Below are 274,154 nucleotides of genomic sequence, written 5' to 3'. Positions count from 1 at the left end.
TTTTCAGTTTTAGGCTAAGGTAATGTATCTCCTCCAGCAGGCCCCTAACTCAACAGCAAGACAAAGCACCAAGAACCGAGGGGATGACAGAAAGAAGGAAGATTCAGAGGAGGGGGGAGCCCAATGAGGACAGCAATAGGCTGGGAACCAATGAAACCAGGTCTGAATCCCATTTCTCCCACTAACGCTCTTTGTAGCTCTGGCCAAATCTCTTTCTCTTATTACCTCAGACACTGACTTGGGTTCTGAGCCCTATTTCTGCAGGATCTTATCGCCCAGTAATGTTTACAGGGAGGAGGATGGAAGGGTGTCAGCAGGAGTAGGCTTTATTTAATAGAGGTGTTGGAAGGATGGTGAAACTTAATGAAGACTTAGGAGACTTAGAATAGAGGTGATGAAGAAGGCAGTGAAACTTGGAAGAGAGGATCAGAACCAGGGTGTGCCTTGACTTAGAGGTAATAGTGCAGACAGAATTTTTGGAGAAGTCAAAATAGGTGGGCACTGGGCACCCCATTTCCTCTGCCTACCCAGTGGACAATTAATTTCAAACTGACACTCAATAGGGAAAAGACCAAACTTTTCTTGGATAGTCCCAACAACAAACTCATTGCTTCATCTTAATGGTCACGACTACCCGATTATTAAATCTATCAAAATTCTGGGAGTCACACTAGACCAACATTTAAACACTAGCAGAACACACGAACTTAGTGGTACAAAAATGCTGTTTTACATTGTGGAAATTAAGAACCATAAAAAAATATTTTGATCCTTTATCGTTCAGACTATTGGTGCAGGTATTAGTTTTATCTATTTTAGACTATTGTAACATCATCTATTTAGGAGCACCCCAAAAAATTCTAAGGAAATTAAGGATAATTCAGAATACAACTGTTCGATTGAGTTTTGGTTTAAAAAAGAACAATCGTATTAGTCCATATTATCGTTTACTTCATTGGCTGCCTTCGGGGACAAGAGTATTATTCAAATTTTCCTGTATCTGCTTTAAGCTGATATCGGGATTTTCCTCATTTTGTGTTGCATAGACCATCAAGAGAAACTAGAAACTTCTACTTATTTGCTTATCCAAAAATTAATGGGTGTAGATATAAGACCTTCTTAGATAGGACCCTAGCAACAATCTTGGTTAGGTAAATGTATTAAGCAAGCAATGTTATCCTATTGCAGTTTTCGGAAATTAATTAAGACCCCTTTGTTCAATAAGTTTATTACTTAGTGAGTTTTATTATTGAAATTCTATTCTACAAATATTTGTATTTTTTACTGTATTATTGTATTTCACTGATTGTCCCGCTTTTTAGTGTAAACCGCCTAGAACTTTTGGTTATGGTGGTATAAAAGGATAAAGTTATTATTATTATTCCTCTCCCCAGCACCCCAACTGATGGGGATCCCCAAGCCCCTCCAACTGAGTCAGCTAAAGTGCGGCAGTGTCAAAAAATAGGAAGTGTCAAAAAATATATGTATGAATCAAAACTCCAAATAATCAAATGTGTAAGGTCCCACTTATCTGTCCAATCGGACCCCTGTTCTCAATCAGACTCCCCAGGGAGTCAGAAACATTAGAATAGTTAAGACACAATCCTACCTATTCTGTTTTGCAGCCTGAGACGTACAATATACTGTGGTATTATTATTAAATCATAGAAAGAGAAACAGAGAATGCAAGGGCAGACAGACTGTGAGCCCGCTGGGACAGACAGGGAAAAATGCTTGAGTTCCTGAATAAATTCATGAAAACCATTCTGAGCTCCCCTGAGAGAATGGTATAACCAGAGCTGAGATTGTGATGTCATAATGCCTCATTCCACCAATAAAAGCCACCCTCATCAGTGATGTCACAATGGCTCGATTGTCCTATACTAGGCTCACGTTTACTACATTTTGATTTCTAGAGTGGTTAAAGCTACGGCCTCAGCACCCTGAGGTTGTAGGTTCAAACCCATGCTGCTCCTTGTGACCCTGGGCAAATCACTTTATCCCCCCATTGGCCCAGGTACATTATATAGATTGTGAGCCCGCCAGGACAGACAGGGGAAAATGCTTGAGTTCCTGAATAAATTCATGTAAACCATTCTGAGCTCCCCTGGGAAAACAGTATAGAAAATTGAATAAAGAAAATAAAACCAAAATGAATAATGCTCCAAAGCACATCTAATCTGCTCAGTGTATTTCCTGGTTGGATACACAGACCCCCTGTTACAATAAAATGCAAAAGATAGTAAAGACTTCAACTGTCTTTGAATCTTCTTTGTAATGTTATTTACTGGCAAGTAAAAAGCCACAGGCACAGCGGCACACCCCCCAGATGGATACATGTTGCAGAAAGGGCTCTCATAATGCACACAAGTAACAGTGTATCATAAATATATGTACATTAATATGCGAACCATTGTTCTTTCTGAGATTAAAGGATGGCCTAGGTGCTGTAAACCTAGTGCTAGAACAAGGGGTGCAAGACACCTTTTTTTCGACTGTGCTTGGGGACAACAGGATAGGCTACCTAAAAATGAGATGGTCCTGTTCAAAATGGGACTTAGGGTCATGTTAGTCATTACCCTTAGACGTGACTGACAAGTGATGCTCCCAGCTGTGGATCTTCTCAACTTATTTGATCGATTCATTTACCGTATACTTTCTCTGCAGCTCCAACTCCCAACCTAACCGCTTTTCCCCCCTCGCCTCTCCTGTTATGAGGCCACATTAGAGAGAGAAGGATGGAGAGCCCTTCTCAGATCAGGAAATCAAATCCAGGTTAGAACAATATTTTCACTTCTCATAAAGAAGGAACAGAAAGAAGCCCTCAGACTTGTCTAAACAAGGCCTGGAAGTCAGCTGCTGCTATTTGACTCTTGCATCTGTTTTTGGAAATGGGAGATGGGTGAGCTCAGAAAGGTCAGTGATGAAAACAACATGCTAAACTGTAGACTGAATGAAAAGGAGAGATTCTCAGTCAGTCATCAGGAATCAAACCTGCACCAAACCTCTAGAATTATCAGACTATAAGATACCAAGTTATTGAGACACCATGTATTTTTATTTGGGCATTGGACTTCTTCAGCATTCATGGAGTGGGGGAGGGACCCAGCGGTTACCTCAGCACCCTGAGGTTGTGGGTTTGATCCCAGTGCTGCTCCTTATGACCCTGAACAAGTCACTTAACCTTCCAGGTACATAAGAACATAAGAATAGCCCTACTGGGTCAGACCAATGGTCCATCAAGCCCAGTAGCCCATTCTCAGTGGCCAATCGAGGTCACTAGTACCTGGCCAAAACCCAAGGTGTAGCAATATTCCATGCTACCTATACAGGGCAAGCAGTGGCTTCCCTATGTCTTTCTCAATAACAGACTCAATAACAAACCTTTCTTAAAACCAGCTACGCTATCCGCTCTTACCATAGTTATCATAGTTAAATTGTGAGCCCACAGGGACAGATAAGGAAAAGATTTAGAGTACCTGATAAAAAAAATTGTACACTGCCCCGAATTTCTCCATGTTGCAAAAAGAAAGTTCCGAACCTACACCGAGAAGTAGGGGATCTGAATACAAAAGCGAAAAGGGAACGTCCTAATCCTATACCAGCTCTCTGGCATTCAATCTGTTCAGAATTCTGCTGTGCTGCTTATATTCAGCCGACACGCTCCTCAAGTCACTCCATTGGCTCCCTATTCACTTTTGCTTATGGTTCAAACTCCTTTTGTTGACTTACAAGTGCATTCACTCAGCAGTTCCTCAGTATCTCTCCTCTCTCATCCCCCGTGAACTCCACTCATCGAGTAAGTCTCTCCTAACTGTACACATCATTCTCTTCTTGGTTGGGCTGAGAATTTTTCAGCTGCCCCTCCTATTGTGATGTCATAATGCCTCATTCCACCAATGCCTAAGAGCCAACCTCATCGGTGATGTCACAATGGCTTGGCTTCCCTTTACTTGTGCCCATTTACTAAATGCATTTGCCTCATTGAAACAAAGTGTCAAGAAAAGTGCGGAATAACTTGTAAGATTCAGGGCTCCACATCATTCTCTTCTTGGCTGAGCTGAGAACTTTTCAGCGGCCCCTCGTACATCTGGCAGCACTATAGAAATGATATGTAGTAGTAATAGCCATAGGAAATCCATCCTAACCAGACTCTGGAAAGAAATAAAACCATGACATGGGATGAAGCTCTTAGAAATAGTCCCAACCTAGAGGAACCCATATTACTCCACTCAAACATTCAGAAATAGCTCCAGTCGGGGGGGGGGGGGGGGGTAACACTTTCAGTAACTCTTCAGAAATAGTCCCAACCTAAGGGACCCCATTGTCAGTTCCCTACTATCAATCACTACGCCCAGAAGTAGAAGTCTGAGGGTGCTTTGTGACCATCTCTATAATTTTATTTATTTATGGTACTTATATACTGCTTTGCAAGGTTATCTAAGCGGTTTACAATCAGATATTCAAGCATTTTTCCATATCTGTCCCAGTGGGCTCACAATCTATCTAACATACCTGGGGCAATGGAGGATTGAGTGACTTGCCCAAGGTCACAAGGAGCAGCGCGGGATTTGAACCCACAACCTCAGGACGCTGAGGCTCTAACCCTCAGGCCACTCCTTCCTAGCTGGTTGAAATGTCCATGAGGGTTGTAAAATGTCATTCGGAGCTCCACTTCACAGCTGACAAGGCTGCCATTATTGCCCTGCTGGGAACTAAGAACCCCACTCGAGTGCTGAGTCGGAACAAATTCATTACTGTCACAGTGTATGACACGATTGTTCTGTAGGCTTGCACCCCCCACAGTGGTTATCCATTTGCTCGTAATTCCTGTCCTGATGGTTTTAAAATCTATACTATTGTGACGGATGCAAAGATTTTCTTACACATTTCTGCTATATCATGAAAACCGCATTGTGATTTTAATCCCAGATGAAACTAAAGCCTCAACTGTGGGAATACCTTAAGGCAATAGCCCGACAGAAAGCCCCAGGGTTGCCGGGAACGTGCTGCAAAGTATGAAGAAAGACGTTGGATGTCTGCCTTTACCTTCTCTATCCCCACTCTTGAACTTTTAAAATCCTAAGTAGCAACAATCTAGAGCTCAGACTGTGATGTCATAATGCCTCATTCCACCAATGCCTAAGCTCCGTCCTCATCTGCACAAGCCTCAAACACTGTAGCCCTTTCAGGACCAAGGGACATATTTGTCCCATAACTTTAAAATCCTATCAATTTTGATTGGGATAGTCTACAGTTCTAAATTTGATATGTACGGATTCCATATGATACTGCCTTTATGTAAACAAACTGGTTCCGACATTCATTCATTAGCGTCGTTGCCAGATTGACGAGAAGATTCACTTGCCACACTGTCCATAAGCCAGAAGTGTGATTTTTTAAATAAAAATAATGATATTTCACAAAAAAAATCAATTTTTTTGGCATCTGCAAGCCCTTTTTACCATAAAAATGTCGTCAAAACCACAAAAATTGGCCTACGATCCTTATGGTCCTGAAAGGGTTAAACCCTTATGTCGATACCCAGATCTAGGGCTGAGGTATTTGTTTTAATGATTAAATTTAAAGTACAGGAATTCAACAAAAGGAAATGGATAGATGGCTCGCCCTTCCCAAAATGATTGTGGGTGCACGGTCAATGCTATAACAACACACAGTTATCCTAGGTGTGGCTCATGTCACTACTCTGGGGGTTTAGCAATTGGGATCCATAAGATCACTTTCCACATGTAGAATAAGTGTTTCAAATCAAGGTATGCTGAAATCTGGACTTATCACATTTTAATTTGGGACTTTCCTGCATGTTGAGCCCAGATGTAACATGGCATAGTTTGTAGATTTTTGGGTTTTTTTTTTTTGCAGATCACATTCTAATGTTCAGATTTTAGTGTGGTACCTGGAGGTGCGGTTTAGGTGGTGCAAAGGGTCATATGTTAACCCTGTGTTGTCCAGTTAGTGTTAGGGATGTAATATATATGAGCATGGGCAGTTTCGATAGGATGTCCCCAAGTCTGCCTTTGGATGTTTTGTGAAAAACAGCCAAAAATTCAGGTGGAGAAAATGTCAATTTTCGAACACGCAAGCGTCATTCTATCCCCTTTCACTCATTCTTCCCTGTACCTGTCTAATTTTTACATCTCTTTTTTGAGATGCAGTGGCCAGAATTGCACACAACAGTCAGGATACAGAGGCGTTAATTTTTTTTAATTTACATTTCTTCTTATCCACTTCTGTTCAAAGTGGTTTACATTCAGATACTCTAAAGTATTTCTCCCTATCTGTCCTGGCAGGCTCACGATCTAACTATGGTACCTGGGACAACGGAGGATTAAGTTGCCCAGGTTCACAAGGAACAGCACAGGGATTAAACCCTCAACCTCAGGTTGCTGAGGCAGGGGTTCCAACCACTAGGCCACACCTTCCTCATGATATACTAGTACTTTGTTTTATTCAAAACCAAACAACGTGGAACCAATTCCTGGACTTCCAAGAGTTAAAATGGTGTAATTTATTAATATCAAGTTCAAGTACAAAAGTCACAGTATAATAAAAGGCAAACACATTGCTGAGAAATAAAGTCGCTTGCTGTAATCTGATGACCAGACACTACACGGGCCGTGTTTCGGCAATATTTGCCTTGCTCGGAGGTCCTTTAAAATGCAAGCCTATCAAAACACATGGACATATAAAGTGCAAAAATAATCATGTCAAATACAAGGATAATACCACTCCTAAAAAATTCTGCAATAACTCAAAACAAAGGATATAAATAATGAAACAAATGTAGAAAATAAACCAACCTTGAGTACAGCTATGAAAATAGCAGCTTTGCAGAAAAATCATACAAAAATCCCAAAAGCAAATCAGAGTTAAAAAACCAAACATAAGAACACAGTGGTTTTGGACATTTGGGTTTTTGTGGTACCAAGGTCCACTGCTGTGGGTGTTTGGACCATCCGTGTGACTTTGACCACCCCACAGTGTCGTTTTGTTTTTAAGAATGCAAATGTGTTATTTGCTTTTTTTTTTTTTTCTCTACCTCTTTTTTTTCTTTTTTTTAAGAAGGCAAATGTGTAATTTGCTTTTTTTTTCCTCTATCATCACACATTGAACCAAGGATTTGCATATGTTGTCCCCAATGATTTCTAGATTCTTTTACTGAGTGATAAATCATAAACATGGAATCTAATCTCATTGTAGCTATATTTTGGGTTAATGAAGACATATGGAATGTCATGCATTCAGGAAAGAATAATCTATCTGCTATCTAGTCTGCTATCTAGATGACTAGTTCTCCTCCAATACTTGTGATTTAACAACTTTGAAAAATCTGTGCCATCTGTAAAAAAATCATATGCATGAATACAGGATATCTGGTGCTATACTCAGAGAGAGCCCCCAGGAAAGAAACTTGGGAGTACTTGTAGACAAGTCAATGAAACCATCCATGCAATGTGCGGCGGCGGCAAAAAGGGTGAACAGAATGCTAGGAATGATCTGAAAGGGTTATCATGCCATTATACCGGGCCATGGTATGCCCCCACCTGGAAAAAATAAAAAAATTTAAAAAAAAACCTGACACCCTTTCACACCCTGCTCCTGTTTTATTGCCTCTACCTGACTCCGTGCTGTCCTTCTGTTCAATCTACCTCCTAGTCATTAAACTAACATAGAAACATAGAAACATAGAAATTGACGGCAGAAAAGGGCTATAGCCCATCGAGTCTGCCCATACCAATGACCCACTCCCTGATTCTTACTCTCCTAGAGATCCCATATGAATATCCCATTTCCTCTTGAAATCTAACACGCTGCTGGCCTCAATCACCCGCTGAGGCAGCTCGTTCCAATGATCGACCACCCTTTCGGTACCCAGACTTCTCCCCAATTGACGCTAAGTCTCTCCCCTGCTTAGCAAACTGTTCACATACGATCCAAACAAGCCCTTCCTCCCAGCTTAAAAGGCTCCCCAAGTTTCACCATGAAGCCTCCCTTCTGGCTCCTCTTTCTCCTTCTCTGCTCTTCTCTTAAGATCACCCTCTGCTTGAAACCTCCCTCCCCCAATCTACTAGACTCCCCAAATGTCACTAATATCTGCCCCGGCCTCAAAATCCCCACGCTGATGCGCACCAGAAGTCACTCCTACAAACAAAAACCCCGCAAAGCCAACCTCGCCTCTTTAAAGCCTTTGCCCCCGCCAACCTTCCCAACCATGCCCCTGACTCTCTAACCCCAGTCCCGACACTTTACTGCAACACCAGATTCGTATGCAACAAGACCCAAATTTTGAAAGACCTTCTCACAGATTCTGATCCTGGATTCTTCTGCATCACGGAGTCCTGGATCGCTAAGGACGATCTATTTACACAAAACGAGCTATGCCCCCAGGGCTACCAAGGCCTCTTTTCTCCTAGATTAAACCGAAAAGGAGGCGGCCTGGCACTCCTCTACAAATCTTTCTTTGATGTTCAGCTTCTCGAAAAAGGCAGCCACCGCTCACTAGAATACATGTTAGCCTCAGTCAATGATGAGCTCCATCTACACCCACTGGGTATCTTATTACTATATCGCCCGCCCACCCCCTGGAGCAATTCCTCCGAACTTGTCTTCGAGACCATATCTAACGCGTTCCTTAAGTTCCAAAGACTACTGATCATCGGAGATATCAATCTCCACCTTGACGACACCACCAGCAAAGATGCATCTGAATTCAATAACTTCCTCACCTCTCTTGGCTTCTCCCCCCCTGCCTCCTCTCCAACCCATGAAAAAGGCCACACACTAGACCTCATCAGCTTCCTCGATCTTACGGCTTACAAAACTTCAACCGATGACACCCGTTGGGACCACGTTCCCTGGTCCGACCACTTCTTAGGAGCCTTCTGTCTCCCCATTTTCATGTCACACCTTGGAACCTCACCCCATACCTCTAAGTCCATTACTTTCCGCAAGAAAATTTCAAGTGATCAGTTCTGGTCCAAATTTCTCGACAATCTCTCATCCATACCTAAGCCTACAGATTCAGTAACCAACTGGCACAACTGGATTACTCTCTCAGAATCCACCTACCACTCTCTCGCCCCGCCTTCCACCAAAACCATCTCCTACTCCCTTAAGGCCCCCTGGTACCTCCCATACCACAGGGTACTAAAGCAAAAATGTCGATCCCTAGAACGCATCTGGAAAAAATCTAAATCCCCCACTGACAAACAAACCTGGAGAGTCAACATTAAGTTCTACAACAATATACTCAAAAAAGCTAGGAAAAACTTCTATGGTGACAAGATTTCCAGATCAAACAACCAGAATAGTATGCTGTTCAATATCTGGTGCTTCTTAACTCCTAACAACAACCCTTCTATACTTCCCTCCTTGCCATCAGCCGACCTACTAGCAAACTTCTTCAATGGAAAGGTCACCTCCTTAAGAAGCTCCTTCCCTCCCGCAGTCTCCTACAACTCTCTGGTGTCCGCCATCCCCATTCCTACTCTAAATGTCTCCATCCCTGTCCCAGTCAACAGATCCTGGACTGCCTTTGAGCAAGTATCTGAATCGCAGGTCCTCAAGCTCTGCCTGAAACTGAAATCCTGTAACTGCACCTTGGACCCATTCCCATCCTATCTATTTGAGAAAACACCCGCACAGGCCATCTCATCTCTCACCAAACTCATAAATTCTGCCCTATTATCGGGCCTCTTCTCCCCAGAAATGGGACACATTGCATTGACCCCCCTACTGAAGAAAGCTGACCTAGATCCCTCCATTCCATCCAATTATCGCCCAATAGCAAACATTCCTCTCCTAACCAAACTGCTTGAGTCCATCGTCTCCTCCCAACTCTCATCCTACCTGGAAAGATTCTCTATTCTCCTACCCTATCAATATGGCTTCAGACCCAACTTCAGTACTGAATCCCTCCTGGCCTCCCTAATCTCGAAGATTCAACAACTTCATTCTCACAAAAAATTCGCCGTTCTCCTTCAATTCGACCTCTCTGCAGCCTTTGACGTTTTCCATCATGACATTCTAATCTTCCAACTCTCCGAGATAGGCATTAGCTCCACAGTCCTTGACTGGTTCTCGAACTTCTTACGTTCTCGCTCTTACACCATTACCAAGAATGGCACCTCATCCTCCCCATGGAAACCGACATGTGGAGTCCCACAAGGATCCCCCCTTTCTCCTATCCTCTTCAACATTTATATGTCCTCCCTGAATCTCCTCCACCTATCCCCCCTAGAAATACTCTACACTTACGCCGACGATATCCTGGTCCTCCTCGAGACCGACGCGAACCTCACCAATCTCGCAGCAAACATCTCCTCATGCATAACCAACCTTCAATCCTGGGCTCTCACTGTACAAATGAAACTGAATGAGTCCAAAACCAAACTACTTTGGCTCGGCCCTAAACTTGACCAACTACCCACCTCCATCCCATTGTCCACAGGCTCCTCTCTACAGTTGGAGTTCTCTAGCAAAGTTCTGGGCATCACCATAGACTCCTCACTATCCTTCAACGACCACCTCAACTCCCTGATAAAAAAATGCTTTTGCAGCCTTCATATGCTGAGGAAAGTGAGGTCCTGCTTCCACCAAAAACACTTTGCCGTCCTCGTACAATCCATCATCCTCTCCAGATTGGATTATTGCAATTCCATTTACCTAAGCTTAACAAAGAAAAGCCTCCATAGACTCCAACTAATCCAGAACACCGCGGCTAAGCTTATCTTCTCAAAAAGTAAATTTGACCATGTCTCACCGCTCCTGTCCAAGCTCCACTGGCTTCCTGTTATCTCCAGGGTCCACTTTAAATGTGCCTGCCTAACCTTCAAGATCCTCCACGGCATCCTTCCTCCTCTTATTCCTCTATCCTGGAATTCTTCAAATCCAATTTCCACTAGATCCACACAAAAACTAAAATTATCCTACCCCTCCTTAAAAGGCATCTCCCTCGTTGGTAAACTTGTGTCCTCCCTCCCCTTCAGAATCGCTCAGCTCTGGAATAGTCTCTCTTCCCCTCTCCGCAACTTGAGCTCCCTTCTACTATTCCGTAAGCATCTGAAGACCTGGCTCTTCTCCAAAATGTAACCCCGTCCCCTCCCTGGTACTCTTACACCTAACTCCTCTTCTTACTTACTTATATAAATCCATTGGAGTTCCGTTCTTTCCCAACCATGTAAACCGTGTCGAGCTCCACTTGTGGAGATGATGCGGTATATAAATCCAAGATTTAGTTTAGTTTAGTTTAGTTTAATACTGCATCCAACACTGGTCACCCTACATGAAAAAGGATATAGTACTACTCAAAAGGGTCCAGAGAAGAGCAGCAAAAATGGTTAAGGGACTGGGGGAGTTGCCGTGCAATGAGAAGCTAGAGAAACTGGGCCTCTTCTCCCTTGAGAAGAGAAGACTGAGAGGGGACATGATCGAAACATTCAAGATACTGAAATAAATTGACTTAGTACAGAAAGAGAGACTGTTCACCTTCTGCAAGGTAAAGAGAATGAGATGACACTCACTAAAGTTAGAAGGGAAAAGATTCTGTACAAACGTAAGGAAGTTCTTCTTCACCCAGAGTGGCAGAAATCTGGAACGCTCTTCCAGAGGCTGTTATAGGAGAAAGCACCTTCCAGGGATTCAAGACAAGGTTGGATGAGTTCCTACTGGAACAGAACATACACAAGTAAGGTTAGACTCAAATAGGACATTGGTCTTTGACCTAAGGGCTGTTGCATGAATGGCTGCTGGGCATGATGGACCACTGGTCTGACTCAGCAGTGGAAAATCTTATGTTCTTATGTTCATTATTTCCATTTCCAGATTATTTATAAATACATTAATAAGCACTGATTCCCTATTCAGTCTTGGAAGTGTGAACCTTACCTAAAGATTTTTTCGGAGCATGTTCATTTGCTACAATTTACCATACAGTGTTAATGTATTTATTTATTTATAACAACTAAGTGGCTTTGAAAGTCCCATTAGAAAGACTGAAATATATATCTCTTGAATATACGCAGATCTATGCTAATGAATCACAGGATTTTACAAGACTTAGGTACCCTCAGTGCGAAGGGACAGCGACGGGAGCACTGAGGGTACCTAAGTCTTGTAAAATCCTGATACTTATTAGTAAAATCCTGATACTTATTTACTGGTTATTGATTTAACCTTTGTTGGGGGCACTGTTTCACTACCACTCTTGGGAACCCTTGACCTTTTTGCCTTTTTGTGGGTCTCTGTGTTCAAAATTTACACAAATTAGTGTGACACCTCTTGATTAATCTGGTTTCATATTGACCAGAGGGAACAAATAAAAGGGGGAAAAAGGGAAGATTATTAGCCCCTGGGAAGGGAGGAATACTCTTACCTGTTTATTTAAATTCTCACCTACACACACATTCTTAATAATTAGCTGTCAGCTAAATTATTTAGAATTTGTTTATCCTTACTACCAAAACCATTTTGCTGCTATGAGGTAATGTTTATTGTAGCTAGACAAATGTCATTTTTGCATAACAGTTAGAGAATGACACAGGGACAAATTGGGCTTTTTTTTTTTTTTCAGTGTGTGAAGCCAGAAAACAGGAAGAGAAGCTGCATACTTCTTAATATCGATGCGAAGATGCCACCCAAGGGTCTACCAGATATCATAAAAATATGATACATGACAGAACAGTACAAATGATGCATTGTAACAAATTTGTCCCCCGTCTCCACAGGAACTCAGTTTTCCTGTCCCGTTCCTGTAAGCTCTGTCTTAACCGCACAGACCTCGAACACTTATGGTTTTAAAGCGTTTGAGGCTTACGCAGAAGAGGATGGAGCTTGCAGGAATGGGACAAGGACAGGAAAAGAATTGGTGGGGATGGAACAGGATGGGGAAAATGAGTTCCCACAGAGATGGGGAGAAATTTGTCCCTGTGTCATTCTCTAATAACAGCAGCAAACGAGCTTCTAAACACTAGTTGTAAATATATAATTTAAAATATGCATGGTTTGTGAGCAAAGTCAGACTGCCCCAAAGTCAGGTACATTAACATAAGAACATAAGAACATAAGCAGTGCCTCTGCCGGGTCAGACCAGAGGTCCATCCCGCCCAGCAGTCCGCCCCCGCGGCGGCCCAACAGGTCATGACCTGCCTTAATCACCAGAAGGGGCCCCCTTGCCCCCTAGGTTTCTCATCGAAGTCCTATCTTCCCATCAATGTCCTAACCCTCCGGCCTTGCACCTGCACGACCTGGTGAACTGTCTATACTTATGCAACACCCCAGCACCTCCCTCAGTACCCCACGATCCCCTTTTCCCTCAGGAATCTGTCCAATCCCTGTTTGAATCCCTGTACTGTACTCTGCCGGATCACTTCCTCCGGGAGCGCATTCCATTTGTCCACGACCCTTTGGGTGAAGAAAAACTTCCTTGCATTTGATTTGAACCTATCTCCCTTCAGTTTCTCTGAGTGCCCCCTCGTACCTGTCGTCCCTTTTAGTCTGAAGAACCTGTCCCTGGGACGACAGGTACGAGGGGGCACTCAGAGAAACTGAAGGGAGATAGGTTCATTGTCCCTTCCATGACTTATTCCCATTGCTCGTTAACCCACCAATTCTTTCTCTCCTCAGTGTGGAAATAAAACATATCCAGGGACTCTCTGAAAATATTTTTTTATTTTTTTTTTTGCCACTATCACACAAGGAAGACTCTGTTGATTCTGCCAGGAGAGGAACAAAAGCTACAGTACGTGACTGGTTGTAAGACAATTATAACAGCACAGATTTCAACCACAACAAGAAGAAGACACACCCCCTTCCAAATGATTGCTGAACTCATAAGGAAACATTCAGATAAGTCCCACTGTAAGGAGAGTATAGGGTATTGTTCTATTCAAAGAGAACGTCAGATCTCATGACAAAGGAAGGGAGAGAACTTTCTCCAGCCACAGGAAAAGCTTGCTGTGATTGCTGATTAAAATAAGGCAAATCCTGTCACATTCTAAAACCAAAAACCCAAAACTACAAAGATTTACAAAGCCAGAGCTGAATATCTCTTATTATTTCTTTTACTGTTATTCTTTCTAATCCAACGGAAGTTGGAAAAAACTATACAACAAAATCTGAGAAATGTCAGTCTGTCCGTCTATCTGTCTTCTGGGAGCGTTGCAAGAGGTTGTGGTAAAAGCGGATAGCTTAGCTGGTTTTAAGAAAGGTTTGGACAAATTCCTGGAGGAAAAGTCCATAGTCTGTTATTAAGCTACAGGGGAAGCCACTGCTTGCCCTGGATTGGTAGCATGGAATGTCGCTACTCTTTGGGGTTCCGGAATCTTGCTATTCTTTGAGATTCTGCCTGGAATCTTGATACTCTTCGGGGTTCTAGAATCTTATATTACTCTTTGGGATTCTGGAATGTTGCTACTCTTTGGGGTTCCGAAATCTTGCTGCTATTTGAGATTCTGGGGCTCGTTTTCAAAATAGAAAAATGTCCCAAAAATGGCATAAAGTCAGACTGATGTCTGGTGATCACACAATGAGCGACCGAGCCTCCCTCATGGGATTCTATGCAGGAGTGGTTTACCATTGTATTCTCATGCGCAGCAGGGGGCAGCCCAACCTAGAGGGCATGACCTGCTGGCATTGGTGCCAGAACCTGCCCAGCATTGAACCCAAGGCCACACAGAGTTGTATCTTCCACTTCCAGCCCATTGCTTCAGAAGAAATACTAGTACATCTCATTTCTCAAAAATGTGTTGATAAATATAATTGAAGCAGAGGTGACACTATGGTCTCTCTATAACCCCCATCATCACACATCTTCTTTCTCTTTTCCTATCATTCACCTTGCTTTTCTTCTCACCATGTGATAACTCCACCTATTTCTCCCTCTCTCACTCTCTCCCCTCCCCCTTTCTTCATCAAACTTGGAGGCAAAAACAGATCCTACTGATTATTAGTTTCCTTTCTTCTCTGTAAAGCTGGTTAATTGCAGTGAAAACATATCCTTCTTTTGTGTAGCAACACAAAACCCTCATGCTGTCGTAATTCTGTTTTATTAAATTCACCCACCAGGGTTTCCAATGACAAAATTCCTTTTAGATTGGGTTCTTTAGTGTGGTGCTGGGTCCTGCATCAGCTGATCACTTCTTATGCTACACTACCCGAGGACGTTACTGGCCAGACTTTACAACGGGAATGGTTGGATAGGCTGGAGTGAGCTTAGATGGCAACTTCAGCAGTTGGAACCTAGGACAATACCAGGTGGACTTAGTCTATGGCCCAGAAATATCAACAAAGAGACATGTTAGTTTAATCATGTATTTTTAATGGGCAGACAGAATAATACACTGATGTATAGAAACATGATGGTCCATCTAGTCTGCCCATCCACAGTAACCATTATCTCTTTCTTTCTCCGAGAGATTCCACATGCCTATCCCAGGCCCTCTTGATTAGCATGCACTAAAATGCCCTTATCACATGAATTAACATGAACTAATTGCAAAAGTAATGGAAAAGCAGTAATTGCAGTAGCAATTAACGTGCCCAAATTTGCTTGTTAAATGCTGACTCATACTTTAGTAAACGAGTCCCTAAGTCCTGTTCAAATGGGTCTTGTTTTATTTAATAATTTATATTCTGCATATCCAATTCTATGCGGATCACAAATTATTCAGGTACTCAAGCATATTTCCCGGTGGGCTCCCACTCTATCTAAAGTACTTGGGGCAAAGGGGGTTAAGTGACTTGCCCAGGGTCACAAGGAGCCGTGTGGGATTTGAACCTACAGCTTTAGGGTGCCAAGGCTGTAGCTCTAACCACTGCACCACACACTCCAGTGATTATGGATTTGGGAGAAGCAAATCTAGAATGTTCTCTGTTCTCCCCCCCTCCCCCCCCCCCTGAATTTCTAAGGGAACACGATTATGTTTGGAAAAAGAGAGACTGTTGCTGAATGATGTGGTTTGTAGACCACAAAAAAATGCAAGAAGCCACCCAAGTAGAATCCGGCTGCTTTGTCAGAGGTATCCAACTTGCCTGGCATATTTAGATTTCAAAACTTCTGATGCATGGCAGGAAAGCTGGAGCCCAAATGCAAAACTAAGACCAGCCAGAATGCCATCTAGAAAAGTCATTTGAGCCCCAAGCCTCGCTTCCTGAATGTTTTTGTCTTATCACGTTCCAAAGACGACAAACGGCTCCAAGATCTTTTACCAAGATTGGTTTCTTGCTGCATAAAATGAGCACTTGAGAATGGGCAGAAAGAGAAAACAGCAGGAGCTTAAGGGGATGCTAAGAAAATACAGTGAAAAATGAGAAAATAATTTAAACAACACTGCATATGACAGACTCTATCAAGGGCAAACCGGGGACTGACACTCCAGCAGTTCCTGCCTAGGATTGTAATGGGGGGAACAGAGGAGAAGGAGGAGATGTGTCGGAATAACGTCAAAGCTGATCCGATTAGGAGCAACCAAAATGATGATTGAAATGGGACTGTATAGAAAAACACGACCCTGCATAAATACACAAGATATCAAAGCCACAGAATCAAGCAGGTCACAAACTCTAGGGCTGTACCGCATTTCTATTTCGCTTGCACCTTTTCATTGATGCCTCAAGGCACTTGACATCCAGGCATAGGGAGCCTGATTCTATAAATGGCACCTACCAGTAGGCACCTAGATCGGGTGCCTACTTAATTTTCTTAAATTTAATTGGTTCAATTGACGCTGTTAATTGAACGGTGCCATTAAAAAAAACAATTAAAAAATGATTTTAACAAAATCAAGCAGCATCGGCATCTACACTGAGAGCGGCTGATGTAGCTGGTTTTTAAAAGGGTTTGGACAAGTTCCTAGAGGAAAAGTCCATAAACTGTTGTTGAGACAGACATGGGAGAAGCCAATGCTTGCCCTGGATCGGTGGCACGGCATGCTGCTATTTGGAGTTTTTGCCAGGTACTTGTGACTTGGATTGTCCTCCGTGAAGACGGGATACTGAGCTAGATGGACTATTGGTCTGACCCAGTAAGGCTATTCTTATGTTCTTAAGTAAAGGACAAGCAAGTCATTGTGACATCACAGATGAGACTGGCTTTCAGGCATTGGTGGAATGAGTCATTATGACATCACAATCTCAGTTTTGGGATATTGCTACTATTTGGGTTTTTGCCAGGTACTTGTGACTTGGATTGGCCTCTATGAAGATGTGATACTGGGCTAGATGGACCATTGGTCTGACCCAATAAGGTTATTCTTATGTTTGTATGTCTTACCCAAACCTACTCGAAAAGTAGGTTTAGTTATAGGCAGAGTTTGGGTGTGGATAGAGTTAGGTGCCGGTAAAATAGGCCAAGAAATCCCTGATCTAATATACCTGTGCCTAACATTATGATGCCTGCTGGTGCCCACGTAAAGTCAAATGCCACTAGGCACGATTCTTCAAATGGTTTCTAGCAGTTGATTGACAACTGCGCCTAGGTGATAGGTGCCATTTATAGAATTAGGCCCAGAGTTTACAATCTAAGGGGTAAATATTGAGCTGATGATGGTCAGCGATGTTTTTCCTGCTGCCAGCTTTGTGCCCAGGTATTCAATGCTGGGCCGTTTCCGGGCACCGTCATTGAATATCTGGGCATGTGAGGATGGCTGGCACTGAACCACTTAAGTGCTGCTATTCAGCCTTAACCCAGTAAGTTAAACTGACCAAACAGAAGTCTACGATTTATGGGGTCCAATTTGGCTGGCTAACTTAACTGGTCAAGTGCCGACTCTGCCCCAACTCCGCCCACTGAATAGCCAGTTGTTAGGTTGCGTGCCAGTGGATAGGGAAGGGGGGGGGGGGCTTGTATACTGTCTTTTTGTGGCTTTGGCATTCAAGGTTGAGATTCAAAGCAGTGGACACTGGAGGATGAAGTGACTTGCCCAGGATCACAAGGAGCAGCACTGGGATTTGATCTCACCACCTCAGGGTGCAGAGGCAGCAGCTCCAACGGTCAGCCACACTGGTAATACATTATTTTTCACAGTAACCTACTTAGCCTGGTAACTAACATATTCCTGTTTCCTAATGAAACTAGTGAATGTTTTATATTACTTTTAGAAAGTAACTGGTTACTCATTACTTTTAAAAGTAATATATTACCTGTGCTATGTTGCCAGTAATATATTACTGGCGCTATTAATTCTCTTAGCTTTTCCTACAATTTACTGTAATGCTTTTCTTTTGACAATTGCCCTTTCTTCTCAGATTTAGATTTATTGTTTATTGTTCACTGCTTTATCTTCTCAGGAAAGACGGTATATTAATTTATAATAAACAAAACATCATAAGAAATTACTTAGTAATATATTACTTGACCGGTTCAATTGTATGAATATTGACCCCTAAGTTTGTGCCTCAGATAATAGAGGATGAAATGACTTGGCAAGATTAGAAGGATTTAAACCCTGGTGCCTAACTTTCTATTTTAAAATCTCTCCCTCCTCCGCCCAGACAAACTCTGTTCCATCAAACACAATGCCATAAACCAACAACAAAGCATTTTTTTTTTTTAAAAAAAAAAAGACAATAGCAAGGCATGATTTAGGAAGTTACTGAGGGAGGGGCGAGTTGCTGGATGCTGGAGGCCTTTGTGTGATTTCAGTCCACCACCGCCCAAATGTTCTTAACTCAAATCAATCACCGAAGTTTGGAAAGTATGAACGAGAATCGATGTTCCCCCTTCCTTCATCAGTCTGAATGTCTCATGAGCAAAAATGGGAGAATCTGCAAAAGATGTCGAACTACTGACTGCAGTGGGAGCTGAAGGATACCAGGCTAAATTTTTGAAACCAACCACAATTTTGCTAAATTGGTGTCGAGCCTGACCTGCTCTTTAGATGCATTGTGGGTAATCATTTCCCAGCATTTCTACTTCCAGTAGCTTAACCCTTTAATTGGCAGATGGTGAAACAGCTGCTTTACGTAACTTGATGTTGAACGAGGGCAACAGTGCCAAGTAACAGGCTTTTGGAGATGCAGATCTCCCATAAGAGCCATCGGAAACATTACATTACATTACATTACATTTGTGATTTCTATTCCGCTTGTACCTTGCGGTTCAAAGCGGATTACATAAGAAGAAGCTGGACATTTCCAGGAGGGTACGTGACATTTAGGGTAAGACATAGTTACAGAATGAGTATAGACTTGGTAACATTGGATGAAAGCAGTTATATTACATTCTCAGTTATATTACATGTTGCTTCTGAGTGACACTGCCAAATATAGGGTTAATAATGGCCATTCTCTTTTTCAAGCCTTATAAGTCTCTTCCTCTTCCTTTATCCTTCCAGCAGAATCAGAACCGCCAATTATTTTTTGGACATTAGCTACTCAGAGAGCGATTGTCTCCCTTATTTTTTCATTGCCTCAACCAACTCAGCCCAGCCATTGAAGTGATAACTTAGGGAGAATTTTATAATGAACCTTTTGCAGGTAAAGTCCTTTTTAAGAGGTCCTTTATCCATTGGGTCACACATTTCTGCTGCCTTATTCTGTAGGAGTGGAGGAGGAACTTAATGGTTGGTGCAGCGGGCTGAGAATCAGTAAAACCGGGTTCAACTCCCACTACAGCTTATGACTCTGGGTAAGTCACTTAACCCTCCACTGCCCTAAATACAAAAGATCTACCTGTATGTAATATGTAAACTGCTTTGATTGTAACCACAGAAAGGTGGTACACTTCTCCCTCCGAATCTGCGGTTTCAGCATCCACGGATTCGGTTATTTGTGATTTTGGGGGGGGGGAGGGGCGAGTTTAATTTGGGGGGCTATTTTTAAGCCTTACTTGGTGATCTAGCGGGTTTTCGGAGCAGGAGCGATCTTCCTACGCTCCTGGCCCGTGCAGATCACTCATAGGAAATGGCTGCCATGAGCTCCCGTAGTTTCTCGAGACTACGACGGGAACTCCCCGCAGCCATTTCCTATGAGTGATCTGCACGGGGCAGAAGCGTAGGAAGATCACTCCTGCCCCAAAAGCCCACTAGGTAAGGTCTGGGATGGTTTGTTTGAGTGAGAGTTTGTATTTAAAGCATGGGAGGAAGACGGGAGGGAGGCAGGGGCGGGTCAGAGCCGGCTGAGAAGTTATTTGTGGTTTTTTCACACTTTGCGGTCCGGCTCTGCACCTAACCCCCCGTGGATACAGAGGGAGAAGTGTATATCAAATCCCATTCTCCATTAGTATTTAAAATTGGCTGTAATGAGGTTCCTACTTGTCCTTCGCGCTCTCTTCGGTCCGTTACCCAAAACCTGCTATCAACTCCTTCACTGAAATATATTAATCTCACCTCATTATCAGCTGTTTTGTTTTCCCTCCCCTTTTGTTTTGCCTTTCTACCTTCTATTCTTTTAAAATATTGTAGTTCTGCCCTCTTCCGACCGTTTTCATTCCTCTTTGTGATTTATTATTGCTATCGTTACTCTTCTTTCGGTTTTTTGATTATGTATTAGTATATGTTATCCTATTTTATCTTTGTAAACCGCCTTGTAGTCTGATTTGGCGGTATATGAAATTTTAATGAAACTTGAGGTGTTATAAAACTGCCCTCTGAAAGGCTGGCTCTGCAGGTCCTCATGACCCAGGCTTTGCTAAACAATCCGATCAGGCAGGGAGACTCCAGGAAGCTCTATCCCAGGCTTTGCTATACAACCAGAGGAGGCAGGGAGACTCTAGGGAGCTGGACCACAGGCAGTCTGTACTGGAAAAGAAACCAGATCCTCCAGGAACGTACACCCCACTAGAAAGCAGCCATGAAGATCTGTGGAAAAAACCAAAAGGGTTTGCCCCTCTGCGGCTCCTCTAAAAGAAAACATGAATGAGATTTATTATAAAAAGATTTTCTTTCCTTATGGGTTTTTCTTCTGTTTTGTGTTGCGGTTAACCTCGCTGGAACCTATGAAGCGCCAAGTAAGAACGGTCCGCCAGGTTCACCAAATTCATGGGAATGTGATAGTCTCTCGTCTGCTCATACTGTCTTATTACTAAGCACCATTTTTCTGGATGGACCCGAGCCTGTAGACGAGCAAAGCTGTGATTTGCTTTAATTTCGTTCCACCGCAAACGTATTGCTCAAACATTCAGCAAAGGATCTGTCTTTCTCCTAGCTGCTAGAGATCAGAGCAGAAAGTGATGTGGGCTTCTCACCAACTGTTTCGTTTTTATTAAAAGTGACCTCCGTGTCCTGCATATATTACAAGTTAAACGAAAACAGAGACCTGGAATCTTTCTTGACAAAGAGAGTTTGAAATTGCAGCTCCACTGTTTAAGAATAGCAAAACAATAAAAATAAATAAATAAATAAAACCCCACTAAAAATTTAGTTAAGATTACTTCAGTAAGTTTAAATGTTCAATTCCTTTCCAGTCGCTGCCTGAAAAATGGTAACAAAAGAAAAGCTGGCCACATCTATAGTCCAAATCGAAAACATATGAGGAGCCACTGAAAAGTTCTCAGCCCAACCAACAAAGTTGGGGCAATCCCCATATAGAGCTATACACTTCGTCCATTGATTTTCCACTTTTTCATTCCATCGGAAAAATACAGAACAAAAAAAGTGGAAAATTGCAGGACTACCCTATATACGTGAATATAAGATGAGATTTTGGGGCCAAAAAAAGGCTCCAAAATGGGGGTCTCAGTTTATATTTTGCCCATTGCCCACCTGCCCCCCCTCCCGGACTCATTGCAGGCCTCCACCGGGCCGCCGGGCTTTGCACCCTGTCCCCCATCCCTGACCTCCTGTCTGCTGATATCCTGCATGCCACTGCACCTTCCATAGGACCCGCATACCTGGAATCCCTGGTGGTCCAGAGTTGTAGTGGGCAGAAGCAAGCTTTCTACACTCCTGCTGAGCCGGTCACTGCCGCAGGTTCTGGCAGTTCAGCTGCACGCTGCTGCCCCGAACTGAGCAGCTTCCTGAATGGCTGCCCTGAGTTTTGGCGAGAACTCGGAGCAGCCATTCAGGAAGCCGTTTTTGCAACCAGAATAAAATGCCAGAAAGCTTCAAATGCAGATGGGAGATTCCAGACATATGTGTGTGTTTGAAGAAAACTGAAAGTGAAAGCACGCACCAGTGCCAGTTCTTTTGTGCTTAAATATGAGCCTCACAAACATTTCGGCCCTGATTCTGTACACAGCTGAGGAACGCGCCACTTATCACCTGTTGATCTTAAGTTAGGCGCTGTTTGTAGAACTGTGTCTTCTTGAAAAACAAATGACACTATGGGGTGGTCAATGCCACAAGGACAGTCCAAACTTCCACAGACCTGGGTACCACAGAAGTACAGATGTCCACAAATAAACTATGTGGAAATGGGAGCCTGAGACTCCCGTGTCGATGGGTGGGAGGTAACGCGGGGCTGGTAGGGTAGGCGGGGATAGGCGGGATTAGTGTTGTAGGGGGGGGGGAGTAAGTAGAGACGGATTGGGCGGCGGGCCTGGCAGTGTAGGGAAGTTTTTAAAGGATTGGTTGAGGGGCGTGGGGGTGAGGTCATAAAGCCAGGACCCTGGAGAACTTGGCTCCTTCTGAGGTCTTCAAGGGTGGCTTTTCCCACCCACTCGCCCATTATTAGGGAGGTAGATGTTGGCAGTTTGGGGGGGGCGGATATCCCGAGCTACTGGGTCATGGGGCTCATCAGGTGATAAGTGTTGGGACGGTGGGGAGCCGTGCCCGGTGGGTCAGGTGATCCGGAAAAGGGGCATGAGGGACATGCCACCCCTCTGACTCTTGCTGTGGTGGTGGGGTCGAGGGAATAAAACTAATTCATTGAGTAGCTCGGGAGGAGCTTTCATATGATGTTAATAATGTTAATGAAGTTAAGATATGTTTATGTTTATGGTAATAAACTGAGCTGTGGCTAATTTTACCAACCAGAAGACTGTAGTGTGTTTTTTGTTAAAGTAAGGGGGAGGGTTATGATGGGGTGGCATGATGTGGTAGGTTTTGAGTATTTAGGCAGGCAGCAGGGCCTATCCAGATCCCGCTGTTACCAATTCCTGGACTTCCAAGAGTTAAAACGGTATAATTTATTGATATGATTTACAAATACAATAGTTGCAGATAAATAAAAGCCAAACACTCTGCTAAGAAATAGTCCTTGCTGTAGACAGATGACCAGACCCAAGCATAGAGGTTACCAGACGTCTGGATTTCCCCAGGGAAAAGTGCCTCCATGTTCTGCATAAATTACAAAGTTAAACGAAAAGAGAGACATGGAATCTTTCTTGACAAAGAGGGTAGAAATCTCATGTTTGGGGAAAAGGAGAACATGTTTGGGGAAATCTGGACATCTAGTAACCCTAGCTATGGGAAGTGACCAGTGCTTTGCCGTACTGATACTCCTTCCTGCAGGCCAGATGGAGAGGCTCCTTGGGTCAGAAATGGATCATAGTCTGTATGTTTGACCCACCTGACACAGAGAATATAACCTGGCTTGGAAAAGAGACGGCTGAGGGGAGATATGATTGAAGTCTACAAAATCCTGAGTGGAGTAGAACAGGTACAAGTGAATCGATTTTTCACTCCGTCAAAAATGACAAAGACTAGGGACACTCGATGAAGTTACAGGGAAACACTTTTAAACCCAATAGGAGGAAATATTTTTTCACTCAGAGAATAGTTAAGCTCTGGAACGCATTGCCAGAAGTTGTGGTTAAGAGCATAGCTGGTTTTAAGAAAGGTTTGGATAAGTTCCTGGAGGAAAAGTCCATAGTCTATTATTGAGAAAGACATGGGGGAAGCCACTGCTTGCCCTATATCGGTAGCATGGAATATTGCTACTCCTTGGGTTTTGGCCAGGTAATAGTGACCTGAATTGGCCACCGTGAGAACAGGCTACTGGGCTTGATGGGCCATTGGTCTGACCCAGTAAGGCTATTCTTATGTTCTTATGAAATCCAAAGCCAGAACAGCCAATGAGCCTAGTCTTTTGTAACGCAAATTCATTGAGTCTCAAAACTTTCTTGTTGGATTAGCTTCAAACATTTGTGCCAAGCTTTTGAGTTACATTCCCTTCATTAAATCAGCGCAGAATGAACTAAACATGAATTTTTGGAATACCAAGCCAAATTAGAGGGTGCATTGTAATAGTGCTTATTTTTAAAGCTGGAAAGTAAAGGGAGGGCTAGCGGGGTAGAGAAACCTGACAGAAACACAACAGGGCTTACAACTACACAATGGCTAAGAGGAAAACAGTGAACCTCTTTGTGTCTAAGAGTTTGTCATCCTCTCTAGACTACACAAGAACCTATGTGGTGGCTTTCTACTCACAAAAATTATATCCTACTGACCTCTAGTGGCAGAATGGAGAACAGAAGCAAAACCTAACCCAGAGCAACAGAAACCGAATTCTTCCTTCCCCTGTTATCCACAAGTCATGTCCAATAACACACCTTCTTATTCAGTCATGTCTTAATGGTCTCCCACCCCCAACTTTTCGCACCAAAAATATTTGATCACGTACGTTGCCACAAGAACCTGGAACTCCCTCCCACCTTCCATAAGAACAGAACCAAATTATCTTATCTTCAAGAAAAGACTGAAAACCTACCTATATGATAACCCCTTGCAATTTAGAGTCTCTGCACTCCCACCTAGGCAGTGCATGCAAGTTGCCACATTATAACTCAGCTGCTTCCTTCCTGCAACAATGTAACCTTCCTTGAACTGTATTGTATCCTTATAATGTATTGCAACATTATAAGGATACCACAAAACTTTGCAGTTCTATGCTGTTTAACAAACTAAGAAGACTGAACAGTCTCAGTGATTAACCAGTTGCAAAAGCAATGGGGAAAGATTTTTTTTTTCTTACACAGACTTGTCTTTCCTATGCAAAATAGAGAATACATCTGTAGATTTTTGGACCACCTAAGCTATGCCTAAACCACACCAAATCCCACCACACTGAAATCTCTGTACACATGTACACATAGTGGCTTTCTGGAGTCACCATTTAAATGATGGAGGGGTGGAGTAGCCCAGTGGTTAAAGAATTTTCAGATTGTTAAAATGGAATGTCAAGTTGAGAGAAATGAGAATTTCGACACCACCTTCTTTTTGCTTTTAATCAAGGTTCTAAGGCTGCAGAAGCTGCTCGCAACATTTGTGCTGTGTATATAGTGGGTGCTATAGCTGAAAGAATAGCTCGTGATTGGTATGCCAAGTTCAAAAATGGAGTCGGTAGATAAATGTTCCGACTCCGACTCCTCATTTTTTTGTACTTCAGACTCCGACTCCGACTCCAGGTACCCGAAATTTACTCCTCGACTCCGACTCCACAGCACTGGTTAATTTTCAGATCATTAAAATGGAATGTCAAGTTGAGAGAAATGAGCATTTTCGACACCACCTTCTTTTTGCTTTTAATCAAGGTTCTAAGGCCGCAGAAGCTGCTCGCAACATTTGTGCTGTGTATATAGTGGGTGCTATAGCTGAAAGAATCGCTCGTGATTGGTATGCCAAGTTCAAAAATGGAGTTGGTAGATAAATGTTCCAACTCTGACTCCTCAGTTTTTTGTACTTCTGACTCCGACTCCGACTCCAGGTACCCGAAATTTCCTCTGACTCCTCGACTCCGACTCCACAGCCCTGGTTAAAGCATTGATTTGATAACTCAGGGAAGCCTAGAAATATCACTACGGCTCCTTATTATCTTGGGCAAGTCACTTAACCCTTCTTTGCCTCAGCTTCAAACCTAGACTGTAAACTCTCCAGGGAAGGGCCAATTTTCCAACTGCAGGAAACAGTCTAGCTACCTCCTTTAGTCAGCAGCGAACCTGGAAATTCAAGGCCAGGGCCATAGCTGCTATTTAGGCAAATCTATCTGGTCACTCAACTTAGCCAATAAGACAATGAATATTGGTACTGACTGGCTATGTCATGCCACATGGCCAGCGACCGGGATAGACAGTGGGAGATAGCCACTGAATATTAGCGGATAACCGGCTTAGTGCTTTTTAGCAGGCCAGGAGCCGTTCCCAGCTTTCTATATTGTGCTGAATTGATCGGGTCTAACTGACTATTGAAAAGGTGTGAGCTAAGTATAAGTGGAGATGCTTTTAAAATAGTAGCCTCAGGGACTGATTATGGATGGATACCTACCACCCGTCAATCACTGTCAGGCAATTCATCCAGAATTGTGTCTTTTTTTTTTTTTTTTTTTACATATAGGGCCTTAAATGTAGGCCAACATTTTAAAGGCCTACATTTAAGGGGCCTGTCTCACGCCTATGGAGGTGCATAGGGATGCCTAAGGCCACTTCCAGAGCAAGCCACACCCACACCAGTTTTAGGCATCCCTTATGCACGTCTGTAGGTGCATGACAGGCGCTTAAGAACGGCACCTGCATTAAAAAAAATAAAGTACACCCTGACTGGTTTGTTAGATGGTGGTAGGACGCTTACTGCCGCTTAATTTCAGGACGCCGTTTGGAGAATTTGGCCCTCAATATCTAACTGTACAAGAAAGACGGAAAAGGTTAATTTGAGTCATAACAAGGATGAGAAATTTCCCATGGATATGCTACATCCATGTTGATGGGTTTAAAAGATGAGGGAGCACAGACTGTTCCTTATGTGTAAGCTCTCTGGGGACAGGGACATACATACTGTGCCTGACTGGAATTCACATATACGAAACTATATATGAAAAGATGTCAGCTGAACCCCAAATCCCTTCCCCTGAAAAGGTATGAGGACAAGGGATTTATTTTTGCTTTTGACTCTTGTCCCCCACTTTGAGCTTCAGAAAAAAAAGCTGGATAAAGCTACAATTTGATTTAAGAACGTCCCTGTGCTGTCCCAGGCCCAATCTCTTTCTTCCTGACACTTTTTCATTTCTTTTGGCTAATCAAGATGAGAGACACTTAGCAGAAACTTATTAGCTGGTCATGTTAAGTGAGCACAGCCTTCCTCCAAACATTTTCTTTGATGCTTCAGGCCTGAGGTATCCACTCCTCCTTCCAGGGACCAGTAGCTTAGTGGTTAGGGAAACAGCTTATAAACCGACACTGTTTGTGGTTCAAATCCCACCTCTCACAGTGACAAACCTTCTATCCCTGGGCAAGTCTTTATATGTCATTGTTTCAAGATTAATACAGATTGTGAGCCCTCTTGGGCAATAAAATAACTCATGTAGCTGAATGTAGTTCACTCTGAGCTTGAATTTGGAAAAAGACCAATAATGAACGTAAAATCCACATCCACATTTTTGTACAAGAGATGCCCTATAGTGTGAGCTTTTTGGAGCATGCGGGCCATCGTGGATCAAACACCTTGACGGTTGCCAGCATCAGCTTGGTATTGGGCTCGTTCCGTTTGCCATGAGGTCCCTAAATAGTAATGAAGCTGTACAGCTGTTGTGCAGCTGTGACACTCACATGCCATGCTATATCAGTGTTATTAATATATCATTTCGTTAAGCTCAGAGATTAATCTTTAGCAAACACAATGTACCCTATGTGCTGCTAATCCTGAGTATATTGCACCTGGGATAAACCGGAAGCTTTGATAACGACATACATAAATATGGTCGTTGGTTGAGCTTTTGGCTTGGACATAATAGTCGAGAAAAATTGGAAAGTCCTGTGGGGATGAGGTGGCACGTTCTCTGGCTTCTGCTGCTTTTCACCTTAATGATCAGTGCTGGTGAGTATAGATTTAGGAAATTTACCCCCCGTTTTACAAAAGCGTAGCACGTTTTTTGCATAACAATGTACTTATAAACCGCGTAACCGTAAGTTCAACGCGGTTAACAAAAGATTAATAAGATAACATAAAAGAAACCTATAACTTAATTCACTAGATACTTTGAGAAGAGGTAAGTTTTCAGTTGAGTTCTAAAATGTTTGTAAGAACAAGCGCTACGCAACAGTGGTCGAAATTCCATATCATAGAAAGCAGCCTGGAATGCTCATGTATGTTCCAAAGATTTCTTACTCTTACAACCTTGAGCAGATGGAAAAATAAACAAAGCGTGTGATCCTCTTCTGTGTTTATAAGATGCTGTAAGGAATCCATCACCGTGGCGGTAATAGCTCCGACACTCATAGAATTCCTATGAGCGTAAGAGCTGTTACTGCCGTGTCTGGTGCTAAAAACCATGTTACGCTTTTGAGAGAAAAAAAAGGGGGGGGTGGGCTAATGCAGGCCAGGATTAAGAGGAAAATGGTGAGAACCTGATGGGAATATTCATTCCAGAAAATCAGCGAGAAACCTTTCTTTTTAATATGAGTGCGGTTCTAAGGGTGAATGAAAGGTGTATGGGAATTATATCATTTTGGGGTTTTTTTTTTGTTTTTTTTTAAAGATTGTATCTATTATTTTAAGCTAAGCTGCTCAAGGGCACTGATTGAGCATGAGTCGGGTATCCAAAATGAGCGAATAAATGAATAAATTAGGCAAAATTTATAATTCCATTGAAAGGTGAGATCCTGGTATATGCCTGGAGTCCGTATGAGGGACCGTTAACATAAAGAACTGATTGACCAGGGACGGGGCCAGAACAAACTGGGAGGCTGTAGCAATTATTCCACGCAACTTTCAGTCAATAAGGCAGACCCTTCCACCTGGGTGACCTGCTGGAAATACACAACTATGGCAAACTTTCTTTTTTCTTCTTCTTCCTATTCTATTCGTTATTTTCTCCTCTTTTCTTTCCATTTCTCCAAAACCTGCCTTTTGGTTTTCCCCTATTTGTCTTCTTTCCTATCTGACATTGTATTTATCACCCCTCCCCCCATCCCCATTGGCACTGAAAGTCCTATACGTCATGTCTGTGTCCTATATATTGCATCCCCAGAATGTTGTAAAACTTTTTGACATTGTTCATCGCATAGAAGTATGATTAACCGATTAATCAAATTTTAAATAAAACTTGAAACTCCTTTGTCCCAGGAGTGAGTACAGTGGGATTCCTGTTTCAACTATCCCAATAACAGCAAAGAGCTAAATATGGCCTCATTTTTCCTAATTAAATGCACAGGCTAAAGTAACCAGAACTTTCGCCTATATTGTTGCTGTACCTATTAACCCTCTTTCTTCCTCCCCTCTTAAAGTCAATCAATTTGTACCTATGCTTAATCTTTGTAAACCGCATAGAACTTCACGGTATTGCGGTATATAAGCTGTTGTTATTATTATTATTATTACCTAGTGGCTTAAGGCCTTGGGCTAAATGGTCTCTTCTTTAGGGTTACCATAAGGCTCCAGAAAAAGGAGGACAGATTGAGACATCTGGGGTTTACTTCTATAGTTTTCAATGGAAGTAAAATCCAGATGTCTCAATCCGTCCTCATTTTTCTGGATCCTTATAGTGACCCTACTATTCCCTAAAATGCGGGTGAGTGACTGGGGAGGGGGGGAGAACAGTAACCAGTTAGTTCCCTACAACACTAATCCCCTTTCCTGAATGTAATACTGGCCAAAGGGAAGTGAACATTCAGTACTCATGTAAAGCCACTAGAAGTCACTGCAAGATCCCAATAGAGCAGGATCCTAGGGTCTCTGTAATAATAATAATAATAGTTTATATACCGCAAGGCCGTAAAGTTCTATGTGGTTTACAAAAGATTAGAGAAGGTATAGAATAATTGGACTTGAGAGAGGAAAGAGTGAGTGAGTAAGGGGGAGAACAGGTCAGTTGTATATACCGCAAGGCCGTAAAGTTCTATGCGGTTTACAATAGTTAAAAACACAACAAATTGAATAAAACTATAAAGGTAAAAGCCAATAACTAGAAAAACCCTAAAAAGATCTAATTATTGCATGATAAAATTCTACAAATCAGCTACCTATGAGCGTCGGGAGCAACGCAGAGCATTCAGAGTGCTGGCCTGCACTAAAAAAAAAACAAAACTATTGCAGTTTTGTAAAAGGAGGAGTTAGTTTGTTAACAAATGAATGGGCATCCCAACATTTAGACTGAGGCAAAATTTTAGCTTCATCCAGAACTTACTTAATGCATTTTGTAAACATGTTTATATATGCGGTCCTTGTCCCACGGGGAAAAGCTTATCATGGATGAACAAACGGACACTTTAATACTGATTGGAAGTTCGGCGGAATAAATATTCAGGCCAAAATTTAAATCCCGTGGTCATAAAAAAAAAAAAAAGTCAGCCAGTGTTTTAATATTTTACATATATTCAGCAGTGGTCTCCAACTCAAACCCTTTGCAGGGCCACATTTTGGATTTGTAGGTACTTGGAGGGCCTCAGAAAAAAAAGTTAATGTCTTATTAAAGAAGGTAAAACTATAGTTTATAAATCTTTCCTTTTGGCTAAGTTTTAATAATAATATTGCAATTTATAGCTAAAGAGACATGATCGAGAAACTGTTTTATTTTACTTTTGTGATTATAATAAACATACCGAGGGCCTCAAAATAGGACCTGGCTGGCCACGGGTTTGAGACCACTGGTATACAGCAATGGGAGCAGCTGCTATAAGGACAGCCAATGATAGTCAGACACTACCTGTAGAAAGAGCATCACTGAATTTACTTATAAAGTGATATGAGCCAATGCTATATAGTCAGTGATATCAGATATAGGGAGAACTGGTGATATTCAGACATTATCTGTAGAATAGTGCTGAATTTATATCTACAGTGACGAGAGCGAGCGCGATAAAGATAGTGGTAGGGTTACCGTATGGCTCCAGAAAAAGGAGGATGGATTGAGGTATCCGGGTTTTACTTCCATTGCTTTCAAGGGAGCCATACGGTAACCCTAGATAGTGGTATTAGTTATAGGGAGAGTCAATGATATTCAGACACTATCCGTAGAAAGAGCATCACTGAATTTACTTATAAAGTGATATGAGCCAATGCTATATAGTCAGTGATATCAGATATAGGGATAGCCAGTCTGCAGAGATAGCAGCATTTGTCTTCATTCGTGATGACCAGCTTCTTCCATAGAGCCAGTGCACGTATCACCTTATTGCCTATGGAGACTTGTAGATCTGCGTGTCCTATTAATTTCCATAGGATGAATCAAAGCAGTTGAAATCAACCAGGCCTGGATCTGCCAGGGCCAGAACACCTAGCTAGTTGACAAACTTACTTCCCTAACTGCTCATGTTATACCGTGTAGTTGAGATAGCAAGAACATTCTCAAACCCTCATAGTCTTGGCTGCCCCCCAAAAGAATCAAGATTCCACAAGTGATGGGTAGGTGCTGTAACAGGATTTTTCCATTCTTTTCCATTTGAAAGGTCATGCTCAGAGACACTTCATAACAGCCTTCCTGGAAAACTATAGACCAAATGTACAAGCAGATCTGCAGCTGTACCTGGTCAGTCACGATCAGCCAGCCTCAGTGACGGTGACAATGCCTTTATCAAGCTACAATGAAACGGTACTCTTGGACAGGAACAGCAGTACCAGACTATATTTTGGCAGTGAATTCATGCTCTTTGGGCAGCAAATAGAATCCAAAGTAGTGACAGTAAACTCGGATGCTAACATTTCAGTTTTTGCTTTTAACATAAAACAAGAAACGACAGATGCCCTGGCCTGCTTTTCTGACAAAGAGCTGGGTACAGAGTACTATATCTTCACGACTGGAGCTGGTAGCGCCAATCAGTTTGCTGTAGCTAATGGCAGAGAAGAGGAAGTCCAGGTGGCCATCACTATGTCTGGAAGCTTAGCGTTTAATGGAGTTGAATACAACAGCAAGCAAACATTTGACTTCACTCTTGGATCCCTACAAGTCATTCAGTTCCAAAGTAGCAGTGATTTAACAGGAACCAGAGTCAGCTCTTCCACCCCAGTGGCGGTCTTCAGTGGCAACCAGTGTTTTACAGGAAAAATAGGTGCGTGCGATTTTGTTGTTGAGCAGCTGGTCCCAGTGAATAACTGGGGCACAAACTTTGTGATTTTCCCACTAATAACTGATGAATCCAGTCAGATCATTGACATCATCTCTTCCAGACCAAACACCTTAGTGGACGTTGTGAATAATGGAGGAACCACACAGTACCATCTGGACCAGGGATCCCACATCAGCCTGGATGTCACAAGCGGACTGCTTGTCAATGCCTCTGAACCCATCATGATTTCATATTTGTTCCAAGGAGGCAGAAATTCATTGGTTAACTCTTTTGACCCATTTCTAACCACAGTTCCACCAAACAGCTTTTTCCGAAGATATTACAAGTTTGTGACACATGAGTCGTATTACAACTACATCTTGATTGTTTCCCAGTCCTCCTCACCAACTGACTTTTACTTAGATCATCAGCCCCTAAGTCAATATACCTGGTCCAGTCAGAGTTTTGAAGGGTTCTACGGGTGGAAAGTAGAGTTGGGAAAAATGAATATGGAACACGAGATCTCCCATTCTTCTTTAGCATTTGGCCTTTACGTCTATGGAATAGAAATTGAAATCTCTTATGGATATTCTCTTGGTCAGGAAAGCACTTTCCAAGGTAATTCAATATACTGAACATCAATTCAAGTATTTTATAAAAGAGAAATGGAAAATGAAAACAAATATTGTAGGAATGACCAGACAGATGAACCAAATAATCCAGCACCGATTGTGCTGTAGAACAATATCCAAGATGTTGCTACTATTTGGGATGGGCTGGATGGACAATTGGTCTGACCCAGTAGGGTTATTGTTATGTTCTTATGTGAGCCAAGTATAGGACAATCAAGCCCTTGTGACATCACTGAGGAGTTTGGCTCTTAGGCATTAGTGGAATGAGGCATTATGACATCACAATCTTAGCTCTGGAATGTTGCTACTCTTTGGGTTTGGGTTGGCCACTGTTAGAAACAGGATCCTGGGCTAGATGGACCATTGGTCTGATCCAGGTTTATTTATTTATTTTTAGTATTTATAGGACACTTATATCCTAAGCGGTTTACATTCAGGTACTCGTGTATTTCTCCCTAACTGTCCCTGTGGGCTCACAATCCGACTAATGTGCCTGGGACAATGGAGTGTTAAGTGACTTACCCAGGATCACAAGGAGCAGAGCTGGGCTTGAACCTGCAACCTCAGGGTGCGGAGGCTGCAGCCCTGAGCACTAGGCCACTCATCCACTCCTCTTTTGTGTTTATGGTTTAAACCACACAAATCTTGACAAATAAATATCAAAGGACTTGATATGAGCTGTGTTTCAGTGTAAGTGTCTTCGTCAGGAGCCCACAGATGATATGTGGTTCCTTGTGAATATTTAGCAAAAAAAAAAAAAAAAGACATCTGTCACCAGTGTGTTACTGTGATATCACTGCTCTGTATAGCGCTGGCTCTCGATTTGTGTGGTTTCAACTATCTTGCGCATCATTCTGCAATAAATGATAATAATCAGTGCTGGATTATCCGGTTCATCTGACTGGTCAGTCTCACTGTGGGGGTTTTTTTTTCCCATTTTGGTATCCTATGGTATCTTCTTTGGCTCTTCTTACTTATTTATAAAAGTGATGTGTGCCCTTTGTAATGGTAACCTATTATGTATGCTTATTAACTTTTTTAAGTTCTATGAACTGATTCCTGTACTTTGTGATCACAATCTCAGAGGAGCTGATTGGATTAGTTCATAATATATCAAATCTAATAAACCATAAACCACATTATTTTTGACATTGTAATCAATATAGGCCAATTGAGTCTCCTGTGCCATTGCTTGTGAGAGAAGCTGAGGAGCCTTCCCCTCATTAAAAGGCATTTCCCTCCCAGGAAAACTGGGGACTTCCCTCCTCTTCAGATTCACCGAGCTCTGGAATAACCTTACCTCCCCTCTTCGGAACCTGAGTGCTCTCCAACCCTTCCGTAAACATCTGAAAACCTGGCTTTTCTCAAAAATTTAATCACTCCCTCCTCATCTGACATCCTAGCTCTTTAACATTCTTCTTTCCTCCGATCTTCATCTAACCCTTTCCCTGGAGTTCCTTTCTCATTACAATCCCTGTAAACCGTGCCGAGCTCTATCACCATGGAGATGGCGCAGTATACAAACCTAAGGTTTAGTTTAGTTTAGCCTTTTAATTAAATTGTGGTTAAAAAAAAAAAAAAGGGGCTACAGAATTCTTTATGAATATGTTACTAAGCAAAATACTGATGCACGTAACTGACACAGAAATGATAGCGCCTCCATCCGCGTCTGCGCAGTTCCAGATGCCCTCCAGCCACAGCCCTGATTTCAATGTGCCGCGGCTTCAAAAGATTTGCGGGGTCAATATTCAGTAGAGTGGCCACTGCATAAAGATAAGTGGATGGCTTATCTGTTAATATTTATCTTTTGGATCTTAAGCTGGTCTATCCATTTCTGTGAACACAGCTATTTCTACAAACCTACTTAAACCCGCAGCTAAAGATATCCTGACACAGCTGCATATTGGTCTATTTGCATAACTGTTGTCCCTGCCCTCTGGAATGCCTTCTGGCCCATTCTTCCTCCTAAACTTATGGTTGAACATTGAGATACTGTGCCAAGCATTAGGACTGGCAGGATTTGAACTTTGGAAAAAGAATTATTAATTAACCACAAAGTTAATTATATACATTCTTCAGATTTTTTTTTTCTTTTATAAAGTGCTGAAAGCATACAAAGGGAGAAAATCCCAATTACAAATGATGTTTGGAATTACTGTGCATGTAATTACTTTAATCTGTCTATGGGGCTGTGAGTTGACTGTTTTGCTCTGTTTTTAATTCTGTAGATCCTCCTCTTCCAGATGGAACAGAGGAGCCAGAGGCATTATCACAACTGACCTGCCTGTCTCATGGGGCTAAATACCAGCTTCCTCTCAGCTTGGTCACTAATGCCAATATATCCATTAACGATGTTCACCTTCATGATCCCAAGTGTGAAGCTCATCAGGAGGGAGATTGGGCTGTCATTTCCGTGCCCTATGATAAATGTGGCTCCAGAATCCTTGTAAGAATGTGTCCTCTTTCCTCGTAGGCTTGTGTGGAAAACTGCTAACTTTATTGAAATTTCATTGCTCTCGGTAATAGTTCCTAAATAGTTCCTCTTTGGCCAGTTTGCTAAGAATGCCGACCCATCCCACATCCCAGTGGTTGGCTTTTGTGTATTTTTCATTTGGATGTTGTTGTTTTTTGGGTGGTTTTTTTTTTTTTCCAAAAAATGGTTTGAAAAGATACGCTGAGAACAAAGACATCTAGGAAATGGCCATTTTTGAAACAAAAGATGTTTTTCTGGTTTGAAAATGACCATTTTCTCTACTGGATATCTGGATTATTTTGCAAAACATCCAAAATCAGATTTAGCTATCATATTGAAAATGCCCCCCATGTTGATTTCTATTTTATAAGGCCTACATGAGACTCAAAACCTGAATCTTATTTTAATAACAAATGAATATATATTAGGAAATTTCTGAGGGCTGATGCTCACCTCACCTAGTGTTCATCCTAACAAACGGTTGTCTTTGCTTAGGAATCTTATGGTTCTAGAAATCTTTTAGTAACATAGTAAATGACAGTAGATAAAGACCCAAATGGTCCATCCAGTCTGCCTAACCATACATGCTCTATAAATTAATTAATCATTTAATTTAAATGGTCCTTTTCTTAGATATTTCTGGGCCAGAAACTCAGAGCTCTGCCCGGTACTTTGCTTAGGTTCTATCGACTGGAATCTCTGGCAAAGCTCACTCCAGCCCATCTACACCTTCCCAGCCATTGAAGCCTGTCCTCAACTGAATATCTATATAAGGCACACATACTGTGCAAGTCTGCCTAGTACTGGCCTTAATTCCTTCAATATATACCTATTATGTCTCAGTAAGCATGCTATGGATTTGTCCCAAATCCTGTAAATGTTAAATATGTGTCCTTAGTTTGGAGTCCTTTTCTCTGTAGGTTCCTTGTGTTCTTATTTTTGGGCAGCAACATCCTTTATTAAACTCAGGTTCTTCATTATCTCCTTAGATTGAGGATGGGAAGACCTTTTATGTGAATACCGTTTATGGAACTGTCCCCGGCACCCCTATTCACCGGATCGAGGTTCCATTGAAGTGTGAGATGGTGGCCAATGAGACCCTAAGCATGCATTTCAACCCCACGGTCACTGACGTGGTGGCACTGGGCCATCACAACATCTCACTAAAGTTCTACCATAGTGAAGATTTCATGGACCCAGTTACCACATTCCCCTATGAGGTTGGCATGCATGGACGTCTCTATGTGGAATTTAAAGTGGATTCAGATGATGAAGGTCTTCAGATATTGACAGAGAATTGCAAGTCCTCACCATCTCTAGAACCAGGAGATATGACTTATAGCATCATCAAACATGGGTAAGAACTTCATCTATATTTTAGTTTCTCTATGAAACCTGTAGCCACATTGTAGTTTGCTGAAAGCACTGTAGCTAAATCATTTTTGGTAGTAAGCCATGGGAATGAGCTTCACCCTTGCTAAGAGTTTTTTTAAGAATTAAGTTTGAGATTTTAATCCTTGCATACAGCGCTTACCTACATAATATTCCATGTCTTCTAAGTGGCACCATCACCCCAGCTTCCCACCAATATTAATCTGGCTAGAGAACCTGTGCATCTGTTCATCTTCAAGCCCTAACAGTAGAAGATCACAATTATTTGAATAGGACAGAATTAAAGCCTGAGTGATAATATCTAATTATTTAGGTTCCAAAAAGTGCTTGATTTGTTGGACAAGCCTCCAGTTGTATGGAACATTCTTTATCATTATATATCCCAAGGAGGGGAAGGAACAAAGCTTGAAATCCCTAAAATTACTTGGTCTGTGACCACTAGGAGGTGTAAGGTAGTGGTGGTTGGTGATTTCTTTTTGAGGGGCACAGATGCGTCCATGCAGACATGATGTCCCATTTCTTGGATTTACCTAGGGCAAAATAGAAAATTTTAAATAAACTTGGAAACTTGGATCCATGTAAGGATATGTACTACATTTCAATTAGTGGAAATAGATGCAGGTCCAGGGCGTAAGTGCTATTCTATCAACTCCACCTAGCTATAAGTGGCATTTATAGGTTAGCACTGAGCGGGTTTTCTTTGGCATCATATATAGAATTTACTCCTATGTGCATTATCTTTAGACTCTTCCTTCCTCTGTTGAAGTGCTCAGCTCAGTTACAGGCAGTCCCCGAGTTACGTTTTTAAAGCTGTTCTTAAGTCGGATTTGTATGTAACTCAGAACTTGTAGATTTTCAGATACTTGCTGCTTACCTCTGCTCCCAGCTGACAAAAGGGCCAACTGTCCCTACCAGTGTTCTCTCTAAGGTACAGCACGCCCAACCACACACTGTTCTTAATGTGGCCATGCATCGTTCCTGAATCTGCTACAGGAGAAGTGTAGGAGTTTCGGCCACTGGAAAGACTGCTCAGTGAAATCAAATGAAGCCACATCCACGTTCTTAAGTACAAATTGTACTTAAGTTAGGTGTCTGTAACTTGGGGACTGCTTTTACCTCCATTGCTAATTCTTCCTCTCTCTATCCTCTGCAGGTGTTTTCAGGACTCCACACTGCACACATACCCGGCAGGGGATCAGAGGGAAGAGCACTTTGGTTTTCAGATCTTTAAATTTGAGGACTTCCCAGAGGTCTATCTCTTCTGTGATGTTATCATCTGCCATGATGACTCTGTTCCTAATCGCTGTACTCAGGGCTGTATAGGCGAAAGACAGAAACGTGACCTCTCTGGCTCCAACAGTCAATTCCAAGCTGCCAGACTCTCCCAGGGGCCAATTGTCTTTAAAAATGGTTAGTTCTCTCACTTCTACTTTCTGTGGGGTATAATTCATTGCAGGTGTAAAATATAGACTGGGGAGGGGGGAAAGGGTAGCTTTGTAAAGGCACTACAAATGTGCATAAAATGCAGTGTTTTAATTGCATAAATGTCCTCTCATAAAATACTGACCTGCATGAAAGTACATGCATTGATAGCATGGTCCACCTTGACCTTTTAATCCAGTGACTCTCAAACTGTGTGCCCCAAAGAGATTCCAGGTGTGCCACGAGAGATTCCAGAATTTGACTTTATTTTTTAAAATTCCCTTCATAAGTATACACTAGAATATATGACAAGTACGTCGCGAATGCAAGAATCTGTCAATGTTATGAGCGTCTGTGTGCCTAAGGATACAATCGCCCATACAAGCATTACTCTTTGATGTGATTGGTCCTTGAAAACTAATGGCAAGTCATTTTTGTTTTATTTTTTTTTTTATGCAGTAGTTATCCTAACTTGAGCAACAAAGCAATCAAGGCTTTGTTACCATTTGGATCTTCTTATCTTTGTGAACTTGGATTTTCAGCTCTGACAGAAATTAAATTGAAAAAAAGAGAATGACTGCAGATGGCGGATGATGAAATGTGTGTTTGTCAACTATCCAGCCACATTTTGAGTTAATTTGCACTCAAAAACAATTACATCCATCACATTGATTAGCAATTCTATTCTATGTACTTTAGTTTCACCGTTGTTACAATTACCCATCCATAACTTAAAGAACTTTAAATAAGCTGGTTTTAAGAAAGGTTTGGACAATTTCCTGGAGGAAAAGTCCATAGCCACTGCTTGCCCTGGATTGGTAGCATGGAATGTTGCTATTATTTGGGGTTCCGGAATCTTGCTATTCTTTGAGATTCTGTGTGGAATGTTGCTACTCTTTGGGTTTTGGCCAGGTACTAGTGACCTGGATTGGCCACCATGAAGGTGGGCTACTGGATTAGATGAACCAATGGTCTGTCCTAGTAAAGGTGTTAGAAAAAACCTGGTCCTGTTGTCCCCAAGCCAGTCTGGTGGGGGTAGAGAAAGCTTGCATACACTCCACCTTAGTAATGTATGTCAAGGACTGTAGAGAGGAGGTTCATCAATGACGAACGGAGGTTCTCTTAGCATGGCATTTACCTGAAAAAGCCAGCTCTACTTTCCTCATAAAATATAGGGGGGAAAAAAGATTGCTTTCTCATCTATCATATTTCTGTTTCCTTAGCTGACCCTAACTTCAAACAATGCATAATGCTGATGAATAAAGTGATAAGGCCTTCCAGTTTTTTTGCTTAGCCTGTGAAAGCCCAATGTAATAAGACTAGTGGATTTACCATAGGACCTGGCAAAATGGTAAAAAAGAAGTGTGAAAAGAACATACTGAAGTGTATGGGAGTTTTTCCCTGTCATCCTCTCTCAATCCCGTGGTTTTATCACCAGAAAAACATGATGTGGAAACAGCTCATGCTTTGGTTTATGCTGTCCCATTGTTCATTTTACACGGCTTTGCCTCCTGCAGGAAGAGAAGTCCAGCGACCGGCGTACCAGGAATTTTCCCAGTCTCCTGCCCACCTTTCCCTGGTTGGCATACTCTGTGCCGTAGCCCTGCTGGCCGGTGTGGGACTGTTACTCCAGAGGATATACTACAGGAGGAAGAACCTGGGATATGCTCTTCTTCCGGACAGAGGAGAATAGGAGCAGAGACCACCTGACGGTCAACAAACAGTGCAAGAAGATGAAGATGCTGAGACTGCTACACAGATTCAGTTCATGAAAACTGACTCACTGCCGTAGTATGATGGGGCGGGCGGGGGGGGGGGCGGTCCGCCACGGGCACCATCATGGTAGGGGCTCTGGCACCCTCCTCCCCTCACCTCTTCCAACTCCTCCACCTACCATACGCATGCCCCCTTTCCCTCCCCCTACCTCTAGTTGTTCACTGCCGTGAGCAGCAACTTTAACGTGCTCCTCGTGACTGCTTTGGCTCCCACTGACATCACTACCGGGTGCTGCAGATAGGACATGACATCAGAGGGAGGGCCAACGTGGTCGTGAAGAGCACGTTGAAGTTGTTGGTCAACTAGAGGTACGGAGGCGTGTGCGCGGTGGGGGCTGGTTGGGGGGAAGCAGTGGGGGATGGAGACAAGGGCAGGGGAGTGGAACCACCCCTCCCCCAGGCTCCTTTCACCCTCACTACATTACATTACATTGGTGTCTTCTATCCCGCCAATACCTTTCAGTTCTAGGCGGTTTACAATAAGAGTTGGGCTGGGCATTTCCAGGGAGAATACATAGTTAATAGATGTTGTATGCGTCAGGATCTGTGGAGGGTCAATCAGGTTTGGTTAGATCATTTGACAAATTTCTTGAATAGAAAAGTTTTAAGTTCTTTCTGAATGTTTTGTAGTTGAGCATCATAGTCAGCAGATTGGAGAGGTGGCAGTCTAGTTTCGCTGCTCTGGTGGCTAATAGTCTGTCGTATATTTTTTTGCTTTGTATACCTTTGATTGGGGTGGGGGGGGGGGTAAAAAGTGCCTGAGTTTTCCTTGGTCTGGGTGTGTTTTTCCTGATTAGGCGGTTGCTCAAATAGCTTGGTCCATTTCCATTTAGTTACTAGGAAAGTAGAACACTGTAAGTGAATAACGTTCTTGGGTGCATCTACTCAACGATCTGACTCTATTTCTAGGGTTTTTTTACAGCTAAATATTCTAAGAACAGACTTCCTTGTAGGCCTACCACGAACACTTCTTGGTATACCTCTCATAGACTAGGCTTCCATTTAAATGGCTATATCTCTTTTTGTTGATCATAGAATGCTGTATAGTTCATATATTTCATTGTATAATATTTCTTGACCAGTGCACCTTTTGTCTACATTTAATTCGCATAACATTTCATGTGAATAAATATATAGACATTTTTAAAATGCTTCCCATCAAATTCTTCCTACTTTTGGAGGTAATTTTCAGTCTCTTGGTGTAGCTTGCAGGTTAGCAGTTAATGTCCCTTTGAACATGTGCTGATGCACACGCCAGGAGTCTGGAAACATCCAGAACTTTGCACCTACATTGTACACCAAAATGCAACGGTCTTCGCTAATATTTAAGCAAGGGCCGTTTCGGGTCCTAAAGGTCTGATGGAGAGCCTACAAATATATTCCTACCTGAGGCCATGACACCAGTAATGCTTCATGACATTCATTCCTACCAGAACACCTGATCTTGGTCAAATGTGCAGAACACACATAAACCCTTTGCAAATACAGAACCATAAACTAAAAGTCCTAATATACACAAACAAAACCCTAAGATGCCAGACTGTGCATGTAGTACAACACCAGAGAAATAGAAAGAAATGCATTCCTTCCTGAACAGTGCAAAATATAAACAGATATAAATTCTGAAAACTGACACATTTCAATTATTCTAGCTAGGTGTGCGAGCTGCCCAGAAGTTCTCCTTGGGTCACCATTGGCTTGCGGGGCTTTGCAATGAAGACCACTGCCATAATGTGTCCTCATGAGCTCAATATAAACCCACTGAGCATATATTTCCTTCCAAGGTGTAGCAAGGTGGAGGCACCCCCCCTGCTCCCTATGTGCCATACCCCTACTCCTTCCATGACCCCATGCCACACTCATGCCATTCTTTCTCACCCCTGTACCTCTTTAAATCTTCACCAGCCCGAGCAGCTTCTCCGGCTTCTTCTGATGTCACTTCCTGGCCCCGTGACCCGGAAATTATTTCAGGAGTAGTCAGGCTGGCAAGCGCAGCAGGCTAGAGTAGTTCATCACGCTGGTGAAGATTTTAAAGAGGTAGGAGGCGGGAAAGGGAAGGCACAAGCGGGCATGGGGAGGCACCCCCACCAAGATGGCACCCAGGGCAGTCCGCTCCCCCACCCCCTTACTATGCCACTGCTTCACCACAGATTAAATCACTTTCAGCTGCACCATGATGGCAAATTTTTAAAAGATTTTTTACTTATGAGGGTAAATGTGGTTTTAAGTTGATACTTATTGATATATAGCCTAAATTGAGGAAATAAGATCTCAGAATCACCTTTTGGGGATCATAGATTTCTCACCCCAAAATTGTACGGTGATGAATCTCTATCATTGATCATATGTCTGACAGGGCTGTTGGAAGGATATTAGCCTTTAGGGGCCTTAAACACCCCTCATCCCCATCACCAGCAACAATCATGATCATACCAATACCACCCCTCCATAGAATAATCTGGGTAAATGGGTTAATGTTCATGGATTGAGAGAGAGGGACCTTGGAACAACAGTGTCTGAGGATGCCAAGGTGGCAAAACAGTGTGACAAGGTGATGGCCAAAGCCAGAAGGATGCTAGAATGCATATAGAGAGGTATAACCAGCAGAAGAAAAGAGGTGTTAATGCCCTTGTATAGGTCATTGATGAGGCCCCACCTGAAGTATTGGGTTCAGTTTGGACATTGTGTGGCTCATTTTCTAAGCACTTGAAACCTATAGTACATTGTGTGTCTATGTGTTTTTAAAATGGGCTTCTAAATCTAAGGACATAAAAAGACTTGACACAGTTCAGAAGAAGGCACCAGTTCTGAATAATATCCTGGCTCCATGGAAAAGGGGACTGAGCTGCCAAGAAAATCACATCACATGAAGAAGACAAAATCCTGATTTGGCTCTCCCTTTGTCTGGGTGATATTGTTGCTAGTGAGACCCACCCCCGTTAAGCCATTAAGCTGTAGGGCTACCAGAATGCACAAACGTCAGTGACCTAATTTCACACCCTTCATTACTGCCTATCATTTCCTTTTAACTGAAGAAGCCCAGAGTTTTCTTTTCCAAAGTCTGCCTTGCAAGATGATGCCAGCTGTCCAAGGTCTGGGAAGAGCATAAAATACAAACCATTAAACTGTTTGCTATTTTCCAATGCAAGGACACCAATAATCATTTGTTCAAATGTTTGGGAAGAGTGCTACGTAGTTTGAATCTGGTTTCGCATTAGGATTACACACGTGCCATGCAGCTGCTAGTTTCACATGCCATGCCATGCCCTATCAACGCTGCATGATTAATTTCTGCTTTTTAAGATCTAATGTTACTTTCGTACACCAAATACATGACTTTCCTGTTTTGCATTAATACGATTGGCTCTGCATGAATTTGCTTCCATTTGTAGAGGGTATTGTAGGATCAGTTCCTTGGTCAGATAGATTTCATGTGATCCTTAGTAAATCAGTCAACCTCTATGTGCATCATTATGAGATGCAGCAATGAACATGCTGATGCTGACCAATAAATTACAATCTAGGCTAAATATATAAAGACACTTTGCCTTGACTTAGGTTCCCCAGTTTTCTGTACTAAAGTTAGAAAACTTTCAGCTCATCTTTAGCTAACTTAAGTTGGAGGATGCTCATTTTTCCTAACTCATGGACTGAAGTCTAATAGACAAAGGAAGCGAATTTCACAGCGAATGACCTTGTATAGAAAAAAATTGATTTTCGGACGTGTTCGTGAATAATAATTCTATATGATGAAATATGAGATTGGTTTATGATCTAAGATATCTCACTGGAATATATGGAATTAAATGGTGAGCAAGATATGTTGGTTTGCCAGTTTAAGAACTTTAAAGACCCTAAGTGATGCGATGTGGCAGGGAAAGCCAATGTTTCTTTTCAACTCAGCAGGGGAAATTTTAATTTATGCAAATCCAGGAAGTTAATTCCTTGAATTTTTCTTTTGAATACCCCCCTGTCCCCCCTCCCCCAGTTCATATCAATGGATCCAAGTTTGGTATGTCCAGTGAATGTTGCAGTTGTGAGCGCAGATTTTTTAAACGCTTAAAGACCAGCAATTGTGCCAAAGGAATGCAGTCCGTGAATAAATCAGGAGGCCAGAAATGTGATTCAGTGCAGAGAATTACGGTAATGCTAGTCACAGTTTACTTATTCAAAATGCTAGCTGTTTCGTCAGTTTGGAGAAGGTACTAAATATTTTAGATGCTTACAACAATGTGTCTAATACAAAGCTAAATATTGAGCTCCAAACTATACTTTCTTTTTATACTGTGCAAGCCAAAGTAAACCTACTGGAGAGGTCTCATTAGGGTTCAGCGTCATTTCCTACCATTGTGAGAGAAGCCTCTGGGACTGAACCCACAGCTTGCTGCAGTTTTCAAGCAGTTAGGAACCCCCACAGTTTGAGGACCATGCAAGATCTAGAGAAGTCAGCATTTACCTCTGGAGCTTTCCTATTTGCAATCCATTTCAGAGGTTTGGCAGACCTTTCAAAAATCATATCATAAAAATTATACTTTTGGGAACTATTATGCAGTGGCTTCCATGAATCCCTCCCCCCACCAGGTTGCTCTTTTGGATTTTTTTTTTCTCATCCTCAGTTATTGCTATCACAAAATTGTAGCACAGAATTTAGGGCATGCTCTTTTCAGGGCTGGTCCATCCACAAACTAGGCGTCTGCCTAGGGCAGCAGACTTTGGGGGAGAGGGGGGAAACAGTACGGTGCAAGCACTGGTACAGCTGTCAAAACAAGGACAAAGCAGCAACAGAGTCTCACTCTCCTCAAGGTATGCCACTCTGACTCACTCTGATAGGAAGTTTCTTTTGTAGATGGTGGGGCCCAGTAGGCCCTGAGCATGTGCAGTGGAGAATGGAGGTAGGGTGTTGGGAGGGATCAAGCTAGCAGTGGTAACAGGTGGAAAGAGGGATGCTGAGTACCTTTGGAGGGGAGGGATAGGAAAAGAGAGAAATGCTGAAAACCTAGGGGGTAGGGTAGGGAGGGGGAGATGCTAGACACCTGGGGAGTAGAGAGGGGAAGGGAGTGAGATGCCAGACTCCAGGGATAGAAAGGAAGATGCAGCTGGACAGCTGAAGAGTAGAAAAGGGAATAGGAGATGCTGGACATCTGGGAGGGGAAATAGAGAAGGGGAAGAGAGATGCTAGACAGATGTAGCAGAAAGGGAAGGGAAGATACTGGTTATTTGGGTGGAGATAGGGAAGGGAAAGGGAGATGGTGGGTTAGGGCCTTGATCTCCTCCTTAGAGGACACATGGCCGAAGGTTCATCTAAGGTATCAGATACCCTTGGACTGGTCCTGGTTCTTTCCTGAATTGTGGGAATTGTTGGAAAAGATCTGTTCAAAGACTAATGAATTGTGTGAAAGAGAGGGTAATAGCCAGTGCTGGGGTGTTGCAATCCTCCACTCAGTTCACTTGTGGAATAGAGGATGAGCCTAAAGGTTAGTGCAAAGGGCTGAGAAACTGGGGAACTGGGTTCATGTCATGGAAAAGTCCATGGACCATTGTTAGCAGGGTAGATCTGGGGAGGGCCACTGCTTATCCCTGGGGGATAACCAACATAAAATCTATCTGCTTTTTGCAATCCTGCTGGGTACATCTGGCTGGGGTTGCCACTACAGGAGAGAGGGGGCTGGGCTAGATGTACCTTTGGTCTGATCCAGTATAATAATTCTTACATTCTTATGGCTGTCTTTAAAGCAAGCAAATCTCACTCAAAACAGTTTTTGAAGTTGCTTATACTGAAATTTCTTTCATTAGTTAAGAGAATTAATTGCATTAGCATACCAGGTAGACTGGTTCTAAAGTACTGTTTGCCACTCAAGTCTCACCCACCCCATCCTACACCCTACTGACCCAATTCCTGCTTTTCTAAATATGTCTAAGGGCAGAGGGTGTGTCAGTAACAACTCCCTCATTTTGCAATTAAACTCTCTTTTGAGCTTAGAAGTGAACTGAATTTGTTATTGTAAGATATTAAAAGGGTTTTTGGGGATGGGTTTTTTTTGGAAGTTAAACTGTTTGAGACTGTATTTTATCTGGGTGTCCAGATGCTGTTATAGGCACCCAGTTATAACATTGTTTTGCAATATACAAGTCTAAAGGCTGGTTCATACAAAAGGTCTCTAAAATAAGCACCATAACATATTTTAAAAAAAAAATAAAAATTAGTATTCAGATACTACTATTTGCACTCTGTGATCACAGCTAAGTCTGGGTACCGAGCTTATGCTTGCAACTTTACTAAAAAATGAAATGTTACTTAGTTTTATACCACTAATAACTAATGCAATATTAACATTTTGTTTTCTTGATACAAAATATTCAATCCTGTAACTCTATCACTTCCAAGAATTGAGCAAGTTAATTGCAAGTGACCACTAGATGGTGCCCTAATGCTATACGAGTAGAACAAAACCAAAAGCTGCAGTGATGGTGTACAGGATGCCAAGTCTTTAATAAACAATTGTAAAAATAAATATGGTCATAAAACAGTTTGTATCCAAAAGGATTGATGAACCCAGACCCGACACGGTCTGTGTTTCAAAGAAACACTCCTTCCTCAGGGGTCCTAAAGTGTATCAATACAAGAAAACCTGATGGATAACAACTGGAATCAGCAGTGAACAGCTGAGCAAAATGTGAAAGCTCCTATACAGTACAACACATACGCTCACACTGTTCATGAAGGACTAAAGGTTAAGCTGTTATATGGAGTCCATAGTATAGGCAGCAGGAAGGAAAACTGGATGGATGACATGAGGCCTGTGGTCTTTAGCTGCTGTCATGCTTCTCTTGTGTATCCTGGGAACATCCACAGCAATGTTCATCTCTAGTGAGCGCTTACCGTCTCCCACATTAGATCACGTCACCACTGGGGTATTTCTATAATATGGGCACCTAGATTTAGGCAACACATAGCCCGTAGGTCACTAAAATCCCAGCACATATGTGTCTACATGCATACTTTGCAGGTGAGCATTCTCATGGATGTCATCAGGGCAGAGTGTTGAAGAGATGCACATGCACACAACAGAGAATTCTATGCATTTTACACATACAGAGGAATTCTATACCGAATATTAGATGCTACTTCAGCACTGAATTTTCATTATGGAAAAGCATTCTATTGGATGCAAGGCCCCAAAATGGGATAAAAATTGAAGATCCGTGCGAAAACACACTTATGTACTCCAGTGGCGTACCTAGTATTTTTGATACCTAGACCTGATCATTTTTTAACACCCTCCCTCCGCTATATGAAAAAATTATTTTTAGTAATAATTCATGAGTCAGACAACAAGGGTGCACCTAGGAAAAGGCAGCATCTTAAACACTGCACTAGAATAAAAATACACCCATTATAAAGCAAAACAAGCCAGATTAGTACAGATTGATCCTGCATAGTCAATGCTAACAGAAAACCATGTCTTTTTCATGCACAGAGAACACAGATACACCCTCGCCCAGTATGGAATAAGTAATCACAAACAAAAAAAAATAGAAATATGTAGACAAAAGATAAACTAAACTGCCAAGAAGCCAGACTCTGCATACAATGCAATACTGCAGAAACAGAAATAGTACTGTACGAAATATAAAGATAGCAGATATAAATTTTATAAAACTGACAAATAACAATCACCACTTTACAAAATTAATAAATAGAAATAAAACAAAAAATGGAAATTAAAAGATAATACCATTACATTTGACTAATACATTAGCTTTCAGAGACCAAAACCTCCTTTCTCAGGTCATTACAGTGAGCCTTCTCTGGAATGCACTCTGTGAAAGGCTTCACTTAACACAAAACTCTCTCTACTTCAGGAAGCAGGTGAAAGCTTGGATCTTCATCCAGGCCTTTATTGGAAAAAGTAACTAACTTTCTAGTCACACACACAAGGAGTGACCTTTGGCTGCACATACTATAACAGGACATTTTATCCACTCCTACCCTAGATTAGATCATTTTCAAGCACCAGTCTGACCTCATGTATAACTTTCTTCAAATTAATCCCTTAAATCCTAACCTCTGTTACTCTGTCTCTTCTATCTATATACTCCTTCTTTGCTTACACCATATGCTGTCTATTAAAATGTTTTATCACATAAGAAGAAAAGAATTGCTATCCTGGGACAGACTGAAGGTCCACCAAGCCCAATATCCTGTTTCCAACAGTGGCCAACCCAGGTCCCAAGTACCAGGCAGAAACCCAAATAGTAGCAACATTCCAGAGCTGAGATTGTGATGTCATAATGCCTCATTCCACCAATGCCTAAGAGCCAACTTCATCAGTGATGTCACAATGGCTTGATTATCCTATACTTGGTTCATATAAGAACACAAGAATTGCCATATTGGATCAGACCGAAGGTCCATCAAGCCCAGTATCCTGTTTCCAACAGTGGCCAACCCAGGTCCCAAGAATCTATCTAGATCCCAAGTAGTAAAACAGATTTTATGCTGCTTATCCTAGGAATAAAGAGTGGATTTCCCCAAGCCATCTCAATAATGTGTCAGCATTGTAATTTAGTATATTACGCTATACTTGGTATTAAAATTTGAATATTTTAAGTTCTGTTATTGTCTATTGCTTATGTTTGACTTATACTTGCTGGACATCACCTTAAGTGAATTCCTTCAAAAAGCCTGTAAATAAATCATAATAAATAAATAAAATGTTTCCAAGTGGATCTTTAAAGGGGTATAGCCATGGGAGGGACAAGGGGCATTCCCTTAAAATATGCACAGAGTTATAGAATAGTACAGATCCACACCCAACTTGTGTACCAGGATTTACAATTGGTTTCGGCTGGTGTAATTCTTCGCTCTCAAAACTGAGCACAGATCCCGGCACTGTGCCCTATTCCATATAGGGTGCCACTGCCAATCTTTGGAATGCCTGTTATAGAATCCCATTCAGTAAGAAGTATCTTATTGAAGTCTTGAGAATTTCCCCTGAAGCTATTCCGCCATTGAATCGTATATATTATATGCTTCAAAAGAAAAACGTAGGAGCTAACCCAGAGACAGAAGTATTGAATTCAACAGAAAGAGAACCTTTAAATGTTACGGATTTACTCAAAACTACATTGTCCAAAATGACTGAGAGAGCTACACTATTAGTATCATTTGTCTTTGAACAAGATATTAACGCAATATTTACACTATACTTTTGTAATTCTCAAGTGTTAAGAACATAAGAAGTTGCCTCCGCTGAGGCAGACCAGAGGTCCATCTCGCCCAGCGGTCCGCTCCCGCGGTGGCCCATCAGGCCCATTGCCTGAGCAGTGGTCCCAGACTAGCCCTATAACCTACCTCTACTCCTATCTGTTATTTTATGGAAAAGAAAGTATGGATGTTCCCATACGTTACCAGGCAAACACAAGAGCAAAGGAAATTGTTTCAGGCAATGTGAACTGAAACATTAACTTTGGATGTTTCATTTCTTTTGGCTTATCCTTGCAAGTGTATCGTTAAATATTTGGGCGTAAAATATGTGTTTTATTCTCCTGAGCAGTTACGAGCCTTTTTAGATTTGAAGAAATTGGTGGCTGGGACTGTTTAGCTTATAATCGAGCAGATATTGAGATAAATTAAGTCAAAACCTTGATGTATTACATTGTAAACCGAGTTTCTCTTCACTTTCTCGGGCCCTATCCTCTCATTATTGTGGTCCAAGGAAGATAATAATGTGTTTCTTATTCTTCTTTCTTTGGAATGTTGTTCTTCTCAATTCTAAATTGCAATAAAATATAAATTTTAAAAAACCACCACAAACATTCAGTGCCAATTCTTTTTGGTGATGAATTTTAAGTACCAATTACTGAATAGAGCCCATAACTTCTAAATCTCTGTCAGCTCCAGGTCGAAGCACATATAATACCCAGTTATGCTAATATCCCATCATGGCAAGTCAACAACTACTTTCCTTTATAGAACAGGTACTTAAATATACAGTATAGGCACACTGTCCTATAATTACCCCAAATTCAGTCTCATAGCATCTCCCTATGACCTGCTCTCTGCTTTCGGCTGCTTCTATTGGTGCCTTTTAGATTTTTCTGTTCCTTTCTTGCTATTATCAGCTTTGCGTTTTCATCTTTCCATTTGATGCCTGTTTTTCATGATGGCTAAGATCACTCTCTCCTCAAAAATGGATTTCCTGTCCTATTACCCTCTTTCTTCCTCTCCTCTTAAAGTCAATCCATTTGTACCTTTGCTTAATCTTTGTAAACCGCATAGAACTTCACGGTATTGCGGTATATAAGCTGTTATTATTATTATTATTATCTTCATTTTCTGGGCTAAAATTGTTCTTCCAGTTTCAGACTTTGTATTTCTATTACTCCTTTGTGTGAACATATCATTCTTGGTTTCTTTATCGATTGGCGTATCACTGTTCATTTGTTACTGTGTGAATAGGATTCTTGTGGGACTATGAATGAACTGAGGTCCATGGGACCACCAGCTGACCTCCACCCACAAGAGTATAACCCCTCACGCCCCTCAGTGGTTCTTTCATCCATGACCTTTCTCCCCACTCTCATAATCTGACCCTTGAAGCTTTAAATGTGCGTGAAGGTTTAAGTGGAAAGAAGGCTCCTTAGCACTACATTCACAGCTAGTGAAGAACAATCTCTTATGTTCTCATACACAATTTTACAAACATCTAATTTGTTCATATTGTTTAAAGCCACCATGATCATATTCATCAAGTTAGGATTCAACTCACTGAGACTTTAGCCCAATTTGGTGTCTATGGAGAAAATAATTCAATCTGTCTATTTGGGGATGCAAAACCCAAGGTGCACCCAACCCTATATGTCATGTCTGTCTGTCTAAGTTAGATTGTAAGCTCTTCTGAGCAGGGACTGTCTATTAAATGTTAAACACCAGCCTTTGACTGCCTTCAACTCCTAACTCTTCTCACTTTGGGTTCTGCATCCCCAACCCTATATGTCATGTTTGTCTGTTCAAGTTAGACAGTCCCTTCTCGGAAGAGCTTACAATGTAACTTGCCATAGTGGCAATGTCTTGGTGAAACCTTTTGCCATGTTCGTCTCTGACTGCACCAAGATTTGTGGAAAAGACGTCCAAGTGTGAATGTAGAAATGCTTCTTCAGTGACATGTTGCACTTCATGGTTTTGTACGCTCTAAGAAGTTTGTTAACCAATTGAATATAATTTGGTGCTTTGTAACTGTCAAGAAAATTCTCAACGACATCCTTGAATGCTTTCCAGGTGATTTTCTCTGGCCCGACTAACAGATCTTCAAATCTCTCATCACTGATGACGTGTCTAATCTGTGGACCGACAAAAATGCCTTCCATAATCTTGGCATCAGTTATTAATTATTAATTGCATTAGCCTGAAAGCATAACAAGAAATTGCAAAAATGCACTTTTTTGTTAAAACAGCACGTGATACATAATTTTAAACGTGATTTTCGTGATCAGCAGCCAAAAATCTGTAGGATGCATCTGAAAGTGTTGAAGAAGCGAAAACTTTGTTGTCCAGTGTAATTTAACACATGTAACTCTTTCAAGACTGCCCATCTGTACACCCACTTTCAAACAATGTGTCATCGCATTTAGATGCCAATTTATAGAATACTAGTATTTTAGCCTGTTACATTAATGGGTGCTAGCTGTCTTTCTTCCCCCCCCTTCCCTGAACAGCAGCCACAGCAGCATTCCCTCCCCCTCCTACTTCCCTGTGCAGCAGCATTTCCCCCCACCCTACTTCCCTGTACAGCAGCATTTCGATCCCCTCCCCACTTCCCTGTGCAGCAGCCACAGCAGCAGCATTCCCTCCCCCCACACCACTTCCCTGTGCAGCAGTAGCATTTCCCTTAACCCCCCCTTCCCTTCCCGTGGTCCCGACAAATCTGCCGATTCCAGCAGCATGTGCAGCACTCTACACACGTTGCTTCGGGGCCTTCTACTGCCCTCATTTACTCTGGCACGTCCCTGATGACATCATCAGAGACGCGGCAGAGCAAATCAGGGCAGTAGAGGGCCCCAAAGCAGCATGTGTAGAGTGCTGCACATGCTGCTGGAGTCGGGACCGTGAAGAACGTAGCGGCTGGAGTGGTTTTTCAGTGCTTCCCTTCCCGCCCCGCGAGGTGTCGCCGCGGTTCCTCTCAATCCCTGCCAGCGTCGGAAGCCTTCTCCAACGCTGGTGCGGCTGGTGAGAGGAGCCGAATATTGTGGAGAGTCAAGTGCTGGCGGTCAGTCCTGTCGGCAGTGTAGGTAGGTGCTGAGAAGAAGGCTGGGGACTCGCGCATGCGCACTCCAGCAGCCACAGACCTACAGATTATGGAAGCACGCAGTTATGAGTGCGCATGCGCGGCTAGGGTTTTATTATATAGATTATGCAACCGCAGGCAGGTAGTCACATGTACGTGTATATATGCCTGTATTACATCCATTCTTATTGCCTTATTATAGGTGTGCTGTTATGGAATTGACCTTTATATCCATCAGTGTTTTATCAGTGATCATCGTTTTAAACCTAAAAACAGAAGCCCTATCTAGAGCTTGATCTTTCTGAACATGTCTACAGCAAACACATGTCAGCTACCAGACTGGCCATTTTCAATCACAGCTGCAGATCTAAAACCTAAGATAGGGGTCAAACTCTTGAGAGCATAGACCTGTAAGAAGGTTCCTCGCAGTAAGATCCATTAGACGAATGTATGCAAGGCTGGAAGAGCTGCTTTGAGGCTTTCACACACCCACTCTACCAGCTGCCCATGCCGATAACAATGCTCACTTTTATTGCAGGAGGAAGATGAGAAAGAGATGGGTTCTCAATCCAGCATTATTCTCCAGCCAGTGGCTTGTATCCAGCTGTCTCCCTCTCTAACAACTTCACAGAGGGCCTGCAGGAAGCCAACCAACAAACTGATGGAAAATATAGAAGAGGTGAAATGATTCATAGCAAAGCTTAAGCAAACACACCGGGGTAAGTTGCCTGTACAAGTTACCTCTTATGAATTCCAGAGGGAAGCTCTCTTTGGAATGATGCAAATTTTATGGTGAGTATTAACAGTAAATTTCATAGGCTGAGAGATCACACGCTATACACCCTGGCTTAAGAATGAGGTTCAATCCTGTTATTGGTATGTGCGAATCTAACAACAATGAGGCCAAAAGTGGGAGAACACTGAGGAGTATGTGGTATTTTCAACAACCGTGGAGAAAAGGCCTCAAAAACACCATGCAGCACCTTTCACTAACATCATTGGTGTAGTAAGGCAGCTGGGGCGATGGCATCCCCCTTGCACCCTCCTCTCCGTGTCCCCGCTCCTTCTGCACCCTCCACTCCACACTCACATCACTCTTCCCCCCCCCCCTGCCATACCTGTAAATCTGGGCCAGTGCAAGTGGCTTTTCTTTAGCATGCATCTCGCACCAGTTTTGCATTTTCCTCTGGCCCCTTGACCCGGAAGTGATTCAGAGGGGAACCAGGCTGGTGTGAGCAACAGACAGGAGAAGTTGTTTGCGCTAGTGAAGATCTACAGAAGTATGGGGTGGAGGGGGGGTGGGTTGGCGTGAGCGTGGCTGGGTAGAGAAGTTCCGGCGGCCCCACCAACACGGTACCCGGGGCAATCTGCCCCCCCTCCCTGCCCTCCCCTTACTAAGCCACTAACATTGTGATAAGCTGCCTTAATACTAACTTTTCACTACATTTTTGCACTGGGTAACAAGCTGGAATTTCAAAAGAACAAGGCTAGATTTTCAAGTAGTCGTCCAAAGTCTTGTCATTACTAAACTAGACTTTTGTAACATGTTGTTTTTGAGTGTAACAAAATCATAAATACATGCTTTACAAGCAGCAAGGATGATCACAGGGTTATCTCACTATGAGTATGTATCTCCAGTGCTGAAGCAATGACATTGGTTGCCCATTGAGTACAACATTTTGGCCATAACACATCATGTATTCTACAGGGAGGCACCACAGTATTTGATTCAGGCACTGAGAAAATATATGCCAAAACATGAACTACGCTCACAAACGGCAATGAGATCGTCCCTTGAACAAACTCATAATGTGTACCATAAAAAGACCTGGATGGCAGCGATTTCAGTAGCTGGCCCAGGACTATGGAATGCAATGAAAGGTTCATGGAGCTTGTGTTCTGAATTTTGACCTTTTAAAAAAAAAACTACTAAAACCCCATCTATTTGTTAAAGCTTTCTATAACTAAGGTGATGTCAGTAGTTCTTTCACAAGGACCAAATTTGAACTGAGGCTTTGATATTGTACTCTTTTTTTTTTAACTGAGCATAGATGTTGACTGTGTATATTTTAAGTATGTCATTTTACATTATGCATGTCTACTTGTAATCCGCTTAGTTGATAGGCGGACTAGAAAATTTTACTTGAAAGTTCTTTTTTGCCTGGTTTCCTGAGGCAGCCACCGCGAAACACAGCTTGAGTTGAACTCGGGATGTACAACGTTTTAGCCTTAAAATAAGCGTTTTGGATTACCCAGTTTTCTACTTTAAGCAATATTAAGAAAAAATCAGCCTGTAAATTGCCATATATACCGCCTGGGTCTGCACACTGAAGTTACTATCAAGTCGCCTCAGAGATTTTTCTATCTCTTAAAGTTGTTTTATTTTTATTTTTTATCATCTTTCATTATTTCTATTTTCTATTTCTTTGATTTTTGATCTTGGAAATGTATTACATATTTTATTTTAATCAGGTACTTTAGCTAGATTGTGAGCCTTTGGGACAGATAGGATAGTTTTTCTCAAGTACCTAATTTCATTTTAGTTTGATACATTGTAAACCGCTTACGTCAGTAAAATGCAGGAGCGATATATCAGATCTTAAATAAACATAAACATAGTATATAACATTTTCTACGCTGTATTTTATTGTAAACTGCTTTGAAAAAAACTTCATCAATATATGTACAGAAACAGATCTATCTAAAATCTAAACAATCATTAGGCACAATTTTGCATTACTGTTTTTCCCAAGCCAATCCTTGATTGTCTCCCGGTACTTCAGTAACTGTGATCTTACTGTGGGATATTTTGTCCACTATACTATTGGCATAACTCTTCTTGCCTTGTGAACAACAGTTTTATGAGCACATAAGCTGGCTTGATAACTATTCCAATTTTGGTTCTAAAATTCATGATTGAGTGTTTTGTAGTAAGGTTAATACTATCATAGGTGTAAAAATACTCCACTCATAAAATACCTTTCATATCTCACAAGAGAACATCCCACTAGCGTGCACACTACAAAAATTTCAAAAAAGCAAAAGCAAAAATTCTCCAAACGTTCCCCGAAGATCAATACTGACACCACCATGCTTCTCAGCGTTTTCTCAAACAAACTTCACTCTCACAGATCAAATTATCAGCATAAGGAGTGGGGTCAGTGGCCATCGCCCCTGTGGTGTCCCCTGTTTCAATGCCCATGCATGGGCATTGCTATGTCCTAATTAATTAGCACAGGGATAGCACCGGGGCCCTCAGGGGAAAATTCTATAAGATGTACCTAACTTAGGACTCCTTTTATAAAGCTAATGGATAGAGGTTTCTACCACGGGCCAGTGAGGTAAAAGCTCCAACGCTCATAGGAATTCTACGAGATTCATAACATTTACTAATCTAATCTAATCTTCCATTTGTGAGTCGCACAAACCTATGCAAGTTGACCTAATTAATTGAGTGATAGATGCCTGTCTTCTTAGGCGCAATTCTACAAAAGATAGGTACCTAACTCAAAAGTATTTATTTATTTAATTTGTTTTCAATGCTGTTTTCCTCAAAGAGCTTAGAACAGGTTATAGGTTAACATACATAATATACAATTAACAGACTGAGGGAGAAGGAGTGGTAACTGTTGAGTGCTGGTCACGGAGGTGTTCGATGGTCTGGTCTGTTTTATCTGGCATAATAATGTCTGTCATTGAGGCATCTTGTATGCCTTAAGTAATTTTATATTTTGATGTATGTCAGGGTTTAGTCAGTTTTTGCCTTAAATGATATTCGTCGTTGATGCAACATGTATGTCATATGCAATTTGATTTTATATGTAAGCATGTAATTTGTTATAGCGTGCTTTTCTATTGATTTGTACGGCAAATGTGGTGACGGGACTAAAGCGCACCAATCGCGTGCAGACAATCGCGCGCATAGGACTTCAGCACGCCAGATTAAAAGTTAACTTTAAAGCGCTCCGAGGGGGTGTGTGTGGAGGAAACCACCCCCCCATACACACTTTACTTAGAAGTGATGGCGCTGCCAATGGGGCATGGGGGGGGGGAACTGTAATTTTTCCCTAAAATGGAAAAATGACACCGTCCTCTGTAATGGGGGGTGTTCACCCTGAACCCCCTAACAGCAGCACCAACACTTCTAAGTAAACTGGGAGGGGTTCTCCCCACCCCCCCCCCTTGGAGCGCTTTAAAGTTAACTGTTAATCTGGCACGCTGACATCCTGCGCGCATTTGTCTGCGTGCAATTGTCCCACGCGCTTTCATCTATGTACCGGCAAATGTTAATGTCTTATTTTGTATGTTAATATGTAACTCGCCCTGGACAATCTTTTATATTGTACACTGTTTAGACCAGGGGTAGGGAATTCCGGTCCTCAAGAGCCGTATTCCAGTCGGCTTATCAGGATTTCCCCAATGAATCTGCATGAGATCTATTTGCATGCACTGCTTTCAGTGCATATTCACTGGGGAAATCCTGAAAACCCAACTGGACTACGGCTCTCAAGGACCGGAGTTCCCTACCCCTGGTTTAGACACTTGTTTTGATAGACGGTATATCAAAAATAAAGAAAGTTGAAACTTGATAAGAGCGGGGGAGAAATAAACAAACAAATAGGTTACAATTTACCATAGTTACAGTACAAGTTTTTGATACAAGTTTTTATCATGTTTAGGGGCAGAGAAGAACTTAGGCACCTATAATGTAGGCCTTTAAAACCCTGGCCTAAGTTTTAAGTTAGGCACGATTCTGTAATAGGCGCCTAAGTGTGACTGACAAGAGATCGGCGTCTGTCTTTTTGGACGTCATTTACAGAATTTCCCCCTTATTGTCTCGCGCAATAAGTTTTTATAATGGCCGGTGTAATGCCAAAGTTAGCATGTCAAAAAAATAACCAACAAATATTCAGAATAAAGCTGCTAATAGTGGAAGGAAACAGGCTGAAAGGCAAGTTACTTGCCTTTCAGCCTGTTTCCTTCCACTATTAGCAGCTTTATTCTGAATATTTGTTGGTTATTTTTTTGATTTTTTTTTTGATATTCAGCTTGTATACTTTTTGATAAAGTTAGCATGTCACCATTAATTCAGAAAATGGGAAAAGGTGCCATTTTCCAGCTTCAGCACATGTGGCCTTAGCGCACAGGAAAGACCTGCGTTAGGGGCACGCTAAGGTCACTTTTGCTGCAGCTTTAGTAAAAGGATCCCTCTCGCACTTACCCATCAGCCCATACAGAAAATGACTTAATAAATACAAAGGGCTTCTTTAACTAACATGCGCTAACAGATTTATTGTGCGTTAATAAAGCTAAGAAGCACCTTTTGTTCCTAAATTGCTAATTGCTAGCGTGCAATAAATCCATTAGCGCACCTTAATAAAAGGACCCTCAGGTTTTCACTGATCCTCAGAGATAAGTCTTTTACTGCAAAATCATCTTAGCTTTAACAAAATGGAATACATAAATTCATAGGCGGCATGGGGGTCATGGCCTCCCCAAAAACTGGTGGTCAGATGAGTCAGTTATGGCTCTACCCCTCCCCCCCCACGGCTGCTGTAATTTTAAATCTGCAGGCAGCCGCTGCACATCGTTGCTGTAGAATGAAGACTTCCGGGAGCAGGCCTGCTGGTTGACGCTGCGCAGCGGCCGTCCAAAGATCTAAAATTACAGCAACCAGCGAAGGCAGGTGGGCGAGTCACCGTGCCGCAGGATCCTGCTGGGGCTAGGGTGGAGCTTTTGCCCCCCCCCCCCAAAACAAAAAAATGTTTCCATTGCCTATGCATACATTTTTGAATTAAAAACATATACAGGCAGTCCCTAAGTTACAGACACCCAACTTAAGTACGACTCGTACTTAAGAACGCAGTGGTGGCTTCATTTGATTTCACTGAGCAGTATTTCCAATGGCCTAGACTCCTACAGGGAGAGTGTGGCGCAGTGGTTAAAAGCTACAGCCTCAGCACCCTGGGGTTGTGGGTTCAAACCCACGCTGCTCCTTGTGACCCTGGGCAAGTCACTTAATCCCCCCATTGCCCCAGGTACATTAGGTAGATTGTGAGCCTGCTGGGACAGACAGAGAAAAATGCTTGAGTATCTGAATAAATTCATGTAAACCGTTCTGAGCTCCCCTGGGAGAATGGTATAGAACACTGAATGAATAAATAGTATGAAAAGTTTCAGCCTCTGGTAACCAGAGCTGGTATTGTGACGTCATAATGCCTCATTCCACCAATAAGAGCCAACCTCTTCAGTGATGTCACAATGGCTTCATTGTCCTAGACTTGGCTTACTTTTGCTACATTTTGATTTCTAGAGTGGCGCAGTGGTTAAAGCTGCAGCCTCAGCACCCTGAGGTTGTGGGTTCAAACCCAAGCTGCTCCTTGTGACCCTGGGGAAGTCACTTAACCCCCCCCCCCCATTGTCCCAGGTACATTAGATAGATTGTGAGCCCACCAGGACAGACAGGGAAAAATGCATGAGTACCTGAATAAATTCATGTAAACCGTTCTGATCTCCCCTGGGAGGACAGTATAGAAAACTGAATAAAAGAATAAAAATAAATAAATAGACTTCTCCTGTAGCAGGTTCAGGAATGACGCACGGCCACATTAGGAACAGCGTGTGGTTGTGCATGCTGTACCTTAGAGGGAACACTTGGTTCTTTTGTCAGCTGGGAGCAGAGGTAAGCAACAAGAATCTGAAAATCTGCAAGCTCTGAGTTACATATATATATCCAAGCTAAGAATGGCTTTAAAAACTTAACTTGTTCTTAACCTGGGGACTGCCTGTACATAAAAGTACAACAAAACTAAGGTGATACCTTTTTTATTGATTCAACTTAATGTGTTCTTTGATTAGCTTTCTTCTTCAGATCAGAAATAAGCAAATGTTGATAAATATCAGTCTATGTATTTATATGGAGGAGGGGAGGGGAGGGTAAGGTGAGACCCAGGGAGAGCTAGGTGGGTGAGAGACAGAGAGATAGGGATGGCTGATAACAAGGTGACAACACTGTATATTTAGTAAACCAAAGTCATTTTTTTCCCTTGTAAGTTCACAAAACCACAGAGTGAGAATATTGCTGAAGACCAAAAGCAGCATTTTGGCAGTTTCCGAACCGCATTAGTCCCCGCTCAATCCACTTTTTTTTTTCTCTTTTAACATTGGAAGGAGCAGAGGATAGGGAAGAAAAACAGCGGTGCAGTTTTATCTCTCAAGCAAAGCTTGAAAAAGGAATGAGAGGAAACGCAGAACACAGGTTTGGTGAAGGTGAAGCCTGCAAGAGTTGGAGGTGAGAATGTGACAGGCAGGTAGGATTTGGAAAAAAAAATAAAGATGCGAACTGCAAGCTGTGACCGGAATAGCTGGGACTCCACCTTCCTCTTCCTCCTCCTCCCCAGAGTATATAAGGCCAGGGAGACAGTCAGGGAGCTGCTTCAAACTGCCCTAACAAGTGGAAGCCGGTATCTCTGCAATTCAGCTCTACGGGAAAGACAAAAATATCCTAGGACAAAGGAAAGGATCCGCTTAGGAATTTCTGGAGACAATGTCTTAAGCAGCACTGTTCCAGCTTTCCGCCTCCTTACATGCAGGCACAAGGATGATGAAGTGAAGACAGAGAAGGCTGCTGCCGAGCCCGGAGAGTTTACAGCTGGTGTGGCAGAGCAATGAAATCAGGCGGGTACCAGTCAGCAGCAAATCTTCTAGGCTGATGAATTGAATTATCTGGAGACTGGAAAGCTGCTTGGGCATCTGAGCTGCAGAGTGGCTTAAGGACCTAGGGTTTTCGTCTGAGACCTGACGTTGTTTGTTCAGAGTTGTTCCAAAAAATAGGAATTCATCCATGCAGGGCACCTGAACCTTAGCATGTTTCTGTGGTCCTTCAATTTGCACTTTGCCATCTCAACATACACTTGAGGCACTATGATTTCACATTAGGGATTTTTGATTTAAAAAAAAAAAAAAAAAAAATGCCTTGAGATATAGTTGACTGAGGAGGGTTTCCTAATGTCAGTTTCCCCATAGTGCCTGAAAAAAACAAAAAGCAGACCTTTCTGGGTCACAACAGGTGGCACCCATGACCGGTGTTACCTTCGTGAGCCGGAGCAGTGACAGTGAGCGAGGTCAGTTGACAAGGAGTGGCAGCGAACAGCCCCGGAGAGGGAAGAAAAATGGAGCCCCTCTCTCAAGAGAGGAGTCCATGGAGAGATACAGCAAGTTGGCAGGCTCCGGGACAGTGAAGAAACACCAGCATAAGCACAGCGTGAAGCACCGCTATGAAGTGATGGAGACCCTGGGGAAAGGCACCTATGGCAAGGTGAACAGAGCGATGGAAAAGGGAACTGGCAGAATGGTGAGTAGAGATGAGAGCTCTGGGGGTTACTGGCATTGTTCCGGGTTGTTCTCCATCACTCCTTAGCAGGAAGGCTCTTTCTGCACAGAGTCAGGATCATGCAATGTTGAAAGGAAGCACCTTCCTTGACAGCTTTACTGCCGTAGGAACAGATGTTTGCATCTGTATTAGGGAACTTTCAGCTCACCTTGTGCAGTCTAAGCCCAGGTTCATCTCTTTACCAGTCTGTGACTGAGAGTGGCATCAAGTTTCTGGTGCCAAAGATTAAAAGAAGGCTTAGGTCTGTGTCAATCAAACTGTGTGCCCCGAAGAGATTCCAAGGGTGCCATGAGAGATTCCAGAATTTGACTTTATTTTTAAAAATTCCCTTCATAAGTATACGCTAGAATAGAAACCGTGTACATCGTGTACACAAGAGACTGTCAATATGAGCGTCTGCGTGCGTAAGGATACAACCGCCCAGACAAGCGTCATTCTTGACATGATTGGTCATCGAAAGCTAATGCCAAGTAATTTAAGTTTTATTTTTCATACAGAAGTTATCCTAACTTGAGCTACAAAACAATCGAGGCTTTTTTATTGTTTGGAACTTTGGATGATCTTAGATTTGCAAACTTTTCAGCTCTGTCAGAAATTAAATCGGAAAAAAAAGAGAACGACTGCAGATGGTAGATGATGGAACGCGTGTTTGTTTATTGACTATCAAGCCATGTTTCACCAATGTTACAATTATCTATACATAACTTTAAAAATTTTGAGGCCCTTTTATTAAGGTGCTCTAACCGATTTAGCACGTGCTAAAGTGCCCGTAGAATATAATGTGTGCCTTAGCATTTAGCGTGCGTTAAATCAGTTAGCGCACCTTAATAAAAGGACCCCTTTAAATAAATAACTCTCTAATTTAATTGTTTGTGGGCTTTGCAATTTTATAATTTCGATTATAATGTGCCGCAAAAAACATTTGCTCCGTTTAATGTGCCGGAGCTAAAAAAAAGTTTGTGGCTTAGGTAATGAAGACGAGATTTGTAGGATTTAGCTCAGACATGTTGCGTTTGTATACTGTTAAGTCTCCGAATCTATGGTACATGCTTAAGCCCTACAACAAGCACAAAAATGCAAAAATCACAAAGAGGCAGCTTTCCCCAAAGTTCCAATGATATGGTGCTCAAAGGGGTCACGGTTTTACGTTTGCAGCGCGCCCACACTTCATGCTTAAGGCACATCTTCTGAAATGTACTGTGTGTTTTGGCAATTGGCATTACCTGCAGTTTTGAAAGTGTGCAAGGCGTGCTTCCTCTCGTGCTGTGACTCATTCCACGAGATACATACAGTCATTCACAGAAGAAGGGAGGAGTGAAGGAGCTAGGCTGTTAAAGTCTGTCAGGCCCACATGAGTTTTGCAATTAAAGTCAGCAGTCTTATGAAGATAATTGTATAAACCATTATTGTGCATAAATAGCCCAGTGTATAAGTAGACGCCATGAAATGAGGGGGTGGAGTCTGGGTGGAGTTCACAGGTAAGCAGCATTCACTAATAATGTAGGTACAGATATTTACAAATGCTTAAGAGCAGATGTAAGTAACATGAAGGGGCATTTCTATATCAAATTTAATGAAAATTTGATTTCTAAGTGAAGTACAATTTAAAAAATCCAAGTTTAGCCGTTATGCAGAAGACACAAAAATCCAGTAGCAAACATGACCATTTTCAAAACAGGAAAACGTCCAACCTTTTGTTTCGAAAATGGCCATTTCTCAGGTGTGTTTGTACACACTGAGCATATCTTTTTGAACCATTTTTTTAAAAAAAAGAGTCCAAATGAAATCGCACAAAAAATGTCATTGGGCTGTAGTACTTTTAGTAGACTGGCCACATAGACATCCCATCGGACTAGTGGAGTACCCTAGAGGGCACTTCAGTGAATGTCACATAAAAAAAACCCAGGTATACATCTAACCAAAAACCCCTTATATTGTACGGTTAGCCTCCAAAACCCACCCAAAACCTACTCGATCCAACTATACAGAACCCAATAGCCTTCTGTCTGCAGGTATCACGTATATGTTGTTATAGTAGGTTTTGGGTGGAATATACTGGTTAGAGTGGGATATGGGCCTGAGTCCCCCATCTACTCCAGGAATCTTCTTGCTGCTCTAATAGTACTGCCCACAGCATCTGAAGCTGTCATACAGACAGGTCTGTACTGTTCCGTTCATATCTTTGGGGGTTGGGAGGGGCTCAGTGATCATGACTTCATCCTTCCAGTGGTCTTCTGGTCAGTTTGGGCACATTTTTGGCACTTATTCATTGTTAAAACAGATCTAGCCCCAGACATCCAAATTGTGCCCTGGACATTATTCTTACATGTCCGATAATGGCAGAAAAACATCCAGGTCATAAACCTGTCCTAGTCCCACCTTCATCATACCTCTAATATGCCCCCTTAAGGTTTAGCCAAACTGCAGATGAACAAATAGGTTTTGAAAATAGTGAATCGGAAGGATTTTGGAAGAAAAACATCCCTCTGCCCCTTTATGCCACTTTGGATTTTTTTTCTTTTTTGAAAATGAGTTCCATGTAGATGACGGCAGATAAAGACCTGCATGATCCATTGAATCTGCCCAAAAAGACAGCTGCACCTGCCACTGTGCAGGTTACACTCCATCAAATACTCAAATACTCCATCACTAATATGGCAGTCATAAAATCACGACATTGTGAAGGCATTTCTTTAGCCTCTCCCAGTGAAGGGTGTATCAAAGATCATGCAAGAAGCACATGAAATCATTCTACTCGCAATATGAGGTCTGTTCAAAAAGTTCCAGGACAGTTTGAATTGTGCACCAACAGGAAGTTCTTTTGAGATGCACTAGGCAGCATTGAGTAGCTTGAAACCTTACGAGTAACCTCCTTTTTTCTGTTTGTTGATATCTATTTTTGTCTCCGAACTACATCAGTTTTTGTGAAAGTGTGTTTTCGTAATCAGCTATTTTTCATCATGTGTGACCTCAATGAGCAAGGCTACAGGGTGAAGTTCATTTTTAAATTGGGTAAGACTGCTACAGAAACTTATGAAATGTTGAAAGTGGCTTTTGGGGAACATGGCATGAGTCATGGAAGGTGTTTTGAATGCGTCAAAGTTTGCAAATTTTGCGCAAAAATGCGATGACAGTTCTTCCCCAGCCACCTTACTCTCCTGACTTGACCCCCGCTGACTTCTTGTTTCCTAAACTTAAATCCACGCTGACAGGAAAGTGATCTGACACCACAGAAGACACAAAGAAAAAATTTGACGCAGCAACTTTTGGCGATTCCTGAAGATGCGTTTAAGGACTGTGGAAACGATGTTGGGGAAAATGTATATGTAGGGAAGGGGATTACTTTGAAGGGGACCCAATGGAGAAAGTTGTAAGATTGTTTAATAAAGATTTATAAAATCAGACCTGGAACCTTTTGAACAGACCTCGTACTCTTAGGACCAAATTCTAATTACGGTGCTGAAAAATCCGCACCAAAAACACGAATGTGATGCACTGCTCTATAAATGGTGCTCCGAGCTGGACACCATTTATACAATAGCGCATAACTCTGGGATCCAAAGAGTGATTTCCTCCGATGCATTGATCCTTAATTAAACAGCTTTGTGGACTTATGGGTGAAGTCGGGCAGAGGTTTTAGCTTAGTCCTACTTGGTCCGCACGAAGGGCTGCAACAAAGGGCCCTTTGGTGTGACTCTTCGGCATGGCCTGCCGATGGCGCAGGCCCTCCTGACATGCAGCCCTTTAAAGGGCTGCTTAATCAGGCCCAGGAGGTAGCAAGTAGGGCCTCAGTTCAGCTGAGAATCCTCAGGTGGAGAGAGGAGGGACAATCAGCTGACTCCCTTCCTCCTCTCTTTGCGTCAGTAGCAATGTGTGAATTTGAAAAGAAGGCGTGGCCATGGGCAGATCAGAGACATTCCTAACAGTTATGCGCATTTTTATAGAATACGCCCGATATGTGCACAACTTAGGCGCAGACATATTTTGATGTTTCATCATTTAGAATTCTGGTACAATCCCTTATACTGAGTCAACCTGATTACTGTAATATCTCCTATTTGGCAATTTCCCAGAAGAATATGCGGCGATTACAACTGGTGCAAAATGCGGAGGTCAAGCTAATTTTTGGGTTGAAGAAGTTCGATCATGCAACACCTTCCTACCGACTTCTGCATTGGCTGCCGATGGAGGCACGTGTGAAGTTTAAGTTTGGATGTTTTTGCTTTAAGGTACTTTCGGTTTAGCCCCCAAATATATAACTGACCTTTTCTCTTTCTCAACCAACAGACATAAGAGAAGCTCACACTTGAATTTTGTCTCTCCACCGGTTAGAGGTTGTAAATTTAAAAGACATCAGCATCTTTTCTCACATCAGGCAGCATTATGGGGTAAAGATCTGGAACAATTGCTTACGTCTACTACTTATGGGGGATTTAGGAAACACCTAAAAACATATCAGTTCCTGAAGTATTTAGGCAACTAACTTGCACAATCTTATTCCACAATAACTGATCCCTAGAGATGTTAACCACTAGCTTTTAACTTTGTTAATTTTACTCAATTTGTAGCATCTTTTAATCATTGTAAACCGCATAGAACGTCACGGTCCTGCGGTATATAAACTGTTATTATTATTATTATTATCATTCCACCAATGTCTAAGAGCCAACCTCATCAGTGACGTCACAGTAGAATGATTGATTACAGCATAATCATGCCGGTACTAATAACTATGTATTATAACACCACCTCAGAGCTCCATGTATTTCAGTATAGAGCTCATGTATTGTAACACCTCACAGAAGCTCTTTGTAACTCTGTATGGTAACATCTCTACAGAAGCTCATGTAAACCGCTCTGAAATGACTCCCCAGTCATTAGTAGCGGTATAGAAGCTTTGAGTAAACAATAATATAGGGCCTGGTATGCAAAGTATGTGATGAATTTGCCAACAGCTTGCCGTATCTCCCACTTATCAAATTGCCTTTTGGTAGTTTTTATGTTTTGATTCACCTCTGACTGACAGATATATATGAGGGGGGAAGAAATACAGAGAGGTGACAATGACTAGTAAAATCCAAGATCAGTTTTAATACAGGGCAACTGAGCCTCACTCAACACTACAGTATTGGAAACTGGATATATTGGGAAGGTGAGGAATGCAGAAAAAAAGCTAGGCTTGTGGCCTAATTACATGCTGAATGCATCCTAAGGTGTGAGTGAATCAGCCCTTTGCACAAATCATCACCTAAGCTTGTAGAAGGTAGAACTGCCTGCTCCACCCAAAGGCCTGTATATTGCACTCCCACACCAAGCGAGAAAATACATTCTGCCTACATGCCAGCTGCCCCTTTATTTAGGAAAGTACTGGATTACTGTGACATACTGACACGCCACTGTAGTTTGCTAACAGGTTAGCACGTGTGTTTTCTAGGTTGCACCATCATCGTACGCAAGTCACTGCTTGGAATTAATCACGGAATGTAGCAATGGGAAGGAATGTGCAGTGTGGCATGCTCTTTTGTTCAGCTGTGCCAGATGGCCTGTGACTCACCATGAAGTGGCCTGTCTGGAACTCACCGGTGGGGGGTGGGGAGGGGGACAGGGGGGTGTTGCTTAGAGGTTAATTTCCAGGGGCAGCACAGGCCCTTATTTTTCTTGTCTCATTCAATATCCTTTTATGGATTGAGAACTGGCTAAAAGACAGAAAACAGAGAGTGGGTTTGAATGGCTACTATTATCAACGGAGAAGGGTAAATAGTGGGGTTCCCCAGGGGTCTGTGCTAGGACTGCTGATTTTTAACATTTATCAATGATCTAGAGATGGGAATAACTAGGGTTACCAGATTTTCCCAAAGGAAAATCTGCACCCATGGTCACGTCCACCGGCCCGCCAAGCTCCATCCCATGCCCCTCCCCAGAAGGCATCCACACAGATAATGACATCATCGCGCTGCGTACGTGCATGCCCCCTCTCGACACGATTTTGACAGGAAGCTTTTCAAAACCCGTGCAACGTGCCGGGTTATGAAAAGCTGTCCGGACCCCCCCTCCCCCCGGACATGTCCTTGAAAAGGAGGCCATGACCGGGAATATCCAGATGTCTGGTAACCCTAGGAATAACTAGTGAGATAATTAAATTTGATGATGACACGAAGTTGTTCAAAGTTGTTAAATTGCAAGAGCATTGTGAAAAAATTATAAGAGGGCCTTGTGAGACCGGAAGACTGGGTGTCAATATGGCAGATGACGTTTAATGTGAGCAAGTGCAAAGTGATGCATGTAGGAAAGAACCCGAACTATAGCTATGTGATGCTGGGTTCTGTGTTAGGCGTCACTGCCCAAGGTAAAGGATCTAGGTGTCATGGTTGAGGCTACGTTGAAACCCTCAGATCAATGTGCAGCGGCGGCTGCTAAGAAAGCAAATAGAATGTTGGGAATTATCAGGAAAGGAATGGAAAACAAAGATGAAAATGTTATAATGCCCTTGGATCACTCTATGGTACAGTTGCACAGTTGAATAATGTGTGCAGTTCTAGTCGCTGTGTCTCAAAAAAGATATCGTGGAATTAGAAAAGGTACTGAGAAGGGCGACAAAAATAATAAAAGGCAAGGGATGACTTCTCTATGAGGAAAGGCTAAAGCGGCTGGGGCTCTTCAGCTTGGAGAAGAGACAGCTCAGGGGTGATATGATAGAGGTCTATTAGTGGAAAGGATAGGTGTTAATCGCTTGTTCACTCTTTCCAAAAAATACTAGGACTAGGGGACATGCGATGAAGCTACTAAGTAGTAGATTTAAAACAAACTGGCGAAAATATTTCTTCACATAACGTGTAATTAAACTCTGGAATTCATTGCCAGAGAATGTGGTGAAATCAGTTAGATTAGCGGGGTTTAAAAAAGGTTTGGATCATTTCCTAGAAGAGAAGTCCATAGGCCATTATTGAAAAGCCACTCGAGCAGCAAAACTGGACCACCAACTCTCCAATTTACTGACCTCGACCACAGACTACAAAACCTTCAAAAAAGAGACAAAAACCCTACTTTTTAAAAAATACATTAAGCCAAACTAACACAGCCAGATCTATCCCAAGCATCACCTACAATACTCTCCAACCCACGCAACTTAGAAACCGTCCAGACTACTCCCAATTTCTTATGTAATCTGCCTTGAACCACAAGGTAATGGCGGAATAGAAATCACTAATGTAATGTAATAAGCAGCATATAATCTGTTTTGCTACTTGGGATCTAGCTAGGCACTTAGGACCTGGGTTGGCCACTGTTGGAAACAGGATACTGGGCTTGAATGATCTTCAGTCTGTCTCAGTATGGCAATCCTTATGTAATATTTTGGACATGCATCTTTCTTATTGGTATAAGCTTCCCTTCTTACTACACCTGAAAAGAGCAGCAAGATGAAAAGATCATTTGCAGCTCCTTTGATGTATCTGTAATGTATTTAATCTCAAACCTTATTTCTGAAATGGAGCTGTAGCAGCTCAGGTCGGGCAGTTCTAACCGTGCCCATCTATGTTTATTCATTTTATTAAAGCAATTTCAGTTTGCAGCACTAAAAATTGTGTTTGGGGGGGTTTTGAAGGAAGTGCAGTAACTTGGAATAGTACACACATTCAAACCATCTTGCTCATCCATAGCAGAATTTCAGCTGAAACACCTTTGGCCTCTGTCTCACTTCTGTTTCTCTCTCTCCCCCCCTCCCAAAAAAAAAAAAAAAAAAAGACATCTGCAGAGAGGAGCTGATCAGCGGGACATTTATTAAAGTCCTGTGATTGAACTGGGACAGTCACAAGCTTGAGATTTTTCAAGCCAGAGCTGCAGATTAAATACCACATGCTCTTCCTCCTCTCACAGCCAGAAAGGCTGAGAGAAGAAAATGTGGGTAAAGTCTATGGATGCGGCTGACTTTTCTCGGCTTACTCAAGCATTTCATCTGCTGTCCTCAGACACCCTCATGCCCTTCCAAGAGCAGAGGATCTCTCCATTACCTCACTCTTTCAATATTTCTGCCCCAGAAGTTGGCTCAGGTAACATCTTACATTTAAAACGTGCTTTTCAATAATAAGGCTGTGGTAAAAGAATTGTTAAATCTTTTCAGAATAACAAATAAGAAAGTCTTAGCTCTTGTATTGACACATATCTAATAAATTAACAACACACAACTCAAAAACCCTCCCACTAGAACCGTCTGATCAGCATCCTAAAAGGTACATCTGAAAAAAGAAAATTAAAGCAAGAAGAGACGGCAGATTTCAAGAAATCAGCCACTGCAGGCTCATTACAGAATGTCAAGTATCTCTCGTTATAATAAGAGTAATAAGAGTGAGAATTACAATTGTTACCATCAGGAACAGCAGAGTAGAAATAACTGCGGGAAACCATCTCCATGTCATTCTTTAAGGAGAAAGTGAAGCATCAGAGTATGAATGGGCTCAGCCACTGACCCTTAAGATATGTGGCAACTCAACTTCAAATGTTTTCAATTGCTGGAATGCCTTATTGGAACAAGCTTACTGGGCAACTCAGATTATGTGCAGACTAATACAGCTTTAAGAAGATGTTGAAAACCATAACGTTGTTTGGGCATTTTTGTAACATTTTTTAATACGTTACTGAAAAATTTGTAGGCTTTGTTTTCACATGTGTTGGTATTATTTTGAAGAATAGTTTGTATTGTTTTCTGTTTTTGATCTATGTATGTTTATTTGGAAACCGCTGTGCCTCCAGGCGGTACATTCACGTTTTTAAATACATAAATTTCCAGTTCAGCTTTCACTCTGCCCCGTACTACTCCCATGCTATCCACATAATGCCAAGAGGGTCTGTATGGATATTCAATAGCATCATCTCTAAATCCTAGTCAGTGGCACTTATGTGGAGGGCAGACAAGTGCTGCTAAATATCGACCCATTAACTTTTTCCTGGCATTTCTGCTAGTCTGTTTGCTCCGTGTTCTGATCCAGTAGTTCTTGGATTTAATGCTCATTGTTTTCATTTCAGAATTAACTAAAACACGCAAAATAACCCATGTTATCTTTTTCATTTACGTATTTACAAATTTATATTCCACCAAATGAATGTCATGGTGGAAACCCTATAAACTAGTTTGGGAATCCGAAGGACCAAAATTATTAAAATAAATTATAGCCGGCATCAGGAAAGGATCAACTCCATCAGGAAGCATTAATGCAGTGCACAATCATGTTCATTTCCTGTGTCATACTCTTGGCTTCCTGATGGTTTTCCTCTTCTACTAGTGGTTGATTTAAACCACCATCAATACTGTTGATTCCTCTCTCTACTGCTTTGACAAATGATGGATTCATATAGGTGAAGGGCAATTCTGTACGTCACACCTACAGTAAGGTGTCCATTGTGCACCAAAGAACATAGAAGAGCACCCTAAGTAAAAACATCAATCACATATTACTTATGCGCGTGACTGGTGCCAAGAATTGTAAATGCTTGACACTTGTTCTATAAACATGGTGCACATTTTAAATAGTGCGTACCTACAAGTGGATCTTACCCATATGTGGATTGAGGGTGACAAGAAAATAAGCTGCCTTTGAGGCCGATACGGGAGTACCACAGGAAAGAAGGTAGTCGGGAGACAATTGTGGTGGCGACACAGGAGTCAGGCTTTTATCTCTTACCCGCTCTCCATGCTGCATTGGGTTATGAAGAAAAAGAAAATGGTAACTCGTTGCTCTACTTTCCTCGTTGAGTTCTAAGATGACAGAAAACGCAATATTGCGGCTCCTGAGGCAGGCCTTTGGCTGAAACATAACTTGTTTATTCAAGCTTATATACCGCTACTAATGACTGGAATAGTCATATCTGAGCGGTTTACATTGGCTTTTCAATGGTGTCACATAGTAACATAGTAATTTACGGCAAATAAAGACCTGAGCAATCCATCCAGTCTGCCCATTAGTTATTCTCATTAAAAATACATGATTAAATTAACTTGTCTCTTCTTTGGCATTTCTGGACCATAGACTGTAAAGTCTGGTATTGTCCTAGGTTCCAAATGCTGAAGTTGCCGTCCAAGCTCACTCCAGCCTATCCAACCAACCTGTCTGCAGGATATCTACCATAGTCTGTCCAGTTACATCCTCATGTTCCAAGTTAGTGGAGTTCCTATTGATGCCCTCCCCAGCCCATCCTACACCGAATCACCATATATGAGACACAAACCGTACAAGTCTGTCCAATATCGGCCTTAATTCTTCAATTTATACCATTTGTTTTCTAATCAGAGATCCTCTATGTTTAGCCCACACTTTTTTGAATTCCATCACTGTTTTCCTCTCCACCACCTCCTTCGGGCTTCTGTAGAGGTGTAACAAAATAGAGCTAATTATTTGGGCTGTGGTCATGGTGTTACAATGCATTCTCCTAATCTCATATCACATTCACCCTATGCTAACCATACAGCACCTCTCAAACCATGTCAAATCAATGTGGATTTAGACTCAACAAAGGCTCTCCAATTGCACCTCATTCTTTGACCTTCATTGCTATTGGTTTCCATCCACTCTGCTGTTGGTAGTTGTGTGGATTTGAGTCGGTAGAGTTTTTTGTTCTGGGTTTTCATGGATTGAGGGTGTGTAAAATAGGCATATCATTATGTGATGTACACTTTACAGCTGGTATGAACCTTTCTGCCTAACACCTTTCTCTAGCTTCTACATTCCCCAAAATCAGAATTTCATCTCAGGAGCATGTGGCATTGAGCCATACAGAGAGTCCAAGTTGGCTGATTTGTTACATTTTCTCTCTCCATCTCTGTCTCTAACTTTGGCTTAGGAGCCAGATTTTAGTGATTTTCTTTGCTTTCCAGGAAATGCTGGCCATTTTGAATAGATTATTTGTGGCACAGATACTAAAAGAATTATTCACATTTTTGTTGGCTTAATGAGGTGAATGAAGTGATTTTCTACTTAAGACATTCTGGAATAAATATTGTTTGGATAATGCCTCCAGTCAGAACTTTGAACTTGCTAGAAATGCCTTCATAAACTAATTGTGTGGGTTTTGTTTTTAAATCACCTCTCTTGTGTCATTAGTAGTGGCAAAGTCTAGACATAGGAAACGCACTGCCTGGAGGAACATCTGGATTGTTTATCACTTGCTTGCAACAGGTTGACGTTTGGCTGGAATGCAGAGACTTGGCTGGCATGTGCTTTCATGAGGGTTAAAGCATTTGGAGAGATAAACCTTTCTGCTCACTTCATGTCTTTCAGATACTTTTTCCATGATGCTGTATCTAAAAATGGACCTCCAGGGTTATATAAGTTCAAAATATAGTACATGGTATTATGTATTTGCATAATGCAATTGCCTGTCTCCTCTATCTATCATCCTCTGTGTCTACTGGTGGACCTTTATATCTAAAGTTTCACCTTCTGTGGCATTATGTAAATGCCCTAACCTTAGTACCTAAATGTAAGAACTGAGATTATAGAAATGTGGTAGTAGTATTTATACACATGGATAGAAACATAGAAACATGATGGCAGACAAAGGCCAAATGGCCCATCTAGTCTGCCCATCCACAGTAACCATTATCTCTTTCTCTCTCCGAGAGAACCCACGTGCCTATCCCAGGCCCTTTTGAATTCAGACACAGTCTCTGTCTCCACCACCTCTTCCAGCACTGTTCCACATATCTACCACCCTTTCTGTAAAAAAGTATTTCCTTAGATTCCTCCGGAGCCTGTCACCTCTTAACTTCAACCTATGTCCTCTCATTGCAGAGCTTCCTTTTGGCTAAGGCTCTTAACATTTGCATCTCCTCTTCCTATAGGCTAAGGCTCTGTGCACCTGCATTGTGAGGTCATAGAGCTGCCCATCTGCAGTAACTATTATCTCTTCCTCTCTCCAAGAGATCCCACGTGCCTATCCCAGGCCCTCTTGAATTCAGACACAGTCTCTGTCTCCACCACCTCTTCCAGCACTGTTCCACATATCTACCACCCTTTCTGTAAAAAAGTATTTCCTTAGATTACTCCGGAGCCTTTCACCTCTTAACTTCATCCTATGCCTTCTCACTCCAGAGCTGCCTTCCAAATAAAAGAGACTCGACTTATGCGCATTTACATTACGTAGGTATCTCTATCATATCTCTCCTCTCCCGCCTTTCTTCCAAAGTATACAGATTGAGATTAAGTCTGTCCCCATACACCTTATGACAAAGACCAAGCACCATTTTAGTAGCCTTCCTCTGGACCGACTCCATTCTTTTTATGTCTTTTTGAAGGTGCGGCCTCCAGAATTGTACACAGTCACATGCTAAGTGGGCTACATTCAACATATGGTAACCATATTTGGGTGCAAAAAAAATAAGCACATGCATACAAATGATAGACACGCCCCTGATCTACCCATGCTTCAACCATGGCCACGCCCCTTTTCAGATCCACAAGTAAAAATTTATGCGTTCATCTTTATAGAACACTGACAGAAAAAATGCATGTGTAAATTCAAATTATTTATAATCCAAAAATGTGGAACAAAACTTGCTCAACCACTTGTAATGTCCCTCATAAAACTGAGACAAAGTCAAAAATAAATCACAATATCTTTTTTGTTTGTGGGAAATGAATCTCAAACACCCAAAAACCCGCAACGCACTGGTGTTTTTTCTGGGTTAATGAATATCAACATTGATTCAAAAACTTCCACTAAGACTGTGCTATATAAATTAGAATTTTATACAGTCATACTGCTCTTCACAGTCTTCAAGTGTAAACACCACCTTTAATGATATCAAAAAACCTATGCTTTATTTTTATTACCCTCATTATTATAAAACTTTTTTGTTTCCATTTCTTTTAAATAACATACTCACCGTGCATACAACTACTACAATTTCACTAGCTTTCATCAAAGTCACCTTTCCTGATGCGCATACATCAGAATAAAATGGTGGCTGCTTTTTTCAAACAAATGTCATCCTATTGAACTAAAGGTCCTAATTGAAACCAATTTACTAATTAACCCCCCCTTTTACAAAATCGTAGCTTGGTTTTTAGCATCAGCCTTGGCGGTAAGAGCTCCAACGCTTGTAGGAATTCTATGAGCATCGGAGCTGTTACCGCCAAAAACCGCGTTATGGTTTTCTAAAAAAGGGGGGTAAGCCTATCTTTAGGTGCTTGTTTGTTTAGGTGTCTATTTTTCGGTGCCTCTTATAGAATTTCCCCCTTAGCTCCTTTTGCTGAATTCCTCCCATATATCTTTTTTAGCCATTGTAAACCGCCTTAAAATTGTGTAAAAGGCAATACTGTATATCAAATTATTAAATTAAATCAAATCAAATCAGCCTCTGTAACCACTAAACTACTCCTTTGCACCCCAGTAAAGGGTAAGTACACTTCAGTCATCGAAACGTTAACGGGATTCAATAAAACTCTAGTATAAGTACAAAATCTTATTAAGACGGTACAAGAACATTCGCTAATGTGCTGCATCTTTTTCATTGGGAAAGATCTATTTTCATTTAATTAAAACTCGGGATCTGCTGTTAACAGTCTTTACCCCCCCCCCCCCCCGAAATGAAATTCCGTCTGCATTATAGTGCTCAAAGGAAACAGCTGCTCCCAAATGAAAAACAAAATTGTAGATGTTATGATTCCGAGAGAAGCAAAACTCTTCAGGGATGATCATGAAAACGATCATTTACTGCGAGAAGCACATGGGGAGTAATTATAGCACTTGGTTACCGTAGCGCTTGCCTTTCAGAGGATACGTCATTGAAGATATGAATGCAGCAGTTGCTCCTGTTTTCCAAACGCTGAGACAAAAAATTGTAAATACCTTCCTAACAGTCCTTTTAAAAACCTAACGACTTGATGAGCTCTGGCAATAAGTGTAAATAGAAGCAACTGTAAGTTTCTCATAATTAGACTGGGTAGCAAAGAGTGGTCACAGCCCTCTTTTCCCACCATAGGACACCTTCTGAGAACCAGCTGCAGGAGTTCTTAGCTAAGCGGGATGACACTATTGATCTTAGGACCAGAGAAGGCAAATGCAAATATGGATGGAGGTGTGGTAGACCCTGATCGATTTTCAAAGAATTGTGTTTGTGAGGAGGTCACTAAACTAAAGGAGGATAAAGCAATGGGGCAAGATGGTGTACATCCAAGGGAACTTAGGGAAGTTCTGGTGGTTCCGCTGGCAAGACCTTTTCAATGCTGCTCTAGAGTCAGGAGGGGTACTGGAGGACTGGAGAAGAGCAGATGTGGTCCCTCTCCACAAAAGTGGGAATAAGGAAGAAGTTGCAAACTGCAGGCTGGTAAGTCTGACTTCTGTGGTAAGTAAATTAATGGAAATGCTATAAAAACAGAGAATAGTGATGTTTCTGGAATCCAGCGGATTGCAGGACCTGAGACAATATGGCTTCACTAGAGGCAGGTCTTGTCAGACAAATCTGATCCATTTCTTTGACTGGGTGACCAGAGAATTGGATAGAGGGAGTGCGCTAGATGTGGTGTATTTAGATTTTAGCAAAGCCTTTGACAGTGTTCCACAAAGGCATCTAATAAATAAACTGAGTGCCTTTGATATGGGCCCCAAAGTGATGGACTGGGTCAGGAACAAGTTATTTGGAAGACGACAGAGGGTAGTGGTCAATGGAGATCGCTCTGAGGAAAGGGTGCCTCAAGGTTTGGTTCTTGGGCCTGTACTTTTTTTAACATTTTTGTAAGCAATATTGCTGAAGTGTCGTCAGGTAAGATTTGCCTTTTTGCGCATACCAAAATCTGCAATAGAGTAGACACCCTGGATGGTGTGACTAACATGACGAAAGACCTAGTGAAGTTTGAAGAATGGTCTGAAATTTGGCAGCTAAGATTTACTGCTAAGAAAAGCAAGGTCATGCAATTTGGGCTATAAAAATCAGAGGGAGCGGTATAGTTTAGGAGGTGAAGAACTTTTATGGACAAAAGAAGAGCAGGACTTGAGTATGATATTATGTGATGATCTTAAAGTGGCCAAACAGGTTGAAAATGCGACAGCGAAAGCTAGAAGGATGCTAGGGTGCATAGGAAGAGGTATGACCAGTAGGAAAAGGGAGGTATTAATACCATATATAAGTATCTGATGAGACCTCATTAGAATACTGTGTACAGTACAATTCTGGAGACCACACTTTTAAAAAGATATAAACAGGATGGAGTCAGTCCAGAGGAAGGCTGCTAAAATGGTATACGTGGAAAGACTTAAAGATTTCAATATGTATTCTTTGTAGAAAAGTTGAGAGAGGGAAGATATGATAGAGATGTTTAAATAAAAAATTACAAAAAATGTTACTCACCAGCAGTGGGCTACCTCTCTAAGATCTAACATTAAGATCTAAAACAGGGGGAGAAAAAGCCTCAAAATCTTTTATCACACAGCAATCTTTGATGATTTTCAGCTGGCGTTCTTATTGTCATTGGCCAAAAACTCACACCCGCAAAACAATGTTAAGAGATTTAAATCATTTTTATACTTTTTAAATCGTTTTTACAAATAATTGATAAGTTATAAAGCTTCAAACTACAAAAAGCTGAAAAAAGCAGAAGCAGAAAACACTTAGCTCTGGCACCAAAGAACACTACTGGGAGAGATCCGCCGGTATTGAATAAACTTCTTTTCAGCGGCGTTCATCAGCCTCACAAAGTAAGCGCCCAAAATCCACAGCAGAGCAAAGGTCCTATAGGTGGTTAGAGTTGAAGCAAGCCATTCAGAAAGGGTTCCCTGATTGGCAAAATCTTAAAAATCAGTATTGTTTGCCGGCAGATTTCCTGGAACATCAGGCCGCTCAGTGGTACAAATTAATATCTGAATTTTTAAATAAGAAACCAAAGACAGGTCTTCGTGACATTTGGAGCATTGAGATAAAGCAGCAGATTTCTGTGTCTCAATGGCCACGAATTTGGACATGGAGGATGAGATGTGGTTTTTTTTGTTACAGAGATCTTTTTGGACCCTGTTCGTTTACAGAAATTGGATAGTTCTCAGTCTAATAGATGCTTGCACTGTCATCTCGATATAGGGACATTGGATCATCTACTGTTCTATTGTCCCTTGATACTTAGATTTTGGCGATCCATTTGGGGTCAAGTGAATGAAGTATTGGAAAATCCTGTGGGACTGACGTATGATACCGTGCTATTTGGCACATTAATTAGGGCTAAAAGTTAAATATCTTCCCATAATAATAAACTTCTCTTTATTATGACAGGGGTTGCCATACAACTTATTTTGAGGAACTGGAAAAACTAGGATCGGTTAAATTATACTTTTTGGTTGGAATCTCTATGCCACACTTTTAAAATGGAACGCATGTTGGCCATGCAACAGGAACATTATAGGAAATTTATGGTTGTTTGGGAGCCATTTACAAAATTCTGTAAGGAGTGATTGTTGATTTTGCCCTTTGATCATACACGTCCAGGGTGGGTGGGGAAATACTTTTCATTTGAGTGCTGTTAAAATGTAAAATGTCTGTATATTATATTGCACTTATTTTTGGCTTTAAAATGAATAAAGATATTTTTTTAAAAAAAATCTAATGTTTGTATAATCAACTATGCCTTCCATTTCTCTTAAGGTTGCCATCAAATCCATTCGAAAGGAGAAGATCACGGATGAGCTGGACAGAGTGCATCTTCAACGGGAGATTGAAATAACCGCTCTGCTCAAGCATGATCACATTGTACAGATTTACGAAGGTTAATCCATGAGGGACTAAAAATTGGGCACACAGGGTCATTTGTGCGTGTACCGGTAACTAAATTGTCGATAAATACCAATCATTGACAAGCGTTAATTTAGAGTTATGGGTGTAAATGACTTACACCCCCTATTCTACCATATAAACTTAGGGCTGGATTCAGTAAATGCCGTCAAAAATTAGGTGATAGGAAAAATCCGCATCAATGCCATTCTATAAAAGGTACTCCAAGCTGAGCGATGTTTATAGAATAATATCTAATGGGATTCCTGTGCTCAACTTTGTGCAAAGAATGACAGCAAATGAAACCTGGTATAAATCCGGGCACACAAGCTGGGTACAGACTTCCAGAATTCTGTACCACTGCATTTGTCTTTTGTGAACATCTTTGACCTGTCTATGCCCTTCCCGTGGCCATGCTATCTTTTGAGGTACGTGCAAGAGGATTTGGGTATGGATCTTTATAGAATCATACCCAGCCGGATCAATGTGCATATCCAAATTAGCATCAATTAGCACCAATACTTGTTAACAGTCAATAATTAATTGTTAACGGCTTGTTATCTAATTTATTTGCATGGGAATCTCATGATCTGGGTGCCATTTATAGAATCCTGGGATTAGTGCCTAATTTTATTACTGCATAGCTCATAGGGGGGCATGGATGTGGGAGGGGCACAGACAGGTCAGGAGAATGCCAAAGTAATTAGATTATGCCATTTATGTGCCCAACTGTCAGTAATTAGGCTCTGGTATAAGTTCTTAAGCCTAAAGTTAAGCACGAAAATACAGATGTACGCTAATATTCTATAAAGGCAGTTCTAGAATGGTGATTAGTGTGATTCTACAAGGTATATGTACCATTTAGAATATAGAATCGCAATTAGCACTTGTGTATGTCGCCTAAGTTAGGGGCACCCATTTAGACCAGATAAAACCAGGCCTAAATGCCTGTGCCTAAGTTGTATGTGCATTCGGTGTATTCTGTAACAACGCAAATAACTTTCAGGAATGCCCCCTTTTCAAATTCACACATTGCAACTGGCTCGCTTTCCAAGATATAAATTTTAGAAATAAATAAATAAAAATATACTGAAAATGGGGGATAGTACAATACAACTTCTTATATCACGCAATGGGAATCATTGTGGTTTACAGCAAGAAGATTTTACATAAGTATAACATTCTTAGCTTAGTTTTAGCGAGGCAGTCTATGGGGCGAGGAGGACTGAGATAGAGTTAAGACTACTGGGAGAAGAAATATGTCTTAATCTTTTCCTGAAAAGACAGTGCATGGGGAGTTGTCGCAGATAGGCAGATAGACTGTTCCAGATGTGTGGTCCTAGGAACTCGAAGGTGGAGTTATCCATCCTTTTCTGACGCACACACTCTGAACGACATATACAATGAAAACTTTCTGGGTGCCCATCCCTTCTAGAGTGTCTCATCACTAATATTTGTAGTCATTCCTGATTTGACATTAGATCAAGGCACAGTAGAGAAAAACAACAGATAAGTGTCAACTTAAAAAACGTCATGGTATCTTTATATATATTTTTACAGTGTTTGAGAACAAAGATAAGATCATTATAGTCATGGAATATGCCAGCAATGGGGAACTCTATGATTATGTGAACAAAAGGCAACGCATTGTAGAGAACGAGGCAAGGCGATTCTTCCGACAGATTGTCTCGGCGGTGCACTACTGTCACAAGGTAAGAACTGTAACACACTGTGGATATTCCCTAGCTCTAATTTTAGATGCGACTACTAAAAAATACTTCACTAGTTCACGGAGAAGACGTTACTGTTCTGTTGTCAAGGTTTATTATTTTTGCTGCCTGAATTTATAGAGGAAGAATGAAAATATAATAACCTTGCAGAAGTCCTTTTTGTAAATCTTGGATAACATTCTTAAGCCATAATTTTCTCAAAACACAGTCATGAGTGTTCAGACTGACAGTCTTTATAGTAAGTGTTGGGGGCAACCAGTGGCATAGTGATGGAGGTTGGCGCCCGGCATCACTGCACCACTCTTCCCCACTGCTTGAATGCCCCCCACCCCCTGCGTACCTCATGAAATCTTAGCCAGCGCGAGCAGCATCTTCCATTTGCTGCTCGCGCCAGCCTAAGCTCTCTTCTGACGTCATTGTCCTGGGCCCTTGAAGAAGACTGCCCCAACTTTGTTAACTGAGCTGAGAACTAGAGAATGACACAGGGACAACTTTTTCCCCCATCCCCACAGGAACTCAATTTCTCTGTCCCATCCCCTATGAGTTTTGTCACTATCCCCGTCTTATTCTTGTAAGCTCTGTCTTAACCATACAAGCCTCGAACACTTATGATTTTAAAGTATTTGAGGCTTGTGCAGAAGAAGACAGAGCTTGCAGGGACAGGAAAAGAACTCCCCAGGATGGGAAAATGAGTTCCCGTGGGGACAGGGAAAAATTTATCACCGTATCATTCTGTACTGAGAACTTTTCAGCGGCCCCTCGTAATTCAGTGCTTACTCCCTTCATATGCTGTGGCTTTCTCTTCAGGTTCCTGTCATACAAAGGTCATGTGATTGTCATTTTGCTTGTCTTTTTATGTCTGTTAAAATAATCTTTGAGATAATGTTTGAAAGGCAATATAAGAAATGATGTTAACAAAACTAAATACATTTTGTCTATTTTCTGCCTTTCAATAAACTAGTTCAATGTTGAAAAAAATGCAAAAACATAAAGACAGCTAAAGAAACTTTATGCAAGCTGTGAGGTTTGCTAATTCAAAGTGTTGTTTATTTTGTATATAAAAATGTCAAACAACACGTTTGGAAACAGCTGTTTTGTGTTACGTTATAGGAATTAATACCAACAGCATATGTTATGAGATTTTTCCTTCTTTTTATGACTGAGTAGCTTAGAGATTTGAGCCATGGGTAACACCCAGGGTTCAAATCCAGTTGCTGCTCCTTGGATCAAATCACTTAACCTTCAAATGTCTCAAGTACAAACTTCAATATTCTCAGCCGAAGGCAGTCGATATTCAATGCTGAGCCACGTATGGGCACCAGCACTGATTATCAAGGACGGGCATACAACTCTTTTTGTGATTTTTATTTATTTTTTTTCATTTTCAAATCAGTGTTATGACGAGCTTGCACTATAAGCCGGATTCTAGAAAATGTGGAACCAGAAAAAAATTTGGCACCAAGTGCTCTTCTATAAATAGCATGCACCCTTTATAGAATACTGCTTTGTGCCGATTTTCACGCCCAACTGCTGGAACCTGGTGTAAATTGTGGCCCCAAATTGGGCGTGCCAATTCATTATTCTAGAATGCTGTACAGAAATATTTGGAATGCCCTTCCCATAGCTATGCTCCCTTTTGGGTTACACACTATTAGGGGCATTTTCAAAACACTAAGATGACAAAAGACGCCATAAATCGGGACTTGGACATCCTAATCGCCAGGATAAAGGCTGCCAGATAAGCATCTCACCAGGTTATGGTGAGCCCCCTAAAACACCCCCAAAACCCACTATACCCACCTGTCTACAACCCGAATAGCCCTTATGGCTGCAAGTGGCACCTAATGGCAGTAGTGTAGGGTTTGGGGCAATGGGGGGTTTGGTGGGCTCACATTTTCCACCATGAATGTACTGGGTAGAGTGGCTTATGGGACTTGTTACTCCTCTCTATGGTCCACTAGACCACCCACCAGGCTACTTAAGATACCTGTGTGCAGCTCTACTAGGCTTGCCTATACCAGGCGCTGATGTTCTGGAGACAGGATGTATGTTTGTATTATGATCTTTGTGGGTGTGAGGGGGGTCTTATCTTGACGCATGCAACAGTCATCTGTTCAGTTTGGGCACCCTTGTGGTACTTAGACCCTTTTAAAAAAGGTCTAGTTCCAAACGTATAAGTTCCGTCCAGGATGTCTTGCAAAATGTTTGATTATCGCTGCAAGACGTCCATGTCTAACCCGCCCTTGAGACTGTCCAAAGCCCACCCATAACACATTGCCACCATGCCCATCTCATGCTTGGAACGTCCAGAGGCTGGAACACCTCACTAGATGTACAGAAAGATGGTTTTGATTATCAGCACTTGGACGTCCTGGTAATTAGGACATCCAAGTGCTAATTTTGGATGCTTTTTGGACATCTATGTTTTTTTGATTATGGGCGCCATAGTGTACACTCTATTCCTGTTGCACGCGCAAACTATTGCACATGCGTGTGCATGCATGCACTATTAGTAAAGATCATGAACTCTTTAACTTGTGCTTCCCATGAGCTAAAGATGCCTACTATGGGATGTGCTAAGGCATCCCGTGGTACATTTGCCAATTTACGCATGCACACTGGATGCTAAATAAATATTTTGTAGTTTTGATTAACATGGGGTTAGCGCATGGGTCCTTACTGCCTACAAAATGGCTCACATAGTATTATTTTTAATGGCTGTGCATTAGCTGCGCAATTAGCACATGGCCATTAATTCTGGAAGTAGGAAAATCAGCCAATAACTGGGCACAGCACAAGTAGCCTTAGTTGGCAGGAAAGACCCGCTTAGGGCATATGCTAAGGCCGCTTTTGCCATGGCTTTTGTATAAGGACCCTTATGCTGTCTATAAAGATGTTTTAATGTGCATTGTGTTGACATTGTAGTTAGATTGTTCAAAGGGCTTGTTGCATTTTTAAAAATTTAATTTCAAAGCAACTTATCATCCTTAAAAGGTTCCTGGGAATGGGGAAATTAAAGTTAATGGTTTTATTTATTTATACAATTGGGCTGGCTACAGTAAATTGCTGAATAATAGCATGAACATGAGGTCAAGATGAACTTCCCATGAAGAACGCTTTATCACTCTGTGCTAGGAGCTATTTGGATGTAAGAGATAGACATTTGGAAGGATAATCAAGAAGGATATTTTAGGATAGCTGTACGTATAAATAGATATTTAGACAGGCACACAGAAATAGAAGAAATAGTTGGGTACTTAAATACAGAAATAAACATTTGGCTAGTTCGACACAAGGAGACATTTAAGTAGCAGAAAAGAAATAAATATTGTTCTTGTCAACTAGAGACACAGATATGTGGATCCCCATTTTACAGAGAATGTAGAGGTTGGTATTGAGACATCCAGATCAGAACATTTTTAATTTTGGATTATTTTAGACCTAATACCTTTTCTATATATTAAACACCCCCCCCCCTCAAAAGAGTGAACGTGTATTTGCTGGTATATGTAGTAGGATTAGCCATTTCACATATATACATGTTGCTTTTAATGTACCTGCAAAAAGTCTGTAAGGAGCTTTTCAAATGAGGGACTTTATTAACATTAAAATAATATTAAAACTTGGCAAACCACATAAAAACCTTTAGGACGCAGTCCGCTGAAAAGCTTTGGACCCTGGACCCAACACGGTCTGTGTTTCGACCGAATGTCTTCTTCAGGGGTCCCTATGAAGTCCTATGGTAAAGACACGTGGATAAAAATTCCAGTCGGAAATAAACTGATCCGTAAAAGCTGTGTGCAGGACATGGGCTCAAAAAAGCCGTGTGAAAAGCCCATGTCCTGCACACAGCTTTTATGGATCAGTTTATTTCCGACTGGAATTTTTATCCACGTGTCTTTACCATAGGACTTCATAGGGATCCTTGAAGAAGACATTCGGTCGAAACACGGACTGTGTTTGGTCCAGGGTCCAAAGCTTTTCAGCGGACTGCGTCCTAGAGGTTTTTATGTGGTTTGCCAAGTTTTAATATTATTTTAATATTAATAAAGTCCATCTCAGGAACATCATTTCTCCACATTGTTTTTTTCAATCACTTTTCTTTAAACCTTTTGTTTCATTTCATATCATTGAAATGAAAAGTGTGAAGAAAAGTATGGAATAACTTGTAAGTTTCATGGTTCCATATTATTCTCTTCTTGGTTGTGCTGAGAACTTTTCAGTGGCCCCTCGTACTATCTCAGTTCCATCGAACTACATCACCTCTTGAGGCTAGGTTCATCAAAAACCTCCCTAGGAGTGTGGTACCTTACAAAAAAAAAAAAAGCTTGAAAATTAGTTTGGTGAATCTAAAGGAGCTAGGGATATATTCCAGCTCCCTGCTGTATAGAAGCTGAAATATCTATAAGCTAAGAAACTTCAAAGTTCTGAATTAGTTGGATGAAAATTACTCCCCTCCTCACTCAACAAAGCAATGCAGATTCCTCAAAATGTCAGATCTGCATTGGAATTCATGCACTTCAAATTTTCATCAGGGGTCTTCATCACATGTGGTGGAAAATTCCACATTTCAGTATGAATACACAGAAATCAAATTTGCTAGGAAATATTTTCATAAACAAACCCCACCCCTCTACAAAAAATCTTCTCACTAAAACCAGTCTGACATTCATCTGGTTTGCACATGGATTCATATTAGTGCACCAGCTGAAGGCTGTAACATATAAGAGAGCTCAGAGGGGGAGAAAACGTGTTTAAATTTCAATAGATTTTTTTTTCATTTTTCTCTTGTGTTTTTTTGTGTGTTTCCAGAAAGGAGTTGTGCATCGAGATCTGAAACTAGAAAACATTCTTTTAGATGAAAATCTGAATGTAAAGGTAAGTGTTAACTGTCCAAGATAAAGATAATTTCATGGGCTCAGAAGTAGTGTATGAAACCGAACGTGTAACATGTGTAACAAAGTTGTTTTTTAAAAAAATATGTGAACTAGGTTTTGAGAAAAACGTCCAAAAAAACAGGTGGAGAAAATGAGCCGCATAGTGTTTAACTGCAAGGGATGTATACACGTGGGTGAAGTGTGGGCGGACCATGTGTATGAACACTATTTATTCACAATCTTGAAAAACAAACAAACCCCAAAACAAGATTCAGCACAAATTGAATAAAGCAAAATAAACACATTGTACATGCCTTTTCAGAACTTTGCAGTTCTGCATTATGCATGAGTCTTGTTATCACTTTCTGCATGTGCAGTTGCTCTCTTGAAGCCATCTACATTTGGAATTCAGTAATATTCCAACCTCAACACCTATTCTCCTGTTTGCCTCATTTAAATACTGTTTATTCTGAACTGCTTATAGAAATCAGTTGGAGAGGGGAGGAAACTAGGACAAAGAAATGCACTGGGAGGGAGGCCTAAGATTCCAGTTGGCCCTCCTATGGGAGGGGCCTTAGGCGCCTGGGCCAATCAGGGCATTAGGCCCCTCTCTGGTGCATCCCAGGATGCACCCAGAAGGGGAAGGTCCGCCATTCTGTGGAAGTGGGCCTACTGGCTGGAGGGAGTAAGAATCCCTCCATCCGGCCTACAAAAAAAAGGTACAGGGGGATCCAGGTGGGCTTCGAGGGGTGTCAGGGTGGGGGCAAGTTTTCAGGGGGGAAGGGGGGTTCCGTCAGGAGGGAATGGGCATCCCTCCTGCTGGTGATCTTCGGACGATGGTGGCAGGAGGAATTGGGCATCCACCTGCTGTGGACATTTGGGGGGGCTTCGGGGGGTCTGGCAGGAGGGACTGGGCATCCCTCCTGCCGGCCAACTTCACAGCTGGAGGGTTTCCTGCCGTAGCCACTGAGCTGATCGCAGCAGGGAGATTCCCTTGCCACGCTTAGTTCAGCAACAACGAAATTCTCTAACCGGCGCCTGTGACATGGACGCTGGTTAGAGATCGGGGTAGTTAGATGGTGTTAGGCGTCTGTCTGTTAGGACAGGTGCAATTCTATATAGGACACCCATGTGTGATTCTCAAAAGACTGGGTGTCCAATACAGAATCCGACCCTAGGTGTCTACATTGCACAATGACAGGAACTTCCTCCCTCCTATGGGCTGATTTGGCAGGCTGAAGACAACCCAAAAACTGAGCCCAGGTTCTCTACAAGTAATCGTGCAGTACTGCCAGTAAGCCATTCCTCAAGAATGACTTTTAATCTTTTCTGGCAAAGAATTGTTTATTCTACTTATCTTCCTCCGGTGCACACAACACAAATCCTTAATGGTTCTTTCATTGCTTTTTAATTTTTCCAGAGCAAAAAATCATCCTTTGCCAAACTGAAGCTGGAATGCATGACTTGCCAGTTCCAACAATCATTATGCAGGGCATTTGTAATAAAAGCATGCACTTGCTGGGCTGACAAATGGTGGGAAGAGTTTAATGCTCATTTCTGTGCACCCATCAGCTCAACTATAGTTATACAGAAATAGTCCTTAAATTCAGGAGGGTTCTAAAAATAGCACAAGATGGTGATTACTGAACAAACATCCTGCTGGTTGGCCAGCCTTTTAAGGAAGGTACCTACAGTTCTGGTCTGTAAGAAGGAATGTTGAGAATGTCTGTGTTGTAGGATCACCATTATTTTTCTGCTCAGTTCACAGTTATTGATTTGTTCCCGTCCTCTGCTTTGCACTGTGATCCCAGTAAGGAACAGGATGTCTTAACATTCCACACACTCCTGCTGCCAAAAAGCATTTTTATCACATAAACAGGGATCACCAAACTTTTTAGGTGGAGTGCCACATAAAATATTTAAAATTGCTGAAAATGTTGGTAGGGGGGTCCCCCTTTTGTTTAGTAAAAATGTGGCCTTAGCCTAGCTTTGTGTTGGTCTTTCCTGCACACTAAGGACATTTTTACCACTGGGTAAAATGGTTCAATTTCCAATTTTTTGACTCTATAGCCATGTGCTACTTTTACCATTAGTGCATAGCCTTTAAAATAAATTCGTGCACGAGACCTTACTGCCACCCATTATATACAAGAGGCGGTAAGAGAACACATATTAATTGATTGGCAGTGTAGCTGCACTAACCAATTAACACAAAACATGTCCACTCTGCCCCTCAGACATGCCCCCATGTATTTTTTTTGCGTGTGAGTAGCATGTGCACATCCCAAAATTACTTTGGGATAAGAACATATGAATTGCCGTAAGTCCATCAAGCCCAGCATCCTGTCTCCAACCGTAGCTAAACCCAAAGACAAACTCAAAGAGTAGCAACATTCCAGAGCTGAGAATGTGATGTCATAATGCCTTATTCCATCATTGCCTAAGAGCCAACCTCAGTAGTGATGTCACAATGGCTTGATTGTCCTGTACTTGGCTCACATAAGAATTGCCATACTGGGACAGACCAAAGGTCCATCAAGCCCAACAGTGGCCAACCCAGGTCCCAGGTACCTAGCTAGTGTGACCCACAGGATACCAATTTTTTTGCAATGGCTGTGTAAAAAGAGCCCCTTATAGTCCTTAGCAGATTCCAAGAATACAATGAAATCATAACCTAATACCGCAAAAAGGACCTTAATATGCTACCACTGTCTTTTTCAGCTGGTGGCATCTGGGAACTCTGCTAGCCTTGATGTCTCTGCTGATGCTCTGAAGAAAATAAACCTTCCAGCAGGGGCCAGATTCAGCTCCAAGCAGAAAAAGTATGGCAAAAGCCAGAAAACTTTGCTCTGCAAGCCCTAGTAGAGTTGATGGGCAGAGGAGTGCTCTAGTGGTTAGAGCTGCCACCTCAGCACACACCCTGGGCAAGTCAACTAACCCTCTATCACCTCAGGTACCATGGTTAGATTGTAAGCCTGCTGGGACAGATAAAACTGTATGCAAAAGAAACAGGAGAACATGAATAAGATACCAGCAACAGAAAGAATAGAGTGGACAGTGAACCAACGGAAACCTGGAAACAGTCACCAGTCAGGCTTTATTGGACAATGCTGGACAGGCCTGCATCAGGAGTCAAACTAAATAAAAATAACAAACACATATAAAAACTACTAATACATACATCCATAATATGTACATATAGAAACTGCTAATAAACAACATATGATAAATATTTTTGCTTTAAAACAATATTTAGACAATAAAATACAAAGATAAAGTGGAATGTCAAATAAAATCACGAAGAGGTAAATTATACAATGAAATAACAAAATAAAAAACTACACCCACCTCCTTTTACTAAACCACGGTAGATGTTTCTTTCACGGCCTGTTGCGCTAAATGCTCCAAAGTTGCTCCGATGCTCATGGAATTCCTATGAGTGTTGGAGCAGCATCGGAGCATTTAGCACTCTGGGCATCGGTAGATCTATAAAAACTTACTGTTCTGATGTATCGGAACACAACAGGTGAACGTAGTGAAGCTTATGTGATACAAATGGCAGCTCTGAATGAGTAGAATAAAAATTTGACTGAAATAAAAGTTTTATAAATTGAAAATGAAATTAAAAAAAAAAAGCGGTGTTTGAATGTGTTAAAAAAAAAGTATGTGGATATAAATAAAAGCAAAAATATCTGGCAGACTGGTTCCTATCTTATCTCACTTTGCTTCCACAGTTGTTCCTTCTATGACAGTGTTTGAGGGAGAAAGTGAAATCAAAAAGTATTACAGAACAAACAATAGTGAGAGAGAGGTAGAATTATATCATACAGAAAATGTAAAAATAAGACAGTTATCTAAGAAACAGTGATCTAAAACCAACAGGGAGAGCATGTTTCATGAAGAATATTTAACACAGAAATAAAATCAGGGAATGTGGATGTGAAACAGTGAAGAGAGTGCAGAGGAGATTATTAGCTGGTAAGAACTGCATGGTGTTACAAACGCAGACTAGGACAGAGCCATCAAATAGAATTTTGTCTAGAGAATGGCAGGGAGACAAGTTTGTCCCCATGGGATCTCAATTTCCTGTCCCATATCTGCGAGCTCGGTCCCTGTCCTATTCCTGCAAGCTCTGTCCTCAACTGTGCAGCCTCAAACACTTTAGAATCATAAGTGTTCGAGGCTTATGCGGTTAAGGCAGACTTTACAGGAATGGGGCACGGACAGAGATCTTGAGATCCCGCAGGGACGGGCACAAGTTTGAAACCAATCATTTAAAGTATACAGAGAATGAGGGTCAGACCACAAAATGTGAATGAACGAGTCATCTGAGAGACAGTGATCTGGAAATGACATGGAGAGCACACTTCATCTAAAATATGCAAAACAGAAAATAAATAAACGGAGAATATAGTGAAGCTCACGTTATACAAATGGCAACTCTGAATGAACAGAATAAATGAAAGCTAAGGCATTATATCAAAGTCACGGTAGAGGTTTCCACTGCAGCCTGGGTTGCTAAATTCTCCGATGCCATGGTAGAATTCCCAGCAAATTTTTTTTTTTTTTTTTGTAGCACTACAAGGTATGCTATACTGCCTGCAGCAGAAAGGGCACCAGTTTACCAAGACACATGCTACAGTGTGTAATCAGTTTGTGCATTGAAAAATAAAACATTATTAATATTGTGGATAGTGTTTCTTACCCAAACACCTTCCTTTCTCAAGACTATTTAAACTAAAATGTGCCTGGATCTCTCCCTTCCCCTTTTCAGCTTGCAGATTTTGGGCTTTCAAACGTGTTCCAGAAAAATCAGTTTCTTGAAACCTATTGTGGGAGCCCCCTGTATGCTGCTCCAGAAATCATTAACGGCTTGCCTTACCAAGGGCCAGAGGTAAGCACTTTGGAAGTCTAGTATTCTAGATTTTGACGCCTTTTTCCGCATCTATTTAAGAAGGATCCAAAGAAGATGCATTGTACAAGCTTTCAAAATCACACAAGTTCCTTAAGATTTTTGTTCTTCTCTTTCTTTCTTCTTCTTTGTATGAAGATAGTGCGATGAAAGGTATCGTCTGATACTCTGGATTCAATTTTTAAAGAGCTTAGTTGCCTAAATTAGAATATTAGGACCCTAAATTGGCCCCTTAGAAAAGCAATTAATACTATTAAAAATTTATGTAGCAGATTAAAGTGTACACGGTACTGTTTAGACACAGAGCAGAGAAAGGCCTTGCTCAGACACACTGAGCTAGACAGTGAGGAGTGCACATGGACCTTGAAATGTGCCATTCTTTCTTTGTTTTTCTTGTTTTCATTTTTCTTGCTATATTGTTTGCCTGTAAACTTTGATGTTTATTGGCTGCTTATGATGTACACTTCCCCCTCCCCATTCGCGGTTTCCACACTCACGGTTTCACAAATTCGCAATTTTTTTGGGGGGGGAACCCCATATTTTATCACGTTCCCGCCTCTCTCCCACCTTCCCCCAGGCATCCAGTCTTACCTGGTGGTCTAGCAGGCTTTCGGGGCAGGAGCGATCTTCCTACGCTCCTGCCCCGTGTAGATCGCCAATAGGAAATGGCTGCCTTGAGCTCCCGCCGTAGTCTCGAGAGACTACGGGAACTCACGGCAGTCATTTCCTATTGGCGATCTGCACGGGGCAGGAGCGTAGGAAGATCGCTCCTGCCCCGAAAGCCTGCTAGACCACCAGGTAAGGCCAGGATGCCGGGGGGGGGGGAAGGTGGGAGGGAGGCGAGGGGGGGAAAGACGGACGAGAAGATATTCGCGGTTTTTCTCCATTCACGGTCTGGCTCTGCCCCTATCCCCCGCGAATACCGAGGGAGATGTTGTGTACCTGCTTATGCCATGTCAATGGCAGACATAAATGAACACACCTAGATGGCAAGCTGTATGCCTAACTTATTGTGCCAATTTTTGGGACACTTATCTACGCAAGGTGCACATAAGTGCACACACCCAATTGCCCTCTTATAAAGTAGACATAACAGTCCAATTTTATATAGGTCGCCTAAAAAAACAGCACTGAATAGTGTGGCACAGCAAGTGATTCTATAAAAGTTAGGAACACTATATAGAATTGCACTTAACACCACCTAAGCAGCATTACAAGCCGCGATCCTAGCTGTAGACACACCATATTTATGCCAGGGTTTTCTTGGCCTAAATATCTGTGCTTAAATTATAATTATGCCTATAACTCAAAAAATGTCCATGATCTGCCCCCTAACCACGCTTATTTTTAGATAAGCGCTTTGGACAAGGCGCCTTTTATAGAATCGCACCAAGTTGTGTACCTAACATTCAATTAACATCACTTATGAAGTATTAAGTGTCGATTTAGGCTATAAATCAATTAAATTAGGCACCTTCGTTGGCTAGGTGCACCGATGTATGACTTTATAGAACTTGGCGGAAAGTGGGTACATTTTTTTTGAAACATTACCCCCCTCCCTCAAAATGTCCAGCTGCCTAGGAGCATCCCAGGAATATAAGCTAAACTAAACTAAACCTTAGGTTTGTATATCGCACCATCTCCGTAGTCGTGGAGCTCGGCACGGTTTACAGGAATTGTAATGAGAAAGGAACTCCAAGGAAAGGGCTAGATGAAGATAAGATAAGTCAAGATAGATATAAGAAAAGTCATGCTGAGTCAGACCAAAGTCCATTGAGCCCAGTTTCTTGTTTCCAATAGTGGCTAGTTCGAGGCATAAGTACCTAGAAAAAACCCATTTCTTTTTTTATTTACAGGGTAAGCAATGTTCTAGCTTAAGTTTATTTGACTAATATTTCTTTTTACGAACTTTGTCTCCATGAACTTGGCTAAAGATCTTTTGATTCCTCACTGTTAGTCTCCTGGACTGTATCCTCTGGCTATAAATTTCACAGCTTAATTATACACTACATGCAAAAATACTAACTAAAATTTGTTTTCCGTTTGCTGGTTGTTTCTTATGAGCGCTATTTAGCTGGAGCAGCAGTGTCCAGTTGACAAAGACTATTAAAGGGTGGGAGAGAAACACTAAAAGCATCCCCTTTGGTGAAATTTCATATTACCACTTGTAATAGCAGATCCACTCCTTTGGATTGTCCCTGGCTATCCATGTGTCCAGACCTGCCTTTTTAAAGGTACGGGAGAAGGCGTGTAGCATTCAGAGTATTGTAAAATTGATGGCGCCACCACTCATGCCTTTAAAGGGGTAGGTCCAAAGGGATGCTGCTGCTCAGAATGAGTGGTCATTGACAACCAAATTATTCTTTGGGAGGGTACAGCTGAATAATTTTCTTTTCTTTTTTTAATTTGAAATTAGTTATACCGCCTATTGAACTTCTAGGTGGAGTACATAGTTAAAAATACGAGTATAGACAAACTCAAAGACACAAACTGACAAATGGAGAAAGCTAAGGATAGGGTGGTGAACTCCAAAACTAAATAGGACAGAGAGAACAAATAGGATTAAGACAAAAAGGGAGGGAACCCATCTGTAATAGAATTGCAAGGAAGAGTTATATATCAAAGGTGTCTTTAAAAAAGCACATCTTTAGCTTTGACTTGAATTGATCTAATGATGCCTCTTCTCTAATCTGGATAGGGCTAGAATTACAAAGATAAGAAATGGATGAGCGAGTTGTGTCATAATTAATGTGGCGCAAAGACGAGATAGATAAATGCTGGGGGTATTTGATCTATGGGATCTTGCTGGTGAATAGGGAATAAGAAGTCTGTTGTATAGTTGAATAGAAGTTGTAAAGAATAGAAGTAATATTTTATAAGTAATTCTGTGTGAAATTGGGAGCATTATGGATAGAAAAGTGTTAGTGACATTAGATTTTAAGATGACAGATCCTAATGAAAAACATTTTCACGTTAAGTTTTAAATTGTCAATATCCTATGATTTAATTAATGTTCACACCGTTTGCTATTTTTTTTTTTTTCAGGTAGATTGCTGGGCACTTGGAGTCCTGTTATATGCATTAGTTTATGGGGCTATGCCTTTTGACAACAGCAGCTATAAAACTCTCTCGGAGCAAATCAGTAGTGGTGAATACAGAAAGTCTCCCCATCTCTCAGGTATAAATGCAACACAAAATGCACCGATGTAGTTACATACAACGCATGCAGAATATATAATCCTCAGTGGTTTATGACTATTGATGTTTATAGTATCATGATTGATGCATGACTTATGGCATTAGGTCTGATGACCCTACCCTCAACAATGTATCATTTGCAACACAAGCATCAGAACAGGAGAGGCAATAGGGGCCATGGCCTCCCTAAAAGTTGGTGGTCAGAAGAGTCAGTTATGACTCCACTCCCCCACCTACCTCCTCCCAGCCGCTGTAATTTTAAATCTATGGCCAGCCGCTGCATAGTGTCAACAAAAAGGAAGTCGCTACAGAATGACTTCTGGGGCAGGCCTGCTCATTGACGCTGTGTGGTGGCTGCCCAAAGATTTAAAATTACAGTGAAGATAGGTGGGGGAGTTGGAAGCTGGAGAGACAGGGCATGTCACAGGATCCTGCTGGGGCTAGGGTGGAGCTTTTGGGCCCCCCTAAATAAAAAAAGCATTCCGCTGCCTATGATTTGCAATACCACTTATGTGCACATTCTGGATTAGGTTCCTGTCAAATAACAAAACGATGGACCATCCAGATACATCTTTATTTATTTTTTCATGTACTGCACCTCAGACTTGGAATGCCCTCCCTATTTTTTTAAGGGAGGAGAAGGAATTCGGAAAATTTAAAAGTAACTTAAAAACTTTTCTTTTTAAAGATGCCTTTGCAAACTGATTTTTTTATGTTACTACTCCATTGTACTTTTATATTTTTTTTAACTATTACCCTTGTGTTTTTTCCCTGAATGTCTCTTCTTTACTTTGATGAATTGTATTTCATCCCTCCTTACCTAATGTCAAGAGTATGTTAAACAGTGTAATTTATTTATTTATTTATTTTTTTTAAATATTCGTATGTATTGTACTGTTACCTAACAAATGTGACCCTGGGCAAGTCACTTAATCCTCCATAGCCCCAGGTACGTTAGATAGATTGTGAGCCCACCGGGACAGATAGGGAAAATGCTTGAGTACCTGATTGTAAAAACCGCTTAGATAACCTTGATAGGCGGTATATAAAATCCTAATAAACTTGAAACTTGAAACTTAATACTGCCTCGTTGGACGTATTCTCCTCTCGCGGTGAGCTAGCTACCAGCGGCAGCGGCTGAAGGGGAGGCGTCCTGACGTCGGGGCTCAAAGTAACGTCTAGCCCGTGGGTTTCTGCCGAAGCACTCCGCTCTGCCGGCACTCTCAATGGGCGATTCCCCGAAGAAGCTTGCTCAATTTGAAGGCGTCTGAAGATGTCCTCAACTGTAGGAACCATTGGCACCAAGCGCTGGGAGGCACCACCAACGCTTCTGCCCCTTCTTTTCGGCATTCTTCAAAGGTAGGAGAAAGACACTCTCAGGCGTCCTGTCAGCATTCAAATAGCGGAAGCCATCTTGGATCTCCCACAGCCCACCAGCGAGTCTGTATTATTATTAATGGTCCCTGTAAGCTATCTTCATGCTGCAGAGAGTGTGGCATAGTAATTAAAGCTAAAGCCTCAGGACCCTGCGGTTGTGGGTTCAAACCCACAATACTTCTTGTGACTTTGAGCAAATCACTTAATCCCCCCATTCCCCCAGGTACATTAGATAGATTGTGAGTCCTCCAGGACCATCTCATAAATTGCTAACTTTGTATTGTAAAGCCTTTAAAAAAAGCCTCTTAAATGATTGCCCAGTCATTAGTAGCAGTTTAGAAGCTTTCAATCTGCAGGGAAAAATGCCTGCGTACCTGAATAAATTCATGTAAACTGTTCTGAGTTCCCCTAGGAGAATGGTATAAAAATTGAATAAATATAGTAATTTGTTTGTTTATCTTTTAAGAATAGTACAGTGTTCACTTTTGTGAGGGGTGTTCATTACAATTTTGATTTATTCAGTATTCCCCCTCGGGGACGTTATATTAAGTGGAGTAGATTCTAATACATTATGGGACTAAACTAAATTAAAACTTAGCTTTATATACCGGGCCATCAACCAGAGGAAGCTCGGCTTGGTTAACAATAATGTTAAAAGATATGGCAAAATTGCAAGGAGATTAATTTTCAAAATGATTAGCACATAGAAAAGTTTTTAATAATTTGCTGAAGAATTGGAAAGGACTAGGGCATCTCAAAGTCAAAAGGAGTTCATTCCATAATTGAGAAAATTTAAAAGCCAAAGAAAGGCTAAAGTTCTTGACTCCTTTAATTCCTTTCCTGGAAGGAAGGGAAAGTTTAAATTGTTGAATGCCTCTTGCATAGGAAAAAAATCTGTAAACGTTTCATAGCAGAGGAACAAGAGGAATAAAAATACCATATCAAATTTTGAAAGTAATGCATACACATTTAAATTGAATCCTGAGATGAACCGGAAGCCAACAAAGGCTCAAAAGCAAAGGAGTCGCATAGTTGAATTTGCTCTTTCTATAAATTAACTTCGCAGCGGTATTCTGAATCAGTTGTAACTTTTGGAGACAGAACCTTTGTGATGCCAAGATAAATAGCATTACAGTAATCTAGGCGAGACCAAGACAGAAAAATGACGTTGATGGAAAAGAGATCTAACCTTCCTCAGCATTCGTAAACTGAAAAGGCATTTCTTAACCAGAGAATTTATTTGATCTTTAAAGGTCAGAGAGGAGTCGAAAAGGATTCCCAAAATCTTGGAGGAGAACTCAATTTGCAGGGAAGCTCCAGAACCCAGAAGTACAGTGGGAGGAAGGCAGTCATTTTGAAACAGAAAAACATCCCCAAAACAGCACAAAGCAGCAGATGGACTATACTCCACAGACTATACACTATATCAGAACCAGGATATTTATAGAATCCTACACCAGGGGGTCATTTTCCAGTGCTGCACTGGTACATTAGATAGATTGTGAGCCCACCGGGACAGAAAGGGAAAATGCTCGAAGTACCTATATGTAAACCACTTTGAGTGTGGTTGTATAACTACAAAAAGGTGGTATTCCTTTTCCTTTATTGCCAAGTGAAACATCCTGACAAGGCATCTGTTTATCTTAACATTACTGTACCCTGCCATCAAATGGTATTTTGCAATTTGCATGCTCTATAGCCAATGCATTGTGACTTGCATTCCTTAGATACCTGCACCCCAATGACATGCTTTTATTTTTATTGCCAGGGGCCTGTGGGCTGATTGACTGGATGTTGACTGTAAATACGAAAGGAAGAGCAACAGTTGAAGACATAGCAAACCACTGGTGGGTGAACTGGGGTTATGACACTATTGTGTGCGACTGTGATTCAACCCAGGAATGCCAGTCCCCATTATTGGCTCGTTACATTGATTGTCAGAACACAGGAATCTTTGCAGAAAGTGGATTTCATGGTGGACAACAGGAGACAAGTGGCTTCGAACCAAGAGAGATCACAACGTATGAAGCATGCCTCAGGAAATCCAAAAAAGAAAATGATATCAAGCATTCCCATCACGATGCAGCTTTGAATGTGACCAGCAAACAGCCAAAAGGTATACTTAAGAAGAGGAATAGCTTTGATAGTGCCTTTTTTTCTACTAGTTTCTCTGAAAGTCTGTCTAAAATCTGTGACTCAGTAGGGCAGGAACTATATGCTCCAACTACTGAACATTCAAACACTTTTGGCAATGTTGAAACAAAAAGCCCAGAATTAACTTTGAAAATGCCCAAAAAAGGGATCCTCAAAAAGCCTTATACAAGGGAATCTGGATACTCTTCTTCTCCTGAAAGGGGCATATGCTCCGAGTGTCCTTCAATTGCAGACAGAAGTACACCAGAAAATGTGGAAAGGCCAAAGAAAGGGATACAACGTAGAAAAGGAATCCTTAAACGAAATGGAAGGTTTTCAACCAGTCTGGACCTGCCCGTTGACTGCTCAGCACTTAAACTGTCCGATTCCTTACAAGATCTGATTCTCTGTGGTTGGCAGACACCAAACAGTTCTAGCCGACCTTCAAGTATCATCAGTGACGACAGTTTTCTTTCAGGTGATTCATTTGACCTTCTTGACATGGCTGCTATAACCAAGAAGCAGCTGTTTGTTTATTCTGCTCAAAGTGTTGTCTCTGCATCAGAGAAAGAGGACCCCAAAAGCATTCCTGATCCTAGTCAATCCTCTGACTCAGGAAGGGAACTGGACAGTCATGAATTTCCCAGCATATTTTTAGAGGAAATTACTGATCCTATTAGTGTTTACAACCAGGCCAAAGAATATGTGACCATCTGAACAAGTGAGGAAATAGCAGGGATGAATGTGAAAGTTGGGATTACCTCTTAGCTTTGATAACAAGAAGGGCAAATTCTAGTTGTACTCTGGATCATGTATTCATGTTTAATGGTATTTAATATACCACCCTTGGATTGCTCTTTAGAAAGGAATTAAGGTCATCAAGCAATAAACACTATAAACCAATATACTTAAACCTATCATCTTCAGTGTCCGTGGTTTTAAAGGTAATGTTGCACACTCTATACAACAAATAAATACATACATACATAGAAATGCAAGTACATCTGTTTAGGCTTCACACTCATTTTTTTAACCCAATTTTTTGCCTAGAATTTCTTTGTCACTGCAGAAAAGAGGCAAAGTCCAGCTGCAATGATGGATGCCAAAACAGCAGAGGAATGAGGTTAATGACAGCATAAAGTCTTTTTATTACATCAATAATTAAAAACTTAAATAGTTATTATGTACAGCCCGATGGAAAGTAAGCCAAAGATGTTCCAGTGGCCCAATAGACATATTTCAGCACTCCAGCCTGTTTCAGGACCACATTAAGGGGGGAAGTTGTCAATGTGGACTAGCATATAGGAATGGACAATCCAGGAAAAGGTCCACCATCCCCCTTCTTTTATTTTACAACTCTTTACAGCTTTGGAAATATAGAATTATATTAATCTTTACTTGTCTATCTGAGTAACATTATCCTTAGATCATGCTCTGCTGATTTGATAAAGGGAGCATAGCTCTTAGAATATACAAAGGACTTTTTTTTTTTTTTTTTACAAAGCCTTGATAGCGGCTGCTGCTGCGGTCATCAATCCAACACCCATAGGGATTTAATGGGCATTGAAGTGTTTTTACTGCTGCTACTGCTGCTTTGTAAAAAGGGAGGGGAGATTTATTAAGTTAATTTAGGATAAAGCTATCACCTACAATTTGCTGGTGAAGAGGGGAAAGTGTGGTGTAGTGTTTAAAGCTACAGCCTTAGCACCCTGACCCACACTGCCCCTTGTGACACTGGGCAAGTCACTTAATCCCCCCATTGCCCCAGGTACATTTGATTAAGAGCCCACCAGAACAGACATGCTTGAGTACCTGAATTAAATTCAGGTAAACCGTTCTGAGCTCCCCTGGGAGAACAAGGAGAAATTAGGTTCTTACCTGCTAATTTACTTTCTTTTAGCTTCTCCAGACCAGTAGAGGTTAACTTTACGAATGGGTATATATCTAATCATGACCAGCAGGTGGAGACTGAAAACAAAACTTTGGGACAGTATATACTATCCTCCCTTCTCTATTTCCCTCAGTCTGCCGAATAGCCAAGCAGAACCAAGAACTGGAAAACAGGAAGAAAACAATACTCCGAACAGGAGTAACAAATAACATACCCAAATGCTGTTGGAAAATGCAGAGGAGAAATACCCGAAGGAAAATGTCCCCACAGCTCGCCAGCTAAGCCAGCCGAGCCACAGCCGCTGTTCTTTAATTCTCCCCGGCCCTAGAAAAATACTAGAACCCGCAGCAAAAAACAAAAACTGCCCGCGAAAACAGCCCCAACAACAACAACAACAACAACAACAGACAGGGTGGGGACCTCTACTGGTCTGGAGAAGCTAAAAGAAAGTAAATTAGCAGGTAAGAACCTAATTTCTCCTTCTTTAGCACTCTCCAGACCAGTAGAGGTTAACTTTACGAATGGGACGTACCAAAGCAGTCCCTCTCACGGGCGGGACCCCCGAAGGGCCGATACCAGAACACGCTCACCGAACACCGCGTCCCGACGCGCCTGAACATCTACCCGATAATGTCTAACAAATGAATGCAAGGAGGACCAAACCGCAGCCTTACAAATATCCACCGGAGGCACGAGCGACGACTCAGCCCAAGAAGCCGCCTGACCCCGAGTGGAATGAGCCTTGAGAAACTCCGGAACAGGCTGCTGTTTCAGAAGATAAGCGGAAGCAATCGTCTCCTTGATCCAGCGCGCAATAGTAGCCTTAGAAGCGCCAGCTCCCCGACGAGGACCAGCCAGGAGGACAAAGAGATGATCGGACTTCCGGAATTCCTGGGTCCGCTGCACATAAGAGTGAAGGACCCGACCGACATCCAACTTGCGCAGCTGCTGTTGCTCAGAAGAGCCCTCCCGACCACCCAAGACCGGGAGAACCACCGATTGATTGACATGAAAAGGAGAAACAACCTTCGGCAGAAAGGAAGGAACAGGCCGCAAGACGACCCGCTCCCTAGAAAACTCCAAGAAGGGAGCCCTACAAGAGAAAGCCTGCAGCTCAGAAACACGCCTAGCAGAAGTAATGGCCACCAAAAAGACCGCCTTCAAAATAAGGTCCTTCAAAGAACAGTCGTCCAAGGGCTCGAAAGGCGGGCGCACCAAAACAGAGAGAACCAGATTAAGATCCCAAGAGGGAACCGAGGGCCGTAGGGGAGGCCTAAGCAACTTGGCCGCCCGCAGAAACCGAATCACATCAGGAAGAGCCGATAAACGCTGACCTGACACCAACCTTCGAAAGGCCGACAGGGCCGCAAGATGAACCCGGAGAGAAGACCAAGCCAGGCCTCTATCCAGGCCATCCTGCAAGAACTCTAGAATGTTAGGCAGAGAAGCGCGAAAAGAGGTCACTCCCCGCGCCCGACACCATTCCTCAAAGAGACGCCAAATCCGCACATAAGCCCGAGAGGTAGAAAGCCTCCGGGACCCCAACAGTGTAGAGATCACCTTGTCTGAATATCCCTTCTTGCTAAGGCGACCCCTTTCAAGAGCCACGCCGTAAGACAGAAGGGAGACGGGTCGAACATGGGAATGGGACCCTGCATCAGAAGGTCGTCCGAGAGAGGCAGAGGAAGAGGAACCGCCACCAGGTGCCTCACCAGATCCGCATACCACGGACGTCGAGGCCAATCCGGAGCCACCAGCACCACCAAACCCGGATGGTGAACAATGCGAAGAAGCACTCTGCCCACCAGCGGCCAAGGAGGGAACACATACAACAGCCCCTCCATTGGCCACGGCTGGACCAGAGCATCCAGACCCTCGGCCAGCCCTTCCCTGCGACGACTGAAGAAGCGGGGCACTTTGGCGTTGCCACTCGTGGCCATCAGGTCCATCAGGGGCTGCCCCCAATCTTGCACTATCAACCGAAACGCTCCGGCGCCGAGAAACCACTCTCCTGGATCCAGGAAGTGACGACTGAGGAAGTCTGCCTGAACATTTTCTACCCCGGCTATATGAGAAGCCGAGAGGTCCAGAAGATGGGACTCCGCCCAAACCATGAGCCGAGCCGCCTCCTGCGCCACAGGAGTGCTCTTGGTGCCCCCCTGACGATTGACATAAGCCACCGCCGTGGCATTGTCCGACAGGACTCTGACCGACTCGCCCAGCAAAAGGGAGTGGAAAGCTAACAGCGCCAGCCTGACCGCTCTGGTCTCCAACACGTTGATCGACCAGGAGGCCTCCTCCGCGGACCAGGTGCCCCGAGCTGAGTGGCCCATAAACTGAGCCCCCCAACCGAGGAGACTCGCATCCGTAAGGAGCACCGTCCACTGCGGGAGATCCAGACCCACCCCCTGAACCAGGTGAGGGGTCCGGAGCCACCAGCGCAGACTGCAGCGCGCCAAGCCTCGCAGGGGAACCGGAACATCCAAATCTTGCCTCCGGGGAGACCACCTCCGGAGTAGAGCATACTGAAGAGGACGCATGTGGGCCCGCGCCCACCTCACCACGTCCAGGGACGCCGCCATTGACCCCAGGACTTGGAGGAAATCTCGCGCCCGAGGACCCCGGGACGCCAAAAGCAGGCGAATCTGAGATTGCAATTTGCTCACCCGGGCCTCTGGAAGGAAGACCTTCCCCAAGGAGGTGTCGAACATAACCCCAAGGCACTCCAGACGCTGAGCCGGGACCAACCGACTCTTGGAAAGGTTGACCACCCAGCCCAGCGACCGGAGAAACTCCACCACCCGAGCCGTAACCCGGGAGCTCTCCTGCAACGACTTTGCCCGAATCAACCAGTCGTCCAGGTAGGGGTGAACCAGGATGCCCACCGACCGCAAGGCTGCCGCGACGACCACCATTACCGTGGTGAACGTCCGAGGAGCCGTGGCCAGACCAAAGGGAAGCGCACAGAACTGAAAGTGCCGCCCCAAGATCGCAAAGCGAAGGAAGCGCTGATGAGAGGCCCGAATTAGAACCTGCAAGTAGGCCTCCGTCAGATCGAGAGACGTAAGAAACTCCCCCGGCTGAACCGCCAGAATGACCGACCGCAGCGTTTCCATGCGGAAAGACGGAATCTTGAGAGCTCTGTTGACCCCTTTCAAATCCAGGATGGGCCGAAAGGTCCCCTCCTTTATGGCCACCACAAAGTAAATGGAGTACCTGCCGGTGCCCCACTCCGTAGGGGACACCGGCACCACTGCCTCGAGATCTAGCAAACGCTGAAGGGTCTGACGAAAAGCCTGCGTCTTCCATGGAGTCTGACATGGAGAAGCGAGGAAAAGGTCCGGCAGAGAGCGGGTAAACTCCAGAGCGTAACCGTCCCGCACCACCTCAAGGACCAACTGATCGGACGCGATCTCGGCCCATTTGGGGAAAAAATTTGCGCAGCCGGGCCCCCACCGGAACCAAAGGGGGCGCCGGCAATGAGTCATTGCGCAGGACGGGAAGCGGGGGAACCGGCGGAGGGATTCCCTGCCCCCCGACGGGCTCCCCGAAAGGGCTGCATGCGCTGGAAGAACCGACCCCGGGAAAAACCCTGAGCCGGGAAAGAAGCAGCCCCACGCCCCGGGCTATACTTGCGAAATTCCCGCAAACGCCCCCGGGCAGCCCCACACCTAGACGCAGGGCGGGCACGGTCCTCAGGCAGACGGGGCACCTTCGAGTCCGTCAGAGTCTGAATCAACTCATCTAATTCCTCTCCAAACAAAAAGACCCCCTTAAGGGAACTTTAGTAAACTTAGCTTTGGACGCAGAATCCGCCGCCCAAGCGCGCAGCCACAAAATACGCCGTGCGGCCATGCCATAGACTTAGCCGAAATCCGCACCAAGTCATAAAGAGCATCTGAGAGGAACGAGGCACAATCGCAATCTTCGCTACCTCCTGATCCCCTAGAGACCAGTCATCAGACTCCCGATCCAGGACACGCTCAGCCCACCGAAACACGGCGCGAGCGACTAGCTCCCCACAAACAGCCGCCTGGACCCCAAAGGCAGAGACATCAAAATCATACTTAAGAAGTGTCTCTACGCACGCGCCTCCGAGACCCTAAGAGCAGAACCGTCCATAACAGGCACGGTATGCCGCTTAGGAAGTGCCGAGACCACCGCGTTCCCCATTGGCGAAATTAAGGTAGCCCTACCTCCCTCCGGGAAGGGATACCCAAGAGCCAAGGCGCACACCAAACGAAACTGCGCCCATAGGCCACTGCGCCAACACAAAATCCCGCAAATCCTGACGCACAGGAAAAGAGCGGGAAACAGGACAGACCCCCTGAAGCAGAGGGGCCCCCATACGCGGGGTCTCCGACGGCGCCACTGCAAAAATGCAGCACCAAGGAGACCTGCTACACAGGTCTAAAAGCTCATCCCTCTGAATAAAAAAAGCGCACCACGGACGCATCTGCTCTGGAAGACGGGAAACCCGCCGCCCCGCTGCCAACAGGCGTCCCCTCTAGAGGATCCTGGAAGCCCGCCAAAGCAGCCAGGTCCTCAACCAGGCCAACACGCTCCTTCGCCCACCAATTCGCAATCCAAGCCCCCCCGCGGGCGCTTGGATGAGGGAGGAGGAAGAGGGGACGCCAAACGAAAAGAGGGAGGCAAAGCCATAGGGGGCGCGGAGGGAAACCCCCCCTGAAACCCCCCAGGCGCACGTGGGACCCCCAAAAGTCCGCACAAAGAAAGAAAATAAATTGGGGGCAAAAAACCCCTGGGGGTCCCCAGGGACTCCCTGCCCCAGCAGGGGTCCATGCTGAAACCTGCCCCTGTGTTCGCCATACAGGGGGAAGGTCACCTGAGGTTGCAGACAAAATGGAGGGGCCAGACAAAGAAAATGGCGAAGTTCCCGCCAAAAATGCTCCCTCCATGGCCTGTAGCGGCTGAGAAGACTGAACAGTCTCAGCCGCAAAGACAGGCAAGTCGGCATCAGCTGTCAAAAAATCAGCTGAGAGGGAATCCTTCGGGGAATCCCTCCGTGGGCGGTTGTGGAAGACCGGGCTTCCCCACTGCTCCAAGCCGACTCGCGAGGCACCATCGGCGGGGAGCTCTGGGCGCCTGCAGCCGCTGCCGACGGAGCTCCACCACCTCACCGACCCAAACCGCCGAGTTCAGGCCGGCCGCGAGTGCCTCGCGGCTGGACTCAATTGTGTCCTACTCCCCCGGAGAAGGGCACAATTGCTCCATACGCGACCTAGCTATAAAAAAGTGCCGGTTACATGAAAAAATACAGTAAAATACAGTTTTCTTAAAGGGAAACAACCCTTCAGACCAGCACTACCTCAGGATTTTTTTTTTTTTTTTTTTTTTTTTTTTTTTTACAGAACAGACTCCACAGGCTCTCGAAGCAATATGCCTTGCTTGACTTAGGGGGCAAGGCTTACTGCTGAGGCTCCTCTAAAAAAATGTGGGGAGGTGGAGGAAGTGGGGGGAGGGACCCCGCTCGTGACCCGCCGGGTTTGACACCCCCGAGGTCGGACGGACCCCCAAACAGGGCCCGACCAAGCTCCGTCCGGCCAAAAACAGGGACAATAAACCCCTAAACAAATTCCAACAGCCCTACCAAGAGAGATGGGTACAGATCACTCAACACCTGCTGGAGACTGAAAGAAGACTGAGGGAAATAGAGAAGGGAGGATAGTATATACTGTCCCAAAGTTTTGTTTTCAGTCTCCACCTGCTGGTCATGATTAGATATATACCCATTCGTAAAGTTAACCTCTACTGGTCTGGAGAGTGCTAAAGAATATAGAAAATTAAATAAATAAATCGCACAAGGTTCCATTTTATGCATTGAGACTCTGTGGTAAAATAACAATAGCCCCACCCCCCCACCCCCAGAAAAAAAAAAATTATTCATGAACTGAACATATAGTGGACAAACATTGCCCTTTATCAACAAAGGACCTTCACATAAAACTGCTCTGCAGGGATAACCAAATAGATAAAATCCTAAAAACTTGTTCATGGTATCAGGATTGTTGGCATCTGTCCAGTTCATGAATAAACAGGGGCAGATTCTGCAAATGTTTCCGTAATTGGCAGCTACCTACAAAAACAGCCCCAAACATGTGTCAATCATGCTATAACATAACATAACATTGTGCTTCTTAACCGCATAACCATAAGTTTCTACAAAAGATTATAAACTAAGGACAATTTAAGGATGACAAGAACGAAATTATTTAACCAAGTATTTTGAAAAGAGATAAGTTTTCAGTTCTGAAATGTTTATAAGAACAGGCTCCAAGCAATAACTATTGAAATTCTCTATCATGGAAAGCCGCTTGGAATGCTAAAGTATGGTCATGAAATGTCTTGCTTTTACAGCCCTGTACTGATGGAAAAGTAAACAGGGTGTGAGATTTGCGCCATTTGCAGTCACAGCTCCTGTTAAAGGTAGGCACCATAATGTTGGCCAGGGTTTTAAGGTCTTGCATTACCAGTGCCTACCTGTGAAGAAGAATCACGCCTACTTTGACCTTAAGCACCTCTGCAGACCTGATTCGGGCGCCTACATTTTTTTAAACAAGATTTTAATTGGTTTTTAATCAACACAGTGAGTGCGCCCGTTAAAACAATTAAGTTAGATGGTGGCAGGGTAGCTACTGTTGCGTAACTTATGGCGCTGTTTGTTGAATGTACACTTAATATCTACTGGCCCACTGGGATATCTTTGTGTGGCTTACTTTCTATTGGGCTGTATATAGTAATTTATTTTATTTTTAATTATTGATGCAATAAAAAGATTTTTTTTCTGTTACTAGCTTGTCATTCCTCCACTCTTTTCTTCTGTGTCATATTTTTTCAGGCTGTTACCATGGCTGGGATCCACAGCAATGAACCGTCAGCGTCTGGCTGAAGTCCTCCTGGAACCTGCAAACACAGGCATCAAATCTGGCCACCAGACATCATCATTTTTACTGATATACTACAAAGTGAGTGTAGATATCTAAGCGGTTTACAAAAGGGAGACCAAGACATTGACAAGGGAAATACATAAGGAGAGATGGGAGATACATGCACTTTTGCATAACTGGGATGCCTTTCCTGCTCCCAGCAAGGATCAGCCTTGAAGGAATCCTCTAAAATATTTATTTAGGAACTAAGTAACCCTGAAATAACTTTGAGTCAAAAGGAAGCAGCTTCCTCTTTTTATTATGGTCATGCAGTACGTATTTGGAGATTGTGAAAATAAGTCTAGATTCTTTGATCCAAAAGGAAACCATTAAACAAAATATGGAAGTGTCATTACATTCCATCAAAGCTGAGACTATGAATAAGCAGGATCAGAGCAACTCAAGTAAGATAGACGATAAATACTTTGTCACAGGAATTGCTGGAATCCCCAATAAAGCCATGTACACTGGAAGTCTATATTTTTTTATAGCTTTGTACTGTTTGCCAAGACAATCCCTTTCACATCTCATTTCCCGCTCAGTGTTGCTTTCATCTTTTGTTTTTTTACAGAGATGGTAACCTGGCTGTCAGTTATTCTGTCCTGAAAGCATTTGTGTAAATTTCTAAGATGATAATGTGCTTATTATTACTAAAATAAAGATTGCATTGTCTAACAGTCAAAAATTCCAGTGTTCTCTAAAAAGCATAATGACATTTAGAGACAAATTATATCACATCATAAATACTAGGTATATTATTATATATCCATAAAACCCCATTTTCTATTCATTCAAATCTACATACAAGTCTTGTAATCAGCATGGTGACTGTCCTGTTAAGAAAGGGCGCTCAACATAGGAGCTCTTTTACAAAGACTAATGCATGCTTACCACAGCAAAAAAATGGCATATCACGGGGTGTGCTGAGACACCCCATGGTAATTTTGCCATGTGTGCAGGCTACCCATGCACTAAAAAATAAAATGTAGTTTTTGGTGCAGGGGGAGCATCTGGGAGGCAGAGAGTGGGTGTGTTCTGATTAATGCTCCGTTGCTGTGTGCTGATTAATGTGTGACCCTTAGGGCCTGAATAACTGTCCTAAAATCTATATTGCTTCTATGGCTTGGGGAACTATGGGGTCCCCTTTTACTAAGGCGCGTTAGTGCATCTTAGCACGCGCTAAATGCTAACGCGTCCGATATAATGGGCGCGTTAGCATTGAGTGTGCTCTAAGACGCACTAGCGTGCCTTAGTAAAAGGACCCCTATATTTCACTCTATGAAATGCATTTCAGAACTTTAGAATTTTTAAAAGTTTTTCCTTATAAGTATAGTCCTGAACAGTAGAAACAATATTATATGTAGTGAATTTTTTTTGTAGTTAAAAAAAAACAAAACCAAGACAAACATTAAAACAAAAAGTAACAATTTTCAATAAAATACCTACGGTACCTGTTTATAATATATAAACTGCTTTGGTTGTACCACAGAAAGGAGGTAGTTCAAGACTCTTAGGGGTCCTTTTATTAAGGCGCAGTAGGGGTTTAACGCGCGGAATACCACGCATTAAACCGCCCATCGCGCTAGTCGCTAACGCCTCCATTGACCAGGCATTAGTTTTTTTGCTTGCCGCAGGGGTTAGCATGTGATTAAGTATCCGACGCGCTAACCTCGCTAGCGCGACTTGATAAAAGGACCCCTTAATCTCAAACAATAATTAAACAAGACAAGAAAATTCCAAAAAAATATAGAAAACTAATTTTATTTCATGACAATATAAAGAAAGCAACAGGTGCTTAAAAATTAAAAAGGTTTGTAATAACATTTACATTTTGCCACTTTTTTCTATGTACTAAATAAGTCAATAAAGATCCCAAGATCAATTTTAGTCACGGTATGAAATGTTCAAAGTTAGCATTCAAGTTTCATATCAGGGGGATTACTGGAAAACAGATTTAAAAACTAAACTGTACATGAAACACACCTAGTGCCATACTTTCTTAATTTAATCAGAATCATCACTGCTATCAAAAAGAAATGGGTAGAATCTTATATTTTGATCTCCTTTTTTAACTGTGGGACATGAAGAATTGTTCATCACAGAGTTCAAAGGGCTGAACCAGGTCATCTGATGTTCACTTTTGATATTATAATGAAAGAGGGAACTCTCCTGAGAAGAACAATCCCACTGGGAAAATTTTCGCCTTATTTTGGAAATATTAGCATCCTTATTCCCTAGTATTTCCTTTCTCTTGACTGCAATCTTGTGAATTGAGCTAAGCAAAGGCAAAGACGGCTCCCCATTATTAGCCTGGAATGTGCAAAGCAAATTTTGATTGACAGCTGAAGCAGAGTCGCATGTTTCAGAATTCAAGACAAAAATATCTCTCTGAGAGCTATCTAGGATGGAAGATGCTTGTTCATAAAATTCAGTTTGTGATTTATCAAAAGAGGATTTTATTTTTTTTTCGTTTTTCTTTTTCTTAGAAGCATATGCTCTTTTTTTCCTAACTGCTTTCTTATTCCTGCAAGATTTTTTTGATCTTTTGTTTGTGTGTTTGTTTTTTAACTTTGCAATTTCATTCGTGTTTTCTGTGTCTGTCTGTTCATCCGAGGACCTCAGTGTGTTTGTGATGCAGGGGTACTGCTGGATTTGATTCTGTTGCACTGGATGTGCATGCTTAATTTTTTTCTCTTTTTTGGATGCCATTACTGTTGGTCTGCTATGAAACACTTCTTGAGTAACCTGCTGTCCTATATCAGGGCCACTTTGAGACAGCTTGACACTGGAGTCATAGTCAGAAGGTGGATGATTAGTGCAAACTTGAGAATTTAAGTTATCTATGTGGGGAATCTTCTCAGTTTTGTTTAAGGTTACATTTCCTTTGTTAAGTAAAAAGCCAATAGTGGGATCCATCTCTGCAGTGGAAGCTAAGGTGCTCTTATAGGTCATATCTTCAGAGACCTGATTCTCAAAAAGCGAATGTCCGTTGCTGTCAGTGCTGAGAATATATGGTGTAGCAAATGGCTGGGTTTGAGAAGAAACAGTCCTACAAGCTTTTATATTTTTGGAGTGAGCTTTCTCCTGGTGGACAAGACAGAGGTCCTCAATCCAAGATGGAGATGTCTGCGATGTACTGTCTTTCACATTAATGCTAAATTTAGGAGCTGATGTTAGTTTCTGAAGTTCAGTCAAAATATCAGGATGAAGTAAGTGATCTGAAAGCCATGCTAATTGCTCGGATAATTTCAGGTACTGCTCACTCTGTTGAGCTTTTAATGTCTCAAGACACTCTCTCAAATTCTGCAAACTTGATTTCAATTCTACAAATTCTGTATCTTTCTGTAGAAAAGCAGCCAGCACAGAAATGCAATACTTATCAAACACTACAAAAAAGGTAAAACTTGCATACATAACACAAAAACTGGATTTCTCATCAAAATATGACTTTGGACCACTGTGAACAAGAATCATGATTCAAATGACAACTAAACCTAAACACTTTGAAATCTGCACCCTTATGGTGTGACAAAATGACGCGTTTCCCTTTCCTCCACTTGCAAATGCATGCAATTCATTTCAGGCACCACTCTATGTGGTTGTCAATCAACCGCTAGGCATCCTTTGTAGAATTACGCCTAGCAACACCTAGGTGTAGAGTTACCATATGGCTCCAGAAATGGAAGTAAAACCCAAATGTCTCTATCCGTACTCCTTACTTCCACTACTTCCAATGTAAGTAAAACCTGGATATCTTAATCCGTCTTCTTTTATCTGGAGCTATATGGTAACTCTACCTAGGTGTGCTTAGATGTCATTAGACATCTTTGCGATAGGCACCAGTATATTAGGTCAGAATTTTCCTGGCCTAATTTATTTGCACCTAACTACAATGTCTAGCAATGCCTAAGTCAACCTTGCCTATTCTCCACCCCCCTAACCATGCCTACTTTTCAAGTAGGCATTGGAAGGTGACTAACTAAGCACCGTTTATAGAATCAGGCCCTGGGTGTCTCATTAGGATGACAGGGGCTGTATAAGGCATGTATGGGTGTGAGTGCCTTTGGCCTAAATTTTAGTTCTATGGCTTGAATATCTAGTAAATGTTGCTTTCTCTGGCTGGCCTGCCAGTGAATCCATGAACCAGTCAGAGAGAGGGTGCAGAAACTCTATCTTGTAACCCTCTCTGATAATGTCCAGGACCCAGCGGTCAGACATTGTCCATTCCCAAGCCTCCAGATAGTCTAAGAGCTGACTTCTAATCTTCAAAGGAGCAGCATGAGGGCTGGCATAATTGTGGCTTTTTGGTTGGCACTGCGGAGCAGGAACCTGAACCTTGGTGCCTCCAGTTACCGGAAAATTTCTGTCTGGAGCCTTGAAAGACTCTCTGGGTAGAGGCTCCTGTAGAATTCTGGCAAGAGCACCGGGAGCCACGAAAGGACACCAGTTCTGGTCTCTAACTGCTTTGGATCTGCTATCTAGTAAAAATCTTGGCCTGCGATCTTGTACACTGGCCATAAGATCATTCATGCCCTTGTCAAACACCATCTGTCCCCTGAAATGGAGCCTGCTCAGAGTTGCTTCAGAGGTCGAATCACCTGCCCATTGCCTGATCCAAAGCATATGATGGGCAGTGATCGAAAAGGCTGAGACTTTCTTCAAGACTGATAATGTCGTAGAGTGCATTATCAGCATCATGGAGAGTCATAAGCTGAGGCAGGGGCTCAGAGTCCATCAGACTAATTTCTTAGCCTAGAATGACAGGCATATGCCACAAAGGAGGCTGCGACTGCAGTCTTAATCTCTAAGGCTAAAGCCTCAAACTGCCTCCTGAGGACCATATTCACTCTGCGGTCCTGTGGATCCTTTAAAATTACTTCTCCCTCGCTTGGTAGGGAACTGCGTTTGGTCACCTGGGCTACCAGGGAATCCACCTTTGGCACAGCAAACATTTACAGGAATTCTTGATCCATGGGATACAGTTTAGCCATAGTTTTAGCTACCCTCAGGAGCCCTTGGGGGTCTGTGACTAGGTTCCTCATGTCCAGAAAAGACGGTTTGAGCCCAAACCCTGCACAGAGGAGAACATTGGGAAGACGCGGTTTGCAGAGGGTCTATTTTCAGTTCTTGGAGGGACTCACTAGTGATCTCCATTAAAGCAGAGGACTTAAAAAGTCAGCAGATGGAGGGATCTTCTCCCTGATCCTTAGCTGATACCTCTTGGTCCTCTGAATGGGAGGCTACTGAAGGGGACAGCAGAAACTGTAGAGAAGGAGGAAGAGCTGAAAAGCTGTGATTGATATCCTCTGCAGTATGCTGGTGAGCACACATGGACAAACCTATGGACAACTAAATATAACATTGTCCCCAATATATTTTGTGTGCAACCTTATGATTCAGCATATCATCCCTACTGCACTGGAATAAAGAGCTGTGAAGGCTGCAAATGCATGCAAAACAGCTCATTTTAATGCAAAACGAATACTGAAGTTTGCCTTAAATCTCACAACCTAATGCCACCTCAAGAAGTGTTAATATTCCTCCCAGGAAGCAACTTAAGAGAGCCGATAATTGGAAAAAAAATTTCTCCTCCCACCAATTGCCAATCTATTCTTAAAGGAAAGTCCCTCCTGGAAGTCACCCTGACCTTTGATATATTTTTTAAAGAACCAACCCCCTTCCCCCAGAAATCACCACTGATCTATTTTTCTATATTTAAAGAATCCTACCTGGAAACCACCCCCACCCCAGTCCATTTGAATTAATCCCCCCCCTTGATCCCCTTATACCCCATACCACTCCCTCTGCTGGCACCTATCAGGATCTCCCTGGTGGGTAGTGGGGGAAAACGAACAATCCTCTGATGATCCTGTCACTGAAGTTCCCTCAAAGAAGCAGGATAAAACTTCTTGGTCAAAAGAAAATATATCACTCCGTTTGCAGTATTGGTCTAGAAAGCTCTTATCTATCAACATCTATTGATCATTTTTATCTTAAGGCACAAACCTGAACTAGAATTGTGTGTCTGAGATAATGAGAGAGCTGTGGGTACAGATAACATATTGCAACATAAGGAAATCTGTGGCTACTAAATTAATTTTAGCTTCCTTTGCTATCAGTAGTGTACCAGATATATAACTAAATGGAAAGAATTAGAACTAATTTCCTTTTCCATTAAACTGCAATTTTATTTTTAATTTCAAGCCAAACAACTGTTTGATGGTATTATAATTTGTGAAACACTCCTAACATCTCTTTTATTAAACTGATCTTTGTACACAATTTTCTTTCATTTTTTTAAATTATTATTTGTATTTTACAAACTCCTTTACAACTAAGATCTTAGGAGTGCTATGGGAATGCCATAATTATTTATTTTCATAAACTCTCTAGCATTTGGTTTTTGAATCTAACTTACAATTCTAAAACCAATCGTGTGGCATTTTTAGTCAGGTTTAAAATAAAGAAAACCATTTATGCAAAAAACCCAATAAAACAGATTCTACTGCACTTTCTGTACTTACAGAAATAAGCCTGCTCTCCATTTCCAATAATGCTTGTTCCATAGAGCTTTTAGTAGTCACAGCATTCAGTATCAATCCATAATATGAATGAGCATTTTCTTGGACTATATAACAAAGTTGATCAATTAAATTAATACCGTACAATAATGATTGCAAGCTCTACTGTATTTTGAAGATCATGGTGTTATACTGTAGAAAACTCATAGTTTATCACTACCTCACAAACACTGTATATACTGACTATTGCAAGAGTGCATACTCAGGATCAGTGGCATAGCCAGATGTACCAGTTTTGGATAGCCCAAAATGGGCTGACATATACTATTTCCCCTTGTGATCCCTTTTTCAATAAATACCTGAGCTGGAGGAAAATCACCAAGCCCCGCAATCTGAAAAGGTCCTGCTCTGGTAGCTCAGAATACTCCCATACTCAGTGCACCGTCAGCATTTTTTTTAAAATGCTGATTACAGCATTTAAATATATTATATATATTTGGCACTTCTATTCGTACAGTGATACTGAGATGTCCTGTCTGTCTGTCCAAATTAGATTGTAAGCTCTTCTATGCAGGAACCAATTATTGCATGTTAAATGTGCAGTGTTATAGAAAAGATAAATAGTAGTAGCAATACAGATAAATTTTGGGCAGCTGAACATCATTGGATATCTGTAGACATAGGAGGAACACCATGTCCCGCCCTTTCACTCTTTGCAGTCTGTAAGAATTTGCAGCACCACAATTTGTAAAGTGCTACTGAAAAATCGCAGATAGAGGATTTATGTTTGGTGGTCACTGCTAAATATATATAAACTCTTTTGAATATATCAGGCAATTTATTCATATGCTTGTTTCTTCCTTTTGGATTTTTTTTCTCTAAGATCTTGAATCCGAGTTTCAGAAAATGTTTTAAAGATTATAAGCTTTCAGCGCCCTCTAGTGGATAACACATAATGCTTAATGATTGTACTTACATGTTTTAGAAACATTTTCCAAGCCATCCAAAACAGATTTACTTCTTGAATTTTCATTTTCCTCAAACTGACTGAAGGATGTGTGCAACTGAAAAATCCAAGATAAAAAGTCAGAGAACAGTTGGGGGGGTCTATGACATTCCAACAGGAAGTTAACTAGGAGAATTAGATGGACCTTAGAGTTATTTATTTCTCGGGATTTATTAACCTTCTTTATGAAGTGATTCACCTAAGACACTGTACAGCATAAAACTTACAATTTTGTTAACAGCATAATAAAAGTTTGATAATACAGATAAAAATTCTGATGCATTATGAATAGCAGATGCAACATGATGCAAAGAATTAACCCCCCCCCAAAAAAAAAAAAAATATTGTTAAATATATAATCAGAGGAAACTGAAAAGGAAAATGTGAAGTCATCTCCATTCACTTTTTCCAGAAGAATACATTATATCTTAACCATCTGACAAATGTTTGTTTAATCTACTGTGAAAAACCTGCAATGACAGTTTCTACCACCATGGGCTGAAGTTAGGGCCCAAAGTGGTGAACTGGATTAGAAGCTGGTTGACGGACAGATGCCGGAGGGTGGTAGTTAATGGAATTCGCTCGGAGGAGAGAAAGGCGAGTAGTGGAGTGCCTCAGGGATCGGTGCTGGGACCGATTCTGTTCAATATGTTTGTGAGCGACATTGCTGAAGGGTTAGAATGTAAGGTTAGCCTTTTTTGAGGATGATACCAAGATTTGTAACAGAGTGGACACCCCAGAGGGAGTGGAAAATGTGAAAAAGGATCTGCAAAAGTTAGAAGAATGGTCTAATGTCTGGCAACTAAAATTCAATGCGAAGAAGTGCAGAGTGATGCATTTGGGGGGGGGGGGGTAGAAATACGAGGGAACCGTATGTGCTGGGAGGTGTGAGGCCAATAAGAATTGACGGCGAGAGGGACCTTGGGGTGATTGTGTCTGAAGCTCTAAGTGTGATAAGGCAGTGGCTGTAGCCAGAAGGATTCTAGGCTGTATAGAAAGAGGGATAACCAGCAGAAGAAGAGAGATGTTGATGCCCCGCCCCCAATATAGGGCATTGGTGAGGTCACACTTGAAGTATTGTGTTCTGTTTTGGAGGCCGTATCTGGTGAACAATATAAAAAGACTTGAAGCAGTCCAGAGGAAGGAAATGAAAATGTTAAGGGGTTTGAACCAAAAGAAATATGAGAAGAGACTGGAAGACCTAAATATGTATATTCAGGAGGAGAGGAGGGACAGGGAAGATATATGATACAGATATTTAAATATTTGAAAGGTATTCATATAAAACCAAATCTTTTCCACAGAAGAAAAATGGTAATACTACAGGGCATAATTTGAGGTTGCAAGGAAGAAGACTCAGGAGCAATGTTAGGAAATTATTTTTCACGGAGAGGGTGGTAGATGCCTGGAATGCCCTCTCAAAGGAAATGGTGGAGAGGAAAACGGTGATGGAATTCAAAAAAGTGTGGGATAAACATAGGGGTCCTTTTATCAAGGCGCGATAGCACAGTTACTTACCGTAACAGGTGTTATCCAGGGACAGCAGGCAGATATTCTTGACTGATGGGTGACGGCACCGACGGAGCCCCGGTACGGACAATTTTAGAGTGATTGCACTCTAAGAACTTTTTAGAAAGTTCTAGCTCGGCCGCACCGCGCACGCGCGAGTGCCTTCCCGCCCGACAGAGGCGCGCGATCCCTCAGTTAGTATAAGCCAGCTAAGAAGCCAACCCGGGGAGGTGGGTGGGACGCAAGAATATCTGCCTGCTGTCCCTGGATAACACCTGTTACGGTAAGTAACTGTGCTTTATCCCAGGACAAGCAGGCAGCTATTCTTGACTGATGGGTGACCTCTAAGCTAACAAAAAGAGGGATGGAGGGAAGGTTGGCCATTAAGAAAACAAATTTTGTAATACATATTGGCCGAAGTGACCATCCCTTCTGGAGAATGTATCCAGACAATAATGAGATGTAAAAGTGTGAACTGAGGACCAAGTAGCAGCTTTGCAGATTTCCTCAATAGGAGTGGAACGGAGGAAAGCTACAGATGCTGCCATTGCTCTGACTCTATGGGCCGTGACAGAACCTTCCAGTGTCAGTCCGGACTGAGCATAACAGAAAGAAATGCACGCTGCTAGCCAATTAGACAACGTGCGTTTAGAAACAGGACGTCCCAATATATTCGGATCAAAGGACAGAAAAAGTTGGGGAACTGATCTGTGGGGTTTCGTACGCTCCAGATAGTAAGCAAGAGCCCTTTTACAATCCAAAGTATGCAGAGCTTGTTCCCCAGAATGGGAATGAGGTTTGGGAAAGAAAACCGGTAGAACAATGGATTGGTTGAGATGAAATTCCGAGACAACCTTGGGGAGAAACTTTGGATGTGTACGCAAAACCACCTTGTCATGATGAAAGACCGTAAAAGGTGGATCTGCAACCAGTGCATGAAGTTCACTGACTCTCCTGGCAGAGGTAAGAGCAATAAGGAAAAGTACCTTCCAAGTGAGAAATTTAAAAGGAGAAGTAGCTAAAGGTTCAAATGGAGGCTTCATTAAAGCTGAAAGAACCACATTGAGATCCCAGATAACCGGAGGGGCTTTAAGAGGTGGTTTCACATTGAAAAGCCCACGCATGAACCTGGATACCAGGGGATGAGCTGAAAGAAGTTTTCCATGGACTGGCTCATGAAAAGCTGCAATGGCACTGAGGTGGACCCTGATGGAAGAGGACTTCAGGCCAGAATCAGACAAAGAAAGAAGATAATCCAACAACGTCTCCACTGCTAGGGAAGTGGGATCAAGATGATGAAGAAGACACCAGGAAGAAAATCTTGTCCACTTTTGATGGTAACATTGTAGAGTGGCTGGTTTCCTGGAGGCATCCAGAATGGAACGAACGGGCTGAGACAAAAGAGTATCAGTCGAGTTCAGCCCGAGAGATACCAAGCCATCAGGTGTAGAGACTGGAGGTTGGGATGCAGAAGGGTTCCCTGCTGTTGCGTAAGCAGAGAAGGAAACAGAGGAAGAAGAAAAGGTTCCCTGGAACTGAGTTGAAGTAGAAGGGAGAACCAATGTTGCCTGGGCCACCTCGGAGCAATCAGAATCATGGTGGCTCGTTCTCTCTTGAGCTTGAACAAGGTTCTCAACATGAGAGGCAGAGGAGGGAAGGCGTACAGGAACAGATTCGACCAGTCGAGGAGAAAAGCATCTGCTGTTAGACGGTGCGGAGAGTAAAGTCTGGAGCAGAATAGGGGCAGCTGATGATTGTGAGGAGCTGCAAAGAGGTCTATCTGAGGAGTGCCCCATTGATCGAAGATAGACTGCAGAGTTACGGGATCGAGTGTCCACTCGTGAGGTTGGAGAATTCTGCTGAGTTTGTCCGCTAAGGAATTCTGTTTCCCCTGAATGTATATAGCTTTCAGGAAGAGATGGTGATCTATGGCCCAATTCCAGATCTTCTGGGCTTCCTGGCATAAAAGGCGAGAGCCTGTCCCACCTTGTTTGTTGATGTAGTACATCGCAACCTGATTGTCTGTGCACAACAGAAGGACCTGAGGAAAGAGAAGGTGTTGGAAGGCCTTGAGGGCGTAAAACATCGCTCTGAGTTCCAGGAAATTGATTTGATGTTTCCTTTCCTGGGCTGACCAAAGACCTTGAGTCTGGAACTCGTTCAGGTGAGCTCCCCATGCGTACAGAGAGGCGTCGGTGGTGATGACTAGTTGATGAGGAGGCTGATGGAACAGAAGACCTCTGGATAGATTTGAGGATACCAACCACCATTGAAGAGACTGACGAAGAGATGATGTCACAGATATGTGTCGTGAGCAAGGATCCGACACTTGGGACCACTGGGTAGCAAGGGTCCATTGAGGAGTGCGCAGGTGAAGACGGGCATGAGGTGTGACATGAACTGTGGATGCCATGTGCCCCAAGAGTACCATCATTTGTCTTGCTGAGATGGACGGCAGAGGAAGCACCTGGTGACATAGAGACTGAAGAGTCTGGAGACGATTGGATGGCAGGAAAGCTCTCATGAGGAGTGTATCCAGGATCGCTCCAATGAATTGAAGCCTCTGAGTGGGAATGATATGAGATTTGGGTAGATTGATCTCGAATCCCAGAAGTTGTAGAAACTGGATGGTTTGGTTGGTGGCCAGAAGGACCGCTTGGGCAGAAGTGTCTTTGATCAACCAATCGTCCAGGTAAGGAAATACATGCAGGTGGTGAGAGCGTAGAAAAGCCGCCACCACAATGAGACATTTGGTGAATACCCTTGGAGATGAGGCAAGACCGAAGGGCAGCACCTTGTACTGGTAATGACAATGATTGATCATGAATCGGAGATATGGTCTTGAGGTTACATTGATCGGTATGTGAGTGTAAGCCTCTTTGAGATCGAGGGAGCATAGCCAGTCGTATTGATTTAGAAGGGGATAAAGGATGGCTAAAGAAAGCATCTTGAATTTTTCTTTTACTAGATGAATGTTGAGATCGCGAAGATCCAGGATGGGTCTGAGATCTCCTGTCTTTTTGGGAACTAGAAAGTAACGGGAGTAGAATCCCTGCCCCTTTTGATCTAGAGGAACTTCCTCTATAGCGTTCAGAAGGAGGAGGGATTGGACCTCCTGAATAAGGAGGGCTGATTGAGGACTGTTCAAAGCAGACTCTTTTGGCAGGCTTTGAGGTGGGAGAGTCTGAAAGTTGAGAGAGTAGCCGTGGCGGATGATGTTGAGGACCCATTGGTCCGAAGTGATTACTTCCCACCGGCTGAGGAACAGAGAAAGTCGACCTCCTATTGGTTGAGGCAGGAGAGCAGGAATAGGGATACTGGCTATACTGCGGAGAATGAAGTCAAAAGGGCTGTGACTTTTGCTGAGGAGGTTGTTTTACAGCTTGTTGCTGTTGCTGTTGTCTGGGAGGCTGACGTTGCTGTTGCCTCTGACGCCTAGGTTGTTGAGCAGTGGTAGGCAATGGACGGGCTGTGAAACGGCGTTGGTAGGCCGATTGCTGCCTGTATGGTCTTGGCGGAGGAGGCTTCTTTTTATTCTTGAGCAGGGTATCCCAGCGCGTCTCATGAGCAGAGAGCTTTTGTGTGGTTGAGTCCATGGAATCCCCAAAGAGCTCATCCCCTAGACATGGGGCATTGGCTAACCGATCTTGATGGTTAACATCAAGCTCGGATACCCGAAGCCAGGCCAAACGACGCATAGCTACTGACATTGCTGTCGCTCTGGATGTAAGTTCAAAAGTGTCATATATGGATCTCACCATAAACTTACGCAATTGGAGAAGAGACGACAAGCATGCGTGAAAAGCGGAATGCTTTCGTGAAGGAAGATATTTCTCGAAGGAAGCCATGGTGGTAAGGAGATGCTTTAAATAAAAAGAAAAATGAAAAGCATAATTACTAGCCCTATTAGCTAACATAGCATTTTGGTAGAGCCTCTTACCAAATTTATCCATGGCCCTTCCTTCTCTGCCAGGAGGGACAGATGCATATACACTGGCTCCTGAAGTCTTTTTAAGGGTGGATTCGACAAATAAGGATTCATGTGGTAGTTGAGGTTTGTCGAACCCAGGAATGGGAATTACTTTATATAGAGAATCCAGTTTACGTGGGGCCCCTGGGACAGTTAAAGGAGTCTCTAAATTCTTATAGAAAGTTTCCCTCAGAATGTCATGAAGGGGAAGTTTCAAAAATTCCTTTGGAGGCTGATCAAAATCAAGGGCATCCAAAAAAGCTTTAGACTTTTTGGATTCAGCCTCCAAAGGAATGGACAAGGACTCACACATCTCTTTCAAAAAACTAGAGAAAGAGGAAGTGGCCTGTTTGGAGGATGGGTCAGGGACAGCCGAATCCTCCTCCTCTGAGGAACATTCTCCTTCAGAAAGAAAGGGTTCCTCTGAGTCTCCCCACAGATCAGGGTCCCTTACATGGGAAGAATGGTCCCGAGACTCAGGTGTCGACGTTTGCATGTGTCGGGTTTTGCGCATCGACTTACCCGACCTCATCGATACCGTGTCTGGAGAAGTTATCGGACGCACCGGTGCCGAAGTCTGCACCGATTGATGGTGAGCTCTCGGCTCCGGTGCAAGGACTGGCATCGATACCGATGAGGTTAGGTGAAGCGGTACCGAAACAGTGGAAGTGGATAATACGGGTTCCACAATCGGTACCGATACAGGTTGTTCAACAACCGGTACCGATGGCTCGGTGCGAACTGGCACCGGAAGGTTCGGTGTCATGATAGCAGGAAGGAGTCGTTCTAATTGCTCCTTCAGCTGCACCTGAAGGATGGCCGTAATACGGTCATCGAGGGATGGCACCGGTACCGCTTTTTTCTTCTGCGGTACCTGCGGTGCCGCTCGACGCCCCGGAGATGAGGAGCCCGATGTCGAGGGACTCACCTCTATAGGGGCGGAGCGCTTCCGCTGGCGTCGAACCGGCGGCAGGATTGGGCTCACTGCACTCGAGGCCGGAAGACGTTCCAGCGGGGAAGGCTTCTTAGCCGGCTTACCTGACTGTTGGGATGCCGGTGTGGAATCACGCGGCGTCGAAGACGAGGGTGCCGACTGAATCGGTGCCGAAGCCGGAGTCGAAGGAACGGGGTCGGACATCTCGGCACCGAACAACAATCGCTGTTGAATTAAGCGATTTTTTAAAGTTCGTTTTTTCAAAGTAGCACAGCGGGTGCAAGAAGAGGCCTGATGCTCAGGACCCAAACACTGTAAACACCAGTTGTGTGGGTCCGTGAGAGATATAGGCCTAGCACACCGCTGGCACTTTTTAAAACCCGGTTGAGGGGGCATGAAAGGAAAAACGGCTTCCGCCAAATCGAAGGCCGAGGCTTCGATGGTGGCAGAAGGCCCCGCCGGGGAAAACCGAAATTGAAGAAAAAAATGAAAGATTTTTTTTTTTTTTTTTTAACAAAATAAAAGAAAGAAAAAAGGCAAATTAAGCCAAACGTTTACGCGAGCGGGAAGGCAAGTTAGGAAAAATTTTTCAACAGCCGTTGAATACGCGTCTTCTTAGCTCCGCGGAAACTAAGAAACTGAGGGACCGCGCGCCTCTGTCGGGCGGGAAGGCACTCGCGCGTGCGCGGTGCGGCCGAGCTAGAACTTTCTAAAAAGTTCTTAGAGTGCAATCACTCTAAAATTGTCCGTACCGGGGCTCCGTCGGTGCCGTCACCCATCAGTCAAGAATAGCTGCCTGCTTGTCCTGGGATAAAGGGGTTTAACACGCGGAATACCGCCTGCCACGCTAGTCGCTAACGCCTCCATTGACGAGGCATTAGTATTTTGGCTTGCCGTGGGGGTTAGCGCGTGATGAAATGTCTGATGCGCTAACCCCCATAGCACACCTTGATAAAAGGAGCCCATAGTGGATCTCTAAATAGAAAATGAAAGATGTAAATTAAAGAACTAAGGCCGGTACTGGACAGACTTGCACGGTCTGTGTCCCATAGATGGTGATTTGGTATAGGATGGGCTGGGGAGGGCATCAATGGGAACTCCACTAACTCGGAACATGAGGATGTTACTGGACAGTCTTTATGGTAGATATCCTGTAAACAGGATGGTTGGATAGGCTGGAATGAGCTTGGACGGCAACTTCAGCATTTGGAACCTAGGACAATACCAGATGGACTTTACAGTATATAATAATACTAATAACTTTCTTTTTATATACCGCAATACCACAAACAGTTCAGAGCGGTTTATGACCCAGAAACAACAAAGAAGAGACAAGTTAATTTAATCATTTATTTTTTAAAGGTATAACTAATGGGCAGACTGAATGGACTGTTCAGATCTTTATCTGCCGTCATTTACTATGTGACTATGTTACATCTACTTACCCTCTGAATGCCTTCTTGAATGTGGCAAATCAAACTGCTTAAAATTTCACTTTAATAAAAAAGAAAAAAACACATCAAATTTGGAAGGAAGACAGATTGGATGTTTTATGCTTTTTTTCCTGACTTTAGTACACCAGCTTGTTAGAGCTTGATGCACTGAGGCTTTTCCATAAGAATAGGAAAACCAAGAATAAATAACATCAAAAGAGTTAGATACTAGAAGACAGAAATAAAACAAATCTACACTGTGAACTGAAAAAAAAAATAAAACCCCACCAAAATGTTTTTTGTTGTATCTTCCACAGAACTTGGCTGATTCTTATAAAATTTAGTGTGCTGTTGTCCTGAATGAAGTTGATGTAAAATGTAAATATTTCCCACCGCACCACAACACTACCCTGTGAAAATGAATTCTTGCTATGGGCTACACGCATAAGCAGACGACCAAATTCTGATAAAGATCTTGGTACTACTTAAGGGTTACAGCAGTTGACAATTGTTAAAACAGTTCCCAAATGGCCTCGATGTGCAGCTATGCAAGATCCAAGCAACAGAAAATGTGGATTAAAAGCCAGGCAGTGAATAACTGCGTTCAATTCACGCACAAGAGCACATTGACATAGTACTGAGCTAGGAGGGTGCGTTACAAACACTCTGAACAATTCACCAAATAGCAAGAGACAACTGTGGTTAGGATAATTCATGATGATCCGAAATTAAAGTGTCTTTAAAAGCTTTGAGCCCAAGCGTTAACTTTACACAACAAAGACACACACCTGAAACAGTGCAAGCAGCTTTTGACCATTTCCTCGGAGCACAGTGTCAGCTTCATCCGGTTTACAGATGAAAAGCACAGTTACTTACCGTAACAGGTGTTATCCAGGGACAGCAGGCAGATATTCTTGACTGATGGGTGACGGCACCGACGGAGCCCCGGTACGGACAATTTTAGAGTGATCTCACTCTAAGAACTTTTAGAAAGTTCTAGCTCGGCCGCACCGCGCACGCGCGAGTGCCTTCCCGCCCGACAGAGGCGCGCGGTCCCTCAGTTAGTATAAGCCAGCTAAGAAGCCAACCCGGGGAGGTGGGTGGGACGCAAGAATATCTGCCTGCTGTCCCTGGATAACACCTGTTACGGTAAGTAACTGTGCTTTATCCCAGGACAAGCAGGCAGCTATTCTTGACTGATGGGTGACCTCCAAGCTAACAAAAAGAGGGATGGAGGGAAGGTTGGCCATTAGGAAAACAAATTTTGCAAAACAGATTGGCCGAAGTGACCATCCCTTCTGGAGAATGTATCCAGACAATAATGAGATGTAAAAGTGTGAACTGAGGACCAAGTAGCAGCCTTGCAGATTTCCTCAATAGGAGTGGAACGGAGGAAAGCTACAGATGCTGCCATTGCTCTGACTTTATGGGCTGTGACAGAACCTTCCAGTGTCAGTCCGGTCTGAGCATAACAGAATGAAATGCACGCTGCAAGCCAATTAGACAACGTACGTTTAGAAACAGGACGTCCCAATTTATTCGGATCAAAGGACAGAAAGAGTTGGGGAACTGATCTGTGGGGTTTCGTACGCTCCAGATAGTAAGCAAGAGCCCTTTTACAATCCAAAGTATGCAGAGCTTGTTCCCCAGAATGAGAATGAGGTTTTGGAAAGAAAACAGGTAAAACAATGGATTGGTTGAGATGAAATTCAGAAACAACCTTGGGGAGAAACTTTGGATGTGTACGCAGAACCACCTTGTCATGGTGAAAAACCGTAAAAGGTGGATCTGCAACCAGTGCATGAAGCTCACTGACCCTCCTGGCAGAGGTAATGGCAATAAGAAAAAGTACCTTCCAAGTGAGAAATTTGAAAGGAGAGGTAGCTAAAGGTTCAAATGGAGGTTTCATTAAAGCGGAAAGAACCACATTGAGATCCCAGATAACCGGAGGGGCTTTAAGAGGTGGTTTCACATTGAAAAGCCCACGCATGAACCTGGATACCAGGGGATGAGCTGAAAGAAGTTTTCCATGGACTGGCTCATGAAAAGCTGCAATGGCACTGAGGTGGACCCTGATGGAAGAGGACTTCAGGCCAGAATCAGACAAAGAAAGAAGATAATCCAACAACGTCTCCACCGCTAGGGAAGTGGGATCAAGATGATGAAGAAGACACCAGGAAGAAAACCTCGTCCACTTTTGATGGTAACATTGTAGAGTGGCTGGTTTCCTGGAGGCATCCAGAATGGAACGAACGGGCTGAGACAAAAGAGTATCAGTCGAGTTCAGCCCGAGAGATACCAAGCCATCAGGTGTAGAGACTGGAGGTTGGGATGCAGAAGGGTTCCCTGCTGTTGCGTAAGCAGAGAAGGAAACAGAGGAAGAAGAAAAGGTTCCCTGGAACTGAGTTGAAGTAGAAGGGAGAACCAATGTTGCCTGGGCCACCTCGGAGCAATCAGAATCATGGTGGCTCGTTCCCTCTTGAGCTTGAACAAGGTTCTCAACATGAGAGGTAGAGGAGGGAAGGCGTACAGGAACAGATTCGACCAGTCGAGGAGAAAAGCATCTGCTGTGAGACGGTGTGGAGAGTAAAGTCTTGAGCAGAAACGGGGCAGCTGGTGATTGTGAGGAGCTGCAAAGAGGTCTATCTGAGGAGTGCCCCATTGAGTGAAGATAGACTGTAGAGTTACAGGGTCGAGTGTCCACTCGTGAGGCTGGAGAATTCTGCTGAGTTTGTCCGCTAATGAATTCTGTTTCCCCTGAATGTAAATAGCTTTCAGGAAGAGATGATGGTCTATGGCCCAATTCCAGATCTTCTGGGCTTCCTGGCATAAAAGGCGAGAGCCTGTCCCACCCTGTTTGTTGATGTAGTACATCGCAACCTGATTGTCTGTGCACAACAGAAGGACCTGAGGAAAGAGAAGGTGTTGAAAGGCCTTGAGGGCGTAAAACATCGCTCTGAGTTCCAGGAAATTGATTTGATGCTTCTTTTCCTGGGCTGACCAAAGACCCTGAGTCTGGAACTCGTTCAAGTGAGCTCCCCATGCGTACAGAGAGGCGTCGGTGGTGATGACTAGTTGATGAGGAGGCTGATGGAACAGAAGACCTCTGGATAGATTTGAGGATACCAACCACCATTGCAGAGACTGACGAAGAGATGATGTCACAGATATGTGTCGTGAGCAAGAGTCCGACGCTTGGGACCACTGGGTCGCAAGGGTCCATTGAGGAGTGCGCAGGTGAAGACGGGCATGAGGTGTGACATGAACTGTGGATGCCATGTGTCCCAAGAGCACCATCATTTGTCTTGCTGAGATGGACGGCAGAGGAAGTACCTGGTGACATAGAGACTGAAGGGTCTGAAGCCGATTGGATGGCAGGAAAGCTCTCATGAGGAGTGTGTCTAGGATCGCTCCAATGAATTGAAGTCTCTGAGTGGGAATGATATGAGATTTGGGTAGATTGATCTCGAATCCCAGAAGTTGCAGAAACTGGATGGTTTGGTTGGTGGCCAGAAGGACCGCTTGGGCAGAAGTGTCTTTGATCAACCAATCGTCCAGGTAAGGAAATACCTGCAGGTGGTGAGAGCGCAGAAAAGCCGCCACCACAATGAGACATTTGGTGAATACCCTTGGAGATGAGGCAAGACCGAAGGGCAGCACCTTGTACTGGTAATGACAATGATTGATCATGAATCGGAGATATGGTCTTGAGGTTACATTGATCGGTATGTGAGTGTAAGCCTCTTTGAGATCGAGGGAGCATAGCCAGTCGTTTTGATTTAGAAGGGGATAAAGTATGGCTAAAGAAAGCATCTTGAATTTTTCTTTTACTAGATGAATGTTGAGATCGCGAAGGTCCAGGATGGGTCTGAGATCTCCTGTCTTTTTGGGAACTAGAAAGTAACGGGAGTAGAATCCCTGCCCCTTTTGATCTAGAGGAACTTCCTCTATAGCGTTCAGAAGGAGGAGGGATTGGACCTCCTGAATAAGGAGGGCTGATTGAGGACTGTTCAAAGCAGACTCTTTTGGCAGGCTTTGAGGTGGGAGAGTCTGAAAGTTGAGAGAGTAGCCGTGGCGGATGATGTTGAGGACCCATTGGTCCGAAGTGATTACTTCCCACCGGCTGAAGAACAGAGAAAGTCGACCTCCTATTGGTTGAGGCAGGAGAACAGGAACAGGGATACTGGCTATACTGCGGAGAATGAAGTCAAAAGGGCTGTGACTTCTGCTGAGGAGGTTGTTTCGCAGGTTGCTGCTGTTGCTGCTGTCGGGGAGGCTGACGTTGCTGTTGCCTCTGACGTCGAGGTTGTTGAGCAGTGGTAGGCAATGGACGGGCTGTGAAACGGCGTTGATAAGCCGATTGCTGCCTGTATGGTCTTGGTGGAGGAGGCTTCTTTTTATTCTTGAGCAGGGTATCCCAGCGCGTCTCATGAGCCGAGAGCTTTTGGGTGGTAGAGTCCATGGAATCCCCAAAGAGCTCATCCCCTAGGCATGGGGCGTTGGCTAACCGATCTTGATGGTTAACATCAAGCTCGGATACCCGAAGCCAGGCCAAACGGCGCATAGCCACCGACATAGCTGTCGCTCTGGATGTAAGTTCAAAGGTGTCATATATGGACCTAACCATAAACTTACGAAGTTGGAATAGAGACGACAAGCAGGAGTGAAAAGATGGATGTTTTCTTGAAGGAAGATACTTCTCGAAGGAAGCCATGGTGGTAAGGAGATGCTTTAAATAAAAAGAAAAATGAAAAGCATAATTACTAGCTCTATTTGCTAACATAGCGTTTTGGTAGAGCCTCTTACCGAATTTATCCATGGCCCTTCCTTCTCTGCCAGGAGGGACAGATGCATATACACTGGCTCCTGAAGTCTTTTTAAGGGTGGATTCGACAAATAAGGATTCGTGTGGAAGTTGAGGCTTGTCGAACCCAGGAATGGGAATTACCTTGTATAGAGAATCCAGTTTACGTGGGGCCCCTGGAACAGTTAAAGGAGTCTCTAAATTTTTATAGAAAGTTTCCCTCAAGATGTCATGAAGGGGAAGCTTCAAAAATTCCTTTGGAGGCTGATCAAAATCAAGGGCATCCAAAAAAGCTTTAGACTTTTTGGATTCAGCCTCCAAAGGAATGGACAAAGACTCACACATCTCTTTCAAGAAATTGGAGAAAGAGGAAGTGGTCTGTTTGGAGGATGGGTCAGGGAGAGCCGAATCCTCCTCCTCTGAGGAACATTCTCCTTCAGAAAGAAAGGGTTCCTCTGAGTCCCCCCACAGATCAGGGTCTCTGACATGGGAAGAATGGTCCCGAGACTCAGGTGTCGATGTTTGCATGTGTCGGGTTTTGCGTACCGACTTACCCGACCTCATCGATACCGAGTCAGGCGATGTTATCGGTCGCACCGGTGCCGAAGTCTGTACCGATTGATGGTGAGCTGTCGGCTCCGGTGCAAGGACTGGCATCGATACCGATGAAGTTAGGTGAAGCGGTACCGAGACAGTAGAAGCAGGTAAGACAGGTTCGACAACCGGTACCGACACGGGTTGATGTACAACCGGTACCGATGGCTCGGTGCGGACTGGCACCGGAAGGTTCGGTGTCATTATAGCAGGAAGGAGTCGTTCTAATTGCTCCTTAAGCTGCACATGAAGGATGGCCGTAATGCGGTCATCGAGGGATGGCACCGGTACCGCTTTTTTCTTCTGCGGTACCTGCGGTGCCGCTCTACGCCCCGGAGATGAGGAGCCCGATGTCGAGGGACTCACCTCAATAGGGGCGGAGCGCTTCCGCTGGCGTCTAACCGGCGGCAGGACTGGGCTCACTGCACTCGAGGCCGGAAGACGTTCCAGCGGGGAAGGCTTCTTAGCCGGCTTACCTGACTGTTGGGATGCCGGTGTGGAATCACGCGGCGTCGAAGACGAGGGTGCCGACTGAAGCGGTGCCGAAGCCGGAGTCGAAGGAACGGGGTCGGACATCTCGGCACCGAATAACAAACGCTGTTGAATTAAGCGATTTTTTAAAGTTCTTTTCTTTAAAGTAGCACAGCGGGTGCAAGAAGAGGCCTGATGCTCAGGACCCAAACACTGCAAGCACCAGTTGTGTGGGTCCGTGAGAGATATAGGCCTAGCACACCGCTGGCACTTTTTAAAACCCGGTTGAGGGGGCATGAAAGGGAAAACGGCTTCCGCCAAATCGAAGGCCGAGGCTTCGATGGTGGCAGAAGGCCCCGCCGGGGAAAAACCGAAATTGAAGAAAAAAATGTAAGATTGTTTTTTTTTTTTTTTTTTTTCAAAATAAAAGAAAGGTTAAAGAAATCAAACGTTTACGCGAGCGGGAAGGCAAGTTAAGAAAAAATTTCAACAGCCGTTGAAAACGCGTCTTCTTAGCTCCGCGGAAACTAAGAAACTGAGGGACCGCGCGCCTCTGTCGGGCGGGAAGGCACTCGCGCGTGCGCGGTGCGGCCGAGCTAGAACTTTCTAAAAGTTCTTAGAGTGAGATCACTCTAAAATTGTCCGTACCGGGGCTCCGTCGGTGCCGTCACCCATCAGTCAAGAATAGCTGCCTGCTTGTCCTGGGATAAAGATATTTACAGTAGCTCCAACAATTAACACACAGAATCATTGCCTGTACGTGCCTTCAACAACAGTGAAGTGTGAGGGTAATGCCAAACACCTACTACGGACCTGCCTGACCTTCAGCCAATCAGTCATGGTCTTGGTCACAATCTTGAAACTCAGATTCACAGATTTGTTCTCCATCGATCATGGGATTAAGATCAACAGCGCATACTACCGGCACATCCTCTTGAGGCAGAAGCTGTTGCCAGCAATCCGTCGCATGTCAAGAGACGACTTTATCTTCCAACAGGACAATGCCCCAGCACATCGGGCAAAGGTCACTGTAGAACTGCTACTTCGGGAGACCCCCAGACTTTATTGGTCCATGCCTCTGGTCTGCAAATTCAACAGACCTAAACCCAGTTGACTACCAGATCTGGGGGATGGTACAGGATCAGTGCCTCATCTCTATTTGGGCCGAGCTGAAGCAGAACGTCGTTGACAAGCCATCAGTGGTGGCTAAGAGTGTGCCTTTGTGCAAAGGGAGCACACTTTGAACCTCTGCTTCATTGAAACATTACTTTTTGACTATATATTTTTCTGCAAGATACGCGATAAATCCTTTTGATGTGTTTTTATTCAGTTCACAATTCATTTTCACAAGGTAGTGTTGTGGTGCGGTGGGAAATATTTACAAAATTTGACATCAACTTCATTCAGGATACGACATACTAAATTTCATAAGAATCAGCCAAGTTCTGTGGAAGATACGACAAAAAAACATTTTGGTGTGTGGTTTTTTTTTTGTGGTTCACAGTGTAGTTACCAGTAAGTTAGCTTGAAGAAAGGTGATCAGGCATCCTTTAATTCTCTGGCAAACTGAACCAGCTAGGCACTCGACAAAAGATTATAACCTTAAACTTACTTTTAACAAAAGATGTCAACCGCTCTGGCTCAGAAACATATGCAACTCCATCAATTATAATCAAACACATGGAAATTCTGAATAGACAAGGCCCGTAGCTTCATAACATCTGGAGTTTGATATGCAGAAGATTTATCAAGTTAACTCGGGGAGTTAACAGGATAAATCTTTTCACTTAAAATTCAGAGCCACTAAATACCTCAATGTCTGGCCAAGGATTATTTGGATAAGTGAAGAAAGGCTAGGAGGTGTTCCAGGAGCATGACAAAAAGTTAACCATTATCTCTTCCTCTCTCTAAAAGATCCCATGTGCTTATCCCACACCTTCTTGAATTCAGACTTGAATTCTCCACTACTTCCTCCGGAAGACTATTCCACACATCTTTCTGTAAAGCCGCATTAGCAGCTGGCACGCAGCAACGTCTCCAAAGCCCTTTAAATCCCTATGGACTTTGGGGCAGTTACCGCAGCGACCAGCACTAACTGGCTTCATAAAAGAAGCCTATAAGATTTGATGGCCAGTAAGATATTGAATTGTATCTGCTGCTCCATGCAGGTTATCCTCCAATGTTTTTGCTTAGGATTATAATTACTGCTCCATGCAGTTTGACAAGATAACACTAAATCTCACTGCAATCATGTTACTGCGGATGGGCAGATGAGATGGGCCATTTGGCCTTTACCTGCCATCATGTTTCAAAGCAGACAGATGCTTCAAAATGTCTAAAAAAAATCATCCATCTGCTAAAAATGCCCAGTTCATCCAAATAACCAGGGGTGTATTGTGGGGGTTCATAGACAACGTTGCGAAAGACAAAAGCATGCGCCGACAATTGAGCACAGCGCGTGCCGCCGCATCGCTCTAAATTACAGTTTTTAAGGGCTCCGACGGGGGGTTTTGTTGGGGAACTCCCCAGTTTACTTAATAGACATCGCACCGGCGTTATGGGGGTTTGGGGGGTTGTAACCCTCCACATTTTACTGTAAACTGAACTTTTTCCTTAAAAACAGGGAAAAAGTGAAGTTTTCAGTAAAATGTGGGGGGGTTACAACCCCCTACACCCCCCACAACGCCCCCACAACGCGGCGCGATGTCTTAAGTAAAGTGGGGGGGTTCCCCCCCCACGTCCCCACGTCTGAGCGCTAAAAACAGTAATTTAGAGCGGCGCAGCGGCGCACGCTGCACTCAATTGTCTGGGCGCACCTTTGTCCCGGCACGCTTTTGACCTGACACCATTGTGGGCATGTTTTGAACAGGACTAGGAAGGAACCATAAATAGCTACGTCCATATCTAACAAGAAGGACATTTTTATCTAAACTTGTTTCAGTCCATGTCCAAGTTACAAAAAGGTGCTCTGATTGAGCATCTGCCCACTGGGAGGATTAAGGCATGACTCCTCCATGCCCAGTGGTTGCTGTCTCCCTCCCTCTCCCCTGAAAGTGAAACTGGAAAGGAAAACCGAGCTCTGTATCAGCTGCAGGTATTAAGGCCATTCTGAACAAAGCAGCAAGCAGGTCAGAGGAGTAGCCTAGTGCCGTGGTCTGTAAACCAAGGGATGCAGGTTCAATTTGCACTGTTAATTCTAGTCATATTTTTCCTGGAGCTCCCTCCAGATAAAGAAAAATACTTATAGTGCCTAAAAATATAAGACACCTGCAAGCTGGTACAGTAGGCATTTTTCTGTTCCTGGAGGGATCACATTTACTGCACTTTAGCAATCAGACCCCTAAATTATAAAGCAAATGATTTTAAAACTGGGCCAATTATTCTCAGCACAAATTTTCTGGTAGGCTCGCTGTGGTCTCAGTTCTTGCTGGTGGCCACATTAGTAAAATTCCCCTAACATACTCATTAAACTTAGCTGACTTCTTCATTTGTGGTAGCTGTAACAAAAAAAATCTTTAAGAAATGCCACTGTACGATCACAATGGCTTATGCTTACTGGAATATTAGATAATATACATATCCGCCCTGATTTTATGACCTCTATTCATACTGTTCGTCATTGGTCTACTCTGGCTTTAATGAAGGGTAAGACAATATCTCTTTTTTATGGTATACTAAGAGATCACTTCTTTACTTTTTCAACTCAATCTATGAACCATTGGGACTCTATTTTGAAAACCACGCTTTCTGAAATAGATTGGGAACTCTTCTGGTCTTCCACAAATCGTCCTCTTTTATCATCCAGAGTTTCACAATCAATGTACTTTGTTATGTGGAATGCAGTATGGACTCCATATCGTAAGTGGAAAGCGAATCTACAACAAGATTCTACCTGTTGGAACTGTCTGAAAGCACCCGGAACTCTCGATCACATGCTTTTCCACTGCAATATGGTTCATTCTTTTTGGCTTCGTATTTGGGATACCATAAAATCTATCACTAAATGTTCAGAAGTGATCTCCATGGATATTATAATTCTTCGTTCCCAACACCCATGTTTTGCACAATCAAATTGCCCGCCTAAACTCATTGACACCATGTTCGTGACAGCTCTAATGCATATTCTGAAAAACTGGAAATCATCCTCATTACTAGATTACACTTTTTGGTGGAACTCTTTAAGTATGTACCACAAATTTGAATCTTATGCATATGAGAAGAAATTGTTTTCTCGATCTTCCACAAACTTGACACGAAACAAATCACCTTGGCCATTCTTAGACTCATATGTTCGTTCTGCTCTATAGACACTTCTGCCTCTCTCTCTCTCTCTATCTCTCTCTATTTCTCTTTCTCTTTCTCTCTCTCTTCCTTTATCTTTCTCTCTCTTTCTCTTATCCCTCCTGCTTCTCTGTCTTCTTCTGTTCCTTTTCTAAGCAGTTCCAGATACTCTGGATCCTTTTCATTAATCTAGTTTTATTCAAATGATTGTAGATACAAATATTTGATACATGATTTTTATTATGATTCTATATGTTTGAACTGCTTTCTGTTTATAATTCCTATAATATTCAATAAAATCATTGAACTAAAAAAAAAAAAAAAAAAAAAAAAAAAAGAAATGCCACTGTAGGCTGGTGAATATTGATGAAATTATCTTTTCTGTCCCGGAGAAAATATTGAAGTTGTTATAAACAGAGTTAGCCCACAGAAGAGAGTGAATCTTCAGTTGCTCAGAATGGAGTATTTTTATAATGTGCACAAATTTGGCTGCATGTATTTGAGACAAAGAAACATGATGGCAGAAAAAGGCCAAATGGCCCATCCAGTCTGCTCATCTGCAGCATCCACTATCTCCTCCTCTCCCTGTGAGATTCCATGTGCCTGTCCCATGTTTTCTTGAATTCAGATACAGTCTTTGTCTCCACCAATTCTATTGGGAGACAATTGCACAAATTTACTATCCTTTCTATAAAAAAGATTACTCCTGAGCCTTTCACCTCTTAACTTCATCCTATCCCCTCTCATTCCTGAGCTTCCTTTCAAATGTAAGAGATTTGCCTCATGCGCATTTATGCAACACAGGCAGTGGTATAGTAAGTGTGGGGTGGGGGGGTCCACTCCAGGCGCTGGCACCTGGCCTCCTCTCCGTCCCCCTGCTCCTTCCCTGCCCCCCTCCCACTACTGCGTATGCACAGCCCTTCCCTTCCCTTGCATCTCTTTAACATTTGTGGCATGAGCAACAACCCCAACCTGCTGCTCATGCCAGTGTCGGCTCTTCATCTGACCACTTCCTGGACCCGTGCCTAGGAAGTGACATCAGAGGAAGAGCCGATGCTGGCGTGAGCAACAGGTTGGGGTTGCTGCTCGCACCACGAACATTAAAGAGGTACAAAGGAAGGGAAGGGGTGCGAGGGGCAGGGAAGGAGCAGATGGAGGTGGGAGGGGCAGAAAAGAGGGCAGGGGAGGGGCACCACCTCCCCGGGCGCCTCTCACCTTTGCTACGCCACTGCACGTAGGTATTTAAATGTCTCTATCATATCATATCCCTCTCTTGGAAACCTTCTCTGATCTAACGTTGTAACCCTTCTTCCATAACTCTTTTTGTAATCCGCTTTGAACCGAAAGGTAATGGCAGAATAGAAATCTGTAATGTAATGTAATGTAATCACCTCTCTCCCGCCTTTCCTCAAAAGTATACACATGCCTTATGATGAAGACCACCGACCATTTTAGTAGCCTTCCTCTGGACCAACTCCATCCTGATATTCACAAAGCTAAAAGTAATGAGACTTGATAGACCACTTTTTCTGTGCGGTTACAATCAAAGTGGTTGACATATTTTAGACAGGTTCCCATTTTGTACCTAGGGCAAAAGTCACAAGGAGCTGCAGTGGAAATTTAACACACAACCGCAGGGTGCTGAGGCAGCTGCTCTAACCACTAGGCCACTCCTCCACTCCACATAATACCTTAAATTTTCAAAATTCATACCACTAAAATGCCTACCTTTATAAAACTGTTTTTCTTCTTCTAAGGGGGGTAGATACTAAGGTAAAGAAAAATCAGGCTTTTACCGCACCTTAGTTTACTGAATCAATAACCTGTGATAGCTCAGAACCAGAGGTTAGTTTCTCTTGTGGCACATCAATAACATGCTCATTATGATCAACCTCATAAGCTATTCTATTCATACTACCTGGGAGCATAAGGCTACATCTTAAAGGGGCCTGGCAATCACTGGTAAATCAACCCCTCCCAAAACTCTTATCATCAACCTTGAAGATGCCCCTTAACAAAACCCCTCTCTTGATGCCTCCCTCACTATCAAGTCCCTTTCCGAAGAGTCTCTTTCCCCAAAAGATCCCCCTCATCCTCCTGTAGATCTCTCTCTGGGCCTACCTTTAAACATCCCTAGGGTCTAGGAATTATGGGGTACAAACAACTTCCAGTTCCTCCTGCCTCCATTGGCACTGGGTTCAAAATGGTGGCAGTGTCACCTAATGGTAGCCTTGCAGTACTACCGCAAGGGTCAAGCTGATGTATAGAGCTAGAGACGCTGGCATTATTTTGAACCTGATGCAAACAGGAGCAAGAACGACTGGGTATCATTCCTGACCCATATCCCCTAGAAAACAGGGAAGTCTAGGCCTGAGGAGGCCTCTTCGGGAGTACGGCACTCACTATAAGCTGTATTATTCAATTTACATAGTAATGAGATATTTTACATGTTTTATATCTCATTACTATATATCCCTTAATAATTAATATTAACTTGCCTTACAATAAAAAAAAAACAACTCAACGGTGGAGACAAAAACACCAGGATAGTCAATGATGTACAACTGGATGAATTTATTGTGTGGTGAACTGATGACTCAACTCAATTCGTATTTCGGCCACTAGGCCTGCATCAGGAATGTAAATACATAAATCAAAAATAATACAAATTATATTAAAATAACCAAAAAGTGTCATCTCAATCAGATTGGTTTTATGTAAATATACTCTGCCTTCTGCAGGTTTTTCTGAAAAGATGGCCTATAAATTATTAAACTAAGTTTTAAATTCAATGACGTAGGTCCTCTTTGTTTGCAAATTGCCCTGCTCCTGCAGGCTTTCAAGTATATAACCTTGTAATTAGATGCTTTAATTAAAATTTACTCTTTATAAGACCTCTATGCGTACCTTTCTTGTTTATCTTTTGCTTTTTTCCTGTTTTCCTCAAACTGCTCCAAGAACCCTTTGGGCTTTCCAGTGTTATAACTTTGAAATGAACCTTTTTCTTTTCCATCACCCCCAAACAGATGCGGCCTTGTCTGATATTTTATAAAAATACTGGATTCACTCTATGATAGAAAACATAGCAAAAAAATGAAAAGCAAATTAAGACCCTTTAGTACAATATTTAAAAGCTTAATTACAATAATTATGCCTACCAATAGTCAGGGCTGATGCAGTGATATATTAGGTAGAGCTGTACCGAATAGCATATTTTTACTATTTGGCCAAATACGAATAATGACAAATATTATTCAGCCAAATATGAATAATAGGCATTGAGCTTTAACATATCAAATAAAAGAAGCAACAAGAAACTATACGATGGCCTCCTGGCCACTCAAGCAGCCAAACTAGACAACCAAATCGCCAATCTACTGACGGCATCCCTCGACTACAAGACTTTTAGAAAAGAAATAAAGACCATACTCTTCAAGAAAACTGAGAAAAGAAATAATACCGCAAGTCTCAAACTCCACCTCTCACTAAAGCCAACTACCCCAAACAAATAACCTTACCCATTTCTTACTCTTTTTGAAAATGACCAATTTTTTTTTTTTTTGTAAGTTCTTGTTGTAATACATCTTGGATAATTCTTTTGTAATCCGCCTTGAACTGCAAGGTAATGGCGGAATAGAAATCCCTAATGTAATGTAATGTAACATGAAATCGGAGATCATTTGTTTATTTCAGTAGGCTTCAGCACAATAGATCCCCAGATTATTCGTATTCAAATTCAAACCACTATTTAGTAGAATGGATATATTTCAGCTGGGCATATTCAATTACTATCTGGTTTAAATTTAGCACGTCTCAACTGCACATATTGTTTATTTATTTAGAGTACTGCAGGCCTATGATATTTGGATTAAGTTAATCAAATATCTTTAAGTTGCAATATTCAGTAGCTCCAAGATATCCAGAAAAGATAGCAAAATGTCTTTACGCAGATTAAATCCTACAAAATATGAGCCCCCAACTATTTTATTCAAACGTATGTACTTCTACATTATCTATCCAGTATAACAATCATAAAAACTTTCCTTTGAAAAACATTTAAAAGGCCTCATATGTAAAGTGATTTTGCATGAAAACCAGAACATCTGGAAAAATATCAAAACACTACATTAAAGGCATTTTGGGCCAGATTCTATATAGGATACCTACATTAGGTGCCCTAGGTGAGGCCACCTAACCTCAAAATCCACGCTCAGTTTGCAGCCAATCAGAAAAATAACAATTAAAATGACCAATTAAGAGTTCAGCATGGAACTCTTAGGACACCTAGCGAAACCTAAGTTGAGGCAGCCTCCGATGTCTAATGACACCTTCTTGAAAAGTAGTCATGGTTGACTTAGGTGTTGCTAGGCGGCCAAGTTAGACACCGGTAAATTAGGCCATGTAAAACCTGGCCTAATATACCGGCGCCTACTTCTAGGATGCCTAGTGATGCCAAAGCATGCCCAGGCACTGCTAGATGGGACTCTTAAGTGGCACTTAGCGATTAACAACTGTGCCGAGCAGCGCCTACAATGTACACATACTTTGTGTATTTTTCACTGAGTGCCCTTTGCAGTATTAAACTTTTGCATGAAGCAGGGTTTATTTAAATTTGGCAATAACATACTGCTAAGGGCAGAGCTTAATATGTAGGGGAATGGCCTGGAACACAGTTCCACCACTGATTTTCATAATCCAGTGCAGAAAGGGCATTCTGCTCTCTCCCCTCTCTTCCAATCAGTTTGCAGGGAAGTGGAAGAGAGGTAGTGAGCCTGGAGCAGAGCAGAAAGCAGTCCCTACTCCTAATCTAGCCCCTCTTCTCCTGTTGTTCCTGGCTAAGGGTCTGTATGTCATTTAACAAAACAGCCACTATGTGGTAGGAGAGCTCCGGTCCTCTTCTCTTCTGAAACTTCTAAGATGAGTTGGTGAATCAAGGCTCAGAAAGGAGGCAGGAAGATGGTAGAAGGGAAATGAGGGCGTCAAGATTTTTTTTGAAGCAGTTTTAACATTTCTGATCTCAGCTACGCTGGGAGGGGTTAAGGGAAACTAATAGAACCATGGATCATAGACTCCCTAGGGGGAGGGGGGCAGAGTTGGAGGTAGAAAGCCTCTGATGAGAGCTAAGCGGGCCTTTCATATCCTGCCTCCTTCACATGAAAGGGCTAATTTTTTTAAAGCTTTTTGTATGTTGCCATAGTTGGGAATGTGCAAAGTTCCCAGTCATGACAATGCACAAAAGTTTTTTGTGCAATATAGTTGGTATATGAAGACAAGATAGGAGCTTATTTGCATCCTGAAGCCAAATTCAGCTCCAACCCACAAAACATTTCATCAATATAGTACATAAGGCTCAAATTAATTCCTAAACAAATTTGTATAACTGTGTGATGCAGAATTTGTGCAGAATTCTACATCTTTTATGCAGAATTTGGAATGGAGACCAAAAAGAAACAACTGCAATGACTGTGTGGTCCATTAGAAGGAACTGCAGTACTGGGATCCAGCACTGTACATCGAAGCAAAATGCAGCAGAGATACAGTGTCAGTTGTGTGGGTTAGAAAACAAGGAAGCTAAAGTAGATGTTAGTCATTTTGTTAGTCCTAGTTTGTGTGTCAGATACCTCTGTGTGTACACGTACCTGCATGTGAATTCTGAATGAAAATTTTAAAGAATACTCCATTTTAAAAAATAATGTCTTTCTATATTGTATCTTAAATTATGACTCTAAGGCAGTGATTATTATGTTGTATGGGTAACTAAATTCTGCAGAATTCTAAAATGTTGTGCTCAGAATTTGTCATGTGTGGTTCTTGTGCAGAATTCCAGATATTCAGATATTCAGTAAAATGTATAGTAGTAATCAGACTGCAGAGGGGGCCAGATAGCTATGTTGAACTTAGATTTAACCCTTATATTTTAATAATCTGGAAATTATTATGCATTTTTGCGGTGTATTTTTTTCTGTTGGCCTGCCAAAGTTTGGGTTTTTTTTCAGTCTTTCTGACCCTTTGATGTCTTAGCATTATTATTCCAACACAAATGAATATTCTATAGCAGATGGTATGCTATTGAAAAAGCACAAAAAAAAGATTACACGAGATGTTCAATCCACCTCTTAAAATGAGTGAATAAAGACTGTTTTATTATATAGTGTGTTCTGAGGTCTCCTATTCTCCACTTTTTGGACATCCTTTGATATATTTGTAGTAACATAGTAACACAGTAAATGACAGCAGATAAAGACCTGAACGGTCCATCAAGTCTGCTCATTAGTTAAATACATGATTAAATTCACTTGTCTTTTCGTTGGTATTTCTGGGTCGTAGACTGTAAAGTCCACCTGGTGTTGTCCTAGGATCCAAATGCTGAAGTTGACGTCCAAACTCACTCCAGCCCATCCAACCATTCTGTTTGCAGGATACCTACCCTAAAGTCTGTCCAGTAACATCCTCATGTTCCGAGTTAGTGGAGTTCCCATTGATGCCCTCCCCAGCCCAATCCTACATCAAATCATCACATATGGGACATGGACCGTGCAAGTCTGTTCATTACTGGCCGTAGCTCATTAATTTTCTAATTAGAGATCCTCTATGTTTATCTCGCACTTTTTTGAATTCCATCACCGTTTTCCTCTCCACCACTTCCTTTGGGAGGGCATTCCAGGCAACTGCCACCCTATCCGTGAAAAAGAATTTCCTAACTTTGCTCCTGAGTCTTCCTCCCTGCAACCTCAAATTTTGCCCTCTAGTTTTACCATTTTCTCTTCTCTGGAAAAGATTTGGTTCTATATTAATACCTTTCAAGTATTTAAATGTCTGTATCATATCTCCCCTGTCCCTCCTCTCTTCCAGAGTATACATATTTAGGTCTTCCAGTCTCTTCTCATACCTCTTACCATTTTTGTTGCCTTCTTCTGGGCCGCTTCATCTTTTTATATCCTTCACCAGATACGGCCTCCAAAACTAAACACAATACTCCAAGTGTGGCCTCACCAATGACCTATACAGGGGCATCAACGCCTCCCTCCTGCTGGTTATTCCTTTCTATATAGCCTAGCATCCTTCTGCTTGCCAAACCAGTTCCAACCAGTTTAGGGTGTATGTATTTTAGCGGCAGATATTAAAACAACTTATCGAGGTCTATTCTGAGTTTTCTAGCAGTCTCTGATACTACCATGCAAATGTAGTACAACGAGGTCATTAATATTAAAATGATTACTCCAAGCGATCTCTAATCACCAAGTGATTCTCTAACTTCGTTGTGCTACATTTGAAGCCATAATTGCCTTACTTTCTGATCAGTGCCTGAGCGCTGATTGGCTCAGGCACTGACAGGAAAGTAAGATTTGACATATCAGGTTCCTCCCCCATTCCCACCCACACAAATTAAAATAATTTAAAAAACAACAAATTGAAGATCAGCAGAAGAGATGCCCACTCTCCTGCCACATTGCACAATCACCCAACACTGCTACCCTCCCTTCCTCCCCCCAGCAGCGGGAGAGATGCACACTCCCTCCCGCCGCCACGCAACCTATATATAATACGGAAATATAATACGGTAGGGAAAACTTCCAGAAAGCAAAAAAAAAGGGAAAGGAAAAGAAAGATAAAATGCTGGAACTGCAATCAATGTCTATGATAAACCCACTATCTTTCCTGAGTTGTTCATTGATTGTATATCTGTTGCAAATTATAAAAGAATGAAAGAAATGGAGCAGGTGCCTTTATCATTTTTAAAATGAACTGTTAGCTGAAATTCTAATTTCGTTCAAATATAGGACTGTCATAAAATCTTAATATTTATCCTTGTGCTTTTAGAACAATTGTTCCATCTTTGAACTAAGGTGTTCTGAAAATCAAATAGCATGCTATTACTTACATCTTGAGAATTATGTTCAGAACTTTTCTGTTGCTTAGACTGAGCGCCAAAATCTAATGCAGCTGGCTGTGAATTATCTGGACAAAACTGAGATCCAAACAAAAACTGGGAATCAGTCAGGCTGGAATGGTCACTGGGAGCACTGTTCCGACTAGAAGACTTACTTGTCCTGTAATAACAGATAAAGGTCACAAGATCTTTGCCTTCTGCATGTAAAACATAAGTGTAGAGAGCCTAGAGTCCTGTTTTGGGATGCAAAGACTGATACCTAGATACACTGACAGCGGTTACTTTTGCTCTGTGCTGTGAGAAGACAAATGGGAACAGGGAATCTGCTACACCCACTCCTAGAGGGTGTCAGGTCAAAAGGGCGCCGGGACAAAGGCGCGCCCAGACAATTGAGCGCAGCGCACCGCTCAAAATTAATGTTTTTAGGGCTCCGACAGGGGGGCGTGGGGGGTGAGTGGGGAGGGAACCCCCCACTTTACTTAATAGACATTGTGCCGCGTTGTGGGGGTGTTGTGGGGGGTTGTAACCCCCCACATTTTACTGAAATCTTCACTTTTTCCCTGTTTTTAGGGAAAAAGTTAAATTTACAGTAAAATGTGGAGGGTTACAACCCCCCAAACCCCCCATAACGCCGGCGCGATGTCTATTAAGTAAAGTGGGCGGGTTCCCCAACAAAACCCCCCGTCGGAGCCCCTAAAAACAGTAATTTTGAGCGGCGCGCACCTCCGCGCTGCGCTCAATTGTCTGGGCGCGCCTTTGTCTTTTGCGCCATTGTCTATGAACCCTCCTAGAGCTAAGGAGAAGCTGGGCATAGTTGTATATTTTCAGCATGCACAGGTTCCTAGAACAGCTCCTAAAGCTGAAGAAGCAAGAACAATTTACAGCACAAATCACACCTCTAACCAGGATCTAGCAATGCAAAGCACTGCTCCCAGCATTTCTATCACTATGGGCTAGATTCACTAAGCCCACAGATCCGATCCGTGGCCGGGAGTGGGGGCTGATTCACAAAGCGTCCTCAAGCAAATTATTGCAATCGGAGGCATGCCCCAAACCGACCACACGGGATCGCTGTTACGTTCCAGAACATGCTGCAGTTCAGGCCTGCTTTAAACCCGCGGTTAAAACCACGGCGAGTAAAAAAGTAAACAAAAAAAAATGCACTAAACAAGCTAAAAGGCAGAAAAAAAGGCAAAGAAGATGGTCTGCACATGCCTTTGCAACATATTTGAGCTATTTGCTACTCACCTGAAGAAAACCAAACAGAGGAGATAAAGATACTTTGTAAACATTCAGTTCAATTCAAGTTCTTATTCCACATCTATCCATTTAGGATCAGTGTGGATTACAATCAAAAGAACTACGAACTTCTATAGATGAGGAAAGTGATAAAACTTAAGTTCTTCTAAAAAGATCCCCCAGACTTCTGGGTAGTTAAAATAAACAAGCAAGTTTTTTTAAGAGAATTTTATTTGTTCCTACCTCTGCTATTGTGATTGTCCCAGTTATTTGCTAAACAGAAGACTTTTCAGAGACAAGTTGGCTTGGAACATCAATACAAGAGTGACTTGAGTCATTGAGTGTGTGAGGAGTGTGGTGTGTGTGGAATTCTTGCCTACGGCCTCCCAGCATTTGTTGGCCCTTTTACTAAAGCTAACAATAGCGTGTGTTAAGTGACCCATATGTATAAAATAGAATGTGTCCTTAAATATTATGTGAGCAGTCCCCCATAAAGTACCAAGGCATATCACAGGCCAGGCCTTACGTAAGATTTTTATCAAAATCTTGAATTTTATGACTTTTGTGGAAACCACTTTCATATCTTCAGTGAAAACAAACTGAAAATAAGAAGCCATTTCTTCCCCTCGTGACTTCATATACTATATGTATATAAAAGGTCAAATGTAGCTTGAAACGCACATTCTAGATTATTCTATTTAATAAAAGCTGCTTTCTGTCTGTCACCCTCATTTCCGTATAAGGAATATGGAGCCTGATACTAGAGTCACTGATTGGCTGAAAGAAGGCAAATGTTTTCTTGTCCAGTTTGTCTGTTTTGGCTAGATTGTAAGCTCTTTAGAGCAGGGACTGTCTCTTCTGTGTTTTGATATACAGTGCTGCGTTTGTCTAGTAGCACTATAGAAATGATTAGTAATAGTAGTAATTCTTGATATCAGCCTAGGGCCAAAGAAATTTTCCCAAGCATGTCTTCATTGCTGTTCTAAATATGGTATTCTGCAAAACGCATCTACAGTTAGGCGCCATTTAGGCGCCTAAGTTAGGTATCCTTTGTAGAATCGCGCTCATAGGCGTCCATGAAATTGTGGCTGCATCTACAAAGTGGCGTCTACGTCCTTTGGACACCTAAGCACCAATTAGCATTTGTTAAGACCTTTAATTGGCTCATTAACTACTTAGATTGGATGCCTAACTTTAGGCATGACTTAGGCACCCTTTATAGAATCGGGGCCTAAAGGCTCAATCAAACTACACCTGCCTCCCAGAGCCAGTGCAAGGATGGTGGGAATTTTCAGCATTAAAACCCTCTTCCCCCCCAATTTCCAGGCTCCTTGCTTGCATCCTCCACCCCAAAAAAAAAAAAAAAAGCTTGATAATTAAACTCAACAGCTGTGATCATCACCCAAACATCTTATAATAGTACAGGTTAAAGAATATGCTGATGGTTCGTTGCGTTTATGGCTGTTAGCATGGACGTTGGAACGGGAGAGGCCACAGGGGCCATGGCCTCCCCAAAGATTGGTGGTTGCCGGTTGGTTGGTTGGTTGGTTGCCACCCACCCACCCTTCTCCCAACGCTGTATCTTAAAATCTTCGAGCAGCTGCCACACAGCGTCAACAAGCAGGCCTGTCCCAGAACCCTTCATTCTATTTCTGGGGGCAGGCCTGCTTGTTGACACTGTACAACAAACAACAATGGGGCAAAAAACCTCTCTAAAAAATGACAGTAGAGTGATTAGAATGAATAACAAGAATAATATGAAATAATCACTCAATTATAAATAATCCAATGCTTATAATTATGTACATAAGGTTATATGCTCAGAGACAAGTTTTACAATCAACTGTACGAACTATGCGATGATTGGGCAGTGAGGTGGTAGTGTTGGGGTCTCCCTGTTAACACCTCCGTTTCTCTGAGCATATAACCTTGTCAACAATTGTACATAATTATAAGCATTGGATTATTTATAATTAAGTGATTATTTCATATTATTCTTGTTGACACTGTACGGCAGCTGCCCGAAGATTTAAAAGTACAGCACCGGAAGGAGTTGGGTGGGGGAGTCGGGAGCTGGTGAGAGGCTGTTCCGCATAATTCTGCTTTGGGCCCCCCCACCCAAACAAAACAACGTTTCACTGCCTATGGCTATTCAGACCTATTTTGCTTTGAGTACAGCAGCTCTTTAATGCTCCCAAGAAGCTGCTGTCCTGGACAAATGCCTAGTTTTGTTTAATGGATGGGCTGGCCCCGCTGTCTCCTTGAAATCTGTGCATGCCTCTAGCATATATATTTTAACAGTACTACTTATACATATAGTCAATTTATATGTATAGGTAGCCTTTTTATATATACAATATATAACCCTTCTAAAATTTCCTCTGTTTAGAACGGATATAAAATGCCTGCTCTATAGGACTAAAGGAATCAAATAGGCATTTGCTGGTTCTGTACTAGAGATTGACACAGGGACAAATTTTCCCGTCCCGATCCCGTGAGTTCTCTTCCTTTCCTTGCCCCATTCCTACAAGCCTCAAACACTTTAAAATCATAAGTATTCAAGATTTGTGCAGTTAAGATTGAACTTACAGGAATAGGGAAGGGACAGGGATCGCAACAAAACTTGCGGGGATGGGGAAATTGAGTTCCTGTGGGGACGGGGAAAAATTTGCTCTATTCTGTACTTTATCAGCTCACTCAAGTCTGTAAATTTAGTACATTTTCTAAGAATTGCAAAATGAGGCTCAAGATTCTCATATCCTAAAAAGATTAACTTTTGGAGTTAGAATTATTCTACTGTTGTTCAAAGCTATGTCAGCCTTCATATAAAAAAAACAATGCACATGCACACAATGAGAAAGCTGGGCATGCAGGCCTCATTCTGAAACGTATTAATTATATGCCTTCAGATTCTTGAACATGTCAGCAAATTATATGGTGCACCTTAATTAAAACCTTGAGATTTTACTTCTACTCTTCCAGATCTATAGTTTTATAGAAAATACTGAATCTTCTAAAACTGAAAGAAAATTTGACGTCAGAAAACATGCCTGTAAGACCATGAACGCACAAACAAGCTGAATAGTAACAGTTCTATAAAGCTACTTAGCAGTAATAATAATCAAGCCATTCAGCATTGCACAATAGAAACTGCCACATAAATGCTTCATTAACACCGTCTACTCTGCTCACAAAAGCAAATGTGGAGCAGCATTTGTGGCTGTCTTTGGAAAAAGGTGAGTACAGCAGCAGATCCAAAATGTTGAAATTGGCTGATTTTTCATGTCATGGGTCCATAGGCAGTCTGAAAAAGTTACATGAATTCCTGTAACTTTTTAATTTTTTACATAAAAGGATGTGGTTTGGACTGTTGTATTACAAATTATTTGCTCTAACAGAATTCATTAAAAGCAAATTTTTTGTTTCTAAAAACTCAAGTCACCTTTTCCCTCTGCAGATGTTCTGCATTCAAAGAGTATGTGCACAGAATTCAAAATGGTACACTTCAATTAGCTGTACAATGAAGAGCTTGGTCTGCTTCTGAGGAACTGCTATTCATGTATCCTCAAACTTCCTGTGCTTAGGATTCTTGCAATGACCATGGATGTCTAAAGCACGCCTAAGTTAGACGTACTAATAGAGAATTTACCCCTGAGTGCCTGCACTTGAACCATGTGGCTTGCAGTGTTACTCCTGCTCTAACTGCAATCCCTACCCTCAATTTACCTAAGAAGCCTCTGCTATCCAGAGGTTACTGAAACGTTCACGAAGGAGACCTTAGTATAAAAAAACACCTTCCATATCAGTGGGGCATTAATTCTGAAACAATGTAATCATCCTCATTATTCAAATATGTTCTTTTCCAATAATTTCCACCAGAGTAGCTGTGTTAATAAGGAGCAAAAAAATATACATAATTTCTCTTTTCTGATAAGATTCTCAATAATACTACCTGCTAGCACCAAAAGAGAGTCGTCTCTTATTTGGGAAGCCTAACCCCCTAATGGTAATACTGGGAAATTACCATAAAATGGGACCTAAGATGAATAACATCTGTGCTAGTATGCACTAATATAAAAGTATACTTTAGTAAATCTAGAGCAGGAGTCTCAAAGTCCCTCCTTGAGGGCCGCAATCCAGTCAGGTTTTCAGGATTTCCCCAATGAATATGCATGAGATCTATGTGCATGCACTGCTTTCAATGCATATTCATTGGGGAAATCCTGAAAACCCAACTGGATTGGGCCCTCGAGGAGGGACTTTGAGATCTCTGATCTAGACCTACGTGTGATATTATATGAAATTATTTGGAGATTTTGCACTCTATCACAGACTAGAACAGCTTTCCAGAATATGAGTTACTAATTTATTTTTCTTGTATGAAATATTGGACATTTGTCTTGCCCTGATAATCATGTTTCACCTAAATACAAGTAGCAATCTGTCCAAATTATGCATAGGAACTTACCCCATCCCTGGTGGTATGCTGAACATATCTTTGATATTCCAGACATTCAAATTCATTTTTTTAGTTGTGCTAAAAGAAAAATAATGATCTTTATAGCATCTTATAAGTTTTTCATAAAAATAAATGTGTTGAAATTGCACGTTCATATACCAGCAATTGCTAAGCAAAGTTTGAATGCCAATCAATCAGCTTTTTTTGAAAAGAAAAACATAGCAGACCTAAATACGGTAAATGGCCTGATTATCAGGTCTACACTATATGGACAGTGCCAGCAGTCACTAGCCAATACACACATTTAACACTGCTACCTTTGAGAACAGTAGCGTTAAACATATGGGTTAAGTTAAATGCCAGTGTTTAACTTAGTCCAGTGACCATGCTGGCTGTATATTCACCCCTATAGACTTTTGTATTCAAGTATTCTAATAAAGAGGCTGAAGTAATACTGTGTGCCAAATTTCATACATTGCTAGTATTGCTGATTTTCTATGTACTATATCAATCTTATTGTTTATTTAAAGCTTTTATACCACTACTAATGATTGGTTATCATTATCTGCTGGCAGAATCACCACCATGAATTTGTGAAAGGAGCCATATATTTCCCTAAAATGGATGAACAATTTTTTGGGATCAAAACTTTAGATTTTTCCCAGGAGACACAGAAGAGCCGTAAAGACCCATTTAGGCACAAATAGAAACAAGAATTCTGAAGTTGAAATCTACTCTATGCCCCCAGACTATGGTTGAGTTCTTCTAAGGCAGGGGTGTCCAATGTCGGTCCTCGAGGGCCGCAGTCCAGTCGGGTTTTCAGGATTTCCCCAATGAATAGGCATTGAAAGCAGTGCATGCAAATAGATCTCATGCATATTCATTGGGGAAATCCTGAAAACCCGACTGGATTCGGCCCTCGAGGACCGACATTGGACACCCCTGTTCTAAGGCAAGGTTCACAAGACGCACCTTGAGTTCTCAACCATGTCATCTCCACACCACCCCTCTTCCATCTGCCCTTTCCGCCAACCTTCCCTCAACCCCTGCCACATTTTCCTCCTTTTCTGAAATAACTGAAGAGGAAACTGCACATCTCTCCACCTCCAAACCCACTACCTGTTCCTCTGATCTTATTCTTACCCACCTACTAAGTGTTATCTCTCCCACTGTCTTAACATTAATTAAACATTTCCACAGAAATTTTAAACTACACATCTAGAGGCCTAAGCTGAGGCAGATGGAAATATATATGCTATATAATCAGTAACAAAAGGGCACTGCCAAATTGGCATTCACAAATTATATATTGGCTAATAAAATTTAAACTGTTAAGACCCACAAATTTTTTAACAATCCATTAACCATATATTTACTACTATTCTCAATTAGTTTCATTTCTGTTTTTCATTAATTTTTTACTATGCACAATAACATAGGGTTATTAATTTAATGGCCATTTACTACACATGAATAAGCTTACTGAAAACATTCTGAATGTAAATGGAGTTGAACAGCATATTTGTTTTAAAAGGTTCCTTCCAGATAAATTTGCTTCATCTAAAACTGTAAATATTTTTTACAGTAAAAGCATCTGATAAAAGAAAACAATTTCACCAATAGGTGATTCTCTTAGCTTCAATCAAAAAAAAAGACCAATGTCATATGAGCAAATTTATAAAATTCCACAATTAAGAGAAGCCACATTATCTTAAAACTGGTATGTTTAAATATGTGGAGGGTCATAATCAAAAGAAACATCTAAGTCCGATTTGGACATAGGGTGCTAATCACCCAAAATTGGCAGCAGTAAAATGTATATTCTTTAAAAGTATGTATAAACTATTTTTTTTTTTTTGAAAATCATCTATTTGTATATCTAGGCGTTTGATCTTCCAGACCACCAGACTTGGCTTCTCTGGTACCACAGGTCTGACTTCTATAGGTCAGTGAGTTGTGAGGAAGGCAGGGGGCTTTCTATCCTCTCAGTCTGAGCTGTGAACTTGGGGCTAGATTCACTAAGGCTATGGATAGGATCGGGGCTGATTCATGAAGCGCCCTCATGGAAATGAGGGCGTTCGGAATCACGCCCCCAACCAAGCGCCCTCCAGCAATCTGGACACATGTGCATGCTATGCCTGGCAGAGAAAGAAAACTTTTTAATTTTTTTACTTTTTTGCCAGCCCGTGGTTTTATCGGGCTCGCACTGCGGGGAAGGCATGGAGAGTTGAGGCAGAAACAGGGTGGCGATCGGGGGAGACAGAGAGCTGGAAAGTCGGGCAGAGAGCAGGAGATGCAGTCGGAAAGACGTGAGCAACTGGTCCCCAGTGGTCGCTTGTTTTGGGATCAGCCAGCCCAGTCAGTGTGCCTCATTTTTTTGCCTTATTTTGCATGCCGTTCCCCCTCATTTGCATGCGCAGATTGGATCGGAGGACGATTGGGACAGAGGTTAGTGAATCGGGTCGCTAAGTAGTCGAGATCCAGCCACCCAACCCTACCACAAGGAAAAGAGGAGGCCTAAAATCCTGCTAGAAATAAAGCTGCTTTTTTTTTTGGGGGGGGGGAGGAGGGTGTTAAGAGCTGGGGCAAGGAAGCTGAGCCCAGCCTCTGGCTCTGGACAGGGCCACGATTCCGCCAAGGAAGCTGCCAAACCCTTCACTTTGCGCGCCTCTTGCCCGCCTCCGCAGCTTTTATCTTCGAACATTTTTTTATTGAAGGAACAAAGTAAAACAATTATGTAAAACAAACAGATATGCATTACCAATAATTTCATAAATTTTAAAAAATTCAAATCCATATATTCCGGTAAATACTATCATTCCTCCAAACATTTTATAAGGCAAATCCTATTCCCCCCCCCCCCTTTCCCTTTTATGTTAGAACCGCAGCTTTTAACCATACTTTCTCCTGGTTAGCTATGTCACTTGTTTATGTATAACAATTTTTATTGAAAGAAACAAATAACACAAAAATACATTCAATACAATAAGAATCACAATAATAATATTTCATAGAAATTTAATTTCCATATGAACTAATTCCATCCCCTGCCCCCCATCTTCCCCTAAATGTTTATTTGATTCCTGTATTATTTGCTTTTGCTTTTACGCTTTTCGGCCTCTTCACCACCAACCCCGGGCGTCGGAGGCGGGAGAAGGGAAGTTCCAGCTATCGTTTCCGGTTACCTGGAGAGGGCGTTATAGCTCGGCCGCCTAGTCCGCTTTTACCACCTAGCCAGCGCCGCGCTGCCGTTTGGGCGGGAAGCGTCGCGGGCGGGAGCTGGCGCGCGGGAGGTTGCTGACGCGCGGCGCGAGGACGGCTCGTGCCGAGCTCTTCGTCCTTCCCAGGAGAACCTCGCGCGCGCGCTCGGCGCCCAAGAGATTCGCCGCCTCGCTCTCGCTGGCACGAGCGCCTCCGCACACTCCTGCTACTCGTTCAGCACCTCCGGAAAGAGATCCCAAACGTTCCAGAGCCCTCGCCTCCCCCCCAAAATATACAGATATAAAAACTTGGTTCTGTCGGCCCAAAATTGTACTGCTTCGGTTTTCACTATCGTGGGGGTATCAAAGTAGCCAGAATTGTAATATCGAACGTGTCATGCTTAAGATTAAAGATTTAGTTAATTCTATAATATAAATTTGACCCTAAATAATCAGGTAATGGGGAAAATAGGGAGAACAAATATCTTTCTGAGATATAAGAGTTGTCACAAGCCCAGTAGCCTCTTTCCAACAGTGGCCAATCCAAGTACCTAGCTAGATCCCAAGTAGTAAAACATCCACACTTCTGAGCAGATTACAAATACTGGAATATAAATATCAACATAAGGCACATTAAGAAAAACTTCCCTCTCTGTCCCAGATGGGCTCACAATCTAAGCCAGTGTTCTTCAACCTTTTGACACCTATGGATCTGCAGAAATAAAATACATTATTTTGTGGACTGGCAGTTGAAGAACACTGGGCTAAGTCAGAGCCCGCCCCCATAATAGTACTAATTGTAACACCATTTTTTCCATCCATTTATCATATAATCTTATTAACAACACATAACGGTTAACCACAAAATTAAAATACACAAAGCATCTGCTTTAGCCTGAGTTCCTCCCAGAAGAAGAGAACTCCCCCCCATTGCACACAAATTATATAGTACCAGCTACCCCCCCCCCCCCCCCCAAAAAAAAAAACAAAACAAAAACTCCCCAATCACTGGCATGCATTACTGGCACCTGGAAATTACACATACAATAGGGTTACCAGACATCCAGGAAAACCCAGACATGTACTCTTTTTAGAGCGGACGGGCTTTTCAAAACCCAGCATTTCTCCAGGTTTGGAAAGCCCCGATTAATTCCGGCCACATATGGAGGGCACCTGAGCATGCACGTCACACACATCTGCACATCTTCCAGACACGACCGGAGCTTGTCACAGAAGAGAGGAGGCTTGCTGGGGGCGGAGCTGGGTGGGGCTGGAGACAGAACCGGCTGGGGTTGGGTGGAACAGGGCAAGGTTATATGTCCAGTGTTTTCCTTTGTAAAATATGGTAACCCTAACACAGGGGTAGGCAATTCCTGTCCTTGAGAGCTGGAGCCAGGTCAGGTTTTCAGGATCTCCACCATGAATATGTATGAGATGGATTTGCATGCACTGCCTCCTTGAGATGCAAATCTATCTCTTGCATAATGGATATCTTGAAAATCTGACCTGGCTCTGGCTCTCAAGGTCCGGAATTGCCTACCCCTGTTCTAACACAAAGTATATTCTCCCGGTACACACACATTATTACTTCACTGTCTAGAACAGTGGTTCCCAACCCTGTCCTGGAGGACCACAAGGCCAATCGGGTTTTCAGGATAGCCCTAATGAATATGCATGGAGCAGATTTGCATGCCTCTCACTTCCATTATATGCAAATCTCTCTCATGCATATTCATTAGGGCTAGCCTGAAAACCCGATTGGCTTAGTGGTCCTCCGGGACAGGATTGGGAACCACTGGTCTAGAAAGCTTCTCCCATAAGAACAAGAAACGCCTTCACCGAATCAGACCATTGGTCCATCCAGTCCGGTGACCCGCACACGCGGAGGCCAAGCCAGGTGTTCCCCGATGAAGACCTGTTTATCCGTATCCAATAAGAACATAAGAAACGCCTTCACCGAATCAGACCATGCTTTCCAAGCAGGCCTCTCCTCTCCTTGACCCCAATTATACTTACCCTGAAACCTATGTTCTATCTCCCTCCCACCTACACACAAATTATACTGTGGTTATCGGACCAGAGTCTCCCCCCCCCCACCACACACACAATAAATTATCATGGTCTAATCTTCAGTACCTCCAAAGCAGATTTTCCCCCATCCCTAATTATACAGAGTTGGTATCCATGCGTACACTTTATGCCCCTCCTTTATATATACTTTAGTCTGCCCCGAACAGTCTTCCTCTCCCAATTGTACTCCTCCAGTCTTCAGTGCCTCCTTAGAAGGCTTCTTCAGCTCCTAATTGCACAGAACTGCAATGCATGTACTTGCATACAGAAATGCATGTACTTGCATACATACTGCACCACTTTGTCCTCCCGCACACTTGTATACTGCCAGAGAAAGCTAGACAGGATCAAGGGGAAGAAATGAGATGTTGAGATAGGAGGAGGGAGTAGGAGCTGAGATAGACAGGTTATGGGTGAAAGGACCGAAGAGTGGGGGATTCATGTTAGAAGGGGTGAGAGGTTGATATTTATGTTTTTTTATTTTTGATATACCATCTTTTGAGCTCTGTGGGTGCTCAGTACCCCTGATATTGAGCAAACTCCTTTACTGTGGCCTGGGAGTGGTCATCTGTTGTGCTTGGCACCCCCAGTTGTTTTGAAATGTTGGCTTGGCACCTTTGGAAGGTAGACTCGGGCAGAGGGAAGAGAAGGAGCTGAAAGTCAGAAATATAGTGAAAGCCTTGTTTGCATTTCTTACCAAAAAGTTTCCCATTTCTGTTGTTGTTTTTTTCCAGAACTTTTCTTGGATTTGTAATACATCAACACTTATTAAGGTGTACCTGCTAATAATTAGGTTCTAATTCTGGATCAGCTTGAATGCATCTTACACATCTGTTAGTAAACTACACCTCCAGAGCATTTTTGTTATCTTCCTCGGCCTTCTTTCATGTTAGCCTCATTAATTACCAAAATAAATTACAGTAATGTCATCTTGGCCTTTTGTATTGCTTCAAAAAAATCTATAAGCAGGGAGTTTATTGCACTGCTAGTTCCAAACCAGTGCTAATTCCTTTTCTAGCTTTATCTTCACAGTCCAAGATAATGCACACACTCTTTTCAGGCATTATTTGTGCTTTTTATGGTCTGGATTTGATGTTTTGAAATTCAGGTTGATAACTTTCTAGGCATGTTTATAAAATACTTAAAAAGGCCAATAACCTTTTTCTCTACATATGGGAAGAAAATCTGTATTAAATAAAGATCTCTAGATCTCAAGGAATTAGCCAGTAAAGGCGTACAGTGGACTGGATGACCTAGGTTTTAATGGAAAATTTCACTTTAAGCCTTGGTCCCTTCTTCCTCCTCCCCCCCCAAACGGGAGCATGAGGAGTTGTAAGTGTAGTAGGGGTCCCCCCCCCCCCTCAGAGCGGTCAGAGCAGCGGCGCACATTTGTCTGCGTGCAAATGTCGGGGCATGATTGTCAGCGCGCCAATGTCCGGCACAGTTTTGACGAGTCACCCTCAGAGACGCCATCATGGAGCTGCCGCCATCTTAGATCTCCCCCCAGGTGTCATCTTTATGTAGGTACAGTAGGTTTAGGAGGGGTTTGGAGAGCTTACCATATAATATAAGCAGGTTATGGTGATATCCTGGGCCTTTTTAAAGTGATGCTCACTGCAGTACCCCCTAGAATGCTCCTCTGCTCTGCTAAAATGTCTCCGTGTGGCCATCTGATGCTGTAACACAGGCTGGAAAGTACTGTTTCTTTCATATCTTTGGGAAGGGGGAGAGGGTCAGTGACCACTGGGGGAGTATGGGGAAGCCATGTCTTAATCCCATCTGGTCAGTTTGGGCATCTTTTTGGCCCTTATTCATTTTTAAAACAGGTCTAGCCCCAAATGTCCAAATCATGCTCTGGATGTTTTATAAAAAGTTTGATTATCACTGCAAAAGTCCAAGTACTAAGCCTGCCCAAATCTCACCCATATAATACACCTCCAACACACCCCACTGAGATTTAGACATACTATAGACAAAAAGCCTAGTAAAATGTCTAGAAAGTCAGTTTTGAAAATGGCAACTTGGTTGTTGTATTGAGAAAAATGTCCAAGTACAACTTTATGCCGTTTTTTTGGACATCTTTCTGTTTTGAAAATGAGCCCCATAGTGAGATAGTAGGAAATCTAAGATATTGAATAGAACCACCCTGGAATGAAACCTTGAGGAATTCCTCTCATGCTTTCCCTTTCTCGGAATGAATTCCCTTTATTACTACTCTTGCCTATCACTAAACTACCGTAATTTTAGTCCTGCCTTCATCCTTGGGGGCTTGTCCTCAGCCTGCTCCATCTCGGAAGTTGGACAGTGTCAGTCTAGGAAGCCATACATTGTATAATCCCCTAGTCAAAGGAAGAAATCAAGTTTGATTGAGTGACTAGAAAATTAGATCAAGGGCATGTGCTAAATGTGATGCACTTGGAATTCAGCAAATGTTTAAAACCACCCTAGATATGACTCTCATAAACAAACCAAGCAGCCTCGGAGTGGATCCCATGGTGGTGGACTATATTAGAAACTGATCTAGAATAGACAACAGAGGGTGGTAGGAAACAGAGTTGCCTTAGACTTTACGATGGATATATATCAGAGTAGGCCATTTTGTATTTTATCCATTGGCTCAATGTGCTGTACTGTTTGTTGTTCCATGTAGGCTGACTTTTGTCTATTGCTAATAAACCTATATTATATACAGCAATTGGGTTGTTGCGAGGTCAGTTTTATGGGAAGGGCAGTAGCCTCCTTCTCACTCCGAGGAAACAAGGGTGTTTAGCTAAATGCTTCAGGGTTCTGTCCTGGGGCTGGTTTTTTAAAAATCAATTTCAATTGGAAAGACCTGTATTCATGTACCCTTCGCCCCTAACCTTTTTTCCCTGCCTCTATCAACCGCCACCCATCCTCAACAAGTGGTCTCTCTCACCCTACCACCCAGTAAACCCAGTGAGGTACCTCCTTTCACTTTGGCGCAACCTTCCATGAAAGGGAACCTTCAGCATTTCCAACCTCTGATACTTATGTTAGGTGATGTGGTCATGTATGGAGAAAGGAGAAAGGAATGGGTTGCATTCAGGTACATTAGTTAGATTGTGAGACCACCGGGACAGATAGGTAAAATGCTTGAAGTACCTGTACGTAAACCACTTTGATTTGGTACACCGAGAGTAGTGCGCTGGACAATTGCGCCCCAACAATTCCGCTACGTCAAATGCACGCACAGACAAGTGCATGCATGAAAATGGAATTGTTGGGGCATAATTGTAAGTATATTGGGGGGGGGGGGGGTTGCGGCAATCTTTTAAAGAGTGTGTCGGCAAAGCTTGCACACACACCCTAAACGAGAAGGTGAGTGAAGGGGGGGGTCCCCCCCACCCTCCCTCAGATCGTAAACGGGAAAGTATAGGGCAGCAGAGGGAGTTGTAAGTGTAGTGGGGGGGGTTCCCACCTGAAAGAGAGCGCCAGTGAATCCCTCCAACCCCCCCCCTTCAGAGCAGAAACGGGAAGTAAAAGGGCGATGTGCATTTGTCCTGTCCTGCATGCTTTTGACGGTTCACCCTTTGATTTTGGTTGTTAAGCTACAAAAAGGTCTCTATCCCCTATCTAATGGTCTCTCCCACTCCATATCCATTTTCCCAGTCTTTTCATGCATATTTTCTCTTGTTCACCCTACTCTGCACTCCATACATGCCTAGACTGTTGCCAGGTACACACACAAAAACGCCAAAACCAGTTGCCGTCTACATATATATAGATATAAAGAAAATCTATAAATTGAATTTTGAAGCTAATGTTTATTGTTGTATTTTTATTCTCTAATATGATATCTAAATGCAAAGAAAAGAAAACGAAAAACCCAGTAACTTCTTCACTTCAACAGAACAAAAGTAGAAAATGGCCAACTTATTCTTCATATGTTAATGAGACCAACTTGATGATAACATAAATCAGTGACATTTGTAGCCACACCCCTTGAGGCTGGTAACTAAGCAACAGCATAAACAGTGCTCTGTCAGCATATCAGAGAATGGAGCGCATAAGATAATGAAGGAAGGGTTTGGAGGATTTTATTCTCTGGTGGGGGTTCTGTGGTGATGTCTGGTGATGTTACAGGAACCTGGGTAAGGATGTCTCCAACCTGCCAGACTTTAGCCTAGAAACATAGACTATGAAGGCAGATACCAGCCATTACACCCCCTCTAATCTGCTTAATTGTCTTCCTTTTGCAGAACTCTAGGTTTTCTTTCCCTTCATTGTGAGGAATTATCTGTGCCCATCCCAGGCTTTCCTGAATTTTGTTACTCAACCACTTCCAGCAATTGGCCATTCCATGCATCTTCTACCCTTTCCATGAAAAATGCCCCACTTTTCTGTCTACCTGCCACATCTGCAGGAAATAACTTATCTCTATTAAACTGGAATAATACTTAACAAGAGAAAACATCCGTGAAATGATTGGGAGCCAGCGGAAACTGTGGAAGAAGTTCCAATATTTTGCTAAAGTCAATATTTTGCTAAATCACCTGTTCCTGGCCAGACACAATGGTCTCTATCCTCATCCTTCTCAATCTGTCTGCTGCCTTTGATACTGTTGATCACCACCTACTCCTCGATACGTTGTTCTTGCTGGGATTCCAGGCTTCTGTTCTCTCCTGGTTTTCTTCCTATCTCTCCCATCGTACTTTCAGTGTATCCTCCTCCGCTGCTGTCCCACTGTCTTTCGGTTTACCTCAAAGCTCTGTCTTGGGCCATCTCCTCCATATATACCTGCTCTCTTAGTACACTGATCTCCTCCCATGATTTTCAATATCACCTCTATGCTGATGACTCCCAGATCTACCTTTCCACACCAGACATCTCTACAAGAATTCAGGCCCAAGGCTCAGCCTGCCTGTCGGACATTGCTGCTTGGATGTCTCATCGCCATCTAAAACTGAATATGGCTAAAACCAAACTTCTTATCTTTCCACTTAAACCCTCCTCACTCCCCTGCCATTCTCTATTTCTGTGGATAACACTGTCCTCCTCCCTCGCAACCTTGGGGTAATCTTTGACTCCTCTCTCTTCTGCTCAGAAACAACAAACCGCTAAAAGCTGGCACTTCTTCCTCTTTAATATTACCAATATCCAACCTCTCCAAGCATTTTACCAAAACCCTTATCCACACTCATCACCTCTCGCTTAGACTACTGCAACATACTTCTCTCAAGTCTTCCACTCAACCATCTCTCTCCCTTCAATTCATTCAAAATGCTGCTTCATGACTCATATTCTACGAGAGCTGCCACGCTCACTTTACCCCTCTTCTCAAGTCACTTTGTTGGCTCCCCATCCATTTCTGAATACAGTTCAAACTCTTCTTACTGACTTACAAGTGCATTCACTCTATAGCCCCTCAATATCTCTCCTCACTTATCTCCCCCCCTTGAACTCCGTTCATCGGGCAAGTCCCTCTTTTCTGTACCCTTCTTCAATGCCAACTCCAAATTGTCCCTTCTTTCTTGCCATGCTCCATCTCTAGCAGTATTCAAATCCAAGCTAAAAGTCCACTTTTTTGAAGCTGATTTCAACTCTTAACTCCCACTCACCGTCAAATACTTTTACCCATCATATCATTCCTTTTATTAGAATCTCCCCAAAAATTAAGTAAAAGGGTGAATCAAAAATTAAAAGTACTTGTTGAATTACGCGATAACCAGAATGGAGCTAGCGAAATGTAACACATAGAAACATAGAAATAGACGGCAGATAAGGGCCACGGCCCATCAAGTCTGCCCACTCCAGTGATCCTCGCTATCTATCTTTGCAGATAGATCCCACATGTCTATCCCATCTGGCCTTAAAATCCGCCACACTGGTGGCCTCAATAACCCGAAGTGGAAGACTATTCCAGCGATCAACCACCCTTTCAGTGAAGAAGAACTTCCTAGTGTCACTGTGCAGTTTCCCGCCCCTGATTTTCCACGAATGCCCCCTTGTTGCCGCGGGACCCTTGAAGAAGAAGATATCTTCTTCCACCTTGATGCGGCCCGTGAGATATTTGAATGTCTCGATCATATGTCCCCTCTCTCGACACTCCTCGAGTGAGTAGAGCTGCAAATTCCCCAACCGCTCCTCGTACTGGAGCTCCCTGAGTCCCGAGACCATCCTGGTGGCCATCCTCTGGACCGACTCCAGTCTCAGCACATCCTTGCGGTAATGCGGCCTCCAGAATTGCACACAGTACTCCAGGTGCGGTCTCACCATGGATCTATACAGTGGCATAATGACTTCAGGTTTACGGCTGATGAAACTCCTGCGTATGCAACCTATGATTTGCCTTGCTTTGGATGAAGCTTTCTCCACTTGGTTTGCCGACTTCATGTCTTCCCTGACAATCACTCCCAAGTCTCTTTCTGCTACAGTTCTTGTCAGGATCTCGCCATTTAGGGTGTAGATCTTGCATGGATTCTGGCTTCCCAGGTGCATGACTTTGCATTTTTTGGCATTGAAACTGAGTTGCCAGGACCTAGACCAGTGCTCCAGCAGAAGTAAGTCTTGCACCATATCGTCTGTCATTGCTTTTTTGTCTGTTGTGCTTTTGCTCACTAAATTGCACAGTTTGGCATCATCGGCAAACAATGTTATTTTACCTCGAAGCCCTTCTGTCAGGTCTCTTATATAGATGTTGAACAAGATCGGGCCCAGGACGGAGCCCTGTGGCACTCCACTTATCACCTCAGACATCTCGGAGGGAGTGCCATTCACCATCACCCTCTGAAGCCTACCTCCAAGCCAGTTCCCAACCCATTTAGTTAAAGTGTCGCCCAAACCTAAAGAACTCATCTTGTTCAGCAACCTGCGGTGTGGCACGCTATCAAATGCTTTGCTGAAATCAAGGTAGACGATGTCCATGGACTCACCAACATCCAGCTTCCTCGTCACCCAGTCAAAGAAGCCGATCAGGTTGGATTGGCACGATCTCCCCTTAGTAAATCCATGTTGGCGGGGATCCCGCAGATTCTCCTCGTCCATGATCCTATCCATTTGGATACATTGCCTGTTGGATAGTTCATCCACAAACAGTGCAGTGCTAGGTCTTTAGTTATGAGGCAGCCACAAGGTCAGAAACATGTATGCTCCATTTCAAGATTGCACCATAGAAGAACAATGTACAGTAGGAAGCTTTCTTTGGGCAGAGGAAGTCAAACCATCGGATATTGACTAAGTATGGGGATGAGCATAGAAGACAGATATTGAGGGGCTGCAGAGTGAATGCACTTGTAAGTCAGTAAGAAGAGTATTCGGAAATGTAAAATGATGTACAATGGTTGAGAGGTAAAGAAGAGATGAAAGTAACATTTTTGTAGCTGACTTTTTCCTCAACGGTTCTTTGCAGCATCCCACTGGTTTCTATGGGGATTTCAGAACCAGAATTAGAAATGATTTCAAGCAGGAATATCGGCATGAGGCCAAGCCACAACCTCCGCGAGTGTTTCTCCAGCGGATGAAGGTGAGTTTTGTGAAAGTGTGATCAAAATTACAGTTTGCCAAAAGCGTGTCATCGTGCCGCATCCACGCATGCTCGGATTTCTTCCAGATGCGGCCCCGAGCTCAGGGAAGGAGAGAATGTTGGTGTAGGGGCAGGGCTGTGGTAGGGTGGGCGTGGCTGGGTGGAATGGGGCGGGGCCACATGTCCTCTTTTTTTAGTACTACAAATATGGTAACCCTATGTTACGTTATATGTGGTCTTATATCTTGCCAATCCTCCAGAGTGGAGTTTGAGGTGGGTTACATTAACATTTATTTGATAGGATAGGCATAAAATATACAGTTAAAATCAGGTTAAATTTCTAATATGGCATCTAACATGTTGGGTTATACATCATAGAGACAGTGTTACAGTGCAGAATTAGGGTCGTACTAAATTCTTGGCCAGGATTTCTGCAATAGTCGTGTTTTCAGGCATTTTTCGAAACACAGCGTACATAGTGGTTGTACAGATCTCCACGGGCAGAAGATTCCAGAGTTTGGTAGTTCAGTGAATTACAGTAAATTGTCTTATATTTTACTCTTATGAGAGATGGGAATGATAGTTTCAAGGGATCAGAATTCAGGTGTTCAACGAATCTACCTATTAGATCACATTTTGCAGATTATTGTTAGGGATGGGCAGCCAGGAAATGTTTATTTTCTGTCATTTCAAGGAATGTTTTCTTTGGGGTTTTCTATTCCAGGCATTTGCTCACCCCCCAAGTTCTGTATATAGCAGCATAAGTTCTACACACAAATCAGTGCACAAATCACTTGTTTAACAAGATCAGTTGGTGTCAATAACTGGCAATAAACACTTCATAACTGATACTAATTAAAAGTTATGTGCACAACTCTGTAGGCGCCTTCTATAAAGTGGTGGTGCGTGTCAGTTCTAGTGAGCGGATCTGAAAAGGCGGTGTGACCGGGGACGAACATGGGCGGATCGTGGGCGTTCCTAAAAGTTAATCACACTGTTACATAATACACCTGATCCGCACACAACTTTGGCGCTGGTCTTTAGGCCTGGTTTTCCTTAGCCTAAAAGTTAATGACACGCACTGAGTTAATGACACGCACTGGCGCTAAGAGTGATTCTCTAAGGTACGCATGCTTTTTATAGAATCAAACTAAGCGCCGTTCTAGTCAGCACTGATTTTATCAGCACTATATGTAGAATCAGGCCCCTAGGGAGCTATGTCATTGAAAGGGCTTCGTCTTTGCAAAGGGGGGTAGGGTTGCACCATTTGAAGAGTGAACACATATGTAACGGTTCACAGATGTATACACTATTATTGCCAAACAAAACTAACACAAAATTGTGATTTTTCTGTTCCTTTTTGTTTAACGACATGCGAGGGAATGTCATTGATGTTCGTCATGTCCCTGCAAACATCAGGGTAAGCCAAAGAAGGAGTGGAGAAGGGACTGAACACATCAACCCATCCTTAATTATTTTTAGAATTCCATTTCTGATAGTAACCTAACTTAAAATAATAATAATAATAATAACAGCTTATATACCGCAATACCGTGAAGTTCTATGCGGTTTACAAAGATTAAGCAAAGGTACAAATTGATTGACTTTAAGAGGGGAGGAAGAAAGAGGGTTAATAGGACAGGAAATCCATTTTTGAGGAGAGAGTGATCAATAGAACAAGTTAATTGCTATAGAGGGGAGAGAGAAGAGAGGATCAGTTGTCTAGATACTTTAGGAACAGGTGTGTTTTCAGACATTTCCTAAATTCCTCATAAGTAGTGGGCGAAAGCAATTGTTCTAGGTCTTTACCCCATGATGCTGCTTGGTGCGAGAGAAGATGTTCATGGTGTTTTTTCAGTAAACCCCTGCGGTTGGAGTGGTAGCTGCTAAAGCATCTTGTTTCCAGGTGTTGATGAAGATTATGTCAGTCCTTTAATGCTGAGAAAATGAAGTCACATGCAAATCACTTTATCATTGCCTTCTCTTACATTGTTTTAAAGGAAACGCCAATGAAACATGTATTCACGAGGCATGATAATCGTTTTATGTTTCCCACCGTTTCTGCACCTGTAAGTTGAAACATGCTTGCTGTTTCGTAGAAATTAAAATTGCTCTGTTCATTTTAGAAAATTAAGCTACACATCCTCTCATTAGTGCAAACACTCTGTATAATCAAATAACCATGAGGGGGTGAGTTTACTTGAGAGGACAAGACAGAAGCGAGGAAAGGTTTAAAGTTAATCTTCTCAGTGCTTTTTTTATGCAGATCTCTTCATCATTTTAATTGTTAATATAATTGTCTACCTCATCTTCATTTCATAAACGCAAAGGCAGCTCCATTTCTACACAGAGAAATGATTTGATTACAGCGTCGTGCCCACTGGGGTTATGAATTTATTTGCATATTTTTTTGCATACAGAATCTAAATGCCTGCTGACTAGATATTAAATCATCTCTGCTTTAAGGTGGGCATCTGCTATGCTGGAATGAATATATATATATATTTTAATATAGGATCCGATATTTGATTTTTGTTGAACAATATATTGGGCACATTTTTGGGTGTAGCAACTGTGACCGTGGGCTACTTGCTATAGGAATTGAAGAAGTTACCATATGGGAAGTTCAAATAGGTATTAAGTTATTTGCAAACAGTCAAGAACAAAGGATGTTATTAAAATAAGATTATACTTTTTCAAGGGTTTAGGAAAGCGAAGATTTCCCAAGAGAAGTTCAGAGAATTTGTTTGACTGGATCCCTATTCAAGATGAATTAAGGCAGTCGAGGCCTCTTGTCAGTACCTATCGCATAGACTTCTTGAAACAGGAGGAAGTTGCTAGGGACCCCATCAGTAACCTACGGATTCCACAGCTGTTGGTTCCCCGTATCCCTCAACTGTCTTTACCACATTGTACAGCAAGTACAACCTATCGGTACAGTTATAAAAATGTCCTTCCTGAAGAGCGTCCACAGAAATTCCTGGCAGTCAAACAGGTCCCTGTCCCCAGAGATGTCAGCTCCACCAGTAGCAGTGAATGTTCAAAATCATCTTTGCCAGAGCTTCAAAAATCATGGAAGGATGTCGATGCTACCGACAACATCAAAAGTCCCAAATCATCTTCGTCTGACCTTCGAAAAGCTTGTGATACACTACCGGAGACCAACTCTACCAACGGCTGCAAAAGCCTCAAATCACCTCTGACTGAAGTTCAGAGGGTTTTGAAGACACTGTGCAAAGATGTCAGCTCTACCAGCAGTAGCTGCAAATACTCGAAACCACCTCCCATTGAACTTCCAGAGGTTTTGACGCCACTGTGCGAAAATGTCAGTTCTTCCAGCAGCAGCTCTAGCACTTGCAGAAGTTCAAAGCCATCTCTGACTGAGCTTCCCAAGCCATCTCTGACTGAATTTCCAAAGCCATCTCTGACTGAATTTCCAAAGCCTTGGAAAGTGGCACTTGAACACGTGACAGTCTCAGATTGTCTCTTTTGGCCTGAATCTGTTTTATAGACAATTGTCTAGTAATCGGAAAATATTAGTTGTGCCTTCCTGAAGAGACGTAAAACATAGCGTTGCAATTTATATGTTAAAACTGTTCTGCCTTTCTCTTTTTTTTTTTTGTACAAAGAGTGTCCACAACTGAATATTGTATGTGTGTGTGGGGGTGTATGTTTTTGTTAAGTGTATTTATATACTTACAATTTGGCATCAAGCTATGATGTAAAATTACTTATAAATATATTATGGATTCTGTATAAACATATTGACTGTTCTAGAGGAGAAAAATTATAGGCTGGCTCACAAAATCTGTGCTGCTTTAAGGCCCTTTGTAAAGATAAGTGGCTCATGGGCTGGGCGTCTCCATGCTGCTAACATTTTCAAGCGGCTGATTTATAAATGATTTTTCCTATGGACACAGAATGAGAAAATAATTATTTACAAAAAAAATCAATTACAAATTTTAGATTTTGCTCCTAGCCTATATAAGGGCTGGATCAATTTTCCCAGGAGAGGGCAAAAAGCCTATAGGTTGATTTCCTTGCACAGTTTATAACAGTGGTCTCAAACTCGCGGCCCAGGGAACCACCTGCAGCCCGCCAGATACTATTTTGAGGCCCTCGGTATGTTTATCATAATCATAAAAGTAAAATAAAACAGTTTCTTGATCATATGTCTCTATAAATTACAATATTATTATTAAGACTTAGCTAAAAAGAAAGATTTATAAACTCTAAAGAGTTTTACCTCATGCAAAATTATCATTTCTTTAATAAGACATTAACTATTTTTTCTGAGGCCCTCTAAGTACCTACAAATCCCAAATGTGGCTCTGTAAAGGGTTTGAGTTTGAGACCACTGGTTTATAACATAGCATATGGAAAAATAATCGCACAGACAGAAAAATCACACAAACCAAACCTTCTGCAGAAAGCTCTGTAAAACCTGTACGCTTCCTAAATATAGGATTTAAATTTCAAAACTTAGAGAGCATTTTTTTTTTTTTTGCATAAGGTTTTGTTTGCCTGTATAATAATATTTGCACATTTTTTTCTTTCCTGATAGCGGTGCTGATTTGGTAAATGCGCCAAAGCCCATTCAATTCATATGAGCTTCGGTACATGTACCACGGCAGCATCGCTACTGCAGCTTTGAAAAGGGGTTTAAGTTCATAGGCAAACGATGCACTGATTTCCAAATTATATAAGGAAATTGACCTGTGGGCATGATACTTTTTTTAAAAATATGTTTTTTTGACTAAAACTTAAATCTAGCTTCATGGGCTGTCATCCCAAATTATTTTGCCCTCTGATGGTTAAATATTTAAAAAAAATCAAAATAGCAATTGTCTTAATAACAGATCATCTGAATTAGTAATAGGCGGTCAAATCCATTTCATGGGTAAATAGTCAGTCAATGAGTAGAGGAGTGGCCTAGTGGTTAGAGCAATTGCCTCGGCACCCAGAGGTTGTGAGTTTGACTCCCACTGCAGCTCCTTGTGACTTGGGGCAAGTCACTTAACACTTCATTGCCCTACGTACAAAAGAAGTACCTGTCTAGAATATGTAAACCGCTTTGATTGCAACCACACAGAAAAAGTGGTACATCAAGACCTTTACAATCAAGCTATTGTGACATCACTAATGAGGTTGACTCTTACTGGTGGAACAAGGCATTATGACATCACAATCTCAGCTCTGGTTACTGAAACTCTTCACACTAAGGGGGGGAGTTAGCAACATAAGCCATGAGGAGTGGCCCAGTGGTTAGAGCGGCTTCTGTCTAAAACCATTTTGATTGTAAGCACCACCGTCTATATTCCCTGATACTCAGTGTTGGGTCATGTCCAAGTAATGGCACTGATTATCTGGGTATGTATGGCTGGGTATCTGTTATGCGGTTAGAGCCCCTTTTACAAAGCAGCGTGAGTCGCTAATGGGGCTTAAAATGGCATACCATGAGATCCTGTGGTAAGTGCCAAACGTGCGTGCACTAGCTGCGTGTTAAAAAAAATTTTTGTTTTTTTCTGAGGGAGACCTGGTTGAGGGCAGAGAGTGGTAATTCCTGTGCTAATCAGTTGACGCAGCTACATTACCATGCGTTAAGTACATAGCGTCAGGAATAGCGCCATGAGCCTTAACTGCCTACAGAATGTGTTTCTTTTTAATGGCCGTGCTCTCGTGGTATCATTAGCACATGGCCATTAATACAAAAAAAATAGAAAAGGCCATTTTTACAGCTGCAGTGTGCGGTCATTTTTACAGCTTTAGTGTGCGGTAAAAACCGGCACAAGGGCGCAGAAAAGCCAGTATTTGCCATTATTAAAAAGACCCCTATGTGTTATATATCAGTGTATTCAGTGCTAGCACAGCCTTTTTGCCATCCTAAATTAACTGGGTATCTGTCTTGGAACTACTGCTAAATACTGAATATCGGCAGCGCCCAGATAACTTGTGGCTCTTCTGCCCATGGACTACTCCGGCACTAACCAGCAAGTGCTGTGGTGGTCAGAGTCGATATTCAGCAACAGGAAAGATTGGCCTAGTGATTAGAGCTACCGCCTTGGCAACCTGAGGTCGTGAGTTCAAGCCACCTAATCATCCGTTGGCCCAGGAACGTTAGATAGACTGCGAGCTCACCGTGACAGATAAGGAAAAAATGCTTAAGACAACCTCCGTTGATGAGAGGCTCCTGAGAAAATTAAAGAGTCGTAGCATAGGAAGCACTTTGTCAAAAGCTTTCTGAAAACCTAGGTACAGTACATCAACCAGCTCACCTTTATCCACATGTTTATTCATACCTTCAAAGAAGTAAAGCAAATTGGTGAGGCAAGATCTCACCCGACTGAATCCATGCTGACTCTGTCCCATTAAATCATGTTTGTCTATATGTTCCACTATTTTTCTTGATGCTCCTGTTGTGTGTAATTGGTATATAAATACACTTCTCCCTCCGTATTCGCTGTGATAAGGGATTAACAGAACCGCAAAAATACAGAAAAACCGTGAATAACTTTTTCATATGTTAGTCGCTGTTTTCTATTAAAAACCATCGTGAATATAGTGAAACCGCGAATAACATGGTGGGAGACCTGGACTGTTCCAGAAGGAGAGGCAAAACATGGTGCAGAAAGTGCCGGGAATCAGCGATTTTCTCTGTAAACGCTTGGAATCAGCGATTTCTCTATGCAAGCTTACGTAATTTGGGGGGAGGAGCCAGCAAGCTAAAAACCGTGAATAATCGAAACCACAAATACAGAGGGAGAAGTGTATCCATTCTTGGATGTATCTAACAACAGGCTCTATGTCAGCAGATCTTCTTTTAAAATACTAGCAGAACCTGTCTTGTCTCATCCTGGACATTTCAATTCTGATTTGTACGTCCTTTCTAAAATGCCACTAAATACAAGTTTCTCTGTCTATAACAAAATAAGTTGGTAATTTTTTTCTGGTAATATATCTGGGATACCGGGTATAAAAAAAATTTGGAGAATGCATCGCCTAACAAGCAAAGGTTTCCTTTAAACCTGCCCACAACACACTGCCCTGCCTGCTTAGATTGCCAGAAGGAAGGCAGGAGAGAAGCCCGATACTACAGGGGAGCACGAGGCGGTCCGCCCCTCAAAAATAAAATCACCACAATCAGATCTACATTCAACAATTCCCAAAATATCACTTATTGCATTTCTTCTGTTTCTACTGTAAACCGCTTAGAACCTCACGGTACAGCGGTATATAAGAAATAAAATTATTATTATTATTACATCTCTGCTTCTCCAGTGCCAGAATAAAGTTTGGGGTCTTTCACCCAGAGAATGCAGTTTGTGGGTTTTTATAACACATCAGTACAATCATAGTACATATTCCCTCAGATTTTATCAACTTGTGCACCCAAATTGATGCCTAGCGTGCAAATTTAGACACACAAGTTATAGAAAAAGGGCACTTGTGTGCACAACTTAATTTAATAATTGACCATTAATTAGAGTTAACAGCCCATTATTGGCTTAAATTGATGTTAATTGGTGCTCATTGGCAGCCTTTAGCATTTGCTCAGATATTATAAAAGACACCTAAAGTTAGGCACCTAACTTATCATGCCCCTCCCCCTTACAAAACCATCGTGTGGTTTTTAGTGCCGGCCGCGGTGGTAACAGCTCTGACGCTCACAGAATTCCTATGAGCGTCAAAGCTGATACCGCTTTGGCCGGCTCTAAAAACCACGCTAAGGTTTTGTAAAATTTATTTATTTATTCCATTTTCTATACTGTTCTCCCAACGGTTTACATGAATTTATTCAGGTACTGAAGCATTTTCTCCTGTCTGTCCGGGTGGTCTCACAATCTATCTAATGTACCTGGGGCCATTAAGTGACTTGCCCAGGGTCACAAGGAGCAGCATGGGTTTGAACCCACAACCTCAGGGGGCTGAGGCTGTAGCTTTAACCACTGCGCCACACTCTCCCCTGGGGGTGTTAATCATATAAAAAGCAAATGGGCACCGATAACAAGCAATTAGCACCTCGTAATTGGCTTAAATTAAAATTAATTGGATGGTAGGCACTTAACTCGGCAGGTACCTAGCCCAAGGTGCCTACCAGAAAGTAGGTGTGATTAGGTGGCAGATCATGGGCGTTTGGCATGTAGGCACCTGTTTTGGACTTAGGCACTGGTAAAAACCCTGGCATAAATAGGATACACCTAAGGTTAGGGCGCTTCCTAGTGCTTAAATGCACTTAGGCATTGCTAGGCACAATTCTATAAACGATGCCTAACTTACATGCACTAAGTACCGCATTCTTTAGATGCCGTTTATAGAATTGGGTCTACAGTTATGTGAGGAGATGCTCCAACCCTTGTGGGAAGGAATTTTAAATACAGCAGTAGACATTCAAAAATTCAAAACGTTACAGGATACTTTTACCTGTACAAGTTGACTCTGAGGGTGGCGAGGATTTTTTATGTCACATAAGCTGTTTGGAAATTGTGGAATGATCGTGTGTCAGTATTAGTGCTGCCCGATTCACGATTTGGGTGAATCGATTCGAATCGAAATTATTTTCCTGAATCGGGCAGCACTAGTCAGTATCTGATGTTCTCCCTTGGTAGTGTCCACAAAGGTTGACCAGACAGCTTTATGGAAAGGGGAACAGGCTTGGATTTTCCCTTTGATATGGATGAAGATACAGGCTTATTTTTCATGAAGAAATGTTTTGTTTTTTTAAATCTCATATCCACATTTTATGCCAACAAAGTAAATCAAAGCAAATTACAAATTAAGAACATATTGTAATTACTAGAAAATATATATAACAGTCATTTACAAATAATACTAAAACCCTCAATAAAAATAACTCACCTACTCCCAAAACTTATCCTTTTCCTTCCTTAACGTTCAAATGATAAAAGCAGAGGGGGTGAGGGCTGCTTCTTGTGACCCTGGGCAAGCCACTTAATCCTCCTTTGCCCTGTATATCTGTAAACCACTTTGAGTGTGGCTGTGTAACTACAAAAAGGCAGTACACAAGTCCTGATCCATTCCCCCCTCCACCTTACTATTGATGTTTCAAGATCATCATCAATATGTCACAATTCTAAAGACTGTTGTGCCCCTATTGGAAAAGCCCTGGTTCTTGTGCTGGTTAAGTGCACTTCATACAATTAGGGAGTGATCTGTTGACATTCTTTCTCAAGCAAAAGTCTCTTGAAAGATATTTACATATATGCCCTTAAATAAAATCCTACTGCCAACCAAATGCCAGAGCAATTCCACTAATAACAGTGATATGGGGAGGGGGGAGAAGTTTCCTAGCATGATTTCCTGACTACTGCTCTGTCATGTTCTGAACCCTCTGTGATTATTGCCCTCTTGGGAAGACCCAGAGAAAAGGCATTACAGTAATCAAGATGACAAATTACGAGGACATGCATGATTATTTTCAAATGCGCCAATGTCAGAAAAGGCCCAAGGGTATGTGACACTCTAGGTGAATCTTCAGTCGAGCGCCCTGCCCTTCAGAAATGGGGCAGATGAAAAGACTGAGCAGCTGTGAAACCTGGCACACGGGTTGGTATCACACACTATCTGTCATGATTGCTGATAGGGTGGCTACACTTACCACTACATTAAGAGTCCAGTAGCAATGCCGTGGACTCAGTGCCAAAGGTTCTTACCACCAACCACCCCACCTCACTAATTTGATCCTAAACCTCCTTAGCAGATCCCTCCCATCCCTTGAATCTGATCCCCATGATAAACCCTTCCCTCAAATCAAAGCACTGCCCACAAGTATCCAAGAAAATCTACCCCCTACTTCTAGCTCTCCTAGCCCCCCATCACCTTTGGTACTTACCCAGAAGTGGTCCCTTGTGGTCCAGTGTAGACACAGTCCCCTTCCCCTGCTGCCCTATCCTACTCTGAGCAGCAAAATGGCTGCCATGACCCCAAACAGTAGGCTCAAAGGTGGCATAAGGAGAATCCATACCTTCTAGTTAGATAGCCTATATATTCCGATATCCTGATTGTTCAGAGGTGAATAAGTTGGCTTATTTAGTAACCAAACTAATCATAACTGAATTGAAAGAAACTCCTGTTTTCCTGAGCAAGAGCAATAATCAAGATATATATTCACATCTTCTATCAAATAAGTGAAGCAAATGAGGAAAGTATGAAAAAAAAAAAAAGATTGAAAATAGATGCTCTACATAGGGCTTTCAGGGACTGAAATACTGAACGTTTTTGAACAGGAAAAAACTAATCAGCACAGCTTTGACTGGGCTAGTTCCATTAACTACAATAGGAAAGTTCTGTTCTTCATCTGTCTTATCCTCAGGAGCAGGACTTGGTGCTATGTTCAAAGTCATTTGCAAACCCGTCTTCTGTTAAATGGTGCTTGCCTTTGGGGCTCTGTCCCCTACAATGACAGTGCTGTCGGCTTTATTTCACTCTCCTATGCATACGTATACTACAGAGTTTTTTTTATCCTTCTCTATTAGAGGCCTTGAGTCTAAGAAGTGCTAAGCTATAGCTCTATACGTCCCTTTTTATGGCTGTGGCCTCTCATACTAAGAGGACTTCAGGCTATTAAAGGGTCCTGGACTATAAAGAACTATTTCTAGACTGCAAAGTTCTGCGCTCCTCCATTAACGTTCCTTAGTCTGTGGAAATCGGTCCCTTTGTGCTAGACATACTTAGGATGAAATGTTCCATCCTGTCACTCCAAAGCTCTACACTAGCTCTGTCTTACTGCAGTCCTCAGGCACTTATTTGCCCCATTCCACTGGTGAGATTTTCCTTTTCCCCCCCTTCTGAGCAAGGTTGGTGTTTGTTTTCTGTCTTCAAACTCCATCTCGAAGACACAGAGCCTCTACAGCGCTGCTGGGGCCATGTGCCACTCCTCCAATGACGAAGAGCATGTTAGGCGTCTGTAGACTGGAGCAGGAACAGCGACCCGTTGGCATGGAGGGCAGAAATTCCCACTTTTTCTTCGGCAGGTTGAAGCCTTCGACAGATCCCAGAGGGGAAGGCTGGTTCCCTAGACAAGGGAAGAAGCAAATCCGTTTAGGTATTTCCGCAACCATGATGATTCTCGGATCATCCTACTAACGTTTTATAGGAATTGGGCAGCCAAAACATTTCTTTCCATGTCATTTGCAGAAATTTTGTTTATTCATTAACAATTGCTGATAATAGTGCACAGTTTATGGAAATTTTAAAAATTTCTCTACCGTTTTTATCTAAAACGGTTTACAAGGAGTTACATACATAAAATGTTAAAAATCTATACAAAATAAGAAGATAAAACAGACATGCGCTACATGGAAAGAAGGTGCACTATTTGCACATGCACAAAGATTTGCTCATAAGTGGCGGTTCCCCTGTCGAGAGAGAGTTCACCCTCTTTCCACCCTGTTGACACTCTTTCCAAAGAGAGTGTACCATTATTGTCGAACGACATAAAACGAAATGTGTTTTTTTTCTGCTTACATTCATTTGATAATACGAGATGTACATAAAAATCAGGGGAACAACCAAACCACAAGCAAATATGCCAAAAGTGAAAAGAATGGAATTGTCCAAAGATGAATGATGTGCATAAAAATAGTGTCCACAAACTTATCTGTGCATATATTATGCACGTGAGACGCCAAGATTTGTTTTTAAGATCTGAGGAGACTTCATATCAGATTTTTCCAGATCTTATTGGAATATTAATAGCGTCTACGTTTCACGCAGCATTTAATTTTTTCTGTGATTCTCAAGACTCCTGAGGCAGGCCTGTTGGCCGAAACATGTACGTGTCGAGTCATTGAATCATTGATTGGACTATGCCGATATTTGAAGAATAAAGATTTGCATATTCACAGATAAATTTGTGGACACTATTTTTATGCACATCATTCATCTTTGGACAATTCCATTCTTTTCACTTTTGGCATAATACGAGATGTGCCATTGGCATTTCAGCCCAGATTCTATAAATGACCCCTAGAGTTAGGCGCCTAACTTAATTATTGAAAAATCTTAACTGGCACTGATAATTGACAATTAACAACTTGTAATTGACATGAATTGCACTTAATTGCATGGCAGGCATCTAACTTGGTAGGTGCCTACCACTTCGAGGCATGGCTAGGGGGCGGATTGTGGGCGTGTTTTACATGTAGGCACCTGTTTTGGACTTAGGCGTATTCATTTAGGCCGAGAAAACCCCGGCATAGATATGGAGTGCCTAAGTTAGGATGCCTAGCGATGCTTAAGCCCACTTTAGGCATAACGAGGCACGATTCTATAAAGTGCACCTTTATAGAATTGCGCCTAGGCACCACATTACTCGGAGCCTAAGTTTTAGACGCCATTTCAAGAATCGGGCGCTTCCTATGCTTTTGCAAACAACTTCCTACACCTAATGTTTTATGACCACTTGGGCAAAAAGTGCAGTCAAATGTCACCCGAAACAAAGACAGTGTTGATGGTCAGCTGCTATTTATGAGATACTACCTCAGATGGTGGGGCCCATAATCAAAAAACTATCTATGTCAAGCGATATAGCTAGTTAGCTGCTAGCCATTAACTGTGGATATTCAGCGGGAGATAACTGAATACTACTATTATTTCTATAGCGCTACCAGACATACATAGCGCTGTACAGAGTCACAAAGAAGACAGTCCCTGCTCAAAAGAGCTTACAATCTAAACAGACAAGACAGATAAACAGGATGTCATAGATACAGTTAAGGGGAACGGTTAATCTGCTGGCTGGGTTGGAGGGCAGTAGGGGAGTAGGGTTATGGATTGAAGGCTATTTTAAAAAAGGTGGGTTTTCAGTCTGCTTTTAAACAAGGTTATATAGCCAGTTATGTTAATCCGCTATAATAAAACCCTTAGCGTGCATGAGCAGTTGAAACTTCGTGCGGCCGTGATCCCTGATCTGTGGCTCCGTGTTGCTGCATGCGCAGTAGGAGCCTTCAGCGGTTTCCCTAGCAACATTCTTGCCCCGATCTCCAACGCTGGCTGACTTCTGACGACATCTCTCCTTCTCACTCCTGGACCAGCAGCGGCGGCAGCCACGGAGCATTTGCTAGGCCGGCCCACTTCGATAATGCGAAGCGGACCAGCCTTGCAAAAGCCCTGAGGCTGCCGGCCTAGCGGATGCTGGACAGTGAGCAGGTAAGGGAGAAGGGGTACTACTGGACAGGGGGAGGTAAAAGGAACGGAGAAGGGCTACTGCTGGACAGGGGGAGCAGGGAAGGGGTGCTGCTGGACATGGGGGAGGTAAAAGTAAGGGAGAAGGGAAAACAGACAGGGGGCAGAGAGAGAGAGAAAGAAAGAAAGAAAAAAAGACAGACAGACAGGGGGCAGAAAGAAAGAAAGAAATGCCTAAGTCTACACATCTATTCTAGCACCCGTTAATGTAACGGGCTAAAAAGCTAGTATTCTATAAAGGATGTAGGATCTATGTGGGCACCCTGTTACTGAATTGCCCTCGCGTGCAGAAAGCTCTTTCTCTCAGCACACTGGAATGACCTTGGTTCTCAGTCACACTACACCCCCATTTCTGGCTAACTAAGGGTTTGCTTGTATTCACTCGGTTTATTTCCAACAACACAGTGAATTAAATGGCCTGCGTTGCTATGGAAACTTCCCTGGGCAAAAAGCTTATTAAAGCTTATAATTCCCTAAAACCTTTTCGTTCATGTTTTCTTCTGCAAAATAGTCAATGAATGAGACTGTATTACATAGCGTGACCTCGCGGCCATATCATTTTGTGTCTGTTCCAGGCAATGAATACTTCATGCGGTTGGCGACCGTTAGGCTTTCATCTCTCTTCCTTTGTGAAGGTTTTACAAAGGCAGCATTTTGTTTATTGCTGTTTTTCTTTCTCTGTAAATTTCCACCTGCAGTTATACCCAGGTAACTGCCTCCTCTTCCTTCTCTTCTTTCTGACTGGCACAAAATTTACAGGCTGTTCACTTTTCTTCATACATACCATATATACTCAAATATAAGTTGATCCGAGTATAAGATGAGGTACCCTTTTCCCCCCCAAAAAGGAGAAAAAAAGGTTGACTTGAATATAAGACAGGGAAGTTAATATTCATGTGCCCTGCCCCCTCCCTCACTCCTTCCCCTGCCAGGCTCTGCACCCAGCTCCCTCACTCCCTGCCAGACTCCACCTCCTTACCCTGTACCCCCCTCTCTCCCGATGTCCTGCAGGTGACCTGGTGGACTGGGATAGGAGGGATCCCTCCAGTCCCCTGTCCCAGCTGATTCTGACAATTTTTTTTACCTCCCTCCCACCTTCTCCCACATATCTTTTTGAATCCCTGGTGATTCAGCGGTGTACCAGGCAGGAGTGAGCTTTTTGCGTTTCTGCCCCACACTGATACCCCTCCCTGAATGGCTGCCGCGAGTTCTCACGAGTCCTGTGGCAGCCATTCAGCGAGTAGTTCAGCGCTGGGTAGGAGCTCATGCATGATATGCCACTGGGCCATGAGAACTCCAGTTTGCCATTCAGGGAGGGGTTCAGCGGCGGGCAGGAGCGCAAAAAGCTCACTCCTGCCCGGTACAACGGGATTTAAAAAGGTATGTGGGGGGAGGCAGGAGTGAGGTTAAAAAATTGTCAGAGTCGGCCAGGACAGGAGCCAGGAGAGATCCCTCCTCTCCCGGACCACCCTACCAGGTCATATGGCAGGCCCAATGGAGGTCTGTAACAAGTCTGGGGGAGGCGGCAGGTGGGCACTGACTCAAATATAAGCTGAGCCATTTTTTGGGGGGGCACATAAATCTCAGCTTATATTCGAGTATATATGGTAGTTCAGTTCTTTGGGGCCTTGGCTCACAGGGGGACAGATGAGTCATTGCAGAGTTCCTGATCACAAGTAGAAGTCTAAGAATGCACCAAATCCAAGAACTGATTGTGCACTGAGATTCAGTATCCAGTTTCCCAGCACATATTTTATTTCTATTCCTGATGCACCAAAGAATTGTCATGCAAAAAAAAAAATGTGCAAACAGAAAACTGTGTGCCAAAGCTATGGTAATGCGCATACAATTGCATACATGGGGCTTCGTGCAAAAATCTTAGTTTATTCACAGCACTTTAGCAAAGATTGATCCCTGACAGTAAAGGGATCAATTCTCATTCAGTATTAAATATCAAATGGACTCTGATCTAGTCAATGATAGCTGTCACTGAAGGACCAGCCACTGTTGAGATGCAACTAATGTAGCAACAGATATAAGCCTCTGCTTCTCTTATGGGTTTTAGTACACCATTCTAGAGGACTGGCAGGTGGGGAATTTGCCCTACATTTATTTTAATATATTGGGGTTTGGGAAGAGAGTCCACTTCCTGCTCACCTAGTACAGGTAGGGTGAGCAAGTAGAATCATCACAGTTAAACCATGTTGGCACTTGAAACTGAGAAATAAATTACATAAAGGCTAGCATAAGAACATAAGAATTGCCGCTGCTGAGTCAGACCAGTGGTCCATCGTGCCCAGCAGTCCACTCACACGGCGGCCCATAGGTCGAAGACCGGCGTCTTAACTGAGACTAGCCTTACCTGCGTACGTTCCGGTTCAGCAGGAACTTGTCTTTGTGTTGAATCCCTGGAGGGTGTTTTCCCCTATAACAGCCTCCGGAAGAGCGTTCCAGATTTCTACCACTTTCTGGGTGAAGAACTTCCTTACGTTTGTACGGAATCTATCCCCTTTCAACTTTAGAGAGTGCCCTCTTCGTTCTCTCCGCCTTGGAGAGGGTGAACAACCTGTGTTTCTCTACTAAGTCTATTCCCTTCACTGCATCTCAAACCAAGAGTTAAATCTCTAGCATTAAGCCTTCAGGGCTTGGACACATTTATTTCTCTGTATTGAAGAGTAATAGCTAATGCTTTAATTAACTGAAAATGGAAATGGTAACGTGTGCACAAAAAGCCTTCCTGCATTGCGCATTGAACGGCACAAAATTTTGCACACAGCCTTTGATAGGCTGTTTCTAATGTCCTCTATTCCTTACCATAATATTGTCATAATATTGATAGTCATTCAGTGAATAATGGCGGGAAATAGTAGAAACAAATGCTAGTGACCACAGATTTATTTAATTTTCTATACCATTCTTCCCATGGAGCTCAGAACAGTTTACATGAATTTATTCAGGTACTCAAGCATTTTCCCCTGTCTGTCCTGGCAGGCTCACAATCTATCTAACGTACCTGGGACATTGGGGGGATTAAGTGACTTGCCCAGGGTCACAAGGAGCAGCGGGGGTTTAAACCCACAATCTGAGGGTGCTGAGGCTGTAGCTTTAACCACTGCGCCACACTCTCCCCCTAATAATTTTTAATACTGAGATGAACTTCAAACAAACACAGGTGCATTTGTTCATGTATCACAGTCATTCTAGGGGAAATTCCATATCTCCATTTGGGCGACCTGAGGGGGAACAGTAGGAGTCTATTCTATACTGGAATTTAAGCACCTAGATCCCACTATAGCATAACTTGATATCGACACACCCTCTAGAGTCTCAAGGGCGGAGTGGTGGGGGCAGTCCACCCCCAGGTGTGGGGAGGGGTACGTGGAGCATTCATGGGGCCATGGCCCATATGCACGCAGCCACTGGCTCTGCGGGCCCCCTTTCTTTTTGTTGTCAATTTCCTGTTCCTGGGCAGGGGACTGGCCGAGCTGCACATATGCAGACTGCAGCCCAGCAACTGTTCCATGCACTCCCCTAGTGGGGGGGGGGGGGGGAGGATAGCGTGCTTCGGCCAGAGGAGAGGGTGCTGCACCACAGATGGCCACCAAGCCAGGTATGCCACTAGACACATCTCCATTTACACCAGCCATAGAGATGGCATGTGCAGCCACCTAAATGCAGCAGAGTGCACATAACTTATAGCGTTACATAGGGCTATAGGTTACATAGAAACATGGTGACAGATAAAGGCTAGATGGCCCATCCAGTCTGTCCATCCGCAGCATCCACTATCTCCTCCTCTTCCTATAGGCTAAGGCTCTTTACACCTGCATTGTGATGTCATAGAGCTTTATGGTTATAGAAACATGATAGCAGATAAAGGTCAAATGGCCTAGCCAGTCTGACCATCTGCAGTAACCATTATCTCTTCCTGTCTCCAAGAGATCCCATGTGCCTATCCCATGCTTTCTTGAATTCAGACAAAGTCTCTGTCTCCACCACCTCTTCCAGGAGACTGTTCCACGCATCAACTACCCATTCTGTAAAAAAGTATTTCCTTAGATTACTCCTGAGCCTATCACCTCTTAACTTCATCCTATACCCTCTCATTTCAGAGCTCATTTAGACTATTGTGTACAATTCTGGAGGCCGCACCTTCAAAAAGATATAAACAGGATGGAGTCGGTCTAGAGGAAGGCTACTAAAATGGTGTGTGGACTTCGTCATAAGGCATATAGGGACATATTTAAAGATCTCAATATGTATACTTTGGAGGTCCATCAAGCCCAGTAGCCCGTTCTTACGGTGGCCAATCCAGGTCACTAGTACCTGGCCAAAACCCAAAGAGTAGCTAAAATAAAGGTAGACAAAGCGATGGGGCCGGATGGTGTACATCCGAGGGTACTGAAGGAACTTAGGGAAGTTCTGGTGGCTCCGCTGACTAACTTTTTTATTGCTTCTCTAGAGTCAGGAGTGGTACCGGAGGACTGGAGAAGGGCGGATATGGTCCCTCTCCACAAAAGTGGAAGTAAGGAAGAAGTAGGGACAGCTTTGGGAACCACTGGAATAGCATGTAGGAAAATCCATACCAATTAACGTTAATAACTGGTAATTAACTGGTTAATTAGTTTGTGCGTTGATCTTGGAGATCCATGTCCGAATGTTGGTGACCTATATAGAATCCAAGGGATAATGTGTATGTAAATATTAGCGACTAGATTTTATGAATTGTGATTTCTGTGCACAAGCAAAATGAGTTACTGTCTTTAATAAACATCAATATTTCTCCTTGCCCAGGACCTCTGAATGATAAACCATAAATCTTTCCTATGCTTATATTAGCATAATGTTCCTTTTGTTAAACTGCCTGCAAAACCGTGGAATATTTAGAGAGTGCTTAAGAATAAACACCATTCAAACAGAATAGTTCTGCAGAAATCCAAGCGACCAGATTGTAAAATTATAGCATGCGAAACATATGGATTTTCTGCAGGGGTTTTATCGTCAGGGGTCAGAACTAAGATATTCTGTCTGAGATCGGCAGTGCGAGTCAATAATCAATTACCTCTACATCAGTATGTAGGCTGAAATGATTCCATGACTGCTGGATCCCACTGCAGTCTGTTATGCATTCAGGAAGATTAAATGAGCCTCAAAGGAAGGCAGAACTCCAGGGAAATGTCTCAGTGCTCACAATCGCTTTGCTGGCCCAAGGATAATGCAAACAGAATCAGAAAAAAAACATTCTCCTTTTCCCGCCTCAGAGAAACTAACTTCTTAATGGATCTGCAGGTGTCTACTGTCCTTTAGGTTCAAGATGCATAACTGCTGGTTGAAGCTGTTGCTTAGCAATTGCATAGGTGAGTTGGATCCTTGGGGTAGGACCCCTCCGTCTGCTTTCATGGAAATTACAACTTTGGACAACCTATAAAGAGCAAAGTTAGTAACTAATGACAAATCATGGGATATTCCTTCTGTCAGGCATGGTTAGAATTTTTTTTCCTTTGTTTTAAATTGGCCTATTCTCTGCATTTACTGTATATATTCGGAACTTCTTCCCCCCCCACCACCACCACAGATAATCACGGGGAAGCCATTCTTTACTGTCTATCTCAACCTAAGTCCTTCTACACCAGCATTCTTCAATGCAAGGCTTAAGGGTCAGTGGCTGGGCCCATTCATAATCTAATTCTTATATGAGCCAAGGATAGGCTAATGAGGCCATTGTGACATTACTGATGAGGATGACTTTTATTGGTGGAATGAGGCATTATGACATCACAATTTCAGCTCTGGATTGTTGCTACTATTTGGGTTTCTGCCAGGTACTTGGGACCTGAGTTGGCCACTATTGGAAACAGGTTACTGGGCTTGATGGACCTTCGGTCTGTCCCAGTACTGTGGGAAACCATCCCAGGTCATTCTTTAGTGTCTATCTCAACCTCAGTCCTTCTACACCAGCATTCTTCAATGAAAGGCTTGAGGGTCAGTGGTTGTGCTCATTCATACTCTTGCTTCTTCTCTCTCTCTTTAAAGAATGACACCGGGATGGTTTCCTACGGTTACTTGCAGGGACGGTGACAAATTCTATCTCGTGTCATTTTCAGAGAGAAAAGGTAAAGAGCAATGTGGCCACCTCCCCACAGATGGAAGAAAAAAACAAGGAAAATGTAAATCAGAGCTAATAGAGTATAACAGTGGCGTACCTAGTATATTTGACATCATTTGCCGTACAGTGAGAGATTAGAGAAACTGGCCTTGTATCCCTTGAAAAGAGGAGACTGAGAGGGGACATGATCGAAACATTCAAGATAATGAAGGGATAGACTTAGTAGATAAATACAGGTTGTTCACCCTCTCCAAGGTAGAGAGAACAAGAAGGCACTCTCTAAAGTTAAAAGGGGATAGATTCCGTACAAACATAAGGAAGTTCTTCTTCACCCAGAGAGTGGTAGAAAACTGGAACGCTCTTCCGGTGTCTGTTATAGGGGAAAACACCCTCCAGGGATTCAAAACAAAGTTAGACAAGCTCCTGCTGAACCAGAACATACGCAGGAAAGGCTAGTCTCAGTTAGGGCACTGGTCTTTGACATAAGGGCTGCCGTGTGAGCGGACTGCTGGGCATGATGGACCACTGGTCTGACCCAGCAGTAGCAATTCTTATGTTCACAACTTACTGAGTTGCATTGGCTCCCTATCACTTGGAGGGTCAAGTTTAAGATTTTGCCATTGGCTTTCAGAGCTTGGCAGAACGTACCTTCTGTAATTCCCAAGTCTTTGCACACTTATCAGTCAATTAGAAGTTTGAGATCTCAAACTCAACAGAGGTTGACTGTTCCAACAGTTCAACAGGTGAATAAAATACAAGATCATTCGAGGGTGGTTTGGATTGCCGGTCCAGTGATGTGGAATGATTTTGTGTTGTGTATCCAGCAATCTTCGTCACTCCCTCAGTTTCAGAGGCATTTGAAGACACTTTTATTCTTGAGGGCTTTTAGTTAGTGGAATTGGACATAGTGGGATGTGGTATTATTTTCATTAGGCATTGTCGACGTATTCAGCTGTAGGTGTTGTGTTTGTATCCTTTATTGTTATTACTTTTATGTGTTTGATATAAAATAAATAAAATCTATAAATCTAACCCCCTCTTCTATGAAACCGCACTAGCGGTTTTTAGCGTAGAGAGCCAGGCTCAATGGCCCGCGCTGCTCCCAACGCTCATAGAGTTCCTTTAAGCGTTGGTTGCAGCGCGGGCCATTCAGCGTGGCTCCCCGCGCTAGAAACCGCTAGCGCGGTTTCATTGAAGAGGAGCTAAGTTTCGTTTTGTTCTTAGAAATATCACTCCAGCGCCTAACTTTCGGCCACTCTTCGAGTATTACCCCCTACTGTCTCCACAAGAGAAGGCATCAAGTGCAGTAACTGCGAGGGACATGCTGGACACACCCCCTCCAACAATTATCACATGCGATGTAATTTTTGCTGTCATGTTTAAGTGCATAAACTTACTACAGTCTAGTAAAAGGTCCCAAAATAAATTGTCTGTGTACATTCTTATTTTCTTCTCTTGTTTCCTTATTCAAAATGGCTTTTCCCCCCAATAATCTTCTCTATAAAGATCCAGACTCTCCTACTGCTGAGACACACAGGTATATGAAGCTCTACACTGGCCTCCAGAGACACTGTGCAACTTTCCTCCCCACATTAAAAATTACAAGCCTTAATATCTTGCTGTTTCATGTTTTATGAGAATAAATTGCTTCCTGTGCTTTTTCTCCAGTTCACTGAATTTAATTTGCAATACAACTACTTCAGTGCCCTTCTCGTGTACGAAAGCAAAACTGAAAAAAATAGACTGTATTACTCTAGTCTAGAACCAAAAACTGGAACCAAAATAATTACAGCAGTAACCATAAACGTTTCAAATCTTGGAGATAGATTTAATGATGCTATTGATTGTACTGTTATCTCCTCTAGCCACTGCAAGGAGAGGGCAGGACTAGAATGTTATGTTGTCACCCAACAACCAGTCCTTTCTCCTACAGCGCCTCCTTCTGGAAGAAGTTGGGACTGCACCCACTGTGATCTCCCACAGCTGTCACTCCTGAACCATTTGCAACAGAACCTTTCCTGGGAGAGGCTGGGACTGCATGCACTGTGAGCTCACCAAAGCCAGTGCTCCTGCTCCGTTCCCTACAGCGGCGCCTGATGGGAGAGGCTGGGACTGCATGTAGCTGCACAGGGCTCTACCACCTCAGGGTCATGGTACCAGATTTGATGGAGTGCCATGGCCATTATTGTCTGCAGCACTCAATGGCCATGGAGGGTGCTCTGAGGAAGTCCCCTCCCCCTTTTTGGTATGGAGAGTGTTATTACCCACTCTGCCTGTGCTAAACCTGGTCTTGCCACTATCTAGCACATTTGCAATCAATGCTTCCTATGTGGCATCCCTCCTGGTAGCCTGGGGCTGGGTTACCACATGGCAGCTCGAAGCTCCCAGCAAGCCATATTTATTGCTGAACTCTAGGCTCAGAGCCACCCAAGTCTGACTGTAGGCCAAAATGTGTTTAACCCAGCAGGAAAACAAGCTCAATCTGTTGCCTGGCTGCACTTTCTTAATTAATCAACTTTAATTAATATTATTCAGAAGTAAACACAGTCAGCAGCAGCTCATATCCTCTTCCCCCCCCCCCCACTCACCCCTATTTCTCAGAAGCTCCACATCAATCATCTTTCCTACACTTATTTCCAGCACTTGACAAATTGTTTTAGAAAAGAATGGGAGAAAATTAATTTTTCTTTCTTTGCATTTCCTGCATCTGGCGAAAATGACCGAATTATGGCTGTTACAAAAGCAGGCTGTTAAATCAGGACACGGTTTTAATAAACCCAGCCACTATCAAAATGAATTAGGGCTTCGGGAGGAGAATGGAATGTAATGAATTGGAACTCACAGTATTTTCCACTTGGAGATTTCATCAGCTTGGAGGCAGCTTTCTATTTGCTTGGCAAGAATAATATTATGAGAAATAATAGCATATAAACAAAATATCTTTTCTGGGGAGAAGCTGCTATGTGTTTTGGGGGGTTTATTTTTTTTCTGGTTAACCTTCAGCATTTCTTGGCTGCTTTTTTCAGTGGTGGAGTCTGATTACTGTAGTAAGCTAAGACCCTGGGGAGAGTGTGGCGACAGCCTCAGCACCCTGGGGTTGTGGGTTCAAACCCACGCTGCTCCTTGTGACCCTGGGCAAGTCACCTAATCCCCCCATTGCCCCAGGTACATTAGATAGGTCGTGAGCCTGCCAAGACAGACAGGGAAAAATGCTTCAGTACCTGAATAAACTCATGTAAACCATTCTGAGCTCTCCTGGGAGAATAGTATAGAAAATTGAATAAATAAAGTTAAGAACATAATTTAAGAATTCTCTTCTTCTTTTTTGAGTCTCTCTGGAGACATCTGGAAATATTTGAATATGGAATCCCAGGAAGTCCTTAGATCTGTTGCTGAAGAAAAGGTTTAAGATCCAGTCCTTGGCTGGAGCTAAAGCCACAGACTGTAAGAAAGTGGCTGGTGTAGCCACTTCTCTATCCGATTGTTCCAATATAGCAGAAATATCCAATGGACCTTCCTAAGAATTCCCAACATTTACTTTTTTATCAGGATTTTGAGATAAATAAGCCCTTGTGAGAGGAGATTTTTCAGGTATTTTAAGAATCTCCACGAAGTATCGTTTTATTATGTCTCGATGAGAAATTGATAAGATCTTAGTAAAATTTATAATCCACAAATTATTAGCCCGAGTATTATTCTCCAGAGCTTCCAATTTCCTCCTCATGATTAGGTTATCTTTAACCAGTCGGTCTTGATTATGTTTGACTGTTATTAACTCTTTATTAATTTCCTGAGTATCTACTTTTAATGAGGTTATATCTTGTTTTCTTTTTGTTCTTTCATTTCTTAAATTTGAAACCTGGAGTGACTCAAATAGGGGGGGTCTTTCCTTCTTAAGATATCCATGTAAATGTGTTTTTAGATATCGTTCTTTGAAATATGTATTCGTAGACCCTTCTCACTTGATAAGTTTTTGCTCAATGAAACGTCTTGAGAATGATGGAACCACAGCGCCTAATACTGATTAGTTCTCTGTTCAGTAGTAGCTAATGTGCTTCTTTGATGATTATTTTGATTTAACTATTCTACTCATTAAGTCTTGAATCTAAAATTAGAGGACTGGTGTGTGATTAAGTGAAGTTGATTTTTTTTTTTTCCTTTTTAATTATTTGAGTGATTTATCTTAAGTTAGAATGTCTTGATCTCACTTTTCTGTACAAGATGTTTATGCTTGGTATAATTTTGTAAAATTGCATAAATAAAAATAAAAAAAGAACATAAGAATAGCCTTACTGGGTCAGACCAATGGTCCATCAAGCCCAGTAGCCCATTCTTAGGGTGGCCAATCCAGGTCACCAGTGCCTGACCAAACCCAAATAGTAGCAACATTCCAGAATCCCAAAGAGTAACAACAGATTCCAGAACCCCAAAGAGTATCAAGATTCCAGGCAGAATCTCAAAGAATAGCAAGATTCCGGAACCCCAAAGAGTAACGGCATTCCAGAATCCCAAAGAGTAACAACAGATTCCAGAACCCCAAAGAGTATCAAGATTCCAGGCAGAATCTTAAAGAATAGCAAGATATCAGAACCCCAAATAGTAGCAACGTTCCGTGCTAATGATTGAGGCCAAGCAGTGGCTTCCCCCATGTCTTTCTCAGTAACAGACTATGGACCTTTCCTCCAGGAATTTGTCCAAACCTTTCTTAAAACCAGCTATGCTATCCACTTTTACCACAACCTCTGGTAATGCATTCCGGAGCTTAACTATTCTCGGAATGAGAAAAAATTTCCTCCTATTGGTTTTAAAAGTATTTCCCTGTAACTTCATCGAGTGTCCCCATGTCTTTGTCATTTTTGACAGAGTGAAAAATCGATCCACTTGTACCCGCTCTACTCCACTAAGTTCCCACTGTATATCAAATCCCATTACCATTTTTCAGTTAGAGTTAATTTTCATCAAAGGATACAAATTTCTTGACGGTGAGGGAGAAAATATGTCAAGTAACCTATAAAGCTCATGACGGAATCACACAAATTTTATAGGGCTCAACTGCAAGGGTGTATATATCGCATAGGACCTATACGGTTTACATAAGTAACACATGCGACTTATACAGTATTATACTAGCAGTTATGGCCTAAGGGGCAGATTCTGTAAACGGCAGCGTCTATACAAATGGGCATTGGCCACATGCCAGTCACACTTAGGCACCATGAACAGAATCACGGCTAACAGCGCCGATGTCCTGCGCCGCCCCTAACCATGCCCACTTAGGTATAAAGCACCATTAGACATCCAGCTGTAGAAACGATAACGGCACCTACACTGTAGATGTGTCCCATCACCTACACCTTTTTTTTAAACAACGCGGTCAATTACTGTGCTGATTAAAGCCAATTAAAACAATTAAGTTAGGCGGCAGAACGGTGCTTACCACTATCTAACTTATGGCGCTGTTTATAGAATAAGGCCCTAATTGTCTACAGTTTTATTTTCGCTTGTAATTTTTTTGTGAGTTATTTTTTGCACAGTTAGTTGCATGCACTTACACCAGCCAGCAAACTTTTGTTTGCATAGTACCAGGGCACTCTTTGAGAAAATCGTATCCGTGCTGAGCACCTCTGCTTCATCTGACTCTGATTTCTCTTCCAACAGCTTACTTGCTGTGTTTTGCTTCCTGCCTGATAGGAACACACCACATAGCCAACACGTTATTTTCTGTTTACTGGACAGTATTCTTTCACTTACGTGCTTTGCCACAGTACTTATTTGCAACAAAAGCAGTTGTAGGTTGTAGTGGCAGTCACCCGCATCTTGCTGGTGCTTCTCTGCTTCATTAATGTTGTCAGTCTGCTTGTTCTGATCTATACTTCTCATTTGAAAGTCGAGTTCTGCAGTACAGCGTGTTCGCTCATTGGCAATGCCAAGGATGATTGTATCTTTAACAAGTTCATTTTTCAGTGGGCCATACTTGCATGCCACTGCTTTCTCTCTCAATTGGCCAAACAAGTATACAGTATTACATTTTTAAGGCTTGCTAACAAAGCAAAGGTATTTTAATGATGCATGTCCCTGGTTTTCAATCCCTCCTTAAAATTTCCCATAACTCCCTTGGCAGATTATTAATACTGAAAGAGGTTACCTAGTCCCCCAGCAGCCACCACTCTCCCGCCGAGGAGTCCAGTCACAAAGTCAGCCCTTTTTTCCCTCATTCGAGCCGAACGGGTTGGCTTAATCCAAACTCCTGCAAAAGAAACACAGCTTTAAATAATATGACTCTTAGAAACAGAGTTAGCATGTTATTTTTCACTCGTTCCTGTAGTTTGGAGGGGGCACAGTGCTTCATGCGCATATACTGAATTTGCCTATCTCCTCCCACTTCCAATATGGCCTCCCAACCCCTTGGCCCCTGCCCCCTCCCCATGAATGCAAGTAAACAGTACATTTTTCTCCCCCAGGCCAAAAACATTTCTGTGGAACTAGAGTAGGGTTGTTTTTTTTTCAGTTCTTGCCCTCAAAAATCCCAATTAGGTCTAGTTTTCATGAAATCTGAAATTGAAAATCCATGTCAATCTAGAAGAATTGTATTAAAATTAAATCAAGCTCGCTATACTTTACCAATATATCTTAATACAAAAATAAACAGTTTCATTCAAGTTTAAATGGAGTGGAGAGGTGGCTTAGTGGACTTGTGAGTTCAGTTTCCACTGCAGCTCCTTGTGACTCTGGGCAAGTCATTTAACATTTCATTGCCCTAGGTACAAAAGAAGTACCTGTCAAAAATACAGTATATAAACCACTTTGACTGTAACCACACAGTAAAAGCAGCCTATCAAGTCCTTTACCCTTTACAATCAATCTATCATTAATGAGGTTGACTCTTATTGGTGGAACGAGGCATTATGACATCACTATCTCAGCTGTAGTTACCAAAGACTGAAACTCTTCACACTAAGGGGGGAAGTTAGCAATGGAGGAGTGGCCCAGTGTCTAGAGCAGCTGTCTCAGCACCCTGAGGTTGTGAGTTCAATTCCCACTGCAGCTCCTTGTGACTCTGGGCAAGTCACTTAACACTTCATTGCCCCGTGTAAGCCTCTTTGATTGTGTAAACCACACAGAAAAAGCAGTCAGACCAGTGGTCCATCATGCCCAGCAGTCCGCTCCCGCGGCGGCCCTCTGGTCAAAGACTATCCCTGTCAGGGTACGTCCTTGTTCAGCAGGAACTTGTCTAACTTTGTCTTGAATTCCTCTCAATCTAACTCTGTTCGATGGAGAAGAGGCCCAGTTTCTCTAATCTTTCGCTGTACGGCAGCTCCTCCAAACCCCTAACCATCTTCGTTGCTCTTTTCTGGACCCTTTCAAATAGTACCGTGTCCTTCTTCATGTACGGTGACCAGTGCTGTACGCAGTACTCCAGGTGAGGGTTCACCATAGCCCGGTACAGCTCTTTCCTTTTCTTTTTTTTCCTTATTTGGCTTGTGTTCCTAATCCAATTTGTATTTCCAACACTATTCCCTTTTGTTTCCCATCTGTCTGTGTCATTTATCCCCTTTTAATATGCCATGTATCAGTTGATGTTTCTCTATAATTGTTTTCTTTCCATATGATCTGTTTTCCTTTTATTTTTTATATTGTAAATTCGATTAGAAATTGGATAAGCAATCAAATCAAATTTTAATAAAACCTTGAACCTTGAAACCTTCATTGTAGATTCTGAATGCAAAGATTGAAAAGGTAAATACTTCCTCAATACTTGTTCTAAATACCATGGTGCCTTCTCATATACTTGGAAAGTGGAGAACAAAATAGCGAAGGAGACTCTGGTGTTCAATGCCTTTTATTATGACTTGACACAATTGTGTTTCGGCCCAAATGGGCCTGCCTCAGGAGTCTGGAGTCAAAGTGATGATAAATATAATGTTCTTCTAAGTCATTGAGAAATCAATATTGTGACGCATAAAAAGTTGGCTCAGAGAGCCGACGATACAATCCTAACTGAAAGTTTTGCCAAGTTGGCATTTCCTGGGCCTTCCCATATACTACCTGATTTATAATTGTCAAATTTTTATATTCTATGCAAAATGTAACAGGCAACCAGTGTAGCTGTTTTAACACTAGCGAAATGTATTCAAAGGGGGAAACTCCACTAATCATTCTAGCAGATGTATTCTCAACTTGTAAGGCAAGTATTTTGGGTTTAGTCATTTCCCAAAACAGCAAACAGTACTTCCCCGAAATTCGTGGGGGGGGGGGTTCTGTTCCAGGAACCCCCGTGAATTTTGAAAAACTGCAAATGCGGTTTTTCACCTGTCAAAGAGAAGGGGAGGCAGGAGAGGACAGATGGAGCGCCGGCGGGTGAAGAAAATCACTCGCGGTCTGTTCCGACCGCCTCTTCCTGTAGTAAAGTCAGGCTACACCAATCAGGAGCAGACCACGAATGAGCGAGTCTGCGATTCGCGGGGGAACACTGTGTTACAAAAATCTAATTTGAAAATAACAAGACTATTATTATCTGAAAATCCACTACAGACAACATTGGTTTTACTCTAGAACAGTGTATCGCAAACGGTTTGCTGCGGCAGATTTCAGGTGTGCTGTGAGATGTTTGCAAGGCGGAGAAGTGCCAGCGTTCCTACGAGCGTTGGGAGTAGCGCAGGGAATTCTGTGCTCCGGCCTGCGCTAAAACCACTTTTGCGGTTTTGTAAAAGGGAGGGTTGAAGAGAAAAAAAAGGTCTGGTGACATCATCATGTGTCACCTTTTAGGTGAACTGTAGATCTACCTACTGTATTTCTTCCTGACAAATATAAATGCATGAATCCATTCTTTCAGATCTTTCATTCGCTGTCCATTTTCTGTAAAAGATTTTTGCCTCCTCTATTCCTCCAGCTCAATTAATCTGTTTTCCTTTTTCTCGCTCGTACCTCAGCCCTAAGGGGAATTTACAGCTGTGATTAATATTTTACTTATGAACAATTCACACCTGCTACAGAACTGTATCGCTAGCTGAACGCCTTCCTGCCAGGTATGAAGGATTTAATGATCTCATCTGAATCACGTTTGTTAGTCTGTCATAGGAAACGGAGGAACTTAGTCTCACATATTTGGCTTTGTTGCTGCCACCTTAAATCCATCAGATGCTGACAAGCTGGAGTGAGCAATTCCAGTAGTTAGAACCTAAAGACAGTACCGGGTGGACTTCTAAGGTCTGTGGCCCAGAAAAAAAGACAATTTAATCATGAAATCGTAATGCATGTAATTATAGGAACAGTCAGGTCTTTTATATGCTGTTATTTACCAAGTTACTATATAAACAGCATTGCCATTAAAAGCCAGATCCACTACTGATTTTCCCACTGACACAGAATGAAGATGTGTTATTGTAAATTAGGCTTTAAAACATTTAAATCCTGTTCTTCAAAGAAACAGTCCAGCAGCTCAATTGGAGGCGGCCAAGAAGGCAAACAGGATGTTAGGAATAATTAGAAAAGGGATGGTTAACAAGACTATGAATGCTGTATCGCTCAATAGTGTGACCTGACCTTGAGCATTGTGTTCATTCTAGTCTCCTTATCTCAAAAAAGATATATTAGCACTAGAAATAATAATAATAACTTTATTTTTTTATACTGCAATACCATAACAGTTCTAAGCGGTTCACAATAAAAAGATAATCGACAAACAGCGAAGTTACAAACGATGTAAAAATTCAGTAGCATGATTATGAAGATACAAATTTATAAAAAAGATAGGTCTTTACTGATTTTCTGAAAGATTTGTAAGAAGAAGCTTTCAAAATGGTTTTACTGAACCAATCATTCATTTTACCAGCCTGAAAAGAAAGATTCTTATCCAAAAATCTCTTGTAAAGACAGCCTTTCAATGAAGGAAAGGAGAACAGATGAGATCTACGGGTACATCTGGTAGAATAAGCCAACTCAAATTGATAGGAAAGATAATTTGGAGCCATACCAGTTAAAGTTTTAAAACAGATACAAGCAAACATGAAAATAATTCTGGCTTCCATCGGTAACCAATGCAATTTTTTTTATAATAAGGGCTGACATGACCTGTTTTTTTTTTTTTACGCCAAAGATGAACAGCTGAAGTCTTTTGATAGCTCTCTTATAAGAACCAAGGTATATTATACTACAATAGTCAAGAATGCTCGTATTAAGGAATGAACAGTCTAAAAGATACAGAATCAAAGTATTTTTTGATAGTTTCCAAAATACAAAGAAGAGCGACCAAAAGGGGATGGAACTCCTCTCATATGAGGAAAGACTAAAAAGGTTAGGGCTCTTCAGCCTGGAAAAGAGATGGCTAAGGGGAAATATGATTGAAGTCTACGAAATCCTGAGTGGTGTAGGAAAGGTACTGCATCAAAATTTATATAGACCAGGGGACACTCAATGAAGTTACAAGGAAATACTTTTAAAACCAATAGGAGGAAATATTTTTTCACTCAGAGAATAGTTAAGCTCTGGAACGCATTGCCAGAGGATGTGATAAGAGCGGATAGCGTAGCTGGTTTTAAGAAAGGTTTGGACAAGTTCCTGGAGGAAAAATCCATAGTCTGCTGTTGAGACAGACATGGGACGGTAGCATGGAATGCTGCTACTATTTGGGTTTTTGCCAAGTACTTGTGACTTGGATTGGCCTCCGCGAAGATGGGATACTGATCCAGTACGGCTATTCTTATGTTCTTATACTCTTATGACTGCCATAGTCTCTGTGCAATGGTGACACCTAGTGGTCTTATTTAGAACTCATATATGCAGGGTTATAGAAGGAGTCCTGATGCATTGACCCCAGCCAAGGTCAGTCACTGCAGCGTCTGGGCTGAAAGTAAGTAAGGAAAAATATATCAAATACAGGGAAAAAGAATCCCCGGATAGTTGTAAATAAAAGTTCATGGTGCCAGATCTGAGCCCAGAAGGGCAAGGGGAAGAAAACCAATACGTGGGACTGAATTCTAAAGGTACTACAACAGAGCTTCCTTAAATGGGGACCACAAAATCTATATTTGAGATCACATTCAGAACCTGGGTGGGCTCTCTACAGGTGGATCATTATTCTGCACCTCCAGCTGGGGAATGCCACACAATTTTATTTGGACCACGATCATAGAACCAGGGCCTCCAAAAGACTGATAAGTACTATGGGCTAGATTCACTAAACCTTCCGATCCTGTACCGACCCCAACCCGATTCACTAAACTGCTGCCTAATCAATCCCTATCCGATCTGATTCACCCATGCAAAATAGCCCAGCGATTTATTCACTAACAATTGCTTGGCTATTTTGAATCGGGTTTTACTATTGTCAAACCCGACTGCTGCAGACCTGTCGGTAACTGAGGGGGTTTCTTTGGATCACAAAGAAATTATTAAAAAAATAATAATTTTTCATTACACACAAGTGTAGCACTTATACATATGTTAATGCAGTATAGATGACATCCTTTCCCAAATAATAAGTTCACTAGGAGGTTGAAATATCAGATAAAGGCAACAGGCTCAGTACATAGAACCTCTTATAACATTTATGTTATTTCATGTCCTTATCCTGAATTGGTCAACTGCCATATAATCATTTACGTCAAACCTCCGTCTCACCCTTACATATAAACTTTATTTATGTCTAACCAAAGTTATAAATTAATTCTAATATCAAAGAACAAAGAGCAACAACCTCAGGACTGACAGAGAAAATATCCTTTTGTATATGGCTGTTCGCCAGTTCCAACGTTGGTGAGTGTTTCAATAAACACCTCTGTGGCAGGAGGGGAAGGAGCGGATGGGGCGGGGCGGGGCGGAAAAGAGGTGGGGGAGTGGCGCCACTGCCATGGGCGCTCACTCTTGTCAGTGGTAAAAGGAAGAAGGGGAGACCAAAGGCCCGTTGGCTGGATACCATCAAGAATGTCACGAGAACGAGCATCAAGCAATTGAAAGAAGCCGTGGAGAACAGGGAAGCATGGCAAGGACTGGCCTACAAGAGTTGGACAAGACTGAATGGATAGTAGTTGTAATGATACATAATTAGTATCCTGATATCAAATTAAACAAGTGCTGTATATGGAGATAGTTGAACAAAGTCTACAGCTTCAATTCTAACAATTGTTTTCTTCTTAGTTGGCTGGCCCTAGAAACATCTTGAAATATTCGTAGCCGCTTTGAAAATAAGACACAGTTATCCATTTTCGACAGAGGATGTACTCTTAGCATTGCACCCAAAATGACAAAATGGCCAAGAAAACCCAAATAAAAGTGAAAATTCCCAGAAATAACGCGGGAAATGAGAGATGAAACTTTCCCAGCTGTCCATTCATATTATAAAGTCTATGAAGGGGAAATCCAAGGTCATAAACAGAGTGTTGTGATTCCAGAAGTTCAGAAACAGAGAGAGAGAGAGAGAGAGAGAAAGGTCCAGGTTTCTGAGCTAATGGTTAGAATTCTGGAACCCCAGAGACCTCTTCAAATTCCAGATACTTTTTTTTTTGAACTGGCAGGAAATTACCTGTGTGAACGAGCGAGTAGTTTTCTCATCTCTGTTGCTGACTGGCATTCAAAGCTGGAATCAGATACTTTGGCAGCGCTCCTTCGCATTATGGGTGATTCTCTTTGCCTGAGCAGGTGGGTATCTTGCTTTGTTTCCATAGAGATGAAACAAAACCCTGCATAGCATTTTATCTCGGCTGCAGACAGCTAGACAGGTTGTCATTCCTGGTGTCACCCCCATCAAATTGACTGAAAATGAGAACGAAAGTTAATGATCTCCTTTGGAGGTGGGCTTTTAGCTGGGCCTTGAACGCTGCCAGAGACAGAGCCCGCCGTAGAGATTGGGGCAGCTTGTTCCAAGCATATGGTGCAGCAAGGCAGAAGACAGAGTCTGGAGTTGGCAGTTGAAGAGAAGGGCACAGATAGGAGGGACTTACCATCTAAGCGGAACTCATGGAGGTGGTGGTGGTGGGACACAGGGGAAGATAAGCGAAGAGAGATAGTGAGGGGCAGCTGAGTGAGTGCAGACTACAATTATGGATCCATTAGACCAGGGGCCGGAATCCATTAGACAATTTCTGGCTCTCCCCCACCCCCACACACTATATAAACCAAGCGCCCTTCCCCAGCCTAGTAGTCTAATGCAGGGGTGGGCAACTCCGGTCCTCGAGGGCCGGAATCCAGTCGGATTTTCAGGATTTCTCCATTGAATATGCATGAGATCTATTTGCATGCACTGCTTTCGATGCATATTCGTTGGGTAAATCCTGAAAACCCGACTGGATTCTGGCCCTCGACCGGAGTTGCCCACACTTGCATTAGACCACTAGGCTGGGGAAGGGCGCTTGGTTTATATAGTGTGTGGGGGTGGGGAAGAGCCAGAAATTGTAATTTCCTGTCATCCTCCCATGATGACACACGGTGGGGGGAGGGGACCCCAACCAAAATGAACATTCCCCTAAATCAGGGGTGTCCAACCTTTTAGCTTCCCTGGGCTGCATTGGCTGAAAAAAATGTTTCTGGGGCCACACAAACACGCAAACGCTGCAGCAAGACAGAGGAGGGAGCTGGCAAGACAGTAAACACCTGGGGGCAGCAGAGGAAAACACTGCATCGCCCTTGATCGGGGCTGCACAAAATACTTCACGGGGCCACAGGTTGCACACCCCTGCCCTAAATGATACAATACAAAAAAAAACCTTTTTGTGCACCCGATCCTACTGCAGATCAGTGGGCCTAATTTAGACACGGTTATAACGCTGACCTACTGAGTTTAGTTTTCAGGAATCATATAGAATGCAAATTCTCTTGTGCACCATGGTCATGGATAGAAAATACTGCAACATTTTTCCCAGGTCCCTGTATGCTCAGTCCTTTGATATCTGTAATTTATTTGCAGTTAGGGCAGGGGTAGGCAATTCCGGTCCTCGAGAGCCGGAGCCAGGTTAGCTTTTCAGGCTATCCACAATGAATATATATGAGATAGATTTGCATGCACTGCCTCCTTGAGATGCAAATTTATCTCATGCATATTTATTGTGGATATCCTGAAAACCTGACCGGGCTCCGGCTCTTAAGGAGTGGAATTGCCTAACCCTGGGTTAGGGGGACCCAAACAGTTCCATGTCTTAGGGACAGAATGAGCAGGCTCCTGCTTTTACTCCATTACAAGCATGGCACGGTAGATCTGATTTCCCCAAGGAAAACAGGACTGTATTTTCATGTATGTAGTAAGGTAAAACCAGAATTGGCCCTTATGATATGGGGATCAAACATGTGGAATTAGAAAGCTTCTATTTACCATATTTTTCGCTCCATAAGACACACTTTTCCCCCCAAAAAAAGTTGGTGGAAATGTAGGTGCGTCTTATAGAGAGAATATAAGCCCCCCCCCAGTACCTTTTTAAAATTCTGGCGGTCCAGCACTGTATAGGCAGGAGCTTTCTGCGTTCCTGCCCCTCCCTCGCTGGACAGCACTCCGCTGCCTTCTCATCTCTTGCAGCAGAGCGGCGCACAAGGCAGGTGCGAGCTTTTCGTGCTCCTGCCTGGTCCTGTGCCGCTCCCTGAATGGCTGATGTCAGTTCTTGCGCCTGCCTTGTGCCACAAGAGATGAGGTAGCAGGCAGCCGTCCAGTGAGGGAGGGGCAGGAGCGTGGAAAGCTCCTGCCGATACAGCGCTGGACTGCCAGAATTTAAAAAAGGTACAAGGGGGGCTGCCTGCCTGCTACTAGACCTGCCCTGTACCCTGTCCCGACCTACCACTAGACCACCAGAGGGGAGACAGGGTATAGGGCAAGGCAATGGGACAAAATACACCATTTGGTTCAGAATATTTTTTCTTGGTTTTTCCTCCTCTACACGTAGGTGTGTCTTATGGTCAGGTGTGTTTTATAGAGCACAAAATACGGTAAATTGTGCTGCTAGTCAGTCCCAGCAGGAATCTTTATTAAGACAGAACAATACAGTACACCATTCACCTATTACTCCATAGGCTCTATCCCCAGAAAGCACAGCTCAAATGCAGCTGAAATGCAATGTAGGCAGAAGAAAATGGGCTGAGTCCCCCTGACTTTGGGGAGCTGAATCCATGACGGAGAGGTTTAGCTTGTTACTTTCTTCCTTTCACTGCAACAAAGACACGACAGTCTTCTGGGATCAAGTCTAGATCACGAACAAAGAAAATCGGTCTTGTAGCTGATGTCTCTGAATTCAAATCACGCAAGCGTTGAAATGAGATTGGCTTTACCAGCTGGAGGTAGTAGGCAGAGAGCACGGCCAAGTTGCCTCGTACCTTATTAGAAATGCCCCCTTTACTTTCTAACTTTTTAGGCTGAAGCGCGCCAAATTGTTTTTGTTGTGCATCACTTTGGGGGAATTTCTTCAAAAAAAATGGTACGTAAATTCTACAAATAAATGAGCCATTTGTTTGGAATTGGCAGGACACAAATGCAAATAAATAAAACAGTAGACAACTGCGCTTGGAAGGAGAGAAAAATAATAATAATAATAATCATAAAGTTTAAAAAATTTATAATCTTCTCGCAGCTGTTAAAGTGATTTTTCAACTATGACGTTTACACACTGCAAGCAGTTTAAGGAGCTTAGATTCTATGCCGAGCTATCTTAACTAGCCCCCCCCCCCACTTTTACAAAACCATGAAAACAGTTTAAAGCGCAGGCTGGTGTGCTGAATGCTCTGCGCTGCTCCCGACACTCATAGAGTTCCTATGAGAGTTGGGAGCAGAGCAGTTAGCACGCTGGCCTGCACTAGAAACTACTTTTGCAGTTTTGTAAAAGGGGAGGGGGGGGGTTATATGTCCTTATTTAAAATAAACATAGACATGGCAGAGACCAGGCACAAGGTAACACATCACACAATTATTTAAAAAAGGTACTTGTTTTGCCGCTGCCAGAGTGTGCCATGTAGATTTAAGGATTAGAGCGTTTCAACCACACTCGGACATATAAAGCCTGCTTAAAATTCATGTGCTTTGGGGTAGTTCTTGGCACTTGTCCCATGACGGCTTATCACTGAGCATCAGTATTTGCAACTCAGACTCGCTCTGTCTTTTCAGCCCTTATAATATGCTCTCCGCGAAGCTCTGTTGGTCTTGGCTGTCAGTACAGATTTGTGGCAATTGACAAGGATAGGCAAAGAAATGCAGAAAGCTATAAGACATTTCAGATGTTGGATTCTTTTTTAAAGGGCAATTAACTGAGTGCGCTAACAAAAGGCCTTGGTGGTAAGTGTGCTGCAGTGAACTGGAAAAGGTCACTTGTTCAAGCAGCAGTCTAGCCAGAAGACAAAGAAAGAAAGAATAGAGGAGACTGGAGGAGGAGGAAGATGCCAAAACCTGTTCTGGATACGGAGAGGTAGTTATACTCTGTGGCTGGCATATATCCTTGAGAATGAGATTATCTTCAATCGAACAAGAAGACACAGTCCCAGGCCAATACATTCTTAACAGAAACCTTTTTTTTTTAAATTGCATAACAGACTTTGGCAGTGTGTCCCAGAACGAACTATTTAAGCTCTCCTTGGGAGTAATTACACCTTAATTGTCAGTGGTCCTCACAGAGCTTCTTTAAATTTAAAAATTGTACAAGACTCTTATCTTCAATAAGAATCTTATATTTTTTAAATCGGACTAGTAAACAACTCGAGCAGGCAGGTAAGGTATGTACAACACTATCATGGATTATGAAAATATTGGTTCACTGTTTCATTTACCTACCTTGCTGTTGACCTTGGTTTTTATGTTTGTTGTATCTTTTCAAAAATCTTCAATATTATAATAAAGACATTTTAAACAAGAGTTGGCTCAATAAAGCATCAACAATATTTGGCACAGAATAAAAGGCTAAAGGGACAAGGAGGTCATCATATGACACTGAAGGCAGGAAACCTCCAAAGGAAATGTGGGGGGGGGGGGGGGAAAGGTCAATATCTGCAATGGGTGCCCAGTGGCAGAGTTCCAATTTCTACGGGATGCCAGGGACTTCAGTGTCAGAAAGAGGGAAGAGAAGAGCTTGGATGAGAGAACGACACGGGGCAGAATTTGTCCCTGTCCCCGGGGATAACCACAGGAAACCATCCCTTGTCATTCTTTAGTGTCCTTCTACACCAGTGGCTGTGTGAGTTCAGGCCTAAATGGTCAACCTGTTTTTTCGGTTCTGTTCTGCTACAAAGCCTTCTGGTTTATGTTATGGTTGACAAAAAGAAACCAGAAGAACAGAGTCTCCACAAAAATAGCCAAGTACGAAAACAAAAAATGGAGTCCCAAGGATGTTTCAACCAGGGAAATGAAGAGAGCTGAAGTTCTTCAATAATATTGAAAAAAAGGTATGGAAAACCTTTCATACGCTGAAAGATTGGAGAAACTGGGGCTCTTTTCCCTGGAGAAGTGGAGGCTTAGAGGGGACATGATAGAGACTTACAAGATCATGAAGGGCATAGAGAAAGTGGAGAGGGACAGATTTGCCAAACTTTTGAAAACTACAAGAACAAGAGGGCATACGGAAAAATTAAGAGGGGACGGATTCAGAACCAATGCTAGGAAGTTCTTCTTCACCCAAAGGGTGGTGGACACCTGGAATGTGCTTCCGGAGGGAGTGATAGGTCAGGGTACGGTATTGGGGTTCAAGAAAGGATTAGATGATTTCCTGAAGGAAAAGGGGATACAGGGATATAGAAAGAGGATTACTATACAGGTTCTAGACCTGATGGGCCGCCGCTTGAGCGGACTGCTGGGCATAATGAACCTCTGGTCTGACCCAGCAGAGGCATTGCTTATGTGCTTATACTTGAACAAAGTCTTTATTGATTTCAAACAAAATGGGCAGTCTCAGTTTGTACAATCCAAAAGACCCAACACGGTCCGTGTTTCCAGGAGTCGTGTTGACATTAATACTAAATTGAATTTAAAAAACTTTAAGACCAACATATAAAAATGTCACATAAATGAATAAATGAATACAAATTTTGTCATGTATTAAAGTACTGTTACTGCGATAGTTAAAAGTGAAATGCACTCTACACTTCTAGTTTTCCATCAGATATTTTTAACTTTCTTTTAAATGAAGCATGTTCATTCGTTTTCTTATTTTTAACTATTGCAATAACAGTACTCTTAATACATGACAAACATTTTATTTATTTATTCATTATGTGTCATTTAAGTGACCTTTTTATATGTTGATCTTAAAGATTTTTAAAATTATTTATTCATTTTAGTATTTGTGTCAACACAACTCCTGACACAGGCTCATTCGAGCCGAAACACGGACCGTGTTGGGTCTTTTGGATTGCACAAACTGAGACTGGCCATTTTGTTTGAAATCAATAAAGAACTTCAGCTCTCTTCATTTCCCTGGTTGAAACATCCTTGGGACTCCTTTTTTTTGTTTGTTTTCTTACTTGGCTACATTATAGTTGCCAAGAAACACCCTCTGTATATGTTATTTTTGTTCATACAGCCTACCTCAAGGGCATTTGGGCAAGAGGTAACAAGGAACTCTCTCAGTGTGGAGCACTGCTTCTCAGGCCAGTCCTGAATACCCCCAAGGCAGTCTGGTTTCCTGGTTATCCCCAAAGAATATAAATCAAATTCTTAAAACCAGCTATTAAATCTTTAATAAAAACAAGTATTATCTGAATCAATTCAATTTTAATCTTATCTCCCACAGTTCATTTCATTACAATACTTTTACAACTTACCAATACTAATTTATTAATAAATATCAGAATAATTTAGTCAGTGAACCTAATCTCCATCACTCACACTCACACTCACTTCCTAACTTTCACACACATACTACAGTCTTTGTGATTACTTTTATCCAAAACTGGATCTTGGTTAGTTCATGAGTTCATTAGTCCATGATCATCTAGTCCAGGGATCTCAAACTCCCTCCTTGAGGACCGCAATCCAGTTGGGTTTTCAGGATTTCCCCAATGAATATGCATTGAAAGCAGTGCATGCACAGATCTCATGCATATTCATTGGGGAAATCCTGAAAACCTGACTGGATTGGGCCCTCAAGGAGGGACTTTGAGACCCCTGATCTAGTCAGAGAGGCTTCAAACTGAGAGTTGCATGGACTAATGAACTCATGAACTAACCAAGATCCAGTTTTGGATAAAAGTAATCACAAAGACTGCAGTATGTATGTGAAAGTTAGGAAGTGAGTGTGAGTGATGGAGATTAGGTTCACTGACTAAATTATTCTGATATTTATTAATAAATTAAGTATTGGTAAGTTGTAAAAGTATTGTAATGAAATGAACTGTGGGAGATAAGATTAAAATTGAATTGATTCAGATAATACTTGTTTGGATTAAATATTTAATAGCTGGTTTTAATAATTTGAGTTATCCAATAGGCTGCTATTTAACTAACTGGGAAAAAAACCCCAAGCTTAGGCTTTAGGTTAATTTCAAAGAATATAAATGAGAAGGATTTGCGTGCACTGCCTCCTTTTTCATAGAGAGCTGTCTTATGCATATTTTGTGCACTCCTGGAGACCGTAGCTTCAAAGGGATATAAATGGGATGGATACTGTCTGGGGGCAGCTAAAACAGTTAATGGTCTTCATTTTAAAGCATAAGATGACAATCTTAAAGATCTCAATATGTACGCTTTGGAAGGAAGAAGACAGGAGAGAGGAGATATGATAGAGACATTTAAATACCTTCATTGCACCTAGCCGGCCAAATATAACTGGCATATATAACAAAGGGCAGATAATCATTACCAACACAGCTGTGGCCTGATAAAAATGTCAATATCTCACAGCAACAAAATGTGTCCTATGGACTCTAGAGACAGAGCTCAGGTTACCAAAATATTACGTTATTTGGCTTTAGTCAGACATGTCCCAGTGTGCCAGGATTTTCATTTCATGAGGGTCAGGGTTCAAGCAGGATCAGAGCAATTCAGAAGAATCAAAAATCTAATATTGCCCTTCAGTGTTTGCAGAAGCTTTAGAAAATGCACCCGCTGAACTCCCATGGGAGAGGCATGCTGCTAAGGAAGCCATGGCGCAATGCTAAGAATAATTTTTGCAGTCTATCTTTACATGTATAATAGTTGTAATATTATTTTGGCTCAGTTCTGAGCAATGTACTCGAATGCAATTACCTTCTACCTGGAGCATACAGTTGCATAGTCAACCAGTCGCCATGAAGATAATTACACTCTGCATATAGCTAACTAACGAGACTGCGAGACTACTGACCCGGGGTGAACACTGCTGAATTTTAGAGGAGATTTTATAGGGATTTTTAGTGCTAAAGACAAATCCTTATATATTTTCTTGCATTTCTATAGAATAAATTAACTGTGCCTGTTTAGACTTTTTTGTGTATACATCTGTGAAATGTGTTTCCTCTATATCCTTTCAGGCAAAGTGCATTTCAGATACCAAAATTCTTGAGTCAGTTCTGGGTAGATGTGTGTGTTGGATGGGGGTCTGTATATATCGTAAGTATTTTAACTACCATTGACTTGTTTATCGGTTGACTTTCTTTGTGGAAATGCATGTCTAGTGTTCTCTGTTTCTGTTTAATGCGCTGTTTCTTCAAGTGGGGGGGGGGCAGTGGTCTGCCCTGGGCACGGTCTTCCTCAGGGCACTGGCACCCCTCATGCTTTCTGCTTGCGTCGGCTTCGGCGCTCTTTCTGACATCACTTCCGGGATCCGTGCCTAGAAAGTGATGTCAGAGAGAGCGTCGCGAATATTAAGGTTCTGTTGTACTCCACTCAAAATACGGAGAAACCAGAAAACCAGCAGCAAAACAGTTGATGGGCTGGATAGACCAAGTATGTGCTGATAAAAAACACACTGGTCTGACCCAGTATAACTATTCTTATGCTAACATTAAGCTGACAAATAAAAGCAGTCAGCCAACCAATCCCCAGTTAAAGGATGCAAAGCGTTAGACCAGAGCTTTCCAGAACTGGTTTGCACGCCCTTCCACCTGACATTTCAATTTACCCACATTCTAAGCCTAATATCCATCCTTAGGACCCCTAAAGAAGAGGATAGAGTTGAAACACAGCCCATGTTGGTTCCGTTCTTTTCTAAACTCGTCAAACTATGTGGACACAGTTGATTATACAGAATACTATCTGTTGTGTGTTTCATTAAATACAGCATCACAAACATGCACTCCGCAGTATTCTCTTTGGGGTTTTTTTTTTGCTTGCAACATTAAGCTGACACCAGCACTGGCTGGAGAGGGGAAGATATGTGGGTCACCGTTGCTGCTTACTCTTCCGTCCAGTCTCTAGGTGTCTCCTGGCAATTCTCTAGGAAGGTCTAGAACTGCCAGACATCAAGAGCATTGCGCATACATTTCAAATTTGCGCTAAGTCAACCATCTGTGAGTGAAACGAGTACAAGACTTGCCGAAGCTGCACTTATATTGTTGAGTTGTGTTTGTAAATTTTTCTTTTGGTGTGGTTTTATGTCTTATTCCTGAATGCACTTCTGTTGTACACTACTTAGCTATGACTTTGGTCACAAAAGATGGTTTATAGATCAAACATGTATTTTAAGAAGTACAGCGGCAAAACACGTGTCTTCCATGTGAAAGGGAAAAGCCAGCACTTAGAAATAAAATGAAAGTGTCTGAGCAGCAGAACAGGATGGGGTTGGAGCCCAACATTGCCCTATGACTGCAGGTGGGGGTGAAAGAAAAGTGCTTTGAAGTTATGGCAGTGAAGGCAGGGGAAGAAGCCACAGAAAAAATGGTCATAAGACAGTATAGGGCAGGGGTGGGCAAACTTTATATAGAGGACTGCAGGAATGTCAGTCCAATCACTAGCGAGCCACACACAGAGCATTAGCAAATGTGCCATATAATTCCCTGCCTCTACTGTATGTCCCATGATCTCGCAGGCTGCATAAAATTCAATAATGGGCCGAAGGCCTACCCCTGGGTATGACTCCAGTCTCTCTGGATAGGTTTTATTAGAAGGAAGAAAGGGACGAGAAAGAAGGTGAACTAAAAATGTCTGTGCCTGATTGATGAGCTATATGAGTGGCTCTGATGGATGTGTGCTCGGAGCCCGAGCTGGATTTAGCTCCTGCAGCGAGATGGCAGAATCTGAACAAGAAATGCCATTAACTACTGTGTGTCTAGAAAGCATCACTGTATGATCTATGAGCAGTACAACAATGTAAGCAAAAGGGCAGATCAATTACCATTCAAAATTGAATAAATATATCTATTCAACATAAAAATGTGAGACCTAACTCAAACTGCCTCATAAGAGCTTCTAAGACATATTGATAAAAATAAATCAATGCCAAAACATTTTTAAAGGGAATTTCAAATTGCGTATATCTGTAAGAACTTTGTGAACGACCATTCTGGATATGAATAACTCTAACAAGGTGGGGGTATATCATGGAATCTGTTTTCACATATATGTTATTTCAGATCCCCATCCTGGGACCATGGCTTTAATCATGTATACATAGGGTTGCCAGATTTTGCAGTCAGAAACTCTGCACTAAGAGAGAACCAGTTTGGCAACGCAGGCAGAGTTCCCCCGAAGAAGAATAAGCAGGAGTTTGCACGGTCTCAGAAATAATATCTAAATCAAAGATTTGGCTGCAGTGTTGTACAGTGGAGTGCATCTGTAGAGGAAGTACCAGGGTCCCTGAGGAAACCAAGGCGTGAAATGGTTGAGTAACTGTTGGGCTAAAATTAAGTGTTTCCTCCTTTTTCTTTTTTTGAATGCACACACGAATGGGTATGATAGCCAAATTTTTTTAAAAAAAGACAAATGATGAATACATGACCCCAGTAAGGACATGAAAGAAATTTGAGTAATGTCCTGGGTGTATGAGGTCCTAAAAATTAAATCCAATACAAATGCAAATAATATAACTTCAAGCTCAGATGAACATAAGAATATCCTTACTGGGTCAGACCAATAGTCCATCAAGCCCAGTAGCCCGTTCTCACGGTGGCCAATCCAGGCCAAAACCCAAGGAGTAACAGCATTCCAGAATCCCAAAGAGTAACAAGAGATTCTAGAACCCCAAAGAGTATCAAGATTCCAGAACCCCAAAAAGTAACAAAAGAGTCTAGAACCCCAAAGAGTATCAAGATTCCAGGCAGAATCTCAAAGAATAGCAAGATTCCGGAACCCCAAAGAGTAGCAACATTCCGTGCTACCAATCCAGGCCAAGCAGTGGCTTCCCCTATGTCTTTCTCAATAAGAGACTATGGAGTTTTCCTCCTTGAACTTGTCCAAACTTTTCTTAAAACCAGCTACGCTATCCACTTTTACCATAAAGAAGACTTTTATCAGTCCAATGCAAGTGAAAGTAGTATGACAACCAGCTCCAACGAGGTCCATGTTTTGGCCAATAGGCCTTCATTAGGAGTCCTACACAGCCATACAGTAAAGGCACATCTTGAGTCTTAATAATGTTACACGAGGTCTCTAGTACAATAAGATATCACTCTGTGATGTTGTGGAGCCATCAAAGGAAAACACTATGAATAAGCCTATGAATAAGGGTTACAATATGTCTGGGAAAACCTGGACATGTCCACTATTTAGAGGCTGTCCTGACGCCAGAGGCATTTCCAAAACCCGGCAGTTTGTCCGGGTTTTGGAAATTCTGAGCTCGGAGGCCGTATCTGGAAGCCTTTGTGCATGCACGACCGTCGCTGTGATGATATCATACAAACGTGCACATATGTGTGATGTCATTGCGTTGACGCCCACATATGGACGAAGGCTTCCACATGTGACCTTCGAACTCAGGGAGGTTCATGGGGGGCGGGGCTGAGGAGGAATGGGGTGGAGCTGTAGGCGGAACTGGGGGGTTGAATGGAGCAGGGCCAGGTGTCCTTTTTTTTTCAAAGAGGAAATCTGGCAACCCTAAGCCTTGAGCTTTCCTCTTGGATCTCTTTTGTGACCAAAAAATACTTCCCCAAAAATGTCTCCAGCACTGAACCAGCACACTTGGCCTTCTCCTCCCTGCCTGCTTCACTTTTAAATAAACCCAAGTTGTATTTCATGCTATGGTGTAGTAGTTAGAGCTCCAGCCTCAGCACCCTGAGGTTGTGGGTTCAAACCCTGCCCTGCTCCTTGTGACCCCTGGGCAAGTCACTTAATCCTCCACTGCCAAATTAGATAGACTGTGAGCCCGCTGGGACAGATAAGGAAAATGCATGAGTACCTGATTTCTAACCTGTTCTGAACTCCTTTGGGAAGATAGGCTATAAAAAAATAGAAATCTTTTGCTGAGAAGGAGCCAACCAGTGCCAATTGCTATTGTTTTCACCAGGATAACATAGTGAACCAGTCTGAGACTATCCTGTATATACTGTATATACTGTAACCCAAAATAGCTCATTTCAGCTGCCATATTCCTGCAGGTTATCCCTTTGTGCCTGGATGGGCCATTTATCTGCCATCATGTTTCTATATTTGAACAAGTAATCGAACTTATGTTTCATTCCATCCTTTTCCTATTTGGCTGGTGTGTGGGAGGGGGGGGGGCTTCCATGTGGCTTCTTAAGGACTTTGCCAGCAATCTGTACAGACTGTGAAATCATTAAGTGATTGTGGTGCACCTGCCACTCATACTGTGAATAAACAAAGTGCCAAGAGCCGAGTTAATCATCCCTTACATGTCTACACAGATTCCTCTACAAACTGTATAAAGCACAAATGAGATACAACAAGGAGACATAATATAGTCATTAAGGCAAACAGAGTGTAGCTGATTTCAGGGACCACACAGTGGTATATATTCGTGCTGCCCGATTCGCTGATTCAAATAGATACACCGATTCACTTCGGTGAATCGATTCGCTTTGTAGAAAAATCGGACTCACCGATTCATTGGGTCCTGACTTTCCTCTGGGCCTCTTAAAGCAGCAGCAGCAGTGGTGATGGTGGCTGGCAGGAAAAGGCAGCTACTGACCTGCCTCGCAAGGGTTTCCCTCTTCTACATCACTGATGACGCAGCAGAGGGAAGCCTTAGCGGGGCAGTACAGAATCTGCCTGTTTGGAGCACTGCCTTTTCCCAGCAGCTACCGTCACAGCTGCTGCTGCTTTGGGAGGCCCGAAAGGAGGGGGATGGGGGGTCGGCTGGTTGGTGCTGCACAGGGGGATAGGAGGGAGCTGCTGCACATGGAGAGAAAGAGAGCAGAAGAGAGAGGAAGAATTGTTGGACACGGGGTGGAGGAGAGGAAGGGAGAGATGCAACAAATGCAGAATGGGGTGAGAGGGAGAAATCCTGCGTATGGTGGAGGGAAGGGAGTCATTCATGGAGAAGAGAGAGGGAGAAATGTTAGACACAGTGTGAAGGGCAGAGAGAGATGGCACATGGGCAGAAAGAAAGAAATGTTGCACATGATAATGGCGGAGAAGGAAGGGAGAGATGCTGCATGGAGGGGAAAAGAGAGGTTTGATCCAGGGCACAAGGCAGGGAGAGAGAGAGATGGTAGACAGTGAGAAAGAGATGTTGGATATGGCACTGGAAAGGAAGTTACACTCCTTTGTCCGCACAAAATCAAGGAAACAAAACCCCATGAAAAACAAACAAAATCTCCAAAAAGTGAGGCTGGGACAGCACACAAAAACAATAATCTCTCAATGATGAACAATTTCTCCAAAAACACTTTATTGGTGTAAAGTGTTTTCGGAAGAATCTTTCATCGTTGAGACTTGATTGAGAGCATATATCCCTGGTTGTTGTGCGCTGTTCCATCCCCACTTTTGGGGATTTTATATACACTCCTTGCCCTTAACATAGCACCTTCTCTCAGTCCCCTGCATCTTCTATTTCCTACCCATGGTAGTATGTTGGTAAGGCTAGTCTCAGTTAGGGCGCTGGTCTTTGACCAAAGGGTCACCACGTGAGCAGACTGCTGGGCATGATGGACCACTGGTCTGACCCAGCAGCAGCAATTCTTATATGACTTGTGTTAATGCAATCGATAACCAAGTGCTCTCATTTTTCATATACACTCAATAAATATCCATTTCTCTACTTCGAGGCAGTAGCTGAGCTGTAATAAGTACGGTTTCCATGCTATTCCTTTATGCATTGACTCTGTGTTGGTCCTGTGGTAAAAGCGGAGTTATCTGTAATCAGTGTTTGATAAAATGCAGTTACCGGCAGCGAATCTGATCCTGCACAGGCACGATTGAGAAGCCATTATTTGTGGACAGAGGCAAATGTTTCTGCCTCTCATTTAGCATCCATCGGTCTGCCCGCCCACAGAGCTTTCCATGCTTCACTCCTCTGCCCGTGCTCGTCTATTAGTCACAGATAGGATGCAGGGGCTCCAGGGATCTTTCATCTAATGCAGTATTGCACTTCTTATCTCTGTCTGCCTGTCTCCTTTCGGCATCTGTCTTTTAATCATTCCCTCTCTGAAGCGTATAAATGTATGACACCATGCGAAAAGCCATTTTCCCAGTAACAGCTCCCACTCTCTGGAATGCCCTTCCATCGTACCTTTGTCATGAAACCTCACTGACTAAATTTAAAACCAATCTTAAAACTTTTTTATTCAGTGATGCCTATAGTATTATATCTTAAGGCACAACAATTTTAACTTGTCCGCCCACCTCTCGTTCCTAATGTGATTCACCTTCTTTCTTCCCTATCAAGATATTGTAGTTCTACCCCCTTCCCTATAACAATCTTACCGTATTGTATTTTATGTCCGACAATGTAACATATCCCCCATTTTTTATATTTTCTTTTTCACCGCTCAGAATTTGAATGCGTGGTATATTAAAACTTAAATAAACTTGAAACTTAGATACTTACTTTTACACCTCTTTCCCCCTCTTCTACAAAGCCGCAGTAACAGCCCCAAAGCCGATAGCATCTTTCTTCCTGTAAACCGTGCCGAGCTCCGCATTCGTGGAGATGGTGCGGTATATAAACCCAAGGTTTAGTTTAGTTTATCCTGTTTCCAACAGTGGCCAGCCCAGGTCCCAAGAATCTAAATAGATCCCAAGTAGTAAAACAGATTTTATGCTTCTTATCCTAGGAATAAACAGTGGATTTCCCCAAGCCATCTCAATAATGGCCTATGGACTTCTCTTTTAAAAAATTATCCAAACCTTTTTTCAACCCTGCTAAGCTAATTCATTTCACCATATTCTCTGGCAATGAATTCCAGGTACATTGAAAAACCGATTGTCCAACCTGATTGGCTTGTTTTGATTTACTCTGATGAAGCATTTGGGTTGCCCCTGATGCAGCCGGATATAGGCAAAATGTGGCCATGTCAGGCAACTATTTTTATTTCTAGGAACTTTTAAGTTTCAATAAAGACTACTGTTCTTTGCAAGGTCTTCTTCTTTGCTTGTTTCCTCATTGGATCTAGTAGACTGTTTGCCTTATTGCTGTCTCACTCCAAAATGTACAGATACATTTGTGTGAACACATACATACGGTGCACATGATAACACACACATGTCAAAATGTTCTCACATCCACTACATCTTTCAGAGAAACGTGTGTGCACATACAGCAGAATGAGGTGTGCCAATGGGGGCAGGACCAGAAATTGGCTTGGCCTCTCCCACTGAAAATGTGTTCTGCTCAAATGTGTGCTTGTGCAAATATGAATAAACGTCGTGAAACTGGAATGAAATGGTAAACAGTACACCTGAATAAGGTCCACTCAACTCACCTTGCTCAGAATCAAACACCTCCACTGTATTGACAAAGTGAGGTCTGGAGTAGAAATTGTGGGGTCCAGGCTGCTGTAGGCCCCCCAGGCTGAAGAACCAGTTCTCCATCATAGCACAGCTTGCAAAGGCACGCCGACTCGGGATGCTGGGAAATCGGGTCCAACTTTTCACTTCCAGATCAAAGGCCTCAAAAGCGGTTACAGGAAGCTTGCCTTGCCTGCCCCCTGCAAAAACAATAAGCATAGTGAGAAAAGGCCTTTTCTTTTCGACCATGAATCCGTTACCTCTCAGAAAGGAAACTATTGCCCAACAAAATGTACAACCAAGTGGGAGAAAAGGAAGACAAATAAATTATAAGAATGGGTAGGGTTACTAGATTTTTCAATATTCACGGGCTGGCTCTGCCCCAACCCCCATGAATATGGAGGAGGAAGTGCAACTCCTTGCAACCAACACACGTCCAGTGAGAGCTCAATACTTTATTCAATGCCGAGCTATATCTGGGCACTGGCATTATCTGGGCCTAATTAAGCCAGCAACAGTCAGGGCCAGATTCTCTAAAGGGCGCCTAACTTAATTGATATAATATCCTTAATAGGCTCAATAACTGCGAAAAAAAATTTAACTGGATGATAGGCGTCTATCCTATTCTAAGAAAGATAGGCGCCTGATGTCTAAGTGGGTGTTTCTATGGGCAGAGTGTGACTTAGGCACTAATAAGCCCAATTCTCCAGAAATGTAGGCACCTGAAATATAGGCCTTTAAACCCCTCCCCTACATTTCAGGCACCTAAGTTTTTACATAGGCACCGTTAGCCGTGATTCTGTAAACAATGCCCAAGTGTTCCATTTATAGAATCAGCCCCTCAGTGTTTAAAAAATACCCACTGCCACTAGCTGAAAATTGACTGATTTATGTTTAATTACTTATAAATTTTACATCCTATACATCTACAAATCTGGGGGGCTTACCATAAAACATACACAATTCAATTAAAATGTAGCCAGCATTAAAATATACAGTAAACAAACCAAAAAACTGCCAAAACATCTGCTGGAAATCAGTGTGGCATACTAAACTCAATTAAAGATGCACCAAATCAATCCATAGATATTGTTTGCTGAAAAAGAGAAGCTTTTAACTGTTAACAGAAAGACAGTAATGATGGTAAAAAGAACAACTGCCGTTACTGCATTCCATCAAGTTGATCCCTCAACCATAGAAGGAGTTGCCTGATACTTTTCCAGTCTAATATGTCAAAAAGAAGGACTATCCAAAAAGTAAGGTTCTGGCCAGTGGGCTAGCCATGGGGGGTTGAGGGGGGGAAGGAGCCTCAGGGCCTGGGTTTCCTCACCTTTGGTTCCTACCAAAAGTACCTAGCTAAGAAAACAATGCATGCCATGAGTTTGTTTTTTTGTAAAAGGAAAAAAGGATCTCGGCTATCCATACCAATGACGCAAGAGGTGGCAATTGTTTTATTTTATTTTCTTCTTTATCTAATTTTTATTTTACTTTTAATAACTTGTATGCAACGTCTTTTTGAATTTTTAAATTCTGTGCAAAAGTATTCTTAAAATATTGTGATTAAATCTTCACATCACAATGATATTTGTAGTCCAATGCCTACAAGTTAGCACAAAAGCCATACAGCAGAACAACAGAAGCCAGAGAAACTATTTGGGATCCAGTTGACACCTGAAATACCTGAGCAGGAGAAGAGGAGGAAAGCTGCAGGGGGTTTCCCTGCTTTCTTTTTACTCAATTTATGTATCTTTAACAACTTTCAGGAAACCCTGCTGTTGCCATCCCTAGTTTCTGATGAGCCAACCTTTGCAAAAAGATTAACACGTATGCCCCAGGGACTTTGCAATCTTAGCTGAAGCCCTGTGGCGTAATTGAAAGGTTTTCACTACACAGCCCTATATTTGCCAGGGGTCATGGCATAAAAATTGACTTTAAGACGTATGCCAGCTGACTTCACTGTCCCTGAATTCCAGGCAGTTAAAGTAGGTATGCAACTTAACTCAGCAAGACAAGTGTGTGTAATTATTCTGCAAACAAATATGGTACGACCTGACCACCTGTGAGCCTAGATGCTGTTTCTGATCGATATCTAAGTTTCCAAGTTTATTTACATTTTAATATACTGGCCATCAACATGTATCTGGCTAAAAACGGTAAAATAAATTTAAGAATGGGGTAAAATAAAAGGTTGGACATAAAATAGACAACTACATTGACATACGCGATTTTGAGGGAGAGGGGGAAAGGAAAGTTTATAATTACATCTTTAAATAAAATAAAAATAAATGGTGGGAAGAGGGAGGGAAAACCACTAGGAGAGGGGGGTCACTTCTGAAAAGCGGTTCTTTTTGTATACTAAAGTGCTGTTGGATCCAGTGTGCTGCACAAAATCACCAAATATGTCTGTCCTGGAAAGAGCACATGTTACATGTACACAGACTGGTCATGATTTTTCAAGATTGGACTACTGTAATTCCTTGTTTTTGGGCCTGGCTAAGACAAAGCTGCTTTATGAATTCTTCAGCTAGGATGATAAATGGGGTTGTGAGTAGAGGTCTGCATGAGAACGGGGATCGTGGGAATCCCGCGGGAATCCCCCTCTAACTCACGGGACTCCCACGGGGACCCCCCTCTGGCCAACGGGAATGGAAGGCTTTGGAAGCAAGGTTTGTCCATATAATATAATGGACACGTCAGCCTTAGTAAAAGAGGGGGTTTATAAGTTAATTTCCTGAACAGAAACCAAAAAAAGGGGTCCACCAAAGAGATTCCACAAGGAAAACAGCAGTGCAAACACAAAAGAAACTGTGGAACTGATGATCCTGTCAGAAGTAATTGCTGCTTTTTATGGGGATAGGCGGGGATGGAGGTAATTCCTTGCGGGGATGGGTGGGGACGGAGAGGATCCTGACGGGGACAGGCGGGGATGGGTGGGATTTCTGTCCCTGCACAATTCTCTAGTTGTGAGGACAGCACATATAACCCCCACATTGAAAAGTTTGCACTGGCTACCGATTGAGCAAAGAATTCAATTCAAAGTGTTATCATTGGTACATCAGATTGTATATTGGTTTCAGCTCCTCTGGGAAGTTTATAAACCTCCTAGAGCATTACGTTCCGAGGGGGGCAGGAAACTGGTAGCACTGACAGCTGACAATGTAAGATATGTGGCAGCTCAACTTCAAATGTTTTCTATTGCTGGGATGTCATATTGGAATCAGCTTACTGGCCAAGATTACGTGCAGATCGTTATAGCTTTAAGAAGATGCTGCAAACCAAATTGTTTTGTAGACGCATACTTTTGATTTGTCTTTCCTGAAAATGTTTGGGTATTTTGGGCACATGGAATCTTATATGTTATTGAAGAATCTGTAAGTTTTATTTCTTATGTGTTTTGATATTGTTTTTAAGAGTGATACGTATTATTTGTCTTATAGAATTTTTATATGGAAACCGCTGCGACTCCAGGCGGTTAACAAAGCTTTTTAAATCAATAAATACCGTATTTTCGCGGATATAACGCGCGCGTTATACGCGATTTTACCTACCGCGCATACCCCTCGCGCGTTATATGCCCGAGCGCGGTATAGAAAAGTTTTTAAACATAGTTCCCACCCCGCCCGACGCCCGATTCACCCCCCCAGCAGGACCGCTCGCACCCCCACCCCGAACGACCGCTCGCACGCGCTCCCACACGCACCCGCATCCACGATCGGAGCAAGAGGGAGCCCAAGCCCTCTTGCCCGGCCGACTCCCCGACGTCCGATACATCCCCCCCCCCCCCCGAAGGACCGCCGACTTCCCGACAATATCGGGCCAGGAGGGAGCCCAAACCCTCCTGGCCACGGCGACCCCCTACCCCCACCCCGCACTACATTACGGGCAGGAGGGATCCCAGGCCCTCCTGCCCTCGACGCAAACCCCCGCCCCCCCACGGCCGCCCCCCCCCAAGAACCTCCGCCCGTCCCCCCGCCGACCCGCGACCCCCCTGGCCGACCCCCACGACACCCCCACCCGCCTTCCCCGTACCTTTGTGTAGTTGGGCCAGAAGGGAGCCCAAACCCTCCTGGCCACGGCGACCCCCTAACCCCACCCCGCACTACATTACGGGCAGGAGGGATCCCAGGCCCTCCTGCCCTCGACGCAAACCCCCCTCCCTCCAACGACCGCCCCCCCCCAAGAACCTCCGACCGCCCCCCCAGCCGACCCGCGACCCCCCTGGCCGACCCCCACGACCCCCCCACCCCCCTTCCCCGTACCTTTGGAAGTTGGCCGGACAGACGGGAGCCAAACCCGCCTGTCCGGCAGGCAGCCAACGAAGGAATGAGGCCGGATTGGCCCATCCGTCCTAAAGCTCCGCCTACTGGTGGGGCCTAAGGCGCGTGGGCCAATCAGAATAGGCCCTGGAGCCTTAGGTCCCACCTGGGGGCGCGGCCTGAGACACATGGTCGGGTTTGGCCCATGTGCCTCAGGCCGCGCCCCCAGGTGGGACCTAAGGCTCCAGGGCCTATTCTGATTGGCCCACGCGCCTTAGGCCCCACCAGTAGGCGGAGCTTTAGGACGGATGGGCCAATCCGGCCTCATTCCTTCGTTGGCTGCCTGCCGGACAGGCGGGTTTGGCTCCCGTCTGTCCGGCCAACTTCCAAAGGTACGGGGAAGGGGGGTGGGGGGGTCGTGGGGGTCGGCCAGGGGGGTCGCGGGTCGGCTGGGGGGGCGGTCGGAGGTTCTTGGGGGGGGGGCGGTCGTTGGAGGGAGGGGGGTTTGCGTCGAGGGCAGGAGGGCCTGGGATCCCTCCTGCCCGTAATGTAGTGCGGGGTGGGGTTAGGGGGTCGCCGTGGCCAGGAGGGTTTGGGCTCCCTCCTGGCCCGATATTGTTGGGGAGTCGGCGGTCCTTCGGGGTGAGGGTGCGAGTGGTGCTGCCGGGGGGGGGGGATGTATCGGACGTCGGGGGGGGGCATCAGGCTTTCAGGATGGGGACAGACCTTCAAGGGGGGACAGGACTTCAAGGGGGGACAGTGCACGGAAGTCAGGGGGGGTGAACGGAGAGTCGGGACAGCGCACGGAAAGTCAGGGCGGGCGAAAGGAGCATCGGGCATCATGCGCGTTATATGCCTGAGCGCGGTATAGAAAAGTTTTGGTACATATCATCGTGATTTCTGCGCGCTATACCCCTGTGCGCGTTTTACACAGGTGCGCGTTATATCCGCGAAAATACGGTAAGTGTCAGGTCTTCTTTGCTTGGGGGACAACTGTTAACATAAACCAGGCCTGGGTGATTCTGCGTTTGATCTAGAGCTCTGTGGAGAAAGGGAATTGGCGTCACCTGACAATTTACAGAGCAGAAACCGAGACCATTTCTGCATGGATTGGGCTGTGAATCTAATCGAGACAAAAGCGTCGTATCCAGTTCTTGACTGAGCGCGCACACTTGAGTGGCAGTGTATATCTAGTTTCAAAGCATCATTTTAATAGTTACTAAGACTGTTGAGTGTGTAGTTAATAATGGCATCTTCAGGAAGTAATTACGTGGGTGACAGTATCCCAGATGTACGGCAACTGATCCTCATGCTCTAGGCTGTCACCTGGCTCGCGTGATTTATAATGATATGTTGCAAACCAACTGCAGTGTGATGTTAACAATGCTGCAGGAGATGGTTCTCAGAATCGTGTATGAACAACATAGCTATACAAGCCCACCCCTCTCAAGGGCCACTTTACAATGCATTAGTTCAGTGAAGTTTGTGAAAATTATTCGTTATTGAACAAGACCAAAACATAGTACGGTAGTCATGTTATATTTCAGCTGAAACAGAATGCCACATCCAATCAACTTATTACCCAGTCATCCAATAACAAAAACACTTATGACTATCCCCTAATTCTATATGGTGCACCACAAGTTAGGTGTAAACAGCAGTTACATTAGGGTTACCAGATCTCCGAATTTACCTGGAGATGTCTGAATGGATTTCAGAAAACCTGGCACTCTGCCAGAGCTCGGGGCCATGTCTGGAGGGCCTCCGAACGTGCACGGATGTGACGCATAATATCCGCACATGCTAGGAGGCTTTCCAGACGCGACCCCGAGCTCCGGGAAGAAGAGGAGATGAGGTTGTGGGGGGGAGGGGTCTGAGGCGGAATGGGGAGGGGCTGGGGGCAGAATGGGGTGGGGACATATGTCCTCTTTTTTTCTGTACAAAATATGGTAACCCTGATTTACTATCCAAGTATGGACATATTTTGTTTTACATGATATTTTTTTCCAGTGTTTTCACCGAGATTGTCAAAAATTATAAAATAAAGAAATAAAGAATTATAAAATAATTTAAAAAAACAAAATATGGTAATCCTAAGTTACATGCATCTCTGATAGGTAGTGTCTAAGTGCTTTAGCATGTAACTTCAAGGGGACACACAAGTGGGCAGGACATGGGTCACAAACACAAGAAACTTATAGAATACTGTAAGTTAAAACATAAGAACATAAGAATAGCCTCAATGGTCCATCAAGCCCAGTAGCCTGTCGTCATGGTGGCTAATCCAGGTCCCTAGTACCTGGCCAAAACCCAAGGAGTAGCAATATTCCATGCTACCAATACAGGGCAAGCAGTGGCTTCCCTCGTTTCTTTCTCAATAACAGACTGTGGACTTTTCCTCCAGGAACATGTCCAAACCTTTCTTAAAACCAGCTACGCTATAAGCTATTACCACCACCCTCTAGCAACATGTTCCAGAGCTTAACTATTCTCTTGAGTCAAAAAAATATTTCCTCCTATTGGTTTTAAAAGTATTACCCTGTAACTTCATCGAGTGTCCCCTACTCTGTAATTTTTGACAGAGGGACAACATTTAGGCACTAACAACCGCACCTGCCTTTTACATGGCACAAGTGATGGCACCTAAGTGTTGGTGCTCAAATGCCAACTTGCTCTCTATTCTATAATGGAAACTGGATGCCCAGATGCCGCCACAGAATGCTATCGTAGAACATAAGAGCTGCCATACTGGGACAGACCTCAGTTCCATCAAACCCAGTATCCTGTTTCCAACAGTGACCAACCCAGGTCACAAGTACCTGGCAAGATCCCAAAAGAGGAAAACAGATTATAAGAATAGAACCAGTGTAAATTCTCAGCCCTATTGCTCAAATGATTCTATAACTTACATGTATAAATTGCACCCTGCATAAGAACATAAGACTAGCCTCAATGGTCCATCAAGCCCAGTAACCCATTCTCACGGTGGCCAATCCAGATCACTAGTACCTGGCCTAAACCCAAGATTTTATGTTGCTTATCCTAGGATTTCCCAAATCAATAGCTTATTGTATTACATTAGTTTTTTTTATTCTGCCAATACCTTGCGGTTCTAGGCGGATTAGAAAAGGAAGAGATTCTGGTCATTTCTAGAAGTTTACAGGGAAGTTATTGGTTGTAATATTTGGTGTCTGGTGATGGAGTGAGGATAATTGGTTGTTATCAGGAGTTTGTCTTGAGCTATTTTCTTGAACAACCTGGTTTTTATTTCCCTCTTGAAGGTTCTGTAGTTTGGAGCTGAAATCAGTAGATCGGAGATGTCGCTGTCTAGTTTCGCTGCTTGCGTGGTGAGTAGTCTGTCGTGTATTTTTTTTTTTTTACGCTGAATGCCTTTGATTGGAGGGTAGGTGAAGGGTGTCTGAATTCTCCTTGGTCTGGAAAAGTTGTTTGAGTTAGACGAGTGTTCAGGTAGGATAGTCCATTGCCATGTAGGGTTTTGAAGAGCATGCAGTAGAATTTTAAAAATATTCTTGCTTGTATCGGTAATCAGTGTCTTGGTATGCGGCAGTGATGTGGTAGAACTTCTTCAGTGAGTAGATCAGTCTGAGGGCTGTGTTTGTAGTTGTTTTATCATGGTGGCGGGGCAGGATAGGTATATGATATTGCAGTAGTCGTATCACGCTTATGGACTTCTCTTTTAGGAAATTATCCAAACCACTTTTTTTAAACCCTATTAAGCTAACTGCTGTCACCACATTCTCTGACAACAAATTCCAGGTTTTAATTACACGTCGAGTGGAGAAATATTTTCAAATCCTGTTTGATTTAAATCTACTACTTAATAGTTTCATTAAATGCCCCTAGTCCTACATAGATATATTTTTGGCACCTAACTTTTAACACACTTTATAGAATTGTACCCTAGGGCCTGATTCTGGAAATGATGCCTGACGCAGTAGATGTCTACAATACGGGCACCTACTGCATGTCAATCACCGGTAGGCACCGGGTCCAGAATCATGTCTATTTTTTGTACAAGCCCCTTAAATGTAGGCCAGCATTTTACAGGCCTATATTTAAGGCATCTGCGGAAGCGCCTAGGCATGCCTATAGACGCCTAAGGCCACTTCCATCATAAGCCGTGGCTACGCTGGCCTTAGGCATCCGTAGGCGTGCCTAGTTGCCTCCGCATGTGCACAAACGACACCTACATTATAAGCATCGTTTACTGCATCAATTTTTAAAAAAAGTTTGTCCCAATTAGTCCGCCGCCTGCAATTGGGACACCGTTTTGAGAATCAGGCCCTAACTGCTCTGTTTCATGCACATGAATGTACATGGATTGGAAGAGCCGCTGCCCTACTATTCTTGATTTTCCCTTAGACCTCAATTTGCAAAACATAAGAGTATATAGGCAGGCAGGCTAGCTAGATTTGTGCTACTTTCACTGGTCTTTCAGCACCAGGTAGCAAGCAACTTACCCAAAACGTAGATTTTATTTTCTCGCAAGAATGTTGATGCCCCGTAGCGTGGTGTGGGCATGGAGGGAAGAGGCTGCCAGTGGTCCTTAGCTGGTTCATATACTCTAACGAGAGCCTGAGGAGACGTATCTGCACCCATCCCGCCCAGTGCATAAATCTTTCCTTCTGTAAAATAGAAAAACAGACAAAATTGAGAGATTGAGCGGGGAGGCCAAGAAAACAGTGGAGCACAGATAAAGCTATGTAAGGTCAAAAGGGGGGGGGGGGGGGTATGCAGCTCAGAGCAATGTTCAATGCACAATACAGTCAATCTAGAAACCCTGAGCTCAATTTCAACTTCTACTAAAGGTGAGGTCTGAACTGAAGTTCATCTTCCTGAGATGCAGGCCCTATTATACACCCACAGAGAGTGATAACTAGGTAGTGGAACAGGCGGCTATATTTGCACCACCGTGTCCTCTCCCTTATTTCTGCTTCTTGCTCTTCCACCCTAATCCCAGTCTTGTTTTGCTCCCTCCCTTCTTCCCTCCAGCCTGCATGGTAAAAGGATAGAGGCCCATTTCCTGTCTTATCATCCACTACCAGCCCATACTTGCATTTCAATCATTTTTAACTCCCACAAGAGTTTGCATCCTCGGCAGCTGCTCCCCCCTTCAGCCTCTAATTGGCTTTACACAAAATTTGTGAATCACTCATTCAGAATTCTATTTAAATGGAAGAAAAAGAGCCTCAGAAAGCTCCACTTGAAACTCTAAATGAACTTAAAATCATACCATCAGCATAAAGAAACCTTATTCCCATTATGTACAATGTCAGAAAGTAGTTAACCTTGGCTTTGCATTCATTCATCTACCCTGGGGCATGTGTAAGAAAATGACTGTGTCCATGCAGAGAACGCTTGCTCTATGTTGCTCAGAAGTACTGTAATTAAAAGTTTGGGCCATCTGAAAAGCTTACATTTATTCAATAATGACAGGGGATGTGTCCGTGGCTGACAGCAGTTTGTTTAAAGAGAAACAGATTCCTTTGCGCTCCGTATGACTGTAAACATTTTGGTTTTTAAACTTAAGGATGGAAGCATGATAAAGCTGTGGGAAGCAAAGTCATCTGCAATGGAACAGTTGCCAGTTTCTACTGTTTTATCAGCTTCTCTTCTGACAATATGTCATTTTATGAGACTTTAACTGAATAAAAATAAGGGAATAACCTTTGACGTGCCGAGTTTAATCCAGCAGGTCCCCGAGTGATGAAGACTAAAATGCCTTACACCGTTTATTTATTGGGATTTAGTCGCAAAAGGACTGGAGTTCCAATGCAAATGATAAATATTTTTTAGTGATGACTTGTTGGCAGTTATTGATCATTTTGTTATTAGCTTGGGTGCAGAGGCCTTGTTTGCTTCTTCACACTTCCCTGGGTGTTATGTCAAGATGACCAGGACCCTGATCGAATCACAGCAAAACTGCCCTTCTGTATGCAGCCGGAGGCAAAACACATTGACTATGAGCTCTGGTGCGCCTTCTGAATAAATCGGGAGCAGCGCAGGGCATTCAGCGCGGTTCCCCGTGCTAAAAACTGGCATCACACTTTAATAAAAGGGGGTCTTAGGTACAAGACCACAAAGGATTGCGACAACCCAAGAAGCAAGCAAGTCATCTAAAGAGGCAAAAAAGCTTTTTATGCTATACTTGGATAATGTTCAGATTCAAAAAGCTCCAGCTGGGAAACCAAATATAACCAGTATTTTCATTTCTCAGCTACTCCAGGCTAGAGAGTTGCATGGGGACAGAAATCCCACCCATCCCCGCCCGTCCCCACCAGGATCCTCTCCGTCCCCACCCATCCCCGCAAGGAATTACCTCTATCCCCTCCCGTCCCCATAAAAAGCAGCAATTACTTCTGACAGGATCAGCAATTCCACAGTTTCTTTTGCTGTTTTCCTTGTGGAATCTCTTTGGTGGAACCCTTTTTTGTTTTCTGTTCAGGTAATTAACTTATAAACCCCCCTCTTTTACTAAGGCTGAAGTGTCTATTATATTATATGGACGAACCCTGCTTTCAAAGCCTTCCATCCCCGTGGGAGTCCCGTGTGCCAGAGGGGGGTCCCCGTGGGAGTCCTGTGGGTTAGGGGGGGGGGATTCCCGCGAGAACCCCGCGGGACCCACAGGATTCCCGCAATCCCCGTTCCCGTGCAGACCTCTACTCCAGGCTCCATACACCGGATATACACAAAGGGAAACAGTAATGACAGCTTTCATGTAAAGACAAGTGTAGACGGCCAGTTAACTTTAAAATGTGGATGGATTGTTTTCACAAAGCAGGAATCTAGAAGTTAGACAACTGATCAGTACCAGGCTGACCCAGAATTAATGAGACATCTTCTCCTGATGCCAGAAATTGCTGAGCATATTCCACACGAGCTCTAGTCGTAGACTGATGGGGAAGGATTCTTTAGGAACTGGAAGATGGGGGAGGAATGGATGCTTCTGCAATAAAGTACTCATAGTGTGATCACTAAGTCCCTCCTTTACTAATGCGTGGTGCGGGTTTTAGCGCCGGCAGCGGCGGTAACTGATCCGTCGCTCACAGAAGTCCTATGCACATCGGAGCAGTTACCGCCGCTAAAGGAGGGGGGTATGTTAGGCCACTTTAAACGTAATAAATAGAAAATAAAGTAGACAGAAAAAGGTCATTCTCAAAAGGTCACCTAAAGTTAGGAACCGGAATGATGTGCCCTAAGCATGAATTGCTGTTACAGAGTGCAACATAGCGAGGGGGAAGGAGGCATCCAGCATTGCCGCACCCCCTGCACTATTTCCTGCCCGCCCCACTCCCATGGACCTCTCCAAATATTCACCAGTGTGAACAGCATCTCCTACCTGCGCTCGTGCCGGCCTCAGTTCTCTGTCTGATTGCATTTCCCGGTCCCGCAACCAGGAAGTGACATCAGCAGGTAGAAGATGCTGCTGGAGAAGATGTGAGGAGGCGGGTGGGTGGAGAAGAGGAGAGGTTGCCGGCGCCCCCTACCAAGATGCTGTCTGGGATTGTCCGCCCCCCCCCAAGCCCCCGTCACCCCCTCGCTATGCCACTGCATAAATGCATTCCCGGATGAAGTGGTTGAGACGAGGATTGTGTTTGAATTCAAGAAAGCATGGGACAGGCATGTGGACTCTTAGGGGGAGGAGGATATAGCAGATGATAGGGATTGGCAGACTGGATGGGCCATATGGCCTTTCGGTGTATAGAAACATACAGAAGCACAGAAAGTGATGGCAGATCGTTTTACATGTGAGCATTTAGCTAGCTCAAAGGTTTTGCAAACTCCTAACTAGGGTCAGCGGTGTGCATGACTGTTAATTTAATGCCACTTAGCACCAATTATAGCTAATATGTGGTTGTTAATGCAAATTAGCAACTGCTTATTAAAATAGTGTGAATGACTGACACTATTCTATAACTTGTGCAAGCAACTTTGCACACTAACAGGGGAATTCTATACGTATAGCACCGGATGTCAGCGCAGAAAAGCGTTCCAGTGGATGCAAGGCGCTGAAATGGGGCAGAAACAGCTGATCCTTGCAAAAGCACACTTGAATCCCCATTTATAGACAAGTGCGTAAGTGTTTCTTTGTGGATCTGCAAAGAGGGCATGACCATGGGAGGAGCATGGGCGGATCAGGAGCGGTCCCTTAAAATGTGCACGCTGCTATAGAAGAGTGCAGATCTTGCACGATGGGATTTACACCTGGTCTCCGTTGGTGTGAGTCCTCTCACCCAAGAACAAGAGTTGCCTTACTGGGACAGACCAAAGGTCCATCAAGTCCAGTACCTGGCAGAAAACCAAAGAGAGCTGGTATTGTGATGTCATAATGCCTCATTCCACCAATGCCTAAGAGCCAAACTCACCAGTGATATCACAATGGCTCGATTGTCCTATATTTGACTCACATAAGAATTTCCATACTGGGACAGACCGATGGTCCACCAAGTCCAGGTTCCTGTTTCCAACATTGGCTAACTCAGGTCACAGGTACCTTACAAGATTCCAAGGAGTAAAACAGATTTTATGTTTCTTATCCTAGGAATAAGCAGTGCATTTCTCTGTCCAACTTAAAAAAAATGGCTTATGGACTTTTTTTTTTTTAGGAAATTATCCAAACCTTTTTTAAACCCTGTTAAACTAACTGCACTATATGCTGTTCTATAAAATGCAATAATTCTAGAACATCCATTCAGCGCTGATTTTTTGGGGAGTGCCAAATTTTGAGCACCATTTACTAGATCTAGCCCTTAGTGTTAAACTGTGCTCTGGTTGTTTTCAACAGATTTTGCAAATAGTAAATGGAACATATATTTGAGAGGTCTCCCAGGAGCCTATTGGTTTCATTTATGGAAATAAGGGATTTATTATTACCCAGTGGACCAATGCTGGTGCTGGTGAAAGACCTTTGGAGAAATACAAGGCAGAAAAAGCCCAGCAGAATCAGATGGGGCTAGATATAGTTGTTGTACATGTGTTAATAATGTTACTGACAGTCCAGCGAGTGAATACAATGAAATGTATCTGTCATTAAAATGTAATAGAGGTGGTAAGAAAGCGTTACCAAAAAAAAAAATATCCATATGCACAAACTAAAAATGTATTTTTTCTTCCTGACCAATTCTTTTTTGGAGCTGAAGTAGACATAATGTAACAGAGATAGCAAACTGGTGTTATAACCTTTCCTTTTAAAAATCTTCTTTTTTTAAATTAAGAAATATACCGTACTTCTCTTATATTCAGGCCTAAACTCCCCCTACTACCACTGTGGTCTCAGGAAGGATATCCAATTATTCTACTTTTTCTTTAATGATTCATATTTAATTTTTGCTGTAGTTCTGTGACAAGAAGTTTGTTTTCTTGTAAATGTTGTTGCAAAATTATAAATAAAGGATTAATAAAATAAAAAAAATCCTTGTACTTAAATGTCATCAAGCCAGTTCTCGATCCCTATGGTCCCCGTTCAGATTCATAAGACAGCTGCATATAGCCTCCATTGTTAAACGAGGCAAATCAAGCAGTGACCTTTCCTGCCAAATAATGTCTTGACACGCAGCCAACTATACAGTCTGAATTTTATCCTAGAAGGAAAATTACACAGTGCAATCTGTACAGATCATAAAGTTCTTAATGTGCCTGGTTGCCTATAAAAACGCTGGCTATCCTCATTTGTTATTCTGATTTGTGTGTCATTCTTGATGACACGCTTAGCTTTATTCCAGGAAAGCATGAAGATCTTCAGAAAGAAAATATTCAGACGGTGCCGCCGAATAGGAAGCTGACGTCAGAGGGAGCAGAGGGATGACGGAGCCCACAATCGCGTGCATGTAGACTGCAGCTCTGTAACTGCTCGATGCCCCCAGGGCAGACCCCACTCTTGGTACACCACTGAGTAATCTGCAATCTATGTATATAACCTCCATTGTTAAACGAGGTAAGTCAAGCAGTGACCTTTCCTGCCAAATAATGCCTTGACCTGGGCCATTCTCCCATAGGAGGGGCCTTAAACAACCTGGGCCAATCAGAGCCTCAGGCCCCTCCCGAGGGGAAAGCCCATCATTTTGAAGAGGCGGGCCAGCTGGCTGTAGGGAGTAGGCATCCCTCCGGCCAGCATCTAAAGTACTGCAAGGGGGAGAGGGTGGGGTTCATCAGAGGCACAGGGGAGGGGGGTGTTGCATGGCAGTGGGAGAGCGTGGGCATCTCTCCTGCTGCCGAGGGGGGTTGGTTGATGACGGGAAAGATTGGGCATCTCTTTCGCTGTTGTTTTAGGGTGTTTTCTTGCATTTATTCTGTGCATGTGCCCATCACTTTCACCAGCATTGGGCACATGCAAATTTAACGATTCTACTCTTCACCAACCTCATTTGCATAAGTGTTTTTTGGAGAATGACTCACTTAAAAAAAAAAAAAAAAATTTGCTACTATAATGGCTGCGATAGTAGCCCATCGTTTTTTATGCGGTTTATTGAGAATCTAGCCCTAAGCATGGAAATGTATGTGCAAGATTATGGTATTAGGAGGTTAGTAGTCAGAACAAAGGGAACAAGGGAAATCACCAGAGTTTTAATTCCACTGTTTCCACTGACACTCCCTATATCCTTGGGCAAGTTATGTTATCTCATTTTCCTTCAGGGGCAGGGGTCAAAAATGCTCTAAGCTGTCTGAACTTTGTTTGAAGGGTGGGCTATCATCAGAACAGTACCTGGAAGTCTGAAAGTCCTCATGTAAGTGTGGCATGAGTATCTACTCAGAACGCATCTATCTTCTGCTCTGGCCTATCTCGAGAGGTCATTCCCAAGATGCAGAGAAAAGAAAGGTCACGGATTAGTTACAAACCTTTGGCTGTTTAATTGTTTGTTTCTGTCACGAGCAGGGAGATGAATGACGTGAATGAACTATGGAGGCAAAGTAAAAAAAACACTAAAGGGATTTTAAACTGAAAACTGAGTAGAAATGACCTGAAAAACGCCCACGTTACACATTCACAGCATTAAGAATAGCATAGAGACGCTTTGAAGGAGAATTCTGTTCTCCTAGCACTTTGACAGAAAGTGAGATTAACGTAACTAAGGAATCAGAGAGCATCAACATGACTTCAACTGATACAAAATGCGACCGTGATGCTAATTTTTTTTCTGCTTTTAAATCTGAATCAGTTACATCTTTTCTTATATAGCTGCACTGGTTGCCAGTAGACAGTTGGATTTTTTTAAAATAAATTCTGTGTTTTTGCCTTTAAGTCATTATGGTCTGCTATTACTATGGCACTGTAGAGGTTTCTACCGCGGCATGGGACGCTAAAGGCTATGACGCTCATAGATATTCTATGAGTGTGAGAGAAGTGTGTGTTCAATCCTATATGGCTACTAAAGAGTATTATTGATCGTTAACAATTAATATACTAATGCAACCTCGCTGTGACATATGAATAGCTTTCAAAAAGAACCCCAAAATCATGAAAATACTACACCAAAAAGCAATTGGCAAAAAACTTTTTGCTCCCGGTGAGAACAAGCCCCAGCATATAAGTCTCAATTAAATATTAATAGGACATCAGTACAGGCATAACTAACCCTTTAAACAATATTTGGCCCTGGGCAGGAACTCATGGGTGACAAGCATCAGACTAAAAGTCTAAATAAGACTTGCTCCGTACATCATTATGTACAAGGATGCTCAGAGGAAGGTTCTTCGTCAGTGGATGGATGGAAGATGAGTTTACGACACGAACCGAGCATGTGCGAGGAATGCCGGCGTCCGCAGCTGGAAAGCACACCTTCGACTTCTTCACACCAGGAGAGGTTTGGGCGGCGGAGCTCTTCAGCTGGCAGAACTTGGGCATCCCTGCCAGCAAGGGTTAAATTTTTAATGGGGTCGGAAGAGAGTTGAGAGGAATGGGTGCCCCCGTCTACCCTGGCCCCCCTAAAAAAGTGGGATGCTGGCTACAAAACCTCAGTTTACAAGCAATAGAGACCTCTTTAGGCAGCGTCTCCAAATGGATTAGTTTCAGCACACACTTTGACAATAATGCACTTCCCTCTTAAGCCAGAGGATGAAGGGTAAGATCTCTGTAATGGCTATCAATAATGATACTAAAGGGTTGGATTCATAGGAGCCTCGAAAAGGCAAAGGAGCCAAAGAACATAAATCTGTGATTATCAACAACTCTCGGCTAAATAGGTCTGAGAAAAGGAAGCATTTTCACACAAGGTCAGAGGAAAGTCAAACTCTTAGGCGTGTCCAGAGTTTTCTGACTTGTTTGGCTCTGTAGAAACCATTCGAGCAGCCAGCGAGATTTGTATGAGATCAGATCATTTTGCCTGCTTGCATTCCCTTGTATGGTAGTGAACCAAGGAAGCCAGGAACTAAGCCAGCATGACTCAGAGCCAAAGGGCCACTGAAAAACGTGGCCTGCCGATGAGTTTGTAAAAATGGAAATGGACAAGAATTCTGTCTTTGTTCTTTAACAACTGAAGTAGTATTTAATTTTCAAAAGGGAGACTTCTTTTACTAAAGAGCAGTGAAATGTTGCATTCATTCCTTTATTTAAATTCAGCTCAAGATGAGTTCCATTTAGGTCTCTCCCTGTCCCCGGGGAGCTTATAATCTAATTTTGTACCTGAGGCAATGAAGGATAAAGTGATTTACCATGTGTTAGTTGCAAAATTAATGCTGGTAGCTGTTAGGTGTCCAAAATCTGTATATTATGGGCACTGCAGCTACTATGAATGAACCCCCCTTCCCCCTATTCTATATATGAGGAGCATTCAATAATTTATCTACCTCAGTAGGAAACAAAAGTTTTTAAAAAAATTGTTTTATTTTTCAATATAGTCCCTGATAGCTCCATACACTTCCCATCCACTTTTCCTGCAATGATTTTAACCCCTTTGAAAAGAATTTGTCCGACGTTCAAACCAGGACATCCCGGCTTCCTTGGCATCTTCATTACTTGAAAACCGCTGTCCATGGGGACATTTCTTCAAAACTCAAAGCAGGAAATAATCCGAGGGAGCCAGGTCAGGACTGTAGGGTGGATGGTTCAGCTGCTGAAACCCACACTCTCAGATGGCAGCCCATGATTGTCATGACATGTGCACCGGCACATTGTCATAAAAAAGCAGCACACCTGCTGTGAGTTTTCCTCACCTTTTCTCCTTGATTGACTCCCACAAAGCAATCATTGAGTTGGTGTAACTTCCCGGTTATGTTTGTCTTGTGTGGCATAAATTCTAGAAGCAAAAGTCCTTCATCATCCCAGAAGACAGTTGTCATGACTTTGCCTGCAGATTTTTCTGTCTTTTGGGGGGTTGCGGGGTGACTTGTGCTTCCACTGCATTGACTCCATTTTGGACTCAGGATTTCTGCAAGAAGCCACCTCTGCTTACACCCTATAACAATGATTCCCAAACCTGGTCCTGGAGACACCCGAGCCCGTCAGGTTTTCAGGATATCCACAACGAATATTTATGAGAGATATTTTGCATGGACTGCATCCACTGCATGCAAATCTCTCTCATGAATATTCATTGTAGATATCCTGAAAACCTGACTGACTGGGGTGCCGCCAGGACCAAGTTTGGGGATCGCTGCTCTAGACTGTCTTTTAAGAGGTTTATTGCATATTGTGTTGACATTGTAAGTAGGAGACTATAACATACCATGTACTGTTATTTGAATAGTTTTATTTGAATACTGTTATTTGAATAGTGTAATTATCTATTACCTACGTTCGACTGCCAAAATTATTCAGCTTTCTGGAACAAAGCAAATAGCGGAAAAAAAGTTTAAAAAATGAAACAAGATTTACAACAAAAAAATGTTCCACTGCGCACCCCTAGCGTTTAATTTGAATATTCTTTCCACCCTTTGCCTCTCCTTCAAGTAAATACTACAGAGAGAAGCCGAACACAAGACGATCAGATCTAATTATACTCACTCCATGTTCTTGTCTCCCTGGAGACTCCATGGCAACTCGGCGATACGCTCAAATGTCATTTCTATAAAATCACTGGCATTAGCACCCATGCAGGACACCATAGTTCTCTCCTCCACTTAGCCACACTCTTATTTTGCAGCTGGAAGTAGAACTGAAAGGTATAATTAGTCCTGTACTAGGTTTCTGCTGAAAAACAAATCGGTGCAATAAAAGACAGCGCTTGGAATGATTTAGGAGCAGATCTCATTAGACAGCAGGATGGACAAGTGTTTGATGGCGACAGAACAGGAAGATGCTGTCCTGAAGTCATGATTAATATTATTTTTCTTTACCAGAAGGGAATGTCAACCAATAAATTGAACAGATGTGGCCTGATTTTCACAAAGCAGCTGTACAAGCTACATCTGGAGGCTTTATTTTCTCCCCCCCCCCAAGTAATTTACATATATTGACAGAGGAGACGGTAAGGGGTCAGTCACTTGCCGATCAGAAACATTGGATTCTAGCACTAAAGGATTGCTAAATTTCTACCTGCTCCAAAGTCCAGTAATTCAAATCCCTCCTTTGCTTCTTGAAAGGATCCATCACAAAATGATAAGTGACCACTGACTCTGCCTATACACTGCCATGGTGCTCACCTCTCTCCTAGGCAGACTGTCACCATGCAAACTCACCCTATACTGCAGCGAACTGGAAAAGGGTCAACGGCGTACATTCCAGTGGAGCAAGAAGTGCTCACCTCCCGCAAGATGCATAGAGACATAAGTTCTGGCATTTTTGACCAGATAGATTATAAAGGGGATCGACTTCAGTTAACATACACACCTGTCCTCTCTCTCCTTGGCCAGTTTTGACCAGTGAAGTGTCAGCTTTACCTTTGATTCATCAATTATCAGAAAAAGAGAGCAAACCCATGTCAGAGAAGAGCAACTAAAATGGTTAAGGGGCTGAAGGAGTTGCCGTACAGTGAGAGATTGGAGAAACTGGGCCTCTTCTCCCTTGAAAAGAGGAGACTGAGAGGGGACATGATCGAAACATATAGCACAGAAAATTAAGATGGATGATCCAGTTGTTTCACATTGCCAGGTCAGGGCTAGAGCAGATGGTCCTCACTTCAGAACAGCTGCATTAGAGCAGCCTGGGAGAGATAGAAGAAAGCTACCCTGGCTCTTTTCTTCAGAATAATTAATCAAGCTCCTTCTTCCATTCCAGATAATGAAACACCCTCGGCAAGTAGAGGGTTTCCAACTGTGTCTGCCGTACTCAACCACACTTAGCCCCCGGCTGAGGAGACTTCTCACCATATGCCACTTGTTGATGGGAATGGTTTCAATGGCAAGTGGAATTTGGCAAGGCGTACATGTTACCGATAAATACGAAAAAAAAAAAAGTGCACTAGGATCTGTGCACAATTTTGTGCACTCCAGTGGGTGTCCTGTGTTAAAATGTGTTTTGAACTCAAGCTAACTGCGCGCTGATGTCAGAGGAGTCTTTACGCACAGCTAATATAAATCCAGTGGTAATAAACAAATTATCTATTCAATGTATCTCAAAAATGATATAGCAGCACTAGAAGAGCGACCAAGATGATAAAGGGGATGGAGCTGCTCGTATGAGGAAAGACTAAGGTGTCAGGTCAAAAGCGCGCCGGGACAAAGGCGCGCGCAGACAATTGAGCGTAGCGCGGAAGCGCACACCGCAGAAAATTACTGTTTTTAGGGCTCTGACGGGGGTGTGTGTGTGGGGGGAACCCCCCCACTTTACTTAATAGAGATCGCGCCACGTTGTGGGGGGTTGTAACCCCCCACATTTTACTGAAAACTTCACTTTTTCCCTGTTTTTAGGGAAAAAGTTAAGTTTACAGTAAAATGTGGAGGGTTACAACCCCCCAAACCCCCCACAACGCCGGCACGATCTCTATTAAGTAAACTGGGGAGGGCTCCCCAACAAAAACCCCCGTCGGAGCCCCTAAAAACTGCACCTCTGTCTTGCGCTCAGTTGTCGGCGCGCGCTTTTGTCTTTCGCGGGGTTGTCTATGAACCAAGACTAAAAAGGTTAGGGCTCTTCAGCTTGGAAAAGAGAAGGCTGAGGTGAGATATGATTGAAGTCTACAAAACTCTGAGTGGAGTAGAACGGGTACAAGTGGATCGATTTTTTTGTTGCATCAAGATTTAGAATCTCTCTTCTTCAGAATCACAGGGCTTTGGAACAACCTTTCTGCCCCACTACGGAATCTGGGCTCCTTCCAACTATTCCGAAAGAATCTAAAACCTAGGCTATTCACAAAAATGTAAGGCTCTCTTCCCCCCTATACTCACCCTCCAACCCCATTATGCTGTTCCTTCCTTGTATTAAGCTTTTGTAAACCGTGCCGAGCTCTATAATTATGGAGAGGATGCGGTATATAAACTTAAGGTTTAGTTTAGTTAAGAAAGACTAGGGGGACACTCGATGAAGTTAGAGAGTAATACTTTTAAAACCAATAGGAGGAAATATTTTTTCACTCAGAATAGTTAAGCTCTGGAATACGTTGCCAGAGGAGGTGGTAAGGACGGTTAATGTAGCTGTCTTTAAGAAAAGTTTGGACAAATTCCTGGAGGAAAAGTCCATAGTCTGCTATTGAGACAGACATGGGGGAAGCCACTGTTTGTCCTAGATCGGTGGCATGGAACACTGCTAGTATTTGGGTTTTTGCCAGGTACTTGTGACTCGGATTGGCTTCTGTGAAGACGGGACTGGGCTAGATGGACCATTGGTCTGATCCAGTAAAGCTATTCTTATGTTCTTAGATGCAAAGGAATAAGCAGAAGATTAACACAGTGTTTTGTAATGCCGGAGCCTTAACGTAAGGTCTGAGGATCCAAATGGAAAGTGATGGTGGGATTTAGCTCGCACCTTTTTCACCTCAAGGTGAGTTATATTCAGTTATAGCTGGCATTTTCTTGTCCCCAGAGGGGTTACGATTTAAGTTTGTACCTGAAGCAATTGAAGGTGAAGTGACTTGCTGAAGGTGACAAGGAAGTTGCTGTGTGATCTGAACCGGGCTTTCCTGGTTATTAGCCTGCAGCTCCAACCATTCGACTTCTCCTCTTTCTTATGCAATCACCATTAGTGAGGATTTGGTGCCTCTTTTGTCTCTTTGCTGTGAGCATGCAGGCCATAAAACATTTTCCATAGTACATTGGGATGTATCCTGCCCTGTTCAGATATCTCCTGAAGACTGCAATGAATTGAAAAAGGGTCAACAGAGTATCAGCCCAGTGGAGCGTGAAGTGCTCACCTCCCACAAGATGAGTTCTAGCGATCTGGTCCAGACAGGTTACAAGTGAGTCGACTTAACATAACCACCTGCCCTCTCCCTTCTTTGATTACTGAATTGGCAGCTTTGCCCGTGACCCTTCAATTACCACCTTTCAGAAGAGGAGAATACTCACAGCGTCACCCTTCTTCGACACTGGGAGTAGCTGGGGGGGTGGGTTGAATTTTTTAAAAGACAGAGCCGAGGGGAGGTGTGCTAGAACCAACCAAGACTGGGCTGTTGATAAATACTTTGGTGCCCACTTCTGCACGGGTGCTGGGATTCTCACAGGTGTTGGTATTGCAAACACATCACAGCATAACTGGATGCTGATACCATTTTTTTTTTTGGTATGCAAAATATTGCTGCAGACCCCATGTGTGCATGTTGTCACCATGTATCACCTAGGCCGGGCTGCGCCCATGCGGGAGTGACCGAAAGAGCCCAGGGCACATGGTGCTGACCGAGCGGTTTATCAGTGCTGATTGGAGTTGGTGGATCAAATGAAAACACACCCAGTTCTGCTTCCAAAACAAAATTCTTTATTCCCTTAGGAACTTCAGCTTTCAAATCTACAATTTGCTTTCACAGTTCCAAAAGAAAAATAAACTTGTGTTCCTCAGTAATAGTCCAAATTGACTCTTCATGACATCAAGGAAATAATAGGCCATGGATTCCAACTACTTTCCAAATACTCTCTTCTAGTTGGATACAGTCTCTTCCAGCAATCACTTCTGGCGGCTTTAGACTGGACCCACCTCTGAGCTCTCTGGATGCAGAGCTCAGGGCAGAAGAGACCTCCTCCCACATTGACCGTTGGCTGTGGTCCCTCCCAAACTAGGGCTCACAATCCAGTCTAAGCCAAAACTTCAAAAGGAAAAAAGGTCTCCCACTATTGCCAAGGCTGGGCAGTGCTAAGTGCCTCAGCCTATAAACTCTGTGGTTCTTGCTCAAAAGAATGCAAGGAACGCTCTCAAACCACTAAGGCTTTCAGTAACCTCTCTTCTGGCTTGAAGGTTACAGAGACAGTCAGCCTATTAACTAGCACAACCCCAACTCAGCCTAACTTCTTTAAACCCCATTGGTTTCCATAGCCCACTGGTCAGAATCATCACTTCCTTCTTTATAGTCCATGGCTTCTTTCTGGTCTACAAAGTCTTCACTGTCTGATGCTTCCCTCATGCACTCCTCTAACATTTCAGCTTTTAAACAATTAGATCTGACCTGGGTGTTAGGCTGAGGGCCATTGCTCCAGGCTCTTGGCCTAGGTCTCCTGTCTCCAGGCCTTCCCCCCTTTCTGAGCACTGCTGCTGGTCCCTATAAGCCTCAGGATAATGAGCAACAGGTGTAGCTTTTCTGCCTAAATTGAGGACTGGAATGTTCCTGGTGTTGCCTGGAATTGTGTTCCCCATGAAGGTCAGATGATGTGTGGTGCATCCTCCCCCTAAGAACACTATCCCAAGTACCTTTAGTTCCCTTCACCCATTGTTCTCCCTTCTCTAACTCCGGCGAAAACAAATAGGTACTTCTTTGCTCTTCACTGAACCTTCCCTGCCTGGCTGTAGTTCTGGGCCGAGGTGTTGATGTGGGTAGTGTTTTATCTCTTTGGGCAAGTATTTTCCCTTGCCTAGCCCTAGGCATAGGCGTCCTTTCACTACCCTGCTCAGTCGCAGGGTCTACCCTGTGACAATGTGTCCTGCATGTAAGCCCATGTTAGTACATAGCCTATTTGCATATTATTTGCTTACTGCAGGGATGCAAATTGACTTTTAATTTGTGCATTTGGAAACCCTCTACTGAGCTACAGCACAGAGCTCTAACTTGTGGCTTTCTACGAATCTGAGAGGAGGGGGGTGCTCACTGTAATTTACCCGTTGATCCATTCATCTAAAGCACAAATACGGGTTTAGAGATATTAGCTCAGTCCAGCAAGTTGTGGGAGGAAGGGGGCCAAGGCAGGAGGGAGTGGGCATCCCTCCTGTTGATCTTCACGGGGGGCCGTCATTGGGAGGGGGCCATTGTCATGGGGGTGAGAAGCAGCACAACTTTTTTTTGTTTTTATGGGGATAGATATTGTACGTGTGTAACACACACATATCAGTGCCCATTAAAAAAAATAAAAGAAAGTCTTCCTGCCCTAAACAGCTGAGTGGCAGGAGGCTGTTTCGGGGCTTCTCCTGCCACTCAGCTGTTCGGGCTTCCCCTGCAAGCTCTGCACATGTGTCAGTCGCTTTTCTAATGACTGATCGGATGGGATTACGGCGGATCTCCGTGAAACTCATTTGCATGTGAAATTGTTTCAACATCGATTGCTGTTTTGAAATCAGACAATTTGCGGGCACTACAATTAGGGTTGCCAGACATCCGGACATGTCCTCTTTTTAGGGGACTGACTGAGTGCCCAGATGGACTTCCCAAAACCCAGACCTCCCAGCTGCAGATGTCAGAAGCATCCACACATGCTTGGAGACCCTCCAGACGCGGCCCAGAGGTTGGAAAACAAAGACAAGGCTTTACGGGAGCGGGGCCATGAGTCCAGGATTCTCCGGAAAAAAATCGGGTAGCCCTAACTATAGGGACATGATGGATTTTACCAGTGATATTAGAGAATCTGGGCACAAGTCACTAATTTCAGGCATCAAAGCAGGTAGATGAATGCTGTTCTCACATACTCTTCAGCTGACAAGAAGTCTGTTACATTCAAATGCTTTCTTACGCCTGCAGGCATAGCACTCTGCTAGATAAAATATAATCACAGAGGTATAAAGACATTTCATAACCAGCAGCAAGTGTCACATTCTAAATTTTGTTCTTTTGGCACCTCCTTGCTTTTTTTTAGGAGCGCGGCCCTTCTCATCCACACACACCACCTCCCCCCCATAAAAAAAATCACTCATCAGACTTTGAAACATGGAAAAGTCAATCCTTTCCTGGAAGCACCCCCAACCAGTCAGTTTTTCAGGATTATCCCATTACAAATGTTTATATCAGAGATCTATGGTACGCCTATTCATTAGGGTAATTCCAAAAACCTGAGTGGCTGGGTGTGCCTTCAGGAGAGGGTTGAAAAGCATTGGCCTAAAGCAGTGTTTCTCAACTCAGTCCTGGAATACCTCCTTGCCAGTCAGGTTTTCGGGATATCCATAATGAATATGCATGAAAGAAATTTGCATATAATGGGAGGCAGTGTATGCAAATCAAGTTTATACATATTCATTATGGATATCCTGAAAACCTGACTGACAAAGCGGTACTCCAGGAATCATTTGAAAAACACTGGCCTAAAGAACTTTGCTTCACAGAAAATGTTTGGTGCAGAAAGAGCCATCCAAGGGATAAAACACACACAAACATAGACACAAACAGAGAAGCATAAATTGCAATACACTGACATACAATCTTATTTTAGCACTGAAAACTACAGGGTGCCAAAATGTTCCAGTTCTGGCCAGTATCTTTGAAAAAAAAACTAATGGGCTTTCATCTTCTCTTTCCTTTCAGCCTTTCTTCTGCCTCAGTGCTCCGTGCTCAGTGTTCGTGACCCATTTCTACCGAAGACACAAGTTCATTACCCTCTCTCCAGCGATGTCCAGCTTCCTAAATGACGGAAAGTCTGCACCATGCAGCTTTCAGAATTGCTACCCTCTCATGCCCCAGTAATGAAAACATAATTCTGAATCACAACCTCTCCCTGCACTAATGTGATACAAAAATCCCCTTAATTAACCTTAACTTTTTCGACATGTCTCTGCAGACTATTTGTCATCTCGTACCATAACTTAATCCCACCCCCCGCCCTCTTAGCTTGAAGCTCTATTCCCCTCCTCCCCCCGGCCTAGACAGCAGTGGGAAATGAGGGCACCTCTCCCTCGAGTCTTTTTGGCTTCATGCCTCCCCCCCCCAGCATCTCTCCCTTTTTCCTTCAACCCCAACTTCTCTTTTTTGCTCTTTCACTCAAGAGGGATGTGGCATAAACACCTTCCTTACTGGCTCTTTTTTTTCCTTCTATTATCATTCTGTATTTTTTTAATATTGTTAACCGAGTCGAGCTCCATCTTTGGTGATGACCCGGAATACAAATAGTTTAGTTTTAGTCTAATTTTAATATCAATTAATGATTAGAATGGTTTTGCCCAGTCCACAATCTGCTCAACTACAATCGACAGACAACTGTGCTTTCTTGCTTTTTTTTTTTTTGCTACTCCTTTTTACTGGAATAAATTACCCTTACATTTATGAAAGAAAAAAAAGCAGATTGACCAGACGAAATCACCATGGCTGCGAACGCACGTGTTTCCAATAACTTTTCTGTTTCATGTCCTATCCACACAAATTTTCAGGACACATCAGGGGTTTCCAAGAAGATCCTGAATGTTTGCAGGGATTTTTGTTTGTATGTGGGCAAAGCACAGCAAATAGTGGCTGAATGACAGTAGGGAACAGGGAGGTGAAGAGAAAAACTTTGAGCTAACAAAAAACGTGGAAAAAAACATGTTCTATAATGTTGGTCATTTGTAGATCATCTAAAGAAGAAATTTATTTGGTACGGAAAGGCTCTTATGCATCATCCTTATATGGCCCAATGAACGATATCACAGCCTATAGACTACAGTTTTTTTTCCAGGACCAGCACTAGAACCCTGTGGTATATTATTAATAACCAGTTGTCAATCTGGCCCATTTATTCAGTGCTCAAGTTGACACTTTGTTACCAAATTGAACTTTATATTAAGAATAAGGTGCCCTTTTCCTAAATTGCACAAGCAATTAGCACATCTGTTAGTGCATAACTGTGATAACCATAGTGTGTGGAAAATGAGTGTGGATAATGCACTGCAGTTAGCACCTCCTAGGGAGCAGTAAGAGCGTCCACGCGGTGAAAAGGAAGGCATTCTCTAAAGGCATCTCCAAAAAGATATAAACAGGATGATGATGGTCTACTTCATAAGGCGTATGGGGACAGACTTAATGATCTCAATCTGTATACTTTGGAGGAAAGGCGGGAGAGGGGAGATATGATAGAGACATTTAAATACCTACTTGGCATAAGGGCGGATTAGGAAAAGTCTTTTTCAATTGAAAGGAAACTCCAGAGTAAAAGGGCATAGGATGAAGTTAAGAGGTTATAGGCTCTGGAGTAATCTAAGGAAATTCTTTTTTACAGAAAGGTGGTAGATGTGTGGAATAGTCTCCCGGTAAAATCATAAGTGTTCGAGGCTTGTGCGGTTGAAGTTGAGCTTACAGGAATAGGGCAGGGACAGCAACAAAACTTATGGGGATGGGTTGGGGGTTGGGGAAATTGAGTTCCTGAGGGGACGGGGACAAATTTCTCCCCAGGTCATTCTCTAATGCCAGAGAGTGCTCTGTCACTAGCTGTGAAAAGGGCAGGTTTAGAAAATTACTTAAGACGCAGTTATTTGTAGATGCCTTTTTCTAGCTACTTCTAGTAAAGCTGATGAACTATTCGCGATCTTTATTATCCAAATTATGGTACCTTTCTGAGGATTGTTTGCATGTTTATTTTATCATCTGTCTATTTTATCATGTATTTGTTTTATCATCTGTCTATTTAAAACATTATGTATGTAAATTATGTAAACCGCTTAGTTTGAAACGATATATAAATTTTAAATAAATAATAAATACATGAGGTTCAATATGGAGGTAGCCCACCTTTGATCGGGGAACATGGTATGAGGTTCTATAAGGACTTCCATGATTACGGTAGGATGGGGGTACGACTATAATCGTCATCTCACAATTCAAACAGCTGCTTTATCAAGATAAGGGATGGCATGAAAACAGCTCAATTCACTAGGAGGCTAATGAACGACAGGGTATGGGGGTTTAATTATGCGACAGGAGAATGACGGCCAGGGGTCAACTCAATGTGCGTGTAACCGGCGACGCCATAGCAACCAACAACACTGTTGCCAGGGTGACTCTCTAAGCCTGAATTATATTCATTCTCAGTCTTGGGTGTTGCTTCCCTGTTCAGTGACATCATGGACAATCAAACTTGAAACTTCCTAGGCGCGAGTCCAGGAAGTGATGTCAGAGAGAGCGCCGATGAGGGCAGCAAACTCATGCCAGGGAAAGTAAAAAAAGGTGCGGAGGAAGGCAAGGGGCGCACGCAGCAAGGAGAGGAGCAGTTTGTGTTTGAAGTGCTTGATGTGGTTAATGTTAGACTTATTTTGAAATTAAAAAAAAGAGGATTGGTGGCAATTTTATGGTCTTATGGCCTGTCTGTTTTCTTACCATTCCGAAAACCCAACTATGCCTAGTCCCGAGAATTTCGGATAAAGGATCTTGTACCTGTACTGGATTCTCCCTCCTCCCCTTAGAACTAGCAGAATTTGCTAGAGTCTTCAGAAAATAAAGAAGGGGGGGGGTCGTTATTCAGCCAGCAGTGATCAGAGTTCTGGGCACCAGCATTGAGTTTCCAGGTTTGTGGAACCAGCTAAAATATAACAGTTAAGGGCCTCTTTTTAACACAGCCGCAGTAGTGATCCTTCCACGGCAAATGCATCGAAGCCTATATGAACTGAGTGGGCTTTAGGTGCATTTGCCACGGGGGAATCGCTACCGCGGCTTTGTAAAAGGAAACCTACTGCATAAAGAAGGGACTGACTTTTAAGCGATCCTATTCGTGCAGTTAACTTGGTAGGTTAAAGTGCTGAATATCAGCACTTACTGAGCCAAGTGCCGACTCCACCCTAGAACACCTCCAAAATAGCCTGTTTTGAGCTCAGTGCTAACCAGATATTTCCAGTGGCACTTACTGATTAAATAATGCTCAAAATGGCCAGTTAGCCCTGAACATGTGACTTTAACTGACCAGGAGCTATTTCTGGCCAGTGGCTTAGTGGTTAGGGCTGCTGCCTCCGCATCCTGAGGTTACAGGTTCAAGCCCACTGCTATTTCCTGTGACCCTGGGCAAGTCACTTACCACTCTATTGCCCCAGGTACATTAGTTAGATTGTGGGCCCACTGGGACAGATAGGGAGAAGTACCTGGTTATAAACAGGGTATAAATCCTAAAAATAAATCAACTTTCATCTGAACTTATTCTTGGGTATCTGTTTCCATTTTGTTCAGATGTATTTAGTTCATTTTGTTCTCATTTCCCCCTCTCATCCTCCATTTTTTTTGGGGGGGGAATCGTTTGTTCTGTGGTGGCTTTTCAGCTGCGCATGGTTTAAAATGATCTGTGCAATGGCTGTATAGAGGGTCTGCTGGGAATCACAGAAGCATTGCATTCATCTGTGTCCACGCTGCTGCTTTAAAACTATGCAGCCACTTTCAGCACTACAGCTGTGAAAAGGATTTGGGAAACATAGGCCTGTGGACTTTTATGCTGTCAATCTGTTGTTACTCATGCTAACAGAGATGCATTTGGAAAAATCGACATCTATATATTCTTAAATAGGGTTACCAGGAAAAGGAGGACAGATTGAGACATCCGGGTTTTACTTCTACTGAAAGCAAGGAAGAAAGATAGAGACATCTGGGCTTAACTTCTATTAAAAGCAATGGAAGTAAAACCCGGATGTCTCAATCCGTCCTCCTTTTTCTGGAGCCATATGGTAACCCTATTCTTAAAGAAGGTCAAGATTTTGATTGTGGAAAGATTTAGCGTTTCTAGACTTACCTTTCACAATGGCTGTAACACCCATGGATGGCTGGGCCAGGGAGGCCTTCTTTTCCCATTTTCCTTCATCTGCATTATATATCTCAACCGATGCCAAGGGACTCTGGTCAGAATTCATGCCTCCAATTATGAGAACCTGCTTCCCCAAGGTGACTGCAGCAGCCCCAGCTCGGGGGGTGGGCAATGGTGGCAACACTACCCACTTTTGAGAGACCACATCCAACATCTCCACTGTGTCCAAAGGAAGTCCTGCTTTGCTGCATCCTCCCACGACAAAGAGGTGCCCATCCTGGTAGACGGGGGTACAGTACACTCGACAGGTAGGCATTGGTGGGAAAACCTCCCAAAATAGGGGCTTGGCACCACTAGCAGCCATGATAGAAACCGGCATGGTAAACTAGGGTAGACAAGTCACATGGGTGGTCCATGTGGAGATGCGATGGCAAAATTCAGTGTCTTTCCAAAGTCCTGATAGTTACCAACCACAAGGAAATGGATACTGCCCAAGGCGCACTGCTGATGTTTTTCCACAAGTAGAAGTTGCCATGACCAGAAGACTTCTTTGCTCCTTTATCATCCTCTCCTTCAACATCCGTACTGTCCAGCTCAATATCCCAGAGACAGAAGAGAAATCTAAAAAGCAAAATCTGAAGAAAGTGAGAGAGTAAGACACTCACAATTGGCAAATTATGATTAGATTAGGAGCCCACTGGGACAGAAAGGAAAAAAATGCTCAAGTATCTGAATAAATTCATGTAAAATGTTCTGAGCATACCTGGGACAGCAGTATACAAAAATAAATAAATAGTATGAAGAGGTTCAGCCTCTGATAACCAGAGCTGCTATTGTGACATCATAATGCCGCATTCCACTAATGTCTAAGAGCCAACCTCATCAGTGATGTCACAATGGCTTGATTGTCCTAGATTTGGCTCACTTTTGCTACATTTCGATTTCTAGAGTGGCGCAGTGGTTAAAGCTACAGCCTTAGCACCCTGAGGTTATGGGTTCAAACCCCCTCTGCTCCTTGTGACCCTGGGCAAATCACTTAATCCCCCCATTGACCCAGGTACATTAGATAGATTGGGAGCCCACAGGGACAGACAGGGAAAAATGCTCCAGTACGTGAATAAATTCTTAGAAACTGTTCTGAGCTCCCTTGGGAGAATGGTATAGAAAACTGAATAATCCAAACTACCACAACCGGACATAGAAGAACCCACACACCATTCACGCACCCCCCAATCAGAGACATCAAACGGAAAAAAAACTGTACGATGGCCTTCTGGCCCAACAAGCAGCAAAACTAGACTACCAACTCTCCAATTTACTGATAACAACCCCAGACTGCAAATCGTTCAGAAAAGAAATACATACCCTGCTATTCAAGAAATCCTTGAAGGCAAAATAACACCCCAAGAATCGCCCCAATTCTCTGAAGCAACCCGCTCTACTCTTTAATTCCTTTGGAAATGGCCAGATAACTCCTTTTGTAATCCGCCTTGAACCACAAGGTAATGGCGGAATAGAAATCACTAATGTAATGTAATGAATTTTATGCAGCCAGTGAGATCATGGGAAGTACACACAGAAAGCATCACTAACCAGAGTTTTGGCAATTTTAAATACAGTAAAACCTTGGTTTGCAAGCATAATTTGTTCCGAAAACATGCTTGTAATCCAAAACACTCGTATATCAAAGCGAATTTCCCCATAAGAAATAATGGAAACTCCCAAACCCAAAAACTTTAATACAAAATACTATACGTACTCGTATTGCAAGACCTTGCTTGTTTAGAACAGTCATTACACTCTGAGAGAGAGAGTGAGAGTGGGAGAGAGAGAGAGGGAAGAACCATCGGCTCAGTTGTGTGATGATGTGATGCATATATACTGTATGTGCTCGTATTGCAAGACCTTGTTTGTATATCAAGTTAAAATACCAAGTTACTTGCAATCCAAGGTTTTACTGTACTGTATTTCACAAATATTTTCAGACTAGCCACTCCAGCGGTTTGTTTCCATCATTTCTAGTTCAATTTGTTCTTATTTATTTATTTATTTATCACAGAAAATCTAAGGAGCTCTGTGCATTTCTGGTTCCGAAATCACATAATGTTGCAGCTCGCCAGGGACAGTACTCACATTCATTCGGTCCTCTGTGTGTAAAGTTTCAAGTTTTATTTAAATTTGATGGTTCGATTAATATTTCTAAGCGAATTACATAAAATATACAATTGAGGTAAAAACATTAAAAATATTAATAAAATTTCTACAATAAATAACACAGGGCAATTTCAAACTGACAATACTGACAAATACTACAAAACAGGAGTGAATTGGAGAGAACGTGAGGGAAAAAGTTACAAAATTTTGATTCCTAGTGCGGAGGAAATGAAGGTTGAAGGGGGGAGGGTAAAAACATTAGGATTTGGGTATAAGAAACTGGAATTAAAATTTACATGGAAGGATGAGAATTTAGAGGTTAAATGCAGCTTTAAAGAGGAATGTTTTTAAATTATTTTTAAATGAGTTGAGATCTTTAGTATTTCTAATATATAAAGGAAGGGTATTCCAAACAAGCGGTGCCTTAACTGAGAAGGTTGCCCAGTGCCCTGGCTTAGACCCTAGTGCAAAAGGTTGCTCGCTCTCTCTTTCTCTTGGACAACTATTTTGATTAGTGGATAATTGGACATGGTCTGAATAAAAAGAGTGAAAAGATCTTACCATCAGGACTCTCCCCCAGGTTTATGGCAAGGAAAACTTATACGAACATAAAGACAATGAACCCCAGATTTCAGCTTCACAATAGAAAGACAAAAGAGTAACATCATCAGGCTGTACCACTAGATTTCAAATGGTCCTTCCTGGCATTCTGTCTTTTTAAGTTGATAGTTTCATCTTTAATAGGTTTGCAGTTCATTTCTGTTCTGCAGACCATTACATGTTAACCCTGTGTCTTCTCTTTTATGCAAAATACATTTTCTATTATTTTCTTCCAGTTGCACAAGACATTCTCCCCCGGTCCAGTTCCCTGGGTAATCACTGAATGTCTGTAATACATTAGCTGATTCTAATTCCTTGATTCCTGTTGTTCCAGTCAAGACAGAACAACATCCCACATGCATTTACTGTATACAGTCCCAGAGACGTCCACATTGGCAGACATGGATCTAGATTTTTATTAGCTTGAGTAGGAAGAATGAAAAGAAAGAACAGTAAAGGGCTAATTATGAGGAACGGAGGATCAGAGCTGCTAAAGGCAAAAATGGTTTTCTTTTTTCGCTGTTGTTGTCTTTGGTTTTCCTTCACACTAGATTGCAAAGCTTTGCCTGGATTCATTCCAATATGCTCCATGAAGAGAGCAGGGGAGCTGTTTAGAAAAGCAGACTCCATTCCAGCAGAGGAAATGGAAATTGTGAGGTGGTTGAGGGCTTGGGGACCCTCTTAACACAGCAGTGCAGAAGCCAGAGTGCTCACGGGCGGCTCTCTATTCACTGTCTCAGGGGAAATTTTCATTAATCATTTTGGAAACACATTACAAGATACATGGGTAAAGAAATGCCCTTGTTCTTTGCCCTTGCTGTTTCTGTAGATGGTTTTGGTTGGGGAAAACCAAGTACCTAGTATTTTGAATGTTTCAATCACGTCCCCTCTGTCTCCTCTTTTCAAGGGAGAAGAGGCCCAGTTTCTCCAATCTCTCAACTCCTCCAGGCCCTTAACCATTTTAATCTCTGGACTAATTCCTCTTACGGCTCGAAATTTTAGAAGGCGAAGGAAGTTTAATTTGCCCGTTGCTACGCAAATCCTCAGCATTTTTTTCTTCTTTGGAGGAAATTCCCCGTAACACACAAAGCACAAGTTTATAATTGTTTCTGTATTTTGGGATGCACTGTACACCGGGTTTTGCACCTGTGCTGAATCTGAATGATTCACTAACTTTGTGACTGGTGGTTGGCTCTGGCTGACCACCAGCTGGAAGGCCAGTGGAATCCCATTTGCCATTATGTGACTCGTTGATTAGCAAACAAGACCGATGAGTAGAGAGTGCAGACTTCTACTCTAGATGCCATTTTGGCAAGGATTGGTTCCATCTGACAGTGTTTAAGGCCAAGTTAAAAGCCCACCTTTTTGAGACTGCTTTCAATTCTTTTTTTTTTTCAATTTTAGTCAGTCTTCTAGAACGTTCTCCCAGGGGAGCTCAGAACGGTTTACAAGCATAATTCCCTGTCTGTCCCGATGGGCTCACAGTCTAGCTAATGTACCTGGGGTAGCTCCTAACTCCTCTCACTTTGGGTTCTGCATCCCTAATCCTATATGTAATGTCTGTCCAAGTTAGATTGTAAGTTCTTCTGAGCAGGGACCATCTATTAAATGACAAAATGTACAGAACTGCGTATGCCTTTCAGCGCTATATAAGTGATAAAATAGTAGTAGCAGTAATAATTTGTTAACTCCAGGTCTCAGACAGTTGCCACAGCCCCATATGGTCAAATTTTCAGTTCTGAAAGTGTTGTCAAGAAATGAAGTCAGCATCTGGCAGGCAGCAAACTACTCATATAAATCATACATAATCAGGCATTGAGAGGGTTTCTCATCCATCAAAATCATGTACCAATTATGATTCTAAGAGTAGAAAAGCAGAGGGAGGTCTAATTTACTAGAGAACTTTACAAGAATATGAACAGGAAGTCAGAGACCTGGGAGCTTTTCTTGATTCTGAAGATGCCCTAAAACTTCAGGCATCTTTAGAAAGTGGCCTAGTGGTTAGAGCTGCTGCTTCAGTCCCCAGCGGTTGCAGGTTCAATTGCCCCAGGTGTGACAGTTAGATCGAGAGCCCCCCTGGATCCGTGGAGGGAAGGTGGTATATCAAATAACCACATGCTTTTTCTCTTTATTAACAAAGGTTTGCTGTCTCCCTAATCAGTTTAGTCAAAGACAGCCATAAATAGCCTCTCCTTTCTTGGACATAAAAAGTCTGAAAGAACAGCTTGGAGAAACAAATTTTGAATATGAGAAGTTGGGGAGGTTAGAAGTAATGGATTTGTGCTAGACATAGCATTTACACTTCTCCCTCCGTATTCGCGGTTTCAGCAATCGCGGTTTCGATTATTCACGTTTTTTAGCTCGCTGGCCCCTCCCCCCAAATTACATCAGCTTTGCATAGAGAAATCGCCGATTCCAAGCGTTTACAGAGAAAATCGCTGATTCCCGGCACTTTCTTCACCATGTTTTGACTCTCCTTCAGGAACAGACCAGGCCTCCCACCATGTTATTCGTGGTTTCACCGTATTCACGATGGTTTTTAATAGAAAACAGCGAGTAACATATGAAAAAGTTATTTGCGGTTCTGTTAATCTCCTATCACAGCGAATACGGAGGGAGAAGTGTACTGTAAACTACAGACCAGGAATATGATCCTTCTGGTTTAATGCTCCTTCTAGCAAAGTAAGATTTACTGTGACCCACCGAGCGAAAAGGTACCAAAAGTGTGATTACAAGTAACAGAGATAAAGGCTATAAAAGTTTGGAGGGGCAACTTTCATTTTTTAGTTTTATTTACTATAGGGTCAGTAGAAAGGGACTATAGAGTAAGACTCCTTTTACAAAGCTGCGGTCGCAAATCCCCCATGGTTAGGGCTGCCAGATTTTCCAATCATTGCTCTCTTAAACACGATTTTAAGAAATTGTGCTGTTTCATGTTTGTTCACTGATTTGTAAGTGTATTTTTGTAACCCGCATAGATTGTTTGGATACGTGGGATAAAAGTTTTTAAATAAATAAATTGCCAGAAGTCCGGGATTTTCATCATCCTCTCCCCCTCTAACACTAACAACATCACCATTAGAGAATGACACGGGGACAAATTTTTCCCCATCCCCCTCCATCTTCATCTGCACAAGCCTCAAACACTTTAAAAGCTTGTGTGGTTAAGGCGGAGCAATGACCAAACTTACGGGGACGGGACAGGGAAATTGAGTTCCTGCAGTCCCCGTGTCATTCTCTAATCATCACATCTCTCCTCTAACTTCTGTGCTAATCTTCCTCAGAAGAGTCTGCAGGAGATAAAACCACTCTTCGGCTCAGATAGTCCTATAGATCAGTGGTTCCCAACCCTGTCCTGGAGGACCACTAGGCCAATCGGGTTTTCAGGCTAGCCCTAATGAATATGCATGAAGCAGATTTGCATGCCTTCCACTTCCATTATATGCAAATCTCTCTCATGCATATTCAGTAGGGCTAGCCTGAAAACTCGATTGGCCTAGTGGTCCTCCAGGACAGGGTTGGGAACCACTGCTATAGATCCTCACACAGAGACTGTCACACAGCATAGTATTATTTCATTCATCTCTTCTGCAAGTCACACTGTGGCACATAACACGTCCCACTGTGTTTTACAATCATGTGGTACTATGCAAGATGTCACTCTCTCCCCGTTCCCATGTCAGCATCCCCAACAGCCTATTCACTTGCCTTATGACATGCAAATCTTTTCAATGTGATCGACTGATTGGCCAGCTATAACATGCTGCTTTAATGCAAAAGCATCTGTAACTCACCATGGCACTAGGATTGTCTGTTAAGGAGAATTTGCATTTGCATATCTAGAGAAATCTTACCCAGCACCATAACTTACGCACTCAGACCATTTTGGGACTGTAGCAAAAGTCTTCAATTAAAAACCTTGTCATGTTTTAATAATTTTATTCCTAAATTAAACAAATTAAGTTACAGGAGCTGGAAAAAAAAATCGTCAAGTGAATATCATTTGACCTAAATGGAAATATCAGAGTTATTTTTAATCCCTACTAGCCTCTGTGTATGTGACTCATGCTTTCACAAAGGACATGTTGACTAATCTATGAAGAATCAGATCTTATGTGAGTTCTGAAGTTCTTGTTATCTCAGAGCACAGTTGCTGCTGGGGGGGGGGGTGTTGGAAACGGAGGAAAAGACCCAGGATGCTGCACATTAACGCTCGTGGCACAGCTGCACTGAAGTGACGATGTTACGGGACAGGAAGATGTAGGATGTCTTATATTATGTATAATCTTATATCCTGCAATATCCTCGCTAGAGTTCTAGGCAGCTTACAGGCAACATATTCTTACGTCGAATTTTGTATAGAGTTAAATATGTTACAAATAATTATAAATGCTGGAAGTTATCAAATTATACAGAAAGTTTCTGAGGTAATCTATCATAAATAGCAGCTGATCATTATCGTAGTCTTTATTTCAGGTGACTTGTCCGAGTCTCTTCAGACCCCTGGTAGGGATTTCTTACAAAGCCATGATTTTAGATTTTTTTGTGAAACGCTGTGTATACTGTGGTTGTGCGAATTTCGATGGGAAGCGGGATCTGCACTTTTGCTGTTTGGTAGTTGAATGATTTGCTGTGAGATGTCTTGTATTTTATATCTTTCAGAGCTGGGAATGGTAGGGTCAGGTTATTAAGAGTTCTGTTGGGCCACAGATCGACCTAACACAGTCGACTCCGCTTAAGTGCACACCCTTGGGTCCGGGTCTCCACGTGCACATAATAGGAGTGGGGGGAGAGGCTGTAGTTAAGCCGGCTCAGTTTAAATATGGCACGTGGGCTGCTGGAGCCTAAAGTCCAGCAAAGCTTTGCTCTAATCGCTTGAGTGGAAGCGGAGCGCTCGCTTTCCCAGCTGTCCCAGCGCTTAAGATGCTGTGTGAAGCCTAGCCATTCCCCGTTTGAACATGATCGCATTTATCCAGAGTGAAAGTAACGTGAAAGAATAGAGGTTGGACCTATGACATCGGTGTGCAAGAGCGGATGGTGTGCTTATCCGAATTGCAAATAAGTTTAAGTTTATTAGGATTTTATATACCGCCTATCAAGGTTTTCTAAGCAGTTTTACAATCATGTACTCAAGCATTTTCCCTATCTGTCCCGGTGGGCTCACAATCTATCTAACGTACCTGGGGCTATGGAGGATTAAGTGACTTGCCCAGGGTCACAAGGAGCAGCACGGGGTAGGCTGTAGCTTCAACCACTGCGCCACACACTCCTCCATTGACTTTAATGTAAAAAAACGGAACCGTGGTAGGAGATTGTGGATAACCGAAGCGTGTGCTTAACCGACGTGCACTCAGGTGGAGTCAACTGTATACAGCAAATGACCTACAGCCTTATCAGCGGTACAGCCAATGGGTGGGGGAGGGGTGAGGAGGGAGGTCCACCCTGTGTGCCATATTGCTGAGGGCCCTGGCACCCCTCCTTGTCTCTGCCCCCCTTCCCTTCCTCTGTACCTCTTGTTGAAGTTGTTGCTTGCGGCGGTCAACAAAGTGCTCTTCGCAACCCCGTCGGCTCTCCGCTGATGTCACTTCCGGGTGCTGCGCCTAGGAAATGACCTCAGAGGGAGAGCCAACGGGGTCGCGAGGAGCACATGGTTGACCATCGCGAGCAACCACTTCAACAAGAGGAAAGGGAAGGGGGGGGGATGTGTGACAGGGAAAGAGCGGAGGGATGGAAACAAAAGCGGGGGAGGGGCACCACCACCCCGGGCGCCTCTCGCCCTCGCTACGCAACTGAGCCTCATAGGAATAACCTCCCGTATCCAAGACAATACCGGACCTTAAAGCGCAGCCTCAAAGCGGTTCTTCACGCAAGCAAACAGTCCAACCATTCCACCAGGCAGATCAAACTTCCGTCACTTAAAAACCCATTTACTGTATTATTATGTATTCCTCTGCAGGAGGGATGGATTTGCCAGTTTTCTTGCAAATAGAGAAATATGCTTTGATAATGTCAGCCTTTTTTAATTTTTTTTGTACACTTTATTTAAGTCAACTTGAAACAAGTTACAAGCAATGGCAACAAACCACTACACAGGGCATCTGCTCATATAATTTGTTTCTGTGCATGCTGTACACTGAATATAAGCCCATAATGCCCCTAAGTGCATATCTTGACAAGTGTTATAAATAAAATCATTTTAAAAAAGCTATAGACAAAAGCTTCTTGAGGAATTCTGCTGATTCATGACCCAATTAACAGACTTTCTGCATGTCACCAGTACCACAGGATGGAATGAGTATCCTGCTTTTATGTATGCAAAGCTCTGATGTTTGCACAGACTCACAATCTTACAATAACTTTACTTTGCAAACACTTGGACACGTTTTGGTAATTAGCATAGCAGATTTGTATGTAAATAGCCATTTCAGGAGCAAATATCAATTTTGCCAAAACAACCGTAGCAGCAGGTGGCAGCCTGTTAAGAAGTTCATAATGTGTGTAGTGCTGTGAGAAAATAGATCCACAATGAGCTGAAAGTTGTTATTTATAAGAAAAAAAGTTAAACAGCATTCTGGTAACTCTGGAATTTCATGAAGCTCAGCACACTGTAGCCCAAGCTCTCTACCTCTGGTCATTTTGCCTGAGATATGAAGTTATAAATGGACATTACGGGTCTCATAACCAAAATATATAAACGTCCAAAAATCCTAATCGCCAGGACATCCAAGTGCCGATAATCGAAACCGTCTTTCTGAACATCTAGCAAGATGTCCTAGTCTCTGTGCGTCCAGGCAGAGCTTGAGATGGGAGTTGTGGAGGCATGTTATGGATGGGCTCTAGGCATACTTAAGGGCAGGTTACACTTGGATGTCTTGCAGGGTGTCAGGTCAAAAGCGCGCCGGGACAAAGGCGCGCGCAGACAATTGAGCATAGCGCGGAGGTGCGCGCCACAAAAAATTACTGTTTTTAGGGCTCCGACAGGGGGGGCGTGGGGGAGAACCCCCCCACTTTACTTAATAGAGATCGCGCCACGTTGTGGGGGGTTGTAACCCCCCACATTTTACTGAAAACTTCACTTTTTCCCTGTTTTTAGGGAAAAAGTTAAGTTTACAGTAAAATGTGGAGGGTTACAACCCCCCAAAACGCCGGCGCGATCTCTATTAAGTAAACTGGGGGGGCTCCCCAACAAAACCCCCCGTCGGAGCCCCTAAAACCTGTAATTTTCTTCGGCGTGCCTCCGTCTTTCGCTCAGTTGTCGGCGCACGCCTTTGTCTTTCGCAGGGTTGTCTATGAACCGTCTTGCAGCGATAATCAAACATTTTACGAGACATCCGGGACGGAACTTAGATGTTCGGAGCTAGACATGTTTTAGAAGTGTCTAAGTGCCATAAAGGTGCACAAACTGACCAGTTCACCACTGCATGCATCAAGGTAAGACACCCCCACACTCCCCAAGTGCTCACTGACCCCCATTTCCATCACACAAAAATGAGAACAAAAAGATACATATCTGGGTCTAGAACAACAGATCGTTGAAGGTTATCATGCCGCTGTACCAGGCCATGGTACGCCCCCACTTGGAATACTGCGCCAAGCACTGGTCGCCGTACTTGAAGAAGGACACAGTACTACTCGAAAGGATCCAGAGAAGAGCGACTAAAATGGTTAAGGGGCTGGAGAGATTAGAGAAACTGGGCCTCTTCTCCCTTGAAAAGAGGAGACTGAGAGGGGACATGATTGAAACATTCAAGATATTGAAGGGAATAGACTTAGTATTTTTATTTATTTATTCACTTTTCTATACCGTTCTCCCAGGGGAGCTCAGAACGGTTTACATGAATCTATTCAGGTACTCAAGCATTTTTCCCTGTCTGTCTACAGGTTGTTCACCCTCTCCAAGGTAGGGAGAACGAGAGGGCACTCTCTAAAATTAAAAGGGGATAGATTCCGTACAAACATAAGGAAGTTCTTCTTCACCCAGAGAATGGTAGAAAACTGGAACGCTCTTCCGGAGGCTGTTATAGGGGAAAACACCCTCCAGGGATTCAAGACAAAGTTAGACAAATTCCTGCTAAACCAGAACGTACGTAGGTAAGGCTAGACTCAGTTAGGGCACTGGTCTTGCAATTCTTATGTTATGTTCTTAACAGCATCTAGTATGGGAAAGACTAGTAGAGTATCAGGTGTGTAAAGTTACCTAGTAAAGTTACCTGGGAGCTGGCCAGAAGATAACACTGGGAGCATCGCACCGCAGGCTGCCTAAAACGGCCAGACGGGCAGGATTCGGCCCATGGGCCTTGAGATTCACACCTGTGCCCTACAACCTATTGCCTTTCATATATCTTAACTGCAAAGTTCTATAATGGTCTATATGGCCATCAATACTACAGGTCCCCTGCATACCTGCCAAACCGTGTGAACTTTGCCTAGGTCTTTGAGATACTACAGACAGTGGAGCTGCCAGACAGCTCCACTGCCAGTCCAATTCTATCATCACATCCTGATCTAAATGGCTACCATTACTACGTGAGGCTCCTAGGTGTCTTGGGGAGCCTGGGGCAACAGACTCAGCTACATGAGCACCTTTGCTTTCACTAGAGAACTGTTATAACCAGGACAGTTGCAAGAAAATTTGACACCCCAGGTTAAATCTAGGTTAAGGCATTAGGCTGTTTTTTGTTTGTTTGTGTTTTTAAATTATTTTGGCCACGCTGCAAAATTCCTCCACATATCTGTGAACAACTAGGCCCCAAATCCGATTTCTAACTCTAGAGTTGCCTATGCAGTATGTGTGATGTCTTTCGTGATGACATGGCCATTAGGCGCTATTTGGATCCAGAGGATATGAGTTCATAGCAAAAACAAAATGGTCTGTGATCTGCACCTTTAATGCAGGGTCCTGAAAGCAGCTTTATCCATTCTCTGACCTCCCTGGCAAGGACCCATCCCACATTCTCTGATCTTGTTCTCCCTTTCTCTATAATGTCAGAACTTTTTCATCTTTCTGTAATCCATGTGTTTTCTTTCAGCTTAGAGACAGCTTATCCTGTGTGAGCTCCAGAGCAAGTCCATTCACTATCCCCAGATACTCTGGTTCTGAATTCTGATTAGAAGTCTACCTATGCATTTTATTCATCAACAATATATATTAATGAGCAAGACATATACTCTTCAGGCACAAATATCAGTGCTCCTAAGATTTTTAAACTTAGCTTTCATTCTTCAAGCATGAAAGAAAGATAAGATAGTCCAAATTAGAGCATTATAGATTTCCTGCAAGATCAGGCACTCTTATGAAGACAAATACAGCTTTGAAAACAATCGAATGTAAATCCTTTCTCTCTGACAAAAGCTTTTCTGTCCAGCTCCCCAGCAGCCAAGTTTCAGCATGTGTTCTAAACTGGAGCAGAAACATAAACTCAAGGTTGCCACCCATACCGTAGCTGCTTCTTTCTATTCGGTGCATTTCCAGAGTATAAAGACACTCCTATTTTAAAGCACCTATCTTGCTATTAGACTAGATTTTGAATTAATGGCGTAATAGCCCACTAGCAAATATACCGTTTGGAAAATCAGACTTTCCCCTCTTCTGATCTATAGACCTGACTTCTCTTGTGCTTAGGTAGCACCAACCAGTGAAAATAAGGAGCACTGGAAATTCACGCCCATCTTTTCCTCACTCCCGTATCCCCAACGTCCCAGAACAGTGCTAGAAGACTCACCTCCAAGGTTAGTCTTTCCTGCTTTCCAAAAGGGCCCGAGATTCCTCTGCACCCCTTTCTCAAAGAGTCTGGAGCACAAGCGATCTCCCTCGTGCTCATTTGGATTCCCAAGTTTACGGATACAGGTTTCGAAGAGTGATGAGCACACAAGAGCTTCTAAAATGCTCTGCCTCCTCCTTGCCTGGATGGTAACTGGTACAGCTCTGGTTCCCTCCTGCTCCCACCCCTCTCTTCACCTTCCTGCTTTCTGGCTGGCTCAGGCTCGGAATGAGACGGGGGAGGGGGAGAGCCCCCCTTGGATTAACCCTTCACGTTCCTACACCTTCCATTTGATTAATAGAAGCAGCAGCATCCATGCAGTCTTTCCAGTGTACCCTCAGACCGTTCTTTTGAGTAGAATACCAGTTGTTTTCTGATACTAGTAGGGGATTCTGAATTCTCTTTACTGTTACACTTTACAGCTACGATTTCATAGCTTCTAATCTAGCAGAATTTCTGGATCCAATCGTAGTAATACTATGGAAAAGCTGAGTGGGATTTTTGTTTTCTTTCAGAGCTTACCCAAATACTTAAAGAAGTCTCCTTTCTTACCCACCACAGGGAAGAACTATCATCTTTCTAATGCACACATTTTATCAGCTGAAGGCTGGTAGATTGCCCCTGGGGTTGATAATACGGCATGGCTGCTTAGGACGGGGAATGCAGTGAGTAAATTAGTGCCTTTTCATTGTATATGCACTCATTAAAAATCACTTAAAAGCTGTATTAGAACAGTCATGATCCACATTTTTTTTTCATTTAAATTACTTTATTCATCACTGGGACAAAAAGTTGCATCTGTTGAAACATCTGTCTGTACTAGAGACACAAAGGAGTGTGAATTCAGATCCACACTTAAAATACTGGAGATAATTCTTTATAAAATCAAAAATAGCTTTGAACACTGATTTTCCTTACCAAGTATCACTTGCTTTTTCAGTGAATGTGCAAACACTGTCAAAACATACATTTCCTGACATATGGTAGCATGGTACATGTTTCTCTGTGATAATGATAGGTCTGCTTCCATGTGAATACATAGACAGTAAAACCTTGGATTGCAAGTAACTTGGTTTGCAAGTGTTTTGCAAGACCAGTAAAACAAATTGCGCATAATCAGGTCATTAGCAAAGATATTGGAACCATCAGCACTCAATATACTTATCCACTCTTTGGTTATTTTGAAACTCGACTACTGCAATTCTTTGCTAAAAGGCTTTACCCCAAAACAAATAAGAAGATTCCAACTTATCCAAAACACGGCAATAAAAATCATAACAAATTCAAAAAAGTACGACCATGTAACACCTCTCTTAAAAAAATGCCAATGGCTACCTATACCTCATTGTATTACCTATAAAATAGCATTACTTTCATTTCAGATCCACCAATCTAATCTGCCTACCTTTTTGGACAGGTTACTTATCCCAATCCAGAACTCTGCGGTCCTATGACCAAAACCTTTTTTCAGTACCATCTCTTAAAATTATCGGCACGTGACGAACAGAAATATTCTTGATAGTTGCGCCTCAATTATGGAATTCTTTGCCAGGATATATTAGAGGAAAATCTGCTCTAGATAAGTTTAAAAGTTTTTTGAAAACATTTCTTTTTAAAGATGCCTTCGGAAATTAGAATTCGTCAATCAAACTTATTTTTATAGGCCTTTTTTTAATTAAACAAATATGCTTCTGCTTTTATCCCCTCCACATTGTTTGACCCTTCATTGTTATATTTGTCAAAAATTTTGGAGTTTCACCTCGTTTCCCCATTGTTTTCTGTAAGTCTGTCTATTTTTTTGTTAATATATGTGTGAAATGTTCTTATTACCCCTTTTTATACTTATAATTCGCTTTGAAACTATGTTATAAGCATTTGCATCAAACTGTAATAAACATGAAACATAATGGTTACTGCGGACGGGCAGTCTAGATGGGCCATTTGGCCTTTATCTGCCATCGTGTTTCTAATAAAATATGAGGGTGGTCTGAAACGGTGGCAAGACAAAAGCACGTGGACAATTGCGCGAAGACAATTGAGCACAAGTGAGCGTAACCACAATTGTGCGCAAGACAAGAGCAAATTAAACAATGAACTGTATACTTGGTCCAATGAGTTTCCAGTTTTTTTGTAAGCTATTTTTCCTATGATATGAAAAAAATCTAGAAACCCGTTGCAAGTGTATAGCCCTCAGAGGAGACTATGTTAACTTGCTTTATTATCCAACTTTTCAAACCACCCTTGTATTTCATTCTTATGTAATTCAGAATTCGTTAAAAAAACAAACTTCTTTTGCCTTTATTAAACTGCAGATTAAGATATTAAAATCAGGTGGCAATGAGCAATGTAAAGAACATGGGGAATGAATGTTTCACAGACAGACCGAGTAGGTGCTTTGAATGCAATAAAACCAGGGCAAGAAAGTCACATTGAAGCATCTCCAGAAGACTCATTTAATTTCTTTGTTACAAATTCCAGCTGCTGTTATCCAATATGTTTAATATTGTGGCGCCCTCTACTGTATCCTTGAAACTCTTTACCGCAGGTCCTTCTCCTTTTTCTCCAGTCACATCCAGGATGGGTTCCTTGGGCAGCACTGGGATGACATCATAAACATTTTAAAAAACTTGTAGGCTGGTGCAAGATCAAAGTGCCAACCTGTACGTTTTGAAAATGTGTGCATTATCATTCATTCCTTGAAAGTGTGCTGCTAGAAACTAGAGGTTGGGAGGTCCCGCCACCCAAATTTTAACACTTTAGGCAACAACCCAGTTCACCTAATGGAAAAAAGGGCCCTAGGATACAGTTGATAGGTAAGAAGAAAAAGCAGACATTAGGAAAGTGTCAGGTGATTGCTCTTTTATTCAAACAAGACCATAAAATGTGCCATGTTGGGTCAGACCAATAGTCCATCAAAGCAGTGATAGAGCCAGGGCTCCCCCCCCCCACACACTCCTATAGCCACCAACCCATGCTCATGGCAGGAAGAAATTCTAGTGCAAAACTCCATTCATGTAGGTTACCTCCAGAAAAGATCCTAATTTAATACAGCCTGGGTTGCTGGCATTTAGTCGTGGTATGGCTGTACAATTTGCTAAGAAAATCAGACAAGAATAAATTGAACAGTTTACGAAAGAATATAGGTGGAGGAAGCAGAGAAGGTGGTAGACTCTCAGTGATGCAGGAACCGTCAAATGCAGGACAGGAACTTCTCTCGTGCGCTATTTTAACTGTCCACTAACAAAACAATTTTGGACTAAGGTCTGTCTGCCTTATATCCATAAAATATTGTAAACGATGGACGGCTACAACTTAAGAAGTAATGGTGTTAAAATCTGCACTTCTTTAAGAACAATTAAGAAAAGAACATGTCAACATTTTACTAACAATTCTGAAAAGAAATCTGCCACTTCATCCTCTTTTGTATTTTAAAATATGAATGGGGCTGTGCATCAAACAGAGTGGGTTGATGGCTTCAGATCCAGAGCCCAGTGAACAAGTGCGTTACAGGAATGACAACTTAGTACGAAGACTGATTGAAAAGTAATGAGACAGCCTTTGTTTTCCATGCCAAGAAGTAGATGTGGCAACGCTGTGCTGGTTCTTGTGAAGCTCATACATTGATGTATCTGAACCTGCAGCTGAACTGCCATAGTTGTCATTGTTGGGTCACATCGAGAGGAAGAACTCCGTATGTTTCACCATGGCAGATGAGGAATACATGTCTATGAGAGTACGCCAGAAGTGGGTGATTGCATTTAGTGTTAAACTTGGAAAGAGCAGTAATGAAACTCTTGAAATGTTATGGCAAACACAGCGGTGAAGCAATTAACCGTGCTGCAGTATTTCAGTGGTGGAAGCAATTCAAAGAGGGTGACTCGCAAGTGACTGACAAAGCGCGTTCTGGGAGGCCATCCACCATGGTTAGAGATGTCAGCATTGCCAAATCTGCAAAGACATTGCAAAATGACAGAAGGCTAACCTTACGCAAACTTTCAGATTCACTTGGCATCTCATTTGAAAGGGTTCAACATATTGTGACAGAGGAAACTGAAAATGTGTCACATGTGCACCAGGTGGGTCCCCAGAAATCTCACAGAAGAGCAGATGCAATGGCAAGTTGAAGTGTGCAAGAATACCGTTCGAATGTCGGAGAGGATTCCTGATTTCCTGGCATCGATTATGATGTGTGATGAATCATGGATTCATCATTATGACCAGGTAAAGTTATGCTTCTGCTGTTCTTTCATGAACACAGTATGATCCTACAGCACTGGGTTCCTCGTGGACAGACAGTTAATTGTGGCTACTACGCAAATGTCCTAAAAACCCATTTGCATGGAGCCATGAGGAAGACAAGACCACATCTGCTGAAGAAACAGTGGTTTTTGCTCCAAGACAATGCCAGGCCGCATGTTGCTTCTGGTGCATTGCCAGCACTGACTGAAATTAATAGGACATTACTTTCCAATCGGCCCTCGCATGTTCTCTGATCTTGTCTTCACAGCCTGCTAGGATCTGATGTTTCATTGTTTGCAAATTTATTTTTCTTCATGTTTCTCTTTGGTGAAAGTTGAAAAATTAAAAGGAAATACTAGTGAGTAGCCAAAGAACATGTTATGTGGCTCTTAATGGATCTGCTTTTCGCTCTTTGGGCCCCAGGCCAGAGGCTATTTCATTTGGGTAGATACATGGAACACTGGAAGCCTTGTTCTTAGGGGTGGGATCACTCTGTCTGAGAATTAGCGATGTAATGGTCATATTTTTCCTCACAGTCTTTCACACACTCTAGAAAATAGTTTTTCTCTGCAATGGCCCTCAGGAGGTCAGTCTGGACTAGGCAAATGCTGTACAATTCTGAGGCTGAAGCAGTGCGAACGTGGCCATCCAGTCTCTTCAGAAACACCTACAGCAAATCAACAAAGAAGATGTCTGCTTTTGAACGGGAAGGCAAAGAATAGTATTAAAATATTTATGTCCTGCAAATCCAACAATGCTAAGAGGGTTCCAAAGTTACATACATAATCAAATAAAATATAAAAAAATGCAACACATACAAAACCAAATCATAAGAACATAAGAATTGCTGCTACTGGGTCAGACCAGTGGTCCATCGTGCCCAGCAGTCTGCTCAAGCGGCGGCCCTTAGGTCAAAGACCAGTGCCCTATTTGAATCTAGCCTTACCTGTGTTCAGCAGGAACTTATCCAACCTTTTCCTGAAACCCTGTAGGGTGCTTTCCCCTATAACAGCCTCTGGAAGAGCATTCCAGATTTCTACCACTCTGGGTGAAGAAGAACTTCCTTACGTTTGTACGTAGTCTATCCTCTTTTAACTTTAGAGAGTGCCCTCTCGTTCTCTCCACCATGGAGAGGGTGAACAATCTCTCTTTCTCTACTAAGTCAATTCACCAAACAAAGCCTAAAAAACCCCCACACATAGTAACAACAAATTTTAAACATCATAAAACTACATACAACTTAAAAAAAAAAACCAGCAAAAAACTACATACAACTTAAAAAAAAAAAAAAGGTATTCAGTAAGACCCATCTCAAACAGATTTATAACCTCATAAATTGACGCGCAAATAAGGCTATTTTCAAACCTTTCCTGAACCGAATCAAAGCAGGCGTCCTGCCTTAGCTGTTAACTGTTCCTATTAATACGTTCTCTATCAATAAAGCACCTTTTGCCTCTTACAAATCAACTTATTCAGAGTGATAATAATGTTTTCACAAACAGAAATTAAAGAGACAGATAACATATGGGTCCTTTTACTAAGGCGGGCTAGCTAGACGCTAATGGGTCCATAGGATATAATGGACGCGTTAGCATTTAGCGCGCCTTAGTGAAAGGACCCCCTCATTTCAATCCGTACGGACTCGAAAGCCCTTTTTCCTTCTCATCATCTTTTAGAGGACACCGCAACGCAGGGTCTTATTTTAGGCTTGGTGAGGTATAAGCAATGGCTTTAGGAAATCTAGGCTGAACACTGTGGGCAAAATACAGTTAACAAATTAGACTTCCGCTACCTGAGGAAAGACGATGTTATAATCGTCGTCCGCACGAATGTTATCATCTATGAAGATGTGTTGCACACTGAAGTCGTCTGGGTCGATCCAAAACGGCTTCCCTCCCTCGCTCGTGAACTGATGCCGAGCCCACCTGTAACATGAGCAATGGCAATGATTTAGCCAATCTCAATGACATGTCATAATTATTTTTTAAAAACTTAAAAACTCTCATGCTGGTTTTCTACGAGAGTTTTATTACTTGCTGTTATTTTATTAGAGATTACTTAGCTTGTATTCTTTTTGTTATGTGTTTATTTGTGACCTGCATAGAATTACTGGACATGCGGGATATAGATTTTTTTTTTTAAATAAATAAATACTACGTCCAAGTACTACAAAATAAAAAGGCAAAACAAAGAAAAATAGGTCTGCAGTGAAGGGAGAACAAAAAGAAACTGCAGAAAGGAATGTACAAGATAAAGGAACGTTTATTAAAAATCACTAAAGACTTGTCTTCCAAAGAATGGCTCTCATACACACGGAGATTGGACCCAACATGGTCTGTGTTTTGGAGAAACACCCCTTCCTGAGGGGTCCAAGTTGTGCTGTGCTACACTATTGGAGAACCATATGGAGTACAGGGTGTTGAATAAAATCCTGAAAATTCGTGGATTGCAGGAAATACTAATGTAAAACTGCAATCCACAAATTTTCAGGATTTTATACAACATCCCTGTACTCCACTGGGATAAACTGGGAACGCAATGCCTATAAATAAAATTGCAGCATGCGGACTTTTTGTGTGATTGAACGGCTATGCACTTTTATAAAAGGCTTGTTTTTTTGCGTATAAAACTTGCTTTACATTTGCAAAAATGTTTATAAAATGACCTTCTCTGTCTGCAAATGAACGATGATTCAAATGTGTGAATTTGAAAAAAAACCTAAATAAACTCCCAACTCTCTTGTCCCTCCAAGGAGCAGGAGAGAGCAACCCAGTCACTGAACAAGTTCCTTCCGGTTCTCACCAGTCAAAGTGGTCTTGGAAGCCCCCAATACCCTCCAAGGAGCCAAAGTAATTGTAAATATTTCTTGCATCTGGTTTTGTAGACACTCGCTCAGAGCCCCGACTCAGCAATACCTCTCGCTTACTGCAGCGTATTCGGCCTGGATTGTGGTCTACAGGCAGCTGGGAAAAAAGAGTGAAGGAGACAGAGACAAGAACACAGAAAATGTTTATAATTTACTGAAGTGTAAACTTAGATAGCAAATCTAGAATTGAGAGATGCTGCGTATAAAGGCATCTGAGTACCCAGGTTCCGTTATAGATCACTAGTGTAACCCAGCATCGGCACAACTGCACTTACACTGTGGGCACCAAGTGCAACAAGGGCCTGTATAACTTTCAGAATTCTGTTGATATGTGCGTAACTGGGAGCTCTCCACCCACATCCCTCACATTTATGCCCCTCTTTCATTTGCACACTACAGCTTTTACACACGCCCTTACAGAATAGTGTTTAAGGCACTTACATGGGTTAAGTGATGTGTTTCTCTGCGCTTGGGCACGCATAGTTCTAGAACTGCCCTTCTAATATTTTCTTAAAACAGACATCACTGTGATTTCCCCTAGTATCACCACCCCTTTGCCCTCTTGTATCTTAAACCCACATACCTTTTCTGTCACTCCCATAACAACCTGATTAAACCATCCTACTAATAAACTATGCCTCCTTGGACACTACTACTACTAATTATTTCTATAGCACTACCAGACGAACGCAGCGCTGTAAAGAGTCACAAAGAAGAAAGTCCCTGCTCGAAAGAGCTAACAATCTACACAGACAAGACAGACAGGATGTCATGGATACAGTTAAGGGGAACGGTTAATCTGCTGGCTGGGTTAATGGGCAGTGAGGAGTAGGGTTATGAACTGAAGGCTATATCAGAGAGGTGGGTTTTCAGTCTGTTTTTAAACAAGGGAAGGGAAGGGGCTTGGCGGACAAACTCGGGTAATTTATTCCAGGCAGCTAGATGAAATGAACAAAGTCTGGAATTGGCAGTGGAGAAGGGTACAGCTAAGAGCAGCTTATCTGAGGAACGTGTAAAGCGTTATCTGGGAGGTGTATAAGAAGAGATATTGAGGGGCAGCAGAATGAACACACTTGTAGGTCAGCAATAGGAGCTTGAACTGTATGCAAAGGCAACTAGAGAGCTGAAGTGATTTAAGGAAAGGGGCGACGAGTATAGTGAGGTTGGTAGAAGATGAGTCGTGCACAGATTGCAAGGGGGGGAGAGGCGGCACTGCCAAGTGATCCCAACAGAGTTCCTATGAGCGAACAGCGCAGAACATTCAGCACGCCGGCTGGCACTAAAAAATGCTTCCGTGGTTTTGTAAAAAAAAAAAAAAAAGGGGGGGGGGAGATAGTTTTGGACTCCTCCTGCTGATAACTCTAGAGACTTTCACTTTTTGGATTCCTCATTTGACAAATGCTCTCAGATGCCTACCAACAATGCACATACTCACCGTTATAAGATGAGGAAAATGGGGGTGTCGTCCTTCCAAAGCACACCGGACGGCATGAAGAACTTGTGGAAGATCAGTCCCGAACGTTCGTAACACCACAGCAAAGTGTCTTGCCTCCAGGTGCAGCCTCTCTAGGAGATGGAAAAATGATGGAAGGATCCAATGGTACGCTTTTCCATCTTCTCCTGTAGTGGCGAACACCTCGTCTGCTTCACCACTCCACTCCAGCAGCTTCAGGTGGTCGGTGAAAATGCCCTTGAAATGCTGTCCTAGTGCTGTGTCGGTAAAATCAGTTTCACGACCAAACTGTGAGTAATAATTAACCGCATTCTGGCAGGGTGGCAAGAGCGAAAGGGAATCCGTCAGCCACTGCCATTCACCTGAAACATCAAAAACCATACATTCAGGCAACTTCTCAATCTCACAATATGTTTATTAGGATTTTATATACCGCCTATCAAGGTTATCTAAGCGGTTTTTACAATCAGGTACTCACACTGACACTGTGGTGTAAACAAAATAAACAAACAAAAAAGACTTCCTCTTTCTGTTAAATCCTAGCTCACATTTGCGGTCTAACACCAGTTCTGGCAGGATACACGTTTCAAATCTGACATATTATAATCACAAAACAGAAAATAAAATTATTTTTTCTATATTTTGTTATCTGGTCATTATTCAAATCTTGTTGGCCCCAGGCTCTGGTTGTCTTCTGATAACTTGCTTGACAGGGTCTCCTTCTTTCTTCTTGCTAACCATCCATCTTCCATCTCTGTCCTCCCCTTCCGTTTCCCTTCCCTCCTCCAGAGATCTGACATCTTTCCTTTTTTTCGTCTCCATCCACAGTTCCACCTTTTCTCAACTACCCTTTCATCCAGCATCTCTCCCTCCTTCCCCGCCACCCCAGGGTCCACCATCTCTCCCTTTCTTTTCCCAACTACCCTTCTATCCAGTATCTCTATCCCCCCTCCACACCATAACCTTGTGTCCAACTTATCTCCCTTTCTGTCCTTCCCTCCCTATATCCCATTGTCCACCATCTTTCTCCCTCTCCTGTTTTTAGACCCATTATTTCTTTCCCCCCAAAGTCCGGCATATGCACGTCTCTTTTAACCCCCCCTTCCCTCTGTGTACTTCTACACCAGGGTCCTCCTCCACTGAAGGCCTTCCTGTCCCCTCTGAAGGCCTGTCCCCCCCTTTGAAGACCTGCACACCCCTCCCCGGAAGGCCTGCGTGTTCCCCCTGGCCTCCCGCGCATCATTTACCTAATATGAGCAGCCTGCAGAGAAGATCACGGTGCTAGCGATCTTTGCAAACTGCCATAGGTCTTCGGAGCTGTTTCCTCTGCTGCGATCCTGCCTCTGATGTCAAAGGAGAGGCGGGACTGATGCAGAGAAAACAGTTCTGAAGACCTATGGCAGTTTGAAAAGATCGCTAGCACCGTGATCTTCTCTGCAGGCTGCTCATATTAGGTAAATGGTGCGTGGGAGGCCAGGGGGGAAGCCAGACACCAGCGGAAGGAAAGAGGGGAAGCCGGACACCAGCGGGAGGCCAGAGGGGAAGCCGGACACCAGCACTTCCCGACTGACCCTCCCCCTCTAAAGCATGTGCGGCAGTGGCCGGCCAGTAAGAGCAGCGCTGCCACTCCTGCTTTATGAGGCGAGGGGGGAGGATCAGTTAACGAATCAGGAGGCTGATTTTTTTTTTGTTTTAAATCAATTTGAATCGAGTGAACCGATTCAAATCATGAATCAGGCAGCACTTGTATTTAGGTGCTAACACACTGGCTCTGTCTGACGCCTAACATTTAAGCACGTATTTAAGCTGTCACGCTAGTATCCTGTAAAAAAAAAAGTAGGTGCCTACCTTCCTTTACAGAATAGATTCCAATCAGGTGCCCAGTTAAAGAATTGCCCTTCATGTGTCTTAGTTATTTTTTGCTCTCTGATAATACTTTTGATGGGGAAGGAGTGCAGGGAATGGATATTTCCTGCCTTATAGGTGGTGAAGGGTACTGAATCCAGGGGGATACAGCCCTTCCTGGGGTCAGAATTGTAGGATCCTGACAGATCCTGCTGGATCTTGGACATCCTTCAAGATCCTGGTAGGTCCTGTGCTTTTGATAGGGAAGGAGTGCAGGGAATGAATGTTTCCTGCCTTATAGGTGGTGAAGGATGCTGAATCCAGGGGGATACAACCCTTTCTGGAACATATTAATTGCATTTTATGCTTCTTTCAGTCCCCCACAATCACTCCCTGCAGCAGCTTCCACTATCTTGCCCATTTAGGTCTGTTAACTTGCACCAACTGTTTTGACTCATTTTCTGTCATTCTGCAGAAGTCCCCTTCTCTGCCAATCCCACCCACATAAGAAAAGTACTGCATCATAGGAGGCGGGACTTTACAGAGACGGTGAAAGAGCATGGGGATTCCCTACTGAAAGACAGCCTGCTGCTGTCATAAAAGAGCATTCCATTCTTAAGATAGACTGCCCTAGATCACGAGAATCCTGGTTTTACCCAGACCCTTAGAAAAACCCTCTTCACTCAGTTTAGTTCTTTTTACCAGATTTAACATCTTACCTGTTTTATTTATCTTTCCCCAAGCAACAGTGCTGAGATAAGCGTTTAAAGCTGACCTAGGACCTTGGTTTGTGACTGCATCGGACACAAGAATGGTGTTGTTTAGATCCAGGTGTAAAATTAACTTCCTTTTTGCAGTTTGTAGAGCCTTTCCAGGTCCCGGCTGGAGTAAGTCAATGCTGTTTAGTTCCTGATCACTATCACCTTGCTCAGCATTTATATGGGTTTTTTTCTTCTTTTTCAACTTGCTTGCAGAATCTTCCTTGTATTTCTCTTTCTTCTCCATTTGTCCACTAATTGCAGAGTAGTTCTTTATATCTTGTCTAAGGTGGCTGTAATGCCTTTGTTTCTACTTTACAGAACTGTACCTTCTAGTTTCAGGAGTGCCTAGGGCACAGGATTCTATATGGACTTTTATGTCATTAACCACACTGCACTTAAAGAAATTAGGCATTTAGACCATTACTGCTGTGCTGCACCACTGACACGTTTTAAACAAATGTTTTATATCTCCAGTTGCAAAACCACAGAAAGGCCTATGGCATTTGAGAGAACAGGAAAAAGAGGCTGTTGAATTATAGCACTAAGTTAAACATTAAACAGTTTTCTTCTTTTTAATAATGCTTTGCTAAATCATAGATGAGTTCTTGGTGTACAAACCTGTGGCTCGCAGTATGTTATCAAGTGTGTGTGGAGGGCGTGAACTCCAGTATTTTTCCTCAGGGGTACTAAACTGATTTAGAGATCTAGCTTAGCAAGCAAATAGATTAGCATTTTTAAGTATTGAACAACTGAAACTATTACTTTTTAAGAGCATGAATTTTTAAAAATGCTTTCAGAAAATATTGTTGCTACTAAATTCTGGAGCAAATGGGCTTAAAGCAGAACCAGATCTTTCAAGCTCTACCTTCTAGTACCAACTTTCTCTAACTAAGCTACCCCAAAAATATCTATCCTTTTTGTCTCTGGGATCATCTGATTTGCAAACCCAAAAAAGGGAACTAGAGGGCACTGGATAGACTATTTCTGCCTTCTGGCATTGCGGTCTGTGAGTTTACAGCTCTAAATCCGCTGTTTAATTGTAGGTAATTGAAAATATATTCATCTATTCTATACAATCCGTAGCCGTAGTTTTCAAAGCCAATAAAATATACACGAGGAGGGCGAGTTCTGGGCTGCTGCTCTGCTCTGCTCTGCTCTCCGCTCGTGCCGGCACGAGACTACAGCTCCCAGGTCACGTGCACTTCCGACACAACGCACGCGGCTGCCCTCCCAACGTCTCGCACCCGGAGACCTGTCCTCTTCCCCCTCCCCCTCCTCCCGTCAAATTCATACATGAAAGCCGCCCACCGCCAATCCCGCAACGTTCCCCGTTCCCCCCGCCTCGTCGGAAACAGGAAGTTGCGTCAGAAAAAGGCGGGACTCCGAAGGGCGGGAAGCTCGGTTGTGAGCGGGTTCCAAAGCCGAGTCGGAAGGGATGGAAGCGGCTCCGGCGGGACTCCCGTGGGCGCGCAGGAGCTTGTCCGTGGCCAACTAGCCGCCCAGAGCCCTCCAGGGCGCGCGAGGACCGCCTCCTAGGGCCCCGTCCTGAATTCAGCGCAGCCGCACTTGCTCTCTGACGCGGCTGAGGCTCGCGGACCAGCAACGGTCGAAGTCACGTGATCTAGGTGGCGGCACGTGGCGGTCGCTCTGGTTTCCTGCAGGAGTAATTGCACAATTCAAACTCCTCTTAGGGACTGATATTAAAGTGTACTGGCTCTGCAACTCCTCAGTATCTCTCCTTTCTTATTACTCCCCATACTACAAGTCCCCCCCTGTTGTACCCTTCTCATACCGGTGGGGGTGGGGAGATGACCAGCACCTCCTGCCAGGTTGGTGCCACCCCCCACCCCATCTCTTTAAATCTTCTCCATTGTGAGCAACTTTTCCTGCCTGCTGCTTGCACGGACCTGGCTCCCCTCTGAAGTCACTTCCTGGCCGCAGGGCCATGAAGTAACATGAGGGAAAGCCAACAGCACAACCAGCAAGCCAGAGTGTAGCAGGAGGAACGGAGAGGAAGACGCAGGGTTGTATCTCCTACCCTCGTTATGCCACTGTTCAGCACTGCCAACTCCTGTCTCCGTCCCTTCTACCTTGCGCCACATGCCTGGAACAACCTGCCTGGCTCATTACTTCAGGCTCTGTCTCTGGCGGTACACTTCCCCCTCCCCATTCGCGGTTCCTGCACTCGCAGTTTCATATAATCACAATTTTTTTCTGGGGAGGGGGAAAATAAAAAAAACAGTTTTAATGTAAAAAAAAAAAAATCCATCTTTTTTTCCTCCCTGCCGCCTTCCCGGCCTTACCTGGTGGTCTACAGGGCTTTCGGGGCAGGAGCAATCTTCCTACGCTCCTGCCCCGTGCAGATCACCATGAGGAAATGGCTGCTGGGAGTTCCCGTAGTCTCTCGAGACTACGTTGGGAACTCCCTACAGCCATTTCTTCTTACTTCTTTCACTTACTTCTTTCGAGCTGAGGTGCAGGAAGCTCCCGCGATGACAGCGTCTGCTGGCTCTGTTCAAAATAAGTAACTGAAGCCAATGCTGGGTGGGGGTGGGGTGTCTTGTGTCGTTGCCGTTGCTGTAAAAAAAAAAAAAAGTTGAAAAACTGAGTCCTCTGTTTGCCCTCCTTCAGCAGGTCCCCCTAGGCATGTGCCTACTGGGCCTCTCCTTTAATCTGGCCCTGGTTACAAGTAAAATTTAACACGGTATAAACCAGCCTTCTTTTCTTTAATACTATTGCATTAATTTTTTTGCTTCCAAAAAGGTTTGAAGCTGCTCTGGCTCAACAAATACATATTTTATCTGACATTTACATGGATAGGATAACAAGAAATTTGCTCCCATTTTTACAGCTTCTTCCCTCATAACTAGAAACAACTTTCTGCGGTCCTGTGTTATTTTAGTAACATCTGGGAAAATTCTAATTTTTTGTCCCTTAAAAAGATTACGGGGAAATAGAAAAAAAGCCTTCATAATTAAATTCAGGTCCTGCTGAAAAACCAGTGAAATAACCAATGTTCCTCGGTATTCGATTTCCTCCTGAGAATTTTCTGATAAGATACACAGTTTGCATATAGTTTGTATACAGCACAGACAGCTGAAGAGCAGATCTTCAGAGCCCTATGCAAGTGTCCCCCTGATAGTCATAACAGTATGAACACAATATAGATAGCTGGAAAGCAGATTTTCATCAGTCTCATGCGACCATCACATATCTAGAAGTTGTAAGAATGTGATACACAAGTATGACAAATGAAATGATACATGTACAGAATGAATGGAATAGGTAGCTGAAGGCAGTAGAGAGGGTGCTGCAGGGCAGGAATGAGGTGCATTTGCAGAGCTCTGTGTATGAAGGTGTTTGTACCAGGGAAGGAGTGAGATGCATTGGCAGAGGACTCTTTGTCTGTGTGAGGGTCTCAGAACTGGAACAGCAGAGCAGAAAGGAGGCGCATTGGCAGAGCAAGTATACTAGAAAAGGAGGAGATGCTTTTGGAAGAACTCTGTGTGTGTGTGTGTGTGTGTGAGAGAGAGGGTCTTGGCACTGGCAATGTTGCGGGGTAAGAGTGAGGTCCATTAATAGAGCTCTGTGTTAGGTGTTGGGGGAGGCTCCATTCACATCTCACTTGCCCCTAAGCTGATTTTTGACTGCCTTCTCTTCCTGCTCTAATCTTTATTCCTCCCAGCATGATATGAGCTCTCCCTCCTATTAGAGCTTTTTATCTCCTTTCATCAGTTTCTGGAGCTAGTGGACCCTGTGAGACTCTGGAGTTCTGTACGGTTCAGAGTTGTTGTTTATTCTGAACTTATTTGTAATAGAAATCAAAGGGGTTCACAAATTAAAATTCTAAAACCAAATAAAGGGGGTGGGGAACCCCCTCCAATTAACCATAGTTCAGGTTAAAGCCTGCGCAGGAGAAAGCAGATGCAGCTCCCTCTTTAAAGTCATGGCAAAAGACACCTCTAGGCACAGATCAGCCATCGGAAATCCATCCCTGGCCGTTGCCCAGAGTCACTGCTGTCAGACAGAGGAGGAATGACAGCTGTACCAAAAGACCTGAGATGGAACTTCAAGTCTTCCACTTTTCATATCAAAAAAGCTGAGTTATCGATGTGAGCTATGCAGTCCTTTGCAGGTAAAGTGACGCTTTTATCAAGTGGAATTTATATTTCCTCTATCACACACACAAATCTCAATGACTCGGGGCCTCTTCTATCAAACCACACTAGCAGTTTTTAGCGCAGAGACCACGCTAAATGGCCTGCGCTGCTCCCGACGCTCATAGGAACTCTATGGCCTCCTTTTATGAAACTGTGATAACAGTTTCTAGCACAGGAAGCCGCGCTGAACATCCCGCGCTGCTCCAGACGCTCATAGAGTTCATATGAGTGTCGGGAGCAGCGTGGGCCATTCAGCGCAACTCACCGCGCTACAAATTGCTAATGCAGTTTAATAGAAGAGAGGGTAAATGAGTGCCAGGCAATACAGAAAACACCCACATCTACATAGCAAAATACAAAAATCAAGTTGTAGACAAATTGTGGGTGAGAAAATAAAATTAAAATAAGCTGAAACTACTGGAAAAATATCTATATGTGTAATAGGAAATACAGTGAAACCTTGGTTTACGAGCATAATTCGTTCCAGAAGCATGCTCGTAAACCGATTCGTTCCCCTCCACCCTCGAGGCCACCGGCACTGCTCCATGCCCCCCTCGTGATCTGACCTTCCCCCCGCGATCTGGCATCCCCTGTTGAGCGCCCAAACACCATCCCTTACCCTGATTTGGCACCGGCACCAGCACCAACGCACAGGACATGCCGGTGCTCGAAGATCCTCCCTCCTGGATGGGCTGGGCCTTGACCATTTGTACATGCTCAAGGTCTTCTGGTTCTTGCTCTAAACGAGAACCAAAAGAGATGAACGAGAAAAAGGAACGGCGCATGCCTGAAGACATTCAAAAATCCCCAAGGGCTTCCCTTTGAAAGCTGCAGTAGGGAGTCCCCCGTGAGAAATGCACCAAAGCCCCTAGGGACATGCAGAGAAAAGACTTGGCTCTCTTCTATTAGCGCGGGGAGCAGCGGGGACCATTCAGCGCAGCTCCCCGTGCTAAAAACTGCTATGGCAGTTTTGTAGAAGAAGGGGTAAGTCATCATATATCACAAGAGAAGATCCAGACAACACAAAGTATACCAAAATATGCAAATAAGTCAAGTGGAGAAAGCATCAAAAAGTATAAACCATATGATGAATAGAAGGTGAAATGCGATGTGGCTATATAGTGAGTGCAAGTCAATACAAAAAACATCCACAAATACATAGGAAAATAAAATAAAAATCAACCTGTAGATAAATGGTGGGCTAGAAAATAAACATACAATTTAAATAAGCTGAAACTGATGGGGAAAATCTATGTATAATAGTAGTGTAATAATATGGTGGAAACGGTAAAAATAGACAAGGAATGTGAATGGGCTTTTAAGTCAAAGATCCAGTATTTCAATTGCAATGGCGCCCTCTGGTGGAAACCATCAGAAAGGACAACGAATAGGTGAATCTTTGTTCTTTTCGGTTTTCGATATTTACTCCTGGACCTTCATTTGGGCACATTTTACAGGATTTTAGCGCGTACCAGCACAGGAAATGCTCCAGCGCTCATCGAATTCATGTGAGAAGCGGAGCACTATAAACCTTTGCACCGCTTACACATCACCGGGGATCTTCTCGCAGAGCTAGCGTTCGAGCGCCGCTGCCTTGATTTGCCCCCGCTCGTCCAGGATCAGGCGGGGCATGCGCAGCAGGGAGGCGGCGTGCGGGTGGTTGAGCGCGTGCGGCATGACCGGCTGAGAGCGAAGCGTTTTAAAGGTGGGACACTGACGAGGGAGAAACAGCCACCTGCACACACTGGCCAACGAGCCTGCGGTTGCAAACATGATCCACATACTAATAAAGGTTTCAATATACATCATTCATCCGATTGCAATGCCTAGCAAGTTGTTTACATCAGAATTTATCCATGTGATAAACTATTCTATCCAAACTGCTATCGCAGTTTTTAGCGCGGGGAGCCAGTCTTTTTTTACAGTTTCCACCAGATGACGCCATTATAATTGAAATACTGGATCTTTGACTTTTCAGCCCATTCACATTCCTTGTCTATTTTTACCGTTTCCGCCAGATGGCGCCATTGTATTTGAAATAGTGGATTTTTTTTTACTTTTTGCCACCTATTCACATTGTCTATTTTTACCATTTCCACCTGATGGCGCCACTATAATTGAAATACTGGATCTTTGACTTTTCAGCCCATTCACATTCCTTGTCTATTTTTACCGTTTCCGCCAGATGGCGCCATTGTATTTGAAATAGTGGATTTTTTTTACTTTTTGCCACCTATTCACATTGTCTATTTTTACCATTTCCACCTGATGGCGCCACTATAATTGAAATACTGGATCTTTGACTTTTCAGCCCATTCACATTCCTTGTCTATTTTTACCGTTTCCGCCAGATGGCGCCATTGTATTTGAAATAGTGGATATTTTTACTTTTTGCCACCTATTCACATTGTCTATTTTTAACGATCTGGAGGCAGGGACAAAATGTGAGGTTATCAAATTTGCTGATGACACCAAACTCTGCAGCAGGGTTAGAAACACGGAAGACTGTGAAGACCTGCAAAGGGACCTAACGAAACTGGAAGACTGGGCAAAAAAGTGGCAAATGAGTTTTAACGTAGAAAAATGCAAGGTCATGCATGTAGGGAAAAAGAACCCGATGTTCAGCTACAAAATGGGGGGAACACTGCTAGGGGTGAGTAACCTTGAAAGGGACCTGGGGGTGATGGTCGACACATCACTGAAACCATCGGCGCAATGTGCGACAGCCTCAAAGAAAGCAAACAGAATGCTGGGCATCATCAAAAAAGGTATTACAACCAGGACGAAGGAAGTCATCATGCCGCTGTATCGCGCAATGGTGCGCCCGCACCTGGAGTACTGTGTTCAATACTGGTCACCGTACCTCAAGAAGGACATGGCGGTACTCGAGGGAGTGCAGAGGAGGGCGACTAAACTAATAAATGGTATGGAAAATTTTTCATACGCTGACAGGTTAAAAATGCTGGGGCTGTTCTCCCTGGAGAAGAGGAGACTTAGAGGGGACATGATAGAAACCTTCAAAATCCTTAAGGGCATAGAGAGAGTAAATAAGGACAGATTCTTCAAACTGAGGGGAGCCACAAGCACTAGGGGTCACTCGGAGAAATTGAAAGGGGACAGGTTTAGAACAAATGCTAGAAAATTCTTTTTTACGCAGAGGGTGGTGGACACATGGAACGCGCTTCCGGAGGAAGTGATAGGCCAGAACTCTGTACAGGGGTTCAAGAAGGGTTTGGATAGGTTCCTGGAGGATAAAGGGATAGAGGGGTACAGATAGAACTTGAGGTAGGTTATAAAAGTGGTCAGAAACCACTTCACAGGTCGCAGACCTGATGGGCCGCCGCGGGAGCGGACCGCTGGGCGAGATGGACCTCGGTCTGACCCAGTGGAGGCAACTTCTTATGTTCTTATGTACCATTTCCACCAGATGGCGCCACTATAATTGAAATACTGGATCCTTGACTTAAAAGCCTATTCACATTCCTTGTCTTTTTTTACCGTTTCCACCAGATGGTCATATTACTATTTCCTATCTGTTATACAGAACATTTTTTTTCCCAGCAGTTTCAGCTTATTTTAATTTTTTACTTTCTCGCCCACAATTTATCCACAAGCTGAATTTTTTAATTTTGCTATGTATATGTGGGTGTTTACTGTATTGACTTGCACTCACTATATATCCGCATGGCTTTTCTTGCTATTTACACGTCACATTTTAGCATCTCCTGTTCATCATAGGATTTGTTCTTTTAGGTTTTCGATATTTACTCCTGGACCTTCATTTGTGTGATAGACATCACTTTGGGCACCTTTTATCAAGCTGCGTTACAGGATTTTAGCGCGGACCAGCATAGTAAATGCTCCAGCGCTCATAGAATTCATGTGAGCAGCGGAGCACTTACCTCGCTGGCCCGTGCTATAAACCTCTGCACTGCTTACACATCACCGTTGCCTCCTTGGGGATCTTCTCGCAGAGCTAGCACTCGAGCGCCGCTGCCTTGATTTGCTGATAGCGGTCTGCACAGCCCCCGTTCGTCCAGGATCAGGCTGCTGTGGTACCGCGGGCAGGTGATGCACGAGTTGCAGGGCATGGGCAGCAGGGAGGCGGCGTGCGGGTGGTTGAGCGCGTGCGGCATGACTGGCGGGAAGACGCTGAGAGAGAAGCGTTTTAAAGGTGAGACACTGACTAGGGGGGGAAGCGCCTCATTCGAGGAAGACAGCCGGGCGCTCACCTAAATTAAAAGACGCTAGGGAGAACACTGTGATGTGCTGTAATTTTATCCTGCAAGGAAATATTAGCATTGCAAAACTTTTATCTATGGAATAGCATTTCAGCATGAGTGCAGATGTGCGGTACTGATTGTTTCTCAATCAGTCATGTGCATAGCACTTAGCAGTGAATTATATGCCCATGCGACCAGTGTGTTTTCCCTTACTTGGTTTGTTTTATATCCCAGAGAGCTCAGAACAGGTTACAAGTTTACATACGTAACAAAGCATGGTAGACGTATTATACATGGTGAACGTGTATCACGTAGGGTCTATTTGCATATGCAATAATTTCTTCACTGCATTGGCGAGTAATAATTGGGTGTTAAGCTTGCATTAGAAATAGAAGTTGCTTACCTGTAACGGTAGTCCTCCTTGGACAGATGATCTTACAGCCACACAAGAAGGTGACGTCACCGTGACGGAGCCGACCCGGCAGTCTAAAAGCTGCAAAGCTAAAGAGCTTTGCGCATGTGCCAGCCCTCCCGCCCGAATGTATCCAACCTGGCCCCTATATAAACAAACCCCCCAACCGACCAACACAGTTATGTATAAAGCTGGCGGCAACAATAGGGGAGGCTGGGCGGGATTGTGTGGCTGTAAGATCATCTGTCCAAGGAGAACTACCGTTACAGGTAAGCAACTTCTATTTCTCCCTGGACAGAGATCTTACAGCCACACAAGAAGGTGCCTCCCGAGCTGAAGGTAACAGAATAATAACATGCTATTGTATATAATAAAGATCTGTTACCTGAGACGTAGTGGAGGAGGGAAGTTGACGCCTCATAATGCCGCTTGCAGGACCGTAGAACCCAGCGATGCATCCGTGCCGGATTCCACATCAAGGTAGTAGTGCTTGGCAAAAGTATTAATTCTGGACCAGGTAGCCGCTCGACAGATCTCTTGGAGAGGAGCGAGGCGAAGGTTAGCCCAGGTGGTAGCCATAGCTCGGAGGTCATGCGGAGGGATCTCCTGGAGAGCGGAGGCGTAGCAGTACGCAATGAGCTGGGTAATCCAAGAGGACAATGTCAACTTCGAAACTGGTCTAGGAGAGGAAGTTGGACGGATGGAGAGGAACAACTGAGACGGGCGCTGAGGACTCGCCGTTCTGTCCAAATAGAGGCGTAAAGCTCTGGCACAGTCCAGGGTATGGAGTCGCTCGGCCTCTGGCGAAGGGTGTGGGGGCGGATGAAAAGTAGGCAGCACTATGGATTGGTTCAAATGGAAGGCCGAGACTACTTTAGGTAGGAATTTAGGATGAGTCCGTAACAGCACTTTGTCATGAAGAAATTGGGTATAGGGACTATAGGATACCAAGGCATGGAGCTCTCCAATGCAGCAAGCCAAGGTAATAGCTACCAGGAGTAGAGTCTGCGCTAGGCCTCCTGTACATGATTTTAATGCATGCTTCCTGCACAGTCACATCCGTGTTCCTCCTTCCAGAGTAAGAGTTATCGCAAAGGAGAGGGAACACCTCTGTTTGCATAAAGCTTCATAGGCTACCATAGGGAAGCTAGTTCTGTTTGCATGTAACCAGAAATGCAAACATTGCACCGCTAGCAGAGCAGCCACAGGAAGAAGAAAAATCTGTGTCCGTGAAACCAGTTGTTAGATTCTTCGCTGTCAAGAAAACTCTGGGAATAGTCAGCTTTGGCGTGGATGGGATTTTCTGCCACCTGGTACATGGTAAGCAGCAGAGCCTGGCAGCTTTTTTGGGTGATGGGATTCTCCCTAACAGGTGTCAAAAGGAATCTCTCATCTGCTGCAAATCAAGCAGTATTCTGGCCAAATGGGTGGAAGCGAAAATGCAATGCCTGTATTTAAGATGTTCATTTTATAGGTTTTCACTGTTAAAGTACACAGGAAGGGGGATGGGAATAGCAGACATTACTACATCTAGTACACTCTCCTGGAACTGTCACTGGTTCTGTGCTTTTTCCATGCTGACACTTTCTCACCTAAACAAGTTCTTATCATTCTTCTTCTGGACAGTGATTATTGATGCTTAGAGTAAGGGGAGAGGAGACTTTTATGCTTTCGACTCCTAACTCCTCTCACCTTGGGTTTTTCATTCCCAACCCTATTTGTCACGTCTGTCCAAGTTACATTGTAAGCTCTTCTGAGCAGGGACCGTCTATAAACATCAGCCCACCTCTTTGTGAGTGTTTTCGACTCCCAACTCCTCTCACCTTGGGTTCTGCATCCCCTATCCTCTATGTCATGTCTGCCTGTCCAAGTTAGATTGTAAGCTCTTCCAAGCAGGGACCGTCTATAAATGTCAAAATGTACAGCACTGCATACGCCTTTCAGCGTTGTATAAATGATAAGTTGTAGTAATAGTACACCACACCTAGCCAGTCAAATTCAGAATGCCTGCAATGAATATACATGAGATAGATTTGCATACAATGGAAGCAATGCATGGCAATTTATCCCATGCCTATTTATTGTGGGTATCCAGAAAACCTGACTGGCCGGGTATGTCCTGAGGATTGGGTTGAGAACCCCTGGATTGGAGGAATACAACCCCCCCTCCCCTTGAAAAAAGCACTGCGTATATAAAAAATTAAAAACAAACAGCTTCTTCTATCAAACTGCACTAGCTGTTTGTAGCGAGGTGAGCCGCGCTGCTCCCGACGCTCATAGACTTCCTATGAGCGTCAGGAGCAGCGCGGGCCATTCAGCGCGGCTCTGCACTAAAAACCGCTAACGCAGTTTGATAGAAGAGGCCTAAAGTTTCTATGTATATTGAACATATGGTAATACTGAGGAAAACATCTGGCTTAGAATAAGACAATATGTTTTGTGGTTCTGAGGATAAAAATTTACACTTTGGGAAAACATTCTCATTCCTGTCCAGCACATTTCCCTCAGGTGATTCTAGAAAAATATTTTTGCCGATGTTGCTTAACTTAAAGAAGTTTGTGATGTGGGATTTGTTACAGGAGAAGGAAGATGAAATCAAGTTAGTTCAAGGACACGAGGTTGAATCATTCACTACGCTAGTGTTTCAGCTCTGGTATGTGTCCAGAAAGACAAACCACACAAATACTGGCAAGATATCGGGGGTCCTTTGCTCTAGCCCAGACCAACCTGGCACTGACTGGAGACTCAATCCCAGGGAATGAGAGCACAAGAGATGCTTTTCCCGCTCGCTGTGCTTCCGTGAGGCTTTTCTGTCGCTTCTTTTTGTGGTTTTATACTAACCGGAGAGAAGCACCGAACAGCACTGGACCCAGTCAGTGTGATTTAACTGGGCAGGAACCCTCCTACATAGTTAAATCACACCGAATATCAATTCCTTAGTTTATTAAAAGCCTATAATACATTCTCTTGTGCTTTTTCATTTTTATTAACTGCATTGTGGAATGATCTAACGTCTCAAATAAGATCTTGCATTTCACTTCAGGTCTTCCGAAAAATCTTAAAAACCATGCTGTTTTAACGTTTTTTAACCAATAGTTTTTGAGGACTCTAATGCTATCCGTGTTAGATAAATTATAAACCGAGTCGAGACCTATTTTTTTAGGGATGGCTCAGTATATAAATCTAAAGATTAGATTAGGTCATGAACACAGAGGTACATTAAAAACTCCTGCAGCCTCAGACTCAATGCAATATCCTTACAAGTACATCGTCTAAAACAGGGGTGTCCAACCTGCGGGCCCGTGGTATATTTTGTGCGGCCCCGGTCAAGGGCAATGCAGTGTTTTCCTCTGCTGCCCCCGGGTATTTACTGTCTTGCCAGCTCCCTCCTCTGTCTTGCTGCAGCGTTTGCGCATTTGTGCGGTCCTAGAAAAAAATTTTCGGCCAATGTGGCCCAGGGAAGCCAAAAGGTTGGACACCCCTGGTCTAAAAGAAACCAGGGATAACACTGAAACTAATGTCACCTTCTGATTTTGATTCAATGTCATATCTTCCAGGATGAAGACTATCTTTGCCGATTGACTGCAGAGGAGAAGGAAAGCCTGGAGTTCCTCCTAGAGACAATTAACTCCTTAGATGCTGAGGAGGAGACCCAAGAATGCGAAACAGAGCTTTCAACCCATTCCAGTCAGAAAGCACAGAATGTACCGGGTAAGGACACGAAAGATTCTTTAAAGGGATAGGGAAGTCCAGAACCAACCCCAGAGCTGGATTCAAGAGTTTGGTGCCTGTCCAGAGAGGGGTGGGGGGATAGTATTTTCACTATGGCGTGCACAGGAGAGGAGTCAGGGCAGAGCTTGGGGAAAATTCCATCACTTGGCACTAAATTTAGGTTCCAATAGTGTACTTTCTTCATAGAATAGTAGCTGTTTATTCTGGGGTTTTTAAAAATATCTGTTAATGACCATGTGCTAATTTCCCAGTAGCTCAGGGCTGTTAGTATGAAAGCCCTTAGTGACAGCTGTTGTCATGGTGATGTAGCTGAATTAACTGATTAGCGCTGGACATGCCATGACTGCACCGCTCGAGAAATCAAAATGTGGTAAAAGTCAGCCAAGGCTAGGACAATCCAGCCATTGTGACATCACTGATGAGGATGGCTCTTATTGGTGGAATGAGGCATTATGATGTCACAGTACCAGCTCTGGTTGCCAGAAACTTTTCACACTATTTATCCGCGTACGCTCAGATGCCCTCCCGATGCGGCTGGAGCTCATTGGGGCTTTCCAAAACCTGGACAAACTGCTGAGTCTTGGAAAGCCCGTCTGAGCACCTGGGCAGTCCTCTAAAAAGAGGACATATCCGGGGTAGAAAGTGTTATGTTATATTAACTGCAGACTTAGGGCCTCTTTAAGCCAGCTGTGGTAGCGACTGCCACGTGGCAAATGCACCGAAGCCCAATCAATCCCTATGTGCTTCGGTGTATTTACCACATTGGCTTGATAAAAGATGTCCTTAGACTAATATTCTAACACAATTACCGATACAGAAGTCATACTTAGCATTCATCATCCCAAAGCCTAAATGTAGGACGTGCATAATTCCCCTTTCCTGCTGTTGCTTCTCTGCCAAAGCTTTGCAAGACCAGAATGAACTTATCACGCATTTTAGGAGATAGAAGGAGGCCTGAGATTACTGACGTCTCTGTTTGGTGGGATTTAAATTCCAAAGCTGCCCAGTGTAAATATTATTTTAAGACGCCAGGGTTTTACAGATATTCCAATTGAATTGCTGTGTTTGTTTTAATCAATTGACGTTAACTAATCCTATCTTTCATTCTAACCGCTCTCTCCAAGTATCGATTGACCGACTTCAATAAATCCTTTGTTACTGCTGTCTCCTTGTCACAAAGCTCTCCATGGCAGCTAATTGTATCTTGAGGACATGTTAAAAATGAGTAGAAATGTCATGAAATATTTCATGTATAAATACTGCTCTAACAAAAGAGGAAAAAAATCCTTTGTAATGTTTAGTGCCATTTGGTAGAATTCAATAAACTGGCACCCAGAGATACACACCAGTTTCGTGCATCAAAGGCACTATTCATTGCCAGTTAAGGCCCTGTGTGCACCTACCTGTAATTATTAAAATCAGAGAGGTTCTATCCCATCTTTGAGCCTTCTTGATGAATTCTGCAGCGGTATTCTGGTTGAATTATAATCTAGATCAGTGTCTCTCAAACCTTTTTAGCTCCGGCATGCTATACGGAGCAAATGTTTTTCGCATCACATTATAATTGAAATTATAAAATTGCAAAAACCAACAAAAAATTAAATTGGAGAATTACATATTTATTTAAAGTTCTTTAAGCTATGTATGGGCAATCGTAACAATGGTGAAACTAACCCCCACCCTCCCTTTTTTTTTTACAAAAGCACAGAGGAGGTTTATAGCGCTAACTAGTGAACCGAATGCTCTGGACTGCTCCGATGCTCATAGGAACTCTATGACCATCGGAGTAGTGCAGAGCATTCAGTGCACTGGCCAGCACTAAAAATGCTTTTGTAGAATTGCAAATCAGTGCTTGTTTTTGACTTCAAATCAACTCAAAACGTGGCTCGATAGTGGACAAACATGCATTTCATCATCCACCATCTGCAGTCCTCTTTTTTTTTTTTTTTTCCATTTAATTTCTTTCAGAGCTGAAAATCCAAGTTTGCAAAAGCAAGAAGATCCAAATGGTAACAAAGCCTTTATTGCTTTGTTGCTCAAATTAAGATAACTACTGCATAAAAAGCAAAAATAAAACTACCGGTACTTGACGTTAGTTTTCAAGGACCAACCACATCATAGAATGATACTTTTCTGGGCGGTTGTATCCTTACACACGCAGACACTTATAACATTGACAGATTCTTGCTTACACAACGTACATGTCTTCTATTCTAGTGTATACTTATGAAGGGAATTTTTTTTTTTTTAATAAAGTAAAATTCTGGACTCTCTCATGGCACATCCAGAATCTCTTTGGGACACACCACTATGCCATGGCAATCAAGGCTTTGTTACCATTTGGATCTTCTTGCTTTTGCAAACTTGGATTTTCAGCTCTGACATTCTTTGTTTCCCAGGCTATTAAGTAAGGGCTGTTTCTCATTAATAATATTATATATGCTATTTTTCCAGATGGCACAGAAGAATGCAAAAGCTCCATCGATTTTAAAAGAAACCCAAGACTAGAAATGAGCCAAAAGGCCTTATCAGAGACTTCAACGACCTTGGGCAGACCTGAACATCAGTCAGATACTTCTAAGGTGAAAATGACTAACTCTTTCTCCGAAGAATCCCCAGGGTTGTCTGTCACTCGTGATCCTAAGAATTTGAGAAAAGTAGCTGAGACTCATCCAGGCCACCTCAAGAAGTTTGACACCATCATGAAATCGGGGGTCAACGTTCAGGAACTGAGGGCTCGATTTGCTGCTCAGCGTGCTGCTACACATTTAGGAGCCTCGGCAAAGGCCACAGAAGTCTCAGAAGCCAACAAACAGTCAGCTCAACTTTCAGGAGCAGTCAGGTCTCCAAGGGAAGAAGCCTTACATAAATTAGGTATCTTAAAGAGGAATCAAAGCCTTCCAAGTATGACCTGCCCCCCTGAGGCCTTTGCGGCTTGTTCACAGGTAGCTCATTCTACTGTACAAAACTGTGAAACAACTCAAGGAGTTTCCAGGCTCTCTGGAGGACCGTCATCTAGAGCATCTCAGTCCTCAGAAGGAAATGATCATAAACAAGCTTTAAGAAAACTTGGACTTCTCAAATTCTAAAGGTCTATGGTAGAAAACCAATAGCCTGGTTTATTTCTGAGCGCCTACTGCCTGGAGCCAATACAGAACTTACATGGACGTTCAGAAATAGTTAGGGCAATTGGCTGAGAACCTGGGGAACTGGGTTCAATTCCCACTGCAGTTCCTTGTGACTCTGGGCAAGTCCTTAACCCTCCATTGTTCCGGGAAAACCCAGACATGGCCTTTTTTTTTAGAGAACTGGCTAGGTGCCCGGACGGATTTTCCAAAACCCGGTAGTTTGTCCAGGTTTGGAAAGCCCCGACCTCCCTGCCACGTCTGGAGGGTCTCTGAGCCTGCGCGAATGATGTCATATGCATCCGCGCATGCTCAGAGGCCCTCCAGACACGGCCCGAGGTCAGAAAAGAAAGACGAGGCTTTGTGTGGGCGGGGCTAAAGGCAGAATGGGGCGGGGCTGGGGCTGGAATGGGGCAGGGCCATATATCTGGGTTTCTCCATGCAAAAATCATCTGGTAACCCTACTCCACATACAAAACTTAGATTGTGAGTCCAGTAGAGACAGAGAAAGTACATGCAACCACATTAGTTGTACCACCGAAAGGCAGTATACCAAATCCATGACCCTTTACCCTTTTCCATCCCTATGATTATCCATTCATACAGACATGCATTTTGTCTTTTAATGCTGCCCTATTCGGGTACCTCACTAGAACATTGCAAGCTACTACTTTGAATTCTTTCCTGCTGTGGATCCCTGATCTTTGCTCATGAGGGCAGCAAAATATTTGCCCAGTACCCCCCTACAATGGTCAATCCAGGTCACAAGTACTTGGCAGAATCCCAGAGGGTAGACATTCCATGGATAAAGCAGTGAATTTAGACAAATCCACCTTAATCATGGTTTATGGACATTTCCTCCAGGAACTTTTTAAACCCAGCTGTGCTAACAGCTTTCACCACATCCTCCAGCAACAAATTCTAGTATATAATGTTGAGTGAAAAAAGATTTTCTCAGATTTGTTTTAAATGTACTATATAGTAACTTCATGGTGTGTCATTTAATTGTTGTACTTCTTGAAAGAGTAAACTACCAATTTGTGTTTACCCGTTCCACTCTATTTATAATTTTGTATCCCCTCAGCCTTACCTTCTTTAGCCTTTAAGGACATAAGAAAAGTTATTCTGTGTAAAACTAGGGTCCATTGAGTCTAGCATCCTGCCTCTAAGAGTGGCCAGTCCAAGTCAAAGTACCCACGAGATCACCAAAAGCAGATCTATTCCCCATCTTTCATTTCTAGGAATGAACAACAGCTCACCCAGTTTTACCTGGCTAATAATTTTTTGATGGACTTTTCCTCCAGGAACTTGTGCAAACCTCTTTTGAATGTCGGTATGTTGGTCACCTTGATTGCATCCTCTAGGAACAGATTCTAGAGCTTAATATGCATTGTGTAACATAAACATAAGAATAGCCTTACTGGACCAGACCAAGCCCAGTATCTTGTCTTCATGGAGGCCAATTCAAGTCACAAGTACCTGGCAAAAACCCAATTAGTAGCAGTATTCCATGCCACTGATCCTGGGCAAGCAGTGTCTTCTCCCATGTTTGTCTCAACAGCAGTTTAGTATCTGCAAATTTATTCACTTCACTCGTAGTTTCAATTTCCAGATCATTTATTAATACGTTAAATAGTACCGGTTCTAGTACAGATCTCTGTGGCACACCACTATTTACTCTCTTCCATTGAGAAAAATGACCATTTAACCCTACCTTTTGTTTTCTGTCCGATAACTAATTCTTAATCCACGATTCAACATTGCCTCCTACCCCAAGACTCTTTAATTTTCTCAGGAGGTTATTTTAAAATGGATTATCAAAACCTCTCATGGATAGTCTAAATATTTTTTGTGGACCATCAGAACGTGAGCATGATTCAGATAATTTTCAACAGTGCTCACTCAGCTCCTCATAAATCCGGTTTTTAATGTATAGTTTATATAGGCCAAAATTTTAATAACATGTTACGCGTAGTATATTTCAAAATATTGCTCTAGTAAACATATCGTAAATAGCTTGATTATTCTTCATATTACAATCTGCTCAGCAAGTGAAAATTGTCAATTCATCCTTAAGAGTACCCTGTTTCACTAGATTGCTGCATCAGGGGATCACCATTCTTCATCTCTCCTCCTCTCCTGTGGGTCTTTTATCACCTTCCTATCTCTCTGTCCCATCTCATATCAATTTCCACCTGCTTCAATGCAGGTATCAATGTATACAGAGAGGGACCGGCATTCAAAGCGTTTTAAATGATGAGAAATGGCCATTTAAATTGCTTGTTCTCCATTTGACTGCTAGCTCACTGTGTTAAGGACCCCTGAGGAAGGCTAATTATTGCCGAAACACGAACCGTGTAAGGTCTGTTTACCTCACAATATTTATGTTTTTATCCTGTTGGCATCTGTTTGATTTTTATTATATCATGACATTGATTTGTTATACAATACCAATAAACTTTGATATTTTAAACTCCTGCTAGTCCAGGACCTGGTTCCACTATTTTTCTTCATACAGAGAGGGAAACACCCACCCCAGCATACCTCCAAAAAGCTTCACTGGCAGCGAGAAGCATCTCCTGCCCCTTGCGATGGCCTGAGCTCCCTCCTCCTGAGGTCACATCCGGGTCATAGGACCAGAAAGTGACATCAGAGGGAGGGAGCACAGGCTGACCCAATCAGCAGGCAGGAGATGCTACTTGCTG

At 42.9% G+C, this 274,154-nt stretch overlaps 7 protein-coding genes across 15 annotated transcripts; 4 read left to right on the top strand and 3 right to left on the bottom strand.

Annotated features, from left to right (window-relative positions):
• The first annotated feature begins 27,649 nt into the window (after window positions 1-27,649).
• Window positions 27,650-39,931, top strand: LOC117351379 (IgGFc-binding protein-like). The gene is made up of 6 exons (XM_033926605.1): window positions 27,650-27,704; window positions 31,274-32,488; window positions 34,731-34,948; window positions 35,965-36,332; window positions 37,521-37,777; window positions 39,307-39,931. Exons 1-6 carry the CDS (start codon window positions 27,650-27,652, stop codon window positions 39,480-39,482), a joined length of 2,289 nt encoding a protein of 762 aa, XP_033782496.1. The 3' UTR covers window positions 39,483-39,931.
• A 19,373-nt stretch (window positions 39,932-59,304) lies between these two features.
• Window positions 59,305-97,009, top strand: LOC117351471 (NUAK family SNF1-like kinase 1). The gene is made up of 7 exons (XM_033926795.1): window positions 59,305-60,204; window positions 76,865-76,985; window positions 78,551-78,702; window positions 83,533-83,598; window positions 88,372-88,491; window positions 91,555-91,687; window positions 94,853-97,009. Exons 1-7 carry the CDS (start codon window positions 59,929-59,931, stop codon window positions 95,932-95,934), a joined length of 1,950 nt encoding a protein of 649 aa, XP_033782686.1. The 5' UTR covers window positions 59,305-59,928; the 3' UTR covers window positions 95,935-97,009.
• Window positions 97,010-105,797: 8,788 nt separating this feature from the next.
• IHO1 (interactor of HORMAD1 1) lies at window positions 105,798-159,829 on the bottom strand. 5 transcript variants are annotated; one of them, XM_033926791.1, is made up of 8 exons: window positions 159,724-159,829; window positions 143,177-143,245; window positions 137,461-137,629; window positions 132,486-132,646; window positions 119,441-119,489; window positions 111,553-111,640; window positions 110,580-110,683; window positions 105,798-107,397 (listed from the first exon to the last, which is right to left on the bottom strand). In XM_033926791.1, the coding sequence occupies exons 1-8, from the start codon at window positions 159,795-159,797 to the stop codon at window positions 106,060-106,062; spliced, it is 2,052 nt and encodes a 683-aa protein (XP_033782682.1). In that variant the 5' UTR covers window positions 159,798-159,829; the 3' UTR covers window positions 105,798-106,059. The 5 variants fall into 5 exon arrangements, with proteins under 5 accessions (XP_033782682.1, XP_033782680.1, XP_033782683.1 ...); XM_033926789.1 differs by lacking the exon at window positions 159,724-159,829 and adding an exon at window positions 147,413-147,555; XM_033926792.1 differs by lacking the exon at window positions 159,724-159,829 and adding an exon at window positions 146,353-146,632.
• On the top strand, window positions 146,616-159,517 carry C17H3orf84 (chromosome 17 C3orf84 homolog). 3 transcript variants are annotated; one of them, XM_033926798.1, is made up of 4 exons: window positions 146,616-146,823; window positions 155,807-155,920; window positions 157,921-157,989; window positions 158,622-159,517. In XM_033926798.1, exons 2-4 carry the CDS (start codon window positions 155,915-155,917, stop codon window positions 159,429-159,431), a joined length of 885 nt encoding a protein of 294 aa, XP_033782689.1. In that variant the 5' UTR covers window positions 146,616-146,823; window positions 155,807-155,914; the 3' UTR covers window positions 159,432-159,517. The 3 variants fall into 3 exon arrangements, with proteins under 3 accessions (XP_033782689.1, XP_033782687.1, XP_033782688.1); XM_033926796.1 differs by lacking the exon at window positions 146,616-146,823 and adding an exon at window positions 149,804-149,957; XM_033926797.1 differs by lacking the exons at window positions 146,616-146,823; window positions 155,807-155,920 and adding an exon at window positions 157,148-157,340.
• Window positions 159,830-163,849: 4,020 nt separating the features above from the next.
• Window positions 163,850-244,781, bottom strand: KLHDC8B (kelch domain containing 8B). 2 transcript variants are annotated; one of them, XM_033926127.1, is made up of 6 exons: window positions 244,595-244,781; window positions 232,107-232,753; window positions 211,679-211,843; window positions 202,917-203,141; window positions 181,375-181,476; window positions 163,850-166,952 (listed from the first exon to the last, which is right to left on the bottom strand). In XM_033926127.1, the coding sequence occupies exons 2-6, from the start codon at window positions 232,495-232,497 to the stop codon at window positions 166,756-166,758; spliced, it is 1,080 nt and encodes a 359-aa protein (XP_033782018.1). In that variant the 5' UTR covers window positions 232,498-232,753; window positions 244,595-244,781; the 3' UTR covers window positions 163,850-166,755. The 2 variants fall into 2 exon arrangements, with proteins under 2 accessions (XP_033782018.1, XP_033782017.1); XM_033926126.1 differs by having other exon boundaries at window positions 232,107-232,739.
• A 2,696-nt stretch (window positions 244,782-247,477) lies between these two features.
• On the bottom strand, window positions 247,478-257,083 carry LOC117351195. The gene is made up of 5 exons (XM_033926125.1): window positions 255,756-257,083; window positions 253,174-253,553; window positions 251,675-251,835; window positions 250,665-250,797; window positions 247,478-249,539 (listed from the first exon to the last, which is right to left on the bottom strand). Exons 1-5 carry the CDS (start codon window positions 256,039-256,041, stop codon window positions 249,360-249,362), a joined length of 1,140 nt encoding a protein of 379 aa, XP_033782016.1. The 5' UTR covers window positions 256,042-257,083; the 3' UTR covers window positions 247,478-249,359.
• Window positions 257,084-261,701: 4,618 nt separating this feature from the next.
• Window positions 261,702-273,922, top strand: LOC117351197. 2 transcript variants are annotated; one of them, XM_033926130.1, is made up of 3 exons: window positions 261,702-261,749; window positions 268,150-268,303; window positions 270,779-273,922. In XM_033926130.1, the coding sequence occupies exons 1-3, from the start codon at window positions 261,729-261,731 to the stop codon at window positions 271,411-271,413; spliced, it is 810 nt and encodes a 269-aa protein (XP_033782021.1). In that variant the 5' UTR covers window positions 261,702-261,728; the 3' UTR covers window positions 271,414-273,922. The 2 variants fall into 2 exon arrangements, with proteins under 2 accessions (XP_033782021.1, XP_033782020.1); XM_033926129.1 differs by lacking the exon at window positions 261,702-261,749 and adding an exon at window positions 265,767-265,912.
• Window positions 273,923-274,154: the final 232 nt, after the last annotated feature.

This window comes from Geotrypetes seraphini, chromosome 17 (assembly GCF_902459505.1).
Source record: "Geotrypetes seraphini chromosome 17, aGeoSer1.1, whole genome shotgun sequence".
Classification (NCBI taxonomy): domain Eukaryota; kingdom Metazoa; phylum Chordata; class Amphibia; order Gymnophiona; family Dermophiidae; genus Geotrypetes; species Geotrypetes seraphini.
This window is presented reverse-complemented; position numbering and strand designations above follow the sequence as displayed.

What these genes read in the sequence shown, in the direction of transcription:
- LOC117351195 (XM_033926125.1), bottom strand. Translation starts at nt 256,041, where the DNA reads ATGGAGAAGAAAGAGAAATACAAGGAAGATTCTGCAAGCAAGTTGAAA. An exon ending in GGGAAAGATAAATAAAACAG is followed by an intron (nt 253,554 to 255,755) that starts GTAAGATGTTAA and finishes TTGATGTTTCAG; the next exon opens with GTGAATGGCAGTGGCTGACG. An exon ending in ATAACATCGTCTTTCCTCAG is followed by an intron (nt 249,540 to 250,664) that starts GTAGCGGAAGTC and finishes GATTTGCTGTAG; the next exon opens with GTGTTTCTGAAGAGACTGGA.
- IHO1 (XM_033926789.1), bottom strand. Translation starts at nt 147,489, where the DNA reads ATGCTGGGTTTTGAAAAGCCCGTCCGCTCTAAAAAGAGTACATGTCTG. An exon ending in GGATGTCTGGTAACCCTATT is followed by an intron (nt 143,246 to 147,412) that starts GTATGTGTAATT and finishes TTTTTCTTTTAG; the next exon opens with CACAACTAAAAAAATGAATT. An exon ending in TTCAAGAAGGCATTCAGAGG is followed by an intron (nt 111,641 to 119,440) that starts GTAAGTAGATGT and finishes TGGATTTTTCAG; the next exon opens with TTGCACACATCCTTCAGTCA.
- C17H3orf84 (XM_033926796.1), top strand. Translation starts at nt 149,841, where the DNA reads ATGTCGGGGCATGATTGTCAGCGCGCCAATGTCCGGCACAGTTTTGAC. An exon ending in TGTTTCTCCAGCGGATGAAG is followed by an intron (nt 155,921 to 157,920) that starts GTGAGTTTTGTG and finishes ATTGTTTTAAAG; the next exon opens with GAAACGCCAATGAAACATGT. An exon ending in TTCCCACCGTTTCTGCACCT is followed by an intron (nt 157,990 to 158,621) that starts GTAAGTTGAAAC and finishes TACTTTTTCAAG; the next exon opens with GGTTTAGGAAAGCGAAGATT.
- LOC117351471 (XM_033926795.1), top strand. Translation starts at nt 59,929, where the DNA reads ATGACCGGTGTTACCTTCGTGAGCCGGAGCAGTGACAGTGAGCGAGGT. An exon ending in AAAAGGGAACTGGCAGAATG is followed by an intron (nt 60,205 to 76,864) that starts GTGAGTAGAGAT and finishes ATTTCTCTTAAG; the next exon opens with GTTGCCATCAAATCCATTCG. An exon ending in TGCCTTACCAAGGGCCAGAG is followed by an intron (nt 88,492 to 91,554) that starts GTAAGCACTTTG and finishes TTTTTTTTTCAG; the next exon opens with GTAGATTGCTGGGCACTTGG.
- LOC117351197 (XM_033926129.1), top strand. Translation starts at nt 265,886, where the DNA reads ATGGGATTTTCTGCCACCTGGTACATG. An exon ending in TTTCTGCCACCTGGTACATG is followed by an intron (nt 265,913 to 268,149) that starts GTAAGCAGCAGA and finishes CATATCTTCCAG; the next exon opens with GATGAAGACTATCTTTGCCG. An exon ending in GAAAGCACAGAATGTACCGG is followed by an intron (nt 268,304 to 270,778) that starts GTAAGGACACGA and finishes CTATTTTTCCAG; the next exon opens with ATGGCACAGAAGAATGCAAA.
- LOC117351379 (XM_033926605.1), top strand. Translation starts at nt 27,650, where the DNA reads ATGAGGTGGCACGTTCTCTGGCTTCTGCTGCTTTTCACCTTAATGATC. An exon ending in CACCTTAATGATCAGTGCTG is followed by an intron (nt 27,705 to 31,273) that starts GTGAGTATAGAT and finishes TCCATTTGAAAG; the next exon opens with GTCATGCTCAGAGACACTTC. An exon ending in AATGTGGCTCCAGAATCCTT is followed by an intron (nt 34,949 to 35,964) that starts GTAAGAATGTGT and finishes TTATCTCCTTAG; the next exon opens with ATTGAGGATGGGAAGACCTT.
- KLHDC8B (XM_033926127.1), bottom strand. Translation starts at nt 232,497, where the DNA reads ATGCCGGTTTCTATCATGGCTGCTAGTGGTGCCAAGCCCCTATTTTGG. An exon ending in AAATAAAATCTACGTTTTGG is followed by an intron (nt 203,142 to 211,678) that starts GTAAGTTGCTTG and finishes TTGTTTTTGCAG; the next exon opens with GGGGCAGGCAAGGCAAGCTT. An exon ending in GGTGTTTGATTCTGAGCAAG is followed by an intron (nt 181,477 to 202,916) that starts GTGAGTTGAGTG and finishes TTTCTTTTGCAG; the next exon opens with GAGTTTGGATTAAGCCAACC.